The following is a 275661-nucleotide window of genomic DNA, read 5'->3' as shown; positions in this document are numbered from 1 at the left end:
TAGCTTCTTTACATTTTATTTTGTCGTCTGAGTCAACACAGTAGCATTGATTAGTAGAGGCCAAAAGTTTTCCCAAGAATATATTTTTTCCAGCCACTTAATATGGAAAGGTCGTCAAAGCTCGGGAAGGGACTGATTGGAAACTGTAAGTAATAGCACTCTTTTTAAGGATCGAAAGTGATTGTAGATGAAAAACCTCCTCTTGTATCTTTTTTCACCCATGGGAGCCCTATTGTCCTCCATGGCATTGGATCAAAATTTACATTTATTTTTTTTCCATAATAGTAAAAGTGTTAAATAAATATGTCTCTGATCTAAAAAATCTCAAGTAACCTTAGGAGCAATGACCCTAAATTGTTCAAATTACCATCATTTATGGATATATTTTATAGAGGAAAAGCGTGGGCATGTTTGATTTTGGTCGTCTTACTGCCTTGAGACTAACATGGATCGTTCCATCAGCTAAAGCGACCTCGCATTTCGTTGGAAGGGAGATGGGTGCTAATAGGCTAGAAAAGTAGTCAACAACTTTTTGTGCATGATTAGTTTGAGACTAACAGCCGTAAGCCCTTCGGTTACAGGGATCCTAATTAAAGAAAATAGGTGGGAGCATGGGTTCCCAAATATTGGTTCTAAATGGAATAAATACATTTTCTGGACCGGTTAGAAACTCATATTTGCAACCCCCTGGGACCCCTAGAGTCGTTCTGCTCTTAAGTCAAAGGCAGAAAAGGGATTTTATCATATACAAATAATTTCATCTGAAAAGTATGGGCCTCTTAAAAATAGAACCAAAAACTCTATCCAATTTTTTCCAAACACCTTGAAACTTATAACCTTAAGTACATGGGTCAAGAGAACCTCAATGTATTAGAAAAGAAAGAAAAAAATGGTTTTCCTGCACACAGGGCCAAAAAAGGGTCATAAGTCTTTTACCTCCAAACGACATAAGGCTTACATCCTCAAGTCTAGGGGCCAAGGAGACCGTCATTCACAAAAAAAAAGTAAGATAGGGAGCACAGGCCAACAAAAATGGGTCAGCAATTTTTATTATCGGCTCAAAATTCAAAATTCTGATTCACTAGGGTAAAGGGATCCCAAACTATACAACCAACTTTGATTTGGGAGGATGGGCCCCTAAAAATTGAGCTCACAAATCGATCAAACTTTTTTCTGATTGGCATGAAACTTATAGCCTTGTCCTTGGGTAAAAATGACGCAAATGCACAATATTAAGTCTTATAAAGACTTCGGTTTCATTTTAAAAAGGGGCTAAAAAAGGACCAAAATACTTTTTTCCCTAGCTGCTTAGAGCTTCCATTAGTAAGGTCCTTGGCAAAGGTGACTTACGTAAGTTTCTTGGCTAATACACAATACATTCCCCCCCTGAAAATAGGAAACAAAAATCAACCAAAACTGTTTTTCTAATCGAAGTAATTCTTATAAACTTAAGTCCTTGGGCGAAAATAACCTCAAGACACAAAAGAAAATAAGTGCCCTGTTTCCCTGAAAATGGGGCTGAAAAAAGAATCAAAATATTTTTTCCTCCAAACAAATAGAAACATGCATGATTTAGTTCCCAGTCAAAGGGGACATACAGAACTTACGAAAGGAGACTTCCATAAGTTTCTTGGATAATGCACAAGAAAGATTAGCTGGTGAGCACTCACCTCCTAAAAATGGGCTCGGAAATCGTCAAATCTTGTCAGATCGGCAGAGAAAACTTGTAACCTTAAATATTTGGGCCAAGAGGGCACAAACACACATGAGAACATAGAGCAAAGACTTCAGGGTCTCCTAAAGAAGGTTTCTGAGGTAACTTTCAATCTTGAGTGTATGCCATATTTTGTAGCAAAGAAAACATTTTAGTTTCTTTTGTTGGAGGACGGGGGGGGGGAGATTAAAAGCCCAGAATGTTTTTATACCAAACATGTCATCACCTTTAACATTCTACTGTACGGTAACAACTCTTTTAAAGATGTTTGACTGCACTTTAACTTTCCTAACAAATAGACGTTCAAATTGGGATAAGTCCATTTATTTAGATATTTCAATCACATATACAGCGACTTTTTGCTGCATGTGTGATCGGAATATACTGTACAATATCAAGGATAAAACTATAAAAGATAGTGTAAAATATCGAGGATAAAATTATAAAAGAAAGTGTAAAATATCGAGGATAAAATTATAAAAGAAAGTGTAAAATATCGAGGATAAAATTATAAAAGAAAGTGTAAAATATCGAGGATAAAATTATAAAAGAAATGTAAAATATCGAGGATAAAATTATAAAAGAAAGTGTAAAATATCGAGGATAAAATCATAAAAGAAAGTGTAAAATATCGAGGATAAAATTATAAAAGAAAATGTAAAATATCGAGGATAAAATTATAAAAGAAAGTGTAAAATATCGAGGATAAAATTGTAAAGCTTAACTCTTTGCAGCCAAGTGTTTTCGCAACAAGGGGAAAAATATATTTTCTTTAAACATATGTCATATGTCACATGTAATAGAAACAAAACTTCCTTTGTTCAAATAATTCTAACATGGAAATGACGGTAGTGAGGAAGGGGCTCTTATTGAACTATCACTATGGCGCTTTTGAACTTGAGCATATTCAATTTAGTAAGTTTTCCCCACAAGTTGCAAATATTTATGGAAAGTTTTCTGCGCTTTACCAGCTCACTACTTTTACAAAGTTATAAAGTCAACTAGGAATGCATGTTGTAAGTATTTAGTTTTATCTGAAAATTTTATCCCTCCTCTTATTGTACAAAATGTATTTCTATTCTTATAAGCCTACTAAAGAAAATAGATGACGCTCAGGGTTGTCTAACACAGTTCGTTACCGCGAACTGTTTGATATTTCTGCAGCCGGTGGTGAAAGCGCTAAGCCTAGAATTCCAGAGCAAAAGTGTCAGAGTTCACTTGAGTTTTAAGAAAGTGTGCAAAGCCTTACATAAATTATGCTCAAATTTGCATAATTTCAACAATCCCAACAAAATCATCACCAGGGCTGATTAAGGTGACAAGCTTTCAGTTGAGCTGGATTGCTTAATCAAAAATAACGGTGAGTGACTGCGTTCAGAGAATGGCGCAAGTGCTGGAATTCTCTACAGCAGCGGAAAGACAATTTTGCTTCTATGGTTGAAAATGAAATAGACCGAAAAAGAACAATTTAGACATAAAACTGTTGTATATTTTCTTTTGTGTGATCTTGATTGACATTTGAGTTTTAGTTTTCAATTATTATAGTTTCATTTAACATCTAATTTAAAAAGTAATTTGGTTTTTATTTGTTATAACATCAACAACATTGCAAAAATGAAAATGATGTCCCAGGACTAGTCAATACTTAAAAAAAATGGTGCTTTTTTGCTTTTCTTTCGTTTTACAGGTTCTAAACTACATTTCATTGAACACAATATGCATTTTGAACAGTTTAGTTTTTTTGTCGGGGAAGGGGGTACGATTTGTTTGTAGGGGGAGTGTTTCCTACAAAAAGACTTTACAAAACGTTTCGAAATTTTGTTATGTACATTTTTGCAGCTTTTTTACGAGTAGAACCCAGTAGCATCCTTTGCTCCGAACACTTCATTTTGGATGTTTTGTTCTAGGGGGAGGGGCTAGAAAAAACTTTACAAAACTACTCAAAATTTGTTTTTGTTAGAGTAAATTTAACCTTTGGGTGACAGGGAGGGGGGAGGCGATCTGAGACCCGGTAAACCCTTCACTCTAGATATGGCCTTGATTTTTAAATTTGACAAAACATCTATTTTTTTTGCTTTCGCTTTGAAATCGCTTTAATATGTATTACTTTAAGTAAAGCAAGAACGACACTTGTGTTATAATTGGGACAAAAGGAGTCAGGAGCGTAGCTAGGAGGGGAGATGACTCCCCACTCGAAGCTTTAAAATGTCCACCTTAGAATTTAACTTATTTTTTAGTTTAATTTAGCTTATGTGTCCGCATTTGTCGGAAAACTTGATGATTTCATCGACCTATTCTTTATATCCCCCCTGATAACTCAAAACATAAGCTGTATCGTTGCAAGGGGGACACCTCGTCATTTCATATATTTAGTAATTTTTGTTTGTTTGGAGTTTGCGTTGAATGTGGGTTTTATTTTGGTATATTATTATTCCATTGTTGATTTACTTTCTTTTAATGTATTTTGTTGCTTTTTAAATATAATTGGGGTACAAGGGGGATGACTTCACAGTTCATATATCTTGTCATTGCTTTTCGTTTTGAGTTTGAAGTAAATATCATTTTTATTTTTCGTACATTATAATCTCATTATTGGTTCCATTTTCTTTTATTAAGTCTAATGTCTGTGTCTTTTAACTCTAAGTTCATTTTTTATTGTAATTTCTGGGTGTTTTTTTTTTGCTCTGATTAAGACATAGCTTCGCTCTTTACTTTTGCTAAAAAAAACTAAATTCCTGGAAGTTTTAATTTCTCAATGCAATAATGATAAAAGAACAACTGTTTAAAAAATACATAGCATTATTAAAAATATGAAATATGTATTAAAAAATACATGTTTCAATGCAGTTCAAATGACACTCTGGCCTTGAAAGAGTTTAATGGGGTAGTAGCCTTACCTTAATTTGTGGTAATTTCTGTTTGTTTTAAGTAATTTCTGTTTGTTTTAAGTTTCAATTATTGAAAAACTTTATTTCTGCTTGTTGTAGGTTTTAACTTTGCTCTTCACTTTCTTTTTCAGAAATATATTCTTTTTGGAAAACACTACAAAAAAACAATTGTTCACAAATTAAGTTATTATTTTACAAATTAAATAAAAAAACAAGTTTTTTTAAATGAAAGTAAGGAACAACATTAAAACTTAAAACGAACAGAAATTACTTCGTATATGAACGGGGCTTTTTCTCCTCAACGCCCCGCTGTTTACGCTAAAGTTTGACTCTTTCTCTTAGCTCTATTTTTAAAACATTAAGAAACTTTAGCGTAAAGTTTTAATGTTGCTCCTTACTTTCATTTAAAAAAACTTGTTTTTTTTTTATTTAATGTCTGGACGTTTTTGAATTAATGCATGTTTTGATCTTGGCTCCCCGCACATAAATAATTAAACGAAATTTGCATATTAATTAATTGCAATTAATCGGAAGATTTTGAGAAAAAAGGAGCGAGGGAGGAGGCCTAGTTGCCCTCCAAGTTTTTGACTACTTAAAAAAGCAACTGGAACTATTAATTTTTTACAAACGTAATCATTGGTAAAAAATATACGTAACTTACGAATTAACTTACGTAACGAACTTCTATAGATAGATAGATAGATAGATAAGTGTATTTCAAAAACCCGTGGGCCATATACACAAAAATATAAATAAATAACAAACAAGCAAGGAAATTAACAACGGTACGAACACGCACAAAAAACAGAATTCAACGCAAAAAGTACCTAATCTAACTACAAAAGAAATTAATCATATAAAACTTTTTCTTCTTATTAAAGATTTATCTATATATACTCCCACTCGAAATATTGTGGTTGGGTTACTATTTTGTAGAATACCCGGAAGCATCAAATTAACCCCGTGCAAATAAATTTCCCGTAAATCCAAGAGCACCGGGCATTTCCGGAGAAAATGATCCAAGTCTTCATCATCATCTTTACAAAGGGGACAAACATACCGCCTATCAGGACCAACTATCATTTTATTTTTGTCGAACGTTTTTTGCCTGTTCTGGATTGGAAGACAATTTGCCCTAAGCTCAATCCAACGACGTAGAATCATAGCCGGTAAGTTAAATTTAAAATAAACTTCCTCCCCAAAACTAGGTTTTGCCTGATTATAATGTTGCAGGGTTGTAGAATCAAAAACCAGCCCTTGCCAATACTGAATTTCCTGACACTCTAATATAAATCGTACCTGGCTTTCTAAATTTGTTGGTACATCACGAGAGCAAAGACCATTATTCCATAAATAAGGCATTCCTACTTTTTCTAGTAATGATTTAATTTGGGATGGCCACGAGGTTTTTAAACCAAATTTCAACATCTCTTTATATGCCGCTCTTACTAGTCTATCTTCATTACTCTTAGTTAACTTCAGCCAGAATCTAAGCATTAAAATATACCTACGTAGCTTTAAAGAAAACAGGCCCATATCACCTTTCAGAATCTGTGAATGAGTTGTCTGATGTAGACCAAACACTCTTTTATAATACTGGAGCTGAAGGGACTCCAGTTGCTGCACCGTTTCTCCACCCCATATCTCTGCTCCATATTCTATCACGGGTAAAATTTTTGTGTTAAATATTCTTTTATGCATTTTTAGGTTTTTGATCCCCATTATCGTCGGGTTTCTAAATATAGCTGACATGGCCACCCTACCTCTCTTAATTATTTCATCAACATGACTCCTTAGGCTTCCATTTTCCGATAAGATAAAGCCTAAATATTTTATTCTTTTACTTATAAATAGTTCCTTATTATTAAATTTAAATGTATATTTTTCATCGTCTTCTATATTCGTATGTTTTATTGCGTATTTGAGGGGGTTCAATCGTCGTCGCTCTTTAACACTAAAGCTTAGATTTTGTCCCAATTCCTTAAGAATGACCTCTGAATCATAAAGGCCGTAGAATAAATAGTTGAAATTACTAAAAATACTTTCGCGTAAAGAGTGAGGTATAACGAGGAGGTAAACCCCTCATTTGCGTAATAATTTTTTTCGTTTTAAGTTTTAATGCTGCTCTTTACTTTCAGTACAAAAAACTTTTCATATTTATTTTTTCCTTGTTTTTTCAAATAATGCTAGAAATTCCTGCGCCCCTTCATTGAAATTCTATTCCCCAATGAGAAGTTTCTCTATGGAAATATCCTCCCACGTAACCCCCCTTCAACTCTCCCCCCCCCTAAACCAAAAAATCCCCCTGGAAACGTCTGTACACTTCCTAGTAGCCATTACTATATGTAAACACAGGTCAAAGTTTGCAACTTGCAGCCACTCCCACGGGGACTGCGGGGGAGTAAGTCGTCCCCAAAGGCATAGTTATTAGGTTTTTCGACTATGATGAATAAAATGGCTATCTCAGAATTTTGATCAGCTGACTTCTGAGAAAAAATGAGCGTGAAAGGGGGCCTAAGTGCCTTCCAATTTCTGGTCACTTAAAAAGGGCACTAGAATATATAATTTCCGTTAGAATGAGCCCTCTCGTGATATTCTAGGACTACTGAGTCGATACGATCACCCCTGGGAAAAAAAAAACAAAAAAACAAATCCGTGATCTGTCTTCTGGCAAAAAATGCGAAATTCCACATTTTTGTAGATAGGAGCTTAAAACTTCTACAATAAGGTTCTCTGATGCGCTGAATCTGATGGTGTGATTTTTGTTAAGATTGTATGACTTTTAGGGGGTGTTTCTCCCTATTTTCTAAAATGAGGCAAATTTTCTCAGGCTCGTAACTTTTGATGGGTGTAACTGACCTTGATGAAGCTTATATATTTAAAATCAGCATTAAAATGTGATTCTTTTGATGTAACTATTGGTATAAAAATTCCTTTTTTTAGAGTTTCGGTTGCTATTGAGCCGGGTCGCTCCTTACTACAGTTCATTACCACGAACTGTTTGATATTGTACATGGAAAACCGAAACTTGATTTTTTTTTTCTGTTGGTTCTATAGATATTTCAACAACAAGTTCTACTTCCAAATTGACTTACTATTTCTTTTAATGAGTAATTTTCTTTTACCATTTTCTTAATATAAAGTACAAAATTTGCTGCAGAGATTTGAACTTTAGGCGAATAATAGACTGCACAATTTATTAAACAAAATAATAAGTTTTCCAAATGAACTAAAAGAGTTAATATAAAGCTTAAAAAAGAACATTATTATCCTATCTATGGTTTAAGCTCCCACCGCTTCAATTCTTCTTCTCTTTACGGTTATACTCTTAACATTAGATAAAAAAAAAACTGAAAGTAAAGGGTAACATTAAAACTCAAACGAAAAAAATGTATTTTGTATGTGATGGGATTGCCCCCTTCTCAATACCTTGCTCTTAATGCTTCAGTTTTTAGCGCTTAATAAAAAAAACTTCCTATTCTAATTAAACGGTCCTTGTGTTTCAGAATTCGTTCTTAGAAAATTGGAACAAACAGTCAAACTTTAGCGTAACAAGCAAGGTATTTAGGAGGGGGCAACTCTTTCACATGTGAAACGATTTCTATTCGTTTTGGGTTTTAATGTTGCTCCTTACTTTCACTTAAAAGAATTTGTTTTTAACTTCTGATTGTTTTTTGAATAATGCAGATAAATCTGGTTTACCCTCCTTGAAAAGCTCCCCCTTCCGAGAAACACCTCCGTGGATATTCCTTCCATGTGAAATTCACCCCTCCCCGTAAAATTCACTTCGGATATTTCCATCCTCGCTGGAAATTTCCCCTTGTAAAATTTCTGACGAACGATTCAACCAGAAAGATTCTCTTTAGTATACTTCATTTGAAAAAGACATTAATTTCTAATCGTTTTCTCAAATACTCCGGAAATCTCCATTCCGTGGAAAATTTTCTCCAAAATCCAACCATGCTGAAAAATAACCCCGAATAATTCCCCAGAACATCTCCACATGCAAAAATGAGTTGGCAAAGAGAAATTAGGACGAATAGAAATAATTTCGCATAGGAATTCTTTCAAATCCCCCAGGTGTAAAATTTCCCCTAGGAAGTTCATCCCCCGAAAAGTAACCCCCCCCTCGAAAATGGTCTATATATTTCCTAATAACAAATACAATACATAAACAATGGGGAATTTTCATAGCCTATAGGCCTTTCCCCACGAACTGTGGAGGGTCATGTTACCCCTACAGACATAGTCATTGAATCTTTCAACAATGTTGACAAAGTGACTATCTCAAGTTTTCGATAGGATAGCTTTGGGGAAAAAGAGGCGTGGGAGGGGGCTAGTTGCCCTCCAATATTTTTGGTCACTGAAAAAAGACACCAGAACTTTTAATTTCTGTTTGAATGCATCCTCTGCCAATCTTCTAGGACTATTATTTCGTTACGACCACCACTGGAAAAACAACACGCATCCACAATCTTTATTCTGGAAAAAAAATTAAAAAAATCGCATTTCTGGACATAGGAGCTTGAAACTTCTACAGTATGGATGTCTGATGCGCTCAAACCGACAGTGTGATTTTCTTTAAGATTCTTTGACTTGTAGGAGGTGTTTCTCTTTTCGAAAATCAGGCAAATTTTCTCAGGCTCGCAACTTTTGATAGGTAAAACTATGAATCTTATATATTTTGAATCAGCATAATAGGCTGATTCTTTTGATGTATCTATTGATATCAAAATTTCGTTTTTGTAAGAGTTTCGGTTTGCTATTGAGCCGAGTCACTCCTAATTTATATTTCGTTACCATGATCTGTTTGATACTGTAGATATTAATGAGTACTCTCAATAAAGCAAATAGCGCAAAGAGGGGGAATGGGGTTATTACAGGATGGCTATCCCTCATATATTGGATAATCAATGTTAGTCGTAAGTTTTAACGTTGCTGTTTACTTTTATTTGAAAAAACTGGCTTCTTTTTTCTATTTTAGCCTATTTGTTGCATAAGTTGGAGGTTATCATAGTGAGCTGTCACCCCTTCAACCTCACTCTCTCCCTCCTTCTACTGAAGTTCAACACTTGGATGGTAATTCTTCTAAATTAGAATCCCCCTGAAGAGGAGATACCCTTGGAACAATTTTTTGAGGGAGTTGAAATTTCAAAATAATTTTGTAGGTCGTGAATTCTGATTGTTTCAATTGAAGGAGTTTCATTGGATAAATATCGTCCACAGGAGGGGTGGGTCCCAAACTCCTCCCCCCTTTCTGCAGATCTCACGTAAAAGACTAAAAAGTGAGAACTATTTTTCATCCTGGCCTCCATATATTCCAAATTATTTTCCAAATAAATAAATGTTAGGAGGCAAGTCTGCGAACCAGTTTAATTTGAAGGAATCTAAACGAACAATTGGGAAAACAATCCAAAAAGGCAAATTTTACTATTTCTCATACACTGTCCTACCACGAGCTGATTTATTTGAGCTCATTCCGATATTTTGTGGACGATAACGCTTTTGCCAGCCAATAGAAACGGTAATTTTGTAGGTTTAATAATAAGTGGGTTTTGCAAGGTTTTTTTTTTGAATTATTGGTTAACTTTAAACGCTTTTTTAACGAATGGATTCTTAATTAACCAAATAGTTGGCTGCGATACTACTATTAAGAATTCTTCGTTGTTAGAAATTTACAAAGAATTTCGGCAAGAAATTCGAACTCAAAATCTCATGCTTGCCTTTGTGGTAAAAGTCTAGGCTATGGCAAAATATGATGATTCATGTAGGGTTTCCCAGATTGAATAATGCAACTGATTTATTAAAAGCACTTACTCATAGGTTATATTTTTAATTTCTGAGTTTAATTTTCTTCTTATAAAAGGAAACATAAGGAACCATGATCTGTTCCTAATTTTTCGTACGGCTCACGCTATAGCAACTTTGAATTTTCTGCCAAGCTTTCCTTTCTATTTACAAAAGCCTAGTAAATTTTCTTAGTTCACTGCCTGATAAATAAAACACTAAAAGTGAAAAAAGAAGACTTTTTAGTTGACTAAGTTTTGTTTAATCGACCTCAAATTTGACGAGTTGAATAACACCGTCAATAAAAAAAAATCGGCATATTTGGACAAACTCGAAAAACACTAACAAGATGAATTTTAGACAATAAAGAAAAAAGCGAAAAGGCTGCTGAATTTCAACTACATCATAAATTAAAATATTACAATTTAAAGGTTTTGTAGGTTACGGCCACTAGTAGTGGAGAGGGTAAGTCCCCTCTAATATGAAAATGGGAAGATGTGCACAGCTAAGCAATGCTCCTTCGGCCATTGCAGGTCACTTTTTGTCCGCACTTCAGTCTAGCAAAAGACCAGCGCTAGCACATCTATCCTGCTGTGGTTCTTTTTCAGAAATTTTAGGGTAGCCTCATGATGATGAATCAACCGAAAATTTCTCCTGTTTGACAGCTTTCCTTCAAAATCTAATTTTAATCAAAATATTGTTGGTTGGCAAGGACGTTGCTAGGTCTACCATACATCTTTCCGTTGTTTTTTTTTTTTTTTTTTTTTTTTTTTTTTTTTTTTTTTTTTTTTTTTTTTTTTTTTTTTTTTTTTTTTTTTTTGTGCGGTAGAAGATATTCCTGAGTGTCCTAATGTCAGGCTAAGACAATAAACAAAAACAAATTACATTAGCTATTCCCAATCGTTGACTCATAAAATGGAATGGATTAGGAGTGGATGTATACAAAGCAAATCATTTTGCAGGGGATGGGTTAAACTAAAGAAAAAAGAGGGGGATCATCTGGATAAGGACCATTGCAAGAAAATTCATAAAAATCATGATCAAACAGTTCGTGGTAACGAACTGTAGTAAGGAGCGACCCGGCTCAATAGTAACCAAAAGTCTAAAAAATGGAATTTTGGTACCAATAGCTACATCAAAAGAATTGCATTTCAGTGCTGATTTTAAATATATAAGTTGCATCAAGTTTAGTCTTACCCATCAAAAGTTACGAGCCTGAGAAAATTTGCGTTATTTTAGAAAATAGGGGAAAACACCCCCTAAAGGTCATAAAATCTTAACGAAAATCACACCATCAGATTCAGCGTATCAGAGAACCCTACTGTAGAAGTTTCAAGCTCCTACCTACAAAAATGTGGAATTTTATATTTTTTGCCAGAAGGCAGATCACGGATGCGTGTTTATTTGTTAGTTTATTTTATTTTTTTTTTCCCAGGGGTGATCGTATCGACCCAGTTGTCCTAGAATGTTGCGAGAGGGCTCATTCTAACGGAAGCGAAAAGTTCTAGTGCCCTTTTTAAGTGACCAAAAAATTGAAGGGCACCTAGGCCCCCTCCCACGCTAATTATTTTCCCAAAGTCAACGGATCAAAATTCTGAGATATCCATTTTATTCAGCGTAGTCGAAAAACCTTATAACTATGTCTTTGGGGACGACTTACTCCCCCACAATCCCCGTGGAAGGGGTTACAAGTTCAAAACTTTGACCAGTGCTTACATATAGTAATGGTTATTGGGAAGTGTACAGGCGTTTTCAGGAGGATTTTTTGGTTGGAGGCAGGGGTTGAGAAGAGGGGGATATGCTGGGGGAACTTCGCAGGATTTACCAGCATTACTTAAAAAAAACAATGAAAAAGTTTTTTTTTTCAGCTGGAAGTAAGCAGCAGCATTAAAACTTAAAACAAACACAAATTATAACCCATATGAGGGGCTCCCCTCCTCCTAATACCTCGCTCTTTACGCTAAAGCATTTTCAGTAAAATTATTTACAAAATTAAAATTATTTACAAAATTACAAAATTAAAGCTTTAGTGTAAAGAGCGAGGTACTGACGAGGGGGCAAACCCTCTCATATATGTAATAAAAACATAAGAATACATAAGTTCTTTACGTAAGCTAATTTATAAGTTACGTATATCTTTTACTTATAAAAAGATTCGTAAAAAATTAAAAGTTCTAATTGCCTTTTTAATTAACCGAAAATCGGAAGGCAACTAGGCTTCCTCCCCCGCTCTTTTTTTCTCAAAATCATTCGATCAAAATTATGAGAAAGCCATTTAGCCAAAAAAAAATAAATATACGAATTTCGTTTTAATAATTCCTCTGCGGAGAGCCAAAATCAAAACATGCATTAATTCAAAAACGTTCAGAAATTAAATATAAAAAAAAACAAGTTTTTTAAATGACAGTAAGGAGCGACATTAAAACTTAAAACGAACAGAAATTACTCCGTATATGAAAGGGGCTTTTCCTTCTCAATGCCCCGCTCTTTACGCTAAAGTTTTTTTTACTGTTTTAAAATGTAGAGTTAAGAGAAAGAGTCAAACTTTAGCGTAAAGAGCGGGGCGTTGAGAAGGAAAAGCCCCTTTCATATACGGAGTAATTTCTGTTCGTTTTAAGTTTTAATGTCGCTCCTTACTTTCATTTAAAAAACTTGTGTTTTTTTATTTAATATTACAAAGGAGTTAGGTCCAAAGCGCCTCCTTCATGTGCGCCTCGTTGAGATCTACTACTGCAAGCAGGTGGTGACCAGCATCTGTCCAATTATTTGCTGTTGTTTTTATTCATGTAGATCTTGACCTGTCAAGACGTCTCGTTTTTTAAATAAATGACGCTTTTGATTTTTAACTGAAGACGCGAGATCGGCCTTGTTGAACTTTTCTCTAGCAAGTACCAGTGCTGATCCTGGCTTAGGCAACTAGGTTTTAGTTGAAGATATATAGTTTCCAATTCAAGGCCCTTGTCTCGTTTTTGTTTCGTAGCCTAGAATGTCCCATCTTTGTAATGAATGCTACAGAAAGTGTGGAACCGGGTCATTCCAGTGTCCTAAGTGCAATGCTTGGTTGCATACAGCTTGTGCTGGCATCACAAAAAGTAGTCGCCTTAAAAACCCTAAATGGTTATGCGTACAGTGCCGATCGTCAATGATTGTAAATGACGAGATTAATACCATCGATCATCAGCCTGAAGTGATCCAACCACTCGAAGCTGCAAAATCCCACCTTATTCCTAATGAAGAAAACCATTCCAACGATACTCCAACTAATTCCAATGACAATCTACCTGAAGTAATCGTTCCAACTGATATCGTAAATTCTTCGTCTGTAACTTGTATTCCGAATAATGACAAAAATAGTTCTCCTGGATCGATTGATTCTGCAAAATAACCACCTACCATCAATCCCAAATTACCCCACAAATTTCTTGCCCCAGTAAAGTTGAATTGACGCGCGATGCGAAAACGGCTAGTGTGTTTGAGCCCCATACCTGTGAAGATTGCCTGAAAAAGGATACAGAAATCGTGAATCTCAAGAAACGGATTATTAATCTCGAATTTCTTTATGGTAGCTTGTCTGATCTTTACGAGCGCCGTCTATTCAAGGACCAAGAAATCAAAATCTTGAAAGTTGGTTTTCAGCTCGCAATTGTTGTTGAAGCTATACATACTTTAAATAATCAAGCAATTGCTAGTGAACTTCCTTCGTCAGAGTTTTCTCAAGGGATTAAAAAGGTTCCACGAACTAATCCTACTGACCTCGTTTCAACCGAAGATAATTTATTGTTGAAATGCAGTGTCAATGACACATCTTTAAAAAGTGACAAGGCAGTTGAACTGACAAGCGGAAATTCTCACCAAATGCAATAAAATATTCAAAAATGTGAGCTCAGTTATCTTACGTGTAATCAACCTAGTGTGTGCTTTAGCTTTTAAGATAGTAGATGTATTTCTAGTATTTTTGTAAATATCTGCATTTTTGTAAATTCTATGTTTTTAGCCGTTGTGCAAATAATAATAATCTATGTAAATACCCCCATGTTGATATTTGTAAAAAAATTTCAAGTGGAAGGTGCTTTGGCTGTGCTAAAGCTCATCTAAAATTGTCCATTAGGAATCGTAGTAGGTTCTACAAAACTGGGCTGCCCAGATGCCACCTTAATTCTGCTAATTTAGCAAGCATTTTAGGTCGTGTAATTTTGCCCATGTATCATCAGGGTCGAGGGGGGGGGGTTTAAAACCCAACCTTTTTAGGGCAGCGCCGAAAGCATTCACGACCCCCTCCTCCCCTGGGTCGAGATCCAGTCGACTTCCAGTCTTATCCTCCTGCATTTTCAGCTCAACAATTAATAAACCCTTCCCGATTACGAGCTCCCCTCCCTTACCTCTTGTTACCCCCTCCTCCTCCCCACATACAGAAGTCCTATTTCCTCCTCCCTTACAGTGTGCCGCCCTATACCCTCCCTACTTTGCCACAAACCAGCAATTTCTTGACACACATGAATCACCATCCCCACAATGGCAATTACCAAGTGACAGCCGTTTAAACGATCATCTCCGTTCTGCTGCGATTCCCAGCCAAGCTAACAATATCCCCGTTGAAAAAGAGTACTCTCCTTCCCCAGACCCACGCTCCTCTTACTCCCTTCTGGGTCCTACAATTAGCAAACAAACAACTGCTCGCCTTAGTAACCGTTTTATTTTTCCTAAGTTCCTTGTTACGAACGCTGAAATCCTGAATTTTGACACAGTGACCGAACTAGAGGTCACTCTAGTTCAAACTGATGTAATTGTTGTAACAGAGGTCCAGGCACAGAAGCCTGACCTTTTAAAAATCAATAACTGCTCCCAATTCATATAACCTCGTCCTCATGACCACCCCCTAGGTAAAAAGGGAGGCGGAATATTATTATTTGTAGGTGAATATCTCTTCCCTAAATTAATCCATACTCCCAACCTTTCATATTACGATGAAATCATTTGGGTATTTGTAAGACCCAAAGTCTTGCTTCGCCCTTTTAATTTGATTGTTTTTTGCTGCTTTTATTATTCCCCAAATCAAAACGCTGCACCAAGACATCAGTTTCTCCAGCAACTACACAGTACTGCCGACTTTGTCCTCGGCAAATTCCAGAACACTGGTATTTTCCTAGTAGGTGATGCCAATGACCTAAAGTTAAATTCCCTTTGTAGTTCCCTCAATTTGAAACAAATAGTAAAAATACCAACAACCAAAGAAAATACTACTCTTGATCTGATTTGCACGAATATGCACACTTTTTATAGCTCACCTGTTCCTTTGCCCCCTTTAGGAGGAAGCTACCATTTTTGTTTATTAATGAAGCGTCTTTCCAAGTTTAATCATACATTTTCTGTTATCCAATTCTCTTATCGTCCAATTTCAAATAAAAGTCTCTTCAAGTTTGGATCTTGGATTACAAATGAAAACTGGCCAGCTCTTAAGGGGAATAAATGACATTAATGTTAAAAGTGTCTCACTTCCAAAATCTGATTATAACCAAATACTCAGAATCCTTCCCTGAGAAAAAAGTAAAATCGTGTTCTAATGACAAACCTTACATTACTAGTCAGTTAAAAACGCTTATTAGGCTTAAAATTAATCTTTTTTAGAAGGGTTAATATCTGAAGGCTAACTTACTGCGTAAACACATAAAAAAAGAAATATGTAAATCTGCTTCTGCGTATTACAAATGTAAAGTCAAGGATTTGTTTTCTACTAAGCCAAAACATTGGTACAATAGTATAAAAAAATCTGTGGGAAAAACCATAATAACATAGATTTCCATTTACAAGAATAGACCCTTGTTACAGTCAATGATCTGAATAAATATTTTTCCTCCATAGTTCAAAGCCTCCCTCCTCTCTCTATAAAAACTGATTATGACCTACACTCTCCCAAATTCCCTATTATTTTGCCCTCAGATGTTGAGGCAAAAATCAAAAACATTAAAAAGCGCAGCACCTGTCCACTAGACATCCCAATTGTACTAATTAGAGCCTTTGCAAACATTCTTTCAGAGCCTTTGTCAGTTCTTTTTAATGAAATTACCTCTACTAGTAAGTTCCCTGATAGTTGGAACTTAGGTTTTATTAGTCCCGCTTCATTAGCAAACAAGATTTTGCTTTTTAGCTGATTGGTTGAAAGTAAAAATAATCCCAAATGTTGACGAAAGGCAATTCGCAAATTTGCGCTCTACCTCTACCTCACACTATCTGGTTCACCTTTTGGACACTATATGTAATAAACTTGAAAAACCCAATACCTGGCTCAATGTTATCGCAGTTGACTTAAGAAAAAGATTTTGATTTAATTAACCACAATACATTAGTAAAAAACTAACCAACGACTTGCTAGTTGACCCCTATTTAATAAGAATAATTTCATCCTTCCTTTCTAATAGAATGCAAGTAGTCAAATACCTGAATTTATACTCTGATTCCCTCCCAATTTGTAATGATGTACCCCAGGGAACCCTCTTAGGCCCAATTTTAGCTCTTATCATGATAAGCAGTCTTGGTTTCGATTTCCCGGATAGATGGAAATTTGTTGACGATTTAACTGTCTTGAAAGCATGTTTCAAAATCTAAAAAGTAACCCAATGGACATCTTGGAGTCAATATCAGATGAAACCGTTGTTAGTGATATGAGAGTTAACCCTTTAAATTCAACAGTTTTAACAACTAGTTCCCTAAAAACTCCCCCTTCTTTCTCCTGTCCTATTCCCCCTGAAATGTCTGTTAATACTATGAAATTACTGGGTGTTACCATCTCAAGCGACTTAAAATGGGATTGCCACGTTAATGATTTCTTAAAACGTACAAATGCTGCATTTTCTCTCCTCAAACTCCTTAATAAGTTTAAATGTCATAAATCACTTGTTTAAGGGTTTTTCCCTTTTTTTTACGTCCTACCCTCGAATACGCTTGTCCTGTTTGGCACCCTGACATCTCCAATGAAGGGTAAAGGGCCTTACAGTTCCCTTCTTCAGAGAGCAAATCTAGTCACCCTTAAGGAAAGGAGAGCACAAATTTCGTTGCGTTTTACCCAAAATACCTTGCATAACTCTTGTACTACTTCTCTTTTCCCTAGTGATCATTTAACCTCCCCCTGTACCCGGCCCCCCACGTTTTGTTTCAGGAAAAATCCCCCTTCTTGCCCCAATAAGAGTTTCCACTGAAAGATATAGAAGAACGCTCATCCCTCACATAGTTCAAATTTTAAATCAATGCACAATCCTTTCATTAATGGTAAGTATTGTCTTTTAACAGCTAATTTGACTTGATTTTAAGTGTTGGTTTTTGTTATTTTACAGTATTTGACCTAGAATGCAAATTCCGCAATATTTTTCTTCTAGCCTGTGATTTTGTTTTGTCCCCCACCCTTTCTGTTTTCGTTTTTGCCATTACTCGCATAAAGTTCATTTTATTTCTTGTACTTGGATCTTTTTTTTTTATTTTTCATTTGCGTTAAATTTTTTCTTGACCATTTTTATGCTTGATGATATTTCTTCTACTTTTGTTCTGCTGTATTAGTTTTTTCTTTGTTTTGCTTTTTTAGACATATGAAGCGAATTCGGTTCTATTGGAGCTTGTGATAGCCTTTTGAAAATAAATAGTATCTTATCTTATTTCGGATAATTTCAGTCAATTTTTTGAAAAAGGATTCCTTGCGAAACAGTCTCCAGGGGAAGTTTTATGATTGCCATTATATCTTCTATGCAGCATTGGCCAGTTTTTAAACATTTACCACCAACGATTCTATCATGTAGACGACAAAATTTACGTGCTTAGCGAGAAAGCCTAAAGTCTGGGTAGAAAAGCTGAAACTTAGAAATTATATATTTGGATTTCAGTTTTCAGCCATTACACCCTATAACTGATAACATCATAACTGGACCCATTTCAATTTAGATCAGTGGTTCTCAACCGGGGTCCACATGGACCCTAGGGGTCCATGTAATATTTTCGGGGGTCCACAGGCAAAACACAACAAATTGGGGGTCCACAATGATATTTTGGGGGTCCATGAAGAAAACCAACTCATAACACTCTTTATTTTTAGGAATTCAATTTCTACTGTAATTTACATTGTTTTGAATCGGCTTAGTGACCTACTCGGAATGGATATACCGATTTGGGTTTCAATTCCTTTGAAGTTAATGTTGCCGAAATAGAATTATCTTTGCAAGAGCCCCTCATTGAATTACAAAGTGATGAAATATTGCGTGCAAAATTCAAAGATGAAAAGTACAATATGTGGAAAACAAATGATGTTGCTACAAAGTACCCTTTGCTCTGGGATAAGGCGCAGTTCTACGTTATTGCTTTTCCTACATCTTATCTTGTTGAAGCGGGATTTAGTCGTGTTTCTCAAATTTTATCAAAAACTCGCAATAGACTTGACATTGTGAAAAGGGGTGATAAACTATCATTAACATAGATACAACCAAATATAAAGAAACTTGTCGAGATGCATCAACCACAGGGATCTCACTGAATAAACATGCCTTTTCTTTTTTCTTAATCACACACTTAATTTCAAATGCTTTTTTTTATCCAGTTTACATAAGTAATGTTGGAGTGAATTAAACTTCCTGAGGAGCTCTACTCTCTATGAGCTTTAGTTGCTTGCCAATCGAAGGAACTTATAATATTGTAGTTATTATCACAATAATAGTAATAATAATAATAATAATTATTATTATATTAGAATGTCTTATTTGTATTAAATTAGTTTTCATTTGAAAATAAAGCTTAATCGTATGCTATTTGTTTGCTTAAAATTTATATTAGTGAAGAATAAAAAATTGTTCTTATGTCCAATAGCTATGAAGGGGTCCACCAAGATAAAAAGAGGGGAAAAGGGGTCCATGGGGAAAAAAGGTTGAGAACCACTGATTTAGATATATATGCATAAATTTCTTCCTGTAACAGAGGGAAGGGGTGCATTCCAGGGGAGGGACAAAAATAAAACATGAAAATATAAATAAAATGTTTGGAAGTCATAAAAAATTTGATGCTTCAGTGGAATTCAGGCTGAAGCCCCTCGCCCACACCTGGAGTATAGATACCATCTGTATAAGTATATTTACCGAAATATTGGAAATATGTATGTAGAGATACAGCAGAAAATAAAAACTTAGTCATGGCTGTAAAGGGCACAGAACATGAGGGATGGGATACATTTAGGACCATATGCTTTCAAAATCACAATGATGCATCCTAAATTTTCGTCTTGGTTTTAATATTATTCGCCAGTTTTTGCTGTTTTGACGACCTCTGCCCGAAATATACTAGTTGCTGCGTAGATGCCTGTGATAGCGGTTTTTTGTCTAGCCAGAAAATTATGGTTACAGCGATATCTGCAACCTAATAAAGAACGAACCACAGCCCATAGTAATTAAAAGTTAAAAAATGCGTTTAGGAAAAAGCTACCTAGTGAAGAAACATTGCTATCTGACACGGATTCAGGAATAGCTATTATTTCAGTTTGTCCTAAAAGTTAAAGTTTATTGCGAAACGAAATTTATGGTGATTTTGAAAAAAAAAGCACGAAACCCCTCAAAAATGGCGTCAGGTCAAAATGAAAAGCTTACCATTGGAATCAGTATTTCCGATAACATTAGACAGAGAATTACAGCCCCCCTCCTTGATCAACAAGGAAAATCACTTTTTGCATAGGTAGTGTTGATCTTTCTCCCGCTTTTTTTTCTTTTTTCTAGCAGGGCTAGGGGTTGAACAGAGCATCATAGAGAGATATTTGATAGCTCATTTGAACTGAAATTAAATCTGCTAGTGCCCCTTTCAAGTAACCACAAATATTGGAGGGCAACTAGCCCCTCTCGCGAAAGGCCCCTGCCCCCTCAACATTTTGACATAGCCATTTTGTTCAACATAGTTTAAGAGTCCAATATATATGGTTTTGGTGATGATATGACCCTCCATGGTCACTGGAGAAAGGGCTGTCCGCTGTATCGGTATCAGATGTGTCGATATCACGAGTATCGGTATGGGCGTATTGTTATTGGATGTATTGGTATCGCTTGTATTTTAAACAGCGTTTTAGTAGCTCATATAAAAGCTATTTCTCATACATACATCCTTCCCATGAATTTCACCATCAGCAAGTTCCAAAGGCACTAAAAACGGCACTTTTGATGCCTTGTCTCAATTCTTGCCATCCCCAAAGGCATAGCTATTAGACCTTTCTACTATTCTGAATGAAATGAGTGTCCCAAAATTTTGATCGGATATCTTGGGGAAAAGCGGCTTGGGTGGGATTTAGCTGCCCTCCAATCTTCTTGGTCGCTTAAAAAAGGCACTAGAACTTTCGTTTCCAATCAAATGAACCCTCCCCCGATCATCGCAGATCCACGCAAATAAACACGCATTTGTGATCTTTCTGGCAAAAATACAGAATTCCCCAATTTTTTAGATAGGAGCTTGAAACCTCTATAGTAGGGATCTCGATATGCTGAATCTGATGATGTGATTTGTTTCATTAAGACCACTTGACTTTTAAGGGGTGTTTAACCCCTTTCAAAAATCAGGCTTTTTTAGATTTATAGCTTTTAATGTGCAACATTAAACTTAGAAGATTTATGTTTTCGGAATTTTCATAAACAGCCAATTTCATACCTTTTTTACGTTTGGATGTATCATTTTTTTTATAAAAACTCTGTCTTTAGTGTTTTGGCTATTATTGGGCCGAGTCCCTCTTTATTTAGAGTTTGTTAACATAAACTATTTGATATGTGATATATGTGTCAACATAATAAACATATTGTGTTTATAATATTTTTTTTTTAAATTATTGGTTTTTAGAAATCATAATTACAAAATGCTGCCATTAGAATTAGATGGTGCTTACCACAAAAGGAGTAATGGCTCTGGAGGATCTTTATCATTTTTTTTTTTTTTTTATGTTTTTTTTTTACTTTTGCAAGTTCGATCTCATGTTAGCATTTTGAATAGAATGATTGTTTACGAGGAATTAAAGTTGAAATTAAGAATAATGTAAAAATTTACATCTAATTCTAGAAGAACAAAAGGTACGACATAAAAATTTATCTGATAAGTATCCTGTTTTAGGTGGGTTAAAAACAAAAGTATTTTACAAGCGCATTTATACGGAAAGTCAGTTTTTGTGTGTGACGGATTGAGGATTGTTTTAGATGGTAACAAAATAAAAAAAAAACTAGTCTTTTCAACTGAAAGTAAGGAACAACATTAAAACTTAAAACGAACAGAAATTATTACGTATATGAGGGGGATCACCCCCTCGTCAATAACTAGCTCTTTACACTAAAGTTTGGATTTTGTTCCAATTCATTAAAAGTAACTCCTGAATCACAAACGCAAAAAAACTTTATAAAACATAAAATCGTGAAGAAAGGGAGAAAACCGAGGACAATAAATATCCAGTGAAAAAGTTGAAAAATTATGCAAATATTTCGGTCAAGACTTCCGCTCGACCGTCCTCAGTAAAAAATAAAACTAGTAAAAACATAAAAAAAACCCGAAGCTTACAACAAGACACAAAACTAAAATAGGATGACCCTTTCTTAGTTAAGGTAAAAGGGTAACTCTTTACCCTTTCACTGTTTACCGTTACCCTTTCACCGTTACTAAGAAAGGGTCATCCTATTTTAGTTTTGTGTTTTGTTTTAAGGTTTGGATTTTTGTATTTTTCTAACTTTTTCACTGGCTGTTTATTGTCCTCGTTTCCTTCCTTTCTTCGCAATTTTGTGTTTTATCATGATTAGCCAGTGTGTTCTCAGAAATAATTTATAAAAAAAAACTTTAGTGTAAACAGCGAGGCATTGACGAGGGAGTGAACCCCCTCATATACGTAATAATTTCTGTTCATTTTAAGTTTTAATGTTGCTCCTTAGTTTCAGTTGAAAAAAACTGTTTTTTATATTTATTTTCTGATTTTCTTTAATAATCCTGGGAAAACCGACGCTCCCTTCATGGAAAATCTCCCATAAGAAATTACCACGGAAAGATCCTCCCACGTAACTCCCTCCCCCAGGGAGGGAGTCATCCCCCAATGAGCTTTCTCGGGGTGGGTGGTCGTGACCCCCTCCTTGGAACTTTGAAGTTCACGCCAAAAGTAAATATAGTAACAGTGGGAAATTTTATCCGGAATGGTCTTATTATTTGAAAGTCGAGTGTTACATGATTTAGTTTGTTTGTTGTTGTAAATGTATGTATACGGCCTGAAAAATGGCTTTAAATACAGTCATTCATTCATTCAAAGAGTTAGTAAAATTCACTTAGAAAATCACTCAATGTCAATCACTTACGTGTCGAAGAAATATCCTTGTAGATCAAAGAAGGCTCATTAGAACGGAAATTAAAAGTTCTTGCGGCCTTTTTAAGCAGCCAAAAAGATTATGCAGGAAAATTGGAAAGGAAAGATTATGCAGGAAAAGATTATGGGGAAAATGGCATTCTATGCCATTTTCGTGGCACCAAATTCACGATTTTGCCTAAAATAGGACTAAGTTGCTATCAATCGAAAATTCCGAAATAACCAACCGATTTCAAAGTATCGAGAAACCCTTTAGTGAGCTTCCCAGTTGCAGCTTAAGAATGCAGCATGATGGCGCATTCGTTTCCAAAAACTCCCGAGTCTGATACACACATTTATTAAAAATTTTCTTTTAACAAAATTTATTCACAAAATTTTTCATAAATCTATAATTAATGATTTTTAGTTGCATATCAGATATTGCGAAAGAGGGGCCCTGGAAAAATTATGTGCGCTGGGAGAGGGGGCAGGGGTGCAGATTTCTTAAAAAGTTCATTCAAAACCATAATTCACTAACTCTCTAGGAGCCTTACAAAAGCATTTTTTTTTTCGGTGGGAAGAGGGTTACAAAAAAAATAAAAAAACTCACCAATTTTTTTTATATTCATTTTGTCACGTTTTACAAGTTTAAAAAATATTTCGGGGGAGGGAGGGGAAGGGCTAGTCAAAACCCCTAACCCCTTCCTTGATTCGACCTTGATGATACCTCTTGATTCCTGGGAAAATCTTTGGTTTACGCCTTTGTTAGTAGTATTGACTGGCAATAACACCTGTTCCATTGCGACAATTTTTTTCTATGTAGCATAATAGATTATATTCACATACCCATCGGCACAGAGGTGAAAAAGTTGGGGCAAGCATCATGAGCCTCGCCGGGCAATATTTCATATTTCCTATTTATGTACAATGTTTAATGTCTTCGTGTTTTCAGGGGGGGGGGTCGAACTGCTACTGGCGTCCCCTGACATCCCTATAAAAAAGGTTTATTTCAAGGTCTCGTCTTTAAAACATGGAGACGAAGATTCTATAAACAATTTTGAACATTCCAATTCCAACACTCATAATAAATATTCAAGGGGTACAGTGTCTTTTCCAGGGATAAATATCATTCTCGAAACTCTGTTTTACAAATATTAACATCGAAGGTGAAAAATAGGAGCTGAAGTAGGGAGCATTAGCCTCCTTAGTAAAGGGAGTAAAGAGCAAAGTAAAGAGCAAGACTTGTCAATAGAAATCGAAACCCTAAAAGTTTCGATTACAACATATACATTATGTTGCATAATACATTTATCATGCTTATTCTTTTCTATAGGGGTCTCTGATACGCTGAATGCTACTACTACTACTACTAATAACTCACTGCAGCACCAAGCCGCCTGAGGCCAACACAGCTACGCACGCTCCTCCTCCAACCTAATCTATTTAAAGCCTCCCTCTTTACACCCTCCCAGGAAGTTCCCATTTCCTTTAAATCCTTATTTATGACATCCTCCCAACCCAGACAAGGACGACCTGCTTTCCGTGTAGCCCCAGACGGTTGGCCAAAAAGGACAATCTTCGGTAATCTGTCATCCTTCATCCGTAGAACGTGGCCTAGCCATCTCAACCTTTCTTTCATTATAGCCCCAGAAAGCGGGATTGAACCACACTTTTCGTACAACCTACTGTTTGAAATACGGTCAATCAGCCGGGTACCCAGAACAATCCGTAGGCAATTTCTCTGGAAAACATCTAGTAAATTTTCATCTGCTTTTCGGAGTGTCCATGCTTCAGAGCCATATTTGACCACTGTCATCACTGTAGCTTCCAATATTCTAATCTTGGTTTGTAGGCTTATCTTTCTATTCTTCCAAACTTTTTTTAACTGTGAAAAAACACCCTGAGCTTTAGCTATTCTACTTTTAACATCTTCACTGCTCCCACCATCTTTACTAATAATACTACCAAGGTAACTGAAGCTCCCAACCTGATCAATCTTTTCGTTACCTAAGGTCACCTGTTCATCTTCACTTATTCCTAACCTTAGTGACTTAGTCTTCTTAACATTAATTTTCAAGCCTATTTTAGCACCCTGAACTCGTAAAACCTCTAAAAATTCATTCATTTTGCTCACACTTTCATCTAATATGCTTAAATCATCAGCATAATCTAAGTCCAGGAGCGTTCTTCCTCCCCATTTGATTCCATGGTCTCCAATTGCCTTTCCTGTGCTCCTTAAGACGAAGTCCATCAAAATGATCCATATAAAGGGGGATAGAACACAACCCTGCTTAACTCCTGATTTAATACAAAACCAGTTGCTAACCTCATTTCCTACCTTAACCGCAGCAGTATTATTCTCGTACATAGCGCAAATCACTTTAATGTATTTTTCTGGTATACCATATAACGATAAGACCTTTGTTAACGCTGTTCTATCAACAGAATCGAAAGCTTGCTCATAATCGATAAAACTAAGGACCAAAGGTGTTTGACAACGAAGGGACTTCTCAATTATTAACCTAAGAGTGAAAACATGGTCGACACATCCTCTACCTTTTCTAAAACCGCATTGTTCTTCCCTTAAAACTTTGTCTACAGCATGTCTCAGTCTAAAAAGTATCATATTACTCAGTAATTTGCTACCTACAGAGACCAGACTAATGCCTCGATAATTCCGACATTCACTCTTGTCACCTTTCTTATACAGTGGTTTAATTAAGGTTTTCCTAAAATCATTGGGTACTTCCCCTTTTTCAAAAATCATGTTCATAATCTTCAGTAGCTTATTCCTAACCTCAGAGCCACCATATTTAAGGAACTCATTAATCATACTATCAGCACCTGGGGCCTTATTATTTTTTAATCCTTCTAGTACTGTCGCTAATTCTTCCTCACTAAACAAATCTTCCTTCACATCCAAGGTATCACAAACTTTTTCATTTTCATCTATATCTTTTCCTGCAACTGTATCTCGGTTTAGCACATTCTCAAAATGTTCCACCCATCTTTCTTTAACTTTTTCCTTATCACTAATTGTGACCCCATTTCTATCTTTAACTGGGACTAGTCCGGATCGGCTACTCCCTTTCAATTTATTAACATGCCAGTATAATATTTTACTATTATGCCGTCTAGCCGCATCTTCCAGATCCTCAGCAATTTTATCCATCGCCTCCATTTCACATCTCCTTAGTTCATATTTTAATGCTTTCTCCACTTTCTTTACATTCCTTTTGTTTTCATACGACCTATCGCTCAGATAATTCTTATACAAACCCCTTCTACTCTCTATTAAACCTAAAGCTTTTTCACTAATATTCCTAGTTGCTGTCTTAGCACTCTTCCCTAGGACACCATCAGCAACTTCACAAATTGTTTTTCTGAAATTATTCCATCCATCTTCCACATTGTCAAATTTTAAACCCTCAAGTTTAGTACTCAACTGTTCCTGGAATTTTTTTCTCAAATTTTCATCCTGAAGTCTACCAACATCATAAATTCCCGGGAGGGAGTTACTCTTCCGAAATTTCAGCTTTAAATTAACCTTAGACACTACTAGATGGTGATCTTTACTTTTAACATCAATAACGGCACTCCTATACACCCTAGTATCTTGATGGTGAATAACCCATCTCCACCAAAGGTATAACACCAAAGGTATCCACCCACAACACCAAAGGAATAAGGAAAAAATATAAGGAAAAAAAATAGTATAATCGAGGTAAGGATAAATAAGAAAAAGCAGGGAAAGAGAAGGAAGTTGTTTAATGGAATGCTGTAGCCCCTTGGCTAGAATCTACAGGAGGAACTTGGCAATTCAAAATTTTTGGTTTTCAAATGGTCAATATTTCGAAATCCCTTGGTGAATCGAATCACACCCTGGATAAGTTGAACATTGATACCTTAAAACTTGCCTAATTGCAAGAGAATGGGGTTGCTCCCCTTGAGCAACCATCTCCTTACCGAAAATTTGTAATCTAAAATCCTAAAATTTACTTTGCTGCATTTCTGCCCCGCCCCACTCCACAGCTTAGATACCAATACAGTTATGAAAACTCGATTTATTTTTGGGACACAGTGTGCGTAGCGGTGCTAGCGGCTACGCACACTGGATATGCAAAGTGTCTTAATTTTAAAGTCACTCACTGTAAGCTCTTACCACATGAGAATTTGCATTTTTTTTTTTCGAGTAGGAATTAAATTTCCTCAAAACGGGGTACTATCCCAATGGTAACTATGCAGTGAAAATGTATATTCCCTCTCTACACTAAAATTTGGCTCTTTGTTCCAGTTCCTTAGATACGATTGCTCAAGCACAAGGGCAGTGGAATAAGAAACGCTACAAAACCTTAGTGTAATGAGTGGAGGGGGTGAGAAGGAGGAGAGCCCCACTTGGTTATGAATAATTCCTTTTCGTTTTAAATGTTAATGTTTCTCTTTACTTTGATCTCAAAACACTTTTCAATTAAAAACTTTTTGTTTTTTTTTTTAGTTAAAAAGTTTTTGAGACCTATTAGACGTCTCATAAACGGGCTCAAGTCCAGGATGTGCCTCGAGAAGATGTAATTGAAAGATTCATTGAAAATAGAACCCTCAAGAATTAAGGAATAAAAGAATAAAAGGAGATCCCACTCCTCTGTTTTTCATATTAACCACCATAGAGAATGAGCCTTTGTGGTTTTTCCTTGGTCTTTGCCTCTTCTATGTTGAATTGATTCTATCTTGTCGGGACAATTTCAAAGGGAAGGTCCCATAGGAATTTGGTTATTAAAGCCCTTAGACCTCTCAGAACTAGGCTCATACAATGGGAACTGTGTTGAAAAGCAGAAATGAAACATATTTTCAACTTATTGGTTGCCTTTTTGCTACTATTAAATAAAAAAAACAAGTTTTTTCAACTGAAAGTAAGGAGCGACATTAAAACTTAAAACGAACAGAAATTACTTCGTATATGAAAGGGTAGCTTCCTCATTAACGCCCCGCTCTTTACGCTAAAGTTTGACTCTTTCTCTCAACTCTTCTTTTTAAAACAGTAAAAAACTTTAGCGCAAAGAGCGGGGCGTTGATGAGGAAGCAGCCCCTTTCATATACGAAGTAATTTCTGTTCGTTTTAAGTTTTAATGTCGCTCCTTATTTTCAGTTGAAAAAACTTGTTTGTTTTTTTATTTAATTTCTGAACGTTTTTGAATCAATGCATGTTTTGATTTTGGCTCTCCGCAGAGGAATAATTAAAACGAAATTTGCATATTTATTTATTTTTTTGGCTAAATGGCTTTCTCATAATTTTGATCGAACGATTTTGAGAAAAAAAGAGCGGGGAGGAAGCCTAGTTGCCCTCCAATTTTTTGGTTAATTAAAATGGCAACTAGAACTTTTAATTTTTTACGAATCTTTTTATTAGTAAAGATATACGTAACTTATAAATTAGCTTACGTAAAGAATTTTTTATTGTCATGTTTTCATTACACATATGAGAGGGTTCGCCCCCTCGTCAGTACCTCTCTCTTTACACTAAATCTTAAATTTTGTCCCAATTCGTTAAGAATGACCCCTGAATCATAAAAGCCGTAGAATAAATAGTTGACATTACTAAAAATACTTTAGCGTAAAGAGCAAGGTATTAGGAGGAGGTGAGCCCCTTATATGGGTAATAATTTTTGTTCGTTTTAAGTTTTAATGCTGCTCCTTACTTCCAGCTGAAAAAAACTTTTCATATTAATTTTTTCATTGTTTTTTTTTTAAATAACGCTAGTAAATCCTGCGCTCCCTTCATGGAAATTTTCTTCCCCCATGACAAATTCCTCGATAGAAAGTTCCCCCAGTATATCACCCTCTTCTCAACCCCTCCCCCAACCAAAAAATCCTCCTGAAAACGCCTGTACACTTCCCAATAACCATTACTATATGTAAGCACTGGTCAAAGTTTGTAACTTGTAGCCCCTCCCACGGGGACTGTGGAGGAGTAAGTCGTCTCCAAAGACATAGTTATAAGGTTTTTCGACTAAGCTGAATAAAATGGCTATCTCAGAATTTTGATCCGTTGACTTTGGGAAAATAATTAGCGTGGGAGGGGGCCTAGGTGCCCTCCAATTTTTTTAGTCACTTAAAAAGGGCACTAGAAGTTTTTATTTCCGTTAGAATGAGTCCTCTTGCAACATTCTAGGACAACTGGGTCGATACGATCACCCCTGTGAAAAAAAAAAACAAAAAAAAAAAACAAATAAACACGCATCCGTGATCTGCCTTCTGGCAAAAAAAAATACAAAATTCCACATTTTTGTAGATAGGAGCTTGAAACTTCTACAGTAGGGTTCTCTGATTAAGATTCTATGACTTTTAGGGGGTGTTTCCCCCTATTTTCTAAAATAACGCAAATTTTCTCAGGCTCGTAACTTTTGATGCGTAAGACTGAACTTGATGAAACTTATATATTTAAAATCAGCATTAAAATGCGATTCTTTTGATGACGCTATTGGTATCAAAATTCCATTTTTTGAGTTTTGGTTTCTATTGAGCCGGGTCGCTCCTTACTACAGTTCGTTACCACGAACTGTTTGACTAGAGTTAAACTTAAAAATCTATTCTTGAGACCTCACCCAGCTTGAAGTTTTGTTTCAATTCAAAAAGAAAGTTTATCGAAAAATCAAGATTTTATGTTATAAAATATTACAATGGATCAAAAAGTTGTCTGGTTAATTGATGAGGTGGATATAGATGTTGGTGTGATTACGGAAAGAGTAAAAGAAATGTTACTAGACCATGAGATTCAAATGTGGCACGAAGAGGTGGCAAAGACCTGGTCACTAGGTAAGTATCCAGAGGTCAAAGAGGTGTGGGACTAAGAGATTAATTTAGGGCAGGAATATAGTAGAGTAGATGGGTTACCACTCTGGGAAAGAAGTAAACATATGGTTTAAATCAAGCAAAAAAACGGTCCATACTTAGCTCAATTTGTGGGGGTATAGGGAAAACCTTGTACATTTTTTAAGGGCTTCAAAGGATTGGTAGGTGTAAGGGAATAAGTTTCTGGGGTAATGCTTTATTTGCAATAATGATTGGATAAGAATAATTTGAAAAAAACTGGCTTTAGGGAAATTCGTAAGCTGGAAAAATTCCTGAGTTCAAGGCTTAGCCATTTTTTTTTTGGTATTTGGTATATTTTTTTTTGGTATTTTTTTGTAAGATGTTAGATTATGTTTATGTATCTATACGTTAAATATCAAGTGATGTCGCTTGTTGGCTGGTATCATGTGGATGATGGGATTTTTTTTTTTTTTTTTTTTTTGTCTGCGTGTGTGTGTGGGCGTGTTGAGTATTATGTTGAAAATATTTCTTAATTTGTTTTTTCATTTCAGTTGCTCTCCTATTTTTTCCTGGCCACAGAGCCTGGTCACTGCGCTGGATTCGGGATCCCTTGTCTGAGAGGACGCGGGTTTGAATCCCAATGTACCCGATTCTTCAGTTTGGGACGGGGGTCAGTGGCGTGACTCTGTAAGCTTAGCCAGAGTCGACCCAGCTCTAAATGGGTACCTGGAGAAATCTGGGGAAGGTAAACAGGAAGGGTGTGCGAAAGCACAGGATGGCTGGCTCCCAACCCCCCCCCCCCCCCATTGCACTTCCTGGCAGAAGGCCCAAGAAACGGAGATCAGCACCGCCGGTACGGACTGTACAGTCTAATGCCGTACGCTTTTTATTTTATTTTTTTTACAGAGCCTTATGGGGGAGACTATGTTGAAGTCCTTTTTGTTACAAATTTATTGATTTGATAAGCTCTAAACTCTGAATAGAGTTTAGAGCACAATAGAGTTTCAGCACAAAAGACAACAAAAAAAAATATAAAGAAAAAGAAAATACGTCCATGCTATAGAAAATCTTATTAGATAATGAATTATATTGTTATTAGTTCATGTTAATCATTCATTTATCACTTAATGAAATCATTTGTTGACCTAATACCACTGGTGACCTGATGACCTAATATATTAAGTCATTTTGAGGCCTTTTTTTTACCATTTCGTTGATATGCTTGCTGGATGTGTTTATGTCTACGACCAGAGAAGGAGTTGCGGTAGGTTGTCAACCATTATTACCGTGGAAAATTAAAACAGAAAATTTCAGTTCAATTTTGGTTACTGTCCAAGAGCAACTTTTTATTCTAGCGATTCTTGACACACATTCATAAGTTTTGAGCATCACCTCGTACATAATTTTAATAAAGGTTTAAAGGCAAATTAAATGTTTCCTCTTCATTGTAGTATCATTTATTATTCTTTTGGCTCCAGTACAGCGCGGATTCCTTTGAAAAGAAAAAAACTGAATCTATTTCAGTTGGCTAACTCATCAACAGTGGTAATTGGCTTTGTCAAAGGGAAAGGGACAGCATTGTCTGGGACAGCATAAGCTGATGCACAGGGCCAGTGGCCTCCTGCATATAGCCCCCCTAAAATCTCAAGATTTTGACAACTATTCGAATTAAGTTTTTGAGTGTAAAGATAGATATGGCTTCAAAAAAGTCGAAAATTTCTAACATTCCATTTGTCAGTTATTATGTCTAGCCAAAATGTCACTTTTAGGCTGAAAGATGTCGTAGGACATTCGAAAGCAAACTTGATTTTTGGATAGTTCTTAGAAAAAACCTGAAATCCAGACTGAAAGCCACATGATAAAATATAGGAGGGGTAAGTTCAACCTTGTTTGAGTCAATTTACGCAACCATTTTCTGTCTTTACCATCGTAGATCCATAATTGGTAGATGGCCACTGCATAATTTCAGAAAATAGAGACTCTTTTTCGACGTGAGTAATAGATTATCAGTTCAATTACTGAACAGGTTGTAATCTGATACCATATTACTATATAATATATCAGTTTACTGATCAGTTACTGATACTATATCAGTTTAGCATCCAATTTTTTCCATTCCAGAATTCTTCCAGTTCTAGGAGCCTTAAATGAACAAAAGAGGGAAGAATAACTACTCTTTTCATGTTCAATTTCAGGATCTTCTTTACAAGAGCAATAGGTACTTGTCGAACGCTTCGGAAAACCTTGAGTGATTTTTTTCAATCTACGAATTTGATCAAAACAACTATAGGTGCACTGACTTATAATAACTAAAGACAGAAATGTGGTATCGTAAGCTCATTGGCTCTTTCAAAAATTCCACCAATAAAGGTCTCCTAAATAATTTTTCAGACCACACTGGTTTTTCTTTATAAATCAATCCAAATGAAGATAAGAAAAACGGGTATAATATTTCAAGGAAGGTAGTATAAAATAAAAAAAAACATTTTTTTTACTTATTATTATAATGAAAAACGGTGGCATTGCACGCAATATGACCAGTTGTGAGGTTTTTTTCTATCAACTAACCATTTATTAATTCAATTTCTGAAAAAAAATTGAGGAATTATATTAGCATTTTTTTGCTAAATTCAAAAATATTCAAAAAAATTGGTCTTTTGTCACTCGTAGGCTATACGTAAATAATTTCTTGGACTGCATTGCCTTTTCATTATATGTAAAAAAAAAAGAAAGAAGAAGATCGGACATAATATTTCAAATAAGACGATTGTAATTAACCAAAGTCTTTTTTCAGTAATGATAATAAAAATCCGGTACATACTATGTAATACCGAACAGTCGTAAAGTTCTTAGAATCCCAATGAATTACAAACGAAAATGTTGCAAAACAAAATCTGTGGTTAGAACACAAATCTAAACTACAATAGAACGAAAGAAAATGCTAGTTTGGCGTCTGTAAACGATAAACTGCAAGAATTACCTACTAGAAACTACTAGAAACAATTATTCAGTTTTCTGGTCTTTACTTTCTGTATTTTTACTGTTTTTCCATTATTTTTTCACTGAGGTAAGATCTGTTTTATGTGGCAGTAGCATATCGTATCTTGAATTAGCTTACACGTAATTGGAGCCCAGTACAACAGTGACGTAATGGTTGCTTTTTTTGTCGATTAATTTAAAAAAAACAATTTTTTTCAGCTGAAAGTAAGGAGCATTATTAGAACTTGAAACAAATAGAAATTATTATACGCATGAGGGGGTTAGCCCCCTCGTCAATACCTCACTCTTTACACTTAAGTTCGAATTTTGTTCCAAATCTTTAGGAATGACCCCTGAATCACGGAGGCCGTTTAATTAGAATAAATAGCTCTTTTGAAAGCACTAAAAAAAAAAAAACTTCAGCGAAAAGAGCAAGGTATCGACGAGGGGGCTAACCTCTTAATATACGTAATAACTTCTGATCTTTTTAAGTTTTAATATTGCTCCTTACTTTTGGTTGAAAAAACTTGCTTTTCTTTAATTTAATTTCTTATCGTTTTTTAAATATTACTGAGAAATATGGCACCCCTTCATGGGAAATTATTTTTCCCCATAAAAAATTCCTCCGTGGAAAGATCCTCCTGCGTAACCCTCTCCCCCAACCCCCTCATCAGAAAAAATTCCCCCTGAAGACGTCTGTATACTTCCCAATAAACAATACTATATCATGAAAAGAGAAATCACCAATGCAACAGCACAAACACACAAAAAAAAAAAAAAAAAAAAAAGAGACAGAAGGAGAAAAGGAAGACTGTTTTCCTAAATTAGTGATTAATACAGACCAGCACTTGAATGAGGCCTTAACCCTACTCATCCATACAATCACATAGGTCAAACAGCATAGCCATACACAATCAACCATAAAGAATAATCCATGGACAGGCAGTCATGTCGTCAATAAGTATAAGTCGTCATTTACCAAACAATAGAAAAAATAATATAGACAAATAATTCAGAGGCAACAACCCAACACAAGGGCTCATCAGGAGAATACACTTGCCTATAGGGTTTCGCCACTCTAAATTCTCTACCCAGCACAGTGTTGTGGCTACCATAGAATATCCATGGCATCCCCGTGTAAGGTATCACCCCCAAAATACATGCCCATGAAAGAAAAAAAAAAACAGCAAATGTAAAACAACCAAGTAAAACCAAAACAAGCTTATCCTGTTAATATATCCCTCTTTTTAGCAACAATAGGTAAACTAAATATTATAAATTTTACCAAATCACAAATACTAACACATTACAAAAAACCTGAATGAACTAAACAATTATAGAATTCATCTTTACCATGTGGCTAATTTTTAAAAAAATCCGTAAACAATGGGCAGAGTTCATAGCTTGCAGTCTTTATATCGGGGACTGTGGGGGATTAAGTCATCCTCAAAGGCATAGTTATTATATTTTTCAACTGTTCTGAACAAAATGGCTATCTCAAAATTTGTATCCGGTTACATTGGTAAAAAAAGAGCTTTGGAGGGGGCTTAATTGCCCTCAAATTTTTCGTCACTTAAAAAGGGCACTAGAACCTTTAATATACAAACTTCCACATTTTTGCAGATAGAAGCTTGATGCGCTGAATCTGATGGTTTTATTTTTATTAAAATTCTATGACTTTTAGTGGTTGTTCCCCCTTTTTCAAAAATAAGAAAAAATTCTCATGCTTGTAACTTTTGATGAACAGGACTAAACTAAATGAAACTTATCAAACAGTTCGTGGTAACAAACTGTAGTAAGGAGCGACCAGGTTCAATAGCAACCAAAACTCTAGAAAAAACGGAGTTTTGATACCAATAGTTACATCAAAAGAATCGAATTTTAATGCTGATTTTAAAATATATAAGTTTCATCAAGTTTAGTTATACCTATCAAAAGTTAAGAGCCTTTGAGAATTTGCCTTATTTAGAGAACAGGGGGGAACACCCCCTAAAAGTCATAAATCAAACAATCAGATTCAGCGTATAAGAGAACCCTAGTGTAGAAGTTTCAAGCTCTTATCTACAAAAATCTGGAATTTTGTATTTTTTGCCGGAAGACAGATCACGGATGCATGTTTATTTGTTTGTTAGTTTTTTGTTGTTTTTTTTTTCTCAGGGGTGATGGGATCGACCTAGTGTTCTTGGAATGTCACAAGAGGGCTCATTCTAACGGAAATGAAAAGTTCTAGTGCCCTTTTTAAGTGACCAGAACAATTGGAGGACACCTAGGCCCCCTCCCACGCTCATTTTTTACCAAAGTCACCAGATGAAAATTCTGAGGTAAACGTTTTATTCCGCATAGTCGAAAAACCTTATAACTTTGTCTTTGGGGACGACTTACTCCCCCACAGTCCCCGTGGGAAGGGCTGCATGTTAAAAACTTTGGCCAGTGTTTCAAACAGTTCGTGGAACGAACTGTAATAAGGAGCGACCCGGCTCAATAGTAGCCGAAACTCTAAAAAATGGAATTTTGTAACAATAGTTACTTCAAAAAAACGTATTTTCATGCTGATTTTAAATATATAAGTTTCATTAAGTTTTTTTACCCATTAAAAGTTACGAGCCTGAGAAAATTTGCCTTATTTTGGAAAATAGGGGGAAACACCCCTTAAAAGTCATAGAATCTTAACGAAAACCACACCATCAAATTCAGCGCATCAAAGAACCATTTAGCAGAAGTTTCAAGCTCTTATCTACAAAAATGTGGAATTTTACTTTTTTTGCCACAATAAAGATCACGGATGCGTGTTTATTTGTTTTTGTTGTTGTTGTTTTTTTCCCAGGGATGATCGTATCGACCCAGTGGTCCTAAAATATCGCGTGAGGGCTCATTCTAACGGAAATGAAAAGTTTTAGTGCCCATTTTAAGCGACCAAAAAATAGAAGGGCACCTAGGCCCCCCCATGCTCATTTTTTCCCAATTTCACCGGATCAAAATTCTGAGATAGCCATTTTATTCAGCATCGTCGAAAAACCTAATAACCGTGTCTTTGAGGACGACATACTCCCCCATAGTCCCTGTGGGAGGGGCTGCAAGTTACAAACTTTGACCAGTGTTTACACATAGTAATGGTTATTGGGAAGTGTAAAGACACGCAGGATTTTTTTAGCATTTTTTTTTAAAGAGCAATGAAAAAATAAATATGAAAAAGTTTGTTTCAACTGAAAGTAAAAATCAGCATTGAAATCTGAAACGAACAGAAATTATTGCGCAAATGATGGGGTTCACCTCCTCCTAATACTTCACTCTTTACGCTAAAACATTTTATTGATTTCAACTATTTATTCTACGGCCTTTGTGATTCAGGGGTCATTCTTAAACGAATTGGGACAAAATTTAAGCTTTAGTGTAAAGAGTGAGGTATTGACGAGGGGGCGAACCCCCTCATATACGTAAAAAAAACATACGAATTTAGAAGTTCGTTATGTAAGTTAGTTCGTAAGTTACGTGTATTTTTACTAATAAAAATGTTCATAAAATTAAAAGTTCTAGTTGCCTTTTTAAGTAACAAAAAAATCGGAAGGTAACTAGACCTACTCCCCCGCTCCTTTTTCTCTCAAAATCGTCCGATCCAAACTATGAGAAAGCCATTTAGCCAAAAAAATTAATCCATCAGCAAATTTCCTTTTAATTATTCATATGTAGAGAGCCAAAGTCAAAACATGCATTAATTCAACAACCTTCATAAATTAAATAAATAAAACAAGTGTTTTTAACTGAAAGTAAGGAGCGACATTAAAACTTAAAACGAACAGAAATTATTCCACATATGAAAGGGACTGTTACCTCCTTAACGCCCTGCTCTTTACGCAAAAGATTTTTACTGCTCTAAAAAGTAGAGCTGAAAGAAAGAGTCGAACTTTAGCGTAAAGAACGAGACGTTAAGGAGGTAACAGCCCCTTTCATATGTGGAGTGATGTCAGTTTGTTTTAAGTTTTATTGTCGCTCCTTACTTCAGTTTAAAAAAATACTTTTTTATTTATTTAATACATATAGTAATGGTTATTGGAAAGTGTACAGACATTTTCAGGGGGATTTATTGGTTGGGGGAAGGGTTTTAGAAAAGGGTTCATGTAGGGGGAATTTTCCATGGAGGATTTTTGTCATGGGGAATTTGTCATTATACGTAATAAACATACGAATATAGAAATTCGCTACGTAAGCTAATTCGTAAGTTACGAATATCTTTTACTAATAAAAAGGTTCGTAAAAAGTTCTAGTTGCCTTTTTAAATAGCCAAAAATTTGGAAGGCAACTAGGCCTCATCCTCTACTTCTTTTTTTGTCAAAATCATTGGATCAAAACTATGAGAAAGCCATTCAGCCAAAAAAATAAACATTCAAATTTCCTGAACTATTCATCTGCGGAGAGCCAAAATAAAAACAACCATTAATTCAAAAACTTTCAGAAATTAGATAAAAAAAACAAGTTTTTTTTTAACTGAAAGTAAGGAGTGACATTAAAACTTAAAATGAACAAAAATCACTACGTATATGAAAGGGGCTGTTCCCTCCTCAACACCCCACTCTTTACGCTAAAGTTTTTACTGTTTTAAAAAGTAGAGTTAAGAGAAAGAGTCAAACTTTAGCATAAAGAGTGGGGTGTTGAGGAGGGAACAGCCCCTTTCATATATGGAGTAATTTCTGTTCGTTTGTAGTTTTAATGTCGCTCCTTACAATATTCCAAATCAGCATAAAAATTTGATTCTTTTGATGCATCTATTGGTATAAAAATTTCATGTTTTAGAGTTCCGATTACTATTGAACCGGGTTGCTGCTTACTACCAGTTCGTTACCACGAACGGTTTTATATGTTTGTTTTTGTCTGTTTATTTAATTTTTTCAACAAAATAAAAAGTTTTAAAAATATAGTACGATGTTTATTCTTTTTGTTTTCAAATTTAAAGCCTTGAACTTGTTTTAATACTAATTGTAAAAATTACACATTGTAGGGAAATTTTGGTGGAATGTATAAATAAAATTTTGTATAAATAATCAACAGAATTCTGTTGCAAGACGAGAACACAGAGGAGGACGTGGTGCTGGGGCCAGTGATCAAATCTAACAACCGGAAAGCTCTAAAGAAGTTGGGACTGGAATTCAATCCTCAGATTCAATTCTATTAACAGTAATCAACAGAATTCTGTTGCGAGACGAGAACACAGAGGAGGACGTGGTGCTAGGGCTAGTGATCAAATCTCACAACCGGAAAGCTGTAAAGAAATTAGGACTGGAATTCAATCCTCAGATTCAATTCTATTAACAGTAATCTACAGAATTCTGTTGCGAGACGAGAACACAGAGGAGGACGTGGTGCTGGGGCTAGTGATCAAATCTCACAGCCAGAAAGCTCTAAAGAAATTAGGACTGGAATTCAATCCTCAGATTCAATTCTATTAACAGTAATCAACAGAATTCTGTTGCGAGACGAGAACACAGAGGAGGACGTGATGCTGGGGCTAGTGATCCAATCTCACAGCCGGAAAGCTATAAAGAAATTAGGACTGGAATTCAATCCTCAGGTTCAATTCTATTAACAGTAATCAACAAAATTTTGTTGCGAGACGAGAACACAAAGGAGGACGTGGTGTTGGGGCTAGTGATCAAATCTCACATCCGAAAAGTTCTAAAGAAATTAGGACTGGAATTCAATCCTCAGATTCAATTCTATTAACAGTAATCAACAGAATTCTGTTGCGAGACGAGAACACAGAGGAAGACGTGGTGCTGGGGCAAATCTCAAAGCCGGAAAGTTCTAAAGACGTTAGGACTGGAATTCTATCCTCTGAGCCTTTGATTATTGTTTTCTAATTGATAGCGATGATGATTGGGTTTGGGATGTCAACATAGATGAGGTCAACAATGCTTACCATGCTTTGAAAATGAAAAATTAGCAGTCACGAAATATTACCATGGAACATAAAACTTAATATGTTTTTATTAGAAAATCAAAATCCACTAAAAAGAGCCACTACTGATGACACTAACAGGATGCCACTGTGCGATTGCAGTATTATTCAGAAAAACTAGAATAATCCGAAACTGAATTAACTGCAATTTATTAAAAATTGAGCTTTAATCGAAGTAAGTTTATTGGAATATAACCTGATATTTCTTGAAATTAGGTATATTCTAAAATTAGGATACGTTTGTTATTTATCTTTTTTTTATTGAACACAAGACAGCAAGTCCTGGTTTTGTATGTAGATAATAAGAGGGACGAAGTAAATAGTTAGTTAATAATGGCACCAGCTAAATTCAAACAGTTCAAGGTGACGAAGCGTAATTAAGGGGCTACCCGGCTCAATAGTAACCCAAAACTCTAAAAACCGAATTTTCATACCAATAGATAAATCAAAAGAATTGAATTTTTATAGTGGTTTCAAGTATATAAGTTTCATAAATTTTAGTCTCACCTATCAAAAGTTACGAGCCTGAAAAAATTTACCTTATTTTCAAAAAAAGGAGTAAGCACCCCTAAAAGTCATTGAATGTTAATGAAAATCACACCATTGCCTCAGTGTCAACACTGGAGGTAACATGATTCAAAGTCACTCATGTTCCCGGACTGTTTGCCAAGGGTATGTGGTTAGGTCTGAATTACCATTTTTGCTCCAAAGTGTTGTAGACAGATCAGTCTTTGCCAACAAAAATTGTTTTAAACGCGGAAGAATTCAGGAACAAGTAATATACCATCATTGGTACAACGCTGATGATTGTTCACACTTGCCAAAGCCGGTCAGTGAAATTTAGTTATTGTTCACATCTTTCCTTTTCTGAAGTTGAAACGAATACTCAGATCTTTTCTGTTTTGTGAAGTTGTCATTATGTTATTGTTATTATGTTATTATCATTATATTATTGACAATGCACTTGTCATTGTCATTATGTTAGATTTCAGGCAGTTGTCATATGAGATTGTAGTTTTTAGTTTCTTTACTTTTACTCTGGATAAAGCAACTTATCTCTGCATGGCCGTGTGATATACCATCATTGGTACAACCGCTGATGATCATTCACACTTGCCAAAGCCGGTCAGTGACATTTAATGTCATGGTTCACATCTTTTCTTTTCTGAAGAAGAAACGAATATTTAGATCTTTTCTGTTTCACGCAGTTGTCATTATGTTATTGTCATTATGTCATTATCATTATGTTATTGACAATGCTGTTGTCATTGTCATCATGTTAAATTCATGCAGTTGTCATAGGAGATTGTAGTTTTCAGTTTCTTTACATTTACTCTGGATAAAACAACTTACTTCTGCAAGGCCGTAAAACCCAAAGTAAAGAAGAAGGGAGATTTTTAGATTCAGCATCCTTTACCAAAATTACCATGTTAATGCACCTTTAAAAACAAAAAATAAGTGGGAAAACTAGTGACGAAAAACCAATAATTTTTATTGATTTAAGGGGGCCAATTAGCTCTCAAGTTCTCCTTCCTTGCTTCTAATGCTTATATTTTTTCTACCACTGTTATATCATAATTATTTTCACTCTCTCCTAATCAATCCCAGAGCAGTAAAATTACCAAATAAAATTACCAAAATAAAATTACCAAAAGTTCCAATGTCTATTATGTCTTAAGGTGATACTTAAAAAAAAGTCACCCAAACACTGGGTCTCTCCAAGCACAGGGGTTAAGACAATTGCCTAAATTATTTCCTCCTCCCCTGAAGAGGCCCTTGCATTGTAGTCCCTTCTACTATTTTAATAGTAGAAATGGATGAAATTTTGTCTGCTATGTTCGGAATAAAAATTTATCATCGTTAGTAATAATAATAATAAGATAATTTGCTCGTTTTTGAACACACATTTAGAAAATAAAAACAACTTAACGACACAGAATAGTTGCAAGCAAGCAGAATATTACGGGATAAATATAACACAGACTGTAAAACACAGATTTCTTGAGAAAATACTCTGAAAAATTATATTTGGTTCAATTGAACTCCTAAATTTTCGCTTTAGCAGCATTGTAAAAGACAGCGACACTATCTTTAGCAGTTACTTTAGAGTTTCAGGCCCAGGATGGGAGATTCCAGCAATATTTATAATTTCTGCAATATAATTTCAGCAATATTTATAATAGCAATATTAGCAAATTATTGTTATAAATAATTTCATCCAGCCTTCTTTTTCCTTTCAAAAATATAATAAAGTTCTGTTGATAATTAAAGGTTAATTAAAGATAATTAGTTTCCGCAACTTGTCATTTGAGATTTATTGGCTCCGTTCCATTCATAATAACGAAAAACACTAATATGAATAGATGCCAGTCTATGAGGCTATAGTACGGGTGGAAGAGTTTTTATTAGGTACATTATAGCTACACATATAGCATTATAGCATTATAGGTTACACAATAGCATTAGGTACATTTGGTGCCACAAGGAATTCTTCCAGAAGAGTACAAGTGTTACCACGATCTCTTTTCCCAAGATTTAAATAGAAATTCCTCAAGTTTTCTATTTATACATTTCGAATTTTTTTTTGTTCCCAGTGATACATTCTCCCGTCCCCCCTCTTCTATTTTCAGTGTCGATGATTCGTTGGCGTGCTTACATGTTCACGCGTGTATCTTCGCACGTAATCTAAGCACCACAAGTAACGACTTTGTCATCGATAGAGAGTAAAAATGAAAAGAGTGAAGGATTTTAATTGGTAATAATCACTGTGTATAAATTCATAAATTCTAGTTACATATATCCCATAAATCATAGTAATATATTTATCATAGTTATAATATATATATTATGTAAAATCTACTGTATATAATATAAAATCTACAGTGGTAATAATAGACAGCGCTTGATGTTCATTATTTGGAAAAGAAATGATGAGTTCTAGCGCCCAAATATTATTTATAATCGTGTATCACATGTACAATGTTTAGCCTTAAATGGCAGATAATCAATGTTGAACATATAAATTGGTTTAAATTATCAATTTGGTGGAAGGGAAGAAAAACCTGAGATCCATAGCTGATTAGAGTAAAATAACGATAGATCTGTCAAGACAGATCAGGTCTGGGATCCATTTGAAGACATTTGGAGACCAAAAAATAAAAAAAAAAGATTTATGACAGGCCATGTCCATAGGACTTGTAGGCAACTGGGTGACTGAGATTGTTAATATTATTTGGGTTCATTTTTTTCTGTTTTTCTATAGATAAAGCCTTCCGGACGTAAAGACAGTGTATTCGGGTTTTTATGCTTTATATACAGTTGCTGTGATAACCATGATTATATGAGCTAAATACCTATATTTTATGTTAATTAGAATTATAAATAATTTATGTAATTTATTTAAATTATATTATATCAGCTAAATACCCTCTAAATACACCTAAATATCTTTTGGGGTTTTCACATACTCAAAAGACCTAAAAACATACTTAGTAGACCGTTCAACTATGCTGAACAAAACAGCTATCTCAAAAATAAGAGCAACTAGTGCCACAGGTATTGTAGCGTTAGTTAGCAAAACTAAACAATGAAAATCCCTCTGACATAGTACTAGATTTTTCTTCCGACTGCTACAGATAGCCTACAGAGTCAGATTGAAAAAGCGAAAATGCTTATGATTCATATAGGCATTAGCTCAGGAGTTTTTTTGGAGGGGGGGGGGGTAACAATGGCAAACAAAATTGTTTCAGAAATTGAATATGGAGCGTGGAAAAATTCGGTTAAACTTTTTTATTTTGAGAAATATAGGCTCTGGAATCCCCTCGCATGCGTAATTTCCTCTATTTAGGTGGAAAAAGAAACACCATTACTACCATTCCAGAATAAAAGCTGAAAAAAGAACGGACAACTTTAGGATTTCTGCAAGCGATGATAGATGGCGTTGACTTGTCTTTCTTTGAGCTTCAGAGAGTACGTATATCTTGGGGAAAAGCGGCTTGGGTGGGATTTAGCTGCCCTCCAATCTTCTTGGTCGCTTAAAAAAGGCACTAGAACTTTCGTTTCCAATCAAATGAACCCTCCCCCGATCATCGCAGATCCACGCAAATAAACACGCATTTGTGATCTTTCTGGCAAAAATACAGAATTCCCCAATTTTTTAGATAGGAGCTTGAAACCTCTATAGTAGGGATCTCGATATGCTGAATCTGATGATGTGATTTGTTTCATTAAGACCACTTGACTTTTAAGGGGTGTTTAACCCCTTTCAAAAATCAGGCTTTTTTAGATTTATAGCTTTTAATGTGCAACATTAAACTTAGAAGATTTATGTTTTCGGAATTTTCATAAACAGCCAATTTCATACATTTTTTACGTTTGGATGTATCATTTTTTTATAAAAACTCTGTCTTTAGTGTTTTGGCTATTATTGGGCCGAGTCCCTCTTTATTTAGAGTTTGTTAACATAAACTATTTGATATGTGATATATGTGTCAACATAATAAACATATTGTGTTTATAATATTTTTTTTTTAAATTATTGGTTTTTAGAAATCATAATTACAAAATGCTGCCATTAGAATTAGATGGTGCTTACCACAAAAGGAGTAATGGCTCTGGAGGATCTTTATCATTTTTTTTTTTTTTTATTTTTTTTTTTTTTACTTTTGCAAGTTCGATCTCATGTTAGCATTTTGAATAGAATGATTGTTTACGAGGAATTAAAGTTGAAATTAAGAATAATGTAAAAATTTACATCTAATTCTAGAAGAACAAAAGGTACGACATAAAAATTTATCTGATAAGTATCCTGTTTTAGGTGGGTTAAAAACAAAAGTATTTTACAAGCGCATTTATACGGAAAGTCAGTTTTTGTGTGTGACGGATTGAGGATTGTTTTATATGGTAACAAAATAAAAAAAACTAGTCTTTTCAACTGAAAGTAAGGAACAACATTAAAACTTAAGGAACAGAAATTATTACGTATATGAGGGGGATCACCCCCTCGTCAATAACTAGCTCTTTACACTAAAGTTTGGATTTTGTTCCAATTCATTAAAAGTAACTCCTGAATCACAAAGGCAAAAAAACTTTATAAAACATAAAATCGTGAAGAAAGGGAGAAAACCGAGGACAATAAATATCCAGTGAAAAAGTTGAAAAATTATGCAAATATTTCGGTCAAGACTTCCGCTCGACCGTCCTCAGTAAAAAATAAAACTAGTAAAAACATAAAAAAAAACCGAACCTTACAACAAGACACAAAACTAAAATAGGATGACCCTTTCTTAGTTAAGGTAAAAGGGTAACTCTTTACCCTTTCACTGTTTACCGTTACCCTTTCACCGTTACTAAGAAAGGGTCATCCTATTTTAGTTTTGTGTTTTGTTTTAAGGTTTGGATTTTTGTATTTTTCTAACTTTTTCACTGGCTGTTTATTGTCCTCGTTTCCTTCCTTTCTTCGCAATTTTGTGTTTTATCATGATTAGCCAGTGTGTTCTCAGAAATAATTTATAAAAAAAAACTTTAGTGTAAACAGCGAGGCATTGACGAGGGAGTGAACCCCCTCATACACGTAATAATTTCTGTTCATTTTAAGTTTTAATGTTGCTCCTTAGTTTCAGTTGAAAAAACTGTTTTTTATATTTATTTTCTGATTTTCTTTAATAATCCTGGGAAAACCGACGCTCCCTTCATGGAAAATCTCCCATAAGAAATTACCACGGAAAGATCCTCCCACGTAACTCCCTCCCCCAATCCATCCCCTCTACCAGAAATAATCCCCCGTGAAAAGTCCGTACACTTCGCAATAAACTATGCTATATGTAAAAAATGGGGAGAGTTCACAACTTGCTTCTCAACTTGCAGCCCTTCCTCTGGGGACTATGGGGGTTAAGTCATCCCAAAGACACAGTTATTAGAGTTTTTGCTTATGCTGAACAATTTGGCTATGTCAAATTTTGATCGGGTGATTTAGGGAAAAATGAGCGTGAGGGGGCTTTTTGCCCCCTCCCACAAAACTAAAAAGTAAAATAGGATGACCCTTTTTTAGTAACGGTGAAAGGGTAACTCTTTACCCTTTCACCGTTTACCGTTAGCCTTTCACCGTTACTAAGAAAGGTTTGTGTCTTGTTTTAAGGTTTGGATTTTTGTATTTTTATAAGTTTTATTTTGCACTGAGCACGGTCAAGTGGAGGCCTTGACCGAAATATTTGCATAATTTTCCAACTTTTTTACTGGTTGTTTATTGTCCTCGTTTCCTTCCTTTCTTCGCAATTTTGTGTTTTATCATGATTAGCCAGTGTGTTCTCAAAAATAACTTATAAAAAAACTTTAGTGTAAACAGCGAGGCATTGACGAGGGAGTGAACCCCCTTATATACGTAATGTTCATTTTAAGTTTTAATTTTGCCCCTTACTTTCAGTTGAAAAAACTATTTTTTCTATATTTAGTTTCTGATTTTTTTTTTTAATCTGGGAAAACCGACACCCCCTTCATGGAAAATCCCCCATAGAAAATTACCACGGAAAGATCCTCCTACATAACCCCCTCCCCAATCCATCCCCTCTACCAGAAACAATCCCCCGTGAAAACGTCCGTATATTTTGCAATAACCTATACTATATGTAAACAATGGGGAGAGTTCACGACTTGCAGTCCTTCCTCTTGGGACTATGGGGGTTAAGTCATTCTCTAAGACACAGCTATTAGATTTTTTTACTATGCTGAACAATTTGGCTACCTCAAATTTTGATCGGGTGATTTAGGGGAAAATGAGCGTGGGAGGGAGCTTTTTGCCCTCTAATTTTTTGGTCACTTCAAAATAGCACTAGAACTTTTAATTTCCACTCGAATGAGCCCTCTTGCGAAATCTAGGACCATGGGTTGATATGATCACCCCTCGAAAAAAAATAAAATAAAAACACATCCGTGATCTTTCTTCTGACAAAAATTACAAATCCCAAATTTTTGCAGATAGAAGCTTGAAACTTTTACAGTAAGATTCTCCGGTGGTAGGATTTTCATTAGGATTTATTGAATTTTAGGGGGTGTTTTCCAATTTTTTCGAAAAATAGGCAAATTTTCTCTGGCTCGTAACTTTTGATGGGTAAGATTAAACTTAATGAAATTTATCAAGAAATGCAATTTATCAGACTTATACATTTGAAATCAGCATAAAAATCTGATTCTTTTGATGTATCTATTGGTGTCAAAATTCCATCTTATAGAGTTTCCGTGCATTGAACTGTGTCGCTTCTTACTTACAGTTTGTTACCACGAACTGTTTGACAAAATAATGGTAATATTAGTATTTTATCTTATTAATTCAAATTTAGAAAAAAACAATTAATTTTAGAATCAGTAATAATACAGTATATCTTAAGCATATGCATGAAGGTTTATTTTAGTTAAGGATTATTTTAGATAGAATTTAAGTATGTGAATATTACTATTTTTATCTTATTAATCCAAATTAAGGAAAAAGAACAAATGTTCAAAACTAATATTATTACAATTTATCTTGCCCGTGTGAAGGATTACTTTAGTTAAAAATCCTTTAGTCCTTTAAAGTCCTTTTAGTACTAAATCCTTTAGTACTAAAGGAAAGAAAATATCACTATTCTTATCTAGTTAGTTCCAATTGAAAAATAGCAATAAATGTTTAAAGTTAATAATATTAGAATTTGCCTTAAGCATATGTGTGAAGGATTACTTTAATTAAAAATTATTTTAGGTAGGGCTAAAGTGAAAATATTACCGTACTATTTCTATATTATTAATGCAAATTGAAAACAAAAAACAATGAATGTTTAAAACTAACAATGTTAGAATTTGCTTTATGGGTTTTTATGAAGGATTACTGAAATTAAGAATTATTGTAGATACATATTCAGAATCATCATAAAAAGCTGATTCTTTTGGTACATAAACTGTTATAAAGACTCGTTTTCTAGAATATATATATATATATATATATATATATATATATATATATATATATATATATATATATATATATATATATATATATATATATATATATATATATATATGATTTTGAGCCTGACGGATAATATATTTTAACGGTAAAATGTCCATTATTTTACTCATTTCAGTTCGAATACACTAATATCAAGGGAAGAGTATTCGAGACTCATTCAAGATATGCCAAGACTTAGTCCCTTTTATTTTTACTGAGGAAGCTAAAGGTGACCTCGTGTAAAGATAAAGAAAAAACAAAATTTCAAAGATGGGCTATATTGTAATTTCATTAAATCTCGGTCATAAGTTTCAAGCACTGAGGAATACTTTTTGGCAAAACCATAAAAAAAAATGAACATAAAAATTAAGAAAAAACACTTATGAAAAAGAAGCATTGTTATTGAAAAGGCCTTCGTCACTAAATCTAAGCGACAATTTTCCAAGATGGCCAGTGAAAGAACATACAAACTTGGCTTTGTTTCTCAGCAAAATATATTTCAAATTTACAAGAAAATCTTCTTTATTGTTTTGTGTCAAGTCCTGTGGCCATTCAGCAGAAAGCATTTTCAAATTCTTTATTTTTGCCAAATGGACCATAATATCTTCCAAATCAGATTTTTCATAAAAATTCGAGGAAATGTCCAGAATATTGAGAGTTTGTGATGTTGAAAGTATTTCTGCGCATTGTACCAAGTCAGATGGTCCTAATCCTGTATTAAGCAAATATAAAAATTGAACATTGTCACTTATTTCCTCAACCAAAAAATCAAAAACATCAGTCGAACTTGAAAGATCGTTTTCTGATAAGCTGAGTGCTGTGATGGTTTTAGTGTGAATAGAAGAGGCCAGAAAGAAAATATCATTTTCATCAATTTTACAGCCTGTCAAATCTAATAGAGTTAAGCCTTTATTCAACCTCCCAAGTAATGCCTCAATTCTACCTGGCAAGAAGTTATTGCTTAGGTCAAGTCTTTGAAGATTTCTGAGTTCACTGATTCCATCTCCAAAGTAGTTTAACTCACGGGAGCTATTAATTTCCCCAATTTGATTACCTTCAAAATCTAAAGTCACAAGATGCTTAAAGTGTTTTAAGTAATCAGTAATGTCAGTCAACTTGTACGCAATTTTACAGTTGAGAACATGGAGATGAGACAAATCTCTTGGCAGGACGTCAAATATTTGTAATAGTGTTTCGCACGTAAGGGAGCATCCCCCACTAAATACAAATTTCTTAATATATAAAATTATATTTGAATATTCATTTTTCATAAAAGTCGAACGTAAATTGCGACAAACTTTCTCAAGAACGTCTTTCCTGCAAACACACTGAATTTTTAAAGATGTTGATATCTTGATAACTTCAGTTCCCCTATAGTTGATTCTGGCTCGTTGCATGAGGTGCAGGATATTCGTATCACATATGTCATAAACAAAACTACTTATATCAAATTCTTTAGGGCAGCTAAAACCCTCTATTGCTGCCGCAAAATAAACTTCCATAGAAAACTTTACCTTTTCCTCTATTGCTTCTTCAAATGTTTGATAACAAACAACACAACACGATTTTGCAATCATAAACATATCCAGTTTGGAATGAGGCCACTGATTAATTAGTCTTTTACATTGATCAAAGTTACTTTGCCTTACCGCTTCTTTTAAAAGGACCACTAGCAGGCCTTCTGGAAGGGAACTAATAACTGAGACTTCAAGAATTCTAGACTTTACAGACTCTTTAGCCGCGAGAGAGAGTAAAGACCTCGTATCTGACTGACACATCATATTCCTTTTATAGAGCACGCTTTTTTCTGCTAGTTCTTGACTACGCACAAGCATTTTTTTGTGAAAACTAACAAGAATGTCTGATCCATCGAAACAACAAAGATTTATGCAATTTCTCAAAGGTATTGCGAAAGTCTCATAAAAAATTCATGATCTTACCCTATATTGCAACAATCATAAATTACATTTTATATATTTATACATATATATATATATATATATACATATATATATATATATATATATATATATATATATATATATATATATATATATATATATATATATATATATATATATATATATATATACATATATAAATGTATATATATATATATTGTTACGTAGATTGTTATTTCAAAATAAATAGTTCAAATATATAGTGTAATGCTTGTTTTTCTCTGAACAATTTCACCTAACTGCATAGACACTTAGAGTGGGGGGACTGAGAATTTCCCAGAAAAAACAAGAAGATTACAAAAGTGCAATGTTTTCTAACTTAGAAAAATAAACATTTTCTTTGTAAAATCTTTTTCAGACGGTAATCCTTCTATTAGAAATTGTGTGTGCATTTCCACCTCTGAAAACAATGACCGTGAATGGTCTTGGCAGACATTCATGCACGTAGGATTCTCTGTTATTTTTTCGGGGGGGGGGGCAATAAATCTAAGAAAACAAGTGAGTTCAATTCTATTTAAAAAAAAATTGGATGCCTTATACAGCTCATACGATTTCAAGGAACTATCCCGGATGCTCACTAAATCAAACAATTTTTAGTAACGAAATGTAAGTAATAAGCAACTCGTTCTGATAGGGATAAAGATTCTAAAAAAGGAGTCCTTATATCAATTTATATACCAAAAGAATCAGCTTTTTATGATGATTCTAAATATGTAAAACTAATTAAATAATGAGTTTGATAAAATTTGCCTGATTTCTCAACGAAGGGGACAAACACTCCCAAAAGGGCGAGTGATCTTGACGAAAAATACACTATCAACTTCAGCATATCAGAGGGTTCTATTGTATATATGTCTCAAGCCTCTATAAAAAATGCAGGATTTTGTTTATGTATCAAACAGTTCGTGGTAACGAGCTGTAGTAAAAGAATGGCATTTTAATGCTGATTTTAAATATATAAGTTTCATTAAGATTAGTCATACCAATCAAAAGTTACAAGCCTGAGAAAATTTGGCTTATTTTAGAAAATAGGGGGAAACACCCCCTAAAAGTCATACGATCTTAACGAAAATCACACCATCAGATTGAGCGTATCAGAGAACCTTGTTCTAAAAGTTGCAAGCCCCTATCTACAAAAATGTGGAATTTCACATTTTTTGCCAGAAGACAAATCACGGATGCGTGTTTTTTTTTTTTTTTTTTTTTTTTGTTATATTTTTTCCCAGGGGTGATCGTATCGACTCAGTGGTCCTAAAATGTCGCAAAAGGGCCCATTCTAAAGGAAATTAAAAGTGCTAGTGCCTTTTTTAAGTGACCAAAAAATTGGAGGGCACCTCCAATTTTTTAAGTGACTCAAAAAAGTCACCGGATCAAAATTCTGAGATAGTCATTTTATTCACCATAGTCGAAAAACCCAATAACTATGGCTTTGGGGACGACTTACTCCCCGCAGTCCCTGTGGGAGGGGCTGCAAGCTACAAACTTTTACCTGTGTTTACATATAGCAATGTTGGGAAGTGTACAGACGTTTTCAGGGGGATTTGTTTGGTTTGGGGGGATATCTGAGGGGGGAGGGTTACCGTGGAGGATCTTTCCATGGATGAACTTCTCATAGGGGAAGAGACTTTCAATTTAGGGGGCGCAGGATTTTCTAGCATTATTTAAAAAACAATGAAAAAATAAATATGAAAAGTTTTTTCTACTGAAAGTGAGAAGCAGCATTAAAACTTAAAACAAACAGAAATTATTACGCATATGAGTGGTTTACCTCTTCGTAATACCTCACTCTTTACGCTAAAGTATTTTTAGTAATTTCAACTCTCTATTCTACGGTCTTTGTGATTCAGGGGTCCTTCTTAAGGAATTGGGACAAAATTTAAGCTCTAGTGTAATGAGCGAGGCATCGACGAGGGGTAAGCCCCCTCATATACGCAATAAAAACATACGAATATAGAAGTTCGCTATGTAATTTAATTCGTAAGTTACGTATATTTTCTACTAATGAAAACGTTCGTAAAAAATTATAAGTTATAGTTGTCTTTTTAAGTAATCAAAAAATTGGAGGGCAACTAGGCCTCCTCCTTCGCTCCTTTTTTCTCGAAATCTTCCGATTAAAACTATGAAAAAGCCATTTAGCCCCAAAAGATTCATATGCAAATTTCGTTTTAATTATTTATGTGCGGAGAGCCAAGATCAAACCATGCATTAATTCAAAAACGTCCAGAAATTAAACAAAAAAACAAGTTTTTTTAAATGGAAGTAATGAGCGACATTAAAACTTAAAACGAACAGAAATTACTCCGTATTTGAAAGGGGCTTTTCCGCTTCAACGCCCCGCTCTTTACGCTAAAATTTTTACTGTTTTAAAATGTAGAGTTAAGAAAAAGAGTCAAACTTTAGCGTAAAGAGCGGGGCGTTAAGGAGGAAAAGCCCCTTTCAAATACGGAGTAGTTTCTTTTCGTTTTAAGTTTAATGTCGAACCAGATCATTGTATCGAACCAATGATCCTAAAATATCAACAGGTGGCTTATTTGAACGGACACTGAATTTTCCAATTCCCTTTTAAGTATCAAAAGAGAATGCACTGCAGTAAAGTGGCACTTTTGCCATTGGGTTGGCTCAAAGAGGGCCAAATACCATCAAGCGAAAATCTTGAGATAGTCAGACCATTAATAATTATAAAAAAAATATATATTGACCTCCCCAGTTTCTATGGCCGTAATACTGCAGGGGGGGGGGGCGCATCCGTTTCTAAAAAAGTACATAATCCAAATGAAAGAAACTATTAATTTAGACAGCTATTTCAAATCACGCTCTCAATTTCAGCCATTTCAATTTCAAATCTAAGTTGATTTATCTGAGTTTCAGAAAATTCTATACAGTGGTGTGTAATTGTCCGTCAGCTATTTTGAAGAAGGGCCAGTGGATCTTTGTTTGGTTTGAGGGTGCCCCAAGAATAGAAACCGTGTTTCTATTCACAAATTTCCTAACTTTCAGTAACCCTGAAAATAAATAGAAAAAAGGATGCAAGAGATTCGATTTTAATTTTTAACCTAACTTAATCTCGAGGAAAATTTTTGGACTAAGCCTATTTCTTTGGTTGAGAAAAGAGTACTTAAAAATATTTTGAACAAAAATGAGACTCTTGAATATTTCGGAGACGAAAAAACTAAATCTTTCCGAAAGAATATGCTTTGTTTGAGATGATTAGATGCAAATTAAAATTTCCCAAAAATCGACCTATTACAGCTTTTGAATTACCGTCATCAAATTGTTCTCTAGTGGTATCATCATCTTGCTATGAGGAAATATCTCTATTTGCTTGAAAAGGGGGACTATTAAATTAGATCAGTACAAACGAGCCTTCTCCTGATGCTCAACTATGAATATTTTGGAATAATTATCCAACAGTTCGTGGTAACGAACTGTAAGCAGGGAGCGACCAAGCTCAATAGTAAAGGAAACTCTAAAAAAAACGGAATTCTGATACCAATAGATACATCAAAAGAAATGATTTTTATGGTGATATAAGTATATAAGTTTCATCAAGCTTAATTTTAACCATCAAAAGTTACGAGTCTGAGAAAATTTGCCCCATTTTTGAAAAAAGGGGGAAACACCCCCTGAAAGTCATAGAATCTTAATTAAAATCGCACTATCAAATTAGTGCATCAGAGAACCCTATTGTTCGGGCCCCGAGTTCCTATCTGCAGAAATGTGGAATTTTATGTGGAAGATCACGAACGCGTGTTTATTTATTGTTTTTTCTTCCCAGGGGTGATCGGATCAACCCAATGGTTCTAGAATATTGTAAGAGGGCTAATTTGAATGGAGATTGAACGTTCTAATGCCTTTTTAAGTGACCAAAAAAGTTGAGGGAAACTGGCCCCCTCCCATGCTATTTTTTCCAAAGTCACACGATTAAAATTTTGAGAAAGTCATTCTGTTCAGCATAGTCAAAAATTATAATACCTATTTCCTTGAGGATAATTTAATCCCCAGTAGTTGCGTGGGAGGATATTTCCATGGAGGAAATTATAATGGGGGAAGGAAAATTTATATAAAAGGGCGCCAGATTTCCTAGCATAATTTAAAAAACGATTAGACATTAAATAAAAAAAAATAAAAAATTTAAACTGAAAGTAAGAAGCAATATTAATACTTAAAACGAACAAAAATTATTACATATATGACGCAGTTTACTCCCTAGTCAATACCCCGCTCTTTACATTAAATTTTTTTATTTAGTATTTCATAGGATCTATTTATTCTAATGAAATGATCTTTGTGATTCAGGGGTCATTCGTAAAGAATTGGAACAAAATTCAAATTTAAGCGTAAAGATTGAGGTATTTACTAGGGGACGAACCTCCTCATATACGTAATGATTTTTGTTCATTTTAAACTTTAATGTTGCTACTTACTTTCAGCTGAGAAAACTTTTTTTTTTTAATTAACGTAAATTAAGGGTAAATGAAAAGTGGAATTTTTATGTAGGAGTAAGATTCCGTTTCAGTGTTACAAAAAAACAGGAAACGCAGGGGGAGGGGGTAGACGTCCTCATTTCTAACTTAGACCAGGGCATGGCGTAATAAATGGTCATAAATTAAGCAAAATAAATTTATTTATTTAAATCAAAGCAAGGATCGATAATAAAGCTTATAACAATTAGAAATTGGTCCATAAGTAAGGGTTGTTGGTCACTTCTTCAGTCCCTTCTACACTTTAGTTTGACTCTTAGCTCTTAATGCTTCCAAATCGACAGTTCAAATACAATGACGATTGGGATGTGATAAAGAGTTTTTTTTGATTTGTTTCAAGAACCGAATAGCTTATTGATGTGAATTTAGCAATAAATCTTCCATTCAAATGTTGAAAAAGTATAAATAAAATCCTGTAATTACCCATTAAGCACATATTTAGCTCTCATAAAAGCTTCTAGTACTGCACTATAAGACTTTGGCGTGAAGGTTGAGAGGGAGGAGCCCTTCTGACATATAGAATAATTTCTGTTTTGAATTTTAATGTTATTCTTTACTTTTAGAGGGAAAAATTGTTTTTTTTTTCATTTAATACAATCTTAATTCTAGAACTGCCCCTTAGAGTTAAGCTTTTTTCTTTTATTTAAGGGAGGATCTCAATTTCCTATTTTGAAAAAGAAAATGTTACTCCAGATAGCTTATAAATATTAATGCTAAACAAAATATAGGAAGCGGAAGTGTTATTATTTCGCAATAATTCGGATTTTGCAATAAATAAAAGGTATTATTGCGAATATAATAATTGCGAAATAAAATACCTTTTATTTCGCAACTATTCACTCTCATTTTATCAAATATATTTTATGCCAGGCAGATACATTTAATTTTTTTTATTTTTTATACTTTTTTCTCTCAATATTATCAACTTGGTTTTGTACACGAGCTTTCCATGGAAAATTGATCGATTTTTTTTTTTTTTTGGAAATATAAACTTAGTACAAAATAGCCTAAAAATTAGTAATATAAAATTTCCCAGTATTATTTAAAAAACAATCAGAAATTAAATAATAAAAAGTTTTTTCAACTGAAAGTAAGGAGCAAAATTAAAACTTAAAACGAACAGAAATTATTATGTATATAAGGGGCTCTTTCCTTCATCAATACTTCGCTCTTTGCGCTAAAGTATTTCTTAGTAATTTCATAAGACCTCTTTATTCTAATTAAACGGACTTTGTGATTCAGGGGCCATTCTTATCTCACTCTTTACGCTAAAGTTTAAATTTTGCTAAATAATGGCCGATATAAACAATAATTTGTTTGATTTATTTTTCTGCAAATCTTAGCATTTATTTTTTTTTGTTGTTTTTTTTTTATTTTATGCCAGGCAGATACATTTTTTTTCTGTTTTTTTTTTTCTCTCTCAATAGTATCAACTTGATTTTGCACCCGAGCCTTCTATGGAAAATTGATCGATCTTATTTTTGAAAATAAAAAAAACAAATATAAAATAGCCTAAAAATTAATCATTTAAATTTATGTTTTCCATCTCATTTTATTCACAAATCTTAAATCTGTAAAAGAATTAAGAATTGAACCGGGTGTAAAAAAAACTGAGGATTAATTGTGTGTAACGGTTTTTTGATTAATTGTTTAATTGTTATGTCATATGTTTAATTGTATTGATTAATTGTTGTGTCATATGTTAAACATATGACAGAACAAATTAGCTTTAATTAATTTTAATAAAAGTTAAAGCAAAAATTCAATTTGTGCACTGGAGCGAGACATTCTTACATGCCTCCTGAAAGCAATGAAATATAATTAATTACCACCCCCTTTCTAATTTTGAATTTCTCATTCATATTTCTGTTGCCCCCTTTTTTCCTCTATCTCCAAATGGACCTGTTGGTAAGCGAACATTCTGCAAGCATTAAACAGTTTGCGGTAACGAACTGTTAGTAAAGAGCGACCCGGCTCGATAGTAAGCTAAACAATAAAAAACGATATTTCGACACCAATAGATAAATTAAAAGAGTTGGTTTTAATGCTGATTTTAAATTAATAAGTTTCATTAGGTTTAGTCTTACCCACAAGAAAAGGGGGGAAACACCCCCTAAAAGTCGTATAATCTTAATGAAAATCAAACCATTAGAATCAGCGTGTCAGACAACTCTACTGTAAAAGTTTTAAGCTCCTATCTGTAAAAATGTGGAATTTTGTATCTTTTGCCAAGAGAAAGATCAGGGATGCATGTTAATTTTTTTTTATTTATATTTATCCCAGGGGTGATTTTATCCACCCAGTGGTTCTATAGTGTCGTAAAAGGACACATTCGAACGTAAATCAAAAGTTCTAGTGCCCTTTTTAAGTGACCAAAAAAATTTGAGGGCAAATAGGTCCCCTCTAAAGCTCATATTTTTAAAAAGCCAATAGATCATAATTTTGAGATGGCAATTTTGTTCAGCATAGTCGAAAAATCTAATAACTTTGTTTTAGAGAACGACTAAATCCCCCACAGTCTCCGGGGGAAGGGCTGCAAGTTATGAAAGTTTTCAAAGGAGGTTCTTTCTGGTTGGGAAATTCGGTTACGTGGGAGGATCTTTCCATGGAAGAATTTTTCAGGGGGGAAGAAAATTTCCATGATGAGGGCACTGGAATTCCAAGTATTATTTAAAAAAACAATCAGAAATTAAATATAAAAGTATTTTTCAACAGAAAGTAAGGAGCAAAATTAAAACTTAAAACGAACTGAAATTATTATGTATATGAGGGGGCTCTTCCCCTCATCAATACTTCGCTCTTTACACTGAAGTATTTTTTTGTAATTACAAAAGACCTACTTATTCTAATTAAACGACCTTTGTGATTCAGTGGTCATTCTTAAAGAATTGGAACAAAATTCGAACTTAAGTGTAAAGATCGAGGTATTGACAAGGGGGCGAAACCCTTACATTACGTATATGAGGAAGATTGCCCCCTCGTCAATATCTCGCTCTTTCCACTACATTTTGAATTTTGTCAAATAATGGCCGATATGAACAATGATTTGTTTGATTTATTATTCTGCCAATCTTAGTATTTAGTTTTTTTATGCTTTTTTTTATTTTATGTCAGGCAGATACATTTTTAATTTTTATTTTTCTGGGTTTTTTTTTTCTCTCAGTATTATCTATTAGGTTCTGCACACGAGCCTTCTATGGAAAATTGATCAATTTTATTCTTGAAAATACAAAACTAATATAAAATAGTCTAAAAATGAGCCACATGAATTTATGTTTTTCATCTTATTTTAATTACAAATCTTAAATGTGTAAAAGACTTAAAAATTGAACTGAATGTAAAAAAAAACTGAGGACTAGTTGTTTGCAACGATAGATATGTTAAACATATGACGTAACAAATTAGCTTTAACTAGCTTTGATAAAAGTTATAGCAAAAATTCAATTTGTGTACTGGAGCGAGACATTCTTATAGGTTTCCTGAAAGCAATAAAATATAAATACCATCCCTTTTCTAATTTGTATTTCTTATTCATAATCCTGTTGCCCCCTTTTTTCCTCTATCTCTAAATGGACCTTTTGACAAGTGAACATTATGTATGGATCAAACAGTTTTTGGTAACGTACTGTAAGTAAGGAGCGACCCGACTCAATAGTAAACTAAACTCTAAAAAACGACCTTTTGACATCAATAAACACATCAAAAGAATCGGTTTTTGATTTTAAATAAATCAGTTTCACTAAATTTAGTCTTACCCATCAGAAGTTATGAGTCTGAGAAAATTTACCTTATTTTCGAAAAGAGGGAAAAACACCTCTAAAAGTCATATAATCTTAACGAAAATCAAACAAAGCTCCTACCTGCAAAAATGTGGAATTTGTATTTTTTGCCAGGAGAAAGATCAGGGATTTGTGTAAATTTTTTTCCCAGGAGTGATTGTATCCATCCAGTGGTCCTAGAATATGGCGAAACAGCTTATTCAAACGAAAATCGGAAGTTCTAATGCCCTTTTAAGTGACTAAATAACTGGAGGGCAATTGGGTACCCTCCAACGCTCATTGTTTACCCAGTCACCGGATCAGAATTATCAGATGGCCATTTTGTTCAGAATCCATACATCCACCTCAAAGTTGCATTGGAGACCAATCAGCCGCGTGGGCGTGGTATCTTCAATGGGAGATTTTTTCCGGGTAGGATTTTTCATGAGGTATTTTACGGAGGGATATTATTTGGGTGGGGGATATATTCCGCGGGTGAATGTTTTTTACAGGGAGCACCTTCCACGGGGGTATAAATTCTGGTGAAAGTCTATTGGCTTTTCCTTGATAGATGCATAGTTCAATTCTCAAGTCGTGTCAAATATTCATCTCCTAGATGACTATATTAATATAACAAATTATGTGTATTTGCAGTAATTCCTGTAGGTTGACCGATTAAGACAGGGCAGTTCCTGTCACAGGCCCTGATGTTTATCTCCTTGTTTTACTGAGTATAAGCTATCAATTAAGATAACTCGAGTCAGTTCTAATTCTGTTTCTGTCCTCGTCGTATGTAAATTTACTGTATTATTTGCATAAATAAACATTTTATACTCTAAACATAAACTCTATAAGAGTTAGAGACCCTAGACATGCTCCACTGGTCGAACCCCGTATTGTAGGACAACGCCAATAAGATCCCAAAGAAGAGCACAGAGAAAAAGATCACACTTTATAGAGAAAGTAACACATTACAGGTATTATCCGGAGGAGGGGAATTTCCACAGTTAGTAGTTTCTTTAGGGAGGGATTTTCATTTGAAAATTTGATTTCTTATTGTTTTTAAAATCATACCGGTAATCCCCTCCTCCGTCGAAAAGTTTTCTGGCGAAAAGCCAGCAAAAGGGATTTTCCAGCAACAGGCGTTTGTTTCGGGAGGGGAGAGGATCCAAAAAAACTTTAAAAACGCATCGAAAATGTGAGATCGGTATCTACTCCCTTATGATTTCTGGGAATATTTCTGGTCTACTTTGTTATTATGACACTAAAGAATAAGATTAAACCCCAAAATGAGCAGAATCCATTCCGTGTAGTAGGAGTACTCCTCCTTCTTTATTCATACCTTCACATCAAGGTCGCACAAAATTCGAAGTGTTCTTATTAGAACAGAAGTTGAGAGTTATGGTCCGTTTTTCTGCGTGGGGGGTATTTTCCAGGGGGCAATTTCTGCAGTTCGGGAGGGAGGGTATTTTCCAGGAAGGTATATTCTTCGTGGGGGATATTTTCCGGGATTAAAAGCCAGCCACCAGTTTTCAGCACCCAAAATTCATGCGCATGGGTATTGCCCATGCGCATGCGCACTGGTTAAAAAGCAACACCAGGGGCTAATTTTTAAAGTGACCTTGATGCTGGAATTACGTTTGCCACCCATAGCCTGCTGTTTGTCATCCACGAATCAAACAGTTCGTGGTAACGAACTGTAGTAAGGAGCGACCCGGCTCAATAGTAACCAAAACTCTAAAAAATGGAATTTTGATACCAATAGCTATATAAAAAGAATCGCATTTTAATGCTGGTTTTAAATATATAAGTTTCATCAAGTTTAGTCTTACCCATCAAAAGTTACGAGCCTGAGAAAATTTGCGTTATTTTAGAAAATAGGGGGAAACACCCCCTAAAAGTCATAGAATCTTAACGAAAATCACACCATCAGATTCAGCGTATCAGAGAACCCTATTCTAGAAGTTTCAAGCTCCTATCTACATAAATGTGGAATTTTGCATTTTTTGCCAGAAGGCAGATCACGGATGCGTGTTTTTTTGTTTTTTTTTGTTTTTTTTTCCCAGGGGTGATCGTATCGACCCAGTTGTCCTAGAATGTTGCAAGAGGGCTCATTCTAACGGAAATGAAAAGTTCTAGTGCCCTTTTTAAGTGACCAAAAAAATTGGAGGGCACCTAGGCCCCCTCCCACGCTAATTATTTTCCCAAAGTCAACGGATCAAAATTCTGAGATAGCCATTTTATTCAGCGTAGTCAGAAAAACCTTATAACTATGTCTTTGGGGACGACTTACTCCCCCACAGTCCCCGTGGGAGGGGCAACAAGTTACAAACTTTGACCTGTGCTTACATATAGTAATGGTTATTGGGAAGTATACAGGCGTTTTCAGGAGGATTTTTTTGGTTGGGGGGAGGGGTTGAGAAGAGGGGGATATGCTGGGGGAACTCTCCATCGAGAATTTGTCATGGGAGAAGAAAACTTCCATGAAGGGAGAGCAGGATTTACTAGCATTATTTAAAAAAAAATTAAAAAATAAATGTGAAAAAGCTTTTTCACCTGGAAGTAAGGAACAGCAATAAAACTTAAAACAAACAGAAATTATTACCCATATAAGGGGCTCACCTCCTTATGATACCTAGCTCTTTACGCTAAAGTATTTTTAGTAATTTCAACTATTTATTCTACGGCTTTTGTGATTCAGGGGTCATTCTTAATGAATTGGGATAAAATTTAAGCTTTAGTGTAAAGAGCGAGGTACTGACGATGGGGCGAATCCCCTCATATATGTAATAAAAACATGAGAATACAAAAGTTCTTTACGTAAGCTAATTTATAAGTTACGTAAATCTTTTACCAATAAAAAGATTCGTAAAAAATTAAAAGTTCTAGTTGCCTTTTTAATTAACCAAAAAATCGGAGGGCAACTAGGCTTCGCCCCCGCTCTTTTTTTCTCAAAATCATTCGATCAAAATTATGAGAAAGCCATTTAGCCCCCCCCCCCAAAAATATGCAAAATTTCGTTTTGATTATTCCTCTACGGAGAGCCAAAATCAAAACATGCATTGATTCAAAAACGTTCAGAAATTAAATAAAAAAAACGAGTTTTTTTAACTGAAAGTAAGGAGCGACATTAAAACTTAAAACGCACAGAAATTACTTCGTATATGAAAGAGGCTGCTTCCTCATCAACGCCCCGCTCTTTACGCTAAAGTTTTTTACTGTTTAAAAAAGAAGAATTGAGAGAAAGAGTCAAACTTTAGCGTAAAGAGCGGGGCGTTGATGAGGAAGCAGCCTCTTTCATATACGAAGTAATTTCTGTGCGTTTTAAGTTTTAATGTCGCTCCTTACTTTCAGTTAAAAAAAACTCGTTTTTTTTATTTAATACCTAAAAGTATCCGTTGACAGTTCCTTTGGAATAACATCTAGCAAACCTTCAGTTAATGCCTTTCGAAACGCCGACGCTTGAAAACCATACTTGACCAAAGTAATTTTTGTATGTGTGTTGTATGCCTACACTTATTAAAGTAAAAAAGAGTGAAAACGCTTAAAACGAATTTTGTTTTCAGTAAAGCGCAAATTACGGTTTGGTTTTGAGAAAGTATGGGGGTAATCAACCCTACCCAAGTTAATTGCTTCTCATTTTGTGTTTGCTCGGCTATTTATTGTAATTCCTGTTCGTTTCGAATTTCACTTATTTATTAATAGTGGTTTGTGGAAGTTTTGCACTTGGAAGATTAATTGGCTTTATTTCTGCTCATTTTTGGCATAATAAAGCTCTTTACTTTTCTTTGAAAAACTTGTTTTATGGAAACTTTTCAATTAACATATGTTAGTTTTTTATTGGATGGAAATTTTTTTTTTTACATCTTTTCATTTTCTTTGCATAAAATCCATATATTGGGTTACTATTTGAATGTTGGAGAAACTTTTTCAACAACAATTTTAAATCCAGTCACAAACAGTATTTTTCTTTATATAATTTTATACCTCCTGAAGCTGACATGAAAAACGAGAGCCAAAAGCTCGTATAGTACTTGCTACGATATCAGAACCTAAAGTTAGACTCGGTACTAGAGTTATCGATTTTGCTGTTCTTTGTTCAAGAGTAAGGTTGAGTTCGAAGATGGGTTTTGTAACCAACATTTAGAGGTAGGGGAAGGGTTTAAATTAAGTGAAAAACATTTCTAAACAGCTAATGTGATAGTCATCTGATTTGAATTGGAAATGGGGTGTCTAAGACAGAAGATCTTTCTATACATCAAGCTTCATTAAGATCCAATCACCCACTCGTAAGAGAAACATACCTCAATTTTCAAGATTTTCTCTCCCTCCACTCCCCCAGATAGTTGAATCGGGGAAATGACTGTTCCTAAGTCTTTTTGTGCAGATTTCTGGTACACCTGCCAATTTTCATCGTCCTAGCACGTCCAGAAGTACCAAACTCGCAAAAGCACTGGAAATCCCTCCTTCAACTCTCCCAAAGAGAGCAGGTCCGGTCCCATAATGCCAATCACGTATCTAGGACTTGCGCTTATTCTTCCCACCAAGTTTCATCCCGATCTCTCCACTCTAAGCGTTTTCCAAGATTTCCGGTTTCTCTCCCAACTCCGCCTATTCTCACCAAATCCAATCAGGAATCAAAATAACAGCTCTAAGACACGAGGTCCTTCAAAATATTCAATTCCATTAATATCTGATCATCTCCTTGTAATTTAAAAATACCTCTTTTCTTCTTTTTTTTCTGAATTAAGTGTCCCTCCACTCCCCCACCCACCCCAGATGGTCAAATCGGGGAAATGACTATTTTCAATTTAATCTGGTTCTGTCCTGATGTCTGCCTGCTTTCATCGTCCTAGCTTATCTGGAAGTTCCCAAGCTAGCAAAACCGGGACCGACAGACCGACCGAACAACAGACCAAGGGACAGAAACGGCGATGGCTATATGGCACTTTGCCGTATGGTAAGTACCATCACAAAACTTAATGTCATTCCTAAAAGGTTTGTCTGTGCTCTTTAACAACCTTGATACACGCACACTCTTTTTATTTATTAAAATGAAAGAGCAGAAGTAGTAATATTAGCAGCTCCAAAAGTTTCAACTTAATACCCCTATTTGTTCTCGCTATAGCCCTATTACTGAAGCGTCTTACTGGCAACTATAAACACACTGTCTTTTGACTTAGTCTATAGCAACATTTAGTTTTAAATCATAATGGGCCAATTGCACAATTGTGGGGGGGGGGGTTCACATGACCAATATTCCTAAAGACATAGTTGCTGGACCATTCTACAACGCTTAACAAAATTGCTTTGACTGTAAGTGTTTAGAAGATGAATGGACTTGAGAGAACGGTTGCTTGCCTTTTAACCTCTTTTTAGTCTTAAAAACAGCACCAGAGCTTTTAATTTCGAATCGAATTAGCTCCTTTATAAGTTGCCATTATATTTCTAGCTATTATAGAGAGGTACTGACTATGATATTGCTTATATGCCCTTTTATAAAGCATGTGGTTTTTGATCTAGATGAAACTCCTAAACGTTCTCTAAAAGTTTCATCTTAATACCCTTAGCCCCATTAGTTTCAGTAACTGTAGTGGCAATATTAAAAGTACAAGCCTACACATAGTGCCTTCTCGCTAGTTCAAAATTTTCCACAACTAACCGCTAAAGATATAACATCATAATATAAGTTGTTCGTCAGATATTGCTTCGTCACCATTTTGAAAGTCCACATGCTCATGGTTTGTTTTGATTTAGTTCAATATATGCCTTAGTATTCCTTAAAAGCTTCAACTTAATACCCTTAGCAATAGTTGTAGCAGCATTCGTACCATTATGCGCAAATCACCTTCAGTTTCTTCAACCCCCTTTAACACATGCTAAAAGTTTCAGCTTAGTACCATCAACGCCATTTCTGATGCGTCAGTTCGAAAACCTGTGTGGACATAGTGTGGCTCGAATTAGTTCCATACAGTTTCTATACATCCCAAATTTTTGCCTTAATACCTTAAGTTTTAATAGTAGTAGTAGTAGAATTAATAGTAGTAGGCTAGGCTTTAGTGGCAATACAAGTAGTAATAATATTAACAATAGTAGTAGTATGAGTAGAAGCACTAGCATTTGGATGCAAAAATTTTCTTTAGCTTCCTTAGTTCAGCTTCCCTCAAAACAAGCCCTATTAGTTTCAAATGCAAACACTAAACTGTTCCTAACATATTGCTCTTACACTCTTATGACGATCAGCATAAAGAGTGTCGTCATCCAGTTTCACCTCTCCCCTTCAGAATTCCTCGAAAATTTCACCTTCATACCCTTAGGCATGGTTGTAATAGTTGTCACAGTAGTAGCATTGATATTACAAGTAATAGTATTTAATAGCATTAGTACTAGTAGCAATAGTAGTATTAACATATTGCCTTTTGGTCAGTAGAACATCCTTCTCATCAAGTCCTGAAAGTTTCAATTTAATACAATTAGCCATTGTTATGCTATTGCGGATATGTCCTTTTGATAACCTTTATGTTCATATACTTATTGAAATTTTCGTCTCAATGCTCTTAGCTTTAGAAGTAGTTGCAATAGAAGTAGTAGTAGCAGTAGTGGTAAATGCAGCAGTAAAAGTATTATTAGTAGTAATGTGTACAGATTATCTTCTGGTGAGATGATCTTGCCTTTAAGCATTCCTTGAAAGTTTCAATTTAATTCCCAAATCAATTCTTGAGATACACTATTTTGACAATGTGCATGCACATACGTCTTTTGATTTCCTTGATATTGTAAATTTAAAAGTCTCGAAGTAGTAGTGGTCGTAGCTATAGTCGTATTGACAGCATGAAAATTGACAATCTCCCTTATCATTTCCAGAATTTTCCAAATTAATATACCCAGTTATTCCTATATTACACCGTTTTGACAATATACATAAAAAAGTGTTTAAATTTAGGTCAACACTCCCCCTCACTGTTCTCTGAAAGGCTCACCCGAATCCACTTCGTCATCTTGGAAAGTAAAGTTCAAACACGCATAGAGTTCTCAATAACATGCAATATGTGTAACCAATGAACGAATTGCCGAACTTACAGCCCTTTGCCCTAAGGACTGTGGGATGATTGGTATCCCCAAAGACATAATTACTTGATCTTTCAACAATGCTGAACAAAATAGCTCTCTTAAAATTTCGATCGGATGTGTTCCGGGGAATGATAGACTTTCTGGGGGAGGGGATTGATTCCCCTCCATTCACTTTTGATTCTTAAGAACGGCACTAAAACTTCCGACTTCCTAGCAAATGAGATCCAACCGATCCAAAGTTTATACAACCACCCGTTCCGTAAAAAACTTAAATACCACAGGGCATAGCTCACAATCCTTGCCATGGGCTCTGGGGGATTGTGTCCACCCTTAAGACATTGTTATACGGATTTTGGACTATTGGTAACAAAACGGCTATCTCACAATTTCAATTGAATGTGTTTCGGAAAAAGAGGATGTCAGGGATTGGGGGGGGGGTAGATGCTCATCATCATGTTTGAGTATAAAAAAGGAACAAGAACTATACATTTCTAATCAAATGAGCCTCTTTTAAAGTTCACACGGGCACCCCTTTCATAAAGACTTATATGCCGCTGGGGCAAAACTTACAACCCTTACCCAGGAGCTCTGGTAGAATGAGTCAACTTTAAAGGCATTGTTATATGTTCTTTGAACTATTTTAAACAAAGTGGCTATTTCACAATTTCGATCAGATGCGTTCGGGAAAAATTGGGCGTCACAGGTGGAGTGGGCAAGTTGCCATCCATCACTTTTGACTCTTAAAATGGAACTAAACTTTCAATTTCTATTTCAATGGAAGTTCTCTAAAGTTTATATGACCATCTATTTCATAAGAAAACTTATATCCCCAGGGCATAGCTTGCATCCCTTTCCTGTAGGTTCTGAGGAGCTGTTTCAACCCAGAAGGCCTTGTTATTGGATAAATTAATTCCATTAATAAATTAATTTATTCAAAAGAAAAACAGGAAAAATACAAGGCTTTAGACCCCGGCAAAGAATCTTTCGCCTGTGACAGTAGAAGACTAAACATTACATTAAATAATAGCACTAAAATCAAACAGAAAGACGAGAAGAAAAAAGAAAAAGAAAAAAAAAACAACAAAAACTACCATGCCAATCAAAATAAATGAATTAAACCAATTGAAAAGGAGAGATAGAGGGGGAAAAGAAGGGAGGAGAGAATTAACTGGCTAGGCACTAGAGGTGGCTGGTTAGCTCTTTTTTAAGTCGTCCATAAGAATGACATAGCCGAATTTTAGCTGATAGGGAATTGCATATGGAGGCACAACATAAAACTGGATTGAAATCTGATCTTATGGTTTTGGTTTTATGAATGAAAATATTCATGTCATTTCTGAGAGAATAAGAAACACAAGATTCATTTCGTAGTTTAGAATTTAAATGATATAATTGTCTGAAGAAGTAAGGGAGGAGTCCATGAAAATACATAAAAATGAAACAAGAGGAAAGAAAGATGTACGCGGATTGACCATCCAATAAATTTATTCTGAGCAGGTCTGTCACCTCAGACACTACTTTAATTTCTCTGTTATATATTTTGAAAATAGGGAAGGTCAAATAAGACAATGTGGATAGCAATACTGTTGGACAGTAGTACATATAAGATTGAATGACGGAATGAAAGAGAATCTTTATTATTGATTAAATAAAAAAAACAAGTTTTTTTAACTGAAAGTAAGGAGCGACATTAAAACTTAAAACGCACAGAAATTACTTCGTATATGAAAGAGGCTGCTTCCTCATCAACGCCCCGCTCTTTACGCTAAAGTTTTTAACTGTTTTAAAAAGAAGAATTGAGAGAAAGAGTCAAACTTTAGCGTAAAGAGCGGGGCGTTGATGAGGAAGCAGCCTCTTTCATATACGAAGTAATTTCTGTGCGTTTTGAAATAATTTGAAATAATATTAGGCTACCAGTATGCATTGCAATTTAATAATGTGGCTTCTATTCTTTGAAAAATTAAATTAAAAAAAACTAATTTTTTTAGCTGAAAGTAAGGAGCGACATTAAAACTTAAAACGAACAGAAATTACTTCGTATATGAAATGGGTTGTCCCCTCCGCAATCCCTCGCTCTTTACGCTAAAGCTTTTAATTGTTTTAAAAAGTATAATTGTGGCAAAGAGTCAAACTTTAGCGTAAAGAGCGAGGGATTGCGGAGGGGACAACCCATTTCATATACGAAGTAATTTCTGTTCGTTTTAAGTTTTAATGTCGCTCCTTACTTTCAGCTAAAAAACTTAGTTTTTTTTTAAATTTAATTTCTGAACGTTTTTGAATTAATGCATGTTTGGTTTTGGCTCTCCGCACATAAATTATTAAAATGAAATTTGTATATTAATTCTTTTTTTTGGCTAAATGGCTTTCTCTTAGTTTTGATCAGACGATTTTGAGAAATAAGGGGTGGAGAAGGAGGCCTAGTTGCCCTCCAATTTTTCGGTTACTTAAAAAGGCAACTAGAACTTTTAATTTTTAACGAACGTTTTTATTAGTAAAAAAATACGTAACTTAAGAATTAACTTACGTAACAAACTTTCATAACCTTATGTTTTTATTATGTATACGAGGGGGTTTGTACCCTCGTTAATACCTCGCTCTTTACACTAAATCGTAAGTTTTGTCCCAATTCTTTAAGAATGACCCCTGAATCAGAAAGGTAAAGGTAAAGGTAAAGGATACGGCATTAGACTTTACAGTCCCTACCGGCGGTGCTGATCTCCGTTTCTTGGCCCTTCAGCCAGGAAGTGCAATGGGGGGTTGGGGGCCAGCCATCCTGTGCTTTCACACACCCTTCCTGTTTACCTTCCCCAGATTTCTCCAGGTACCCATTTAGAGCTGGGTCGACTCTGGCTAAGCTTACAGAGTCACGCCACTGACCCCCGTCCCAACTGAAGAATTGGGTACACTGGGATTCGAACCCGCGTCCTCTCAGACAAAGGATCCCGAATCCAGCGCACCAACCAACTCGGCCAGTTGAAATTACTAAAAATACTTTTGTATAAAGAGCAAGGTATTTATCTCCTCCTAAATACCTCGCTCTTTATGCTAAAGTATTTTTAGAACCCCTCATATGCGTAATAATCTCTGTTCGATTTAAGTTTCAATGCTACTTCTTCCTTTCATTTGAAAAAACGTTTTCATGTTTTTTTTCATTGTTTTCTTATAGTAATGCTAGAAAATCCTGCGCCCTTTTCATTGAATTTTTCTTCCCCCATGACAGATTCCTCCAAGGGAAGATCCTCCAACATAGCCCCCTCTCCCCAGCCCCATCCCCAAATGAAATAAAATCCCCCTGAAAACGTCTTTACACTTCCCAATAACCATTACTATATGTAAACACTGGTCAAAGTTTGTAACTTACAGCCCCTCCCCCAGGGATTGTGGGGGAGTAATTCATCCCCAAAGACATAGATATTATGGTTTTTGACTATACTAAACAAAATGGCTATCTCAGAATATTGATCCGTTGACTTTCGGAAAAAATGAGCGTGGGAGGGGGCCTAGATGCCCTCCAATTTTTTTGGTCACTTAAAAAAGGCACTAGAAATTTTCATTTCCGTTAGAATGAGCCCTCTTGCGACATTCTAGGACCACCTGGTCGATACGATGACCCCTGGGGGAAAAAAAAACAAACAAAAAAACAAACAAATAAACACTCACCCGTGATTTGTCTTCTGGCAAAAAATACAAAATTCCACATTTTTGTAGATAGGAGCTTGAAACTTCTAAAGTAGAGTTCTCTGATATGCTGAATCTGATGGTGTCATTGTCGTTAAGATCCTACGACTTTTAGGGGGTGTTTCCCCCTATTTTCCTAAATAAGGAAAATTTTCTCAGGCTTGTAACTTTTGATGGGTAAGACTAAACTTGATGAAACTTATATACATAAAATCAGCACTAAAATGCGATTCTGTTGATGTAGCTATTGATATCAAAATTCCATTTTTTAGAGTTTTGGTTACTATTGAGCCGGGTCGCTCCTTACTACAGTTCGTTACCCCGAACTGTTTGATAAAAATTTTTTTTTAAGTGGCATTCAATTCAACCAGTATTAAATATCAATTGGAATTGTCCTAACATTTCCTAGATGTTTCCCAATAACTTACAATTCTTTCTGAAAACAACGTTCAACTCTAAAATTTTTAGAACAGTCTGCCGCTAAGGAACCGTCTTAAGTTTTTAGTAATTTAAGATTCTTTCAATCATCGGGCTATTATGTAAAATCCATGCTCAAACTTTTCCTGTATCAGAATTCCCATTGCTACTCAAACTGTGGAAACCAATAATATGTACATTATTCCCAATTCGTAGAGGTTTCCTCAAACTTTTGGGGAAGAAAATTGAGTTCTCCTTAGTCTACTCGAAAGCTAACGCTCACAAAAATCCAAAATTTGTATACCGTGTTACGTCCGTGCACTAACGAACATTAATGTTTGGGGGATAATTCAGAGAGTCAAATTTCTTTTATAGCTATTGGGGAAACTCACAAAATTTCTGGGATACTGGAGACGCAAAGATCAAAGCGTGTTTTATAGTACTTTATCGTTCTACCGCAAATTAAAATTTAAGCACTTTTTGAGCTCTTAAAAATGACCAAAATAAGGGGTATAAAAAACGCTTAGAACATTGGCCTCAAAACTTTAAATGATTTTTTGTAAATGTTTCAATTTTCTTCAATTTGTAAATGTTATAGCCTATAATCCACAAGCACTGATTTTCCACGATTAAGTTGGATAAATAAAATTTTATTTTGTGTTTTTGCCGTTATCTTCTTCCTTGACGCTGAATTTTCAATAAAAGTATGTTTTCTCGCTCGTTTTCGACAAAATAATACTAGGCTACATTTTCTCAGTGCCAAAATTACTTGTAGTTAGGATAGGTTCGGTTAGGTCAAAAAGTGCTTAAATTTGAATTTGCGATAGAAGCGATTATTATATTCGTAAAGAACATAAAAAAAGGCATCGAGTGGTATGTTCACTTTATTGGTAAGTCAATTATATGAACTGCGAAATAGTTACCAAAAAATATACCGTGAAAAGCAAAAAGTTATCTAAAATTTAAAACAGCCTTTTCTGGAACCTTGCTCCCCCCCCCACTAAGAATTAAGTTTTCTTATCCCTCCTATATAAAAAAAGGTAAAAGGTAAAGGATACGACATTAGACTTTAAGGTCCGTACCGGTGGTGCTGATCTCCGTTTCTAGGCCCTTCAGCCAGGAAGTGGAATGGGGGGTTGGGGGCCAGCCATCCTGTGCTTTCGCACACCCTTCCTGTTTATCTTCCCCAGATTTCTCCAGGTACCCATTTAGAGCTGGGTCGACTCTGGCTAAGCTTACAGAGTCACGCCACTGACCCCCGTCCCAAACTGAAGAATTGGGTACACCGGGATTCGAACCCGCCTCCTATATAAAGGCGAATATTAAGCAAATTGGAGACAATTTCTGCCCCGTATTTACACACCAATCGACAGAAAATCTAAAACTAAAATATTCAATCTTTTTAGGGAGGGTGAAAAGACGTTTCAGATATAAAGGCTTAGAAAAATCTACAAAGCGCGTAAAAACGAATTAAATTTAATTTTCCCTGCTAGAAACAACTAGTATGGCGAAACAAGGTAGCGAATACGGCGTTGCTGATACAGAAATGCTTGAGAAAAGAGTACTTCTCAAATACTTAAAACCTTGAGAACCTATCATTCGAAGCTTGAATTTCAATTTTGAAGTTCGATTAATTTTTTTTCTTACAAAAATGGTTCCTAATTAGTTCATAATTTACCATAACAAAACTAAAATGCTTATTATGATATAAGGAACACAGAACTCACGAAAGTTAAACTAAAGGCTATCTAATATCAATTTCTAATTAAAACTAAAGCTACTAGATTTACTGACTCATTCGATTGTCAAATCTCCAAGGTGGCCAGAAAAAGAACAATAACACTGTGAGGTATTTGCCTTTAATAACTCTTTAAAGGACTCAATAAAATTATCTTTCTCATTCTCGACTAAATCTCTAGGCCAATCGATAGAAAAATGTCTTAAATTTTTCATTTTTGCAACATAAAAACATATATCCTCGACATCAGTTTTTTGATAAGAGTTTGACGAAACATTGAATATAGCTAAAGAAGGGGATGTCAATAAAATCTCAGCACACTTAACTATATCTGATAGGCACATTTTCACATTAATTAAGTAGATAAATTGAATTATTCCACTTATTTCGCTAAGTAAATAATCAACAATTTCTGACGAGCGACTAAAATCATTATCCGAAAGATTTAATGCAGTTAATGTTTGCACATGAACAGACGAGGCTAAGAAAAATAAATCATTTTTCGTAATTTGACACCCAGAGAGGTCGAGTAATGCTAAGCCTTTGTCCAGCTGACCTAGCAAGGTTTCAACATGCCCTTTTAACATGTTATAACTAAGGTCGAGATTTTCAAGCCTCACCAAATCACCTATTGTAGTACCAAATTTAGCCATCTGGCGGAGTGTATTCTCTTCACCTATATGATTTCCTTCAAAATCTAAAGTAACAAGGGAGTCTTTTTTTTCGATGCATTCTGCCACGGCATCGATGCGACTCCCCAAAACGCAATGCACAACATGCAAATGGGTCAAGTGATTAGGGATAACGTCTAAGACCCCCACTAAATTTTCACAGTTAACTGCACAGCCACAGTGGAATTCAAGTTTATGAATTAGAAGAATTATATCTGTAACTTTGTTTCTTTTGAGAATAATATGAAAAAAACTTCGTTTTCTTAAAGAGTTAAAGAGGCTGCGTCCCAAAGTCGAACCTTAAAACGTACAGGAATTAGAAGAGGCAGTTGGGGGGCTGCCGCCCCCCAAACCCCCAGCTTTTAAAGACTCTTTTGTACAGGTTTTTTGTTTTTTTTGCTAACCCCCAGCTCTTGGCTTCGGAAAGGCCCTCTTTTAATTAACAAAAAATTGAAATGAATGAATAATGGAAAAACTTCGAAAAATGTTAAACACAAGAGGACAGGAGAACCATTGCGCCGAAACTAGTAATTAGTAACAATGAAGTCCCCCCCCCCAAAAAAAAAAACCTGTACAAAAGAGTCTTTAAAAGCGGGGGGTTTGGGGGGCGGCAGCCCCCCAACTGCCTCTTCTAATTCCTGTACGTTTTAAGGTTCGACTTTGGGACGCAGCCTCTTTAACTCTTTAAGAAAACGAAGTTTTTTTCATATTATTTCTGTACGTTTTTCTACAATCCATGGTGGATGTAATTTAATAATTCCTGTACTCCTCGTACAGGAATTAGGAGAGGAACTTGGGTGGCTGCCGCCCCCCCCGCTTTTAAATCATTGTATAAAATAGAAAAAAAAATTAGATAGAATGACCGAAATGTTTCTTTTGCTCATAAGAAGCTAATATTCTGTTATCTCTCAAATGATAAGCTGTCCAGGTATTATCAAAATTTTTTTGATGTTGTGAAAAAAAACCGCCCGTAAGGGACTTGAACCCTTGACCCGAGGATTAAAAAACTCACGCTCTACCAACTAAGCTAATAACTTGCGTGTGTGTAAATATAACTTCTCAATAGCTTTTAAAAATTTCAAATTAACATGGGCTCTTATGGAGAGAAATCCGTTAATTAAATAGCTAATGGGTGGTTTCTGGAAAACAGGGAAGGAGTTATCGGATCAAGCTGAAATTTCGCGGAAAAGCTCCTGGGCCGTAGGGGACCTTAACTTGTGAATTTCAGCCCGATCGGACAACGTTAAAAGGGGTGGGGGGGAGGGTTGGAGGGTCGAAACTTTCGGGGGGTTAAGATTTTCCTACGAAACTTTCATGGGCACTTACTCGGAGAATTCCGCATCGAATGAGTCTTCGTACACCCAGATCCGATGTCGGATGTGACCTGTAGGCGTCTAGGAAAAAAAAGTAAATGAATTTTAAGTGGCTATGCGTGGTTTCTGGAAAACAGGGAAGGAGTTATCGGATCAATCTGAAATTTCGCGGATAAGCTCCTGGGCCCTAGGGGACCTTAACTTGTGAATTTCAGCCCGATCGGACAAAGTTAAAGGGGGGCTTGGGTTGACAGGTCGAAACTTTCGGCCAGATTTTCCCCATGAAGAAAAAGTTGGAGGGGGATGAAAATTTGCAGGTTTCTTAGTTGGAGCTCGGGCTACGAAATGCATCCCTCCCCATCCGTCTGCGACCACTTGAACCGAATATCGCTTAACATTGTCGTGTGTCGCCTCTTTATAGAGGCACGAGTGTGCCTCCTTGACTGAATATAACGTGTGACACGTTTTGCTAATCACTTCCTTAGTTCTCATGCACTCGACTTTTAACGAAAGAAGAACTTCATATTTTGTCTTTGCTTTGTAAGTATTCCTCGCCATTTCAATAACATCAAGAATATTTGTTTGTGTTAAATCATATATATAAGTCGAAGTTTCAAGAATTTTTAGGTTATGATTAGGATTAGAAATGGTTTGAAGAAAAGCTTCAATCAAAAACTTAGTCTTATTCTCAATATCTTCAACGAACGTTTCGTAGCAAAAGAGGCAGCAAGATTTTGCTATCATAAATATGTCCAATTTCGAATGGGGCCATAGCGTAATTAACTTCTTTACTTGTTCTTGGTATCTATGTCTCAAAGCCTCTTTGAGAAGAACCAGAATTAAAGATTCTGGAAGAGATTTCACAATGGTATGATCAATCACAATATTTGCAACGATTGCTTTAGCTGAATTTTGTAGCCAAGACAAAGTATTATTATGACAAACCATTCTTCTATTAAAACGAACATTTTCAGCAGCAAGTTCACTACTCCTAACGAGCATTGTTGGTAAACTGGAGAGGAAACCTTTGTTGACCATATTACGGGCTTTGCGCACAAATGCCATAGGAACGAAATCTTTTGTTACCGGGGTAAACTAGCAAAACAGCCAGTTCCACTTAATATTGCGCAATACTACCTTTGGGTTAATTATAAAAATCTGGAATGGAATATTACTTGGGTGTACAATTCTTATAATGGGCTTAAGATGGAAAAGCAATTTGCCAAAAACGTAAAGTTGGCATTTACATGCTTATTTTTCTATACTATAGCTAGCCTTTGTTCTACGTTCTGACCTACCTATAATTATTTTAAAATCAATAAATAATAATTGAAAAAGAAAGAAATCTACTAAGCTTCAAAAAGTTTTCAGACTGGATTCAAATAGACTTTTACCTTTAAAAGCAATCCAAATTCTAATACATTAAAATCAAACCTTCTGGGTGATTTTTTTCCGCTTTCCAATTTCTCTACGGTAGACGTTTTCCATTGGGTATGGAGAATTAACTGGAAAAACTTTCCACTGAGAAAGGGATTTCTGGCAGGACTTAAAAAAAGATCAGGAATTAAATAAAGTTGTTTTTTTTGCAAATGAAAGTAGGCTAAGAAGAATTTTCTGAGTGAAGGGAATGAAGGGAAATTTAGAGCGAGGATGAAATTGCCGGGTAGGGATTTAAAAAGAGGTAATTTTTCACGAGAGGCATTTTTGTGGGGGTGATTTTCCATGGAGTCATACAAGTAGTAACCTTTAGTGACACAAGTAACTTTAATTCCTACTAAATATATGTTAAAGGCGTCTTATTTTATCCTTCTCCCATACGCTTTGCCCAGGGCTTCAAAAACTTACGACCTTTCAAAATTTGTTTTTAGCACTTGCTATTTCTATCCCTTTCTGTGCCATTTTGTCGTTATGTCAAGCGTATGGGTTAATTTAAGCTAAGGTTCTATGCTACTGATCAGATTTATCCCGGTGCTCCGAAATTCCTACTTTCAGAATACAATCAGGCTGGATTCAAATAGACTTTTACCTTTAAAAGCTGGATTCAAAAGCAGGATTTAAAAAGAGGTAATTTTTCACGAGGGGCATTTTTGTGGGGGTGATTTTCCATGGAGTCATACAAGTAGTAACCTTTAGTGACACAAGTAACTTTAATTCCTACTAAATATATGTTAAAGGCGTCTTACTAAATATACTACTAAATATATGTTAAAGGCGTCTTATTTTATCCTTCTCCCATACGCTTTGCCCAGGGCTTCAAAAACTTACGACCTTTCAAAATTTGTTTTTAGCACTTGCTATTTCTATCCCTTTCTGTGCCATTTTGTCGTTATGTCAAGCGTATGGGTTAATTTGAGCTAAGGTTCTATGCTACTGATCAGATTGATCCCGGTGCTCCAAAATTCCTACTTTCAGAATACAATCAGGCTGCAAATAAACCCTATGACTACATTCTACTCGATCTCAATAAAAACACGCCTGAAAATTTGAGTGTAATCTACATATATATAAATAAGTTGTTTGTCTGTCTGTCGACTGACGTCATTATAAGTATTGAGCTGTATGTCGTCATGAAGTTAGTCATCATATACCAATTCAAAAATGAATGTATTCAAGCCGAAGTAGCTGAGTTGGTAAAGCGTTATGTTCCGGTTCTAGGTCCGAGAGGTTCCAGGTTCGAACCTTGGCTTTAGCATTAATACAAAAGAAGAAAAAAAAACTAAAAAAGGTAAAAACTACAAAAAAAAACTAAAAAGAAAATACTAAAAAAACTAAAAAAGGTAAAAAACTAAAAAATAAAAAAAACTAAAAAAACTAAAAAAGGTAAAAACTACAAAAAAAAACAAAAAGAAAAAAAAACTAAAAACTAATAAAAAAACTAAAAAAACTAAAAACTGAAAAAGAAAAAAAACTAAAAAAAGGAAAAAAACTGAAAAATAAAGTAGAAAAAGAAAACTAAAAACCGGGACACAGGAAATATAAATGACGACCGGGACACTCAAAGAGAAATTACAGACTAGGACACTGGGACACAAATAACGACCGGGACATATAAATGATGACCGGGACACTCAAAGATAAATTACAGACCGGGACACCGGGAAACAAATGAAGACCGGGACACCGGGACACAGGGAATATAAATGACGACCGGGACGCTCAAAGAGAAATTACAGACTGGGACACTGGGACAAAAATGACGATCGGGATACTGGGAATATAAATGACGACCGGGACACAGGGACACAACTACAACGGGGACGCCGGGGGCACAGGGGGATATATAAATAACGGCGGGGACACAGGGAATGTTCGATTAGCAATCACCATCAACAAAGCTCAAGGGCAATCATTAGAATGATGAGGTATAGATCTGAATACGGATTGTTTTTCCCATGGACAATTTTATGTTGCATTTTCAAGAGTCGGTAAACCTGACAATCTATTTATATGCACAGACAATGGGACATCGAAGAATGTTGTATATTCGCAAGTTTTACGTAGTTAAAAACATATATATATATATATATATATATATATATATATATATATATATATATATATATATATATATATATATTTTCACAGGTGGGACACAGGGACACAACTACAATGGCGCGTAACGACTTACGCGCGCGGGGGGGCTTGGGGGGGCGCGAAGTGCCCCCATGATATATATTTTTAACAATGAAATTTTCGTATATCTTCCAGTGAACAATAAAAAGTCGTTAGTTGACGTCATGAACTGCAGAAACTACATGAAAACAGATATTTGTCTACCGTCCAAGGCAATTCAAACAACACTAAGGAGGGCAGCTCTCAAGAGGGATGTTGAAAATAAATTCATCAATCTTAGATCAGAGCTCTGTTTAATTTTAACTGAAGGCAATGTTCAAATGCCAGAAGAACAGACAAAGAAATATTTTTCCATTGTACATCCCATAGCAGTCAAAAACTAGAGGGTTGAAAAGATCTAAAACTCAAAAGAAAACCAAGCGACTGGGAGCTTCTTTACACTTTTACTGCCGATAATTGCAGGACTTGTAAAAAGTTATTTTAGTGCTTCAAAAAAATGGCTAAACCCTACAAGTTGACTCCAATAGAGCACATCCTTTCATCAGTGGAACGTTTTGGGGACAATCTCAGTAATAAAGTCAACCTAACTGCCATTGACAAACAGAAAACGTCTCAAAATTTTGGAACGTCACAAGCATCAGCAATAACACCAGCAGAAGGGTCTCTATTGTCAAAAAATGTTCCTAGAAAATCAAGCCAAGGTTCATTTAAGCAAAAATGGAAAATTCTAAAACCCTTTTTAAGTAGCCAAAAAGATTATGCCAGAGGAAAAAGATATTTTTTTGCAACTTCCTGATGCAAAACCACAATTTTGACCTAAAAAACGTTAATCTGCCAATAATTGAAAACTGAGATAGCTTTCGATTTGAAAATATCAAGAATAAAATATAAAAATAACAAAAATTACAATAGATAACCGAATCAAGCTCTAAACGAGCAGAAACTAAGATGAGTAGAGCTGACATCATCCATGCCTTCAAAAGGCTAGCATTTTATTTGTACTTTACTGAAAACAGTCCTTATTTCGAGAAAAATGTTTTTATTTCTCACAATATGACAAAAATGAAGAAAAAGCCACCATGACCAAAATTACAGAATAAACAAAACAAATGAACAGGGGTTGGAAGTGTCAGTGCTTAAAAAAGAAGACACAAAACAAGGATAAAAAACAAATAAATAGCAACACAAAAAATTAAAGCAGCCTGTGCTGCTCCAAGGTCAATAGATTAGAATGAGTATGTAGGTAGATAGGTAGGTTTTTTTTATTTTTATGCACAATATAAACATATAACTAAAATTGACACTACTAATAAATTATTGCAGCAAAATGGAAGTCCTTAGAACTTGGGCTACAAATTCCTGTTATGATTTATATCTTATAAATAAATATCAAAACATGACAACTCATGATTATCCACCTAGCCTATCTTATACATAAAAACAACAACACGTACACCAGAGGCGCCATTTGGGCCAAATCTTGGGGTGGGCATGAACTCCATTTTGCCCCCCCCAACTTTCACGTAAGAAAAAATATGAGTTTTGGCGGCACATCGGTCGAATATTCTAAGTAAAAACTCATTTTCAGCACCCGTGTATTGCATGGAAATGTACTGTAACTCAATGTGGAACTCAGCCACACTGACCTCCAAGATTAATTATAACATCAAAGATCATAATCAACGAGGTTAAGTGATTAAACTGAAAGGGAAAAATTCAACCAGACTAAAGGCTGACCCTCCTCAGTAAGAAATTTTTTTATTTAAGTAAACAATACGTCGGTGAAAGTAATAGGCATGCAGTAATTTCAAATCAATTGGACAGAAAGGATTATGTTGGACATAATGGATTATTATGGCCGGCAAAGGGCACTTTGTTGTGAAAGCTTGGGCCCCCCTGAAAAATTTGGGGTGGGCATTTGACCACCCCTGACCCACCCAAATGTCGCCTCTGACGTACACATGATTACTATACAACAAAATAATACTATTAATTATTTTTTACCGGTTTCAGGTAAAAAATACCACCCCACCCGAAAAAAAACGAAAAAAAACATCGAAAACCTCCCAACCTTTAAAATCTATCAGTTAAATAAAATGTTTTCGATTTATTTTTAAATCTATATAAACTGACAGACTCCCTGATGCTAGCCAGCAGATTATTCCAAAAAGAAGGCCCCAGATTATGAATCATATATGATGATCTGACTGTTTTTCTTTTTTCATGGCTTAAAAGTTGTGAGTATCTTGTATCATAATTATGGTGCTCCTGATTCATCGAAAAATAATCCTGAAAATACTCAGGGCATATGTGTTTCATGCTTTGGAACACAAAAATTGATGCTTGGTAGTCACGAATCTGACCAACACTTGAAACATTACACCGGGAAAAGCTAGCAATAGTTTTGGATTCAGCCTGCTCTTTTATGTATGCAATCAATCGAATGCTTTTATTTTACAAAATCTGGATCCTTTATAATTAGAAAGAAAATTGCTAGCCCAATGAACGCAACCGTAATCAAACGGTTCGTACTAACGAGCTGTAGTATGGAGCGACTAGGCTAAATAGTAACCGAAACTCTAAAAAACGGAAATTTAATACCAATAGTTACATCAAAAGAATTACATTTTAATGCTGATTTTAAATATATAAATTTCATCAATTTTAGTCTTACCAATCAAAAGTTACGAGCCTGAAAAAACTTGCCTTATTTTAGTAAATAGGGAGAAACACCCCCAAAAGTCGTGTAATCTTGACGAAAATCGCACCATCAGATTTAGCGTATCAGAGAACCCTTCTGAAGAATTTTCAAGCTCGTATCTACAAAAATAGGGAATTTTGTATTTTTTTTTTTGCCAGAAGACAGATCACGGATGCACGTTTATTCGTTTGTTTGTTGTTTTTTTCCCAGGGGTGATCGTATCGACCCAGTGGTCCTGGAATGTCGTAAGAGAGCTCTTTTTAACGGAAATTAAAATTTCTAGTGCCCTTTTTAAGTGACCAAAAAAACTGGAGGGCACCTAGACCCCTCCCACGCTCATTTTTTCACAAAGTCACCAAATCAAAATTCTGAGATTGCCATTTTTTCAGCATAGTCGAAAAGCCTATTACCTGTGTCTTTGGGGACGACTTACTACCCCACAGTCCCCGTTGGAGGGTCTGCAAGTTATAAACTTTGGCCAGTGTTTACATGTAGTAATGGTTATTGGGAAGTGTACTGATGTTTTCAGGGGGATTTTTTTTTGTTGGGGGAGGAGGAGTTTAGGGGAGGGGCTGTGCTAAGGAATTTTTCAATGGAGGAATTTGTCACGGGGTAAAAGAATTTCCATGAAGGGGGCGCAGGGTTTTCTAGCATTATTTTAAAAAAAAGGGAAAAAATAAATATGAAAAAGTTTTTTCAATTGAAACTAAGGAGCAGCATTATAACTTAAAACGAACAGAAATTATTACGCATATAGGGTTTACCTCATCCTAATACCTCGCTCTTTACGCTAAAGTATTTTTAGTAATTTCAGCTATTTATACGGCCTTTGTGATTCAGAGGTCATTCTTAAGGAATTCGGACAAAATTTAAGCTTTAGTGTAAAGAGCAAGGTATTGAAGAGGGGGCGAGCCCCCATATACGTAATAAAAACATATGAATGTAGAAGCTCGTTACGTAAGTTAATTCGTAAGTTATGTGTATTTTTTACTAATAAAAACGTTCGTAAAAAATTAAAAGTTCTAGTTACCTTTTTAAGTAACCAAAAAATTGAAGGGAAACTAGCCCTCCTCTCCCACTCCTTTTTTCTCAAATGCGTCCAATCAAAAGTATGAGAAAGCCATTTAGCCCCCCAAAAAATTAATAGGCAAATTTTGTTTTAAATATTCATGTGCGGAGAGCCAAGATCAAAACATGAATTAATTCAAAAACGTTCAGAAATTAAATAAAAACAATAAGTTTTTTTTTAACTGAAAGGAAGGAGCGAAATTCAACCTTAAAACGAAAAGAAATTGCTCCGTATATGAAAAGGCTGTTCCCTTCTCAGCGCCCCGCTCTTTACACTAAAGTTTTTTACTGTTCCAAAGAGTAAAGTTGAGAGAAAGAGTCAAACTCTAGCGTAAAGAGCGGGGCGTTGAGAAGGGAACAGCCCCTTTAATATACGGAGTAATTTCTGTTCGTTTTAAGTTTTAATTTCTCTCCTTACTTTCAGTTTAAAAAAAACTTGTTTTTATATATTTAATCTATACAAGGATGAGCAAGGGGAAAATAAATGATTTTTAAAATCTTGAATGGAATTTTTTTTTTTTACTCTCCTCAGAATTCCTAGACCCCTAGCCAGTTTCGTACAAATAAAACTACAATGCTTCTTCCAACTAATATTATTATCTAAATTAAACCCCCAAATGCCTAATTTCAAAAACTTGTTTAATGGGTAAATGTCCAAAAAATACGTTATTATTATTATTAAGTAGCCTACCTGTTCTACTAAAAATAATATGATTTGTCTTAGACGCATTAACTGCCAGGGAACTACCAACTGTAAAACTGCGTAAACGTTCAAGTGCTAAGTTAGCCTTATGTACAACCTCCACCAAGCAACTACCAATTACTGCTATTGCAGTGTCATCCACGAAAGATGTCAGTGCCTCCTCTCCAACATGTGAAGCCAGCGAATCAAAGTAAATAAGATAAAGTAGAGGTCCCAGCACGGAACCTTGAGGCACTCCACACTTAACACCGAACCCTCTGCTTAATATATTTGATATAGCAACTTCAATAGTGTGGCCACGATGAAAACCACTTTACACAAGCACTACCTAACCCCAGCCCGCTTAGTCTCCTTAGAAGAGTATTAGATTCAACAGTGTCAAAAGCCTTGCGGAAATCTACAAAAACAGTTAAAGGAACCAGATTATTTTCAAGCGCATTATCAACAAAACTTAAAAGAGGGTGTACTGCATGACTCGTGGAATGCTTACTTCTGAAACCGAACAGTCCATCATACAATATTTTCTTCGAATCCGAAAAATTATACAATCCCTTATAAGAAACTTTTTCATATATTTTACTAAATAAAGGTAAAATCGAAATTGCTCACCAGTTATAAGGGTCCGAGGGGTCCCCACCTTTATGTAAAGGTATGATTTCTGACCATTTCAGTTCCGACGGGAAATGGCCTTTAACAATTGACAGAAACTAGTACCGGCAAAAGATACACCGACACAAATTTAAAAGCCTTTAGGTTCAGTCCATCTACAACAGAAGAATTTGATTTAAGAACACAATTTTTTCAACTTCTTCAACAGTACAGGGTACAATTTCAAACCCATCCTGCATGCTTAAAGGATGTGTGTTAAGATTGCCGGTACCACCACCTCTCGACATTTCATTCTGTATATCACTACCAATCTTCGAAACATAATCACCAATCTAATTTGCTATTTCCAGTTTATCATCAATAATTCTATTATTAATCTTTAATTCGGTTATACTCGTATCTTTTTTTTCACATCCTATAACTTCACGGACAATGCCCCAAGTACCTTTTATATTACCTTCCTTAATCTTTAAACGGTTTAAATAATACTCGTTCTTTGCATTTCTTCTTAATTTATTTACATAATTTATCAACTCTTTAAACTCATTTAAAATCACTTTAGATTGGTTATCAAGATATTTACAATAAAAATTATTTCTTTGGCTTGTTAAACTCAAAATTTTATCATTAATCCACGGCTTTCTCGGTTTCGCTTTCTTACAATTAGTTTCTTTCAATGGGCAATTTTTCTCAAACACTGGGTAAAGGATATCTGAAAAAATATTAAAAACTTTTCAAGCATCATCCTTTTCACTGTAAACCACCTCCCAATCCAACGAACTAACTTCATTTTTAATTCAGCCAGATTAACTTTTTTCATGTCACACCGAAGAATTTAAGTTTTTTCTTTTAATTTTACAATCTGATAACTTCTGCAGCGAACAAAGAAGTGGTAAGTGGTCCGAATCAGAATGGGTTATTACGTCAGAGGTGCAATCTTCCACCAAAACTTCACTGACGAACAAATTATCGATCAAATTTGCAGAATGGTCCGTTAATGGGGATGAGATAGAATTTAACGGGAAAAGACAAAATGAAAGCATGACATTAAGGAAATCCCAACTGTGGTCATAAATAAAATTTGAATATGTCAAAAGTTACTTTGCACGGTTCGTGATTATAATAGTAACCGTTTACATAAAATATACCAATTACAATTATAAATGATTAGTATATTCAAACTATTTCTGTCTAGCGATTGTACTTTTTTTGTGAAGAGAGTTTGCTTTCCACAGCAAAATAGAATTATCCTTGATATTAGGGCATTTATCCCCCCCCCCCCCTTTTCAGGATAAAGTACAGCTTTTAGTGGATCAATTTTGGAAACTATCATTTTTTTAATTAAAATCGACGTTTTCGCAATAGAAGAACTACCCCCCACAGCACCCATATTGCACTATTAACCCTAAAATTTACCTTCCAGTGGGATATAATAGATTAATCACTGGTTCTAAATCGCTATGAACATAACTTGAGCCTAAAACGTATTTTTGAGGCTTCAGTCTTCTTCACCCTACCCGCGAAAAGAAACACCGAACTCTTATTCTAGTTCCTTTTGCTGGCTGAAAACGATTGGAGAACAGATCGACCGACAACAAATGTGCCCACCACAACAAATGTGTGCAACAAATTATATACCCACTTTCCACTGGATCACCGTTTTAAAATCGCTATTTTGTTTAAAATATTCGAAAGATGGGACACGATTGTCTCCGTGGTTAATATGGCACCTAAGCACCAGCCCTAAATTATGCTTTAATACTCTTAAAGAGCTTACAACACAAGTTGAAATGAGATTCCTCCAGAATTTCTACGATTGCTTGTTTGATACACTAGCAAAAAAAAATATAATAATAAATTTTGCATTTCTTAGTTAGGAACTTGGAAATTCTGTTTAGAGAATGTTTGGAGGCCAGAATTAGACAGTGCAGTTTCCACTAAGATCAGATCAATTTTGGTTGGGCAGAGGGCTTTTTTTTATAAAATAATAAAAGTTTAACATTCTACCAACTTTTAACGGGTACCATTAAGCTTAATAGATTTGACAGTGTTAGAATCACCGTAAAGTGAATATTCTAGAATCTATATGTTGCCATCAAACATACTTAATTTTTGGTTCTTTAGATTTTCCATTACTATTGCCACCGATGGTTCTTTATTTACAGGCCGTTACCAAATGTGAAAATGCCGAAAAAACAGCAAAGTGTTCTTGAACTTTGGAGCAAAAAAGGACGAATTAGTAACGTTGAATCAGAAAGAGATGGCAATAGCGAAGTGAATACTGCCGTCGGTAATGAACCTTCGTCTCCACCTCACGAAAACGTACCCTTCGGATCCGAACCTAGGACTTCAGCTCAGCAAACATCAGCAAATGCTGAAATAAATATTGACATTGAGCTTGACATAGGAAGTTTTTTGAAAGAAGAGGCTCGCTTTCTGATTAAACAACGTACAATTTACTCAAAAGGCCTTTTAAACCAAACAGTAACCATCCATTCCCAGTTCAAGTCATAGGAACGAAAACAAGGAAGTTTCAGATTAGCTGGATGAATAGGTATGTCTGGCTAGTTTTTTCGGCAGTAAAAAAAGGTGTTTCTGTAAATATTGTACTGTGTTTGCTTCTGTACAAGCCGGACGAGGTTTCCATAAAAATTAGGTCAGCTTGCTTTAGAGCCATATGTTAACTGGAAAAATGCACTGGAAGACTTTTCCAAACATCAGTCTAACTCTTGCCATAGAGAGGTTCCTATTTGGGGAAAAAAATTTCTGGCGACATTGAACAGGCAGAAAACCTCTATCGTGGAAGTTCTATGATGAAAACAAAATACTTTAGTAACAAACTTATGGAAAATACAGCATATAATTTTGGAAATCAGGCCCCTTAGAGTTTATTATATTAAATGGTTTCTAACCGAACCAAAATACCCACTAAAACATTTAATCGAAATATACCTACATTATATTGTATATACACTATCCCACACTAAGCTGGTTATTGTCATTAATAGTTTTGACTCTTCTTTTAAGTTATGTTTTTCACTTCAAGTCAAATTGAATGTAGATAGACGGAGCCGTGTTTGAATTTATTCATGTTTTTTTTCTAAGAAATAAACCACAATAGTGTTAAATAATGCATTCACTCCCCCACCTGCCAAGGCTTAGAACCACCGATTTATTTCATTAGAATAGTGAGTGACACCATGGCTTAGACAAAAAAAAATCCTAAATAAAATTCTTTTTATGTGCTTTCTTTCCGCCGACTAAATTTTACATGTGGAGGTGATCCGGGGAATTTTCAACCAGGTTGGAATTGTAAAGAAAGATGGAGGACATCTTATGTGGGAAGGGGGATTATCCGTGGGAAAAATTCTCCCTGGTGAAATTGTCTACAGAAATAGTTATCAACTGGGAGAGGGATTCTGTTTTGTTTGAATTTAGAATTTAATTTAGTATTTGATGAGTGATAATCTCAGGCCTCATAGAAGAGGGACATACTAAGCTGATTATAACCAAATAAATATTGAAATAAGGAAATAAACCGTTTCTGTCAGACCAAGAACTAAGTTCGTAGTAAGTAAGTGAGATAGTAAGTAATAGTTAATAGTAATTATTAGTAATTATTATAATGTTTATAATATTATTATATATATTATTGTCAATTATTATAAATTAGTAATAAAATAGTAGTAAAAAATAGTTAATAAGTAATATTTAAGTGAGAGATAAGTTCCAAAAAACACATAGTTTAATCTCGACAGGGATTTTCTATTCTCAATGCCATTAAAATTTCCATTACACTGCATAAAGTCATCAGATTTCTATTTTATTGAAAAGACATAAGATGAAAATATAAGCAATTATCCAAGAAATTATAAACCAAAAACCGAGACATCAGCGTTTCTAACAGCTTTCAAATAATTTGATTTTACTCTTTCCATATCTGACAAGGCCTAAAATTAGAGAAAAAAAGTTTAAAAGTAATCAGCGAAAATATAACACATCAATAATATATTCTAGCAATTTCCATATCAGATTACTGTTTAATAATACTAAAATATAAAATATTTACTTTTTCCCATCTGACTATGGCCAGAAAAAACACCAAACAGAAGACTAAACTATAACACAATAAAAAAAAATCAACAATTTCCGTCATTCGCAAATATCTCTCACCAATAGAGATAGTTTGTATAAGTAATTTCATAGAGCCACTTCTAAAGCTAAAAAATTGGGAGTTGGTTCCAAATACATTTTAAGTGAACAGCAAATATTTGCAAATACCTTTTATATGTCTCTTAGATGTCTTTAAATTAGATCTATCTTCTGGTGACAGTCGTTTAACAGAATTTTCCACATTTTTTTTTAAGTTGTATCATTTATCTATAGCAGTGGTTTTCCAACTGAGGTCCAAGGACTCTGCAAAATCCAGGAAACTCTCATAAGGAGTCCGTGATGACTCCAAGCGTTTCTGATTGTATCCCTGTACGTTGGGCCGTGCTGTTTTTAAAGTTACATATATCTTATCTTTTATGCCGGCGATTTATCTCTTTCTTTCTGCAATCGGTACCAACGTTACCAACACTGTAGCCTTGTATCGTTTTTGAAACAATTTAGAGGTCCTGTAGCTACGCAAAATTTTGGAAATTTCGTATAATCCAGTATATCCACTATAATCCAGAGTCTTCAGTACACTCCTTTTCGGAGAACGTGAGTCGCTCTTATGAATTGGGACAAAATTCAAACGGTTAGAGTAAAAAAGGGCTTCAGACAAATCTATACGCAGTGGAAAACTACTACTACTAACAACAAGTCACTGCAGCGAGTGACCTGGACCCAACACAGTTTGTACCGCTCCTCCTCAACACTAATTAATTCTCTACTCCCCTAATCTGAAGTTTCAGTTTCTTAGAAGTACTTCCTTATTACCTATATCCATTCCTTTGTATCCATCCCAAAATACGCAGGGAAAAGACATATGTGCAGAAATAACTAAATAGATGTCTATTTCTACCAAGATGGGCGAGGGGAGGGATTAAATTTGTAAACCGAAAAACTATTAAAAAGTTGTGTGAAATCTAAATCTTGTGAATTCGGAATTTTCAGAATTTCTTTGAAATTCCTAAAATTTTGAAATTTCGTGTGAATTCCAAAATTTCTTACAAAGCTCTCTGCCCTATGGGTGTGTCCTCGGCTGGAATCAAAATAAAAGCAGGGATAACCTGCTTTTCGTTTGACAGCACATGGATAGCCTTCGTACAACCTTCGGCAATCTGTTACCTTGAACATTTGGAATCTACCAAGACATATTATGAGAGGGTTTACAAGAAAATTAAGCATTTATAAAGATATTGAAGCTAAAATGAAATAGGATATTTGCGAATCTTAGCTTTAGAGGAAGCATGCAATTCCTACTACCCGAAAAAGTCGAAATTTTTTATATAAAATGCGTAATGACTACCAGGCGCTTTAATTTGTATTCTGTAAATTTTCCAATTCTTCCGAGTAGAAGGAAAAGAAAATTAGTTTTTACCTTTTTAGTGCATTTTCAGATCAAAGTATTTTTTTTATCATATTTTTGTTTTAATTGTTTTTAGTATCTTAAATCTTTCCGAACAGATCTTTTTATATTTCTCTCTTTAAATATTAAATCTTTTTAGTTTCATCTAAGCGATTCATAATCATATTTCATACTAACAAGTCTTGCTTGTAAAAGTTCATGCAAAAGCCACACCTACCTCTTCTTCAAATAATCAATGGCCATAATTATTGTATTCCTTTGGCTATTGCAAAAAAAACTGAAAATTTTAATTAGTTAATGAATATTTCCATTAGTTAAACTATTCTCTAGTCTGCAGCACGATACTATTATGTCATTTGTTCAGTATTTACGTTTACTACTCACAACTACACAATACCCCAATCACTGGGGTATTCAATGGATATTGCTCTGGGTTACGGCTGTTTTTCCTTGGTCCATAACAATTATGAAAGCGTACAGCCAAACACAATCTACAAAATTATCAACGGATCGATGGCCAACGAGAATAGCAACAGACAGCGGCGTATCCAAGATTTTTTATTCAGGGGGGGGGGGTACAAAAAATTAAAAAAAACTCATCAAAAATTGTTTAATTCATTTTTTTACGTTTTTACCTGTCGGACAAACATTTCTGGGGCGGGGGGTCAAATCCACCCCCCTCCTATATACAATCCTTTCTACAGAAAAGCTTTTTCAGTTTTTCTGTTGAGGGTGGGGCTGGGGTTCCATTAGAGTCATTATAAAAGAAAATCCTTTTTATCAGTTTCTTTTAGATGACCTCACCCTAAAAAAGAGTTTGACGCATGATGAAGGTAATAATTGTTGGGTCTTGACGAGACAAGTGGAGGCGGCCTACATTTTACTACTGCTAGTAAAACGAATAAATTACTTTTTTTCAATTTTTCTAGACGGCGCCCCCCTTCCCCTTAAGAGGACTTGACACACGATATAAATATTCAAGATCCACATGGATCTACCCGGAGTTTCATCCATCTATGCATACTCTTCTCAAAATTTAAGCTTACGTTATTTAAAATTGTTGAATTGTTTTCATATCATTTTCTTGACGTCCTCTTCTAATGAGAACATGGAGCTTCCTCCAAAAAGAAGAAGATACTATTTTAATAAATTGTATTTGACCGTGAAAATTGAGCAAATCGGGGACATAAGTTCAAAAAGTTTGCTCTATTTTTGATAAATACAAATTTAGAAATATAAATTAGTACATAAGAAAATCACAAAGACGGAAATACATTAGCTCATGCTAGAGGGAAACTTTAAAATAAATAGAGATGAAAAACTATGCAAGCAAGAAGAAATTAGGATGGTAAATAGGTTAAACAGGTAATAGGTTAGATAGGTAAATAGGTAAATAGGTTAAATAGGTAATAGGTAAGATAGGTAAATAGGTTAACACGACTTTCCTCTTGCTTCGGAAAAAAAAAAATCAAATTCACCTTTACAGAAAAAAGACTTACCGAGTAGGACTTTACAAGCCAAGCCGGTAAGAAGACATCTGAACTAAGAATTCGAAAGGCACACGTACGAAGACACGCCGTTTCCAAAGACCTTTCTGCTGCTACTAAACTAGCCTCGAGCAGTCTTTCAACTTGCTCAACTGGCCGGGAAGATACTATTTCACGGACTGAAAAAAAAATTTGAAATAACTAAAAAAAATCTTTGCATAACAGCAAGACTTAAAAATTTTGGTTCTTTCGAAAAAAACAAAGAGGTGGCATTTCAATTTTAAATTTTACACCTTTTTAAGGATTATTCATATCTAAAAAGCAACAAAACATAGCCTTAAGCTAAGTTTAAGCTGCCCAAACTCTATTTTCGGCGCAAAAAAAGACTGATTCTCAATGCTCAAATGTTCGGATTTATCATAAAATATTTGAGTTTAAAAGGTATACGAATCAATAAGTATAGCAAGAGAACAATTGGATAATCCAAATAAAAAAATAAAATAGCCTGAAAGCCAAGTTTACATTTTACAGCTTTTATTTTCCATGCAAAAAAAAAAGAGCTTGGCTCGCAACACTCCTGAACAGACAACTAATTTAATGACCAAGAAAAAAGAAAAAGCGGTCTAACCCATTTTCTGGTGGTCCATGCCCCTTACATAATTTTTTTTGTCTTTCAGTCTCCTTGATCCATAACTTATGGATGTAAAATTTCAATCAATCAAATATAGAAAGATTTTCAAGTTATTTTTGGGCACACTTCCCCATCTCTTTGGCACAGGGATCAATCCCTGAAAATTTTAAAATAGTCCATTAGCTAAGACCAAACATGCCTACCTTTTTCTACTAAAACCTATCAATGAACAACTAGTATTTCATTTTAAGGGTTCTTGCTCGTGATACTGGTGGGGTATTTCATCCCAGAGACATATTTAAATAGCTTTCCGACAATCACGAAGAAAATGCTTATTTTGAAATTTTATCCAATACCAAGGTGAGTTAGAGGGGTACCCGGGGACAAAATGGCGCGGGGAAAGGGTGGTGAGCCTCTTCCGAGTTTCTACGCCCAGTGTTTTCATACACAGTGGCTGGGGAATAAAAAATACACGAGGGACTTATCGCTCTATATCAGTGCAACACTACTGCCTTGACTAATTTCTTTGATTAATTAGTCAAAGAAGAATTTCTTGAAGAATTAGTCAAATTAATCACAGAAGAATTTCTTTGACTAATTTGATTAATTTCTTTTCTGATTATTTGTCATGGTTATTACAATTCTTTTTAATGTTCTTGACGTTGGTAACCAATCGGGATAACTTATCTAAACTAATGTGTTAGTAGCAATAAACTCGAATAGGGTATATAAGGTCTTGACAATCACACTTCATTCTTTTTTAATTCAGGGATGATATTACATAACTGGCAGTCATAGAAGGCTATGAACCCTAGCTGTAATCTTTGAAATCTAAATCTAATGTTAAGAAGACCAAGTCATGAAACTAGGATTAGATGTGGATGAAGAGGTGATGAAGAGTCAGGAGACGATCGAGGAATGGGCAGCTTCACTTATCTAGGCAGCATTATTAGCAAAAACATTGGATGCAGAAAAGGTGTAAAAAGGAGAAGCCAGAGAGATCAGTATCTTTTACAGTTGAAAACTTTGCAAGAACAGGAAGATAATTTCTAAAGTATAATTGGGATGCTGGAAGAAGCAAAAATGCAGTTGTCAAGTATAGCTCGAAACATGGGCAATTCAAAAGGGCGAGGAAGACTTTCTAGTTACTTTCTACGAGAATTGTCTAAGGGAAGGTTCAAGTGTTCTTTTGAATAACCATGTATTAAATGATAGGCTGAAAAAGGGTGATTCGATCCCCTTTTTACAGATGAGTTATGATAGGTTGTGCTTTATTGGGCTATGATAAGCCCCGGAATCGGGCTTTTTGGGTATCCATCGAAGGACCAAACAAAAAGGAGGTCACCTACGAACGGGGTGAGAAGAGGTCATAATAAAACAATACAAAAAAAGTTAAAGAAGGGAGTAAAGAGTGAAGCTTCAAATCGGTTGGTGTGGAGGAGGAGTGGACGCAGCTGTACAACAAACAACCTAGTTCATTTTCTGTTGGTTCTTTTCAGAAATTAAATAAAAAAAACAAGTTTTTTTTAACTGAAAGTAAGGAGCGACATTAAAACTTAAAACGCACAGAAATTACTTCGTATATGAAAGAGGCTGCTTCCTCATCAACGCCCCGCTCTTTACGCTAAAGTTTGACTCTTTCTCTCAATTCTTCTTTTTAAAACAGTACAAAACTTTAGCGTAAAGAGCGGGGCGTTGATGAGGAAGCAGCCTCTTTCATATACGATGTAATTTCTGTGCGTTTTAAGTTTTAATGTCGCTCCTTACTTTCAGTTAAAAAAAACTTGTTTTTTTTTTATTTAATTTCTGAACGTTTTTGAATCAATGCATGTTTTGATTTTGGCTCTCCGCAGAGGAATAATCAAAACGAAATTTGCATATTTTTTTTCTTTTTGGCTCAATGGCTTTCTCATAATTTTGATCGAATGATTTTGAGAAAAAAAGAGCGGGGGACGAAGCCTAGTTGCCCTCCGATTTTTTGGTTAATTAAAAGGCAACTAGAACTTTTAATTTTTTACGAATCTTTTTATTGGTAAAAGATTTACGTAACTTATAAATTAGCTTACGTAAAGAACTTTTGTATTCTCATGTTTTTATTACATATATGAGGGGATTCGCCCCAGCGTCAGTACCTCGCTCTTTACACTAAAGCTTAAATTTTATCCCAATTCATTAAGAATGATCCCCTGAATCACAAAAGCCGTAGAATAAGTAGTTGAAATTATTAAAAATACTTTAGCGTAAAGAGCGAGGTATTAGAAGGAGGTGAGCCCCTCATATGGGTAATAATTTCTGTTTGTTTTAAGTTTAATTGCTGTTCCTTACTTCCAGCTGAAAAAACTTTTTCACATTTATTTTTTAATTGTTTTTTTTTAATAATGCTAGTAAATCCTGCTCTCCCTTCATGAAAATTTTCTTCTCCCATTACAAATTCTCGATGGAAAGTTCCCCCAGCATATCCCCCGCTTCTCAACCCCTCCCCCCAACCAAAAAAATCCCCCTGAAAACGCCTGTATACTTCCCAATAACCATTGCTATATGTAAGCAAAGGTCAAAGTTTGAAAATTTTTGCCCCTCCCACGGGGACTGTGGGGGAGTAAGTCGTCCCCAAAGACATAGTTATAAGGTTTTTCGACAACGCTGAATAAAATGGCTATCTCAGAATTTCTATCCGTTGACTTTGGGAAAATAATTAGCGTGGGAGGGGGCCTAGGTGCCCTCCAATTTTTTTGGTCACTTAAAAAGGGCACTAGAACTTTTCATTTCCGTTAGAATGAGCCCTCTTGCAACATTCTAGGACAACTGGGTCGACACGATCACCCCTGGGGAAAAAAAAATAAAATAAAGAAACACGCATCCGTGATCTGCCTTCTGGCAAAAAATGCAAAATTCCACAATTTTGTAGATAGGAACTCGAAACTTCTACAGTAGGGTTCTCTGATAACCTGAATCTAATGGTGTGATTTTCGTTAAGATTCTATGACTTTTAGGGGGTGTTTCCCCCTATTTTCTAAAATAACACAAATTTTCTCAGGCTCGTAACTTTTGATGGGTAAGACTAAACTTGATGAAACTTATATATTTAAAACCAGCATTAAAATGCGATTCTTTTGATGTAGCTATTGGTATCAAAATTCCATTTTTTAGAGTTTTGATTTCTATTGAGCTGGGTCGCTCCTTACTACAGTTCGTTACCACGAACTGTTTGATTACTCAGTGACATTTATTTTCCCATTTTATTTGTATAATTATCAAAAAGGAACATGAATATAGGTTGTATTTATCAATGTAGACTGATTTGAGCTGGGGGAACTTACGGTTTAACAAACTCCAAACTAACATCTAAATATGAGATTCCAGTTGAGGTGAAACCACCGGTCTTGCTGTTAATAGCTAGATTTGAGCTTTAATCTAGGTTTTTTTTGCACTAAAACATAAAGAAACAAAAGATAGTCTAGATTAGGAGATCAAATCCACCCGGATTAACCATTTCTTAAAACTGGATCAATACAACGGTGCTAGGCTTATCAACCCCACTGAAAATTACCCGACATTCAAAGTTAAGCAGGCACAGATAAAACATGACGAATAAAAAAAAAACAAGAAAGGACGAAATTATGGAATATTTTACCAATATTCCAAAATGTAGGACAAATATGTAATGTAGAAATTCTCATAGTATTTATTTTTGCAATACTATTTTATTTTAATACTTTTTTCGTGTTATCATTGCAGAGTTAGATAGAGTTTAACATTGCGGTTATGGGGCTGGTTTCAACTCCAAAGACAAACTTAACAGACATTTAGAGTTTTTCGAATAAGACAGATATCTCAAAATCTCATTCGATATCAAACGCATTAGAGGAAGGCAAGATTTCAGAAAAGGAAGCGAGAGGGAGGTTTAATACCCTCTAGTAGCTTTCGGCCTTTAAAAAGGATAGAAGAACTTTCAACTTTTAATAGAATAATCCCCCTTTTAAGTTTCTAAAATAGTCCTTTCTGTTAGAAATGGATGAGAAAATTTTTTTTTGCACTTTTTTATTGAAAAGATTTGGCCCTTTTTGGACCCCATGCTATTAGAGGAGGGACCAGTTTTTTATTGTTAAATAGTTTCCTTATACCTTACTTAGTCCCCTTGGTCCATGGGCTTACGGACGTGAGGTTAGAATTGATCAGGAAAAGACTTTATGGCTAATTTCCGGGCGACTAACTACTCCCCCTTTCCATAGCAAAATAATTAATTTTTTATATTTCGCGTAATTTACGGTCCTTATCCCAGACGTTGTGGAGGTTAGGTCATCCTTGGATGAAAATTTACTGATATTTTCAACTATTCTAAAAAAATAGAGCCTTGAAACCTTGACCAGACTTCCTTAAGCGTTGCGTATGGACTAGATATCAGATAAGGTTCTAGGACAGGGGTAACATTTTCTGAGTAAAAAACGTGAACAAAACAAACCAGATCAGTAGGCGACTGTCTATCGTTGCCTATAGCAAATGACCATAAAGCTTCAATGCATCATTATAAATATTTTTTTTTTTACCAGAGGTACTTCATATGGAAGGGGTGGTCATTTAAACCCTGGACAGGGCTCATTCAAAGAAAATAGAAGTTCTTGTACTCATTTTAAGAAAAAAACGATCAGAGTGTAACTAGCCCCCCCCCCCTCCCGTCCCGGCATACTAATCGGACCATTATATGATGAACCAAGTGGTTGCTTCAAATTTTTGTGGGGACGTCTTTAATGAAACTAGGGATATGAAAAGGGGGCTTGTTGCCCTCCCATCTGTTGGGTTAGTTAAAATGGCACTTAAAATTTTATACGAATTATCCCTATATCGATTTTGTAGGACCTTGGTTTGATATTATCATCAGAAGGAGAAAAAAATAAAATAACAGACAATAAACATCAGTGATATTTTTCACAAAAAATATAAAGATCTAATGTTTTTAGACAAGAGCTATAAACCTCTAGAGTGGAGTTCTCTGATCATTTTATTGTTATGGAGAGGCAGGTGCCTCAAAAGGTAGTTTTCAATGCGAAAACATCCTAACTCTCACTGAGCCTTCAGATAAATACATAATTAGTTCTAAGGAAGGAGAGGTGTAGGGTAGAAACTGATGTATAATATCTTTGGATTTCTAGAAATATTTGCCTATATCTTCATTGTAAAATTAAAACAATTTTAAACCCAAAACGAGCAGATGCCCCATTCTCATCCCCAACATCCCCCTCGTAACTATAGAAACTTCTGAGAATGCTCATTTGATCAAAAATTGAGAGTTCTAGTCCTCTCTTTAAAGTCAGAAGTGATGGAAGACTAGCCAGTCCGTCTCCTAAATTTGATTTTGATATCTGGTCCTTTGAATACCCCTTAGAATATTTGATTGAAATTTTGCGGCACTTATTTTGATCTTTCTCTATGCCAGCTCAATTTTGCGTATGGGGGAATTTTCTATGGGGGGGATTTGTAGGGGACACCGGCATCCAATTTTATGAATTACGAAGCAAATTATATCAGTTAAATGAAGCTTTAAAATAGATATTAGAGAGTTGTTTTTTTGCAATAAGAAGGGAGATATCTCTCTACAGTACCCTTATATAGCCTTAACCTAAATTAAGGGTGATGAGAAATCCCCCCCCGCATACCCCTTCGTAGTGTATCAGAAGCTCCTACAGATATAGCCAATTTGGGCATTGAAACATATTTTTTAGGCATCTAGCATTCCTCCTCCCAACTTCACAATAGCCGATGCACAATTACACTTTTCTTTGTGCTTTTTATTTGTCTTAATTTCCTTTTGGCTGCACAGTTTTTACCTCTGAGGGATCTTCCAGGAGGGACATTACAGGGGGGGGGGAATTTCCTGCGAAGGAAAGGGAATAAGCCGAGCCCCCAAAATAACATTCATAATATAATTGGAAATCAGTTTCCGAAAACTATTTCTAGATCAACAAAATAACATTAAATAATAATAATAATAATAATGAATAACATTAAGTAATAATAACAATAATAATAATAAACCTACAAAAATGAAAACGAACCAAGAAGGATTGTTCAATCGTATGAAATGAAGAGTTTCACTTTCTGCAGTAAAATCATTTTTGAGCGACCTCAACAGATTTACGTAGCCAGATGTCAGGGCATTAATCACGATAGTTGTCTTAATGTCAAACCTGCCAAGAAATAAATAATTAAATAAAATCATAATTGATTTAGCCAATAGCAAAATAAACCACTGGGATATTTACTGTTACAGTATGCTAAAAATAAAATATATCACAAATACAATAACGAATGGCCAATACAAAAAAAAACAGCAAATAATACAAGATGAATCATTGCATACAAAAAAGAGGAAGAATAAAACACAAAAGTGGAAGTGCAGACCAATTCACAAGAAGATTTTTCGATTCCATAATGTAGATAAAATAAATAAATAACGTATAATAAGTAATATAATATATAAAGTATTATAATTTTTTCTAATTTCTTCAGTTTTTTTTTTACATTTTTTCATATAAATGACCAATTATTTTCAATTAAAACTATTTTAAGTTAATCTTATCAAAAAATCATTAATTAAGGTCATTTTTCATAAATTAAAAATAACACAATTAATAAATCATTGAACGAAACTAGAAAAAAAGACAAAGAAAACGCAAAAATAGAGGTGTGAACCAAGCGCCTGGAACCTCAAAATGTATCCTTATCATAAAAAGAAAAAAAGGAAGCTATTTCAATGATTGTAAACAGTGCGTTAAAACCTAAAACGACAAGAAATTATCCTGTACATGAGGGAGAAAAATCATGAGGAGAAAAAGACCCGCCACACTCACTCTATACTAAAATTTGACAAGTGCTTTACAGACAGCATTTGGAATAAAGGAAATAGAGTCAGTTGGTAATCACATGTGTTCTGTTTGCCAATTGCCTCTCTGAGCTGAATATTTGAGCAGAAGATTCCTTTGTTCGTAAATATGTAAAATAAAATTATTCACACCGTTTTTCTTTTTTTTAGAGCATTCACTTCTAAAACAATGGGATACAAATTCAAACTTTAGTCTACAGAGCAGGGGACTGAAGGGAATTCGCGTTGAAAACTCGTTGATTCAATCAGTTTCGGTTAGTTCTCTTTTCATACGTCAGATTTTCCTGAGCATGAGGGTGGTTAGAACTCCTTTCATATGTTCGCTCCTTAGACTAATGTTTAACTTTACAAAATAATGTTTCAAGGAAAAGAGTACTTTTAGGAGTGAAAAATTTTTAAATTAAAACTTTCTAGCCATCAGCTCCCGATCCCTCAAAAGGCAGTCAAAATATATTCCTCCAAATTCATTGGGATCAGGGGGAAAACATCCCTCTCCATAATTCACTGAAACATACCCCATGAGGAGTTTGAAAACGAAGGCTTGAAGCGTACTTTTAAGGGCTAAACTTTGAATTTCTGTAGTCTAAAAGGTTAAAAGCTCCTGGCCCTTCTGCTTTTAGTGCAGATAAGTATATGATATCTACATAAGTGTATAATTTTTCTCCAATAAGAAGAGAACTGTCACCCAATTCCACCCATACAACACGGTGATTCCAAATGTTTCTCGGAACAAAGGAAGTTTAGGAATTAAACTTGTGCTCTACATTCGTCTGAAGGACCTCTCACAGGAGGTTAGAAAATTTGGCGGTAAAATGAACCTATTGAGGCTTTAGATACCCCTCCCCCCCAGTTCGCGTGCAGAAATTATACACTACACATAAACTTACAAAATCTCAAGTAAGACAAGTGAATCTGCATCTTTAGAGACGTATATAGTTTCATGCGACATTGTGAAACTGAGAGGTTTTATAAACAGCTACTTGAGAGTTCTAAATCGATTTGTTTCTTTCAGAATTTTCAGTCTATAGGCTAGTACTTTGGCCTTCTTTGGCAATTGCCTTGCACCGCAAAATGGCTGAAATTCTCACCCTGGCCTGGCCTGCCATGTTATTTAAAGCAAAAACACTAGAATGTTGAATTTCTATTCCGACAATCGATTTTCCGAGATTCAAAGACCACTGGGGCAATATTATCAATCCGACAAAACGATAAAAGAATGGCGTCCGTAACCATTCTTCTTGAAAAATGATAAAAACTGCTTTTAATAGATAAAGACTGGAATCCTTAGCTACTTTTCTCCGATATCCTGAATTTGCTGGTTATGTTTTTGGCCACCCCTCCTTTTTTTTTGGGGGGGGGGGGGTCCCAATTTTCCAAAACATAGCCAAATTCCTTTACGCTAATATTTTTAAATATTCTTAATAAATTTTTCATATTTGGAATCCAAATGTAAAGCAGATTCTTTTTATGTACAAATTGTTACAAAATTTTCTTTTTTAGTTTCGGTGACTACTAGCATTATTTTTTGTTCGACTTCTCCTACATTTTCTTTAATTGGCCAGTTTTTTGTATTTTTTTAAAGAAATTAGAGTCTTGTAAAACTACGTATTTGTTCTCGAGTAACAAATAAATCATAACAGAACAACCTATAAACGAAAATTCAAACCTAAGAACCTAAAAATAAATCAATCAGCCTACCAGGAGGTTTACGTCAGACTATATCATAACATGTATCATTTCATAATTTATAATATAGAGTATATAAATAAATGAAAGAAACTGCAAGCCTAAGGCATAAAGCATAAATCGATCTAAAACCCCAGCCCTGGATCTAAAGCAAAATTGTTTGTTTAATATTTTTGCTTACCTTCTGGCAACAGAAATTGCAAGCTCATAGCTCTTCATATTTACCAGCTGGGCAACAGTTTCTTGGGCTGAGGACGGTACATTAGGATTCAGAGCTTGTTTCTCCATTAACTGAAGCAGGCTAAGCTGGGCAACAGTAAGATCGTATTCCTTTTTCAAGTCTGAAAGCTCATAAACTTCAACTGTAAACTTTTCATCCTGAGAGAACAAAAAGAGAATAAAAGGGAGAGAAGAAGTGAGTGATTGGGGGATAGAGGGAGGACCGAGATTGAGAAACCCTCCACGAAACATTTCAAATCATATTACAGAGACTGAGATCCGACCTGGCGATTTATGCGTTTTTATTATAGATTATCATATTATTCACGTTTTTTTTTTCAATTTTTAACCTTATCCCTCTAAAATGAATTTCTTCGAAAGCAACAGAACGTTCAGTGAAATCCACGTTTTCTCGTTTTGCTAAATACTGGCAACTATCAAATGATTCTCAAATGTTTTTAATTCACTTCGTTAATGAGGGTCAAATCTTGCAATCAATCACCCTCTTTCCATCTTTGGATTCAACTAAAATTTCGCATAGGTTTTGTGTTCTGCGGAGTTAAATGCAAGTGGGTCCGTTTTCCAGCTTTCCCGGCCCCAACATTAAACATTAGCCAAAACATAGGCATGTTACATGTTTTCTGAACTGGAATCATACAAAGATTCTAAATCTTCGTAATTGTAGGACCAAAGTAATTCCGTTGTATCTCTGATTCTCCTCCCCCACTGCCAACATTTTAACATAAAAAAAGGCATTTTGCACCTTGTTTAAATTTTATAAGAAGTTTTGTAAGTATGAAGCGCAAAAATAATTACTATATTTTTATCAAAGACTAAAAAGAACAAAAAAAACTTTTCTAAAACCATGAAATTATTTCCAATGGCACATAGAAACAAAAGACAAAAAAATCCTGGTACCTAGAAAAATCGAAATTATTTAAGACTAAAAATGCGCGCTTGAAAACAAGCCAGCACTTTATGATAATCATAGTGATGTTTTCTCTATATTTATACTGAAGAATGTAGAGTTGTAAAAGTCCCTCTGTGGCTACAAAACATGAATACTTAGAAAGCGACTTAGGCTTCAGGTTTACGATACCAAACTTCAAGCTTTGTAAAACAGACTATGTCACTGGATCCATTGATTGCTGTAAATATTGACAGAGACAAGAGAAAATACCATCCAGCAAGTATGAAACAAAATTCTAAAATCAGGACTACCCTGGGCTCAACGAGATATATTCAAAATCAACGGAATTTTAATTAAAATGGAATAGTTGTGGGCATCAAGTCTTGGCTAATTATAGAACAAGCCAAGACATATAGTCCAATTGAGTGAGAGGCAATTCTGGCATTAGCCCCCCTTTTTAGGATTGTACAAAAATGATGTTTCATCTGAAATGAGCGAAACCAATTGTCTTTTTTGACCAGCGTGCTTTAGTTTTCAAAACATCGACAAAAAATAAGAATAAAATCACTATAACAATCAAAATGACTGCAAAAAAACTGCTGACAGTGAGATCAATGTTTAGTTAACCTATAATGGCTTACGTGACCTTTCTAATGGGCTGACGTCACAGAATTCACTCGGCTGACGCGCCGAGTGAAGAGAATGAATTGCTCGTATGTACACAGGCGTTTGTAAATATCACAGCCTATATAGACACCAATTGCGCAAACATATTTCAAAAGCAACACATAGCTATCGTCGCGACATTGCGTCGAAACCAGACACTCTCGCATGGTATAAAAAATTGCTGCTAGTACTCACCAAAGTTCCGTTTATGTAGACACTACTTTGTCTAACCAAATTGTGTAGTACATAATTTTCATAAGAGAACCCCTCGACAGCACTTCGGTTTCATTGTTAGATTTTTTTTTACTGTCCCATGCAAATCTATAAATGTGGAAGTTAGATCTATGAAATAGTCTTCACTAGAATAAATTTGAAAATGAACGTTGTCAGAAAGCGGTTCTTGCGGGTAAAACCGTTCAAAGTACCCATGTTTTAAACTGACATCAACATTTTGTGCATTGAAAATATTCAATGATGAAGTGAGTGAGGGAGGGGATTCTTCGTGTGGTAAATATGCCATATCTGTCTGGGAAAAGAAATCTTTTTTAATCTTACAAATTTTTCGTTTCTGACCCGATTAGAGACTGATGAGAGATGAGGTGTTTCTCGATTTTTTAAGCCTTTTCCACTTTGTCATGATTTCAATCTGTCGCCGAGGGATCGTTTGCTGGACCTGAGATTTTGTGTAACACCATTTAAAATCCTTCCCAGAACCCCAATCGTGTAGTATAGAGAGCTAAAAATCCACGGCAACCAGAGGATTATATTTTTTAGACAGGCGCAATTGAGAGCGAAACAACTCAGCAAACCAATTGCCAAGATCTTAACCCGACACTGACAAACGACCTTTGTAATAACTCATTCCGTGACTCAACTGTCCAGGTCTAAGAGTAGCAATATAGCAATATTATATCAATATTAATAATACCGTGTACCGTATTAATAATACGTGTCCTAATATAATCAATATTTGGACAAAAAGTGTTTACTTTCTATTAGCCATCTCGTTGATCAATGGGTGAAAAATGAAATGTAACCACAGCCAAACCTTTTGTTACTGCTGAAGGACCGCCTAATTTACTTCTTGATGTTAACTGACAGAGTTCCAAATATGAATTTTTTACTGGAATATATTGAAGGTGCTTTATATTGTAGTTGTGACTTTGATTGTGAGTGGTTTTTCGTCTAAGAACACGTAGGAGGGGGACATTGCTATTACCAACTCTTGATTTCTCATCAAAGGATGCATAAAGAAATACACAAATGCCAGACAAGAAGCCGGGTAGATAGTCGACAAAAATAACACGTTCCATACCGCTGATGATCCCAGGAATTTTGCCATTTACCTGTTGAAAATGTTGAAAAATTTACCTGTTGAAAATTTATTCCGCTTAGAAAATTCTTCTTGGCCTACTTTCATCTGTAAAAAAAAATGACTTTGTTTAGTTTCTGATCGTTAAAGCACCCAAAAAGTTTGATTTTTATGTATTAAAATTTTAATTGCTTTTGAAGGTAAGAGTCTATTTGGATCCAGCTTGAAAAATTTTGAAGCTTGGTAGATTTCTTTCTTTTCCAATTATTATTTATTGACTCTAAAATAATTATAGCTAGGTCAGAACGTAGAACAAAGGCTAGCTATAGTCTAGAAAATAGACTATAGTCTTGGCATGTAAATGCCAACTTTATGTTTTTGGCAAATTGCTTTTCCATCTTAAGCCCATTATAAGAATTGTACACCTAAATAATATTTCCATTCCAGATTTTTATAATTAACCCAAAGGTAGTATTGCGCAATATTAAGTGGAACTGGCTGTTCTGCTCGTTTATCCAGGTAGCAAAAGATTTTGTTCCTGTGACATTCGTGCACGAAGCTCGTAATATGGTCAACAAAGGTTTCCACTCCAGTTTACCAACAATGCTCGTTAGGAGTAGCGAACTTGCTGCTGAAAATGTTTGTTTTAATAGAAGGACCGTTTGCCATAATAATACTTTGTCTTTACTACAAAATTCAGCTAAAGCAATCGTTGAAAATATTGTGATTGATCATACCATTGTGAAATCTCTTCCAGAATCTTTAATTCTGGTTCTTCTCAAAGAGGCTTTGAGACATAGATACCAAGAACAAGTAAAGAAGTTAATTACGCTATGGCCCCATTCGAAATTGGACATATTTATGATAGCAAAATCTCGCTGCCTCTTTTGCTACGATATGTTTGTTGAAGATATTGAGAAGAAGATTAAGGGTAAAATTCTAGTTAATTGACTTCTTGCTATCTCCGAAAGGATTTAGGTTAGGGAAATAAACTTTCAAGGATGGGTCTACAGGCTAAAGTATGTCCCAGGAAGGTATTTTGAAGCAACTACCTCCACTCCTTCTCCCTCTAGAGGGCCCTGACCTTTGATGACCTTTAAAATAAAGGTGTTATAAAAGTGAAACCTTGCAAAATAGATCTTCTGCTTAATTGAAGTACAACAAATTTATTTTCAGCTTCATAACTTTGCTCAATTCCATTTTATAAGGTTTTAAAGATATGCAAAGACATTTCCTAAATTTTAAAGAAAAGCATTGATATGGCTCAAAATCTACTCAAATAACACGATAGAACTAAAGGCAGAGAAAAAGTAACTAGTAACTGAAAATTAAGGTAAAATGTTGTTTTGTCGAAATTTCAATAGGTCATGTTATACCTGTCATTTAGGCAAATTTCAGGGCCCTCTAGAAGGAGGGCCCTCTAGCGGAGGTGGGTACTCTAAAATACCTTCCCGGGAGATACTTTAGCCTGTAGACCCATCCCTGAAAGTTTCATTTTCCTAACCTAAACCCTTTCTGAGATAGCAAGAAGTCAATTAACTAGAATTTTTCCACACTAAGTTTTTGATTGAAGCTTTTCTTCAAACAATTTCCAATCCAAATCATAACCTAAACATTCTTGAAACTTCGACTTATATATATGATTTAACACAAACAAATATTCTTGATGTTATTGAAATGGCGAGGAATACTTACAAAGCAAAGAGAAAATATGAAGTTCTTTCGATAAAAGTCGAGTGCATGAGAACTAAGGAAGTGATTAGCAAAACATGTCATACGCTGTATTCAGTTCTCAAAAGAAACGAAGTTACAGATATAATTATTCTAATTCATGAACTTGAATTCTACTGTGGTTTTGCAGTTAATCGTGAAAATTTAGTGGAGGTCTTAGACGTTATCCCTAATCACTTGACCCATTTACATATTGTGCATTGTGTTTTGGGGAGTCGCATAGATGCCGTAGTAGATTGCATCGAAGAAAAGACTCCCTTGTTACTTTAAATTTTGAAGAAAATCAAATAGATGAGGAGAATACACTCCACCAGATGGCTAAATTTGGCACTACAATAGGTGATTTGGTTTGGCTTAAAAATCTTGACCTTAGTTATAATATGTTAAAAGGGCATGTTGAAACCCTGCTAGGTCAGCTGGACAAATTCTTAGCATTGGTCGACCTCTCTGGGTGACAAATTACGAAAAGTTAATTATTTTCTTAGCCTCGTCTGTTATATCTGGAAATCTCAAGGTTAAAAAAAGATTAGAAATCTGGCACAGCTTGAAACCCTAAGAATTTAAGTCACCAATCTATAAGTATTAAACACAAAAATAACAAACACGTAATTATTTATTTTTTAAGTAGTATTTTAGCTCATATACTTAGTTTGAAGCACTTTATTGGAGTTCATATTTTTCTGATGATTTTGGTCTCTATTTGAATATTTTAGGATGAATAGATGAGGAAATACTAACGAAGAGCTTTAAACTGACAGGACTATAGACTGACAGCTCTAACCATTATAAACATTCACCGAAATATTTAGGCAGAGATCGCTTGGAAGATCAAATTACTTTATTTCTGTTCGTTTCTACCAGATTTCTATATCTCTTGATGAATAACGAAGAAGACCAGTGTCCAGCCAGCTACTCGCGAAGTTTCTAACTCATGAATAGGCCAAATCTGTTGTAAATTAAAGCTGGGATTTGAGGAAGGCTGATTAGAACATAAATGTTTACAGTCAACAATGATCACACCGGTGGTTTGCTGCCGAGATCTCATAGGCGGCGGCATGAAAAAATTGTTGGTGGTATTTTGGTGGCCTGCCGTTGCTGATATTTATGTCCCACCGCAACCGACCTTCCCTTATCGGCACGGCGCCGGGGTCTAGTGTTGCGTTAACCAGCCTTTTTCGGTACCCCTTCATTTGTTATTTTTTTTTAATTTCCAGAAACACCAAATGCAGACCAGTTTTGATTCTTTTTTAGACATATGGGATAGCTATGACACGCATTTATTTACCACAAGGTTAATCACCATAATATTTATGTTGCGCAACTGACTGAGGCAGAATTGAAAACAACATTAAGGCCGTGATTAAGTGAACTTGAAAACATTGAGGTTCGAAATTGATGTTAGGGTAGCCTTCTGTCTCTCAATTCTCTAGAGACCGTCGATTGTCAAAAACCCTTCAAATAGTACCAATTATCAAATCTTGTGAAAGGTTTTGATAGACAGCCTAATTTGGCGAGATTTTCGGGTCCTTCAGCCGAGAAATAGTAATATATTCGGCTGCGTCTTGCAAAGCTTGGTTACTAACGAGAGAAGAGCAAATGAGCAAAAGAGCACCATCATTCTCAAGTACAAAATGTCCATGTTTATGAAACTGTGACGGCATGCATAGAGTGTATTTTAAAATGTATTGTTTTTTCCACATTTTTTTTCTAGGGATAGGCTATTTCAAATACCTCAGTTGATTAATTGGAAACTAATCAACAAACTTAGTTGAAAGCTTTTTTTGAGGATTCTTAGAAAACCAAAGTTTTCTTGCGAATGAAGTTGGAGGACAAGCAATATAAACAAAGGTATTTTATTTCAAATGAAAATACAGTTAAGCATGTAAATACAAAGAAGGATAGAATGTAATGAAAATGAATTTTCAACGATTAATCTTATAAGTAAGGCTCTCGTATTGGAAGCCCCAGGGGAACTCTGGGATCAAAGTGTCCACGAAGAATCCTTTTAACTTGGGGAAAATCGTATCGGTCTAAAAGCCTGGGTCGCGGTCTATCTTCTCAATGTAGAAGTCCTTCTGGGTAAAGATCATGAAAATGCAAGCATCTAGCTGAGCACATTCAAGCTGACACTGTACTTGGTAAAAGTAGTCCATTCTTTCCAACTTCCATGCAACAGTTCGCCTTAGTCTCTTTTCGGCTCTTTACCCACTCACCTATGCCCAAATTTTTCGCAGTTTCTGGACACTTTATTTCCAAAAGTGCTCTTTTTCCACATGGCATAATTACTAAGTAATCTGGACTAGCACCAATAACGCCATGCTCATAGTCCACAAAAACAACCCCATCCCTCCCCTTTAAATCCAGTTGATTCTTCAAACTTTTTTGCAGTTTTCATCTTTGATGTCCTTTATTATTTTTATTTTGCAACAACCGACCATTATAATTCATACCGCTGTAGCTACTACCTTTACAATACGGTATGCATAAATAACACACAACCTTTGATGCCCTGTATTATTTCTCACCATTATTTTTTTGCATTGTTTTTACTATTCTAAGTCGGCATTCTATATTATTATAAAATAATGTAAAATCTACCATTTAACCTATTGGACTCGAAGGTTATTTTATATAAATGTAAAATAATATAAAATCTACTATTTAACCTTTTGGGCTCGGAGGTTATTTTATATTATTGTAAAAAAATATAAAACCTACCATTTAATCTTTTGAGCTCGAAGATTAGGAGCTTAACTGTCATTCTGTAAATAAATTGTATCGCATGTGTGTCATATTTGATTGTTTGAAAAAAAATATAGACTATTAGGCTTAAAATAGGAAGCTTTACTTTTTTAATAGAACCAAATCACTTTAATAACCAAGATGTTATTGTTTCTAGTAGGTTTTTTTTCAACAACATTACTTCTCTTATTTCAGTACACCTTCAGACGTGGCATCAACTTATAGCTTTATATCCATTCGTTGTGGAATTGACTGAGTTTGCTTCAGGTTCCGTTGGACAAATCTGTAAGAGACGCCCTTCATACGTTTTGGACGCTACTTACACCCCCACAGCCACTCAAAAGTGACTAATTTATCTATTTGCTATTTATTTCGTGTTTTTTCTGTTTTCATTCCTTATTTGGCCTCAGGGTTACTGTTTTTTATTACATGCTTGAATTGAAAATAAAGCGCATGTTTTCAAAACTGGGATCTTTAAGACTTATGATGCCACATGGTACTCTGGCACAATGGATTGTCGTGTCCGCAACTTAAAGGATAAAGATCCTCCACACCCATTAATAACAGAAAAAACGTTGAAATTGACGTTTCAGTTGCTGGGTCTATTTTACATTGACAAGTAACAAGCCACTTTCAACCTTGCGGCAGCAAAAATTAAACCACATGCCCGTCTTACCAAATACATAATCGATCCACTGTGTACCCTATGGCTGTCTATATCTTCGACGATAAAAAGATTTCGCATGCAAATAAAAAATGAATTTTTTTTAATGTTTTGGTCATGAGTATGAATAAAAATAAAGCTGGTATAGGAAATTGCCGTAGATATTTTAGATTTAAAGAAGATTATTTTATTGCTATTTGTTTAAATATATAGTTTTTTCGTATTTTAATATTAGTGTATCTGACTAGTAAGATTTAATAAGAATGTTGGAGTTTATCAATAGTAGATTGGTATGATGACCCCTATAGATAAACATGAAACTAACTAAATTAGCTTATTGTTCAGAGAATTCCGAATAATAAGGTGCAATCTCGGATTCAATGGCTTAGATCTCCTTCCTTAGATCATCTTAGGTATCCGTTTCCAATTCTTCAGCTACAGTGAAAAGGTGTTGAAACGATTTTTTTTTTTTTTTTTTTACGATGCCAGTTTTGCACCTTTAACCTGAGAGATTGAACTTTATCCTAGAAGTTAATAATCCCAAGCTCTTTACCCTACAGTTCTAAATTAACTTATTTATATAATGCAATATGTCAGAAAGTAAACTATTCTTTGGATCCAAGTCTCTTTACTAAAGTATCTCACAAACTCTTGTTTAGTATCTCATGATCAGGGTTCATTTTATTGCACATGTTTTTGACCTAATAGGTCTTTTTTACTTTTACTAATAGGTCCTAAAATTATACCGTAAGTGGGGGCCCTTGGATCAATCTCAGGTAAGATCATGTTCAATTTCGGTAAAACGCTGTTTTGTATTAATAACAACAAAGACCACACTACTTTTCCATCATAAAAAAGCAAGAGACATTTAAAACAGGTACTTTTTGCAAATAGTAACTAGTTAAGTGAATATTTCGTCTGTATGTAATGCTGCCAACTTAAAAAAAGACATCTTCTGTAATGCAAAAAATATTAAGATATTCATCTTAATAGACCCTATATTATGGATAGATACATTTTGCCAAAGATTGTGCTTTTTGATTATCCACATCTGGCCCAACAATGATATTTTCCCCATATCTATATCTAAATGAATTAGATATCTAATGAATATCTAAATGAATTACATGAACATCTTAATGAGTTATATATAAATGAAGACGCATCATTTGGCCATCAAGCAGTAAGAATGTAATTACGAAATCCGATATTTATAGGCAATCACGCTGCAATAGAGGTGGTGAGAGAAAAGTAAGCAGAAGGGGGGGGTGAGAGTTTTGGTGGCAAGAGCCGTGGTACTCGCCAGGCTTGCCCCTTAAATTGCGGGAACAAGGTAGTCAGCCTTCAACGCTTCCCTCACTTCTTTCGTAAGGAAACCCCAGAAGAATGGTGGTTTTATACATGTGTTTCCAGTTTTCAATTTTCTGCAGCGGAACATTAAAAAAGAAAAAGATGCAGTTATCAAGATTGCATCAAAATTTTTCGCAAAAGATGCGATAAAGCAGGCACAGGATGTGTGCAAAAGTGCCTAGAAATTTAATTATCTTTTAAAAAAGCTTTCTATTGTTCTAATAAAACGATCCTTGTGTTTCAGGAGTCGTTCGTAAAATTAGGACAAAATTTAAACTTTAGCGTAAACTTTAGTGAGGTGTTGAGGAGGGGTCAATCCCCTTTGGAAACGTAACAATTTCTGTGCGTTTTAAATTTTAATATTGCTCCTTAGTCTAAGTTGAAGAAACCTCGTTTTTAAAAATGAATTTCTGATCGATTTTTAAATAATGCCAGGAAATCTGCCCCCTATTGTTTCTACTCTGTCTTTGTTTGTTATGGAAAGGCAGTGTGGTCTTCGTCGCTATTTTTGTAAAGAATTAGATACGATTTGCCAAATTCATTAGTATGTTCGTAACTAAAGTTGCTACAGAGAAAACTAAACAAATTTCGCCTAAAATAGCTTAAAAAGTCGATGAAAATTTAAAATAATTTTATTCTGGCTGGCAATTTTATTCTGGCTCTTTGAAAAAACGAAAAATTAAAAAAAAAAAAGAAACAAAAATTATTTCAAAGGAGAATAGCCAGAAAAAAAAACAGTAAAATAGATGAGGAAAACAAGGACAACTGTAATTAATACTATAATGGCAACACTTCGACTTGGCCAAGGATGAGAATTGGGCTGAATTGGGCAGCAGGGGCAGCAGTTCTGCGGTTTAAGTGCAGTCGCCAATTCGGTTATATTAGTCCACCAGTTCCTTTGTGCACCAGGAGCTGTTTCTAAAAGTAAGAAAAACACAATAAAACAGCTTTCTGGTACAGAAATCTAATGATAAACCATGGATTACTCAAGAGATTCGGAATCTGATAAAAGTGAAAAACAAATTGCATTTAACTGGACCCGTAAAAGATTTCAAAAGAGTAAGAAATTTAATTGTATATAAAGTAAGATGTTCACGTAAGCAGTATGGGTCTAAAATAATAAGCAAATATAGAAATCCAGCCCAAGGAAGTTCCATGATAAGTCAATAAGTTCAGAACATTATCGGCAAAAAGTAACCAGAGTTGAAATGAGATGTCAATGGTAAACCCCTGTTACCTAGTGAAATTAATGACTTTTTTGCATCAATTTGTAAAATTCATCCGCAACTAAGAAAATTACCACCAGTGCTGTCACTTACTTGAAGTACTTTTACTTGAAGTACTACTTTTGTGTGCGTGTGCTTTGGCAATGTACAAAAAAACATTGCAAAATAGAGACATCTATTATCAACAAGAGCTATGAGCTCATATGGCACTTGTGACGAGGCAAGAAGAGCTAAGAGCCAAGAGATAATATGGTATGAGCTCTAACAAAGATCTATGAATCAATAGATTGATTTAAAAAGGAAAATAAGAGGCTTAATGCCGGTCAGGATTTAAAATAAGAGCTCTGAGTCACGATGTCCTTCTAAATATCAAAATTCATTAAGATCCAATCACCCACTCGTAAGTTATAAATACCTAATTTTTTCGAATTTTTCCTCTCCCTTTAGCCCCCCAGATGGTCGAATCTGGGAAAACGACTTTATCAAGTCAAATTATGCAGCTCCCTGACACGCCTATCAATTTTCATCGTCCTAGCACGCCCAGAAGCACCAAACTCGCCAAATTACTGATTCCCTCCGCCCAACTCCCCCAAAGAGAGCGAATTCAGTACGATTCTGTCAATCACGTATCAAGGACATTTGTTTATTCTATCCACCAAGCTTCATCCCGATTCCTACACTCCAAGTGTTTTTCCAAGATTTCCCCCTCCAACTCCCCCCAATGTCAAACGATCTGGTCGGGATTTGAAATAAGAGCTCTGAGACATGAATTCTTTCTAAAAATCAAATTTCATTAAGATCCGATCATCTATTCGTAAGATAAAAATACCCCAATTTTCACATTTTCCAAGAATTCCGGTTTCCTCCTCCAACTCCCCCCAACGTCACAGGATCTGGTCGGAATTTAAATAAGAACTTTAAAGCACAAGATCCTTCTAAATATCAAATTTCATTAAGATCTGGTCACCCTTTCGTAAGTTACAAATACCTCAATTTTCAAAATTACCTCCCCCCCCCCAATTCCACCAAAGAGAACAGATCCGGTCCAGTTATGTCAGTCACGTATCTTAGACAGGTTTTTATTCTTCCATCCAGTTTCATCCTGATCTCACCGCTTCAAGTATTTTCTAAGATTTCCGGCCCCCCCCCCAATTACGCTTGATCCGGTTGAGATTTAAAATAAGAGATCTGAGTTACGAGGTCCTTCTAAATATGAAGTTTCATAAAGATCCGATCACTCCTTCGTAAGTTAAAATACGTCATTTTTTCATATTTTTCAGAATTAACCCCCCCCCCCAATAGATCGGATCCGTTCCAATTATGTAAATCACGTATCTAAGACTTCTGCTTATTTTTCCCACCAAGTTTCATCCCGATCCCTCCAATCTAAGCGTTTTCCATGATTTTAGGTTCCCCCACCCCAAACTTCCCCCAACGTCACCAGATCCAGTCAGGATTTAAAATAAGAGCTTTGAGACACGATATCCGTCTAAATATCAAATTTCATTGAGATCCGATAACCCGTTCGTAAGTTAAAAATACCTCATATTTTCTAATTTTTCAGAATTAACCCCTCCCCCAACTACCCCAAAAGAGAGCGGATCCGTTCCGGTTATGTCAATCATGTATCTAGGACTCGTGATTATTTTTTCCACCAAGTTTCATCCCGATCCCTCCACTTTAAGTGTTTTTCAAGTTTTAGGTTTCTCCCTCCCAACCCCCAATGTCACCAGATCTAGTCGGGTTTAAAACAAGAGCTCTGAGCCACGATATCCTTCTAAATATCAAATTTCATTGAGATCCGATCACCTGTTCGTAAGTTAAAAATACCTCATTTTTTCTATTTTTTCCGAATTAACCGGCCCCCAACTAAGTGGGGGGGCCGGTTATTTCGGCCTAATTTTTCTAATTTTTCAGAAATATCCCCCCCCCCCACAAACTATCCCAAAGAGAGCGGATCCGTTCCGTTTATGTCAATCATGTATCTAGCACTTGTGTTTATTTTTCCCACCAAGTTTCATCCCGATCCCTCCACTCTAAGTGTTTTCCAAGTTTTAGGTTTCCCCCTCCCAACTCCCCCCCCCCCAATGTCACCAGATCCAGTCGGGATTTAAAATAAGAGCTCTAAGACACGATATCCTTCTAAACATCAAATTTCATTGAGATCCGATCACCCGTTCGTAAGCTAAAAATACCTCATTTTTTCTAATTTTTCAGAATTACACCAAATTTGGAGCAATGAATATGTTTTCTTTTTTTTTGTTTTGCTTGGCTTGTAGATGGTCGTCTAGCCTCCACTCGCCATGTTATTTTACAAAAGGCTTCCCTGCCACCTTAATGAAAAAAGAAGAAGAAGATAAGATCCCTTGCAGAAATAGCGCATTTTTATAGGTACTTTTAATATCAAAGTAAGTACACATAAAGATAGACAGTATTGTGAGACAGCTACATTCAGTGAATGCAATAGCCTAATAGTGGCCACAAGGTATTTGGTCACATTGGCCTATAAATTGAAATGAATATTAAGATAATATTAGTGAGTGCTATTATTGAATCAAAACCAAGCCTTATTTTCTAGTGTTTGTAGAATGAATGTAAACACGAAAATTAAGATGAGTAACTGCTTACTAGGTACTAATGATATTGGTAGACCTCAGGATGCGAATCTGATAAAGTGTTTAATGGTCAGTGGGGCACAAAGTTGGAGAGTTTTGGACTTCTAAAACCGGATCTCTAAAATTGGAGGTCCAAAAACTAAATATACTAATACACGGGGAAAGGGCTGTTTCCAGGATTTTTTTTCGTGAGGGGGGGGGGGCACAAGAAAGGTTTATAAGAGGCACATGAAATTTGCTTATATTCATTTTTGCTAAGTTTTTACGAGTCAGACACATATTTCAGGGGGAGGGGTCAAACCGCCTAACCCCCTCCCTAAATACAGCCTTGCTCGTGCCTATTCTTGGGAACGCCAGGTAAGCATAACATAACGAAGTTCAAACAGAGCTTCATAGGGACATTTTCTAGGAGCTGCAGACCACCTGCAGCTGACGTCCCTTTGACGCATGTTTTTGAGCATGTTTTTGGTTCTGTGAAAAAAAAATAAATAATATAATGTTTCATAATGTGTCACTCAAAAAAGAAACAAATTAGCGTACACAGGAGAAAGACATTACAAAATATTTTTTTTTTGCTGGAATGGATGGGCTCTAATGAAGTTTTCTATGCCAAATTAACTCATTTGACTTTTATTTAAGAATTTTTTAGGGAAAGGGACAAGAAGTCCTTAATGGCAAATTAACCTGCTAGCTCCAAATCCTCTGTTCTATCATGTCCTAAGAACGCTGGCCACGACGAAATAATAATAATAATAAGATAAAAAAAATTACCCTCCAATTTAGCTGCATTCTCTCGTGTTTCAGTGATCATTACGGCTATTTCCCGATTAGTTTCTTCTTTGAGTTCCATGTTTTCAGTCGGTGTCTAAAATTGAAAGTACAAATATAATGAAAATTATAAGGCTCAAGGTAAGCTTAAAATACATTTGTTCTAGCAAAAAAGATAAGAAAACAGAAATAAATTGTGCAAAAGTAACTATCTGTGCCCAAAAATTGGTAGCACAAAAAGACAAATTGTATAAAGCAAATGCCTAAAACGTGTTCAAAAATCAATTCCCCCCCCCAAAAAAATGTGAAAATGTTTTAAAGAAAGAAACTTCACAAACTTGAAAATCCAGAAGTGTAAACCATTCCTGATAAATTTAAATATTTTACAGGCGTTGTTTAGAGTCCTCTACTCCTGATAGAAAGGTTGCTGAATAGAATTATTCCTTCAAAAATTAAAAATACATGGTTTACCAAATCTCATACAGTCAAAATACATAATTTATTTAAACACAGTATGAAACGCCAAAATGAAAAGGAAAATACAAGAAACAGCAAAATAACAAAACTGATAAAACACAAGATAAAAACAGTCATTAAATAAGAAATACAAAGGCTAAAAGAAAACTAACTACAAAGATGAACTAGCCATTAATTAAAATATGAAAACATAAAGGTATACAACAACTCATTAGCACAGCCTTCAAGTGGAGTTGGTATGAGGCATAGTCTAGGGATCTTATATCATAAAACATTACGGTATATTGGATGTCCAACAACAAAATTGGTATGTAGGCCGTTCACAACCTTATTCCGATTTTCTTATTCCAATTTTTGAATATTCAGTAAGTGTCCAGGTCTAATAAGAAAAAGTTTAATTTCAAATAGTTTGGCTAGTTTCTAGCAATTAATTAAGGAGCAATTTCCAAAAAAGAAGTTTTCTAAAGAAAAGCAAAGGCCACATTAGAAATTACTACTAAAGAATAAATGAAACCGAAAATAAACAGACAAAACAACAGGTAATGAATAAATAAATCTTAAAAACGAGTAAAGCTTAATTTGAATAACCAAATCAAGCTTAAACCCAACAAAAATTTTTTGGTATTGAAGCACAAATATAACCCACAACGAAAAGGAATTAAATAAACTATCATAGAAAACAAACATGCAATAAGTTCTAATATAAATGAGTAAATAAATCTTAAAACGAGTGAAACTCAAATCGAATATGCAAATAAAGGTTGAAATGAACAAAAACCTTGACAAACAAAAGTTAAGGTTTTGCCGTCTTCTCTCACTGTAAAAGTCTAATACATATTGTATCATTGGCTCTTTACTGAAATTAAATAAAAAAAAACAATTTTTTTACTGAAAGTAAGGAGCGACATTAAAACTTAAAACGAACAGAAATTACTCCGTATATGAAAGGGGCTGCTCCCTCCTCAACGCCCCGCTCTTTACGCTAAAGTTTGACTCTTTCTCTCAGCTCTACTTTTTAAAACGGTAAAACACTTTAGAGTAAAGAGCGAATCGTTGAGCAGGGAACAGCCTCTTTCATATACGGAGTAATTGTGTTGCCGGAGCAACACTTTGGTATTGTCCCGTTTTTGTTTTTTTTTTCCTATGCCACCGATCTCAGCTTATTCCTGGAAACTGGTAAGGGTCTAACCTGTGCGGTTTTTACGGAAAGTGTGGACCTCAGGCCAGATTGGTGAATATAACATTACATTTTTGAAAGCTCTGCAGAACTGCTGCCTGGGGCCAAAAAGGATGGTTGTCCACGAGCCAGAGCCTATGGTGTGCGAAGTGAAGTGCAGTTATATAGCCTATGTCAGAAAAGAGTATCTCAAGTTGTGCAGTCAAGCTTTCGTTTCATCAAACCATGTTTCTGCTTTCGAGTGGATAGCTCCGTTCTAGTAGGCAAGCAGGCAGGCACCACTTTCAAACTGAAGATGGACTAAAATCTATAAGTGTTAAATATATGCGGCAGTTACCCGGCCCCACAGCCAATACATCTTCTTTGAGTGATACATAGAAAAACTTACAGAAGCAAAATGTGGCATTTTCCCACGGGTCTGAAAGTTCTGCCATCTATTGTTTCTACCCATTTCTGTTCGTGATTTCAGCTGAGTTAATCATTCGGTTTTTCGGACTTGGGATTGCGGTAGCGAAATGGTATCAGATGTGCCTAAAAGTTCTCTCGTTGCTAAAGAAATTGGAGCTTATCCTTTGCTCCTTTCTAAGTGGTGACGTTAGAAATTTGGCCTACGACAGAAAAAAAAAATCAACTTTTGAATTAAGACAGATAGAATTTTTTTTCGACGGCAATCGATAGCTCTTGATGATCTGATCAAAGTATATGATATCCATTTTTTGGAACAAAAATTCCTTCATGAGGCATACCAGTTTCAAAGTTTAAAGGGGTTGACAACTTCAGTAGTAAGGTACACACTGAAACGAAATCTAGGCCGATAAAAATTGTGAGACATAAAGAGGACTTGTAAGCAACAGTCGACTTTTAGATAATAATCACCTTCGACAATGAGGGGTTTGCCACTTTTGCTAGTTGGTGTACCAATTATTTGTTTCCGAAGTATTTGATGGTTAAACCAATTTGGTTCCAGTGGTAAGACATGTAGGGGACTTGTAAGTAATAATCGGCTGCTGGGCTACAATCATCTTCAGCGATGATGTGTTTGCAACTTTTGTTTCCGGTGAACTTGATGTCTATCACGGGAGAGGGACTTGTAAGTAAGAATCTGTTCATTTTGGGCTAGAATTTGATGCAGATTGTGTTCGATATCTTTAAATCTGACAGAATTAAGTGTTTACGCAACGGGTACAAACGATAACGTAAAATAATGAGGTAGTTTCGTAATAATTAGTGTCACCTATGGTATTTTAATCCTAAAAAGTTACGAATAGCTTTATAATACCAACTATATTATATAAGATATTGTTCCAAGTTTTCATCCGTCACGATGTCTAGGATTGAAAAAGATAAAGTTCAACTGGCTGCAAAGTCAGTTTAGTCCTTTCTTTCAATACTATTTTGTTGTTGTTTTTTCAACGCTGAGGAATAGCCTTTGATCATGTGATTACTGATCGATAGCAAAGAAACAAAACCAAAGTGTTGCTCTCGCAACACTTTAGTCGGCGAAGCCGGACAAAGGTTGCCACAAAACTTCACGTTGCCCGGGCAACGCAAGTCTAGTTTCTGTTCCTTTTAAGTTTTAATGTCGCTCCTTACTTTCAGTTAAAAAAACTAGTTTTTTTATTTAATTTCTGAACGTTTTTGAATTAATGCATGTTTTGATTTTGGCTCTCTGCACATGAATAATTAAAACGAAATTTGCAAATTACTGTATTTTTTGGCTAAATGGCTTTCTCATAGTTTTGATTGGACGATTTTGATAAAAAGGAGCGGGGGAGTAGGCCTAGTTACCCTCTAATTTTTTAGTTACTTAAAAAGGCAACTAGAACTTTTAATTTTACGAACGTATTTGTTAATAAAAAATTACATAACTTACAAAAATAACTTAAGTAACGAACTCCTAAATTTGTATGTTTTTATTACACATAATAGGGGGTTTGCCCTCTCGTCAATACCTCGCTCTTTACACTAAAGCTTAAATTTTGTCCCAATTCCTTAAGAATGACCCCCTTTATCACAAATGCTAAGAAATCCTGAGCCCCCTTCAGGGAAATTCTCTTCCCCCTTTCAAAATTCCTCCATAAAAATTTGCCCCCCGTACAGCCCCCCCCCCCCCAACCAAAAAAAATCCCCCGTAAAGTATCTGTACCCTTCCCAATAACCATTACTATGTGTAAACACTGGTCAAAGTTTTAACTTTGAGCCCCTCCCACGGGGACTGTGGAGGAGTATGTCGTCCCCAAAGACATAGTTTTTGTTGTTGTTTTTTTTACTATGCTGAACAAAATGGCTATCTCAGAGTTTTGATCCGGTGACTTTGAGAAAACAATGAGCGTGGGAGGGGGCCTAGGTGCCCCCCAATTTTTTGTCACTTTTAAATGACACTAGAACTTTCGATTTCCGTTAGAATGAGCCATCTCTCGACATTCTAGGACCACTGGGTTGATATGATCACCCCTGGGAAAAAAAAACAGCAAAAAAAAACATGCATCTAAGATCTTTGTGGCAAAAAAAACACAAACTTCCACATTTTTGTAGATAGTAGCTTGAAACTTCTACAATGGGGTTTTCTGATACGCTGAAAATGATGGCGTGATTTTCGTTAAGATTCTATGACTTTTAAGGGGTGTTTCCCCCTATTTTCTAAAACTAGGCAAATTTTCTCAGGCTCGTAACTTTTGATGGGTAAAATTAAACTTGATGAAACTTATGTATTTAAAATCAGCATTAAAGTGCAATTCTTTTGGTGTAACTATTGGTATTAAAATTCCGTTTTTTTTTAGTTTTTCTTAATATTGAGCCAATCGCTCCTTACTACAGTTCATTACCCCAAACTGTTTGACTATGCATGTTTTAAACAGTCTTGGAAAGGACAAATTAAATGAAACCGAATGTTTGACTATATGTCAAACGTTGACTATATAATACTATTAATTGTTGAAAGAATATCAGTTCAAGATTTTATTTCACTGTAACTTTATTTTCATTTTCAATGCTGCAATAACTGGAAAAGAACATATTTATAACATAATTCGTTTTCAGTGAAGCACCAATGACGTAGTAGGCTGTAGACTTTTATTGTCAGGGAAGGGGGCAGTACCCAAACTCTTGTTTGTAGTAAAGCTATATTTTCCTTGAAGAATCTTGGCAAAAACAAATAAAATTAGTTGCTGAACGCTCATCAGTTCAAGATTTTATTTTACAATAATTTTTATATTTATTTTCAATGTTGTAATAAGTAAAAAAAAATATTTGTAATATAATTTATTTTCAGTAAAGTGCCAATGATTCAATAGGTTTTAGAGTTTTACAGTGAGAGAAAAACCCAAACTCTAGTTTGTAGAGATTTTGTTTGTTTCAAGCTTTATTTGCATATTCAATTTAAGTTTCACTTGTTTTAAGGTTTACTTATTCATTTATATTAGTACCTATTGTATGTTTGTTTGCTATGATAGTTTGTTTAATTTCTGTTTTAGTTTTCGTTTATACTTAAATAGCAAAATATTTATGTTTGGTTTAAGCTCGATTTGAATATTCAATTTAAGCTTTACTCATAAGCATTTTCTTTTCTTTTTAGTCAAACATTGGTATTTTCCTTAGCTTTTTTACATATGCTAATACAGTAATGTATACAGTAGTGATGAAGGTCTATTCACAATATCAAGCAACAAAATCTTAGTGGCATGCCACGAATCATCTTCACTCATTGCATCAATGAAGGACCAACCACATTCTGCTAATTCCCTTCAGATAAAACTATAGTCAGTATACACATGTTTTCTAAATAATGATATTTTTGGCTGTAGTCTAAACCTACAGCTTATGATAATATGGTCAGTTACACCAAGTGGTGGTGAAGGTGCTACACAAAAGGCTGACTCATGGTCACTAACTAGAAGAAGATCAAGCAATGAAGGCACTTGGCTGTCCTTGTATCTAGTTGGAAAATTTAAAGTCCAGTACAAAGAATATATTTTTTTTTGTATGGACATCCTACTGATCCACAGACCTCATAAACATAAGACCTCTCCTACTCTCAGAAACAACCCTACCTCTCATTTATCTAACAAAAATACCAGTTATCCTCCTGCCCTTTGCCCCAAGGGAAACCACCTCATCATTATACCAATAAAAAATCATTTATTTCTATCTATTTATATTTAACTTTATATAAAGACCATCTTAATAACTATTATTTAACTAGTCTTTTCCAATGCTAATAAATGATTTTTTATTCTTCTTTTAAATGATGCGAGGGAGCTCCCACTTCTCAGCTCTTCTGGGAACAGGTTCCATAACCTTGCATAAGTTATATTCAGAAAAAATCTGATCATACAGTCAGAGAGAAGGGTATTTGCAGGTATGATGATGATTGGTTATTTACATTTTACTGGTCCGAGATTGGTCAAAATAATTTTTTTTAATGCAGACGGAAGTTCAGTAAAGACATGAACACAAAGCTCAAGCATGGCTGATGATCCAGCAACTCTATTCACAAATACTCTTTAATTTCCCAATTAATTTCAAAGATTGCTTCTGAATCAAATTGAGCTTTAGCAGGTGTGATTTAAAAGTTGATTGCCAGATCATTGTATAGCAGAACCAGTGTTTCCTGCTGCAAAGTGTTCTTTAATTTCTTTATTATTCCAGGATTTCAGGATATCTTCAGCTCTACTGCTTGAATGTGATGCAGGAATGACAGGTTCTCATCAAGCAGGACTCCTGGGCATTTTGTAAAACGCTTTTCTTGCCAGCTGATCAAACCTCTGGTCGTTTTGACACTTACATATCTCTGGATAGACGCTTCCTACCCAACAACAAAATAAAATCCAAGATTTATCAACATTAATAAGGCGGTTAGAATCCATCAAGAGATACGTCTCCTCAAGAACAGCCATAAGCTTGGAAAATGAGTGCTATTTTATCCCTTTCACAACATTCTAATGTGGTATCATCTGCAAAAGCCACTAGCTGATCATCATCTACAGGCTGAAAAGAAGCTTCATTGTGACATAGCTTACAGCAGCAAAGAATAGTGCATGTCAGGTTTAATATGCTATACAGATTGTTAACATTAATCAAGAAGAATACTGGTCCTAACACTGACCCTTGGGGAGTACCACAATTGATCAATAGATTATTTCCTGGATTGAATCCCAAATCAATCCTATAGTCCCTCAAGTACAATCTGAACCAATCCAGAGTTTTGCCTCTTATTCCTATGTGCTCCAGTTTCCTGAGGAGAATTGGGCAGTACATACTATCAAATACTTTTCTGATATCAATCAGAACTGTTACAGGTAGAAGGCCAGAATCCATAACTTTGCTGATCCACAAACTCAAAGCAATTAGTGCATCTCTGGAAGAGTGTCCTGGTCTAAACCTAAACTGATGAGCATTAAGAAACCCTTTTTCATCCAGACGCTGGAGTAGCTGCTGCTGCATGCATTTTTCGGAAAAACAGGGTTTTTCAAACCTTTGAAAAGCAGAACAAATGGAAATTGGTCTATAATCTGCAGGATGACACTTGTTTCTGCACTTGGCTGTCCCTGGATCTACTTGGAAAATTTACAGTCTGGTACAAAGAATGTTTTTTCTAGACATTCAAGGTAAGGCATAAAAGAGTCACTTATGGAGTGACCACAACCATCCATTGAACTAATGGGAGGTCAAATTCACCAGCCAAAATGACACTCCCATACATTTTGTTATTCTCTTCTATTGAATTAGTTAAAGCAAGGAGAGAATCTTCAAGGATGGGGGAACTAGGGCTTCTAAATATGCAACCAATTCTTAAAAGCTCACAAGGCAGGTCAACAGTTATCCACACTTGTTCTACATATGGTTCATAATTAGAATTAATGTCAATGTTTCCTGCCTTAATCGAGTTTCTTAGATAAATGGATATTCTTCTTTCATCCTATTTACTTAGGTTGAAGTACAATTTATATCCAGCTAACTGTACCTGAGCACCATTCAGATGAATATCTGAGTGTTTAGGCTTAATTTCACAAAAAGCATAAACATCCTAGAGGATAAATCATCAATATGTTTAACAATTTGAAATGTATTAACTAGGTTTAATCTATCCCTCCTGAATTGCAAAGATGGTAGGCCCAGACACCATAGTCTACACTCATTAGGCAAATACTTCAAATAAGGAACAAGTTTTGAGATCTGTTCTTTCACTTTTTTAATAAGTTGTGAATCAGATTTTCTTGTTTGATACCACAAAGATATGTAGGCCTAGTATTCAACTATTGATAATGTCATTGTCTTATACAGCATGGTAAAGCTTTTCAGTTTATTGTGAGGCAGACTATTACTTTTATTACATAAGTATTGTCAAAGGTCATCGAAGGTCAGTATCCTCTAGATGGAGAAAGACTAGAGACAAATGCTTCAAATATCTCTTTCCAGGACATCTTTAAGGCTCTGGCTGGATTACCTTAAATTGTAGCTAGGAGCAAATCTAAGGATATCCCATCCTTGTAAAGCTCCATTATGATTTCTGTAAGTTGTTTGATGCAGTTGCATGCTGCATTTGGGTTGAGGGCTCAACAGCTTCCCAGTTGTACAGGAGCCCTAGCTGTTCCTATTCTTTGTCAAAAATTGTCCTTGAATGCACCCATTGAATCAGCAGCCACTACATCTTCAGACAGTTGATTCCAAAAGTTTGTTACTTGGTGGCTGAAGAAATAGCTTCTTTCTTGGATTGAAGAGTTTTTCTTGAAGATATTCTTGGAATAGCCTCTTGTCAAAAAGCATTCAGGGAGGGGAAGAGTGGGCAAGGGGACCAGGGAGAATATTTTTGGAAATAATTTTGAGGCATAATCATGTTGCCAGATTTCATCAAGTATGTGAGAGTAGTGCTGTCACAATATGACTGAAAAGCAAAATATTTACTTCTTTTTACTGTCAAAAATTTGTTTTTGAGTCTTGCTATAGCACTGTGGCAAAGAAATTGATATCATTATTCTTTTTGGCTGTCTGTTTTGGTTGTTTGGGTTCACTTTTTTGTAAAGCAGGGTGGTTTTTACAGCATTGTTGTTTTTAGGCGATTTGTATAAAGAAAGTAAATGTATGAGACAAAATTATTAATTATAGTTTTTGATTTTGGTGAGAAATAGTGGCCACTTTACTGCCTATATTTATTTATTTATTAATACCAAATATAGTAAGCTTTCAAGCTTGTCACACTTTAATTAGATATATATTCATCTAATAAAAGCTCTGCATTATATGACATATCACCTCCTCTGTTCATCCTAAAACATTAAAATAAAATAATAATATTAATAATTTATTTATCACCCACTTCACAAAACAGAGGTTAAGTGGAGTAAAATATAAAAGAAAAACAGCAAAGGTAATACAAGAAACAAATTTAATCACATACAGAAAAAGGACGGATAAGGCAATGAAAACATCCAAGCCTATAAAGTGCTTCAATAGCTAGCTTGGCAGATAATTTTTCGAAAACACCAGTAGTATCTGTTGCACAATACTTTTTAACCAGTTTTGTATTCCAATAAGAGTGAGGTAGATATAAAAGAAATGTGCAGTACCAGTAATAATTTATGCGAATACGTTTTAAATCACCATTCAACAGAAGTGGCCTAATACCAAAACAGAAGAGTACAGAATGATCAAAATAATTTGAGTAAAGCCGAGTTACCGCTCTTCTCCTATAGTGTGCACAATTTGCTACAATCTTAGAGTAGCAAAGCCTCAGCTTATCACAAATGTCTTTGACAGCACAAGACCAGAGAGCATTCATAGAATTGCAAACTGTTATACCAAGCCAACAAAACGATTTAACACAAGGAATACTAGAATCACCGCAGTATAGTGATTCTGAACAATTATTACCATTGAAAACAAGAAACTCGCACTTGTCAATATTTAGGTACAGGCCAATATCGCAGAAAGCAGAAGTAACTGACTTCACTGAATGGGCAAGACCAGACTCAGTTTGACTAATCAGAAGAAGGTCATCTGCATAAGCCAGATATGAGATATCAGATGGTCCTAGTAGGCAGGTAATTGATATTTTGGATAATACATTTTCAATAGAAGCACTAAAAATACACGGCAAAAGAACTCCCCCTTGTCTTACACCGCACAGAACAGGGATATGACCAAAATAAGAATTACCTAATGACTTAAGGCAAAGGTAAGAACAGGAGTACCAAAAACAAAGCACGTGAATTACCAACAGATTTACTCCTCTCTGGCATAATGATGTCCATGCTTGAGTATTACAAACACTGTCAAATGCTTTAGACAAGTCTAGGGTTGCAAAATGAAGTACACAATGAGTGCAATGGGCATCTTTTAATCAAGAAGTCAAAGCATGGTGACAATGCTGACAGCCTAGCCCAGATCTAAAACCAAATTAATTATCATCATTTAGAGCAAGCTTTTGATTGGATGCATTTTGGAAAAATAGTGGTAAGGGATGGTTATTTTTTTATCACTTATGAGTCTTATACAGGCTACTGGCCTAGAGCTTGTCATTTCCATTAGAATCAGCCCTTCTGACATTATCACAACCCTCCCTTCCTTAAAAACCTTTAATTGTTAATAATGAACAACTTCACAGCTTAAAGATCTTGTCCAGGGCTAGTGGGTTTCAGAAGGCATGTAAGTCTTATAAGGCAATAGGAGTGTAACTTGGAAGTCAGTTGGATGCTTTTTGACATTTTGCTGAAAATACAGTCTTTAAGTGGCCTAACAGAAAAGGAAGAAGACACAACATGGCAGAATTGATTTAAAATTTTTGGTAAAAATGAATCAGTCCACAATTCTGAGCTACAAATAATACATCCTATCCAAATGAAACCCCTGCTTACAGACCCTTAAACACAATATCTTCTTTGGTACTCCTTTATTAGGCCTACATGGTATACACTTGAGAATTTGTATAATGAAGATCAGACAAAATCCAGTTCTAGTCATCTTTATACCAGACAATTATCTTCAGCTTGGTGGAAAACTCCATTGTTGGTATATTTTAATTAAATATTTAGCTTTTTCTTTTGGTTAAATTAGCCTATACATTTAATGTAATGTGGTCTGGTCAGGCACTCTGAAAATTCTTTTTTTATCCAGTTTGTTTTAGTATCCAGTGTTCTATTAGGCTATATTTTAGTATATTTTGTTATGATTAACCTAACTTTTGAAACAGAAACATTTAATGTAGGCCTACTAAGAAATATCACAAAGGCATCAAGTGGCATATTATCATTAGTCTGTTTGTTATTAAGAAATGTGAAAAGCTAAAAATTTACCAATGTTGAGTAAATTTTGACACTGAAAAAATAGGCTATTTAATTTTAATAAAACAATTTTTTAGACAAAAGGTTTAAATTTATCATCCTTTCACTTAATTATGACAAAATTAATGCTTGATGATTAATTAACCTTAAAAAATGGACAAATGAAATTCAAACAGTAAGTTTGAAACAAAGATTTGATTATTTTTAAGGACCCAAAAGCTGTAGAAAAAATATTAATTTTGAGTGTCTATCAAGGGCTTATAACAAAATGCATGCGTAAAAAGCTAGCCAATAGGCTATTAGGAAATAACACAAAAATGCATGAAGATGTAGGCTATGCTAAGGTAAGAAATATGGACTGACCCATTTTTAAAAAAGAGCCTTCAGTTTACCCTGAGTGAGAACAATAAATTTTGGATTCAGTGTATATATTTGCACATTAATGGGGAGGGGTAGGCCTATGTACCCTACTGTGATAATGTAGCCTACATGGTAACCATAACAACATCATAGACAGGTAGGTTTTAGTAGCCCAGTTTTTCAATTGAACAGTTTAACAACCAAGCATTTATCGAAGGTAAAAAGAGCTATATAGCCTACTTACAATTTTTTTACTTTACTGGAGCTAGGCCAGCCAGAGGGCTGGCTGTCCCCTTCACTCCCAGCTGATTGCTTAATTTGAGGAAACACTTCCGGAAGTTTTGATGATAATTATAGAGAATATCGCTACCTATCAGGGTTGCCGCCTTTTCGGTCCATGGTTATGTCCCCTGAGTATCCAAAAATGCCACACTTAGTCAAATTATCTCTATAGCATGTCCATCTTGAAATAAAACTGGTTGTTTTTTAACGGCTTGTCTTATTGACCAAAAGACATTTCGTAAACTTCTTTCAAAGCACCCAGTTAACAACAAATATAACGAAAACGAACAAAATTCCTTTAATACAATAATTCATTTCTTCTACAAAACAATCTTGGACTTCTTTGCTAATGGGCAAATGCAAGACTTCTCAAATTTAGCGTTGAGAATTGTCAAGTCATTCTCTTCAGCAAAATGAATCTTTGTCATTTTCATTTTCTTCCTAGCCACCCAATCTATTTTGTAAATAACGAGCGAGATCTAAGATTCGCCATTGACAGTAACCCGAATTCCGGTACCCATGCTAAGAAATCTGTGGCTAGTCAAGTATAACCTATATACTAGGTCCAAAATATCCGCTAAAATTGAATTCCACTGTCTTGAGAAAATTTTCCCTATTGTCTCTAAGAGAACATGTTTTACGGATATTAAAAAGAAACTTGCAGTGAATGTTGAGAAGTACATTAAATTAAATTAAAAGACAGTGTATGTATTAAAGGTGTCAAAAAACCGCATCAGCAGTATCTCAAGAGTTTAGAGCATTAGGCTAAAAGTTTCAGGGCTCGCTAAGGGGTGTGTTTTAGTATTAAAAAAATCACTATATTTACATGCTACTACTTCAAATAAAAGTAGTAATGGCACTGCTGCTAGTACTAATATTACTAAAGCTAATCATATTTATGTGGAACTTTCAGGGAATATGGAGTGGAATGTTGGGTTAAACCAAAATATATCATATTTTTGCAGGTTTTCAACAGAACGTATCAGTAATATCTCAGAAACGGCTTAAAGTATAAAGGTAACACTGCCAGGGCGCGAGGGGTCGTTTAGCTAGAAATAAAAGCTACAACGTGAATAATAATACTACTGATGACAAGTACTGCCGCCACTAATATACGATTTTATATCATAGGCTACTTTAATCTCCTGATTGTAAAGAACCAAATCCAGCATGCCAAGGAAATCATTAGGTTTGCAATGGGGACCCTGGTTATTATTCCATGCCCATGAGAATCAAGCTTCTTCCAGTGTAGCTTTAATATGTTTTGGCCACCTCGACTTTTTAGAAGATTTCAACAGGTTATTGTGTGCCGCCTTAGCTAGACGTCTATCGGGCAAATGTAATATCTGTAACAAAAATTTGATCATCTTGATAATGCTCTTATGACACAAATTTGGTAGACCCAGGTCACCTTTAAAAGCCAAACTGCTTTCAAGCCGAATACTTTTTTAAAATACATATACTGCAGAGACTTCAATTGTCTCATTGTAGTGGCCCCCCACAATAAAATCATGAAACGCTGCCAAAAACCTAATAAGATGAAGATAGGCTGAAACAGAAAATTTAAAGAAAGCAAGAACTTTAAGGGAGATAATCATGAAAGAAGTTCAAACTCAGTTAAAACATTCGTGCATCTTAAATTCAGTAAGTCAGAGAGGCTAGAAATGTCCTCAACAAATTGTTTTTAGCCTTAAATATTCTAAAGAAATTTGAATCCTCTCTACGAGGAGCATCATTAAATGAAGCTTTTCAATACTTTCATTACAGCTGTGGCCAGGCCGCCGTCGTTAACCAGGTTTCGCTTGAATGTGTAGGTTTATCGTTGGACAACTCTAAAGGTTCCAATTCGATCTGTAGTTGGTCTTTATCCCACAAGACCAAGATGTAAGCTGGTACGCGTAGACATTCCGAGGGAGAAGATTGGGCGGTACTTTCAGTAGCAATGGCACACCCTATGTGATGGCAAGGCTTTATTTGTAGTTTTTCTATTGAACGGCTCTAGTTTAGAAGAGAAGACTCCCACAATGCAACTGATCTAATTTTATTCATGATTGAAAACAAAAATAGTACTGATACTGGGTGCTTGTGAAGCGAACATTAAGCCAAATCTTCCTTTAGTAATGGAGCATTCTGAATATACCAGAGCATTGTGAATAGAACATCTGTAAGGGCATTGCGATTGAATTTGAATCCAAAGTAGTCTATACTGTTGTCCTGTGATTGTGTTTAAGCACCATCTATAACTCAAATCACGGAATAACAGTTAATAGACCTGAAAGAGAACAGAAAAAAAATGAAAATGTTGAAGCGAAGAGTTCAAAAAAGAATACCTAACGTCTAATAAAGAACAGACAAATAAAAAGAATAAATGATGAAGAATAAAATGATTCTCATTCCTAGAAGACGATGCGCAAGACAATTAAGCTCTATTGGCCAAAGACATGAGGGATTAAATTTTAAGCCAAGGGCGTATTCAGGGGGGACTAGGGGATTTGAACCCATCTTACACTCCCCCCCCCAAATGCTTGCCCAACTCAGAAAAACGTAACGAAAATGAATATAGACAAATTTTCCAGGTGTTTTTTTTTTCAAGACTGATTCAAGCTAATGAGAAAAAAAAAATTTACTTTTTTTTATTTGGGGCACCCTTGGTCTAAGGAATTTTGTAAGTAAATTTCAATAAAATTGAAGAGAAACATTTTCAGTGCCAGATTCTGGGGTCCCCGTTTAACTTTTTTTGTTAATGAAGATACCAAAGGATCTTACATCCAAGAGCTTACGGGTGTAAATTTCAAGCAGTTCGAAGAAAACTCTTTTTAGTGGGCGACACTATTTCTCACTCTCTTCCTTCTTTGGCATTTGAATCCTCCTTACCCATGGACTCATCCCATAAAGTAAGGTGTTGGCTCTTTTTTAGAAACAATTTAGGGGAAGGGAGAAGGGAATTATGTGCCTTTTAAATTTATGTGACCCTTTTTGCTTTCTGCTTTACATTTTGGAAAAAAAATCATGTAATTTCTGGTGTTTGTTTTTAATTCTGAAAAATCCGGCTCGCAGCTCAGCCGAAAAATCCTCCCGCCCACTGACCGTTCTTTTCCTCCTGGACCCAGTATAGGTCGTTTATAACCGAAATGGAAATTTCTCTCGGAATTTGCTTTTGGTTGTTATTACGTATATGAGTGGGTTGCCCCCACCTCGGTACCTCGCAATTTATGCTAAAGTGTTGTGAATTTTTAAAAAGCTTATTATCCTAATTAAAAGGTCCTTGCGTGCCAAAATTTATTCTTAAATAATTGGAACAAAAAGTCAAACATTAGCTTAAATAATGATATACTGAGAAGGGGGCAACCCCTCTTGTTAATTATTTCAAATTCATTATTTCTGATCAATATTCCGTATATGAAAGGGGCTGTCCCCCCTTCAAAGTCCCGCTCTTTAAGCTAAGGTTTGACTCTTTGTCAAAAGCCTACTTCTTAAAACAATAGAAACTTTAGCGTAAAGAGCGATGTGTTTACGAGTGGACAACCCCTTTCATATATGGAATAATTTATGTTCGTTTTAAGTTTTAACGTCGCTCATTACTTGTAGTTAAAGAAAAAAGTATTTAGTTTCTGAACGTTTTTGAAATAATGCATGTTTTGATTTTGACTCATCGCACATGAATATTTAAAACGAAATTTGCATAATAATTTTTTTTGGCTAAATGGCTTTTTCATAGTTTTGATCGGATAACTTTGATAAAAAAGAACTGGGGGAGGAGGCCTAGCTGCCCTCCAATATTTGGTAACTTTAAAATGCAACTAGAACTTTTTTTACGAACGTTTTTATTAGTAACACATATACGTAACTTACGCATTAACTTACGCAATGAACTTCTATATTTGTATATTTTTATTATGTATGTGAGGGGGTTCACTCCCTCGTCAATACCTCGTTCTTTACATTAAAGCATGAATTTTGTCCCAATTATTTAATAATGACCCCTCAATTTAAAAGGCTTTAGAATAAATAGTTTTAAATACTAAAAATACTTTAGCGTAAAGAGCAAGGTATTGCGGAGAAGACGAACCACCTTATATACATACTATTTTTTGTTCGTTTTAAGGTTTTAATATTGCTCCTAACTTCCAATTGCAAAGAAATTTGCTATAATTTTTTTCATTTTTTTTTTCAAATGATGCTAGAAAATCCTGCGCCCTCTTCATGAAGAATCTCTTCCCTTATACTAAATTCCTCCATGGAAAGATCTTACCACGTAACCCCCACCCCTAGCACACCCTGTTCCGAGCACGAAAAAGTCCCCCTGAAAACGTCTGTACACTTCTCAATAACCATTACTATATGTAAACAATGGTCAAGGTTTGTAACTTGCAGCCCTTCCCCCGGGGAGTATTGGGTAGTAAGTCGTCCCCAAAGAAATAGTTATAAGATTTTTCGACTACGTTGAATAAAATGGCTATCTCAGAATTTTGATCCGTTGACTTTGGGAAAATAATGAGGGTGGGAGGGGAGGGGCCCTTCAATTTTTTTGGTCCCTTAAGAAGGGCACTAGAACTTTTCATTTCCGTTAAAATAATCCCTCTCGCAACATTCTAGGACAACTGGGTTGATACGATCACCCCTGGGGAAAAAAAATTAAAAAGAATAAAAATTAAAAAATAAATAAACACGCATCCGTGATCTGCCTTGTGGCAAAAAATACAAAATTCCAAATTTTGAAGATAGGAGCTTGAAACTGCTACAGTAGGTTTCTCTGATACGCTGAATCTGATGGTGTAATTTTTGTTAAGATTCTATGACTGTTAGGGGGTGTTTTCCCCTATTTTCTAAAATAACACAAATTTTCTCAGGCTCATAACTTTTGATGGGTAAGACCAAACTTGAGGAAACTTATATATTTAAAATTAGCTTTAAAACGCGATTCTTTTGATGTAGCTATTGGCATCAAAATTCCATTTTTTGAGTTTTAGTTACTATTGAGCCGGGTCGCTCCTTACTACAGTTCGTTACCACGAACTGTTTGATAAACATTCCTTTTTTACGTAAGAACTAAAGAAATTATGAATAAAATCGGCTTATGGTTTGATTTGTTTTTTTTTTTGGGGGGGGGGGGGTTGTTTTGTTGGTGTTGGATCCTTGATGACGCATAGAATTCTAATTTGTGTTTTATTGTCGGGTGATGTGAGGGTCACTGTTTTGTGGGGACTCCCGGTGAGTTGATTTCTTTCCCTTATAGATCTGTTCGGAAAGATTTAAGATACTAAAAACAATTGAAACAAAAATATGATAAAAAAATGCTTTGATTTTAAAATGCACTAAAAAAGTAAAAACTAATTTTCTTTTCCGGTATTAGTAAAAACTAGTAAAATTAGTAAATTAGTAAAATTAGTAAATTATTAGTAAATTATGTTATCTATATATATAAAAATAAGTTGTCTGTCTGTGGATCTGTGGATCAGGTGACGTCATGTTTCTGTGTCGGCTGACGTCATGAAATTAGTTGTCGTCATTTTTGTTATGACGATGCTTAGTATATTGTAAAACACATTAATTTGGTTAATAATATACCATTTAAAACACCAAAATGAACATGCTGGAGTAGTCACTCGGTGAGAGAGGGTGTCAGAACGGAGAATGAAGGTCCCAGGTTCAAATCCTGGTTAGGCTAAAAAAGGTAAAAAACTAAAAACTAAAAAAAGGCAAAAACTACAAAAAAACTAAAAACTAAAAAAAAAAATAAAAAAGCCGAAAAACTAAAAAAAAACTAAAGAAACTAAAAAAAGGAAAAAAACTTAAAAAACTAAAAACTAAAAAAAAAACTAAAAAAAAGGAAAAAACTGAAAAATAGAAGAGAAAAAGAAAACTAATAAAATTAAGAATAAAAATAAGAAAAATAAAAAAGATAAAAACTAAAAAAAAGTAAAAAGAAAAAACGAAAAAAAACTAAAAAAGCTAAAAAAAAGGTAAAAACCAATAAAAAACTAAAAGGAAAAAAACGTAAAAAACTAAAAAAAATTTTCATCTAAAAAACTAAAAAAAACTAAAAAAGGTAAAAACTAAAAGAACTAAAAAAGAAAAAAAACTAAAAAAAGGAAAAAAACTGAAAAATAAAGGAGAAAAAGAAAACTAAAAAAATATAAATAAAAATAAAAAACTAAAAAGATAAAAACTTCAAAAAACACTAAAAAGAAAAAAGAAAAAAACTAAAAAACCTAAAAAAAGGTCAAAACCAATAAAAAAAAAACTAAAAGGAAAAAAAGGGAAAAAATTAAAAATTTATTTCATCATATACCAATTCAAAAACGAATGTATACCGGGATGATGACCGGGACACAGGGAATATAAATGACACAACTACAACGGGGACGCCGGGGGCACAGGGGGATAGAAATGACGACCGGGACACCGGGACACAAGGAATATAAATGACGCCCGGGATGCTCAAAGAGAAATCACAGACTGGGACACCGGGACACAAATGACGACCGGGACACAGGGAATATAACTGACGACCGGGACACAGGGACATAACTACAAAGGGGACGCCGGGGTGCACAGGGGGATATATAAATGACGATGGCGACTCAGGGAATGGTCGATTAGCAATCACCATCAACAAAGCTCAGGGGCAATCATTAGAATCATGAGGTATAGATCTGAATACGGATTGTTTTCCCATGGACCATTATATGTTGCATGTTCAAGAGTCGGTAAACCTGACAATCTATTTATATGCACAGACAATATATATATATATATATATATATATATATATATATATATATATATATATATATATATATATATATATATATATATATATATATATATATATATATATATATATATATATATATATATATATATATATATATATATATATATATATATATATATATATATATATATATATATATATATATATATATATACAGGTGGGACATAGGGACACAACTACAATGGCGCGTAACTAATATGGCGCGTAACGACTTACGCGCGCGGGGGGGCTTGGGGGGGGGGGCGCGAAGCGCCCCCACCAACTAGGTGTTGGGGTGGCGCGAAGCGCCACCCCAACAGCTAGTAGTTATATAATTATGTAACTATATATAGTTATAGTTATATATAGTATATAGTTATATAAGTATAGTGAATTATTAGTAAATTAGTAATTAGTAAATTAAATTAGTTAATTAGTAATATTAGTAAAAACTAATTTTCTACTCGGAAGAATTAGAAGTTTTACAGAATAGAAATAAAAGCGCGTGGTAGTCATTACGCATTTTATATCTGTTCGAGGACGATGATGCTACAATTCATTTTTAGTTCGAAAAATTTTCGATTTTTTTGGGTAGTAGGAATTTTTTTTTTACTTTTTGATACATTTGGATGCAAAATGCATTCTTTTTTATTTGTTGGTGTCTAGTGGCATGTCCTTCAGAAGGAGGGGGAGCTCTGAAGGTCAGGTAACACAACAAAATGAGTTGGGAAATTCTAACAGTTTAGTTCAAATCTATTTGTCAACTCATGTCTGTGACTATCTATTGGATTCAAATGAGTTCTTTCAGCGCGTATGCTGAGTAGTTATGCTCAAGTATAATTTATACAGATTTTAACTTTGTATCATCTCAAGTCTATCTGTTTTTGTTAAAGTCGGATGCAAAGCTGGACTCAAGACTGGATGTCAATCTGGTTTCGATAAAGTCGGATGTCAACTGGTCCTTCAGTAGGGGGGGGGGCTTTATGGTCCTTCAAGGTCGGGTAATAGACCATCACAGGGTGGGGAATTCAGGCAGTTTAGTGCAAATATGTATGTCAACTCATGTCTACGACTATCAAGTGAAGTCAATATTAATTGTTTCAGTGCATCATCATATATTGAGTAATTGTGCCCAATTAAAATTTTACATGTGGAGGTGTGATTAGTGATAATTTCAGGCCTCATAGGAGAGGGACATACTAAGGTGGTTATCACCGAGGAAATACTGAAATAAGGAAATAAACCGTTTCTGTCAGACCAAGAACTAAGTTCTTAGTAAGTAAGTAAGTAAGTGAGATAGTAAGTAATAGTTAATAGTAATTATTATTATGAAATTGGAGCTACATTTCTAAAGCTGGTCTCAAGATATTCCAAATAAAGTTATTGTTACAGGTTTATTGTTAGAGGTACATTTATATACTTTTTGTGCGATGAAAGCTGCACCAGACCGTATATGAAATGGGCTGTCCCTTCCGCAATCCCTCGCTCTTTACGCTAAAGTTTGACTCTTTGCCACAATTCTACTTTTCAAAACAATTAAAAACCTTAGCGTAAAGAGAGAGGGATTGCGGAGGGGACAACCCATTTCATATACGGAGTAATTTCTGTTCGTTTTAAGTTTTAATATCGCTCCTTACTTTCTGTTGAAAAAACTAGTTTTTTATTTAATTTCTGAACGTTTTTGGATTAATACATTTTTGATTTTGGCTCTCCGCGCATAAATTATTAAAATAAAACTTGCATATTAATTATTTTTTTGGCTAAATGGCCTTCTCTTAGTTTCAATCAGACGGTTTTGACAAATAAGGGGTAGGAAAGGAGGCCTAGTTGCCCTTCAGTTTTCCGGTTACTTAAAAAGGCAACTAAAACTTTTAATTTTTAACGAACGTTTTTATTAGTAAAAAATATACGTAACTTAAGAAATAACCTACGTAACAAACTTTTATATTCTTATATTTTTTATTATGTATATGAGGGGGTTTGTCCCCTCGTTAATGCCTCGCTCTTTACACTAAATCTTAATTTTTGTCCCAATTCTTTAAGAATGACTCCTGAATCAGAAATACCGTAGAATAAATAGTTGAAACTACTAAAAATACTTCAGCATAAAGAGATATATCTCCTCCTACATACCCCGCTCTTTATGCTAAAGTATTTTTAGAACCCCTCATATGCGTAATAATCTCTGTTCGTTTTAAGTTTTAATACTACTCCTTACTTTCAGTTAAAAAAACTTTTTCATGCTTATTTTTTCATTGTTTCTTTTTTATAGAAATGCTAGAAAATCCCGCGCCCTTTTCATTGAATTTCTCTTCCCCCATGACATATTCCTCAAAGGAAAGATACTTCCACATAGCCCCCTCCCCTAAACCCCACCCCGTCTGTACACTTCCCAATAACCATTACTGTATGTAAACACTGGACAAAGTTTGTAACTTGAAGCCCCTCCCCCATGGACTGTGGGGGAGTGAGTCATGCCAAAGACATAGTTATTTTGGTTTTCAACTATGATTTTCAGCAAGATTGTATAAATTTAGGGGGTCTTTCACCCTTTTTTCAAAAATCAAGCAAATTTTCACAGGCTCGTAACCTTTGATAGATATAAGTAAACTTAATAAAACTTATACATTTAAAATCAGCATGGAAAGCTAATTCTTTTGATATATCTGTTGGTATCAAATTCTGTTTTTAAGAGTTTTGGTGACTATTGAGCCGGATCGCTCCTTACTTACATTTTGCTACCACGATCTGTTTGATATTATCTGGATGTATCCGGCGACATTTGTTCACTAACAGATGGAGTAGTTTTTTGGTAGATATATGCCTCTAGTAATTTTTGAGGTATGTAAAATTACGGCTTTCAACAAGAATTGGACGACCCAAGGTTCGCTAGCAAACAAACAATTCTACATTTGGAAAGATCCTATTGTATTAAATAATGACAACATGAAGAATTAACATAATTTTAAAGTAATATTTAATATGTGCCTTTTCTAAGATCCCAAATTCAGGATTGAAATCCAAATATTCTGGGGAAAATCCCAAAATTTGACAGATCTAAGAAGAATGAGGATGGTGATTTAAAATACATACGAAATTTACCTAATTTTAAATCAAACGAAAGGCCTCAAACAAGTTTGCTTCAAGCCTGCTAGCTGCCCAGCTTTTGCTCTGTTGCAAGCTTAAATCAAGTCTTGAAACAGCTTGCAAAACAAGCCAGAAGCAAAGAATCCCCTGCAATTAGAAAGAAACAAAACAAGGTTTTCCTTGAATCCTTATTTGGTAGCACAGAAATAAGATTAAGCAGCAGAGATAGAAATAATAGATTTATGGTGGCAGTTTTTCAGATGAAATCGAAATCGATCGAGTGCCGCGTCAGTGAATCCCTTTTCTATCCCCAAATTTTAATTTTCCTTAAAAAGCCACTTCAAACTGGGGCATTGATAACTAAAATGGATTTGCCACTTCATTACGCTTATGAAAATTTGATTTCGAATCATTTTTTTGTCTATAAGATTTTTCAAACAGTCCGTGGCAACAAACCGTAAGTAAGGAGCAACCCGCTCAATAGTAACCAAAACTCTAAAAACGGAATTTTGATCCCAATACATATATCAAAAGACTCAAATTATTATACTGACTTTGCTCTTTACGCTAAAGTTTGAATTTTGTCCGAATTCTTTAAGAATGACTTCTGAAACACTATGTTCGTTTAATTGAAACAACAAGAAGCGTGTTTCAAAATTACTAAAAAACTTTAGTGTAAAGAGCGAGGTGTTGACGACGAGCCAATCCCTTGCATTTACGTAATTTAAGTTTTCTGTTCGTTTTAAGTTTTAATGTTGCTCCGTACTTTCAGTTGAAATTTTTTTTAAATTATATAATGGTCAAAACTGTTTATTGCTAGTGAAGATAACTAGTTTTTAAGATTAACTAGTGAAGATAACTAGTAAATAACGCATTATACCCACTTTGCTTTTTACTTAGACAGCGCCATTCTGCTATGATTAGTAGATGACATCATTACAATACTAGGATGTGACTTTAATTTGACGTCATTATGGTTATTTACTTGCATGCAGTCTTTTATATTTGAAAATGACGTCAGTGTGACAATCATGACGTCAAATTTACCATATAAATTTGATTTCTTAGTCTGTGGTCATCATTAACTCAGTAAATCTTACGCAGTGATTCTATAAAGTATATAATGAATACCTCATATAAATGTCTTTTCATTGGAATTCCAGCCTCCTGTGCTGTAGTATCAGTTGCCATAAGAAAATGCTGTAGGTGGGCCATAAAAAAATATTTACAAGCTGAAACGGAGAAGTGCTCGAGACAACATAATGAAGTGCTTAAGTCTCAACCTAGTTTGATGAGTGAACGCAAATCAGCTATTGACGTTGAAACCAGTAAAGAAAAAGAGATTGCAATAAAAGAGGCTCCTTGTGAGGGGAAAGAAAAATCCATCTGTCATACTGGCGTGGAAAATAGATGCAAATTAAGCAGTAAAAAGCTGACAAGGAAAGAGTGTAAAGAGAAACCCAAAAAGGCCACAGAGAAGGAAGAAAAACAAATTTCTCGCAGTCTTAAGAAGAGAAGACAAATGGTAGACAAGCTTTTAGAAGCTTATAAGACCGAGCGTAGCAAGCTTGTGAAAGTTTATAAAGCTTTAGAGAAAGGAGAATACAGGGATGAAGAGTTGCTCCTTATTGCAAAAATAAGGAAGACTACCGAATACCAAGCGGATTACAAAGTTATTGTAAATGGAGAAGACTCAATAGAAGTAATTCAAGCTTTTCTCAGAATAGTGGAAACATTTAAAGCTCACATAGATATCTAAGCTATGGAAAAAGGAGAAGACATTAAAAAAAGAAATAGAAGCTTATCTTAGAACCCAAGCAGATGCTCGAGTTTCCAAAATAGGAAAAAAAATCACAAAAGAGGACAAAATCTTGATGGAACAATAAGAACTTCTCAAGTAAAAAAAAGGACAAAGAAGAAAACAAGGACAATGATTTAGTTTATTTTACAGATTTTGCTTATTCACACCAGCGAACGCATAAAAGAGCGTATAAAAGTAAAAAGAAATGAGAGGGTGATTGGTTTTGTTGTAAAAAACCAATCAATGGTATGGAGCTAACCCGCCTTATGATTTTTTTTAAATTGTCTTATTAGAGTTTAATTTAATTAAATTATTTATACAAATTTTTACTTTTTCTTTTATGAAGTTAATGAAACCAACCATTGTATATATAGATTGGTCTACTGTCATTTTTTTTTTACCGTATTCACATTTTTTCTGATATTTTGATAAATGTGTACTCACTGATCGATATAAAAGTTGTTCGCAAATGTTCATCAGACATTCAAAATGCTTAGTCCTAAGAACCCCGGCTTTGAATCTGCAATACATATTTCTGTTTTTAAGAAACCAACAAAACACACCAGTTTCTTTCAGTGCAGTTGAGACTATACGTGAAACACAATATCAGACGTACGACTACCCATATGAGCCCCACAAGCACTAGTTCTGTCCATGAAATTAATCATCACTTGCTCACACATTTCCCCATCAACTTTGTACTCTAATAGGAAAAATTCACATGATGTCAAGATTGCGGTGGATAGGCTGGTCTCTTAGTAACACAGTATTAGTCTTTCTGGGAAGTTTTCACACTGTGAAGCGTTTGTGTCTCCTGGAGTGTAGCAAGTTGCCAGTTTTTTTTTTTTTTTTGAGGGGGGACCAGACATTTTCAGTGTTCGGTTGATTCAACTGGGGTCAAAGAAAATTATTAAGCATCTGAAGATAACGAAATCCTTTCAACGTGACGACCCTTACTTAGTCATCTTCGAAAAAATGGACAGTTAAACCCCTACTCCAACTTAATCGCCAAAACGTAACTCGGGCTTTTGATTTATTGTGTTGACCCTGATTTTTTATCAAATATCTTGATTAGCCTACGAACACTTTTGGCTTGATCAGTTTCCACGGAAGTTTCCCCACTTTTGCAGTGATTTTTAATGATCAACACTTGCTGTTCCATACAATATTTTTCCAAGATTATAGCTATAGACTACAAAGATGAAACTGGAGAACAAAAGCACAACATCAAAAAATTACACTAGGTATGTGTAATAAAAACAACTTGTAAAAACCAACAAATAAAAATAGATGGCTTTTCAAATCCTGCGTTCTTTTTTAAACACCCCTTATTTTTTTAACTAATTCTATGAACAACAAAAACCAAAAATGGTTAGCTTTTTATGGAGCTGTGACAGCCATCGTGGCCTTGGTTGTGGCGGTCGCTTGTGGCAAAAGAGCATTCAAAAAAGGCCGATACACAGATGATATGAAGTTTATTGTAGGCAGGTTAGTTCAAAAATAAATTGGATTTTAAATTCAGAAACAGTCAATTGCTCCGACTACTAATGTTCATTGCAGAACCAAGCCACCTGAGACTAACACAGCTGCGGACACTTCTCCACTCAGTCTACTGTAAGGTTTCCCTTTTCCCCCCTCGTGAAGTTTCAGTTCATTTTAAATATTTCATTATATCCTTTTTTCATCCCATTAAAGGAGAATTTTTCCTTTAAAGATAGGTATTTTGTCCAGCATAGCCGAACAGTCCTGTAATTGTATCTGTAGAGGAGGTATAAAATTAATTAAATGCTACTTTTTGTGTCCAGATTTTTAAAAGGCTCTGTGTTGTTAAAAATTGGTGAAAAAAGTTTCTCCAGTATGCAAAAACCAGGCCAAATTATAAATTCTAAAAAAAACGAAAAGATTTACGCTATTATTTTCTTTTTCCCTGAAAAGACTATGTCAATATAAAACGAAATGAAATTCATTAAAAAAAACTTTTCCCACAAAATAAATTTTCAAAGAAAAATAAAAACTCCACTCAACCAAAAATAAGCAAAAACAAAGGCAAATAATCTACCAAGTGTAAAACTACAACAAGTCAGCATCGATGAATAAATGAAACCCAAAACGAACAAAATTACAATAAATAACCGAGTTCAACTCAAAACGAGCAGAAACTAGCATGAGTAGCTTTCAAAACCATTATGCCTTCCCAAGATCAGAACATAATTTGTTAACTAACTAAATAAAAAGTATATGTTTTCACTTTTAGAACTTTAATAAGTTAAATATTTGTCCCACAACTACCGTTACTTCACGAACGTCGTTTGGGTTTGATCTGTGAATCTAGCCAATTTCTTCTAAGCAGTGAAAAACATAGAGATACTACCACCAGTAATGAGGAATAAAATAGATACAAGGTCAGCTAGCACAGCAAGACTGGAAGTGCATACTCCAATAACGAACCGTTTTGCCAATTCGTTCGTTTCTTTTTACATGTCAGCGTTTAATAAGCTATAGTCTCGTGTTTTTTTTTTATTCCTTGTTTTCGTTGTAAGTACTAGCGCAATTTAGTTGGATTTTTATTCTAAGCTACGATTGCTTGTATAAATAAAGCTTGAGAGTAAAGAGCTAATGTTTGCTAGGAACCAGAGTCTTCGTGTAATTCAGAAAACAAAATTAAATTTGATTTGATGCAGTAAATACATACAAAAGCAATAACCATTCTCTTCGAAATTCAAGGAAAACTAAACAAAAACTATAAAGATATTTAACAATAAAGCTTCTCAATGAGAATCAAATGTAAAACCAAAATTGAAACAGTGTTAGTATTATTACTTCATGTAAGCTCATAAAGGCTGACTAAAGAAATATTAGTATTATGCAATCGCTAGATTACTCAAAATTTTTGAAGCAACTTGGGATTTTTTTTTGTAGACACAAATTCAGTATCCCATGACCTGAGAGCGAAATTATCCTGTTCCTTACAAACCCAAAACTTTTGAGATCTTACTTTTGTTTTGAATGATTTTTTCCGCTTTTTAGAATGCTCTATATGGGAATCTTCTAAGACCCTCTGCTGCCTAGCAACTGTAAAGTCAGTTATATACCTATCAACTCTTCTATGTTTGTCCTGGTAATGAAATTACCCTATTCTGCTTGTCGATTTTTACTATTAGTAACGGACGAAGAAAAATTACAATTTCAAATAATAAAATATATCTTTAACTTTGGAATGTTTTTTTCTTGGAATGAGTTGTGAGAATTTTAGGGAAATTTTGGCTTAGTGACATGTGACCATAATCATTTTATAAATGGTTTTATCTTCCATTCTAGATTCCTCCATTCATATGCTCCCTCTTCACCTGAATCTGTTCAAAGTATTCCACTTAACTCCCTCCTATGAAATTCTAGTTTTCTCTCTATTATATCTCTTTGAATTCTTCTTACCCTATTCGAGGAAGCCCTTGATTTCCCTTGGTCCCTTAGAAGAACAAAAAGAAAGATATTGGTTATTTACCATTCTTCGTTCGTAAAACTTGACTTATTCGTCTTAACCCTTGCTTCAAAATAGGCCTAAAAAGTGGAATAGAACATTTTTGGTGTGGTTTCTTGTTTGATTTATAGTTATTCGAACGAGTTCCTCAAACCACCTTTAGACAATTCCTCTGAAAAGCATTTTGCATATCTTCCTCAGTCTTTCAAAGCATCCGCATTTCAAGGATATACTGCATTTTTATCATTATTGTGACTTTCAGTATTCTAATAGTAGTTTGAGGACTTATCTTCCAAATTTTTTCCCAAAAAAATGTCCATTTCTTGGCTATTCCACTTTTTACCTGTTTACTGTAGCCATCATCTTTGCTACAATGCTTTGTGAATAAGTGAAGCTGTCCAGATTTTCGTTTAGAATGTATGCTTGAGGCGAAACTTTATTTAAAAGAATTCATTTTACATAGTTGTCATATATGCATTCATCACACATGAATATATATTCATGTGGGGTGGGGTATATATATATATTCATGGGGTGGCGCTTCGCGCCACCCCAACACCTAGTTGGTGGGGCGCTTCGCATCCCCCCAAGCCCCCCCACGCGCGTAAGTCGTTACGCGCCATATTAGTTACGCGCCATTGTAGTTGTGTCCCTGTGTCCCACCTGTGAATATAGATAGATTTATATATGTGTTTCAAACTACGTAAAAATTGCGAATATACAACATTCTTGGCTTCCCACTACTGGGAGCTTTCCGTTTCCAATTGCCAGCAATTGATCTGAAAATGTTTGACCAGAGTCATCGTTACACAGACAGACAACTTATTTTTATATATATAGAAGATATATATATATATATATATATATATATATATATATATATATATATATATATATATATATATATATATATATATATATATATATATTCTTTTTAGTTTTTTTGTAGTTTTTACCTTTTTTAGTTTTTTTCTTCTTTTGTATTTATGCTAAAGCCAAGGTTCAAACCTGGAGCCTCTCGGACTTAGAACCTGAAACATAACGCTTTACCAACTCAGCTACTTCGGCTTGAATACATTCGTTTTGAGCAGCTTCCTCGGGTGTTGCCATTGTAGGTTCTTCAGTCATTTTACAATTAGAAATTTCTCTTTCAACGGTCTTCTTACAATGAAAAATTTTTCTTTGAACGATATTCTTAAATACCAGTGTCCTGGTCGTCATTTATATTCCCTGTGTCCCGGTCGTCATTTGTGCCCCGGTATCCCAGTCTGTAATTTCTCTTTGAGTGTCCCGGTCGTTATTTATATTCCCTCTGTCCCGGTCGTCATTTGTGTCCCGGTCTGTAATTTCTCTTTGAGTGTTTTTTCTTTTTAGTATTTTTTAGTTTTTTACATTTTTTCTTTTTTCAGTTTTCTTTTTCTTCTTGCCATTGTAGGTTCTTCAGTCATTTTACAATTAGAAATTTCTCTTTCAACGGTCTTCTTACAATTAAAAATTTGTCTTTGAACGATATTCTTAAATACCTGTGTCCTGGTCGTCATTTATATTCCCTGTGTCCCGGTCGTCATTTGTGTCCTGGTATCCCAGTCTGTAATTTCTCTTTGAGTGTCCCGGTCGTTATTTATATTCCCTCTGTCCCGGTCGTCATTTGTGTCCTGGTCTGTAATTTCTCTTTGAGTGTTTTTTCTTTTTAGTATTTTTTAGTTTTTTACATTTTTTCTTTTTTCAGTTTTCTTTTTCTTCTTTATTTTTCAGCTTCACTATGAAATACATATCGCCGAACCTTTGTTTTTTTTTTAACTAAAATCTGGTAGGCATTGATGCCCTTATCCAAGTCAAAATCCCAAACCCAATCATCATCGCTATCATTTTCAGTTTTGATATGTTTTGACTCTCGCTGTCCAGGTGGATCTTCACCTAACTGCGCGGTTTTGCGTTCTTTAGCCTCAAGCCTGTTTCCTTGCCGTTCTTTTGATTCCTCGGCACGCTTTCTTTTCTGACTTTCTCTATCAGCAGCAAGTTTTTTGGCATAGACTCTTTGAGCATCTTCATCGGCTTTTGCCATTGTAAGTTCATCAGTCATTTTAAACTTAAACATTAATAGATTTCTACGTGAACATATATGTCTTAAATACCATTAATGACTTCACCGTCAAAGCAAAAATGACGACAACTAATTTCATGACGTCAGCCGACACAGAAACATGACGTCACCTGATCCACAGACAGACAACTTATTTATATATATATACTAGCTGTTGGGGTGGCGCTTCGCGCCACCCCAACACCTAGTTGGTGGGGGCGCTTCGCGCCCCCCCCAAGCCCCCCCGCGCGCGTAAGTCGTTACGCGCCATAATAGTTACGCGCCATTGTAGTTGTGTCCCTATGTCCCACCTGTGAATATAGATATATATATATATATATATATATATATATATATATATATATATATATATATATATATATATATATATATATATATATATGGTTTTAACTACGTAAAACTTGCGAATATACAACATTCTTTGCTGTCCCATTGTCTTTGCATATAAATAGATTGTCAGGTTTACCGACTCTTGAACATGCAACATATAATGGTCCATGGGAAAACAATCTGTATTCAGATCTATACCTCATGATTCTAATGATTGCCCTTGAGCTTTGTTGATGGTGATTGCTAATCGACCATTCCCTGTCCCGGTGTCCCGGTCGTCATTTATATCCCCCTGTTTCCCCCGGTGTCCCCGTTGTAGTTGTGTCCCTGTGTCCCGGTCGTCATTTATATTCCCTGTGTCCCGGTCGTCATTTGTATCCCGGTGTCCCGGTCTGTATATACATTCGTTTTTTAGTTTTGTTTTTCTCCTTTATTTTTTTCCTTTTTTTTTCTTTTTTAGTTTATTTAGATTTTTTAGTTTTTTTATTAGTTTTTAGTTTTTTTTTCTTTTTAAGTTTTTTTGTCCCGGTCGTCATTTATATCCCCCTGTTTCCCCCGGTGTCCCCGTTGTAGTTGTGTCCCTGTGTCCCGGTCGTCATTTATATTCCCTGTGTCCCGGTCGTCATTTGTATCCCGGTGTCCCGGTCTGTATATACATTGGTTTTTTAGTTTTGTTTTTCTCCTTTATTTTTTTTCCTTTTTTTTTCTTTTTTAGTTTATTTAGATTTTTTAGTTTTTTTATTAGTTTTTAGTTTTTTTTTTCTTTTTAGTTTTTTTGTAGTTTTTACCTTCTTTTTAGTTTTGTTAGTTTTTTTTTTACTTATGTCCTGGTCGTCATTTATACTCCCTGTGTCCCGGTGCTTTGTTGATTGCTAATCGAACATTCCTTTTGTCCTGGTCGCTTTCTCTTTGAGTGTCGTCATTTATTTTTTTCTTTTTTAGTTCTTTTAGTTTTTACCTTTTTTAGTTTTTTTTAGTTTTTTAGATGAAAATTTTTTTTAGTTTTTTCCTTTTTTTCTTTTTAGTTTTTTATTGGTTTTTACCTTTATTTTAGCTTATTTTTCAGTTTTTTCCTTTTTTTTAGTTTTTTTTTTATTTTTTATTTTTTTTAGTTTTTTACCTTTTTTTAGTTTTTTTAGTTTTTTTAGTTTTTTAGCTTTTTTACTTTTTTTATTAGTTTTTAGTTTTTTTTGTAGTTTTTGCCTTTTTTTAGTTTTTTCAGTTTTTTTTTTTTAGTTTTTTATTGGTTTATACCTTTATTTTAGCTTATTTTTCAGTTTTTTCCTTTTTTTATAGTTTTTTTTAGTTTTTAGTTTTTTTAGTTTTTTACCTTTTTTTAGTTTTTTTAGTTTTTATAGTTTTTTAGCTTTTTTATTTTTTTTATTAGTTTTTAGTTTTTTTTGTAGTTTTTGCCTTTTTTTAGTTTTTTTAGTTTTTTAGCTTTTTTATTAGTTTTTAGTTTTTTTTGTAGTTTTTGCCTTTTTTTAGTTTTTTTAGTTTTTTAGCTTTTTTATTTTTTTTATTAGTTTTTAGTTTTTTTTGTAGTTTTTGCCTTTTTTTAGTTTTTTCAGTTTTGACGTCACCTGATCCAGTTTTTTCAGGTGACGTCACCTGATCCATCCACAGATCCACACACAGACAACTTATTTTTATATATATAGATATATATATATATATATATATATATATATATATATATATATGCGAATGTTAGTTTGATATGGGTATTATATATGCACCCCCACAATAGCTGCTATACATATATAATTCGTACAATGCATACTAGCATGTATTTATGATGTGTATATAATACACACACAGACATATTATGCTTCGTGTGTGATACACACAAGTCACACATGCATACACATACATAATACAAACATACATGCATGATTAGTTGTCGTACATGCATAATACATGCATCGAATCTAAAGGGTATTGGGTTGCAACTAATAAAGGAAACTATGGTATGGAGATGCGTCCTCAATGTTTGACATCAAAGTTGACACTCTTGCTTCGATGACATGGTTTTGAAAAACAGTTAGTGCTGTACACTTGTGAAGTTTGAAAGTATATCTTGGGTAGTCTCGTCTAAAATTTGAGTATTTTTCATTCTTTCGACGGAAGTAAACTTTTTAAACACCAATATCAGACTTTTCATTGTGCTCAAATGCTGATGTAGCCTAGTTTTTCTCCGTTGACAATGAGACGCTAATATCGAGATTTAGCTAGCCCTAATTTGAGCCACTCATGTTTCTCACGGAATTTCCTGGTTGGCTGAAAAACTATGAAAAATTCTGATTGGCTTGGTGCAAGTAAAATCTTAGTGTGAATAGGTTTAATAATAAGTAATTAGTAATTCCATAATTACGTAATTCAATGCAGGTTTAGAAACAATAGGTGAATAAAGTTTAATATTAGCTTTAAAAGACAAGAACCTGAGAAAATTTTATCAATTAACAAAAGAGAGAAAAACCACCAAAAAGTATCAATTGATCTCGGTGAAAATCAATACATCAGATTGAGCATATCAGAGAACCCTACTGTAAAGATTTCAAGCTCTTATATACAAGTTGAAGGATTTTGCTGTTATTTTCCAAAAGAAAGATCATGGATGTGTGTTTTATGTTTTTCCCAGGGGTGACTGCATTTAACCAATCTGCCTAGGATATCGGGAGAGGACTCATTACATCGAAAATCAAATGTTCTATTGTTTAGAGTGACCAATAGGTTGAAGGGTAGCTAGCCCCCCTTCCACGTCCTCTCTACTCCAAAGTTGTTCGGTATAAATATTGTTATAGCCATTTTATCTATCATAGTTGAAAGGTTGAGTAACTATCCTTTTGGGGATAGTATGACAACTTCCCCACCCCTACAGTCCCTATAGAAACGGCTTTAAGTTACAAAACTTACCCATTGTTTAATATTTTTCAACTATGATGGTATTGTCTGGAGGGATTCTTACAGAAAAGTTTTCATTGAGCTGAGGCAATTCATGAATGTTTCTTTAATCGCTGTTTGTTTGAAAAACGATTAGGAATAAACAAAAACAAATGACTTTAACTGAAAGTAAGGAACAACATCAAAAATCAAAACGAAAAGAAATCATTCCGTATATGAAGTGGTTGATCTCCTGCTCAATACCTTGCTTTTTACGCTAAAGTTTGACTGTTTTTGTCCCAATTCCATAGGAACAACTCCTGAAACTCAAGGGCCGTTTAATTTGAATTAGGAAGACTTTCTAAAAGTGCCAAAAAACGTTCTTGTGACGAGCACGGTCTTGAGGAAGAGGGCAACGCCTTTATATACGGAAGAATTTCTGTTTGCTTTGAGTTTTGATGTTGCTCCTTTCAGTTAATTTTTTTTTTTTTATTATGAAAGAGTAATGGCTGTTTAAGAAACAGGCGACATAAATATATAAAATTATTGATAAAATCTTGGTCGGGTATTCTTTTAAGCTGTTTTTATCTGACCACCTAAAAAATTTGAGAGACTTTTAAAAGAGTTAAAAAAACTTTTTTTACCATTAAAGATTTCTTTTCAGTCAACATTGTGGTGCAATTTATTTTGGTCATGTTTGGCCTTGGGACAGAACGCCGAAGCTCACTCTGCCCTCGTGTTGAATCCTGACAAATCTCAAACAAGTGACCTTCTACGCTCATTTCTATTTGACCTACTGGAACGAGGCAATGCCAAAGAGCTGCTAAACTACTCTTACAGTGGAATGGAAAGCTGCATATTTGAGTATATGCTTTCACGTGCTAGATCATTAACTATTGGTGAAGCAAAGGACTATTATAACTTTCTTTACTCTTTGAATATTACGAAGAATAACCCTAAACAAGGTAAGCTTGAGCTTAAGATCCACGATGAGACTTGAGAACTAATCCTTATCCCCCCAACCCACCTCTCCATATACAACCACGTTGGGCTTGAAGAAAGAACTGAAAATTTTGCGCTGGTCAAGTCTCATGATCATAGAAACTTGGTAAGGGGCTCATTCGATCGGACATTCAACGTTCTAACACCTTTTATGTAGGCCGAAAGTAATGCGAGAGCAACCAGCCTTCCTCACTTACCCTTTTGGGCTACCCCTCTTTCTGGAGGCCCAATGATATTGGATCTAAGTTCGGAGATATTATTTTTTGTTCAGAAACTCTAGAATGTTCAGAGCGTTGTCAGGCTATCAAAATAGTGTATCTGCACTATCTTAAAAAAGGCTAGGGAGATCAAGTTACAACTTCCATGGAGTTTCTTTTTTTTGGGTGGGGGAGGTATTAGGTCTTCCAATTTAAACTTTGGTGAGGGAACAGCGAAGGATTAATTCGGTTTTGCCTAGAATTTACTAAAATTTTGGTAATCTAAGTCCTTGTGAGATTCGAAAGTATTTACAGTGAAGTAGTAATATAAAGTGGAAGAAATTAAGTTTACCTAGGTCATTGTATATAAGTTTATACAGTATAATCAAACTCAGTATTTTTTTAGCTATTACATTATCGGCGCTAACAGACAGTTCTTTCTCTTCCCATTTAATCTGCCATCAGCGGTCCAGTGTACATTACCCTGGAACACGTATTTTGGCAGAAACGTTCTCAAAATGCCTTTGAAACCAACTTGTGACTTCGAAACCAACTTTGAAATCAACTTTGTAATTTCTAAAATCATCTAATAATAACATTACACTACTAATAACCGATTTCTGTATATTATATGTATTAAAATACATTAATTTAAAATTAAATTCTTTAAAAGTTATTGTTACAAAGGTGAAGCCAAATTTTGTGTTCAAGAGAAATCTGACTTGCCTACTCGTGAAAAAAATCTAACGTCGCTTAAATTTCTTCTTATTTCAAGGTTCTCCGGGGCACTTGCATCTCGGTCCGTTTTTGTCTAACGGTTGAGATAGGGAATGATTTTACTGTCTAAATTTGTATACCAGGGTTAACAAAAGGGGGTACAGGTAATCTCAAGATCGGTTCGGGAAATTGAGTCGAAACTTTGGGAAGTTCGGTGGAGTCAAATAAATCACAAATTTTGACTTGATGAAGGGGGCAGAGGTAAATCTAAAAACACTATGCGTATTTAACCTGTAACAATAACTTTATTTGCAATATCTTGAGACCAGCTTTAGAAATGTAGCTCCAATTTCAGGTAGTGAAGGGAGGAGGAGGAGACTTCAAATTTTGTGCTGGAGGAGGGAGTGGCTAAATTTATGGTTTCCAAAACATCTCATGGCCTTTGCACTAGAATCTTCATTGGGAATTACAACTTTGTAGCGAGGTAAATCCGAAGACACTATTGGGTACGAAGCTATGAACTTATCGTATGAGCAATATTTCTGAAATGGCCTGAGATATCATGTTAAAGCTTTCAGGGAATTGTATATGGACCAAGTTAGCCTGAAATTTATACTTATTGAGAAGGAGCAGGGGGAGAAGGGATATTTCGATTCACCTAGCTTTTTTGCACTATAACCCTTTCTGAGACTCGTGATCTATTCATGGTTAACTAGCATTGTACTAAACCAAGACAAACTATGTATTGCTGCGTGATGAAAATATCGTATCTGCTTTATCCTTAGGATGCCTTTTGGGATCAAGCTGAAAATTTTGAAGGAATGTAAGGGAAAGGATTTAAAGATCTGGTGTCGAATCTATTTAAATTTTTAGCTCTATTAGCCCCTATTGGACTAAAATCTATTTGCAGTGAAGCTGTTTTTAGAACAAGAGAAACCATGTTAACCGTTTTATTAACGTGCCGCATCTGTAATATCTCCAGAACAGTTTGGGAATTGAGTTAAATTTTCAATGGGATTTGTAGGACAAAGTAAACCTTGAATCTTGGACAGAGGTAGATATAAAGAAAATATGTTTTCTTGTTATCAAACTGGTAAATCTGAAATATTGGGAACGACAGGTGAGGATTGAGCTGAAACTTTGGAGCATTAGGGGGGGGGGAGGCAAGAAGTCTTCATGTTTTGTGTTTATACAGATGTAATGAAAAAAATGTATGCCTCCTTTCTACTTAAAACATTTGAATAGTTTGCCTAAATTGAACTTTGAATCTGTTTACGTGAAGTAGTTAGATGAATTAAAATAACTCTTATGGACAGAAATAAACATTAAAACTCGAGAGTGGCCTCAAAATTATTTTGTAAAACCCTTATTTTTATATACTTGAATTTAAAATTCAATTTTATATACTTGAATTTAAAATTATAGACCGGGACACCAGAACACAAATGACGACCGGGACAAAAATAACGACCGGGACAGCGGGACACAGAGAGCAACGTCAAAACTATCGCCTAGCATTCAGGTACAGCCCAGTTGATGATTAAAGCTTGAGTAGATGTGTTGAAATCGGGAGTACGTCTAAAATTAGTCCCTATTGCATGGCCTTGAAATTTAATGGAGAAACAATGGTAATGGCTTGCGCCTCAGGAAAAGTTAAACTTCCACAACTGGCTATTTTAACCTTACTTGAAGCATACTCCCTTCAGGTGTGTGCTTCAGGTAAAATTTTTACTTGCAAAATTTAAATATTTTGAGGAGGGCATCATGATCATAGATATGCCTTGGTGTGGCGTTGCCCAAAATTAAATGAGATTGATCTATCTAAAATATGCTAGTAAGTCCATTATCACAGATGTGTTATACAAAGCTACTGTTGATCGAAAACTATGACTGAAATGTCAAATTTTGTCTAACATTTAAATTACAATCCAATATTTTGATTCTTAAGCAGAAAATCTGAAAATTTTTCAAATATTCTTAATGTTAACCAACCATAAAACTATGTTGATTAAAAGCGAACGAATTTAAACTAAAAGATCGTTTTTTTTAAAGAGCAGTTTATCAAAGAAAAGTAAAGAGCCATATTAAATTACAAGACGAGTAAACGCAAGCAGACAAGACGAGCAAAAATAAAGGACTGTAATAATTCAAACTTGAAACTGGTGACTATTACCATCAATGAATAAATGAAACTTAATTTCAACATAAATTAAAATAATAATGACATCTAAAGTCAAGATAACAGTTACTGCTATAGATGAATTAACACATCCTAAAACTAGCGGAAATCAAAATGAATAATCAAGTCAAACTTGAAACGACCAGAAATTTAAAAGAGTCTTGCTTCCGCCCTAAATCTTTTAAAGGCCATTTACGCTTTATTGAAAACCAAATATAATAACATGTTGAACAGTTGTAACACAGAAAAATCAAGAACTTTTGGAATTTTAAGGAATTAATGCAACCTTCTATCCAACAATAAGTTCGCTTCTATTAGTTCTTTTCAGTCATTTTGATTATTGGGGTAATCTGATTGTTTCTTATTTTTTGTTGATTTCTTGAAAAATAAAGCCATACTGTCCAAAATATATGTCGTTTTCAATAAAACACAAACAACACCCAAACTGTTTTAAGGATTTGAGAAGGATGATTGGTTTTATCACTTTTATTTTCAAACCATGATTAATCTTCTGCCATACATTTTTATTGTTGTGTTGCTGTCGGTTGTTGGACAAATACATGACACACAGTTTGAAATACATATCGAAACGACTAAACTTTTATGCTTAGATCATACATATCAGCTTCAGATCCTTTATATCAGCTTCTTTATATAAGTTTCAGATTATCATTGATCATTATATCCGCTTCAGATTTTATCACCTTCAAGGATTTTATCTACTTAAGATCATTTTTTTATGTTTACCGTAATTTTCACTTTTGGCCTTTTGTGCTTACTGTATTTATATATCACATCTTCCATGGTTTATAGAAGGAATTCTTAAAATTCTAGAACAATGGGTAAAAAAAAAGTGTCAAACAGATTGGGCCATACATAAAATGCTTCCAATCTAACTGTTGTGGAAGAGTTACATGGACCTGATTGCGTATGGTCTAATTGTAGGCCAGGTAAATGAAATAGATAATAAATTCTCTAAGTTTTGAGTCAGTAAATTATCTGTGCTGATTCAAAAGGTGTTAGTGAAATTTTTCTTCGCCGCTTGGATTTACAACTTGTACCCTCAAACCAAGCCAAAACAATCGATTAGTTTAATCAGCTTCTCTCATATGTTGGTTCTCAACTTGTTTTCAACAAGTTGTGTATCAACTTGCTTTTTTCCAAAATGTACTCTCTTCTCACTCACATTGTTAGTTAGGAAATATAGCTTTTACTCTCAAAATCAGTTTTGTTGTATCTTCTATGCATCAAAAACAAAAACCTTTTTTGTGTACAATCACCTATTCCTTAATAATAGTTACTTGAATTACTGTAACCAATATTCTTGCCGTAATCTCCAATCGTTGAACAAGTTTATGAGATCTGGTGTTCTGCTCCTTTTCTAAAGGATTTAAAGACGGTATATCTATACCTTACTAACAGCTTGCTTTGACATGGTTCACACCTCAAATCGTTGAGTTGAAAAACCCGACTTTTCGACCTTATGATTTTACATTGCTATCCAATTTTCTTATAATTTTCCTACTCTAGTATGTATTATTTATTTTTTCTTTTACCTTTTTATCTAAAAAATGAGAGTATTATTGCAGTATATTATATATTTTATTATTATTGCTCTGCTTGCATAAATGTATACATTATTTGTAAAAGTGTTTATTTTTATTAATTCTTATATTTTAAAAATATATATTTATCTTCGTTTTTGCTATGTTTTATGTCTTTTATTACTAGTTCTTACATTTTCTTGGAGATATTTGTATATTGATAATTGTTATTTTCTTATAGCTTCTAATGTTATGCATGAACAAGCATATCGACTTAAAACAGAGACAAGCCAATAGTCGTAGCCTCAGTCAAAGAGTGCAGTGCTTATTGTTCACGATGACTTGCTTGGAGTTGGTACATGCCTCAAATGCTTGGGTTGAAAGACCAGACCTCAGAAAAGGCATTTTGGGTCATGAGAGGAATGTCGAGGTATAATCATTGCTTTCTTTCTCTTGTGTTTGGTCCTTGTAATCTCGTAGTTTTTAACAAGTTTTGTAACACTTTTTGTTTTATTTTAGTTTTTTTTTAAGCATAATGCTTTTAACTTTTTTTCTGGGAAGGCCGTAGGGGAAGGGGGAGGGTGGTTCAAAACTATGAAGTTATTATACCGTTATATTTCAACTTTGGAAAAGAACCCTTAACACAAAAAAATTAATATTAACGAACTTTGCTATTATATCTGATATGTTTAGTTTAATTGACTTGGTCTTTTAATTTTTTATCGTTTACTCCCTCCCCCAGCACTGTTCCCGAAATAATTCCTGCGGAAATAAGTCTGGTGCAGCTTTCATCGCACAAAAAGTATGTAAATGTCGATTGAATGTGTGTGTGTGTGTGTCCTTGTGCGTTGGATTGTGCCTATGCTTGCGTATCAATATATGAACTTGTATGGTATGTGTTTTCATACTCCCCGTCTAATCCTGATTAGTAAATAAGAAGACGAATCCTCGTTTCTATCATAAAATTTCTTCAAAAAGAAGCATTTCAGAACCGGAGTCTAAAGGCCCATACCCCATTGCACATGCCCCCATCAACATGCAACAATTAAAGTAAACGGCTTGCACATGAATAAATAAACTATCAAGAGAAAAGGGTGGAATATTGAGGGGCTATTCACTCTCAGAAATCCTGTATTATTTTTAAGAAATCCTAAATTATTTTTAAGAAAAGTGGGTGGTGTTAATTCGTGAAATGGTTCAAAAATTAACGAACTTTGCTATTATATCTGATATGTTTAGTTTAATTGACGTGGTCTTTTAATTTTTTATCGTTTACTCCCTCCCCCAGCACTGTTCCCGAAAGAATTCCTGCGGAAATAAGTCTGGTGCAGCTTTCATCGCACAAAAAGTATATAAATGTCGATAGAATGTGTGTGTGTGTGTCCTCAGAATCATGCAGAACCACAGTCGGCGCTTTATGGAGCTCTGGTTCTAAGCTGAGACCACTATGATTTCTTGATGATCTCTGCCTGGCTTGAGCTCTACCTGGACGTTAATCGGAAGCACCTTTTCTTCGAATCTCGTAAAAAATTTTCCAAGCAGAATTTTTTGGGGTAATGTGGGGCAGATCCCTGTTTCAGTCAGTACATCAAGGATTATTCTTTTGTGTTTCATAAGCTGTATCGTCAGAAGCCTGACGGAGCATTCTATTTTGCGGCCCTCCGTCGTTACGTATTTCAAAGTTTTCCCAGGGATGGTGGTAAACTCTCTTGACCCGGCTTTAATGAGTCGATCATTAAAGGTAGTATTTGCCCATCGCAGCGAGCCTTTATAACATATCCTGACTTGGGTTTTGATAGCTTTTCCATCAGATCAGTTGCATATACCCTTTCCCTTTTTGGCTCTTTGGTTTTTCGTTTACCTCCCCTGCATTCCTCTGTTGCATGTGACGTTGAGTTAGGATGGCAATAGTGACGTTTTGCTCGGCGCTTGTGTGGTTTGCCTTCAGGACATCGCTTCAAGAAATCCCTTTCTTGTTTTCTTTCCTCCTTTCTGTTTCAGGATTTACTTCCGAACAGAAATCCATTTCTTTTTTTTATTTTTCTGATTTCTGTTTAGGGGTTCAGTTCCGAAAAGAAATTCACTTTTTGTTTTTCGTTCTAGTTTCTGTTTTTGGGTTTACTTCCGAACAGAAATCCACTTTTTTATATTCTGATTTCTGTTTATAGTTTAACTCCTAAAGAGAAATCAACTTTTTTTTATTTTACTTTTCTGATTTCTGTCTACATATTCAATTCCAAACAGAGATTCACTTTTTATTCTTCGTTCTAATTTCTGTTTTCGGGTTTACTTCCGAACAAAAATACACTTTTTTTTATATTCTGGTTTTTGTTTACCGGTTCAGTTCCAAACAGAAATTCATATTTGTTTTTCGTTCTAATGTCTGTTTTCGGGTTTAGCTCCGAGCAGAAATCTCTTTCTTGTTTCTTGCTCATTCCTTTTTACGGGTTTACTACATAACACAAATCCACTTTTGGTTTTGTTCTAATGTTTGTTTTCGGTTTCACTTCCGAACGGAAATCCCCTTCTTGTTTTTTCCTCATTTCTGTTGACGGTTTTACTTCCGAACAGAAATCCCCTTCTAGTTTCCTCCTCATTTCTGTTTACAGGTTCACTTCCGAACGGAAATCCTCTTCTTGTGTTTCTTTTTGTTCCTGATTTCTGTTTACGGGCTTGCTTCTGAACAAAAGTCCACTCTTTTTTTCTGATTTCCGTTTACGGGTTTACTTCTGAACAGAAATCCATTTTTTCCTTTTTATTCTGATTTCGGTTTACGGGTTTATTTCCGAACAGAACTTTCGCTTTTTTTTCTTGCTTTTTTTCTTTTGCTCTTTTCTTGTTTTACAGTTTCGAGTTCTAATTCTGGGTTCTTTCCGATTACACGTTCATAAGTTAAGCCCTTGTAATTTTACGTGTTGCGCTGGCGGACGACAAGGAGACGAAAAAGCATTCGAGGGAAGCAGGAGCTCCAAGGACTGACTTCGTCCCTTACCACACAAGGTCAAGAACCAAGCATAGCTCTGAAGGGGAAGACCTAGAGAAAACGCTCAAGATGGAACAAACAGTCTTGTAGTCGTTGCTAGAAGCCTTCCAGCATTCAGTGGCTAAGTCGACAAAAGCCTCGGTGGAAAACCACAAGAAAGCATTAGGAGAAGCTTTAATGGCTGAGCGAAAGCTGAACGGAGTAACTCTCCACGGAAGGCAAAACCTATACGAAATTTTAGTTAAATCCAAAGACAGAAGATTTGACCCTCATTAACGAAGTGAATTAAAAACATTTGAAAATCATTTGATAGTTGCCAGTATTTAGCAAAACGAGAAAACGTGGATTTCGCTGAGTGTTTTGTTGCTTCCGAAGAAGTTCATTTTGGAGGGATAAAGCTACAAATTAAAAAAAAATGTGAATAACCCCCCCCCCCCCTCTATCCCTCAATCACTCACTTTTTCTTTCTTGCTTTCATTCTATTTTTATTTTCTCAGGATGAAGAGTTTACAATTGAAGTTTATGAGCTTTCAGACTTGAAAAAGGAATACAATCTTACTGTTGCCCAACTTAGCCTACTTCAGTTAATGGAGAGACAAGCTCTGAACCCTAATGTACCGTCCTCAGCCCAAGAAACTGTTGCCCAGTTGGTAAATATGAAGAGCTATGAGCTTGCAATCTCTGTTGCCAGAAGGTAATCAAAGATATTAAACAAACAATTTTGCTTTAGATCCAGGGGTGGGGTTTTAGATCGATTTGTGCTTTATGCCTTAGGCTTGCGATTTCTTTCATTTATTTATATACTCTATTATATTATAAATTATGAAATGATACATGTTGTGGTATAATCTGACGTAAGCCTGCTGGTAGGCTGGTTGATTTATTTTTTGGTTCTTAGGTTTGAATTTTCGTTTAGAGGTTGTTCTGTTATGATTTATTTGTTATTCGCGAACAAATATGTAATTTTACAAGACTCTAATTTCTTTAAAAATACAAAAACTGGCCAATTAAAGGAAACGTAGGAGAAGTGGAACATAAAATAATGCTATTAGTCACCGAAACTAAAAAAGAAAATTTTGTAAGAATTTGTACATAGAAAGAATCTGCTTTTCATTTTGATTCCAAATATGAAAAATTTATTAAGGATATTTGAAAATATTAGCGTAAAGGAATATGCCTATGTTTTGGAAGTGGGAAACCCCTCCCAAAAGGAGGGGTGGCCGAAAAAATTACCAGCAAATTCAGTATATCTGAGAAAAGCAGCTGAGATTTCCAGTCTTAATGTATTAAAAGCAGTTTTTTCTTATTTTTCGAAAAGAATGGTTACGGAGGCCATCTATCTATCTATATATCTTTTTATCTATATATATTTTTGTCGGAGTGACTTTATTGCCCCAGTGGTTGTATAATCTCGATTTATTATTCGAATAGAAATTCAACGTTCTAGTGTTTTTGTTTTAAATAGCATGCCAGGCCAGGATGAGAATTTCAGCCATTTTGTGGTGCAAGGCAATTGCCAAGGAATGCCAAAATACTATCGACTGAAAATTCTGAAAGAAACAAATCGACTTAGAGGCAGCTGCCTATAAAACTTATCAGTTTCACAATGTCGCATGAAACTATATTGATCTCTAAAGATGCAAATTCACTTGACTTACGTGAGGTTTTATAAGTTTGTGTGTAGTGGTGTATAATTTCTTACCGTTTACGATAAAAGATCAGTGGGTATTTCTGCACGCGAATTGGTGGGAGGGGGATGGGAGGGGTATCTAAAGCCTCAATAGGTTCATTTTAGCTCCAAATTTTCTAACCTCCTGTGAGTGGTCCTTCAGACGAATACAAAGCAGAAGTTTAATTCCTAAACTTCCTTCGTTTCGAGAATCATTTGGAATAACCGTGTTGTATGGGTGGAATTGGTTGACAGTTCTCTTCTTATTGGAGAAAAATTATACACTTATGTACATATCACATACTTATCTGCACTAAAAGGCGAAGGGCTAAGGGCTTTTAACCTTCCAGACTACAGAAATTCAAAGCTTAGCTCCCAAAAGTACACTGTAAGCCCTCGTTTTCAAACTTCTTGTGGGATGTGTTTCAGTGAATTATTGAGAGGGATGTTTATCTCCCGATCTCAATGAATTTCGAGGAATATATTTTTACTAACTTCTGAGGGATTGGAGGCTGATGGGTGAAAAGTTTCAATTTCAAAATTTTTACGCCTAAAAGTACTCTTTTCCTTGAAACATTGTGGTACAAAGTTTAAACGTTAGTCTAAGGACCGAAGAACTCAAGGGTTCTAGCCACCCTGGTGTTTAGGAAGATCCTACGTATGAAATAGAGAATTAACCGAAACTGATTGAATCAACAAATTTTCAACTCGAAGTCCCTTCAGTCCCCTATTCTGTAGTCTGTAGACTAAAGTATCCCGTTATTTTAGAAGCGAATGTTCTAAAAAAAAACGTTTGAATAATTTTTTTTTCATATTTGCGTACAATGGAATCTTCTGCTCAAAATTTCAGCTGAGAAAGGCAATTGGCAAACAGAACACATGTGATTCCCGACTGACACTATTTCCTTTATTCTAAAATGCTTTCAGTAAAGCGCTTGTCAAATTATTGTAAGGAGTGAGTGGGACGTGTTCCCTTCATGTATAGGGCAATTTCTTGTCGTTTTAGGTTTTAAAGTACTGTTTACAATCATTAAAATAGCTTCCTTCTTTTCTTGTTATAGTTGTTTCATACTTCTATTTTTGCCCTTTCTTTGTCTGTTTTGTTTTCTAGTTTCGTTCAATGATTCACTCATTGTGTTGTTTTTAATTTATGAAAAATGCCCTTAATTAATGATGTTTTGATAAGATTAACTTAAAAAAGTTTAAATTGAAAATAATAGGTTATTTATATGAAAATCTGTAAAAAAAAAAAATACGAAGAAACAAGAAAAAAATGATAATACTTTATATATTATATTACTTAGTTTACGTTATTTATTTATTATATCTTGATTATGAAATCGAAAGAGCTTCTTGTGAATTGGTCTGCACTTCCATTTTTGTGTTTTATTCTTCCTCCTTTTTGTATGCAATGATTCATCTTGTATTATTTGCTTTTTTTGTATTGGTCATTCGTTATTGTATTTGTGATGTATTTTATTTTTAGTATACTGTAACGGCAAATGTCCCAGTGGTTTATTTTGCTACTGTCTAAACTAATTATGATTTTACTTAATTATTCATTTCTTCGCAGGTTTGACATCAAAACAACTATCGTGATTGATGCCCTGACATCTGACTATAAATCTGTTGAGGTCGTTCAAGAATGATTTTACTGCCGAAAGTGAAACTCTTCATTTCATACGATTGAACAATCCTTCTGGTTCGTTTTCATTTTTGTGGGTTTATTATTATTATTGTTTTGTTATTATTACTTAATGTTATTCATTATTATTATTATAATTATTATTATTTAATGCTATTTTGTTGATCTAGAAATAGTTTTCGGAAACTGATTTCCAATTATCTTATGAATGTTATTTTGGGGGCTCGGCTTATTCCCTTTCCTTCGCAGGAAATTCCCACCCCCCTGTAATGTCCCTCTTGGAAGATTCGCCCCAGAGGTAAAAACTGCGCAGCCAAAAGGAACTTAAAACAAATAAAAAGTACAAAGAAAAGTATAATTGTGCATCAGCTATTTTGAAGGAAGGACGGTGGGCCATTGTTAAGTTGGGAGGAGGGATGCTAGATGCCTAAAAGATATTTTTCAATGCCCAAATTGGCTATATCTGTAGGAGCTTCTGATAAACTAGGACGGGGTACTCGGGGGGGGGAGGGGAGAATCTTTCATTACCCTTAATTTAGGCTAAGCTTAAATAAGAGTACTGTAGAGAGATATCTCCCTTCTTATTGCAGAAAAATCTCTCTAACCTCTATATTAAAGCTTCATTTAACTAATATAATTTGCTTCGTAATTCATAAAATTGGATGCCGGTGTCCCCCTACAAATTCCCCCATACGCAAAATTGAGCAGGCATAGAGAAAGATCAAAATAAGTACCGCACAATTTCAATCAAATATTCTAAGGGGTATTCAAAGGACCAGATATCAAAATCAATTTTAGGAGAGGGACTGGCTAGTCTTCAATCACTTCTGACTTTAAAGAGAGGACTAGAACTCTCAATTTCTGATCAAATGAGCATTCTCAGAAGTTTATATATTTACGAGGGGGCGTTGGGGATGAGAATGGGGCATCCCTCTCCTATATGAAATAAGTTCTGCTCGTTTTGGGTTTAATATTATTTTTACTTTCATAATAAAGGTGTAGATAAATATTTCTAGAAGTCCAAAGATATTATACATCAATTTCCCCCTACACCTCTCCTTCCTTAGAACTAATTATGTATTTATCTGAAGGCTCAGTGAGAGTTAGGATCTTTTTGTATTGAAATCTACCTTTTGAGGCACCTGCCTTTCCCTAACAATAAGATGATCAGAGAACCCTACTCTAGAGGTTTATAGCTCTTTTCTAAAAAAATTAGAGCTTTTTTTGTGAAAAATATCACTGATGTTTATTGTTTGTTATTTCATTTTTTTCCCCTAGGGATGATAATATCAAACCAAGGGTCCTACAAGATCGATATAGGGATTATTCGTATACAATTTTAAGTGTCATTTTAACTAACCCAACAGATGGGAGGGCAAAGAGCCCCCTTCTCATATCCCTAGTTTCCCTAAAGACATCCCAATAAAAATGTGAAACAACTATCTGGTTCATCATATAATGGTCCAATTAGTATGCCGGGACGGGGGGGGCTAGTTACATATGATCTTTTTCTTCTTAAAATGAGTACAAGAGCTTCTGTTTTCTTCTAATGAGCTCTGTCTAGGGTTTATATGACCATCCCTTCCATATGAAGTACCTCTGGTAAAAAAAAAAATATTTATAATGATGCATTGAAGCTTTATGGCCATTTGCTATAGGCAACGACAGACCGTCTCCTACTGATATGGTTTGTTTCCTTCACGTTTTTTCCTCAGAAAATTTTGCCCCTGTCCTAGAACCCCATCTGATATCTGGTCCTTTGCAACGCTTAAGGACGTCTGGTCAAGGTTTCAAGGCTCCTTTTTTTTGAATAGTTGAAAATATCAATGAATTTACATCCAAGAATGACCTAACCTCCACAACGCCTGTGGTAAGGACTGAAAATTATGTCAGATGTCAATTCTTTGTAGGTATAGTTTAGAGTGGAAAGGGTGGGGGGGGGGGAGGTTTAGTCTTAGGAGTGTATTGGAGTCAGTCTTTAGAATCGTTTTTTTTTTGGCAAAAAATAATTATTTTGCTATGGAAAGGGGGAGGGGTTAGTGGCCTAAAGTATTTCCTGACCAATTTTAAACTTACAGTCGTAAGCCCTTGGGCCAAGGGGACTAAGTAAGGTATAAGGAAACTATTTAATGATTGGTTCATTTGAAACTGGTCCCTCCTCTTATAGCATGGGCTCCAAAAAGGGCCGAATCTTTCCGATTTGCCTTAGACTTACGTGAAACTTTTGGCTAAGGGGTCGTAATGCAAAAGGGAATAGATATTTATATCCCCTCAAAATGCAGCCCAAAAAAGTGTCAAAAACTTTTTTTTCTCATCTATTTCTAACAGAAAGGACTATTTTAGAAACTTAAAAGGGGGACTGTTCTATTAAAAGTTGAAAGTTCTTCTATCCTTTTCAAAGGCCGAAAGCTACTAGAGGGTATTACACCTCCCTCTCGCTTCATTTTCTGAAATCTGGCCTTCCTCTAATGCGTTTGATATCGAATGAGATTTTGAGATATCTGTCTCATTCGAAAATCTCCAAATGTCTGTTAAGTTTGTCTTTGGAGTTGATACCAGTCCCATAACCGCAATGTTAAACTTTATCTTATTCTGCAATGATAACACAAAAAAAGTATTAAAATAGATTGGTATTGCAAAAACAAATACTATGAGACATTCTACAACACGTATTTGGCCTACATTTTGGAATATTGGTAAAATATTCCATAATCTCTTCCTTTCTTTTTTTTTTATTCGTCGTATTTTCTCTGTGCCTGCTTAATTTTTGAATATGGGATAATTTTCAGTGGGGTTGATATGCATAGCACCGTTGTATTGATCCAGTTTTTAAGAAATGGTTAATCCGGGTGGATTTGATCTCCTAATCTAGACTGTCTTTTGTTTCTTTTTGTTTTAGTGCAAAAAACCTAGATTAAAGCTCAAATTTAGCTATTAACAGCAAGCCTGGTGATTTCGCCTCAACTGCTATTTCATATTTAGATGTTAATTGGGAATTTGTCAAACTGTAAGCCCCCCAAGTCAAATCAGTCTACAGTGATAAATACCTATATTGATGTTCCTTTTTGATAATAATACAAATAAAATGGGGAAAAATAAATGTCACTCAGTAACTTCTGAAGAGAACCAACAGAAAATGAGCTAGGTTGTTTGTTGTACAGCTGCGTACGCTCCTTCTCCGCACTGTTTCAAGCTTCACTCTTTACTCCCTTCTTTAACTTTCTTTTCTACTGTTTATTATGACCTCTTCTCGACCCATTCGTAGATGTCCTCCCTTTTATTTGGTCCGTAGATGGATGCCCAAAAAGCCCAATTCTATCATACACCTATCATAACTCATCCGTAAAAAGGGGATCGAACCACATTTTCACTGCCTATCATTTGATATATGGTTATTCAAAAAAGCATCTGAACTTTTCCTTAGACAATTCCAAAAAAAAGCAAAAACGATCGCTGAGGGTGGGTGTTAGAGGGTTTTTAAATGCTTTGGAAGACCAGTTTACGAGTCTGAAATTAATTTAGTTTTTAGGAGAAATAGTGTTTTATATGCGTTTTTACGACCAGTTTACGAGTTGCAGAAATATTTTGGAGGTGGGGGGGTCAAAGTCTAAAATATCACCCTACATTCGGAGGTAACCGCCCTCAACATCCCTTTGTGAACTTCAAGCATCTGAACTTTTCCTTAAACAATTCCTGTGGAAAGTAACTAGAAGGTCTTCCTCGCCCTTTTGAATTGCCCATGTTTCAAGCTATACTTGACAACTGCATTTTTGCTTCTTCCAGCATCCCAGTTATAATTTAGAAATTATCTTCCTGTTCTTGCAAATTTTCAACTGTAAAAGATACTGTTCTCCTTGGCTTCTCCTTTTTACACCTTTTCTGCATCCACTGTTTTTACTAATAATGCTGCCTAGATAAGTGAAGCTGCCCATTCCTTGGTCGTCTCCTGGCTCTCTTCATCACCTCTTCATCCACATTTAGTCCTAGTTTCATGACTTGGTCTTCTTAACATTAGCTTTAGATTTCAAAGTTTACAGCTAGAGTTCATAGCCTTCTATGACTGCCAGTTAAGTAATATCATTCCTGAATTAAAAAAGAATGAAGTGTGATTGTCAAGACCTTATATACCCTATTCGAGTTTATTGCTACTAACACATTAGTTTGTATAAGTTATCCCGTTTGGCTACCGACGTCAAGAACATCAAAAAAATTGTAATAATCATGACAAATAATCAGAAAAGAAATTAATCAAATTAGACAAAGAAATTCTTTTTTGACTAATTAATCAAAGAAATTAGTCAAGGCAGTGGTGTTGCACTGATATAGAGCGATAAGGTCCCCATGTATTTTTTATTCCTTAGCCACTGCGTATGAAAACGCTGGGCGTAGGAAGTCGGAAGAGGCTCACCACCCTTTTCCCGCGCCATTTTGTCCCCGAGTACCCCTGTAACTCACCTTGGAATGGGATAAAATTTAAAAATAAGCATTTTCTTCGTTAATTGTCGGAAAGCCATTTAAATATGTCTCTGAGGATAACATACTCCAACAGCATCACGAGCAAGAACCTTTAGAATGAAATACTAGTTGTTCATTGATAGGTCTTAGTAGAAAAAGGTAGGTATGTTTGGTCTTAGCTAATGGACTATTTTAAAACTTTCAGGGACTGTTCCCTGTGCCAAAGGGATGAGGAAGTGTGCCCAAAAATAACTTGAAAATCTGTTCATATTTGATTGGTTGAAATTTTACATCCATAAGTCATGGATGAAGGAGACTGAAAGACAAAAAAAAAATTATTTAAGGGGTATGGACCACCAGAAAATGGGTTAGACCGCTTTTTCTTTTTTCTTGGTCTTTAAATTAGTTGTCTGTTCAGGAGTGTTGACAGCCAAGCTCTTTTTTTGCACGGAAAATAAAAATTGTAAAATATAAACTTAGCTTTCAGGCTATTTTATTTTTTTATTTGGGTTATCCAATTGTTCTCTTGCTATACTTATTGATTCGTATACTAAACTCAAATATTTTATGATAAATCCGAACATGTGAGCATTGAGAATCATTTTTTTTTTTTGCGCCGAAAATAGAGTTTGGGCAGCTTAAACTTAAGTTAAGGCTATGTTTTGTTGCTTTTTAGATATGAATCATCCTTAAAAAGGTGTAAAATTTAAAATTAAAATGCCACCTCTTTGTTTTTTTCGAAAGAACCAAAATTTTTAAGTCTTGCTGTTATGCAAAGATTTTTTTTTAGTTATTTTATATTTTGTTTTCAGTCCATGAAATAGTATCTTCCCGGCCAGTTGAGCATGTTGAAAGACTGCTCGAGGCTAGTTTAGTAGCAGCAGAAAGGTCTTTGGAAACGGTGTGTCATCGTACATGTGCCTTTCGAATTCTTAGTTCAGATGTCTTCTTACCGGCTTGGCTTGTAAAGTCCTACTCGGTAAGTCTTTTTTCTGTAAAGGTGAATTTGATTTTTTTTTCTTTTTTTTTCCGAAGCAAGAGGAAAGTCGTGTTAACCATCCTAATTTCTTCTTGCTTGCATAGTTTTTCTTCTCTATTTATATTAAAGTTTCCCTCTAGCATGAACTAATGTATTTCCTTCTTCGTGGTTTTTTTATATACTAATTTATATTTAGATTTATCAAAAAGAGAGCAAACCTTTTGAGCTTAAGAAATGTCCACGATTTGCTCAATTTTCATAGTCAAATACAATTTATTACAATTTTTCTTCTTTTTTGGAGGAAGCGTCACGTTCTCGTTACAAGGGGACGTCGAGAAAATGACATAAAATGGAAAACGTAAGCTTAAATTTTAAGAAGAGTATGCATAGATGGATGAAACTCCGGGTAGATTCATGTGGATCTTGAATACTCTTTATCGTGTGTCAATTCCTCTTGAGGGGAAGGGGGGCGCCGTCTAGAAAAATTGAAAAAAGGTAATTTATTCGTTATACTAGCAGTAGAAAAAGTAGGCCGCCTCCACCTGTCTCGTCAAGACCCAACAAGTATTACCTTCATCATGTGTGAAATCCTTTTTTAGGGTGAGGTCATCTAAAAGAAACTGATAAAAAGGATTTTTTTTTATAATGACACTAATGAAACCCCAGCCCCACCCTCAAGAGAAAAACTGAAAAAGCTTCCCTGTAGCCAAGATTGTATCTAGGGGGTCGGTTGGATTTGACCTCCTGCCCCAGAAATGTTTGTCCGACTCGTAAAAACGTAACAAAAATGAATTAAACAATTTTTGATGCGTTTTTGTACCCCCCCCCCCTCTGAATAAAAATCTTGTATACGCCGCTGTCTGTAGCTATTCTCGTTGGCCATCGATCTGTAGATAATTTTGTAGATTGTGTTTGGGTGTACGCTTTCATAATTGTTATGGACCAAGGAAAAACAGCCGTAACCCAGCGCAATATCCATTGAATACCCAGTGATTGGGTTGAGTTGTGAGTAGTAAATGTAAATATTGAACAAGTGACATAATTGTATCGTGCTGCAGACTAGAGAATAGTTTAACTAATGGAAATATTCATTTACTAATTAAAATTTTCATTTTTTTTTGCAATAGCCAAAGGAATACAATAATTATGGCTATTGATTATTTGAACAAGAGGTAGGTGTGGTTTCTGCATGAAGTTTTACAAGCAAGACTTGTCATTATGAAATATGATTATGAATCGTTTGGATGAAACTAAAAACATTTAATATTTAAAGAGAGAAATATAAAAAGGTCTGTTCGGAAAGATTTAAGATACTAAAAACAATTGAAACAAAAATATGATAAAAAATGCTTTGATCTTAAAATGCACTAAAAAAGTAAAAACTAATTTTCTTTTCCGGTATTAGTAAAAATTAGTAAAATTAGTAAATTAGTAAATTATTAGTAAATTATGTTATAGTTATATAATTATGTAACTATATATAGTTATAGTTATATATAGTATATAGTTATATAAGTATAGTAAATTATTAGTAAATTAAATTAGTAATATTAGTAAAAACTAATTTTCTACTCGGAAGAATTAGAAGTTTTACAGAATAGAAATAAAAGCGCGTGGTAGTCATTACGCATTTTATATCTGTTCGAGGACGATGATCCTACAATTCATTTTTAGTTGAAAAATTTTCTAATTTTTTTGGGTAGTAGGAATTTTTTTTTACTTTTTGATACATTTGGATGCTAAAGCATTTTAATCTCTAAAAGGAATGTTTAAGTGTGTTCTCCGTACTCTTGATGTATTTTTTTTTTTTACTCGTGCATAAGCGATTTAGAATTAAAGTCGGTTGCATGCTTCCTCTAAAGCTAAGATTCGCAAATATCACATTTAGGTTTAGCTTCAATATCTTTATAAATGCTTAATTTTCTTGTAAATTCTCTCATAATATGTCTTGGTAGATTCCAAATGTTTAAGGTAACAGATTGCCGAAGGTTGTACGAAGGCTATCCATGTGCTGTCAAACGAAAAGCACGTCCCTGCTTTTATTTTGATTCCAGCCAAGGACACACCCATAGGGCAGAGAGCTTCGTAAGAAATTTCGGAATTCACACGAAATTTCAAAATTTTAGGAATTTTAAAATAATATTCATACATTTTACAGGCGTACAATCGGTGTTTCTTTACTTTTAAAGGCCAATAATGTTTTTTTAAGAATAATGTTCTTTAAAAAAATAATGTTCATACATTTTATAGGCCTACAATCGGCGTTTCTTTACTTTTAAAGCCAAACTGTTATCTGCTTTGTAACAGCTATGTAACCAAATAAATTCCAATTCGTATGAAGTGTAAAAATGATACTGCCTCAAGGTGTTGCCAATTATACACGTTTTCAACTTCCTTTTAAATCTGGTCGTAATGCTAGGGAGATGTCAACATTCTGGCAAACCCCTCAAGGAGTGCATAAGCCAATGAGAAAGGAGGAAATCATGAATATTAAGAATTATTGCTAAAAATCATCTCTTATAACTACAAACTTAAGAATCTTAGGCATTATTTATCGGTATAAGATCTACAAAACGACACAAAAATCAAGGCTGTATGATTAGTGCAACCCTTTTAAATAGTAAAGAAAGAATTTCATAAATGACCAATTTTAAAGGAAACTGATGATATTAAAAAAACAATTCACGGCCAAAAATTGTGGAATCTTGTGGCAAATCGAGAGGCTACTTTACAATGCTCTACGTCTTCTAAAAGTGGTTTTATTACTACTTTTAAACATTAGAGGTGTCCCACTAATTAATTTGAAGCCAATGTAATTTTTTCATCAAAGAATCTGCTCGTGTCTGTTGTTAATATACATTTCACTGCTATAGGAAAATAGCATTGGCTTCAAACCTGGGAGACTGACCTTAAAGGATGTGTAAGATTGCCGGTACCACCAACTCTAGACATTTAATTTTGTTTATCACTACCAATCTTCAAGACATAATCACCAATCTAATTTGCTATTTCCAATTTATCATCAATAATTCAATTATTAATCTTTATTTCGTTTATACTCGTATCTTTTATATTACCTTCCTTAATCTTTAAACGGTTTAAATAATACTCGTTCTTTGCATTTCTTCTTAATTTATTTACATAAGTTCTCAACTCTTTAAACTCATTTAAAATCACTTTAGATTGGTTATCAAGATATTTACAATAAAAATTATTTCTTTGGCTTATTAAACTCAAAATTTCATCATTAATCCACGGCTTTCGCGGTTTCGCTTTCTTACAATTAATTTCTTTCAATGGGCAATTTTTCTCAAACACAGGGTAAAGGATATCTGAAAAAATATTAAAAACTTTTCAAGCATCATCCTTTTCACTGTAAACCACCTCCCAATCCAGCGAACTAACTTCATTTTTAATTTAGCCAGATTAACTTCTTTCATGTCACACCGAAGAATTTAAGTTTTTTCTTTTAATTTTACAATCTGATAACTTCTGCAGCGAACAAAGAAGTGGTAAGTGGTCCGAATCAGAATGGGTTAATACGTCAAGGTGCTATCTTCCACCAAAACTTCACTGACGAACAAATAATCGATCAAATTTGCAGAATGGTCCGTTAATGGGGATGAGGTAGAATTTAACGGGAAAAGACAAAATGAAAGCATGACATTAAGGAAATCCCGACTGTGGTCATAAATAAAATTTGAATATGTCAAGAGGTACGTTGCACGGTTCATGATTATAATAGTAACCGTTTACATAGAATATACCAATTACAATTATAAATGATTAGTACATTCAAAAACACTCACAGGCAAATACCCGAAATAAGCTGCATCAAACACTAAATATTTGTCAAGGTAATATCATTAAAATGCCGAATAAAATAAGGGGAAAATGATATGAAATATCTCTCGGTACTAGATGCCGGGTGAGTCATTAACTGTGGACCATTCTTTTTTATTTGTTGGTGTCTAGTGGCATGTCATTCAGAAGGAGGGGGAGCTCTGAAGGTCAGGTAACACAACAAAATGAGTTGGGAAATTCTAACAGTTTAGTCCAAATCTATTTGTCAACTCATGTCTGTGACTATCTATTGAATTCAAATGAGTTCTTTCAGTGCGTACGTTGAGTAGTTGTGCTCAAGTGTAATTTATACAGATTTTAATTTTGTATCATCTCAAGTCTATCTGTTTTTGTTAAAGTCGGATGCAAAGCTGGACTCAAGACTGGATGTCAATCTGGTTTCGTTAACGTCGGATGTCAACTGGTCCTTCAGTAGGGGGGGGGGGGGCTTTATGGTCCTTCAAGGTCGGGTAATAGACCAAAATAGGGTGGGGAATTCAGGCAGTTTAGTGCAAATATGTATGTCAACTCATGTCTACGACTATCAAGTGAAGTCAATATTAATTGTTTCAGTGCATCATCATATGTTGAGTAATTGTGCCCAATTAAAATTTTACATGTGGAGGTGTGATTAGTGATAATTTCAGGCCTCATAGGAGAGGGACATAATAAGGTGGTTATCACCGGGGAAATACTGAAATAAGGAAATAAACCGTTTCTGTCAGACCAAGAACTAAGTTCTTAGTAAGTAAGTAAGTAAGTGAGATAGTAAGTAATAGTTAATAGTAATTATTATTATAATGTTTATAATATTATTATGTGTATTGTTATAAATTATAACATAATGTTATTATATCTAATTATAATGTTATGTATTATAATAAATTTTTAGTAATTATTAGAAATTAGTAATAAAATAGTAGTAAAAAAAATAGTTAATAAGTAATAGTTCAGAGATAAGTTCCCAAAAAAACATAGTTTAATCTCGACAGGGATTTCCTATTCTCAATACCATTAAAATTTCCACTATACTGTATAAAATTCAGCAGATTTCTATTTTATTGAAAAGACATAAGATGAACATATAAGGAATTATCCAAGAAACTATAAACCAAAAACCGAGACATCAGCGTTTCTAACAGCTTTCAAATAATTTGATTTTACTCTTTCCATATCTGACAAGGCCTAAAATTACAGAAAAAAAGTTTAAAAGTAATCAGCAAAAATATAACACATCAATAGTATATTCGAGAAATTTCCATAACAGATTGTAGTTTAATAATACTAAAATACAACATATTAACTTTTTCCCTATCTGACTATGGCCAGACAGAAGCCAAATCATGGCCAGAAAAACACCAAACAGAAGACTAAACTTCTGTTTAGAACACAATAAAACAAATTAACAATTCCTGCCATTCGCAAATATCTCTCACCAATAGAGAAAGTTAGTATAAGTAATTTCATAGAGCCACTTCTAAAGCTAAAAAATTGGGAGTTGGTTCCAAACACATTTTAAGTGAACAGCAAATATTTGCAAATACCTTTTATATGTCTTTTAGATGTCTTTAAATTAGATGTCTCTTCTGGTGATAGTCGCTTAACAGAATTTTCCACATTTTTTCAAGTTGTATCATTTATTATAGCAGTGGTATTTCAACTGAGGTCCAAGGACTCTTAGGAATCAAGGAAACTTTCATAAGGAGTCCACGATTATTCCAAGCGTTTATGATTGCATCCCTGTACGTTGGGCCACGCTGTTTTTAAAATTACTTATATCTTATCTTTTATGCCGGCGATTCAGCTCTTTCTTTCTACAATCAGTACAAACGTCAGCAACGCTGTACCCTTGTATCGTTTTTGGGACAATTTAGAGGTCCTGTAGCAATGCGAAATATAGGAAATTTCGTATAATCCAGTATATCCAGTATAATCCAGAGTCTTCAGTACACTCCTTTTTGGAGAACATGAGTCGCTCTTAAGAATTGAGACAAAATTCAAACTTTAGCGTAGAGAGCGAGGTGTTGAGGAGGGGCAACACCCTTCATATACGAAATAATTTCTGTTCGTTTTAAGTTTTAATGTTGCTCCTTACTTCTATATTTGAAGGTACAGTAGCGGGATTAAGGTAGGAAAAGGCTGAGAAATAGCCGAAGCGGGTGGAATCCGGGGGGGGGGGAGAGTGTCTTTTGTGAGAAATGTTTCTGTGTGAGCGCTTGTCATTGCATTTTTTTTTTTTAATTTTTCAAATGTTTCTAAAAAATAAGGGATAAAGATCCTCCTGGGCCATTGCTGGCGCATAGGGCGTCGAGTCGGCGTTTCAGTTGCTGAGTGTTTTACAGGGACAAGTAACAAGCTTGTCGCCCATCGCCCTATGCATCAAATGTTTGTAGCCTGACTTTTTTTAAGAAGAACAGTTTGATTGAAGAGGTTTTGAATAGGTGTTTGATTTCATTGCAACGACAGTAGAAAAAAGAAGTTAGGCAAGTATAGGACGCATGGAAGGGTATCAGAAATTTTAAAGCTTTTTTCGAGATTTGTGGATGCGCCATTCAGCACCTTAGTGATTGTAGTGATTGAATGTATGGTGATAGTAGTGATTGTATTTTTGAGAGTAAGTTTTGCTAACCTTCTTAGTGGTAAGAAATCTCAGTTTTGAAAGTAATCCATTTATGCACCAGATTGAGCAAAGGAAAATTTTCGTGTAAATTATTTTACAAGAAGTCACTAGTGTTGGATTAAAACTAGTTATCTTCACTAGCAATATACAGTTTTGACGATTATATAATTAAATAAAAAGAACTAATTTTTTCAACTGAAAGTACGGAGCAACATTAAAACTTAAAACGAACAGCAAACTTAAATTACGTAACTGCAGGGGGTTGCCTCGTCGTCAACACCTCACTCTTTACACTAAAGTTTTATAGTAATTTTGAAAGATGCTTCTTATTGTTCCAATTAAACGAATATAGTGTTTCAGAAGCCTTTCTTAAAGAATTCAGACAAAATTAAAACTTAGCGTAAAGAGCGAATAGTCAGAATAATAATTTGATTCTTTTGATATATGTATTGGGATCGAAATTCCGTTTTTAGAGATTTGGTTACTATTGAGCGGGTTGCTCCTTACTTACGGTTTGTTGCCACGGACTGTTTGAAAAGTCTTATAGACAAGAAAATGATTCGAAATCAAATTTTCCTAAGCGTAATGAAGCGGCAAATCCATTTTAGTTATCAATGCCCCAGTTTGAAGTGGCTTTTTAAGGAAAACTAAAATTTGGGGATAGAAAAGGGATTCACTGACACGGCACTCGATCGATTCCGATTCCATCTGAAAAACTGCCACCATAGATCTATTATTTCTATCTCTGCTACTTAATCTTATTTCTGGGCTACCAAACAAGGATTCAAGGAAAACCTTGTTTTGTTTCTTTCTGATTGCAGTGGATTCTTTGCTTCTGGCTTGTTTTGCAAGCTGTTTCAAGACTTGATTTAAGCTTGCAACAAAGCAAAAGCTGGGCAGCTAGCAGGCTTGAAGCAAGCTTGTTTGAGACCTTTCGTTTAATTTAAAATTAGGTGAATTTCGTATGTACTTTAAATCACCATCCCTATTCTTCTTAGATCTGCCAAACTTTCGGATTTTTCCCAGAATCTTTGGATCTCTATCCTGAATTTGGGATCTTAGAAAAGGCACATATTAAACATTACTTTAAAATTATGTTAATTCTTTATGTTGTCATTATTTAATACAATAGGATGTTTAGACCCAGTTTCAGCAGCTACGAAAGTGCCCTTGAGCTTTTGAATTTGCCCACCTTATTCGATCAAAGACATGAGCTAATAATGAAATTTGGGAAATCACTATTAGTAAACGGGAGGCACCGATCCATACTTCCGCCATCCGCATCAATCAGCAGACATACTACAACAAACCAGAACCGGTCAAGTGCCGTACGAACAGATTCGCAAACTCCTTTGTACCATATTTCGTAAGAGCATTTAACAAGTGAATTGAAAGTTGTGCCATATTTCGTAAGTGTATCTAATTAGTGACCATTTTCTGATTGTGAAAGTAGCGTAATTTAGCGTTCACTTTTGAGTGCTACGATAGCTATTTCAATAGACGAATTTCCAAATGTAGAATTGTTTGTTCGCTAGCGAACCTTGGGTCGTTCAATTCTTGGTTAAAGCCGTAATTCTACATACCCCAAAAATTACTAGAGGCATATGTCTGCCAAAAAACTGCTCCATCTGTTAGTGAACAAATATCGCCGGATATATCCAGATAATATCAAACAACTCGTGGTAGCGAACTGTAAGTAAGGAGCGACCCGTGCAATAGTAACCCAAAGTCACCGGATCAAAATTTTGAGATAGCCATGTTATTCACCATAGTCGAAAAACCTAATAACTATGTCTTTAGGGACTACTTACTCCCCCGCAGTCCCTGTGGGAGGGGCTACAAGTTGAAAACTTTGACCTGTGTTTACATATAGTAATGGTTACTGGGAAGTGTACAGACGTTTTCGGGGGGATTTTTTTTGGTTTTTGGGGGGAGAGTTGAGGGTGGGGGGGGGGTACGTTGGAGGATATTTCCATGGAGAGACTCATGGTAAAAGAAAATTTCAATGAAGGGGGCGCAGGATTTTCAAGTTTTATTAGAAAAAACAATGAAAAAATAAATATTAAAAGTTTTTCTAGTGAAAGTAAGGAGCAGCATTAAAACCTAAAACGAACAAAAATTATTACGAATACGAGGGGTTTACCTCCTCGTTATACCTCACTCTTTCCGCTAAAGTATGTTTAGTAATTTCAACTATTTATTCTACGGCCTTTGTGATTCAGATTCTTAAGGAATTGGGACACAATCTAAGCTTTAGTGAAAAGAGCGAGGTATCGACGAGGGTTGAACCCCCTCACATACGCAATAAAAACATAGGAATATAGAAGTTCGTTACGAAAGTTAATTCGTAAGTTACGTGTATTTTTTACCAATGAAAACGTTTGTAAAAAGATAAAAGTTCTAGTTGCTTTTTTAAGAAGTCAAAAACTTGGAGGGCAACTAGGCCTCCTCCTTCGCTTCTTTTTTTTCAAAATCTTCCGATTAATGGCAATTAATTAATATGCAAATTTCGTTTTAATTATTTTTGTGCGGAGAGCCAAGATTAAAACATGCATTAATTCAAAACGTCCAGAAATTAAATTAAAAAAAAACAAGTTTTTGTAACGGTAAGTAAGGAGCGACATTAAAACTTAAAACGAACAGAAATTACTCCGTATATGAAAGGGACTTTTCCTACTCAACGCCCCGCTCTTTACGCTAAGGTTTCTTACTGTTTTAAAAAGTAGAGTTAAGAGAAAGGGTCAAACTTTAGCGTAAAGAGCGAGGCGTTGAGGAGGAAAAGTCCCTTTCATATACGGAGTAATTTCTGTTCGTTTTAAATTTTAATGTCGCTCCTTACTTACCGTTACAAAAACTTGTTTTTTTTTATTTATATATCAAAAGAAATGGATTTTTATGCAGGTTTTAAATATATAAGTTTTATTAAGTTTACTTATATTCATCAAAGGTTACGAGCCTGAGAAAATTTGCCTGATTTTTAAAAAAGGGTGAAAGACCCCCTAAGATTCATACAATCTTGCTGAAAATCACACCATCAGATTCAGCGTATCATAAAACCCTAACGTAGAGGTTTCAAGCTCCTATCTGTAAAAATGTGAAATTTATGCGTTTTGCCTAAAAAAGATCACGGATGCGTGTTTATTTGTTTCTTTTTGTTTTTCCCCAGTAACTAGGCCCCCTCTCACGCCAAAATTTTTCCCAAAACCGTCCGATCAAAATTCTGGTTTTGTTCAGCATGTTCAGCATGGTTGAAAGGTCTAATAACGATGTTTTTGGAGATAAAATGACCCCCCACAACCCATGGGTAAAGGTCTTTAATTTATAAAATTTACCCATTGTTTACGTATAATATTCGTATAGTATTAATATTTTGGGAAGTATGTATACATTTTTTGGGTGGGGAGGGGAGGAAAATTTTTTTGCTGGGGGGACTTTGAGGGAATTTGCAAGAATTCCCATACGAAATTTCTTTATTTGTCTCGATTTCTCTTTACCGACTCAATTTCACGCGTGGAGATGTTGTGGGTAGTTGTCCGGGGTAAATTTCCACCAGGATTGAATAGCCCAGAGGATATTTCCGTAAGGACGGGGCTTTTTATATGGGGGTGGAGACAAATTTCCTGGCGTTATTTAAAAACGATCTGAAATTAAACATAAAAAACAAAGAAGTTTTTTAACTCCAATAAGGGTTCAATTTTTATTATAATTTTCTCAGAGGGACTCCATATGGATGGGATGGCCGTGGAAACTTTTGAGGGGATTAATTCGACTAGAAATCGGAAGTTCTAGTGCACTTTTTAAGAGTCAAGAGTGATAGGAGGGCAACTAGACCCCACCACACCCTGTTTTCCCCAATCGCATCCGGTCAAAATTTTGAGATAATCGTTTCGTTTAAAATAGTCCTAAGATCATAAGACAATGCTTCCGGGATCGGCACCCCCCACAGCCTGGGCACATGTATTTTAAACTACACACCGGGGGCATATAAGGTTTTTATGGATGGGTTGGTCGTAAAAACTTTGTAGAAGGCTCATTTGATTGGTAGTTTAAAATTATGATCTCCTTTTTAAGATTCAGAAGCGATCAGAAAGCAACTAGTCCCCTTCGCCCTCTTTCCCTCAAATGCATCCGATCGAAATTTTGAGATAGCTATTTTGTTCAAAATAGTCCAAAGTTCTTAAAACAATGCCTACCTGGTTAAACAAAGCCCCAGAGCCCGAGAGCAAGGATTCTGAGTTAAGGCCTGGGGGACACATAGGGTTTGCATACAAGGGATGGTCGTACAAACTTTGGAGGAGGCTCATTCGGCTGGGAATTGAAAGTTTTAGTTCCCTTTTTCAGAGTAAAAGTTGATCAGCGGGCAAATAGCACCCCCCCCCAATTCTTTTTTCGCAAATGCATCCGATCAAAATTCTGAGATAACAATTATGTTTAAAATAGTCAAAAGATCATACAACAATGCCTCTGAGGTTGACACAGCCTCAAAGAAATAGGAAGCAAGGATTGTTATTTATACCCTGGGGGAGAGGGTTGAAGGTTTTTATGGAAGTAATATCGTATGAGCTTTGGAGGATGCGTATTTGATTGGAAATTGAAAGTTCTAGTTCCTTTTTTAAGAAGCAAAAGTGATCAGGGGCAACTAGCCCCTCCACTCCAAGCCGTCTTTTCCCCAAATACACCTGACTGAAATCTTTAGATAATCATTTTGTTCAAAATGGAGCAAAGATTATATAACAATGCCTCAAGGGTTGAAACAATTCTTCAGAGCCCGAGGGTAAGGGGTGTAAGTCATTCCCCAGTGGCATAATTTTTTTTTATGGAAGAGTGGTCGTATTGGTAGTCGTAAGAATTAAAACTAATCCGAGGGCAACTAGCCCCCCATGTCCTCTTTTCCTTAAATTCGTCCAATCCAAAATTCTGAATTATCCCTGTTCAAAATAGTCCAAATATCATATAACAATGACTTCAGGGTTGGCACAACCCCCCAAAACCTGGGGGCAAGGGTTGTGAGATATGCCTTGGTGGCATATAAAGAAGGGGTAGTCGTATAAACTTTGGAGGAGGATCATTTGATTGAAAATTGAATGTTTTAGCTCCCTTTTTAAAGAATAAAAGTGATGGGATGGCAACCTCCCTTCTGAACTCTTTTCTCCCCAAATCAACCCGATCAAAGTTTTAAGATAGCCATTTTGTTCAAAATACTCTAAAGGGTCCAAAGGTAAAATATATATTTATCAAGGGTTGACAATCCCCAGCCCCTGGACAATGGCTATTAGTTATGGTAGGTGCCCATTGTTAAGATAAAATGTTTTTATGGAAGGGATGGTCGCATAAACTTTGATGGAAAATCGAGTTTTAGTGTCCCTCTTTAAAGTCTTTAATATATAAGAGTAGGATATTTTTCATTTCTATTTTATCATTTGAGTTGGTGCATGTTCCATCTTAATTTTCCGTTTTGTTGATTTTTTTTAAACACATTAACACATAATGCCATTATCTTGTTCTATTATGCTAGTATCTACTTAGAAATTTAATCTTAACATGTGCAAGGTCTTTTAAGGAAACATTTGTAGCACTTGTCATTAAATTATATGGACTGTAAAGAAGGTTTTCAAGTTTAATTATCACAGCCATTTGCAACCGGACCTTTTTTAAACAACGGATTTAAAAGGTTTTACTTGCCCTTCCACCCCTTTTCAAAAGAATTTTATATCTAAAATACGGCAAGGTGAAAAATAAACACATAAAACCCTTCAGAGCAAAGAAAGTATATTCAAATTGGAAACAAAATAAGTCTAAACCAACCAAACATCCGCCTGATAATTACGCCTGATTACGCAGAGATAGAGAGGAGAGAGAGAGGGAGAGAGGGGAGAGAGAGAGAGAGAGAGAGAGAGAGAGAGAGAGAGAGAGAGAGAGAGAGAGAGAGAGAGAGAGAGAGAAGAGAGAGAGAGAGAGAGAGAGAGAGAGAGAGAGAGAGAGAGAGAGAGAGAGAGAGAGAGAGAGAGAGGAGAGAGAGATAGAGAGATATATATAGAGAGAGAGAGAAAAAAAAAACAACTCTATAGATCTTAACTAAACAAAATAACCAATGTTCAAGCCAATAAAGCTACGCTGAACAGTCTTTTTTTTTTAATTTCCTTGCAGATCCAATTTAACAAAATAAAAGAAAAACTTACCACACAAAAACCAAAAAAAAGAAAGCCTTACCACACAAAAACCACAAAAAAGAAAGCCTTACCTTGCTCCAATAAGAATCCGTCGTTACTTGATACTTGAGCTCCATAAGGAGTTTGTCAAGAACTCTCAGTCGACTTGGTGGTATATACTCTTCCTGATGTTTAAAAGCAATTTTTTCTAGACTCCGAACGAGCTCTGAGTACTTTTCAACAGCAAGCCGGGAGGCTTCTTCAAGAAAACCAAGCTGGTGATATAGTGATACCAACTCGGGCCAATTTCGTAACTGAAAACCAAAATGAAATAAGGTAACTCTTGCCTAAAAGAACGGTTTTAACTTTAAGTAAATGTTGTCTGACTAAGGCTGTATCCAGGAAGAGGAAGGGGGGCTCGAAATCCCTCCTCTCCTCCGCAAATGTCTGTCCAACTCATAAAGACATAACAAAATGCATACAAAAATGTTGTTATGCTTTTTCTAATCGTAATCCCCCGCCACCGAGCGAAATCCGGATCTGAATGACAGTCTACAGAAATTCAAGAAAGATAAACTATTGTAAAGCAAACCTGCTAGAGATAAGATTCTTTACAAATAAACTCTCAGTTTCTCTGTGTTGAAACCTCAGAGTGAATTAGTGTTTGAACTCAATAATGGGAGCTCTTTAAGCCGAAATCCAGATAAATATTGGTTAAAGTAAAAAAAAAGCTTCAGATAAATCTTTACGCAGTGGAAAACTACTACTACTAGCAACAACTCACTGCAGCGAGTCACCTGGATCCAAAACAGTTTGCACCGCTCCTCCTCAACATTAATTAATTCTCTTCCCCCCTAATTTAAAGTTTCAGTTTCTTAGAAGTCCTTCCTTATGACCTATACCCATTCCTTTGAACCCATCCCAAAATACGCAGGGAAAAGACATATGTGCAGAAATAACTAAATAGAGGTCTATTTCTACGAAGACGGGCGGGAGGATTAAATTTGTAAACAGGAACTATTAAAAAGTTGTGTGAAATCTAAATCATGTGAATTCGGAATTTTCAGAATTTCTTTGAAATTCCTGAAATTCTGAAATTTCGTGTGAATTACGACATGTCGTACGAAGCTCTCTGCCCTCTGGGTGTGTCCTCGGCTGGAATCAAAATAAAAGCAGGGACAACCTGCTTTTCGTTTGACATCACATGGATAGCCTTCGTACAACCTTTAGCAATCTGTTACCTTACACATTTGGAATCTACCAAGACATATTATGAGAGAGTTTACAAGAAAATTAAGCGTCTATAAAGATAATGAAGCTAAGCATAAACATGATATTTGCGAATCTTAGCTTTAGAGGAAGCATGCAACCGACTTTAATTCTAAATCGCTTATGCACGAGTAAAAAACATTACGTCAAGAGAGCGGAGAACACACTTAAACATTCCTTTTAGAAATTAAAACGCTTTAGCATCCAAATGTACCGAAAAGTCAATTAAAAAATTCCTACTACCCGAAAAAGTCGAAAATTTTGATATAAAATGCGTAATGGCTACCACGCGCTTTTATTTCTATTCTGTAAAACTTCCAATTCTTCCGAGTAGAAGGAAAAGAAAATTAGTTTTTACCTTTTTAGTGCATTTTCAGATCAAAGTATATTTTTTATCATATTTTTGTTTTAATTCTTTTTAGTATCTTCAATCTTTCCGAACAGATCTTTTTATATTTCTCTCTTTAAAGATTAAATCTTTTTAGTTTCATCGAAATGATTCATAATTATCTTTCATACTAACAAGTCTTGCTTGTAAAAATTCATGCAGAAACCACACCTACCTCTTGTTCATATAATCAATAGCCATAATTATTGTATTCCTTTGGCTATTGCAAAAAAAAATGAAAATTTTAATTAGTAAATGAATATTTCCATTAGTTAAACTATTCTCTAGTCTGCAGCACGATACAATTATGTCATTTGTTCAATATTTACATTTACTACTCACTACTCATCCCAATCACTGGGTATTCAATGGATATTGCGCTGGGTTACGGCTGTTTTTCCTTGGTCCATAACAATTATGAAAGCGTACACCCAAACACAATCTACAAAATTATCTACGGATCGATGGCCAAAGAGAATAGCTACAGACAGCGGCATATCCAAGATTTTTTATTCAGAGGGGGGGGGGGGGGGGTACAAAAAATTTAAAAAACGCATCAAAAATTGTTTAATTCATTTTTTTATGTTTTTACCTGTCAGACAAACATTTCTGGGGCGGGAGGTCAAATCCGCCCCCCTCCTAGATACAATACTGGCTACAGAAAGCTTTTTCAGTTTTTCTGTTGAGGGTGGGGCTGGAGTTCCATTAGAGTCATTGTAAAAGAAAATCCTTTTTATCAGTTTCTTTTAGATGACCTCACCCTAAAAAAGAGATTGACGCCTCAACTTACAAAAACGCCTCAAAAATTGTTTAATTCATTTTTGTTACGTTTTTACGAGTCGGACAAACATTTCTGGGGCAGGAGGTCAAATCCAACCCCCCCCCCCCCTACATACAATTTGGCTAGAGAAAGCTTTTTCAGTTTTTCTGTTGAGGGTGGGGCTGGAGTTCCATTAGAGTAATTGTAAAAGAAAATCCTTTTTATCAGTTTCTTTTAGATGACCTCACCCTAAAAAAGGATTTCACGCAAGATGAAGGTAATACTTGTTGGGTCTTGATGAGACAGGTGGAGGCGGCCTACTTTTTCTACTGCTAGTATAACGAATAAATTACCTTTTTACAATTTTTCTAGACGGCGCCCCCCTTCCTCTTAAGAGGACTTGACACACGATAAGAGTATTCAAGATCCACATGAATCTACCCGGAGTTTCATCCATCTATGCATACTCTTCTTAAAATTTAAGCTTACGTTAATTAAAATTATTGAATTCTTTTCTTATCGTTTTTCCATTTTATGTCATTTTCTCGACGTCCCCTTCTAATGAGAACATGGCACTTCCTCCAAAAAAGAAAAAAAAATTGTAATAAATTGTACTTGACTATGAAAATTGAGCAAATCGTGGACATTTCTTAAGTTCAAAAGGTTTGCTCTCTTTTTGATAAATCTAAATTTAGAAATATAAATTAGTATATAAAAAAACCACGAAGAAGGAAATACATTAGTTCATGCTAGAGGGAAACTTTAATGTAAATAGAGAAGAAAAACTATGCAACCAAGAAGAAATTATGATGGTTAACACGACTTTCCTCTTGCTTCAGAAAAAAAATGAAAAAAAAAATCAAATTCACCTTGACAGAAAAAAGACTTACCGAGTAGGACTTTACAAGCCATGCCGGTAAGAAGACATCTGAACTAAGAATTCGAAAGGCACATGTACGATGACACACCGTTTCCAAAGACCTTTCTGCTGCTACTAAACTAGCCTCGAGCAGTCTTTCAACTTGCTCAACTGGCCGGGAAGATACTATTTCACGGACTGAAAACAAAATATAAAATAACTAAAAAAAATCTTCGCATAACAGCAAGACTTAAAAATTTTGGTTCTTTCGAAAAAAACGAAGAGGTGGCATTTTAATTTTAAATTTACACCTTTTTAAGGATGATTCATATCTAAAAAGCAACAAAACATAGCCTTAATTTAAGTTTAAGCTGCCCAAACTCTATTTTCGGCGAAAAAAAAAACTGATTCTCAATGCTCACATGTTCGGATTTATCATAAAATATTTGAGTTTAGTATACGAATCAATAAGTATAGCAAGAGAACAATTGGATAATCCGAATAAAAAAATAAAATAGCCTGAAAGCTAAGTTTACATTTTACAACTTTTATTTTCCATGCAAAAAAAAGAGCTTGGCTCGCAACACTCCTGAACAGACAACTAATTTAACGACCAAGAAAAAAGAAAAAAGGGTCTAGCCCATTTTCTGGTGGTCCACGCCCCTTAAATAATTTTTTTTTGTCTTTCAGTCTCCTTGATCCATGATTTATGGATGTAAAATTTCAATCAATCAAATATAGAAAGATTTTCAGGTTATTTTTGGGCACACTTCCCCATCCCTTTGGCATGGGGAACAATCCCTGAAAATTTTTAAGTAGTCCATTAGCTAAGACCAAAGATGCCTACCTTTTTCTACTAAGACCTATCAATGAACAACTAGTATTTCATTTTAAGGGTTCTTGCTCGTGATACTGGTGGGTATGTCATCCCCAGAGACATATTTAAATGGCTTTCCGACAATTACGAAGAAAATGCTTATTTTGAAATTTTATCCAATACCAAGGTGAGTTAGAGGAGTACCCGGGGACAAAATAGCGCGGGAAAAGGGTGGCGAGCCTCTTCCGAGTTTCTACGCCCAGCGTTTTCATACACAGTGGCTGAGGAATATAAAATTACACGAGGGACTTATCGCTCTATATCAGTGCAACACTACTGCCTTGACTAATTTCTTTGATTAATTAGTCAAAGAAGAATTTCTTGAAAAATTAGTCAAATTAATCAAAGAAAAATTTCTTTGACTAATTTGATTAATTTCTTTTCTGATTATTTGTCATGGTTATTACAATATTTTTGATGTTCTTGACGTTGGTAACCAAACGGGATAACTTATCCAAACTAATGTGTTAGTAGCAATAAACTCGAATAAGGTATATAAAGTCTTGACAATCATACTTCATTCTTTTTTAATTCAGGGATGATATTACTTAAGTGGCAGTCATAGAAGGCTATGAACTTTAGCTGTAATCTATGAAACCTAAAGCTAATGTTAAGAAGACCAAGTCATGAAACTAGGACTAGATGTGGATGAAGAGTCAGGAGACGACCGAGGAATGGGCAGCTTCACTTATCTAGGCAGCATTATTAGCAAAAACAATGGATACAGAAAAGGTGTAAAAAGGAGAAGCCAAGGAGAACAGTATCCTTTACAGTTGAAAACTTTGCAAGAACAGGAAGATGATCTCTAAATTATAATTGGGACACTAAAAGAAGCGAAAATTCAGTTGTCCAGTATAGCTTTGAAAAATGGGTAATTCAACAGGGCGAGGAAGACTTGCTAGATTACTTTCCACAAGAATTGTCTAAGGGAAGGTTCAAGTTTTCTTTTGAATAGCCATATATTAAATGATAGGCCGTAAAAATGTGGTTCGATCTCGTTTTTACGGATGAGTTATGATAGGTTGTGCTTTATTGGGCCATGATAAGCCCCAAAATTGGGCTTTTCGGGCATCAAACCAAGGACCAAATAAAAGGAGGACACCTACGAACGGGGTAAGAAGAGATCATAATAAACAATGTAAAAAAAGTTAAAGAAGGGAGTAAAGAGTAAAACTTCAAATAGGTTGGTGTGGAGGAGGAGTGTACACAGCTGTACAACAAACAACCTAGTTCATTTTCTGTTGATTCTTTTCAGAAGTTACTGACTGACATTTATTTTCCCATTTTATTTGTATTATTATCGAAAAGGAACATCAATATAGGTATTTATCACTGTAGATTGATTTGAGTTTGGGGGAGCTTACAGTTTAGCAAATTCCCAATTAACATTTAAATATGAAATGCCAGTTGAGGCGAAATCACCAGGCCTGCTGTTAATAGCTAAATTTGAGCTTTAATCTAGGTTTTTTGCACTAAAACAAAAAGAAACAAAAGACAGTCTAGATTAGGAGATCAAATCCACCCGGATTAACCATTTCTTAAAAACTGGATCAATACAACGGTGCTAGGCTTATCAACCCCACTGAAAATTATCCCATATTCAAAAATTAAGCAGGCACAGAGAAAAAAAAACGAATAAAAAAAAACCAAGAAAGGAAGAAATTATGGAATGTTTTACCTATATTCTAAAATATAGGCCAAATACGTGTTGTAGAATGTCTCATAGTATTTGTTTTTGCAATACTATTCTATTTTAATACCTTTTTCGTGTTATCATTGCAGAGTAAAACAAAGTTTAACATTGCGGTTATGGGACTGGTATCAACTTCAAAGGCAAACTTAACAGACATTTTGAGATTTTCGAATAAGACAGATATCTCAAAATCTCATTATATCAAACGCATTAGAGGAAGGCCAGATTTCAGAAAAGAAAGCGAGAGGGAGGTTTAATACCCTCTAGTAGCTTTCGGCCTTTGAAAAGGATAGAAGTACTTTTAACAGAAAAATCCCCCTTTAAGTTTCTAAAATAGTCCTTTCTGTTAGAAATGGATGAGAAAAAAAAGTTTTTGGCGCTTTTTTGACCTTTTTTGGGCTGCATTTTGAGGGGATATAAATATCTATTCCCTTCTGCAATAGGACCCCTTAGCCGAAAGTTTCACGTAAGTTTAAGGCTAATGGAAAGAATCGGCCCTTTTTGGAGCCCATGCTATTAGAGGAGGGACCAGTTTCAAAGGAACCAATCATTAAATAGTTTCCTTATACCTTACTTAGTCCCCTTGGCCCAAGGGCTTACGGCTGTAAGTTTAAAATTGATCAGGAAAAGACTTTGTGGCTAATTTCCGGACCACTAACCCCTCCCCCTTTCCATAGCAAAATAATTAATTTTTTTACCAAAAAAAAAAACGATTCCAAAGACTTTGACGCCAATACACTCCTAAGACTAAACCTCCCCCCTCCCTTTCCACTCTAAACTATACCTACAAAAAATTGACATTTGACACAATTTACGGTCCTTATCCCAGGCGTTGTGGAGGTTAGGTCATCCTTGGATGCAAATTTATTGATATTTTCAACTATTCGAAAAAAAGGGAGCCTTGAAACCTTGACCAGACGTCCTTAAGCGTTGCAAAGGACCAGATATCAGATGGGATTCTAGGACAAAAAAACGTGAACGAAACAAACCATATCAGTAGGCGACGGTCTGTCGTTGCCTATAGCAAATGGCCATAAAGCTTCAATGCATCATTATAAATATATTTTTACAAGAGGTACTTCATATGGAAGGGAAGGTCATATAAACCCTGGGCAGGGCTCTTTCGAAGAAAACAGAAGTTCTTGTACTCATTTTAAGAAAAAAAAAGATCATATGTAACTAGCCCCCCCCCCCCCCCGTCCCGGCATACTAATTCGACCATTAAATGATGAACCAAATGGTTGTTTCAAATTTTTATTGGGATGTCTTTAATGAAACTAGGGATATGAGAAGGGGGCTCGTTGCCCTCCCATCTGTTGGGTTAGTTAAAATGGCACTTAAAATTTTATACGAATAATCCCTATATCGATCTTGTAGGATCCTTGGTTTTATATTATCATCCCTAGGGGAAACAAATAAAATAACAAACAATAAACATCAGTGATATTTTTCCAAAAAAAAAATTAAAGATCTAATTTTATTAGACAAGAGCTATAAACCTCTAGAGTAGAGTTCTCTGATCATTTTATTGTTAGGGAGATGCAGGTGCCTCAAAAGGTAGATTTCAATGCAAAAACATCCTAACTCTCACTGAGCCTTCAGATAAATACATAATTAGTTCTAAGGAAGGAGAGGTGTAGGTGAAAATTGATGTATAATATCTTTGGATTTCTAGAAATATTTGTCTACACCTTTATTATGAAAGTAAAAATAATATTAAACCCAAAACGAGCAGAACTTATTTCATATAGGAGAGGGATGCCCCATTCTCATGCCCAACACGCCCCTCGTAACTATAGAAACTTCTGAGAATGCTCATTTGAACAAAAATTGAGAGTTCTAGTCCTCTCTTTAAAGTCAGAAGAGATTGAAGACTAGCCAGCCCCTCTCCTAAAATTGATTTTGATATCTGGTCCTTTGAATACCCCTTAGAATATTTGATTGAACTTTTGCGGTACTTATTTTGATCTTTCTCTATGCCTGCTCAATTTTGCGTATGGGGGAATTTTCAATGGGGGGGATTTATGGATTACGAAGCAAATTATATTAGTTAAATGAAGCTTTAAAATAGATGTTAAAGAGATTTTTCTGCAATAAGAAAGGAGATATCTCTCTACAGTACCCTTATTTAGGCTTAGCCTAAATTAAGGGTGATGAAAGATTCTCCCCTCCACCCCCCCCACATACCCCTTCCTAGTGTATTAGAAGCTAATACAGATATAGCCAATTTGGGCATTAAAACATATTTTTTAGGCATATAGCATCCCTCCTCCCAACTTAACATTGGCCCACCGCCCTTCCTTCACAAAAGCTGATGCACAATTATACTTTTCTTTGTGCTTTTTATTTGTCTTAAGTTCCTTTTGGCTGCGCAGTTTTTACCTCTGGGGCAAATCTTCCAAGAGGGACATTACAGGGGGGTGGGAATTTCCTGCGAAGGAAAGGGAATAAGCCAAGCCCCCAACATAACATTCATAACATAATTGGAAATCAGTTTCCGAAAACTATTTCCAGATCAACAAAATACCATTAAATAATAATAATAATAATAATAATAATAAATAACATTAAGTAATATTCAAAATAATAACAATAAACCCACAAAAATGAAAACGAACCAGAAGGATTGTTCAATCGTATGAAATGAAGAGTTTCACTTTCTGCAGTAAAATCATTCTTGAGCGACCTCAACAGATTTACGTAGTCAGATGTCAGGGCATCAATCACGATAGTTGTCTTGATGTCAAACCTGCCAAGAAATAAATAATTAAATAAAATCATAATTGATTTAGCCAATAGCAAAATAAACCACTGGGACATTTACTGTTACAGTATACTAAAATTAAATATATCACAAATACAATAACGAATGGCCAATACAAAAAAAAAAACAGCAAATAATACAAGGTGAATCATTGCACACAAAAAAGAGGAAGAATAAAACACAAAAATGGAAGTGCAGACCAATCCACAAGAAGCTCTTTCGATTTCATAATGAAGATACAATAAATAAATAACGTATAATATGTAATATAATATATAAAGTATTATAATTTTTTTCTTGTTTCTTCATAGTCTTTTTTTTACATTTTTCATATAAATGGGCTATTATTTTCAATTTAAACTTTTTTAACTTAACCTTATCAAAACATCATTAATTAAGGTCATTTTTCATAAATTAAAAACAACACAATGAGTGAATCATTGAACGAAACTATAGAAAAACAGACAAAGAAAGCGCAAAAATAGAAGTATGAAACAACTATAACAAGAAAAGAAGGAAGCTATTTCAATGATAGTAAACAGTACGTTAAAACCTAAAACGACAAGAAATTGCCCTGTACATGAAGGAAACCCGTCCCACTCAATCCTTACTAAAATTTGATTAGCGCTTTACTGAAAGCATTTTAGAATAAAGGAAATAGAGTCAGTTGGTAATCACATGTGTTCTGTTTGCCAATTGCCTTTCTGAATTGAATATTTCAGCAGAAGATTTGATTGTACGCAAATATGAAAAAAAATTATTCAAACGTTTTTTTTTGTTTTTTTTTAGAGCATTCACTTCTAAAATAACGGGATAAAAATTCGAACTTTAGTCTACTGAGATGGGGACTGAAGGGACTTCGAGTTGAAAACTTGTTGATTCAATCAGTTTCGGTTAGTTCTCTATTTCATACGTCGTATTTTCCTAAAAACGAGTGTGGTTAGAACCCTTCAGTTCTTCGGTCCTTAGACTAACGTTTAAACTTTGTAACACAATGTTTCAAGGAAAAGAGTACTTTTAGGCGTTAAAATTTTAAAATTGAAACTTTTCACCCATCAGCCCCCAATCCCTCAAAAGGTAGTCAAAATATATTCCTCGAAATTCATTGAGATCGGGAGATAAACATCCCTCTCAATAATTCACTGAAACACATCCCACAAGAAGTTTGAAAACGAGGGCTTACAGTGTACTTTTGGGGGCTAAACTTTGAATTTCTGTAGTCTGGAAGGTTAAAAGCCCCTAGCCCTTCGTCTTTTAGTGCAGATAAGCATATGATATGTACATAAGTGTATAATTTTTCTCCAGTAAGAAGAGAACTGTCACCCAATTCCACCCATACAACACGGTGATTCCAAATGTTTCTCGGAACAAGGAAGTTTAGGAATCAAACTTGTGCTCTGCATTCGTCTGAAGGACCTCTCACAGGAGGTTGGAAGATTCGGAGGTAAAATGAACCCATTGAGGCTTTAGATACCCCTACCCCAGTTCGCGTGCAGAAATACCCGCTGATCTTTCATCGTACGCGGTAAGAAATTATACACCACTACACATAAACTTACAAAATATCAAGTAAGACAACTGAATCTGCATCTTTAGAGTTCTAAATCGATTTGTTTCTTTCAGAATTTTCAGTCTATAGTACTTTGACCTTCTTTGGCAATTGCCTTGCACCGCAAAATGGCTGAAATTCTTACCCTGGCCTGGCCTGTCATGTTTTTTAAAGCAAAAACACTAGAATGTTGAATTTCTATTCGAACAATCGATTTTCCGAGATTCAACGACCCCTGGGGCAATATAATCACTCCGACAAAACGATAAAAGAATGGCATCCGTAACCATTCTTCTCGAAAATGATAAAAACTGCTTTTAATAGATAAAGACTGGAAACCTTAGCTACTTTTCTCCGATATCCTTAATTTGCTGGTTATGTTTTCGGCCACCCCTCCTTTGGGGGGGGGGGGGTTCCAATTTTCCAAAACACAGGCAAATTCCTTTACGCTAATATTTTTAAATATTCTTAATAAATTTTTCATATTTGGAATCCAAATGTAAAGCAGATTCTTTTTATGTACAAATTGTTACAAAATTTTCTTTTTTAGTTTCAGTGACTAGTAGCATTATTTTTTGTTCGACTTCTCCTACATTTCCTTTAATTGGCCAGTTTTTATTTTTTATTTTTTAAGAAATTAGAGTCTTGTAATATTATGTATTTGTTCGCGAATAACAAATAGATCATAAAAGAACAGCCTATAAACGAAAATTCAAACCTAAGAGTCTAAAAATAAATCCACTAGCCTACCAGCAGGTTTACGTCAGATTATACCACAACATGTATCATTTCATAATTTATAATATAATAGAGTATATAAATAAATGAAAGAAATCGCAAGCCAAAGGCATAACGCATTAATCGATCTAAAACCCCACCCCTGGATATAAAGCAAAATTGTTTGTTTAGTATTTTTCCTTACCTTCTGGCAACAGAGATTGCAAGCTCATAGCTCTTCACATTTACCAGCTGGGCAACAGTTTCTTGGGCTGAGGACGGTACATTAGGGTTCAGAGCTTGTCTCTCCATTAACTGAAGTAGGCTAAGTTGGGCAACAGTAAGATCGTATTCCTTTTTTAAGTCTGAAAGCTCATAAACTTCAACTGTAAACTCTTCATCCTGAGAGAACAAAACGAGAATAAAAGGGAGAGAAAAAGTGAGTGATTGGGAGATAGAGGGGGGACCGAGATGGAGAGACCCTCCACGAAACAGTTCAACTCATATTACAGAGACAGAGATCCGACCTGGCGATTTATGCGTTTTTATTATAGATTGTCAAATCATTCACGTTTTTTTTTTTTCAATTTGTAACCTTATCCCTCTAAAATGAATTTCTTCGGAAGCAACAGAACATTCAGCGAAATCCACGTTTTCTCGTTTTGCTAAATATTGGTAACTATCAAATGATTTTCAAATGTTTTTATTTCACTTCGTCAATGAGGGTCAAATCTTGCAATCAATCACCCTTTTTCCATCTTTGAATTTAACTAACATTTCGTATAGGTTTGGTTTTCCGTGGAGAGTTACATATAAGTGGGCCCGTTTTCCAGCTTCCCCGACCCCAACATCAAACATTACCCAAAACATAGTCATGTTACATCTTTTCTGAACTGGAATCATACAAAGATTCTAAATCTTCATAATTGCAGGACCAAAGTAATTCCGTTCTGTCTCCAACTCCCCCCCCCACACTGCCAACGTTAAATTTTGTTTAAATTTTATAACAAATTTTGTAATCATGAAGCGCAAAAATAATTACACTATTTTTATCAAAGACTAAAAAAAAAAAAAACTTTTCTAAAATCATGAAATTATTCCCAAACGCACACAGAAATAAAAGACAAAAAAAAATCCTGGCACCTAGAAAAATTGAAATTATATAAGACTAAAAATGCGCGCTTGAAAAAACGCCAGCACCTTCTGATAATCATAGTGATGTTGTCTTTATATTCATACTGAAGAAAGCGGAGTTGAAGAAGTCCCTCAGTGGCTACAAAATATGAATACTTAGAAAGCGACTTAGGCTTCAGGTTTACGATGCCAAACTTCAAGCTTTGTAAAACAGACTATGTCACAGGATTCATTGATTGCTGTAAAATTTGACACAGACAAGAGAAAATACCATCCAGCAAATATGACACAAAATTCTAAAATCAGGACTACCCCAGGCTCAACGAGATAGATTCAAAAATCACCGGAATTTTAATTAAAATGGAATAGTTGTGGGCATCAAGTCTTGGCTAATTATAGAACAAGCCAAGACATATAGTCCAATTGAGTGAGAGGCAATTCTGGCATTAGCCCCCCTTTTTAGGATTGTACAAAAATGATGTTTTATCTGAAATGAGCGAAACCAATTGTCTTTTTTGACCAGTGTGCTTCAGTTTTCAAAACATCGACAAAAAATAAGAATAAAATCCCTATAACAATCAAGATGACTGCAAAACAACTACTGATAATGCGCTCAATGTTTAGTTAACCTATAATGGCTTACGTGACGACCTTTCTAATGGGCTGACGTCACAGAATTCACTTGGCTGACACACCGAGTGAAGAGGATGAATTGCTCGTATGTACACAGGCGTTAGTAAATATCACAGCCTATATAGACACCACTTGCGCAAACACATTTCAAAAGCAACACATAGCTATAGTCGCGGCATTACGTCAAAACCAGACACTCTCGCAGTTGGAAACCGGATTCCTAAAAGGCTGATTGGCTGTGGGAGAAATTTCTGTTTTCACTCCCAGAATAGAGCCAAGATCTTTCCGCGCTGATTCGCTGATGGAGCCCCGGAGGTTAACGCCTAGTCTAAAGATGTGTGTTGAAATGGGCAAGATACGACTCCGCGCAACTGGTCTCTATATAGGCTGTTGTGAATATTTTGTTAGTTGAATTCTGACTAAAACGGTTCATATTATTTGGTGACCAGCGGAGGGATCCTTTCCCAAAATGAGCTCTTTCTTCCGGGTTCTTTTTACAAAGAAAGACTATTATATATCTCTGCTTCCGGGTTTAGTTCCAAGCAGAAAATTCACTCATTTGTTTCTATTTCCGAATAGAAATCTCTTTCTTGTTTTCGTTTCTAATTTCAGTTTTCTGGTTCACTTCCGAAAAGAAACCCCTTTCTTGTTTTCTTTCCTCCTTTCTGTTTAAGGATTTACTTCCGAACAGATATCCACTTTTTTTACGTTCTGATTTCTGTTTACGGATTCAGTTCCGAAAAGAAATTCACTTTTTGTTTTTCGTTCTAGTTTCTTTTTTGGGTTTACTTCCGAAGAGAAATCCACTTTTTTAAAATTCTGATTTCTGTTTATAGGTTAACTTCTAAAGAGAAATCAAGTTTTTTTTATTTTACTTTTATGATTTCTGTTTACAGGTTCAATTCCAAACAGAGATTCACTTTTTATTCTTCGTTCTAATTTCTGTTTTCTGGTTTACTTCCGAACAAAAATCCACTTTTTTGCATTCTGGTCTTTGTTTACCGGTTCAGTTCCAAACAGAAATTCACCTCCGTTTTTCGTTCTGATGTCTGTTTTCGGGTTCACTTCTAAACAGAAATCTCTTTCTTGTTTCTTGCTCATTCCTTTTTACGGGTTTACTACATAACAGAAATCCACTTTTGTTTTGTTCTAATGTTTGTTTTTGGTTTCACTTCCGAACAGAAATCCCCTTCTTGTTTTTTCCTCATTTCCGTTTACGGTTTTACTTCCGAACAGAAATCCACTTTTATTCTGTTTTAATGTCTGTTTTCGGGTTCACTTCCGAACAGAAATCCCCTTCTTGTTTTTTCTTTTTGTTCCTGATTTCTGTTTACGGGTTTGCTTCTGAACAGAAGTCCACTCTTTGTTTCTGATTTCCGTTTACGGGTTTACTTTTGAACAGAAATCTGTTTTTTCCTCTTTTTTTTCCTGATTTCGGTTTACGGGTTTATTTCCGAACAGAACTTATCTTTTTTTTTTCTTGCTTTTTTTTTTCTTTGGCTCTTTTCTTGTTTTACGGTTTTGAGTTCTAATTCTGGGTTCTTTGCGATTACACGTCCATAAGTTAAGCCCTTGTAATTTTACGTTTTGCGCTGGCAGACGACAAGCAGACGAAAAAGCATTCCAGGGAAGCAGGAGCTCTAAGGACTGACTTCGTCCCTTACCACACAAGGTCAAGAACCAAGCATAGTTCTAAAGGGGAAGATCTAGAGAAAACGCTCAAGATGGAACAAACATTCTTGAAGTCGTTGCTAGAAGCCTTCCAGCATTAAGTGGCTAAGTCGACAAAAGCCTTGGTGGAAAACCACAAGAAAGAATTAGAGGAAGCTCTAATGGTTGAGCGAAAGCTGAACGAAGAAAACCAGCTGTCTCTAGTACATCATCCGAAGAAGGCGATGCAACAAGACCGAGAGCTTGTAGAAAATAGCTTCCAGACTCTCATAAGTATGGAGCCACGACCTTGTATATGACCTCACTGAGAGGAAGTGACGACGTGGAGGCCTACTTGGAAGCTTTTACAGGAACTGCAACTGCCTGCAATTTGCCTCAAGCAACGTAGGTGGCCAGGCTTGTAGCAAACCTTTCCGGGAAAGCTCTGCAGGCTTAAACAGCCATACCAACTGTCAGGCCTATCGACTTCGACGAGGTCACAACAGCGATTCACAAGAAATTCTACGTCAATAGCGAGACTTTTCTCCGGCGATTTCGACATGCTAGTAAGCGCTCAGGTGAATCCAAATACAGAATACGGGGACTAACTGACTACCACAGCCAAAAAATGGCTGTGTATTGAGAAGGTGGGGGAACAAAGAGCGGCAGAGCGTAACCTGGCCAGGCATTTAGATCCGGTTCTAGAAAATGTTGGAGTGGAACAGTTCATCACAACTGCTAACCCAGACCTTAGGGTTTTCTTAGGGCAGAGAGATGCAACAGCCCCGAGAGAATGCATCAGAAAGGCTGACAACTGGGACAAGTCTCTACCGCCTGCGGAAGAAGGAGGTAGCTCGAACAACGGGACCTTTCACCAAACCTCAATCAGATTCCTGGTCTTGAAGGCAAATCATACAAGCACCGACCAAAACGTTACTATTGCCATCCTACTCAACGTCACAGCCAACAGAGGAATGCAGGGGAGGCAAACGAAAAACCAAAGAGCCAAAAAGGGAAAGGGTATATGCAACTAATCTGGTGGAAAAGCTATCAAACCCCAAACCAGGATATGTTGTCAAGGCTCGCTGCGATGGGCAAATACTACCTTTAATGATCGACTCATTCAAGCCGGGTCAAGGGAGTTTACCACCATCCCTGGGAAAACTTTAAAATACGTTACGACGGAGGGCCGCAAAATAGAATGCTCCGTCGGACTTCTGACGATACAGCTTATGAATCACAAAAGAAGAATCTTTGAAGTACTGGCTGGAGCAGGGATCTGCCCCACATTACCCCAAAAAATTCTGCTGGGAAGACATTTTACGAGATTCGAAGAGAACGTACTTCCAATTAATGTCCAGGTAGAGCTCAAGCCAGGCAGAGATCATCAAGAAATCAAAGTGGTCTCAGCTCAAAACCAGAGCTCCATAAAGCACCGACTGTTTTTCTGCATGATTCTGAGCCCTGCGATATCTCATCAGTAACAAAACCGCAACATGTTTTAGCTCAGGACAAACGATCCCTCAGACAGAGGTTACTAACCTGCCTCATTTTCTGCCACAGATCAATCTAACCCCAACAACAAGGGATTGATGTCAGAAACCAGATCTGGAGCACTTTCTCAGCTCCAAGAAAACGATCCAACCTTGAATTTCGAAAGGGAGAAAGCATTGCAGGAATTCGTAGCTCTCTTTCTCAGCAGTTTTTATTCCAAAGCGGGGTTTATTATCGACTTTGGACTGATCATCTTGGTGGAACAAATGAGCAGATTATTGTTTCCAGTGAGTATAGATCACAGATTATCAAGATGGGTCATGAAACGTGATAAGTGGTCATCCAGGCAAGGCTCGGACCACTGACCGCATTCTACGTAATTTTTGGTGGCCTAGAATTTACAAGGACATCGATAATTACATCAAGTCATGCAGAGCTTGCCAAATGATCGCCAGGCGCAAACCAAAGGAAAAGGTACCCCTAGCCCTCTTCCCACCATAACTAAGCCATTCTTGCGAACCGCCATGGACTTAGTAGGACCCCTACCTAAAAGCTCCAAAGGTCATCGGTGGCTTCTAGCAATTACTGACTGCGGGTCTAGATATACTGAAGAAATACCCCTGCAGTCAACAAAATCACCAGTTACTGCAGATGAAGTTGCCAAGTTCGCCCTGAGTTATGGGATTCCCGACGAATCTTGGCAGATCAAGGAACTCAGTTCCTGTCTTAAAAAAAAATTGTACTAAGTACTGAATATAAAGCCAAATAGGAGAAGTCCATACCACCCAGAGACAGATAGACAAAATGAAAGGTTCAACGGGACTCTAATATCCATGCTTCGCAAATACATAAGGACATCAACTAACGGCTGGCACAAGTTTATACCATTCTTACTATTCGCATATCGAGAAAAAGCGCATCCGTGTCTAGGGTATAGCCATTCGAGATATTATACGGACAGAATCCTCGCGGGGCCTGAACCTAATGCAAGAAGAATGGGAAGATAAGATGGGGGAAGACCAAATAATTATTGCAGAAAATATTCGACAGATGCGCGTGCGATTATCCGAAATATACGATGTTGCCAAAGAAAGAAAAGCAACTGAAGCATCAAAAATGAAGCGGTACTACGACCGAGCAATGAAACCAAGGACCTTGTCCAAGAGTGACCAAATTCTACTTTTATTGCCGGGATGAAGTGACAAACTTAATGTCCGCTGGCAAGGACCATTCAAGGTGTTGCGTATTATTTCTCTAGTCGATTATGAAATAGAGCTTGGAGGCTCAAGGAAAAAGAAAGCAATCATATATCATATATATATATATATATATATATATATATATATATATATATATATATATATATATATATATATATATATATATATATATATATATATATATATATATATATATATATATATATATATATATGTGTATGTGTACACATAGTGTGCATTAGTGGAAGCGTTAATTATTTGAGTTTTATTATTAGGAGAAGCGTTAATTCATAGCCATTTTAGGTTTAGCTTCAGCAGTCATTCAATTTTTACTCATTTAAAAAAAATTAATTATTCAAATATATAAGTACCCTTACTTTAAGTTTTGATGTGATTATTATCTTAATTTCGGCTCATTTTCGATTTCAATTATTGTTTTTGAAAGTAATTTCTGATCGTTTTAAGTTTGGATTGTTATAGGACTTTTTTCTTGTTCATCTCAAGTTTTAAACGGGGTCGTTAATTTTTAATTACTTAACTCAATAAGCGTATAATGTACATTCCCAACTGGCTGTGATGGTTCGCGTGACATCCTTTTTTAGCAAACATCCATCATACTTGACATAGTTTCCTCACGCTTGGCACAATTCCACCACTCTTGGTACAGTTCGAACAGTTCCACCACGCTTGGCATGCGCAACCTGGTGTACAGGATTTCTGAGAGTAAATAGCCCCTCAATATTCCACCCTTTTCTCTTGATAGTTTACTTGTTCATGTGCAAGCCGTTTACTTTAATTATTGCAAGTTGATGTGGGCATGTGCGATGGGGTATGGGCCTTCAGACTCCGGCTCTGAAATCCTTGCTGCTTCTTTTCGAAGAAATTTTATGATAGAAACAAGGATCCGTCTTCTTATTTACTAATCAGGATTAGACGGGGAGCATGAAAACACATACCACACAAGTTCACATATTTATACGAAAGCATAGGCACAATCCAACGCACAAGGACACGCACAAACACACACACATTCAATAGACAATAATATACTTTTTGTGCGATGAAAACTGCACCAGACTTATTTTCGCAGGAATTCTTTCGGGAACAATGTTGGGGGAGGGGGTAAAAAACCATAGAAAATTAAAAGACCAGGTCGATTAAACTAAACATATCAGACAAAATAGCAAAGTTCGTTAATATTAATTTTTTTGGGTCAAGGGTTCTTTTGCAAAGTTGAAATAGGATGGCATAAAAGCTTCATAGATTTTAAATACCCTCCCCCTACGGTCAACCCAGAAAAAAAAGTTAAAAACACTCTAGTTAAAAAAATAAAAATAAAACAAAAAGTGTTACTAAACTTGTTAAAACCTACGAGATTACAAGGACCAAACACAAGAGAAAAGAAAGCAATGATTATACCTCGACATTCCTGTCATGACCCAATATGCCTTTTCTGATGTCTGGTCTTTCAACCCAAGCATTTGAGGCATGTACCAACTCCAAGCAAGTCATCGTGGACAATAAACACTGCACTCTTTGATTGAGGCTACGACTATTGGCTTCAGTCTCTGTTTTAAGTCGATAAGCCTGTTCATACATAACAATAGAAGCTATAAGAAAATAACAATTACCAATATACAAATATCTACAAGAAAATGTAAGAACTAGTAATAAAAGACATAAAACATAGCAAAAAAGAAGATAAATATATTTTAAAAATATAAGAATTGATAAAAATAAACACTTTTATAAATAATGTGTACATTTATGCAAGCAGAGCAATAATAATAAAATTTATAATATATTGCAATAATACTCTTATTTTTTTGATAAAAAGTGAAAAGCAAAAATAAATAATATATACTAGAGTAGGAAAATTATAAGAAAATTAGATAGCAATGTAAAATTATAAGGTCGAAAAGTCGGGTTTTTCAATTCAAGGATTTGAGGTGTGAACCATGTCAAAGCAAGTTGTTAGTAACGTATAAATATACCGTTTTTAAATCCTTTAGAAAAGGAGCAGAACACCAGATCTCATAAAAATGTTCAACGATTGGAGATTATGGCAAGAATATTGGCTACAGTAATTCAAGAGGTTCTATGTCCAATATAAATTTCAAAGGAGAGCAGAATCGTATTTTAGTAACTAATATTAAGAAATAGTTGATTGCACATAAAAATTGTTTTTGTCTTTGATGTATAGAAGATACAACAGAACTGATTTTGAAAGTATAAGCTCTATTTCCCAACTAGCAGTGTGAGTGAGAAGAGAGGGCATTTTGAAAAAAAAAAAAACAAGTTGATACATCTTGAGAACCAAAATATTCGAGAAGCTGATTAAACTAATCGATTGCTTGGCTTAATTTGAGGGCACAAGTTGCAAATCCAAGCGGCGCAGAAAAATTCACTTAACACCTTTTGAATCAACACAGATAATTTACTGACTTAGAACTTGGAGAATTTATTATCTATTTTATTTACCTGGCCTACAATCAGACCATACGCAATCAGGCCCAACTCTTCCACAACTGTTAGATTGAAAACATTTTATGTACTGAAGTTGCCCAATCTGTTTGACACTTTTTCCAGCCCATTGTCCTTAGAATTCTAAGAACTCCTGCTATAAACAATGGGAGATGTGATGTATAAATACAATAATCACAAAAGGCTAAAAGTGAAAATTACGGTAAGCATAAAAAAATGATCATAAGTAGATAAAGATCCCTGAAGGTGACAAAATCTGAAGCGGATATAATGATCAATGATAATCTGAAACTGATATAAAGAAGCTGATATACAGGATCTGAAGCTGATATGCATGATCTAAGCATAAAAGTTTAGTCGTTTCGATTTGTATTTCAAACTATGTGTCATTTATTTGTCCAACAACCGACAGCAACACAACAATAAAAATTTATGGCACAAGACTAATCATGATTTGGAAAAAAAGTGATGAAACTCATCATCCCTCTCAAATTCTTTAAACAGTTTGGATGTCGTTTGTATTTTAATGAAAACGATATGTATTTTGGACAGTATGACTTCATTTTTGAAGAAATCAGCAAAAATAAGAAAAAATTAGATTACCATAATGATCAAAATGACTGAAAAGAACTAATAGAAGTGAACTAATTGTTGGATAGAAGGTTATAAAAAACCCTAAAAATTCCAGAAATTCTAGATTTTCCTGTGTTACAATTATAAAACAGATTATTTAAAATGTATTTGGTTTTCAATCTTCAACGCCCTGGTCGGGTCTGTAATTCTTTATGGAACAGAAACCTATCCGGCCACAATCACAGCTCTCAAGACCGTAGACGTAAAACCTAAAGAGGATAGAAGACCTGAGATGGCTCAACTTAGTCAACAACGAGAAGTTGCTACAGAAGTTGCACTGTTTTCCATCCAAATTGCGGAGCGCACGCTACGATGGTATGGTCTACGGTCATCGCCTAAGAATACCATCACACCTACTTGCAAAAATCGTGCTGGGCTTTAACCCCGCAAAAGCCTGCTGGAAACGATCCCGCGGCAGACCGAGACATCGATGGCCCGATAGTCTTTCAAAATACTTGAAGTTGGTAAACATCGATGTCCACGATGCACCAGCGTTAGCTGCTGATCGCACGAGTTGGAGGAGGCTGACATCACTATCTATATTGAGCCACTTCCGGCAGGTGACATAAGTCAAAGTAAGTCAAAGTCAAGTTTCAATAAAGGTAAATGACGTTAAGCCTTTAAGAGATTTAGGGGCGGAAGCATGACTCCTATATGTGGTAATTTCTGGTCGTTTTGAGTTTGACTTGATTATTCATTTTAACTTCTGCTAGTTTCAGGAAGTGTTAATTCATCTATAGCTGTAACTGTTATCTTTACGGAAGATGTGACTGTTAATTTTAAATTTATGTTCATTTTGGGTTTCATTTATTCATTGATGGTAATAACTATTCGTTTCAAGTTTGAATTATTACAGTCCTTTAATTTTGCTCGTTTCGTCTGCTTGTGTTTACTCCTCCTGTGATTTAATATGGCTCTTTACTTTTCTTTGATAAACTGCTCTTTTAAAAACGATCTTTTAATTTGAATTTATTCACTTTTAATAAACATAGTTTTATCGTTGGTTAATATCAAGAATATTTGAAAAGTTCTCAGATTTTCTGCTTAAAAATCAAAATATTGGACTGTAATTTAAATGTTAGACAAAATTTGATAATTCAATCGAAGCTTTCGATCAACAATAGCTTTGTGTAATAAATTTGTGATAATAGTTTTACTAGCATATTTTGGATAGATCAGAGCGTCCCATCCAATTTTGGGCAGTGCCACAACAAGGCATTTCTAAGATCATGATGCCCTCCCCATAACATTTAAATTTTGCAAGTCAAAATTTTACCTGCATACACCTGAAGGAAGCTTAAAAGACCATTAGCTTGGTATCTTTTTTCAATCTTCCTGTAGGCATACTTTATACTTGTGAAAAATATTATCTAAATACAACAACACCTTTTACGCAATGTATGGCGTCATTGCTATACTATTATGTATATTCTGGCTCTTTATATGCACACGAGTGTGACCTCATTTATCTAGATGTTTTTTGTTTGTTTTTTTTTTAAATTAAGGCTCTAAAATAAAATCAACCAAAGAATGCACGTTATGCCCAACACCCACCAAAATATTGCCATGCCTCATCGGTGGGGCCTGGGCCCCAAGTTGGGTATCACGGGGGTAGATGGAAAGGCCTTACTATCATACCAAATGAAAATCTGCGTGATTTTCGTCTTTCTACGGTTCTGAAGCAATCCTAACCTTCATCCTGTGGATCCCTTTGGATAAACGCATATTTTAATCCATCATTTCATTTAATTAATCTTTTAATGGTCTTCTTTGTTTTGGATTTTTTTTTCCTTTAAAATTACAAGTCTCTGTAATTTATTAAAAAGTATACTTGTTTGTAATAATAATATAGTAATAATAACAATAAAAGGACGTCAAAAATCAGTCCAACCTGATTTGCTTCCTTAATTTTTGCCTCAATTGGGACTCTCTTCGTTCTAAAGTTTTAATTGAGGTGTTCACAAGGCCTAAAAACTTAAATCAGATTGGCGCAAAAAAAAATCCAATTTTTCAAACTAAGAACCGATAAACCACGTTCTTCTTCCAAAATTCATTGTTCTCGCTAAGGTTAATCTGAACGTTCTAGTTACTCTGAAAACTTCATATAGATTGGAGAAAAAAGCCGTTTGGTCTATTTTTGGACCATGTCAGGAATTAATGCCACCCACGTTTCTTCAAAGTATTTTTTTTTTCTCTTAAGTTTGTATGTCCCAGCATACTTGCTCACTACGTTATTTGATGGAGGATGGAGCATATTTGGGCCTTCTTTGGGCGTCATAAATCGATAGAGCATTTTTTAAAATGCCCTTCGTTGTTTTTTAGGTTCACTTCTTTTTAGCAGCATATCATGTTAGTCTAAGACAGTTTGAGAAAAACAAACTTGTTGACACAGGTGAAACCTGTAGATGCAACCAATATTCAAAATATTCTGCTTTCATTCAGGTCTACCTAGCAGTGTAAGTTGTATCCCTATGGCGAACACAATTTTGGGAGGTCACAGACTAATGCATCCAACTTTAGTTTCGAATCTATTTTCATTACACCAACCTACCTGGCGAAGAAACTTGCGAATGTCATTTCAAAGCTTATTGCAGAGATGAAATATTTGACTTTTTTTGTGTATCTCAAATTGTTTAGCATTTTAGCCCAGAACAATCAAAACCGCTCACAGGGAAGTAACTAGGTGAATAAAAATATCGGGTTTGTATGTTTATTTCTGTCTATAAGAGTTATCTTGATTCACCAACTACTTCACGTAAACAGATTCAAAGTTCAATTCAGCCAAATTGTTCAAATGTTTTAGGTAAAAAGGAGGCATACATTTTTTGGCAATACATATCTACAAATACAAAACATGAAGACTTTTGCCTCCTCCTTCCCCCCAATACTCAAAAAATTTCGGCTCAATTCTCACCTGTTATTACCAAAATTTACCGGTTTGATAGCAAGAAAACATAGTTTCTTTATATTATACCTCTATCCAATATTCAAGGTTTACTTGGTCCTACAAATCCCATTGAAACTCAGTTCCCAAACTGTTCAGGAGATATTACAGATACGACACGTTAATAAAATGGTTAACATGGTTTCTTTTCTTTCGTTCTACATTACTACTTCACCGCAAACAGATTCTAGTCCAATAGGGACTCATAGAGCTAAAAGTTTAAATAGATTGGACACCAGATCTTTAAATCCTTTCCCTCTCCATCCCTTCCCCCTTCTGAAATTTTCAGCTCGATCCCCAAAGCCATTCTGAGGATACTGCAGATACGATATTTTGATCACCCGGCAACATACAGTTTGTCTTGGTTTACTACCTTGCTAGTTTACCATGAATAGATAATAGGTCTTAGAGAGGGTTATAAAGCATAAAAGCTAGGTCGAAAAAAAATCCCCCCGCCCCTGTTCATTCTCAATAAGTAAAAATTTTAGGCTCACTTCGTCCTTATAAAATTCCCTGAAAGCTGAAACTTGATATCTCAAGCCATGTCAGAGATATTGCTGATACGCTATTTTCATTGATTCGTACCCCATAATGTCTTTGGATTTAAGTCGCTATTTAGACGAGACAAAATTGTAATTCGCAATGAAAGTTCTAGTGCAAAGGCGATCAGATGTTTTGGAGACCATAAATTTAGCCACTCCTTCCCCAACACAAAATTTGAAGTCCCCTCCCCAACCCCACTACCAGAAATTGGGAGCTAGATTTCTAAAGCTGTTCCGAAGATATTGCAAATATGTTATTCTTACAGGCTTAACACGCCTAGTGTTTTTAGATTTAGCTTTGCCCCCTTCCCCAAGTCAACAATTAATGTTTATTTGACTTCACAGAACCTCCCAAAAATTTCAACTCGATTTCCCGAACCGATCTTGAGATATTACCTATACCCCGTTTTGTTAACCTTGGTCAATGAATACCAATTTAGACAGTACAATCATTCCCTATCTCAACCGTCAGACAAAGCCGGACCAAGATGCAAGTGCTCCGGAGAACATTTAAACAAGTAGAAACATAAGCGACATTAGATTTTTTCACGGGTAGACAAGTCTGATTTCTCTTGAACACAAAACTTCGCTGCACCTTTGTAACGCTAACTTTAAAAAATCTAACTTTAAATTAATTTATTCTAGTACATATATAAAAATCAGTTATTAGTAGTGTAATGTTAGATTACACTACTATTAGTTAGTTAGATAAATACTATTAGACTATTATACTTATAAGATATTTATAAGATAAATACTAATATACTATTATATATATTATAAATACTTTTATATTACTATTATACTATTATATTATACTAGCTGTTGGGGTGGCGCTTCCCGCCACCCCAGCACCTAGTTGGTGGGGCGCTTCGCGCCCCCCAAGCCCCCCCGCGCGCGTAAGTCGTTACGCGCCATATTAGTTACGTGCCATTGTAGTTGTCTCCCTGTGTCCCACCTGTGAATATAAATAGATTTATATATGTGTTTCAAACTACGTAAAACTTGCGAATATACAACATTCTTGGCTTTCCCATTGTCTGTGCATATACAAAGCCTTGTGTACTAATAATGACGTCATATGCAAACGCTCTTTTTACAAACAAACAAACATGCATACACACAACTCGTTTTTATATAGATAGATAGATAGATAGATACAATACAAATTAACTGCGTAAAACTTGCGAATATACAACATTCTTCGCTGTCCAATTGTCGCTGCATATAAATAGATTGTCAGGTTTACCGACCCTCGAACATGCAACTCACAATTGTCCATGGGAAAAACAATCAGTATTAAGATCTATACCACATTTTTCTAATGATTGACCTTGAGCTTTGTTAATGGTGATTGCAAATGCTAATCGAATTGGGAATTGCAATCTTTTAAATTGAAAAGGCAGATCCGTTGGAATCATGGGAATGCGAGGAATAAGAACAGCCTCACCCTCAAAAGGCCCTGTCAAGATTGTGGCCTCTATTAGGTTTTCCATTGTTTTTTTTTACGGCAAGTCGCGTGCCATTGCAAAGCTTTGGTGGGTTGATATTTCTTAAAAGTATTATTGGTACGCCTATTTTTAGTTGTAGCACGGGTGGTGGAAACCCTGAAAGATCCATGGAATTTAAAAATTCAGATGGATAATTAACCGCTTCATTTGGTTCCAAAACTGTGTCGACTGACTTGTAAAGGACTGCCTGGTCTCGAATCTTGGTCAAAACAATATTGTTGATTTCGTGGACGTCTATATTTTTGGGTGCAAGAATCGCTCTTTCACTTAGCCATTTATTATTTTTATAATTGTTTAGAATATTCGGAAATACTTTTTCAATCAATTCATTTTTGGACATCACTAAATTACAGAAATCAGCAGGTAGTTGTATACGTCCTGAAATTGAGTCTACTGGGAGCTTTCCGTTTCCAATTGCCAGCAATTGATCTGAAAATGCTTTCTTTTCTTACTTTCTCTATCAGCAGCAAGCCTGATTTCTTGCTGTTCTTGTGATTCCTCGGCACGCCTTCTTTTTTCACTTTCTCTTTTAGCAGCAAGTCTGGTTTCATGTTGCTCTGGTAGTTCCTCGGCATACCTTCTTTTTTCACTTTCTCTTTTAGCAGCAAGTCTGGTTTCATGTTGCTCTGGTAGTTCCTCGGCACGCCTTCTTTTTTCACTTTCTCTTTTAGCAGCAAGTCTGGTTTCGCGTTGCTCTGGTAGTTCCTCAGCACGCTTTCTGTTCTTTCTTTCTCTATCAGCCTCAAGCCTGTTTCCTTGCTGTTCTTTTGATTCCTCGGCACGCTTTCTTTTCTTACTTTCTCTATCAGCCTCAAGCCTGTTTCCTTGCTGTTCTTTTGATTCCTCGGCACGCTTTCTTTTCTTACTTTCTCTATCAGCAGCAAGTTTTTTGGCAGACTCTTTGAGCATCTTCCTCGGCTGTTGCCATTGTAAGTTCATCTGTCATTTTACAGTTAAACATTAATAGATTTCTACGTGAACGCATGTCTTAAATATCTTTAATGACGTCACCGTCATAACAAAATGACGACAACTAACTTCACAACGTCAGTCAACACACAAACATGACGTCACCCGACAGACAGACCCACACCTCCACAGACAACTTATTTTTATATATATAGATTATACTATTATATTACATTATATTATAAATACTATTATATATATATATATAAGATATTTATAGGATAAATACTATTATACTATTAGATAAATTAGATGATTTTAGAAATTACAAGTTGATTTCAAAGTTGGTTTCGAAGTCTCAAGTTGGCTTCAAAGGCATTTTGAGAACGTTTCTGCCAAAATACGTGTTCCAGGGCAATGTACACTGGACCGCTGATGGCAGATTAAATGGGAAGAGGAAGAGCTGTCTGTAAGCGTCGATAATGTAGTAGCAAAAATTACTGAGTTTGATTATCTATATATATAAAAATGAGTTGTATGTTTGTACGCATATGACATCATTATAAGAATATAAGGCTTTGTATCTGAAGTCATTATAAGTACATACGGGGGCAATTCAAAGATAAATTTTAGTATAAATCCTATAATGGCAGAAGAAACAGCCGAGGAAGCTGCTCAAAGAGTTAATGCCAATAGGCTTGCGGCTAAAAGAGAAAGTAACAAAAGAAAGCGTGCTGAGGAATCACAAGAACAACGTGAAAACAGGCTTGCATTAGGTCTTTCTTCAAGCCCAACGTGGTTGTGTGTGGAGGGGTGGGGGAGGTAAGGGGTTAGTTCTCAAGTCCCATCGCGGATCTTAAGCTCAAGCTTACCTTGTTTAGGGTTATTCTTCGTAATATTCAAAGAGTAAAGAAAGTTATAATAGTCCTTCGCTTCGCCAATAGGTAATGATCTAGCACGTGAAAGCATATACTCAAATATGCAGCTCTCCATTCCACTGTAAGAGTAGTTTAGCAGCTCTTTGGCATTGCCTCGTTCCAGTAGGTCAAATAGAAATGAGCGTAGAAGGTCACTTGTTTGAGATTTATCGGGATTCAACTCGAGGGCAGAGTAGGCTTCGGCGTTCTGTCCCAAGGCCAAACATGACCAAAATAACTTGCACCACAATGTTGACTGAAAAGAAATCTTTAATGGTAAAAAGTTTTTTTTTAACTCTTTGAAGTCTCTCAAGTTTTTTAGGTGGTTAAATAAAAACAGCTTAAAAGAATACCTGACCAAGATTTTATCCATAATCTTATATATTTATGTCGCCTGTTTCTTAAACAACCATTACTCTTTCAATAATAAAAAAAAGTTTTTTTTTTTTTTTTTTTAACTGAAAGGAGCAACATTAAAACTCAAAGCAAACAGAAATTCTTCCATATATGAAGGCGTTACCCTCTTCCTCAATACCGTGCTCGTCACAAGAACGTTTTTTGGCACTTTTAGAAAGTCTTCCTAATTCAAATTAAACGGCCCTTGAGTTTCAGGAGTTGTTCCTATGGAGTTGGGACAAAAACAGTCAAACTTTAGCGTAAAAAGCAAGGTATTGAGCAGGAGAGCAACCACTTCATATGCGGGCTTATTTCTTTTCGTTGTTCCTTACTTTCAGTCAAAGTAACTTGTTTTTGTTTATTCCTAATCGTTTTTCAGACAACCAACAATTAAAGAAACATTCATGAGTTCTCTCCCCTCAAAGAAAACTTCCCCGTAAGAATCCCTCCGGACAATACAATCATAGTTGAAAAATATTAAACAATGGGTAAGTTTTGTAACTTAAAGCCGTTTCTACAGGGACTGTAGGGGTGGGGAAGTTGTCATACTATCCCCAAAGGCATAGTTACTCAACCTTTCAACTATGCTAGATAAAATGGCTATACGAATATTTTTACCGAACAACTTTGGAGAAGAAAGGACGTGGAAGGGGGGCTAGCTACCCTTCAACCTTTTTGGTCACTCTAAACACTAGAAAATTTGATTTCCGATGTAATGAGTCCTCTCCCGATATTCTAGGCACATTGGTTAAATGCAGTCATCCCTGGAAAAACATAAAAAAACATAAAACACACATCCATGATCTTTCTTTTGGAAAATAAAAGCAAAATCCCTCAACCTCTATATAAGAGCTTGAAATCTTTACAGTAGGGTTCTCTGATATGCTGAATCTGATATATTGATTTTCACCGAGATCAATTGATGATTTTGGGTGGTTTTTCTGTCTTTTTTTAATTGATAAAATTTTCTCAGGTTCTTAGTTTTTAAAGCTAATATTAAACTTCATTCACCTGTTGTTGCTTAACATGCATGGAACTACGTAATTATGGAATTACTAATTACTTATTATTAAACCTATTCAGACTGAGATTTTACTTACACCAAGCCAATCAGGGTTTTTCATAGTTTTTCAGCCAATCAGTAAATTCCGTGAGAAACATGAGTGGCTCAAATTAGGGCTAGCTAAATCTCGATATTAGCGTCTCATTGTCAATGGGGCATTACTAGGCTACATCAGCATTGAGCACAAAGAAAAGTCTGATATTGGTATTTAAAAAGTTTGTTTCCGTCGAAAGAATGAAAAATACTCAAATATTGGACGAGACTATCCAAGATATACTCTCAAACTTCACCTGTGTACAGCACTAACTGTTTTTCAAAAGCATGTCGTCGAAGCAAGAGTGTCAACTTTGATGTCAAACATTGAGGACGCCTCCCCATACCATACTTTCCTTTATTAGTTGCGACCCAATACCGTTAAGATTCGATGCATGTATTATGCATGTACAACAACTAATCATGCATGTATGTTTGTATCATGTATGTACATGCATGTGTGACTTGTGTGTATCACACACGAAGCATAATATGTTTGTGTGTGTATTATATACACATCATAAATACATATTAGTATGTATTGTACGAATTATGTATGTATGGCAGCTATTGTGGGGGTGCATATATAATACCCATATCAAGCTAACATTCGTATATATATATATATATATATATATATATATATATATATATATATATATATATATATATATATATATGTATATATATTTGTATGTATGGGCTACATATGCATGACAGTTCTATGATTTATCGATTGATGTATTTATCTACGGTATGTATCATGTATTTGTGATGAATGCATATATGAAAACTATGTAAAATGAATTCTTTTAAATGAAGTTTTGCCTCAAGTATACATCCTAAACGAAAATCTGGACAGCTTCACTTATCTACGTAGCATTTTAGCAAGGATGATGGCTACAGTAAACAGGTAAAAAGTAGAATAGCCAAGAATGAACTTTTTTGGGAAAAAATTTGGAAGATAAGTCCTCAAACTACTATTAGGATACTGAAAGTCACAATAATGATAAAAATGCAGTATATCCTTGAAATGTGGATGCTTTGAAAGACTGAGGAAGATATGCAAAATGCTTTTCAGAGGAATTGTCTAAAAGTTGGTTTGAGGATCTCGTTTGAATAACTATAAATCAAACAAGAAACCACACGAAAAATGTTCTATTCCACTTTTTACGCCTATTTTGAAGTAAGGGTTAAGACGAATAAGTCAAGTTTTACGAATGAAGAATGGTAAATAACCAAAATCTTTCTTTTTGTTCTTCTAAAGGACCGAGGGAAATCTAGGGCTTCCTCGAATAGGGTAAGAAGAATTCAAAGAGATATGATCGAGAGAAAACTAGAATTTCATAGGAGGGAGTTAAGTGGAATACTTTGAACAGATTCAGGTGAAGAAGGAGCATATGAATGGAGGAATCTAGAATGGAAGATAAAACCATTTATAAAATGATTATGGTCAAATGTCACTAAGCCAAAATTTCCCTGAATTTCTCTCAACTCATTCCAAGAAAAAAACATTCCAAGGTTAAAGATACATTTTACTTTTTGAAATTGTAATTTTTCTTCGTCCGTTACTAATAGTAAAAACAAACAAGCAGAATACGGTAATTTCAGTACCAGGACAAACGTAGAAGAGTTGATAGGTATATAACTGACCTTACAGTTGCTAGGTAGCAGAGGGTCTTAGAACTTTGCTAGCTGACCTTGTATTTATTTTATTCCCCATTACTGGTGGTAGTATCTCTATGTTTTTCAGTGCTAAGAAGAAATTGGCTAGATTTACAGATTAAAGCCAAACGACGTTCGTGAAGAAACGGTAGTTGTGAGACAGATATTAACTTATTAAAGTTATAAAAGTGAAAACATTTAATTTTTATTTAGTTAAGTGCAAATTATGTTCTGGTCTTGGGAAGGCTTAATACTGTAGCTATGCCCTCTTTGCACTAGCTTTTATCAATTCAACAAAATTTCACGTGAAGGAATCAACGTATGGTTCGATGCAGTAGTCCCCTTTAGATAGACAAACACATACGATTGTAAAACTAGAAAAAAACAAAAGAAAGACAATATTCAGTCAATGAATAAAAACAAAAAGACAAAGGAAAACTTGGCAGCTTGGCACTTTCGTTTCTTCCGCAAATCTCCGTGGAAAAGGCGAAACTAAACTTTATTGAGGGCGGGTTAGCGGGAATCTTTATCGAAATATCTCTTTAACCCTGCCTTCTTTTAGCTCTGCTCTGCAGAGCTAAAGCCCTTCTGCATCTTTTAGCTCTGCCTTCCTTACTGTAAGGCCAATACTGTGCCTTCCAATACTGTAAGGTCAAATTATTTAGTTAAGTGCAAATTATGTTCTGGTCTTGGGAAGGCATAACGGTTTTGAGAGCTACTCATGTTAGTTTCTGCTCGTTTTGAGTTGAACTCGGTTATTTATTGTAATTCTGTTCGTTTTGGGCTTCATTTATTCATCGATGCTGACTTGTTGTAGTTTTACGCTTGGTAGATTATTTGCCTTTGTTTTCGCTTATTTTTGGTTGAATGAAGTTTTTATTTTTCCTTGAAAACTTATTTTGTGGGAAAAGTTTTTTTTTAATTAATTTCATTTCGCTTTATATTGACATAGTCTTTTCAGGCATAAAGAAAATGATAGCGTAAATCTTTCGGTTTTTATTTAAGAATTTATAATTTGGCCTGCTTTTTGCATACTGGAGAAACTTTTTTCACCAATTTTTAACAATACAGAGCCTTTTAAAAATCTGGACACAAATAGTAGTATTTAATTAGTTTTATACCTCCTCTACAGATACAATTCCAGGACTGTTCGGCTATGCTGGACAAAATACCTATCTTAAATTTTGATTCGTAGCGATTGAAAAATTATGCGCTAAAGAGGAGGGCTGATTGCCCTCCAATCGATGTTGAACAGCCCTGGAATAAGACAAGTTTTACGGCTGAAGGATGTCATTTTGATTTCATATCGATAAAAATTATGCAATTTTGTTTCTTCTTGACGATGCATCTGGTGCCTAACGAAAAGTAAATTCTCCTTTAATGGGATGAAAAAAGGATATAATGAAATATTTAAAATGAACTGAAACTTCCCGAGGGGGGGAAAAGGGAAACCTTTGAGCAGACTGAGTGGATAAGTGTCCGCAGCTGTGGTAGTCTCAGGTGGCTTGGTTCTGCAATGAACATTAGTAGTCGGAGTAATTGACTGTTTCTGAATTTGAAATCCAATTTATTTTTAAGCTAAACTGCCTACAATAAACTTCATATCATCTGTGTGTCGGTCCTTTTTGAGTGCTCTTTCGCCATCACCGACCGCCACAACCAAGGCCACGATGGCTGTCACAGCCCCATAAAAAGCTACCCATTTTTGGTTTTTACTGTTCATTGAATTAGTTAAAAAAATAAGGGGTGTTTCAAAAAGAACCCAGGATTTGAAAAGCCACCTATTTTTATTTGTTGGTTTTTACAAGTTGTTTTATTACACATAAAAGTAAGTGTAATTTTTTGTAATTTTTGATGTTGCATTTTTTTGATGTTGTGCTTTGGTTCTCCAGTTTGATCTTTGTGGTCTATAGTTATAATCTTGGAAAGATATTGTACGGAACAGCGAGTGTTGATCGTTAAAAATCCCTACAAAAATGGTGAAACTTTCGTGGAAACTGATCAAGCCAAAAGTGTTCGTAGGCTAGTCAAGATATTTGACAAAAATCAGAGTCCACACAATAAATCAAAAGCCCGAGTTACGTTTTGGAGATTAAGTTGGAGTAAGTGTTTAATTGGTCCATTTTTTCGAAGATGACTAAGTAAGGGTTCATCACGTTGAAAGGATTTCGTTATCTTAAGATGCTCAATAATTTTCTTTGACCCCAGTTGGATCAACTGAACACTGAAAATGTCTGGCTAACAAAAAAAAACTAACAACTTGCCACACTCCTGGAGACACAAACGCTCCACAATGTGAAAATTTCCCAGAAAGACTAGTACCGTTACGAGGAGACCAGCCTATCCACCGCAATCTTGACACCTTGTGAATTTTTCCTATTAGAGTACACTAAATCACGAGTTTATAAAAAAAAGAAACATGTGATCTATTGAAACTCAAACAAGAAATTGAACGTATTCACAACAAAGTTGATGGGGAAATGTGTGAGCAAGTGATCATTAATTTCATGGACAGAACTAGTGCTTGTGGGGCTCATATGGGGAGTCATATGTCCGATATTGTGTCTCAACTGCACCGGAAGAAGCTGATGTGTTTTGTTGGTTTCTTAAAAACAGAAATATGTATTGCGGATTCAAAGCGGCTGTTCTTTTTAATCACCCTTTACTTTTTGCCAAGCTAGAAGGAACAGGACTAAGCATTTTGAATGTCTGATGAACATTTGCGAACAACTTTTATATCGATTAGTGAGTTCATATTTGTCAAAATATCAGAAAAAATGGAAATACGGTAATGAACTAATGACAGTAGACCAATAATATATATATATACTATATATATATATATATATATATATATATATATATATATATATATATATATATATATATATATATATATATATATATATATATATATATATATATATATATATATATGTATATATATATATATATACCATTGCATATATATATATACATATATATATATATATATATATATATATATATATATATATATATATATATATATATATATATATATATATATATATATATATATATATATATATATGCAATGGTATATGTGTATATATATATATATATATATATATATATATATATATATATATACATATACCATTGCATATATATATATATATATATATATATGCAATGGTATATGTGTATATATATATATATATATATATATATATATATATATATATATATATATATATATATATATATATATATATATATATATATATATATATACTAGCTGTTGGGGTGGCGCTTCGCGCCACCCCGACACCTGGTTGGTGGGGGCGCTTCGCGCCCCCCCCCAAGCCCCCCCGCGCGCGTAAGTCGTTACGCGCCATAATAGTTACGCGCCATTGTAGTTGTGTCCCTATGTCCCACCTGTGAATATAGATATATATATATATATATATATATATATATATATATATATATATATATATATATATATATATATATATATATATATATATATATATATATATATATATATATATGGTTTTAACTACGTAAAACTTGCGAATATACAACATTCTTTGCTGTCCCATTGTCTTTGCATATAAATAGATTGTCAGGTTTACCGACTCTTGAACATGCAACATATAATGGTCCATGGGAAAACAATCTGTATTCAGATCTATACCTCATGATTCTAATGATTGCCCTTGAGCTTTGTTGATGGTGATTGCTAATCGACCATTCCCTGTCCCGGTGTCCCGGTCGTCATTTACATCCCCCTGTTTCCCCCGGTGTCCCCGTTGTAGTTGTGTCCCTGTGTCCCGGTCGTCATTTATATTCCCTGTGTCCCGGTCGTCATTTGTATCCCGGTGTCCCGGTCTGTATATACATTCGTTTTTTAGTTTTGTTTTTCTCCTTTATTTTTTTCCTTTTTTAGCTTATTTAGATTTTTAGATTTTTTAGTTTTTTTATTAGTTTTTAGTTTTTTTTTCTTTTTAGTTTTTTTGTCCCGGTCGTCATTTATATCCCCCTGTTTCCCCCGGTGTCCCCGTTGTAGTTGTGTCCCTGTGTCCCGGTCGTCATTTATATTCCCTGTGTCCCGGTCGTCATTTGTATCCCGGTGTACCGGTCTGTATATACATTCGTTTTTTTAGATTTTTAGATTTTTCAGTTTTTTTATTAGTTTTTAGTTTTTTTTTCTTTTTAGTTTTTTTGTAGTTTTTACCTTCTTTTTAGTTTTGTTAATTTTTTTTTTTACTTATGTCCTGGTCGTCATTTATACTCCCTGTGTCCCGGTGCTTTGTTGATTGCTAATCGAACATTCCTTTTGTCCTGGTCGCTTTCTCTTTGAGTGTCGTCATTTATTTTTTTCTTTTTTAGTTCTTTTAGTTTTTACCTTTTTTAGTTTTTTTTAGTTTTTTAGATGAAAATTTTTTTTAGTTTTTTCCTTTTTTTCTTTTTAGTTTTTTATTGGTTTTTACCTTTATGTTAGCTTATTTTTCAGTTTTTTCCTTTTTTTTAGTTTTTTTTTATTTTTTATTTTTTTTAGTTTTTTACCTTTTTTTAGTTTTTTTAGTTTTTTTAGTTTTTTAGCTTTTTTACTTTTTTTATTAGTTTTTAGTTTTTTTGTAGTTTTTGCCTTTTTTTAGTTTTTTCATTTTTTTTTTTAGTTTTTTATTGGTTTTTACCTTTATTTTAGCTTATTTTTCAGTTTTTTCCTTTTTTTTTAGTTTTTTTTAGTTTTTAGTTTTTTTAGTTTTTTACCTTTTTTTAGTTTTTTTAGTTTTTTTGCTTTTTTATTTTTTTTATTAGTTTTTAGTTTTTTTTGTAGTTTTTGCCTTTTTTTTAGTTTTTTTAGTTTTTTAGCTTTTTTATTAGTTTTTAGTTTTTTTTGTAGTTTTTGCCTTTTTTTAGTTTTTTTAGTTTTTTAGCTTTTTTATTTTTTTTATTAGTTTTTAGTTTTTTTTGTAGTTTTTGCCTTTTTTAGTTTTTTTCAGTTTTGACGTCACCTGATCCAGTTTTTTCAGGTGACGTCACCTGATCCACGATCCACAGATCCACAGACAACTTATTTTTATATATATAGATAGTTTTTTTTTTTTACTTATGTCCTGGTCGTCATTTATACTCCCTGTGTCCCGGTGCTTTGTTGATTGCTAATCGAACATTCCTTTTGTCCTGGTCGCTTTCTCTTTGAGTTTCGTCATTTATTTTTTCTTTTTTAGTTCTTTTAGTTTTTACCTTTTTTAGTTTTTTTTAGTTTTTTAGATGAAAATTTTTTTTAGTTTTTTCCTTTTTTTCTTTTTAGTTTTTTATTGGTTTTTACCTTTATTTTTTATTTTTTTTAGTTTTTTACCTTTTTTTAGTTTTTTTAGTTTTTTTTAGTTTTTTTGCTTTTTTACTTTTTTTATTAGTTTTTAGTTTTTTTTTGTAGTTTTTGCCTTTTTTTAGTTTTTTCAGTTTTTTTTTAGTTTTTTATTGGTTTTTACCTTTATTTTAGCTTATTTTTCAGTTTTTTCCTTTTTTTTTAGTTTTTTTTAGTTTTTAGTTTTTTTAGTTTTTTACCTTTTTTTAGTTTTTTTAGTTTTTTTAGTTTTTTTAGCTTTTTAGCTTTTTTATTTTTTTATTAGTTTTTAGTTTTTTTTGTAGTTTTTGCCTTTTTTTAGTTTTTTTAGTTTTTTAGCTTTTTTATTAGTTTTTAGTTTTTTTTGTAGTTTTTGCCTTTTTTTAGTTTTTTTAGTTTTTTAGCTTTTTTATTTTTTTATTAGTTTTTAGTTTTTTTTGTAGTTTTTGCCTTTTTTTAGTTTTTTCAGTTTTGACGTCACCTGATCCAGTTTTTTCAGGTGACGTCACCTGATCCATCCACAGACAGACAGACAACTTATTTTTATATAGATAGATATACATATACCATTGCATATATATATATATATATATATATATATATATATATATATATATATATATATATATATATATATTCATACATATATATATATATATATATATATATATATATATATATATATATATATATATATATATATATATATATATATATATATATTATAAAGGTTCATAAAAAAAAGTAAAAAATTGTATAAATAATTTAGTTAAATTAAACTCTAATAAGACAATTTAAAAAAAATCTTGTGGCGGGTTAGCTCCATACCATTGATTGGTTTTTTACAACAAAACCATTCACCCCCTCATTTCTTTTTACTTTTATACGCTCTTTTAGGCGTTCGCTGGTGTGAATAAGCAAAATCTGTTAAATAAACTAAATCATTGTCCTTGTTTTCTTCTTGGTCCTTTTTTTTACTTGAGAAGATCTTACTGTTCCATCAAGATTTTGTCCTCTTTTGTGTTTTTTTTTCCTATTTTGGAAACTCGAGCATCTGCTTGGGTTCTAAGATAAGCTTCTATTTCTTTTTTAATGTCTTCTCCTTTTTCCATAGCTTAGAAATCTATGTGAGCTTTAAAGGTTTCCGTTATTCTGAGCAAAGCTTGAAATGCTTCTATTGGGTCTTCTCCATTTTCCATAGCTTGGTAATCCGCTAGGAATTCGGGAGTCTCCACTATTTTTGCAATAGAGAGAACCTCTTCTTCCCTGTATTCTCCTTTCTCTACAGCTTTAAAAACTTTCTCAAGCTTGCTTGCTTGCTCAAAAACTTCTAAAAGGTTGTCTCCCATTTGGCTTCTCTTCTTAACACTGCGAGGAATAGGTTTTTCTTCCTTTTCAATAGCCTTTTGGGGTTTCTCTTTGCCCTCTTTCCTTTTTAACATTTTATAACTTGATTTGCCTGTATTCTTCCCACCAGAAGAAGATTCGTCTTCTCCCTCATCTTGAGTCCCTTTTACTTTGATTTTGATTCGCTCATCGATCAACGAAGTCAATGTATTAGAGGGTGCACATTGATCTTGAAGAACATTTTCTGACGAGGACCGTGGGTCATTCAGGATTTCTTTTTCCTTGACGATTTCATCAACAGGCGCCCTTTTTTGCTCAACGGGCTCTTCTTTTTCTAAGGCTTCGAAAACTTTCACAAGCTCGGTAAGTCCTTCTAAATCAGCTTCAGTAAACTCTTTCCTGAAGTCAATGGAAGCAGTTTCAATTCCAATATTTTCTCCAGTTTGGCTAAATGTATTCTTAACAATTTGAGAAATTTGTTTTTCTTCCTTCTCTGTGGCCTTTTTGGGTTTCTCTTTACACTCTTTCCTTGTCAGCTTTTTACTGATTAATTTGCATCTATTTTCCATGCCGTTATGACAGATGGATTTTTCTTTCCCCTCACAAGGAGCCTCTTTTATTGCAGTCTCATTTTCTTTACTGGTTTCAACGTCAATAGCTGCTTTGCGTTCACTCATCGAACTAGGTTGAGACTTAAGCACTTCATTATGCTGTCTCGAGCATTTCTCCGTTTCAGCTTGTAAATATTTTTTTATGGCCCACCCAACTGATACTACAGCACAGAAGGCTGGAATTCCAAAGTAAAGACATTTATATAAGATATTCATTGTATGCTCTATAGAATCACTGCATAAGATTCACTGAATTAATGATGGCCACAGATTAAGAGATCAAATTTATATGGTAAATTTGACGTCATGATTGTCACACTGACGTCATTTTCAAATATAAAAGATTGTGTGCAAGTAAATAACCATAATGACGTCAAATTAAAAGTCACATCCTAGTATTGTAATGATGTCATCTACTAATCATAGCAGAATAGAGCTGCCTAAGTAAAAAGGAAAGTGGGTATAATGCGTTATTTACTTCTTTTTTTAAGACACTTCGTATGAAGGAATTATCGTAGAAATTTCACGAGGGGCTCATTCTACGGAAAATTGAAAGTTCCCGTTTCCATTTTGAGCGCAAGAATACATGAATATTTGGCACTTTGAGAGTGCAGAGTGGAAGAATAATTTAAAATTAATGAGAAGAGGAGAAAAATTAATGAGGAGAATGAGGAGAAAAATTAAGAAGTTAAAACGGTAAAACTAGATTAACAAGAAAATAGGTCAAGTAGGTAGCTTCTGTTACCTAGGTAATATTCTTAGTAAAGACGAAAAGGTGAGTTGCACTACTGTTGAGATTAGAATAAATAAATATATATATATATATATATATATATATATATATATATATATATATATATATATATATATATATATATATATATATATATATATATATGCTAGCTGTTGGGGTGGCGCTTTACAAACCCCCCCCCAAGCCCCCCCGCGCGCGTAAGTCGTTACGCGCCATTGTAGTTGTGTCCCTGTGTCCCACCTGTGAATATATATATATATATGTTTTTAACTACGTATAACTTGCGAATATACAACATTCTTCGCTGTCCCATTGTCTGTACATATAAATAGATTGTCAGGTTTACCGACTCTTGAACATGCAACATATAATTGTCCATGCGAAAAACAATCCGTATTCAGATCTATACTTCATTATTCTAATGATTGCCCTTGAGCTTTGCTGATGGTGATTGCTAATCAAACATTCCCTGTGTCCCCATCGTCATTTATATATCCCCCCTGTGCTCCCCGGCGTCCCCGTTGTAATTGTGTCCCTGTGTCCCAGTCGTCATTTATAGTCGACAAACATGACGTCAGTCGACACACACGTCCCAGTCGTCATTTGTGTCCCGGTGTCCCAGTCTGTAATTTCTCTTTGAGTGTCCCGGTCGTCATTTATATTCCCTGTGTCCCGGTTTGTATATACATTCGTTTTTGAATTGGTATATGATGAAATAAATTTTTTGTTTTTTTTCTTTTTAGTTTTCTTTTTGTTTTTACCTTTTTTTTAGCCTTTTTAGTTTTTTTTTTCTTTTTCTTTTTATTTTTTTTTAGTTTTCTTTTTGTGCTTTATTTTTTTCTTTCTTTAGTTTTTTTTTTCTTTTCCAGTTTTTAGTTTTTTTTAGTTTTTTTAATTTTTTTTTAGTTTTTTGTAGTTTTTACCTTTTTTTTATTTATTTTTGTTTTTAGTTTTTTTTTTTAGTTTTTTAGCTTTTTTAGGAAATAAATTTTTCGTTTTTTCCTTTTTAGTTTTTTTTTTTGGTTTTTACCTTTTTTTTAGCTTTTTTAGTTTTTTTTTCTTTTTTCTTTTTAGTTTTTTTCGCAGTTTTTACCTTCTTAAGTTTTTTTTCTTTTATTTTTAGTTTTATTTTTTTGTAGTTTTTACCTTTTTTAGTTTTTTTTCTTCTTTTGTATTAATGCTAAAGCCAAGGTTCGAACCTAGAACCTCTAGGACCTAGAACTTGGAACATAACGCTTTACCAACTCAGTTACTTCGGCTTGAATACATTTACCTTTTTTTATTTTTGTTTTTATTTTTTTTAGTTTTCTTTTTCTCCTTTATTTTTCATGTTTTTTTAGTTTTTTTATTAGTTTTTAGTTTTTTTCATTTAGTTTTTTTTGTAGTTTTTACCTTTTTTTTTTTTTATTTTATTTTTTTTTTTTTTTTTTTTTTTTTTTTTTTTTTTTTTTTTTTTTTTTTTTTTTTTTACCTTTTTTTAGTTTTTTTAGTATTTTCTTTTTAGTTTTTTTTGTAGTTTTTACCTTTTTTAGTTTTTTTTCTTCTTTTGTATTGATGCTAAAGCCAAGGTTCGAACCTGGAACCTCTCGGACCTAGAACCTGGAACATAACACTTTACCAACTCAGCTACTTCGGCTTGAATACATTCGTTTTTGAATTGGTATATGATGAAATAATTCAGACGTCATATGCGGACAGACAGACAGACACAAAAACAAACAACTTATTTTTACATATATAGACTAGCTGTTGGGATGGCACTACGCGACACCCCAACACCTAGTTGGCGGGGGCGCTTCACGCCCCCCAAGCCCCCGCGCGCGCGTAAGTCGTTACGCGCCATTGTAGTTGTGTCCCTGTGTCCCACCTGTGAATATAGATAGATTTATATATATATATATATATATATATATATATATATATATATATATATATATATATATATATATATATATGTCACTATGTCCCACCTGTGAATATATATATATATATATATATATATATATATATATATATATATATATATATATATATATATATATATATATATATATGTTTTTAACTACGTAAAACTTGCGAATATACAACATTCTTTGCTGTCCCATTGTCTGTGCATATAAATAGATTGTCAGGTTTACCGACTCTTGAACATGCAACATATAATGGTCCATGGGAAAACAATCCGTATTCAGATCTATACCTCATGATTCTAATGATTGCCCTTGAGCTTTGTTGATGGTGATTGCTAATCGACCATTCCCTGAGTCGCCATCGTCATTTATATATCCCCCTGTGCACCCCGGCGTCCCCTTTGTAGTTATGTCCCTGTGTCCCGGTCGTCATTTATATTCCCTGTGTCCCGGTCGTCATTTGTGTCCCGGTGTTCCAGTCTGTGATTTCTCTTTGAGTGTCCCGGGCGTCATTTATATTCCTTGTGTCCCGGTGTCCCTGTCGTCATTTATATCCCCCTGTGCCCCCCGGCGTCCCCATTGTAGTTGTGTCCCTGTGTCCCGGTCGTCATTTATATTCCCTGTGTCCCGGTCGTCATTTGTATCCCGGTGTCCCGGTCTGTATATACATTCGTTTTTTAGTTTTGTTTTTCTCCTTTATTTTTTTCCTTTTTTTTCTTTTTTAGTTTATTTAGATTTTTAGATTTTTTAGTTTTTTTATTAGTTTTTAGTTTTTTTGTAGTTTTTACCATTTTTTTAGTTTTTTTAGTTTTTTTTTTACTTATGTCCTGGTCGTCATTTATACTCCCTATGTCCCGGTCGTCATTTGTGTCTTGGTGCTTTGTTGATTGCTAATTTATATTATATTTATATTTATATTTTTTATATTTATTAATATTTTTTTAGTTTTCTTTTTCTCTTATTTTTCAGTTTTTTCCTTTTTTTTAGTTTTTTCTTTTTTAGTTTTTAGTTTTTTTGTTTTTTACCTTTTTTTAGTTTTTTTAGTTTTTTTTTGTTTTTTTAGTTTTTTAGCTTTTTTAGTTTTTTTATTAGTTTTTAGTTTTTTTTTAGTTTTTGCCTTTTTTTAGTTTTTTCAGTTTTTTTTAGTTTTTAGTTTTTTACCTTTTTTTAGTTTTTTTTTAGTTTTTTAGCTTTTTTAGTTTTTTTTCTTTTTAGTTTTTTTTTTAGTTTTTACCTTTTTTAGTTTTTTTTCTTCTTTTGTATTAGTGTGAAATAATTCAGACGTCATATGCGGACAAACACGACGTCACTCGACAGACAGACAGACAGACATAACCCACAAACAACTTATTTTTATATATATTTATTCATATTTTTTTAGTTTTCTTTTTCTCTTTTATTTTTCAGTTTTTTCCTTTTTTTTAGTTTTTTTCTTTTTTAGTTTTTAGTTTTTTACCTTTTTTTAGTTTTTTTTAGTTTTTTTAGTTTTTTAGCTTTTTTAGTTTTTTTATTAGTTTTTATTTTTTTTGTAGTTTTTGCCTTTTTTTATTTTTTTTCAGTTTTTTTTTAGTTATTAGATTTTTACCTTTTTTTAGTTTTTTTTAGTTTTTTAGCTTTTTTAGTTTTTTTTTCTTTTTAGTTTTTTTCGTAGTTTTTACCTTTTTTAGTTTTTTTCTTCTTTTGTATTAGTGTGAAATAATTCAGACGTCATATGCGGACAAACATGACGTCACCTGATCCACAGATCCACACACAGACAACTTATTTTTATATATATCTATACTAGCTGTTGGGGTGGCGCTTCGCGCCACCCCAACACCTAGTTGGTGGGGGCGCTTCGCGCCCCCCCCAAGCCCCCCCGCGCGCGTAAGTCGTTACGCGCCATATTAGTTACGCGCCATTGTAGTTGTGTCCCTGTGTCCCACCTGTGAATATAGATAGATTTATCAATTCTCGCTGCATATAAATAGATTGTCAGGTTTACCGACCCTCGAACATGCAACGTACAATTGTCCATGGGAAAAACAATCAATATTAAGATCAATACCACATTTTTCTAGCTAATCGAATTGGGAACTGCAATCTTTTAAATTGAAAAGGCAGATCTGTTGGAATCATGGGAATGCGAGGAATAAGAACAGCCTCACCCTCAAAAGGCCCTGTCAGGATTGTGGCCTCTATTAGGTTTTCCATTGTTTTTTTTACGGCAAGTCGAGTGCCATTGCAAAGCTTTGGTGGGTTTATGTTACGTAACAATATTATTGGTACGCCTATTTTTAGTTGTAGCACGTGTGGTGGAAACCCTGAAAGATCTATGGAATTTAAAAATTCAGATGGATAATTAACCGCTTCATTTGGTTCCAAAACTGTGTCTCACTGACTTGTAAAGGACTGCCTGGTCTTGAATCTTGGTCAAAACAATATTGTTGATTTCGTGGACGTCTATATTTTTGGGTGCGAGAATCGCTCTTTCACTTAGCCATTTATTATTTTTATAATTTTTTAGAATATTCGGAAATACTTTTTCAATCAATTCATTTTTGGACGTCACTAAATTACAGAAATCAGCAGGTAGTTGTATACGTCCTGAAATTGAGTCTACTGGGAGCTTTCCGTTTCCCATTGCCAGCAATTGATCTGAAAATGTTTGACCAGAGTCATCGTTTTGCAATCGGACACGCATATTTGTAGTTAATTTTAATGTTTTTACGTGTGCCCATAAATTAGAATTTTTCAGGCAAGCATTCATTTCGTCTGCAGGAGTTGATCTAGGTATTATAGGTAATGTTTGCCTGAAATCTCCCGCAAGCAATATTAAGGTGCTGCCAAAGGGTTTCGACTTCCCTCGCAAATCTTTCAAGCATTGATCCAGAGCCTCGAGCGATTGTTCCAGTAAGGAAAGTCTTCAATGGCTCTGGTGGTGCAGCCAATAGAGGAAGTTTAACTTTTCCTGAGGCGCAACACATTCCCATTGTTTCACCATTGAATTTCAAGGCCTTGCAATAGGGACAAATTTTAGACATTGTCCCGATTTGAACACATCTACTCAAGCTATAATCATCGACTGGGTTGTACCTGAATGCCAGGCGATAACTTTCAGATTGCTCTGATTCCTCGGCACGCTTTCTTTTCTTACTTTCTCTATCAGCAGCAAGCCTGTTTCCCTGCTGGTCTTTTGATTCCTCGGCACGCCTTCTTTTTTCACTTTCTCTTTTAGCAGCAAGTCTGCTTCTGCGTTGCTCTAGTAGTTCCTCGGCACGCCTTCTTTTTTCACTTTCTCTTTTAGCAGCAAGTCTGCTTCTGCGTTGCTCTGGTAGTTCCTCGCATGCTTTCTGTTCTTTCTTTCTCTATCAGCCTCAAGCCTGTTTCCCTGCTGGTCTTTTGATTCCTCGGCACGCCTTCTTTTTTCACTTTCTCTTTTAGCAGCAAGTCTGCTTCTGCGTTGCTCTAGTAGTTCCTCGGCACGCCTTCTTTTTTCACTTTCTCTTTTAGCAGCAAGTCTGCTTTCGCGTTGCTCTGGTAGTTCCTCGGCACGCTTTCTTTTCTGACTTTCTCTATCAGCAGCAAGTTTTTTGGCATAGACTCTTTGAGCATCTTCATCAGTCATTATAAACTTAAGCATTAATAGAATTCTACGCGAACATACGTCTTATATAACTTGAATGACGTCACGCCTTCAAAGCAAAAATGATGGCAACTAATTTCATGACGTCAGCCGAAACATGACGGCGAACATATGTCTTATATAACTTGAATGACGTCACCTTCAAAGCAAAAATGATGGCAACTAATTTCATGACGTCAGCCGAAACATGACGTCACCTGATCCATCCACAGATCCACACACAGACAACTTATTTTTATATATATAGATATATGTTTTTAACTAAGTAAAACTTGCGAATATACAACATTCTTCGATGTCCCATTGTCTGTGCATATAAATAGATTGTCAGGCTTACCGACTCTTGAACATGCAACATAAAATTGCCCATGGGAAAAACAATCCGTATTAAGATCTATACCTCATTATTCTAATGATTGCCCTTGAGCTTTGTTCATGGTGATTGCTAATCGAACATTCCCTGTGTCCACGTCGTCATATATCCCCCTGTGCCCCCGGCATCCCCGTTGTAGTTGTGTCCCTGCGTCCCCGTCGTCATTTATATTCCCAGTATCCCGGTCATCATTTGTGTCCCAGTGTCCTAGTCTGTAATTAATCTTTGAGCGTCCCGGTCGTCATTTATATTCCCTGTGTCCCGGTGTCCCGGTCTGTAACTTATCTTTGAGTGTCCCGGTCGTTATTTGTGTCCCAGTGTCCCAGTCTGTAATTTCTCTTTGAGTGTCCCGGTCGTCATTTATATTCCCTGTGTCCCGGTCTGTATATACATTCGTTTTTGAATTGGTATATGATGAAATAATTTTTTTGTTTTTTTCCTTCTTTTCTTTTTAGTTTTTTATTGGTTTTTACCTTTTTTTTTAGCTTTTTTAGTTTTTTTTCTTTTTTCTTTTCAGTTTTTTTGTAGTTTTTAACTTTTTTAGTTTTTTTTATTTTTAGTTTTTTCAGTTTTCTTTTTCTCCTTTATTTTTCAGTTTTTTCCTTTTTTAGTTTTTTTCTTTTTCAGTTTTTAATTTTTTTGTTTTTTTCATTAGTTTTTAGTTTTATTTTCTCTTTAATTTTTTTTGTAGTTTTTACCTTTTTTTATTTTTTTTTAGTTTTTTCTTTTTAGTTTTTTGTGGTTTTTACCTTTTTTAGTTTTTTTTCTTCTTTTGTATTAATGCTAAAGCCAAGGTTCGAACCTAGAACCTCTCGGACCTAGAACCTGGAACATAACGCTTTACCAACTCAGCTACTTCGGCTTGAATACATTCGTTTTTGAATTGGTATATGATGAAATAATTCGTATCACATCAGACGTCATATGCGGACAAACACAACGTCAGTCGACAGACAGACACACAAACAAACAACTTATTTATATATATATATATATATATATATATATATATATATATATATATATATATATATATATATATATATATATATATATATATATATATATAGATTTTTAACTACGTAAAACTTGCGAATATACAACATTCTTTGCTGTCACATTGTCTGTCCATATAAACAGATTGTCAGGTTTTCATTTATATTCCCTCTGTCCCGGTCGTCATTTGTGTCCCGGTCTGTAATTTCTCTTTGAGTGTTTTTTTCTTTTTAGTTTTTTACCTTTTTTCAGTTGTCTTTTTCTTCTTTATTTTTCAGCGTCACTATGAAATACATATCGCCGAACCTTTGTTTTTTTTAACTAAAATCTGGTAGGCAGTGGAGGGATTAGTATAGATATAAAGTGGTATTGATAGCATAAGATTAATGTTCCTATTAATATATTTTTTTTGCAGCAAAACAAAAACAGAGCAAAACTTACTGCCAAAGCAGGATGAGGATCACATGATTCCAGGGCTAACGTTGCCAAATCTGTTACACATTCGTGTAAGTTATCACCTTCAAATATCGATATTACCTACAAAAAAAAAAAAAAGGTCATAAAATTAAATGATTAAATACTTTTGGCTTAAGAAATACATTATAAGGATAAATGTAATTCAGAATACAATTTATGCTAGTAAAATATTGAATTCAAAACAAAAGACTAGATCAACAATTAAACCAACAGAATGTATAAACAAAAAAATAAATGTAAAAATAGATGAGTAACAGTCACTGAACTCCTTTGGATTCAAAAACGACGAAACCAAGTCCCATAAGCGTTTCCCAATTGATCGATTAATCTTCTAAGTTTTTTTTCATTTACCAAACATTTTTCAAATTTGCAAAATACCAATTGCTAATTTTTTTTTTTATAAATAATATATACAAATACCATTTGGTAAAATTAATTTCCCAAAACACCAACTGGACAGAAATACAAAATTCTAGCCGTATCAAGTCCATACCCCTCTCAATATATCCAATTCATTCATTTGAAACTATTTCTGTTTTACTTCCTCAATTGAAAATAAATTATTGTAAATAATTGTAAATAAAAAAAGCTTTTCTACACAAAGAAAAGTACCAATTTGAAACTAAAAGCCAGCGTAAATTAGTTAAGATGAGATACGAAACCTAAAACGAATAGAGATTAATATGAATGAACAAATGAATCCTATACCGATTACAGGCTTTCAACTTTCCTGGTACACGCGTGACGTTTTCAAGTCCATACCCCTCTCAATACATCCAATTCATTCATTTGAAACTATTTCTGTTTTACTTCCTCAATTGAAAATAAATTATTGTAGAGTCAATTACTAAGATTTGGGCAGAAATTTACCTCAGGCGGATAAAATTTCTGAAAAGGGGGGAAAGGCAAATTATGTGGAATATAAGGAATTATAGCCAAATATCATAATAATCTTCATATATTATTCCAGGGAGGAGAGGGAGAGGCCAAGAACCTTGTATGCAAACTACAAAGGGCTACCCTTGTGTTTATGCCTGGTAGGATTGTACTTCTATTTTATAGAATAACAAAAGAAAAATCCTCTGAGATCACAAAAAAATCCTCTAAAATCCTCTAAGATCACAAAAAAATCCTCTAAAATCCTCTAAGATCACATAGGTCGCAATTACGCTGCAAACAATAAGTAATACCTAATTGAAAGACTACACTGCTGTAATGCTACTTCTACTACTAATAACTCACCGTAGCACCAAGCCGTCTGAGATCATTACAGCTGCGCACGCTCCTCTTTCGCCCCAATCTTTTCAAAGGTTCACTTTTAACCCCTCCCTTGAAGTTCTAATTTCATTTAAATCTTTCTTTATGACATCTTTCTTCCCAGCTCAGCGACAACATCCTTTTGATTTGGCCCCATCTTTGCCAATGATCGGTGCCGGTGTTGGTAAATAATGACTGTGATCGGTGCTTGGTTGGTGCCAACAAAATATGGTATTCTGTCTACTTTCATCCGTAAAACGTGTCCTAGCCATCTAAATCTTTCTGTATTACAGCACTAGAAGGAGGGATAACACCGTATTTTTTCGTTTAGATTGTTTTTTTTTACATAGAGTCAGTCAAGCAGGTATTCAACACTATTCGTAGATAATTTCCCGGGGAAATATTTAGCAAATAGTCTCTGCCTTTCGAAGCACCGATATTCCATTCTTGACTACTGTCAGGCGCCTTCCAATATTCTAATCCTGGTTCGCAGACATCTCCGTGTTCTTCAGATTTTTTTCAACTATGAAAAAAACAGCCTGGACCCCGGCTATTTTACTTTTTACATTTTCACTGTGTCCACCATCTTTACCAAGAATATTACCTAGGTAGGACAAGTAATCCACTTGATCAATATTCTCGCTACCCAAGTAATCCACTCGATCAATATTCTCGCTACCCAACATCATTTATTTACCATTAATTATTCTTAGTGTAAGGGATTTGATTTTCAAGCATCAAGTTTCGAAAAAATTCTTGCACCCTGAGCTCACAAAACCTCCAACATAAATTCATTTTGCTACTATTTTCATCTAGGTCACTCAAATCATTAGCATAACCTAAGTCCAGAAGAGTTTCACGTTCCTATTTGATTCCACTCTCCCAAAGCCTTTTGCCAAGATCCTTAGGAAGAAGTCCATTAAAATAATCCATTTATACAGGGATAGGTCAACACCCTGATTAACTGATGATTCAAAACCAAACCGACGACTAACCTCACTTCCTACCTTGCTCGCAACAATATTTTTCTTATATATAGCACTAATCCCTTCAATAGACTCATTTGGAATAACCTCCATGAAGAATAAAACCTCGACCGAAGTTAAATCAAACGCATGTCCATAATCTTTTCAACTGAGAACTAAAGAGACTGATAGTCCAGATACTTCCCAGTTCATAATTGGAAATTGGATGCATCCTCGCCCCTTCCTAAAACTACACCTTTTTTTTTTTTCTTAGAACGGTGTCAACAGGATCTCTTAGTCCAATGAATATATCGTAATGCTAAGTGATACGATTTCTATAGAAACCAAGCTAATACCTCTAAGGTTACGACTCTCACTCTTGTACCCTTTCTTATAAAGGGGTTTCAATAAGGTCCTCCCAAGATCACTAGGTGCTTCCCTCTTTTCAAAATTATATGCATAATCTTAAGTGGTTTATTTACAACTTTGCTTTATTTATAATTTGCTTATATTTTTATTTACAACTTTTCATGTTCATATTTTATTTACATTTTTTATATTTATAGCTTTTTTGTATAACTTTTATACATTTACGGCTTTATTTATTTATTTATAACAAGTGATATATTTACAACTATTTCAAAAAATAATTTACCAAACTATCAGCACCAGACGCTTTGTTTTTTGTTTTTGCTTTTTAATTCTTTTATTGATCTCTCTTAATTCTTTTTACGAAGTATATCATCCTTCGCTTCCGACTATTCAAACTTTTTTTAAACTTTTCAATTCAATTCCCTACAAAAATTATTTAGAGTATAGAACATTCTCAAAATTTCCGCCTAACTCTCTTTACCACTTCCCTGATCATTAATTGAGGCCCGGTTCGTATCTTTAACTGGGACTGACCAAGACTGACAACTTCATGCCAATACAATATTTTACTATTATACTGCCTCACTGCATCTACTAGATCCTCAGCAATTTTGTGCATTTCCTCCCGTTCACATCTCCTTGATTCATAAACGCCTTTTCTACTTCGCTTACTTTCCTCAAGTTCTCATATGACCTATCTCCTTAGTTACTTCTTAGCATCTCTTGGTGACCTTCTTAGTTATCTATCTTCTTAGTTCACATCTCTTTAGTTCATACTTTATGCATTCTCTGCTTCACTTACTTTCCTCGAGCTCTCATTTGACCTATCTCCTTAGTTACTTCTTAGTATCCCCTAGTGACCTATCTCCTTAGTTCACATCTCCTTAGTCCATATTTTAATGCCTTCTCTGCTTCTCTTACTTTCCCCGAGTTCTCATGTTACCTATCTCGTTAGGTACTGCTTAATATCTTCTAGTGACTTTCTTAATGACCTATCTCCTTAGTTACTTCTTAGTATCCCCTAGTGTCCTATCTCCTTAGTTCATACTTTAATGCCATCTCTGCTTCCCTTACTTTCCCCCAGTTCTCATGTGAACTACCTCGTTAGGTATTTCTTAATACCTCCTAGTGACCTTCTTAATGACCTATCTCTTTAGTTCACATCTCCTTAGTTCATACTTTAATGCCTTCTCTGCTTCCCTTACTTTCCTCGAGTTCTCATATGACCTATCTCCTTAGTTACTTCTTAATATCTCCTAGTGACCTTCTTAGTGACCTATCTACTTTGTTCACATCTCCTAAGTTAATATCTTAATGCCTTCTCTGCTTCCCTTACTTTCCTCAAGTTCTCATATGACCTATCTCCTTAGTTACTTCTTAGTATCTCCTAGGGACCTTCTTAGTAACCTGTCTCCTTAGTTCACATCTCTTTGGTTCATACTTTAATGCCTTCTCTGCTTCGCTTACTTGTTGGCGGGACCCCAACAAGTGTGGAGTCCTACCATGTTGCCCACTTTATTACCCATAGTACTAGCTCAAAACGACTGAATCCATTGTTCAGTTCAAAACGACTGAATCCGTCAGTCAGAAAGTCGGTACGATAGCTGTTTTCAGCAGAGAAACAGCCAGAGTCACAATTTCAATGCTATTTAAATTATTTAAATAGTTTTGATGTCAAAAAGGGCAATGGGTCCACCAATTCACGTCATACGCTGATGATTCTTCTGATGGCCGTATGAAGCACATAACTTGTCTTAGATCGGGACAGCAAGAAGTAACGGGGACCTCCAGTTGAATGAAAACTTTGTGCAATCCCAGGTCCACCTTTGTCACCATATGGGTTTCCATACATGGAGGTACTTTCCCATTAACAAGAGTCGAGGACCTGCACTCTCAAGCCTTCTACTGCCGATTAATTATACATTCATGCCCGAACATGTTACCCTAAAATGGGAAGGCAGTATATAATAGATTACATAGCTGGAAATAGGTTATTCAACCAAATAAAGCCCACCAGAAGAAATGAATCTAAAAAAAATTATCCATTAGTCAAAAATCCAGAGCAATTCTGCGTCCTTTATTAGGCTGTAATTTCCTCCAGAGGCGCCATCTTTCAAGGACACGCTGCAGCGCTGTTCGCAGTCAAGGTTCTGGCTAGGCAAACTAGTGGAAGGCAAGCACGGTAATAGATAGAAAGAGATAATGTAAACTAAAAAAAACACTAAAAATGATTACTTAAGAAAATCCTCACGATGTATCCGGACGAACTTTCCAATATTAATGATATCTAAGCAACACCTACTTCTCAAAATTTCCAAAATGCAATCTCAGAAGAAGTATACAAGCGGACGAAGAATTTGATTACAGAGCAGAGTCCCCAGACCCTCTCACAAGACTCGAAAAACTCCAAACTTGTATACCCAGCTGTCGTGTGCGAAAGAAAACATAACAATTTCAATTTTTTAAAACACTTCCAAGCTCAATTACCGTGAAAAATCTATTACCACAGAGGTTTCCACAAAAAGGTCTTACCAAGATACGGGTCTTATGGGTTTTAAGATAAATGTCTTACCTAGTTCCACCGTGTCCCCAGTATAAGCAATGCGGGCAGAGTTTGTCTTTAGAGTTTAGGAACGGAGGAAGGAGCTGCTGACAGAGAGGAGTCCCCAGACCCTCTCACAACACCGAAAAAGCTCCAAACTTGTATACCAAGCTGTCTTGTACAAAAGAATAATTCTTATTCTTTTAAGACAATTCTAAGCTCAATTACCGTGGAAAATCTATTCCCAAAGAGGTTTCCAAAAGAGGCTTCTTTTTCAGGTACGTCAAGAGACTCGTTGAAGAAAAACAGCACAAAATCTACAATTAAGGTTTCAAACTTGAAATCATAAGCATTATTTTCTTAGCGAAAAGCTATTCAGTGATTCAATTTTATAAATAATACTACCTATAAACTTAGGTTTCATTAGTAAATAAATGATGATTAAATTAAAGTAATAAATGACCTTCCAGGTTAATAAACATTAAGGAAGATATTCCAGTTAACTCACAATATTATATAATCTAACCTTCATAATATAATCCAAATGCTGAGTATTCCTAGCTTCTTGATCCTCTTCTCCTCCCATTGATTCATCACAAAAATCTTCTTGAAAAACTTCCCTAAATACCTTTTTCTTGAATCCCTCTATGAATAAGTCACAAGCCTTTTCCGGCTCTCCACACAGATAGATTGCTAAAAATTTGTAGGCCAGATCTAAATAAAGAAAACAATTAAAAACATGAATCGCAATAGAAATATAGACTACGTAAGAAGGATAGGAGTCAAGAATCGATTCATCCAGGGTTTTGTTTCATTCTTTTAAAGATTTAAATTTTTCTATCAATTTTTTTCTGTCAAAATAGATCTCTCTCACTTCGATTCTTTTTCACCCAATACTTATGTTCAGTAAGTTGCAAGACGATAGAAGTCAAATTTTGACTTATTTTTTGCTATGACAAATTAATACAACAGATTAATAATGATAATAATTCATTTCTTACCCACAAAAACACTATAAAAGTATTAAAATGTGGAGTAAAAATAGTAAAATACACACAAAAATGCAAAACTTTATCGGTTGTCAACGGTTTTTTATTTTCATTGGGCTACCCTTGCTTTCGTCTACGTCGTGTAAGCTTACGTTAATTGGAGGAAACAGAAGCTGCTGGCTCTGTTTCAGATCTCACATTTTAATATGACAAAATTTCAAAAGGTTCTGTCTTCATTTAGGTGGTAGCCCTGTCAACTCATCAACGCCCCGCTCTTTACACTAAAGTTTGACTCTTTCTCTCAACCCTTTTTTTTAAACAGTAAAAAACATTAATGTAAAGAGCGGGGCGTTGATGAGGAAGCAGCCCCTTTCATATACGAAGTAATTTCTGTTCGTTCTAAGTTTTAATGTCGCTCCTTACTTTCAGTTGTTTTTATTTTCTATTTACTTTCAGTTTTTTTTATTTAATTTCTGAACGTTTTTGAATCAATGCATGTTTTGATTTTGGCTCTCCGCAGAGGAATAATTAAAACGAAATTTGCATATTCTTTTTTTTTGGCTAAATGGCTTTCTCATAATTTTGATCGAATGATTTTGATAAAAAAAAGAGCGGGGGAGGAACCCTAGTTGCCCTCCAATTTTTTGGTTAATTAAAAAGGCAACTAGAACTTCTAATTTTTTACGAATCTTTTTATTAGTAAAAGATATAATTTTGTCCCAATTCATTAAGAATGACCCCTGAATCACAAAAGCCGTAGAATAAATAGTTGACATTACTAGAAATACTTTAGCGTAAAGAGCGAGGTATTAGGAGGAGGTGAGCCCCTCATATGGGTAATAATTTCTGTTCGTTTTAAGTTTTATAGCTGCTCCTTACTTCCAGCTGAAAAGAATTTTTCATATTTATTTTTTCACTGTTTTTTTTAAGTAATACTAGTATATCCTGCGCTCCCTTCATGGAAATTTTCTTCCCCATGACAATTTCCTCGATGGAAAGCTCCCCCAGAATATCCCCCTCTTCTCAACTCCTCCCCCAACCAAAAAATCCTCCCGAAAACACCTGTACACTTTCCAATAGCCATTACTATACGTAAGCATTCGACTACGCTGAATAAAATAGCTATCTCAGAATTTTGATCCGTTGACTTTGGAAAAATAATTAGCGTGGGAGGGGGCCTAGGTGCCCTCCAATTTTTTTGGTCACTTAAAAAGGGCACTAGAACTTTTCATTTCCGTTAGAATGAGCCCTCTCGCAACATTCTAGGACAACTGGGTCGATACGATCATCCCTGGAAAAACAAAAAAAACACAAAACAAAACAAAAAAAACAAATAAACACGCATCTGTGATCTGCCTTCTGGCAAAAAATACAAAATTCCACATTTTTGTAGATGGGAGCTTGAAACCTCTACAGTAGGGTTCTCTGATACGCTGAATCTGACGGTGTAATTTTCGTTAAGATTCTATGACTTTTATGTGGTGTTTCCCCCTGTTTTCTAAAATAAGGCAAATTTTCTCAGGCTCGTAACTTTTGATGGGTAAGACTAAACTTGATGAAACTTAAATATTTGAAATAAGCATTAAAATGCGGTTCTTTTGATGCAGCTACTGATATCAAAATTCCATTTTTTAGAGTTTTGGTTACTATTGAGCCGGGTCGCTCCTTACTACAGTTCGTTACCACGAACTGTTTGATAACAATGAAAAACAAAACCAGGAATTAATATCATTATACGAATAATTAATAAATTAATTAATAATTAAACAGTCAGTCTACTTTTAAATAGTTTTACTATATACCCCCCATGAAAACTTCAAAAGTATCTTTAATCTCTTTTAATCTTCAGTCAGTAGACGATTTATGAAGAATATTAAGAAACTGGGAGGGAAAAACGGACTTTCCCGAATCGTGACCAATCCTTTTTTTCACATAAAAAAATAGTAGAGTGGAAATTTCCACGGAAAAATTTAGTGCTTTTCTTGAGAAAAAAATAAGGACAAATCAATTTACATAAAGTTATAGCTGGTTCAATAATATGTGATATATTATTTTAAATTTATTCTTTACTAATTGAAAATAGTATAATTTATTTATTTGTTTATTTTATTTTACAAAACCAGCAGACAAAGTATTGTCTATTTTAAGAATGTTGACAGAATTTGGCTTTTGTATTACATCATTTGTTTAATTAGTACTTTTTTTGTCAAGCACAAGATATGCATTTATAGCCAATTATCTGACTTTGATTTTCATTTCTATGTAGGCTGGAATGTTTCTTTTTAATGTAACCTAAAATGGTGACAAAACTGTCATTTTTGGACTATAATCCTGACTAGAGTATAGAATTTTCGATGGTGCAGTTTTACTTACCAGACTGGTTTCCATTTGTAGATTGCTTCTCTGCATAATGAATATAAGTCTGTAGAGCCACATATTCACAAGAAGATATCAAAGCAATTAAGAGCTTGACCGGCTGAGCTAAAAGCTGTGCAATTATGCTCCGTCCGATTGCTTGAAGGAGGACATCAATGGTGACATCTAAGGAATAATCACGTCTTATATTCAATGCTGCCATCTTAGAGCCATAGCTCATAAGATAGAGGTCAGTCAGATTTTTGCTGTTTTCCGTACCACTAAAATTGTATATTTCTGCAACTTCTTTTACCAATGGTAACTTTTTAGCATGAATATGTTTTACCATCGCTTGCAAGTTAGAAGATGGTGTTTCGCAGAGCCATTTCATCAGCCAAAAAGCTAGAGTATGTTGACTAAAAGCAGCTTTGATTGTGGCATTTATTGCTATTTCATCTCTACTTTGAAGGCCAACAAACTTGCGTCTCATATTCAAAACTTCAATTAGAACCAAAAGATCACGACAGAGTTCGTAACAAAATTCAGTCATTTGTGAGAAACATCTTTCAGCCAAGGATTGCGAAAAAGATGATACGAGCTTCTCATTAGGGACACAACCTGTATCATCAATTGACGGTGTTAAGAGTTGGGCAATCACTTGAAATCCAGTATTGATTGAGGAGATGTTACTAAGGAAACGGGAGGTAACAGTGGTGACCATCCCGTGCTCACCATGCAGTCTATTTGCAACTTCAGCGGCAACTTCAAATGGCTCAGTGCGTCCTTCAAGCAGCTCCTGAAAAAAACTATTCTGTCTATCAGCAAGAAACTGTCTTATGTCGTTCAGAAGAAGTTTGACTTCAAAAACTGCTTGGACTTCCGCAACTTCCAGATTTCCAAATTCAGATATTGCTTCAAGGGAAAATAATACCTCCAAGTCATCCTTTCTTCTCATGACACCCACCGCATTGCGCCGGAGAAGCAAAATTAATCCAGAGTCAATGCTAGAAAATATACTCAGCGGCCAAGTAATATTCGACTCATTGGAGATACAAAGCTCTCGGAATTCCTTCCATACATCAACAACATCTGCTTCTAAATTGACTTCCAAGAGCTGATTGAAACGGTTTTGAATGACTTCCACAACCATTTCTTTCATTGTGCCTTTAACTATGTCTAGTCTGTATTTCAGATTAAAATCCTGGAAAAGAAAATAGTATGAAACACCTTCGCTTTTTTCCGATCTTCTCTAACATCATTAACACCATGAAATGACCAAAACTTTATAAAAATTTTCAAGCCACGCTATATTGACATTGTTAGTCTCTGCACTCAGAAATATACTTTTACAAAATTGCAGCAAGTATAAAAATTTGTTATACTCTATTTTGAGTTTTGGCAGAGAAATATAATCAAAAAACTATTCATAATAGTTAACAGTTAGTGAAGAGTCAGATAAGTTTAAAGTAATCTATCAAAAGTAATCACTACAAGAAAAATCAGATTTTAAAAACAGGAAGCATGTCTCTGAAAAAGGATACAATATTTCCAAAAATTAGCCAACATATTCAACAATGTGAAAACCTCACAACAGAGGCTTAAACCCTCTGCCTACCTACCAGCAAAAAAAAACGAATTCGAATATTTCCCGAAAAAGGATACGTATGCAAAAAGATATGTTATGTATGCAAGTTTATTTGTTTTGGCTAACGTTTTCCTGTGGTATTTGTATCGAACAATTGGCCGTAGACCACCTACGAAGGCTCATCCAAACATAAATTTAGAGTTTTTAAGTATTTTAAGGAACAAAGGAATACGGACTCTTAAGTCCAAAAATTCTGAAATAGCCATTCGGTCAAAGCCTTCTAATAGTCTATCAGCTTCCAACGAAACAAACACAAGTGGTAATAAGCATGTTCCTAAAGCCGCGGTCACTCTTGCCTTTTAAGCAGCCACTACTAACTAGCCCCTAGTAATATTACCAGCAAACAGCATATTCCGATCCAGAACCAGCAGCTGGTGAATGCCAACGGGCTAGTTTTTACTAGCCACAAACAGAGGTTGAATGAGTTTAACTTTTTAGCGCTACCTATCATATACTGACAGTCACGTGATCTCCTCTCTGGCGCGAGCCGTCCAATGTGAAAACTAGTTGCTAACAGGCGGCTGGTGAATTAAGTCGTATCTATTTGGTTTTACGCAGTGTTATTTAGTTTCTTATTCCTTTCTACTTCTTTTTCATGATTAACAGTGAATATGATTGACAGAAACAAGTGGCCAGGCAAAGACATTATAACATGTCTAGATTTACTCCCACATTATACTTATCTGAGGGACGCTTTTCTTACAGACTATCTTAACAGATATGCAAAAGACACGGCTTACCAGGTATTATACATCCAATGATTTCAAGTTATCAACCGCAACTGTACTGGCGGCTATTTACTAATAATGTGGACCCTTCAGTTCCACTGACTGATGGCGATATTTACAAGCGGCTGGTTAGTAGCGGCTGTCTAACAGCCTAGTTTTACCGCGGGCTAAGTCTACTATCGTGCAGTCTATAATGAACGTAAAAGAATGACGATATAATAATGATAAATGATGTAACGAACGTCTAAAAGAACGAAAAGATATAGGTGGTCAAATATGGCTCAGAAGCCTGAGCACTCCAAAAAACGGATGAAGATTTGCTAGATGTTTTCAGAGACGTTGCCTACGAATTGTTCTGGGTACCTATCTGGCCGACTGTATTTTAAACAGTAGGCTGTGCGAAAAGTGTAGCTCAGTCCCACTTTCTTGCGCTATAGTAAGAGATAGATTGAGATAGCTAGGTCACGTTCTACAGAAAAAGAATAACAGTTTGCCGAAGAATGTCCTTTTTGGTCAACCGCCTAGGACTAAACCGAAAGCAGGTCGTCCACGGCTGGTGTGGGAGGATGTCATAAATAAAGATTTAAGGGAAATGGGAACTTCCTGGCAGGGTGTAAAGAGGGAGGCTTTAATAGATTAGGATGGAGGAGGAGCGTGCGTTGCAGTGTTGGCCTCATGCGGCTTGGTATTGCGGTGAGTTGTTAGTAGTAGTAATAAATAAACATAAATGGAAGTCTTCAATCAGAAGCAACCTCCTTCGTTGACAAAAAAAAACAGCATCTAAGGCGAAAATCTCCGACTCAAGTCAGCCGGGGATTAGTATAAAACTACACCAAGTTAGGCACAAATATAACACACTGAATTTTTAAGTAGCAATTTTTAAGAAGATTGTAAAATTTCCTTAACAACTACCTACAAGAAAAGAGTTTGATCTTTTAGATAGATTGCTAGAAACATCTTAAGAACTTTAGTTAGCTTAATATAGCCTACCTATCAGTAAAATTAAAATTGAAAAAAAAAAATCGAAAACTAAGAGATTCAAATAAATTAGCGCTATTGACATCTAATGCTCTTCAAAGAATAGAGTAGGATAAAGTTCGAGTTCAAAGATTTTGTAGATAACTCTATTAGATTGGGGTTTACTTCACTCGGTTAAACGTCTAAGTAATCGACGTCTGTAGCAAGAGCGCTTAGAGGATTGAAATAATAATTTGAAGAAAACGATTATTTGGACATACAAAATTAACCTATAGAAGATTTTCTAGAGATTATTTACAATCTTTGAAATAAAATTATGAAGATAATATTAAATTATGGAGAAACCATTTATTGATAATATTTATGAGACAATTTCTCATACTGCCTGTTGTTGAATAATAGAATACAGTATGTTTAAGATAATTGGAAAAGGTTTTAGGCTCACTTGTAGCCAGTAACTTACATTTGTCATTATTTTGTTTTGTTTTTTAGAGAGAGAGAGGGGCCGGCAAAATGATCTTTTTTTAATCTAGGCAGGGGGCAAATTCCCATTCCCTTTAAATCTTTCTTTATGCCATCCTCCCATCTCAGACAAGGCCGATCTACTTTCTGTTTAGCCCTAGATGGTTGGGCGAAAAGAACAATCTTCGACAATCTGCCTTCCTTCATCCGCAGAACGTACCCTAGCCATCTAAACCTTTATTTTTCGTACAGCCTACTGTTTGAAATGAGGTCAGTCAGCCGGGTAACCAGAAAAACCCGTAGGCAAATTTTCTGGAAACATCTAGTAAATCTTCATCCGCTTTTCGGAGCGCCCATGCTTGTCATATTTGACCACTGTCATCACTGTAGCTTTCAATATTCTAATCATGGTTTGTAGACTTTTCTTCCTATTCTTCCAAAAAAAAATTAAATGCAAAAAAACCCCTGAGCCTTGGCTATTGTACTTTTAAGCCTTGGTGAGTTGGTCTTCTTAACATTCATTTTCAAACATATTCTAGCACCCTGAACTTGCAAAACCTCTAAAAGCTCAATCATTTTGTTCAGACTTTCATATAGGAGGCTTAGATCATGAGCATAATCTAAGTCCAGGATAGTTTTCCTCCCCATTTGATTATGTGGTCTTTAACGCAATTGTCAGAATTTAAATTGTCAGCCAAAACATTCACAATTTGGTTTTCAGACGCTTAGAGGATGATTTAAGTTCCAACTCCCATACAGGTCTGAAGACGACATTTTAAAGAACCAATGAATATACTGTTGAAATTTTCAATTGATCCCTGAGTTTCCATATGTGCTGGTGAGCTTTAACAGGGATTTTTATTGACAATATTTATACAAATCTATCTATCTATATATATACTAGCTGTTGGGGTGGCGCTTCGCGCAACCCCAACACCTAGTTGGTGGGGGCGCTTCGCGCCCCCCCCAAGCCCCCCCGCGCGCGTAAGTCGTTACGCGCCATATTAGTTACGCGCCATTGTAGTTGTGTCCCTATGTCCCACCTGTGAATATAGATAGATATATATATATATATATATATGTTTTTAACTACGTAAAACTTGCGAATATACAACATTCTTTGCTGTCCCATTGTCTGTGCATATAAATAGATTGTCAGGTTTACCGACTCTTGAACATGCAACATATAAAAGTCAATGGGAAAACAATCCGTATTCAGATCTATACCTCATGATTCTAATGATTGCCCTTGAGCTTTGTTGATGGTGATTGCTAATTTGTTAGATTCTACACAAATATATACAAATATTTGTATAATTTGTAATATACAAATTAGAGTCTATGCCAAAAAACTTGCTGCTGATAGAGAAAGTCAGAAAAGAAAGCGTGCTGAGGAACTATCAGCAGCAAGTTTTTTGGCATAGACTCTTTGAGCATCTTCATCAGTCATTGTAAACTTAAACATTAATAGATTTCTACGTGAACATATGTCTTATATAACTTGAATGACGTCACCGTCAAAGCAAAAATGACGACAACTAATTTCATGACGTCAGCCGACACAGAAACATGACGTCACCTGACAACTAATTTCATGACGTGTCCCAGTCTCTGATTTCTCTTTGAGTGTCCCGGGCGTCATTTATATTCCTTGTGTCCCGGTGTCCCGGTCGTCATTTATATCCCCCTGTGCCCCCCGGCGTCCCCGTTGTAGTTGTGTCATTTATATTCCCTGTGTCCCGGTCGTCATCCCGGTATACATTCGTTTTTGAATTGGTATATGATGAAATAAATTTTTAATTTTTTCCCTTTTTTTCCTTTTAGTTTTTTTTTATTGGTTTTGACCTTTTTTTAGGTTTTTTAGTTTTTTTCTTTTTTCTTTTTAGTTTTTTTTGAAGTTTTTATCTTTTTAGTTTTTTTATTTTTATTTATATTTTTTTTAGTTTTCTTTTTCTCCTTTATTTTTCAGTTTTTTTTCCTTTTTTTAGTTTTTTTTTTCTTTTTAGTTCTTTTAGTTTTACCTTTTTTAGTTTTTTAGATGAAAATTTTTTTAGTTTTATTCCTTTTTTTCTTTTCAGTTTTTTATTGGTTTTTACCTTTTTTTAGCTTTTTTAGTTTTTTTTTCGTTTTTTCTTTTTACTTTTTTTTTTAGTTTTTATCTTTTTTATTTTTATTCTTAATTTTTTTTTATTAGTTTTTAGTTTTTTTTTTGTAGTTTTTGCCTTTTTTAGTTTTTTCAGTTTTTTTTTTAGTTTTTAGATTTTTACCTTTTTTAGCCTAACCAGGATTTGAACCTGGGACCTTCATTCTCCGTTCTGACACCCTCTCTCACCGAGTGACTACTCCAGCATGTTCATTTTGGTGTTTTAAATGGTATATTATTAACCAAATTAATGTGTTTTACAATATACTAAGCATCGTCATAACAAAAATGACGACAACTAATTTCATGACGTCAGTCAACACAGAAATTAAGTTCTGAAATTAAGTCATGAAATTAGTTGCCGTCATTTTTGCTTTGACGGTGACGTCATTCAAGTTATATAAGACATATGTTCACGTAGAAATCTATTAATGTTTAAGTTTACAATGACTGATGAAGATGCTCAAAGAGTCTATGCCAAAAAACTTGCTGCTGATAGAGAAAGTCAGAAAAGAAAGCGTGCCGAGGAACTATCAGCAGCAAGTTTCAGCATCAAGCAGCAAGCCCAACACCTAGTTGGTGGGGCGCTTCGCGCCCCCCAAGCCCCCCCGCGCGCGTAAGTCGTTACGCGCCATATTAGTTACGCGCCATTGTAGTTGTGTCCCTGTGTCCCACCTGTGAATATAGATAGATTTATATATGTGTTTCAAACTACGTAAAAATTGCGAATATACAACATTCTTGGCTTTCCCACTACTGGGAGCTTTCCGTTTCCAATTGCCAGCAATTGATCTGAAAATGTTTGACCAGAGTCATCGTTACGCAGACAGACAACTTATTTTTATATATATAGAAGATATATATATATATATATATATATATATATATATATATATATATATATATATATATCTATATATATAAAAATAAGTTGTCTGTGGATGGATGGATGGATGTGTCAGGTGACGTCACCTGAAAAAACTGGATTAGGTGACGTCAAAACTGAAAAAACTAAAAAAAGGCAAAAACTACAAAAAAAACTAAAAACTAATAAAAAAAATAAAAAAGCTAAAAAACTAAAAAAACTATAAAGGTAAAAACCAATAAAAAACTAAAAAAAAAACTGAAAAAACTAAAAAAAGGCAAAAACTACAAAAAAAAACTAAAAACTAATAAAAAAAGTAAAAAAGCTAAAAAACTAAAAAAACTAAAAAAACTAAAAAAAGGTAAAAAACTAAAAAAAATAAAAAATAAAAAAAAACTAAAAAAAAGGAAAAAACTGAAAAATAAGCTAAAATAAAGGTAAAAACCAATAAAAAACTAAAAAGAAAAAAAGGAAAAAACTAATAAATGACGACACTCAAAGAGAAAGCGACCAGGACAAAAGGAATGTTCGATTAGCAATCAACAAAGCACCGGGACACAGGGAGTATAAATGACGACCAGGACATAAGTAAAAAAAAAAAACTATCTATATATATAAAAATAAGTTGTCAAACTAAAAAAAGGCAAAAACTACAAAAAAAACTAAAAACTAATAAAAAAGCTAAAAAACTAAAAAAACTAAAAAAAAGGCAAAAACTACAAAAAAAACTAAAAACTAATAAAAAAAATAAAAAAGCTAAAAAACTAAAAAAACTAAAAAAACTAAAAAAAGGTAAAAAACTAAAAAAACTAAAAACTAAAAAAAAATAAAAAAAAGGAAAAAACTGAAAAATAAGCTAAAATAAAGGTAAAAACCAATAAAAAACTAAAAAAAAACTGAAAAAACTAAAAAAAGGCAAAAACTACAAAAAAACTAAAAACTAATAAAAAAAGGAAAAAACTGAAAAATAAGCTAACATAAAGGTAAAAACCAATAAAAAACTAAAAAGAAAAAAAGGAAAAAACTAAAAAAAATTTTCATCTAAAAAACTAAAAAAAACTAAAAAAGGTAAAAACTAAAAGAACTAAAAAAGAAAAAAATAAATGACGACACTCAAAGAGAAAGCGACCAGGACAAAAGGAATGTTCGATTAGCAATCAACAAAGCACCGGGACATAGGGAGTATAAATGACGACCAGGACATAAGTAAAAAAAAAAATTAACAAAACTAAAAAGAAGGTAAAAACTACAAAAAAACTAAAAAGAAAAAAAAACCTAAAAACTAATAAAAAAACTAAAAAATCTAAAAATCTAAATAAACTAAAAAAGAAAAAAAAAGGAAAAAAATAAAGGAGAAAAACAAAACTAAAAAACGAATGTATATACAGACCGGTACACCGGGATACAAATGACGACCGGGACAGAGGGAATATAAATGACGACCGGGACACAGGGACACAACTACAACGGGGACACCGGGGGAAACAGGGGGATATAAATGACGACCGGGACAAAAAAACTAAAAAGAAAAAAAAACTAAAAACTAATAAAAAAACTAAAAAATCTAAAAATCTAAATAAGCTAAAAAAGAAAAAAAAAGGAAAAAAATAAAGGAGAAAAACAAAACTAAAAAACGAATGTATATACAGACCGGGACACCGGGATACAAATGACGACCGGGACACAGGGAATATAAATGACGACCGGGACACAGGGACACAACTACAACGGGGACACCGGAGGAAACAGGGGGATGTAAATGACGACCGGGACAGGGAATGGTCGATTAGCAATCACCATCAACAAAGCTCAAGGGCAATCATTAGAATCATGAGGTATAGATCTGAATACAGATTGTTTTCCCATGGACCATTATATGTTGCATGTTCAAGAGTCGGTAAACCTGACAATCTATTTATATGCAAAGACAATGGGACAGCAAAGAATGTTGTATATTCGCAAGTTTTACGTAGTTAAAACCATATATATATATATCTATCTATATTCACAGGTGGGACATAGGGACACAACTACAATGGCGCGTAACTATTATGGCGCGTAACGACTTACGCGCGCGGGGGGGCTTGGGGGGGGCGCGAAGCGCCCCCACCAACTAGGTGTTGGGGTGGCGCGAAGCGCCACCCCAACAGCTAGTATATATATATATATTTTCTTTTTAGTTTTTTTGTAGTTTTTACCTTTTTTAGTTTTTTTCTTCTTTTGTATTTATGCTAAAGCCAAGGTTCAAACCTGGAGCCTCTCGGACCTAGAACCTGAAACATAACGCTTTACCAACTCAGCTACTTCGGCTTGAATACATTCGTTTTGAGCAGCTTCCTCGGGTGTTGCCATTGTAGGTTCTTCAGTCATTTTACAATTAGAAATTTCTCTTTCAACGGTCTTCTTACAATGAAAAATTTTTCTTTGAACGATATTCTTAAATACCTGTGTCCTGGTCGTCATTTATATTCCCTGTGTCCCGGTCGTCATTTGTGCCCCGGTATCCCAGTCTGTAATTTCTCTTTGAGTGTCCCGGTCGTTATTTATATTCCCTCTGTCCCGGTCGTCATTTGTGTCCCGGTCTGTAATTTCTCTTTGAGTGTTTTTTCTTTTTAGTATTTTTTAGTTTTTTACATTTTTTCTTTTTTCAGTTTTCTTTTTCTTCTTGCCATTGTAGGTTCTTCAGTCATTTTACAATTAGAAATTTCTCTTTCAACGGTCTTCTTACAATTAAAAATTTGTCTTTGAACGATATTCTTAAATACCTGTGTCCTGGTCGTCATTTATATTCCCTGTGTCCCGGTCGTCATTTGTGTCCTGGTATCCCAGTCTGTAATTTCTCTTTGAGTGTCCCGGTCGTTATTTATATTCCCTCTGTCCCGGTCGTCATTTGTGTCCCGGTCTGTAATTTCTCTTTGAGTGTTTTTTCTTTTTAGTATTTTTTAGTTTTTTACATTTTTTCTTTTTTCAGTTTTCTTTTTCTTCTTTATTTTTCAGCTTCACTATGAAATACATATCGCCGAACCTTTGTTTTTTTTAACTAAAATCTGGTAGGCATTGATGCCCTTATCCAAGTCAAAATCCCAAACCCAATCATCATCGCTATCATTTTCAGTTTTGATATGTTTTGACTCTCGCTGTCCAGGTGGATCTTCATCTAACTGCGCGGTTTTGCGTTCTTTAGCCTCAAGCCTGTTTCCTTGCCGTTCTTTTGATTCCTCAGCACGCTTTCTTTTCTGACTTTCTCTATCAGCAGCAAGTTTTTTGGCATAGTCTGTGGGCATAGTCCCATTGTCTGTGCATATAAATAGATTGTCAGGTTTACTGACTCTTGAACATGCAACATATAATGGTCCATGGGAAAACAATCCGTATTCAGATCTATACCTCATGATTCTAATGATTGCCCTTGAGCTTTGTTGATGGTGATTGCTAATCGACCATTCCCTGTGTCGCCGTCGTCATTTATATATCCCCCTGTGCCCCCCGGCGTCCCCTTTGTAGGTGTGTCCCTGTGTCCCGGTCGTCATTTATATTCCCTGTGTCCCGGTCGTCATTTGTGTGTCCCGGTGTCCCAGTCTGTGATTTCTCTTTGAGTGTCCCGGGCGTCATTTATATTCCTTGTGTCCCGGTCGTCATTTGTGTCCCGTTGTCCCGGTCTGTATATACATTCGTTTTTGAATTGGTCTTTTTTTTAGTTTTTAAGTTTTTTACTTTTTTTTATTTTTTTAGTTATACCTCATGATTCTAATGATTGCCCTTGAGCTTTGTTGATGGTGATTGCTAATCGAACATTCCCTGTGTCCCCGTCGTCATTTATATATCCCCCTGTGCCCCCCGGCGTCCCCGTTGTAGTTGTGTCCCTGTGTCCCGGTCGTCATTTATATTCCCTGTGTCCCGGTCGTCATTTGTATCCCGGTGTCCCGGTCTGTATATACATTCGCTTTTTTAGTTTTGTTTTTCTCCTTTATTTTTCATTTTTTTTCCTTTTTCTTTTTTTTTTTCTTTTTTAGTTTTTTAGCTTTTTTAGTTTTTTTATTAGTTTTTAGTTTTTTTTTTCTTTTCAGTTTTTTTGTAGTTTTTACCTTTTTTTTAGTTTTTTTTTTACTTATGTCCTGGTCGTCATTTATACTCCCTGTGTCCCGGTCGTCATTTGTGTCCCGGTGCTTTGTTGATGGTGATTGCTAATCGAACATTCCTTGTGTCCCGGTCGCTTTCCCTTTGAGTGTCGTCATTTATATTCCCTATGTGTCGATGTCCCGGTCGTCATTTGTGTGCCGATGTCCCCGTCTGTAATTTCGTCAGTCGAAAACATGACGTCAGTCAACACACAAACATGACGTCACCCGACAGACAGACCCACACATCCACAGACAACTTATTTTTATATATATAGATATACTAGCTGTTGGGGTGGCACTTAGCGCCACCCCAACACCTAGTTGGTGTTATATATATGGTGTTATATATATATATATATATATATATATATATATATATATATATATATATATATATATATATATATATATATATATATATATATATATATATATATATATATATATATATATATATATATATATATATATATATATGTGTTTTTAACTACGTAAAACATGCGAATATACAACATTCTTCGCTGTCCCATTGTCTATGCATATAAATAGATTGTCAGGTTTACTGACTCTTGAACATGCAACATATAAATGTCCATGGGAAAAAAAATCCGTATTCAGATCTATACCTCATTATTCTAATGATGTGTCCCTGTGTCCCGGTCGTCATTTATATTCCCTGTGTCCCGGTCGTCATTTGTGTCCCGGTGTCCCAGTTTGTAATTTCTCTTTGAGTGTCCCGGTCGTCATTTATATTCCCTGTGTCCCGGTGTCCCGGTCGTCATTTGTGTCCCGGTGTCCCGGTCTGTAATTTCTATTCGAACAATCACTGTGTCCCGGTCGTCATTTATATATCCCGCCTGTGCCCCCCGCGTCCCTGTTATAGTTGTGTCCCTGTGTCCCGGTCGTCATTTATATTCCCTGCGTCCCGGTCGTCATTTGTGTCCCGGTGTCCCGGTATGTAATTTCATCAGTTGACAAACATGACGTCAGTCGACAAACAACTTCATGACGCATACAGCGCAATCCTTAAAATGACGTCAGTCAACTAACATGAAGTCAGTCGACACACAAACATGACGTCACTCGACACACACACACACAGACAACTTATTTATATACATGTATAGATAGATAGAAACCTGTACTATTTTTAAACTGTCATGATGTCAAACCTTAAAGGTGTATTATTGAAAACCAAGTAGCAATTACAAGTGAGAAATTTAGCAGGGAATGGTGGTTACATTTGAGGGTTTAAGGTGTCATTCCCGTTATATGTACCTCTAGGTTTAGGACACGATTGTGGGTCCGTCCCCTCCTATAAATTTTCTGAATTTCTCTGAAGATTTGTTCTTATTTTGGGACATGAGACTTAAAAATTATTAGATTTTTTTGTGGTTTTTCATGAAGGTGACCAAAGCGGAAGCTTTCAACAGATCGTAATGGGCGAGGGGTCAGATCCTCCTCTTGATAATCAAGCGCTGCAGTTATGGGAGTCACCTTGCATCACTTAGCGGTCTGTTAGTCGTCTCGTTCCCGACTTTTAAATATACTTGCCATAAATATAATCAAAACACAGGGAACGAACATTACTTCGCGTCATCTGCGTAATCATAAATAACTAGGAGTTAGATATTTGCGAGTTCGAACCTGCAGCCTAGAAAATATACCTAACCTCCGGGGCGACACGTATCTGGCAGGGAGAGGGACCCCCCCCCCCCAATGGTTTCAGCCACTCGATAAAAAATTGAGTCGACTCAACGATAAACGGCGGTGTGAAAATGACCAGCCAGTCGGTAAAATTCATCCCCCCCAAACTTTTTGACTAATAATGTTACGCCTTTGCCTGATATATGCTGCCAAGTGACTAAGATGACTCCCAATTAGGCAAGAACTACCATAAACAGTAACAGTAACAGACTATTATTCCAAAGATCATGGGTATGAATTCTATAGATGGCACATTTTTTATAACAAATTGCTAATACCGATAAGTAACCCAAGAACAGAGACTTACCGTTAGTGCACGAAATATGGACTCTTCGCTGTAATTATAAGGTTTCAATATGTCACTCAAATAAACTTCAAGCGGATCTAACTGATCAATTGCAAGATAAGTAACTCGTTGTTGCCAAACATCATCTTGTACCCATACAGCGTTTCCTGATACTAATGATACATGAGCAACCTCATGTCGACCATTTTCTTCGAAGAGTGCAAACAAATCAGATACTCCGCAGGAAAAATTGACAAGATTTTTCTGAAAGATAAAAATACACAACTATTTTGTGTTAAGCGGATTACACCTGTTGAGAAAGACTTTTGCGTATGGAGCGCTTGCATCGTACATTGAGTAACTTTTCATCCTGAATTCAAATATCTAATCAGAGTTTTTTTTTATCACCCACATTTTCTTTTTCCCTATATGAGTATTGAAGATTGGCATGTGCATATTTTTACGCAGTTTTTATTACGTACGAGTTAATTTTGTTAACGCATGTGTATAATTTGTAAAATACTAATAGAAAATCACTCAAAATGAATATACTATATCTTTTTTATTTTATTTTTTATTGGATTTTAGTTTTTTGTAGCTTTTGTGGTCAGTGTCCCCTTTTGGGGGCCCTAAGTAAAGAGCGAGGATTTCCATGTATTAGTGTATATGTATAAAGTTCTTCTATGCATAATTTTCCTTTATCCCCCCACACTTCACATGGAAGAGGTGATCATAGAAATTGAAGAAAGGACTCATTTGACTGTAAATCGAAAGTCAAGACTCTATTTAACTCTATTACAGAGTTGATAGTTAATAGAAATAAAACAAAACGTAACTTTTCACAAACACAAAAAAGAATTTTTTAGCAAATGGAATGAAATTTTCAGTGTATATGGATTTTGAAAAGACAAAGAAAATGTAAATATCAGAAAATCCAAAAGCTACAATTGTGTTGGACAACCAATAAACAACTTAACTGAAATATCAACTGCACTTTACATGAAAAAGTTAGCAGTTGATATGACATCATACCACCATCAAAGCGTACTGAAACTAAAGAAAATATTGAGACAACTGGAGACATTTTATTTATTTATAGGGTTTTTCTTAGCACAAACACTACAAATATCCTAACTTCTAAGTGGACTCGACTAGCAACTATACCCACCTATTCTGGGACGTAACGATATTTTAGAGTGTTCAACAGATGATATTTCTCGATTCAGCCCCCTCCCCCCAAAAAAATATACGGTTTATTAATGGCCCTAAAAGAGTGTTTCCTGAATCAGCCCCCCCCCCCAAAAAAAAAAAAAATAATAATAATAAATAAAAACAAGAACAAGGCGAGAAAAACAAGAACAAACATCAGGAACAGGAGCTAAAATAGAGAAAAGGTAAGGGCATTAAAATGAAGCGACGCAGGAGGGAAAAACCACAGGAACCAACGCGTGACTTAACATACGGACAAAACAGGAATAGATACAGGGACGAAGGGGCACAGAAGCGAAGGAACACAAGTAATAATAAAGAGCTAAACGCAAAAACGAACACAGAAACAAACATCCAAATAAATTAAGTTTCACAGAATAGAGACAATTGTAGGTTGGCGGATTTTGATAAGTTTTATTTACGAGAATTGACGATGAGAACAGAAAAACTCATTCATCCGTGTCTAATCCGACTTCTTCTGTGTAAGGGTTCCTTAAACTCTTGACATTACAACACAAACTAGGACAAATTACCAACAAGTTCGTGCTGCACTTGTAAACACGATAATGTCAACAAACACTATAGCTGTCGTTCGCTCTTTACTAGATTCCAGCGATGAAAAAGCCCAAGGCTTTTTCCTCTTTACAAAAAATAATTACGGGCGATGGAAAAATTTATGCCATTCATATCAAATTGTACCAGAAAAATAAATTAAAACAAAGAAATGAAAGCTAGTCTAATTGATATTTAGCAAAAATGCCTTTAAAGCCATGAAACGTTTAAACTAAATCCTTTATAGATTGACGATAAACAAATTTACAAAGTCGTTACGCGCCATATTAGTTACGCGCCATTGTAGTTGTGTCCCTATGTCCCACCTGTGAATATAGATATATATATATATATATATATATATATATATATATATATATATATATATATATATATATATATATATATCTATATATATAAAAATAAGTTGTCCGTCCGTTACGCCAGATTATATCTTCTATATAAATAAAAGAAAACAAACTAGAATGTAAAAACTGGAAATTGCATAAATATTTCGAAATATTTTGACAATAGATTAAAGTAATTCGAAAAAAGAAAAATGGTAAAAAACTAAAAAAAACTAAAAAGAAAAAACTAAAAAAAATAAAAATTGAAAAAATTAAAAAAAGAAAAAACCTAAAAAGATAAAACGTAAAAAAATAAAAAAGACAAAAAACTAAAAAAAAACAAAAAAAGCTAAAAACTAAAAAAAAGAAAAAACTAAAAAAACTGGGAATTGCACAAATATTTCAATATATTTTGACAATAGATTAAAGTAATTCGAAAACCTTAAAACAGATACCCCAAATTTTCAGGTTTAATATAAATTGTTGGAGCTTTAGCTTGCTTGGCATGTAAAGATTTTTCCAAGTGTCAATGTTAAAATGAACATTGACAAATTGAAGAAAACAAATCAATAAAAAGAAGAAATTAAAAAAAAGAAAAAACTAAAAAAGAAAAAAACTAAGAAAAGAAAAAACCAAAAAAGAAAAAAAAAACTGAAAAAGAAACTGTATCTATATATCTATCTATCTATCTATATATCTATATATATATATAAAAATAAGTTGTCTGTGTGTGGATCTGTGGATCAGGTGACGTCATGTTTGTTCGCATATGACGTCTGAATTATTTCACACTAATACAAAAGAAGAAAAAAACTAGAAAAGGTAAAAACTACAAAAAAAACTAAAAAGAAAAAAAAACTAAACAAGCTAAAAAACTAAAAAAAAATAAAAAAAGGTAAAAATCTAATAACTAAAAAAAAACTGAAAAAAATAAAAAAAGGCAAAAACTACAAAAAAAATAAAAACTAATAAAAAAACTAAAAAAGCTAAAAAACTAAAAAAAACTAAAAAAAACTAAAAAACGGTAAAAAACTAAAAAAAAAACTAAAAACTAAAAAAGAAAAAAACTAAAAAAAAGGAAAAAACTGAAAAATAAAAGAGAAAAAGAAAACTAAAAAAATATGAATAAATATATATAAAAATAAGTTGTTTGTGGGTTATGTCTGTCTGTCTGTCTGTCGAGTGACGTCGTGTTTGTCCGCATATGACGTCTGAATTATTTCACACTAATACAAAAGAAGAAAAAAAACTAAAAAAGGTAAAAACTACAAAAAAAAATAAAAATAAAAAAAACTAAAAAAGCTAAAAAACTAAAAAAAAATAAAAAAAGGTAAAAAACTAAAAACTAAAAAAAACTGAAAAAACTAAAAAAAGGCAAAAACTAAAAAAAACTAAAAACTAATAAAAAAAACTAAAAAAGCTAAAAAACTAAAAAAACTAAAAAAAAACTAAAAAAAGGTAAAAAACAAAAAAAAACTAAAAACTAAAAAAGAAAAAACTAAAAAAAAAGGAAAAAACTAAAAAATAAGAGAAAAAGAAAACTAAAAAAATATTAATAAATATAAAAAATATAAATATAAATATAATATAAATTAGCAATCAACAAAGCACCGAGACACAAATGACGACCGGGACACAGGGAGTATAAATGACGACCAGGACATAAGTAAAAAAAAAACTAAAAACTAATAAAAAAACTAAGAAATCTAAAAATCTAAATAAACTAAAAAAGAAAAAAAAGAAAAAAGGAAAAAAAATAAAGGAGAAAAACAAAACTAAAAAACGAATGTATATACAGACCGGGACACCGGGATACAAATGACGACCGGGACACAGGGAATATAAATGACGACCGGGACACAGGGACACAACTACAATGGGGACGCCGGGGGGCACAGGGGGATATAAATGACGACCGGGACACCGGGACACAAGGAATATAAATGACGCCCGGAAGAGAAATCACAGACTGGAACACCGGGACACAGGGAATATAAATGACGACCGGGGCACAGGGACATAACTACAAAGGGGACGCCGGGGTGCACAGGGGGGTATATAAATGACGATGGCGACTCAGGGAATGGTCGATTAGCAATCACCATCAACAAAGCTCAAGGGCAATCATTAGAATCATGAGGTATAGATCTGAATACGGATTGTTTTCCCATGGACCATTATATGTTGCATGTTCAAGAGTCGGTAAACCTGACAATCTATTTATATGCACAGACAATGGGACAGCAAAGAATGTTGTATATTCGCAAGTTTTACGTAGTAAAAAACATATATATATATATATATATATATATATATATATATATATATATATATATATATATATATATATATATATATATATATATATATATATATATATATATATATATATATATATATATATATATATATATACATATATATATATCTATCTATATTCACAGGTGGGACATAGGGACACAACTACAATGGCGCGTAACTAATATGGCGCGTAACGACTTACGCGCGCGGGGGGGCTTGGGGGGCGCGAAGCGCCACCCCAACAGCTAGTATATATATATATGTTTTTAACTACGTAAAACTTGCGAATATACAACATTCTTTGCTGTCCCATTGTCTGTGCATATAAATAGATTTTCAGGTTTACCGACTCTTGAACATGCAACATATAATGGTCCATGGGAAAACAATCCGTATTCAGATCTATACCTCATGATTCTAATGATTGCCCTTGAGCTTTGTTGATGGTGATTGCTAATCGACCATTCCCTGAGTCGCCATCGTCATTTATATATCCCCCTGTGCACCCCGGCGTCCCCTTTGTAGTTATGTCCCTGTGTCCCGGTCGTCATTTATATTCCCTGTGTCCCGGTGGTCATTTGTGTCCCGGTGTTCCAGTCTGTGATTTCTCTTTGAGTGTCCCGGGCGTCATTTATATTCCTTGTGTCCCGGTGTCCTGGTCTTTTTTTTAGTTTTTTTAGTTTTTTTTTTTACTCATGTCCTGGTCGTCATTTATACTCCCTGTGTCCCGGTCGTCATTTGTGTCTCGGTGCTTTGTTGATTGCTAATTTATATTATATTTATATTTATATTTTTTATATTTATTAATATTTTTTTAGTTTTCTTTTTCTCTTATTTTTCAGTTTTTTCCTTTTTTTTTAGTTTTTTCTTTTTTAGTTTTTAGTTTTTTTTTTGTTTTTTACCTTTTTTAGTGTTTTTAGTTTTTTTTAGTTTTTTAGCTTTTTTAGTTTTTTTATTAGTTTTTAGTTTTTTTTTTAGTTTTTGCCTTTTTTTAGTTTTTTCAGTTTTTTTTAGTTTTTAGTTTTTTACCTTGTTTTAGTTTTTTTTAGTTTTTTAGCTTTTTTAGTTTTTTTTCTTTTTAGTTTTTTTTGTAGTTTTTACCTTTTTTAGTTTTTTTTCTTCTTTTGTATTAGTGTGAAATAATTCAGACGTCATATGCGGACAAACACGACGTCACTCGACAGACAGACAGACAGACATAACCCACAAACAACTTATTTTTATATATATTTATTCATATTTTTTTAGTTTTCTTTTTCTCTTTTATTTTTCAGTTTTTTCCTTTTTTTTAGTTTTTTTCTTTTTTAGTTTTTAGTTTTTTTTAGTTTTTTACCTTTTTTTAGTTTTTTTTAGTTTTTTTAGTTTTTTAGCTTTTTTAGTTTTTTTATTAGTTTTTATTTTTTTTGTAGTTTTTGCCTTTTTTTATTTTTTTCAGTTTTTTTTTAGTTATTAGATTTTTACCTTTTTTTTAGTTTTTTTTAGTTTTTTAGCTTTTTTAGTTTTTTTTTCTTTTTAGTTTTTTTTGTAGTTTTTACCTTTTTTGGTTTTTTTCTTCTTTTGTATTAGTGTGAAATAATTCAGACGTCATATGCGGACAAACATGACGTCACCTGATCCACGATCCACAGACAACTTATTTTTATATATATAGATAAAACACCTAACAACTGCGAAGACGTGTTGAATTTATTGAAAGTCTATTAAAATCAGGGAAACAACATGTCTCTGAGTATGTATTTCTCGGACCCTTATCTCGATTTTTGTTTACTAATCTTACTGCTGCGATCAATGAGTATAGAGAGCGCTTTTATCAAGACGGTTTAAACATGGAATATATATATATATATATATATATATATATATATATATATATATATATATATATATATATATATATATATATATATATATATATATCTCGGAGAGTGAAATGAACACATTGAAGAGAGATTACCAAATACAGTTATCGTTTTTTTTTTTACAAGATTACCAGATTACCGTCTACCAAATACAGCAAGAACTCAAAGCAGTTACGTTTTAGGTAGCTTTAGAAATTTTAATTTATTCATTTAAATATAATGAATTCTCTGAAAAAAAAATGCTTATATGTTTATATTTAGTACGCTTTTTGTACTAGGAGGAGTTTGTTTTCACTATGTGCCACAAAAAATTATTTTATGTAATCTAGTATCATTAGTATTGAAATCTGGCCTTGTCACCACCCTGGTATTGAACACATACATTATTTTCCACCAAAAAAACCAAATTTTTTAGTATATATTTCATGGTTCATTTTAAAACGTTTATTAAATTCAACTTCAACAACGACTTAAAACATTTTCAATTCTGTTTGCCATCAATAAGGTAAAGGTAAAGGTAAAGGATACGGCATTAGACTTTACAGTCCGTACCGGCGGTGCTGATCTCCGTTTCTTGGCCCTTCAGCCAGGAAGTGCAATGGGGGGTTGGGGGCCAGCCATCCTGTGCTTTCGCACACCCTTTTATTGGTGTTGAAAACGGAAAAAAATTTCCTGTTTTTGGTGTTTTAAAACACCTTTTATTGGTGTTTTAGATTGTGTGATGTGGTCTTGTAAGCCCAATTTAAGTAATTATTTATTTGAAAAACCAAAGTTTTTCTTATTTAATACAAATCTAGTAAGCCATGAACACCGTTGTAGCTGTCACTTGCGCTTTACTAAAAACAAAATATACTTACGAAATTTGGTCTGTAATAGTTATAATAACGAAAAACAAAACTGCTGAAATTGCCAGGAATTAACATAATTATATTCATAGTTAATAAAATAATTAATAATTAAACAGTCAGTCTACTTTCATGTTATTGGTTATTCTTTTTTTTTATCTTGCTCATTATGGTATTTGTTATTGTTGATGTTTTGACAAATAAAAACCATAATCTTCTAAATACATATTGTTTTTAAGGAAATACAAGTGACACTCAAACCGTTTGGAGGGTTTAAGAAAAAAGAGGGGGTGATAGCATTACTTTTACTTGTAAACTTTGATTAGTCTTGAGATAAAGCCCAAATAACAATCTGGCCTTCAAAATTTTTAAGGGGTGGTCGCTCTTCTCCTGTTTATTTTAATTTCTATTTGATGTAGTTTTGTTTCGATTGACCATCTTACTTTCTCTTTATTTTAGAATTCATCTATACTTTTTATTCTTTTTTCATCTATTCATCTATACTTTATTACTTTTTATCTTAGTGATTGATGTAATAAATCATTTGATTTCTTTTCGTTTTGGGATATATTTATCCATTGTTAGCGATTTTTTTCCGTTTTCAATTTAGACCAACATATGACCTTATTTTTGCTCGTCAAACGTTTTAATATAACTTTTTTACTTTTCCGTTAAAAAAAAAATCTTTTTTTAGAAAACAATTTCAAATTATTCATTAAAAGAGTATGATCCAATCACTCAAAGACAAAATCGCAAAGTACACAGCCACACCTTCATAAGAAAAAGCAAAAAAAAAATGGATTTCAACGAAAGAGAAAAAAGGAAACTGAGAGATAAGATAGAAATTTAGGGTTGCCATTACCCATAAATAAGGGAAAAGAACTGAAAGGAAACCAAACATCTTCAAATAAAATAGAGGTATCTAAATATAAAAACAAATCTTATATATAATTATATACAAAAAGAGAAAAGGTGTAACTACAAGTCACAGGGAGGAACAAACAACATTTAATGCTATTTTTGAAGAACAATGCAAACCTCTTAAATCTGGTATTGTATATTCAACAATTCCTACCGCAAACAAATTAATAAAGAACTCATTAATAAGGTAGATTAACGAAGCAAATAAAGTAAATAATTAAGGTAAATTAATTTCTTAGCAGTTGAATTTACTAGTCTTATTCATCGCAGGAAATAAGATTTTGAATTATTGAAAAAGATTTTGAATTATTGATCTAGATTTGCGTCTTACCTCTACTTACCTTTTTTTTATTGTATATGTATTTCAACAAAGTAGAGACAAATATTGTCATAAAGTGAGACAAAATCCTAACACAAAAAGAAACATATAAATTTTCTTATATCTGCGAAAGGAAAGACTTTCAGCCCCGTGTAAGTATTATAACAACTGTCGAAACAATTTTGCATATAAAATGAAGACCCTTATCTTGTAAGAGCCCTAATTAGGGGATCTGGCGTCACCCCCCCCCCCCTCGGAAAATTCCCCCTTGCGCAAAATTGAACAGCCAGAGAAAGTAATAATAGATACCTAAAAAATTCGATTAAATAACCCAAAGGACCGGATATCAAAAATTTTAGGACAGGGACTGGTCTCCAATATTTTTGACTTATAAAAAGGACTAAAATACTCAATTTCCGATCAAACGAGAATTCTCCAAAGTTTCTACGACCACGAGGGGGAGGTTGGGGATGAAAAAGGGACAGCCCCCTTCCTATGCGAAACAGATTCTGCAAATTTTGGGGTTTAATATTACTCTTTACTTTCATAGTAATAGCGTAGACCAGAAATATTCCCAGAAATCAAGTGGGACTAAATATCAATTTCTACATCCACCCCACCTCCCCTATCTCCTTAGAACTAATTCTGTATTTACCTGAAGGCTCAATGGGAATTAGGATGTTTTGGCATTAAAATACAGCATTTGAGGTACCTGACCCCTTCCTAACAACAGTAAGCAATGGCTTGGGAGGGGGTAGTTGCCCTCCGATTACTTTTAAGTCTTCAAAAAAGGCACTGGAACTTACAATTTCCAATTGAATGAGCCCCCTCCTAAGTTTATACGGCATACCTTCTAGCGCTTCCCCTGTGGGTTGGAAGGGGGAGGATTAAACCTGGAGGCATGGTTATTTGACCTTGAGTTATTTTGAACAAAATGGCTATCTTAAAATTTTTATCGAATATGTTCAGGGAAAAAAAAGGTGTGGGCTGTAGCTTGTTGCCCTCCAATCACTCTCAAATATTTAAAAAGCTACAAGAACTTTTAATTTGCAATTGAATAATGCCCCTCCGAAGTTCATACGACCACCCCTTCCATATGAAAGGTCTCTGGGAAAAAAAGTAATAATATATTAGACCCTTATCGCTCTTTACTATAGGCAACCCTATAACATCGCATCTGACTCAGTTAGGTCAGTAAAACTTTTAATATTCCCTCTAATGAACATTCAAAATTATCGAAGGGGATTATGGTGCCGTGGAGAAAAATTTTCTACGGGGGAAACACCTAGACTCTCTGATTCGGGCCTGATTCGGGAATCTACCACACCAGAATATAAAACGAGGATAATTTAACCTAAACTAAAGCAAATGAATAACAAACTTTCAAAAGTAATGTCTCTAGGATGACATAGAAGTAAAGCTGATCCGTCACCACGCTATATTGCCAACTTCATGGCTATTTTATTGGCCTCCCAGAGTTGAAAATATTCAAACTTTTATCAGCCAATACGGCTTTAAAATTGATATGTTTGTTCTTGTTTTGTTTTTTTTTGCCGATCTCAGTTGTTGTTGTTTTTTTCGATATACTCTAAACAATACGAAAAGGATTGAACCAATGTCGACGAATGTCGAGACGGATACTTTAATTGAAACTTTTTTTAATCCGGGCCTGAAAAGAACTAAAATAAAAGGATAGAAACTCGTTTAAGGCTTATTTAAATTCCATTCATTTAAATAACGCTTGAATTTTACTTCACTCGTCTGGTGTATTTCTGGCTAATTTATAAAAAAAATTACAATTTGTTCAGGCTTTCTTGAGGTCAACAAAACATACAGAAGTGCTTGAAAGAAAAAACGCACATCAAGGCTTGTATAGATTTACAGAGTAAAGCTTGTCAAGTGCCCTCGTGTAGGGACACTTAATAAAGAACGATGTGAATTATATATATTTCATTTTTGTCACTTCGTACAGAAAGGGGGATCATAGAAATTTAGAAGAGGGTTCATTGGATTGGACAATCATATGTTCTAGTGCTCTTTTTAAGAGTCAAAAGTGATTGATTAAAGAAAGATCCAATTGTTCAAAAATACAAAGAAAGAGGGAGAAAGAGAGACGGATAGAGAACGACAGAAGGAAAGAGAAAATAAGAGAGAGAGAGAGAGAGAGAGAGAGAGAGAGAGAGAGAGAGAGAGAGAGAGAGAGAGAGAGAGAGGAGAGAGAGAGAGAGAGAGAGAGAGAGAGAGAGAGAGAGGAGAGAGAGAGAGAGAGAGAGAGAGAGAGAGAGAGAGACAGAGAGAGAGAGAGACAGAAATAGGGAGATAGAGGGAAGAGCTTACCTTAGCAGTTTGTATAGCAAACTTGAAACTGAAAGTGAATACGCCACCAATATACGCAATCTCATACACTTGAAATTCTTTTGAGTCGTGCAGAGAAAGGCTAACTATTAAATTGTTCATGTCTTCAGGATCTACCCAAGACGCCATTTTATGCACATTTTCTGCAAAGAAAAATTACGTTTGAATTAAAGAAGATTCAACAGAATTTGATGACAATCAGCAAATTGAAAATGCATGTTTATCCCCCCAAAATATAGCATCAGCATATTTAATATCGTAGATATAACAACGGACACCGCAGAAAACTAACCTGGGTTAGAGGGGTAGAATAATGTCGCCAATCTTCAAGTGACTTCGAAGTATTTTGCTGTGGGGACTATATTGACACATTAAAAAATCAGTTGACCCCTTTGCAAAGAAACCTCCAAAGTAAAACCTACCAGGCTCATGGAATCGAAACTGACTACATTCATTTTATTTTATGTTTCTTCTCACTTGCATCGTATTTCTCTAACACTTAAATTTCAAATACAAGGATTCTGAATCCAAATTAGAAACAAAATAAATTATTATCGCGTCTAAGCATATTTATACTAAAAATATATTTGCGTTTGAATTTCAAATACAGAAAAATACACAATAAATCGTTCCTTTCATTTTTGCTCCACTTAGTTTTCGAAGTTACACTCCGGATAAACAAGCACACCGATAAACAATCAAACAAGTGCACACCTCATTTTTGCTGGTTCTTTGGTTCCAAAATTCTTCAATATAATTTTCCAAATTTCCAGCTTGATTTATTTAACTGATTCTTCAGTGCACACGAAACCAGAAACACGAATTCGCTGGCTTTTCGTCGCTGCCCGTCACCATTGTTTTCGTCACCGTTATAACGGTTCCAAAATTCTTTAGTATAATTTTCCACATTTCCAGCTTGATTAGTTTAGCTGATTCTTCACTGCACACGAAACCAGAAACATGACTTCGCTGGCTTTTGGTTGCTGCCCCCTTCGATCAGGCCTTTGGCCCTTTCAAAAAACGAAGGATTACGATGTCACCCTAAGCAACATTTCTTAAATTATATCTTATAATAAAAATTTTTTCAATTTTTGCACAATTTACAAAACTTATAGTATATTTAAGAAGGATTCGCCCATTTAGAAGATTCGTTCCAGAAGATTTAACACTTCTATCTTAAGCCGTTGAGCTGCAACTCAGCGAACGGAAAAACAAATAGACGGACACTTTGATACAAAATGTTGAGATATATATATATATATATATATATATATATATATATATATATATATATATATATATATATATATATATATATGTATATATATATATATATATATATATATATATATATATATATTAATATAATATATATATATATATATATATTATATATACAGTACATTGCGTGTATGAGAACAGCTAACACTACTGCCGTAACTGGTGTCTCGTACAAAAATTAGACTAAAAACAACAAAACACTTAAAAACTACTTTCCTGTATAGCACAAGGGCAAATTAACAAAGACATCTTTCATGTCATTAGGCCCCGACCCCCTCCTGGACCCGCCAGCGTACATATCCAGAAATTTTATTTGTACGATTTTTCTTAATTTTGATTGTCAGTCTGGAGTAAAATAATGACGAAGACAACACTGCCTTTCCACCACAAACGAAGAACCACACTTGGAAAACTACACTGAACTGATTTCCACTATCTTGAGATAATTTTCCCTACTGTTTTCTAAGTGTGTTCCTTCGTGTGTCAATCTGGAGTTTTCTGACATAGTTCAAAGCATTAGTTTCAAACCTCCAGACTCTTAAAGTATAAGCTATATACCCTCTCCCATTGAATTTTTTTTTAACTTCTGAATAATGCTAAAAAAAAACTAGACCAAGTTATAAATCAAGGTGTATGTATAGTACATTGTGTGTGTGAGAACAGCTAAAAACAACAAAACACTTAAAAACGACTTTCCTCTATAAAGACTTAAGGGCAAATTAACAAAGACTTGTTTCACTTCATTAGCAACTGGCTTTAATTGCAGGTACCTATAAATCTTATATAAGTGCATAAATATGTACATAATATATCTTGCATGTAATATATTCACATACTTTTATATATCTTCATATAATTTCATATATCTACATATTATTACACATAATATATCTTACATGAATATGAAAAATATTCTTACGTCCAATAGCGTAGTCCTTTTTTTCGAGTTCATATACCCCCTTGTACTCATGAGTGACAGCGTTCCAGACATGGAGTTTGATGTCGTGAGTTAGTCCAAATATTAAAACGTCATCATTGGAAAAAGACACGATTTGGACAGTATCAACAAAAGACGCTGCTGACTTCCCTGATCTGAATATATATATAAAAATATTCAAATTACACATAATCTATTTAAAAAGTAAATACTTTATAATAATAAGTGATAATGAATAATGTATAATGTAGCTGTTAATAACTAATGTATAATATGATTTGGAGGATGGACGGAAACTGAACTAGAATTAGAACAAAGGCAGTGGAAATTAGAACAGGCTCGAAATTTAAGTCGGTATCACAGAGAAAAAAAAAGGGAAGAAATGTGGCAGAAACGTACAAAAGGGGCCTCGCGACTCGCTCGTCCCCAGATATCCTAGATTTTCCCAAATTTTTGGGCAATTTTTATACAAATTATTAAGAAAATTCTTATTACTGGCTGTGACCACAAAAAAAAAAAGAATTTTTTTCTCACATATCTTTGTGCGGATCCCACCTTCTCTTTTCAAATGTACTTGGACGACAACACGAGACGCTTTATGTCTAATTAAAAGTTGACCCTAAGAGAAAGATTATTCGCAAGCAAACGTTGAGAGTTAGATGCTTTCTATTTAAACAACTCTTTTTGAAGTAGCCTATTTTAGAATGATATCGTTCTTTTATCGTATTGTAAAAAGTTTAAATTACGTAGAATGTTAAGACATTGAAAAATAATATGTACAATCAAGTGGAAGAAAGATTGTCCAGTGTTTCAATAAAGACTGTTGAAAACACAGTGTGTCAAGAAAGATTGTCTAGTATCTCATACCCCATCAAGTAGGATGAGAAAAGTTGTCTTAAGTCAAATACTACAGGCAGTTAGTTTAAAATATGGTCATTGAAGTGGCCAGGGGGGGAATACAGAGAGGAGACCCTACCCATTAAAAAAAAATTGAATATCCATTTTGTCTATATAATGACTAAAAAAAATAATTTCATAGTTACCCCCCCCCCCCTTAATTGGTTTTAACTATTCCCAAAACTGGATTCTGGTTACGCCCCTGAGTGACATATATCCACGGATACCAATTTAACATTATTATACGCTCATTTAAAAGTGCCAAACCAGCATTTTTAGGTCAAAATTAACTTCAAATCGTAGCTAACAAAATGTAATTCATATTACTTTTTGTATTTTTCTTCTTTCTGATGTACTCTTGACTGCAGTGGCATCAATAGGAGGGGCAAGCGTCCCAAAGATTAAAAAAACTGCTTCCTTTCATATTTTCATCAAAACGTTGGAAAAGAAATAAAATCCCCCCTTCAGATTTTGTACAAATCCATTTTCCCTCTCCCTCGTCCAAATTATTTTCCTGAATTAATGCTACTAATTGAGAGTGCTCTAAAAAGTCAAAAACTAGCAAAAGTTAGTTGTCCGGATCTTCATTTTATACTAAAATCCTAGAAAGTACTAAAGTGTGACAGATTTTGAGGAATTAAAACAAATGAGTAGATACACATGAACTCAATCTCTAAGGCGGGGCGAGGAGCTATTTTCAAGCCCCCAGGTTCGTCAAAACAGCAAAATATCATCTTCTTGCCATAATTTTCCGGTTTTTAACGAAAAGAGATCTTCCAGATCAATCTCAGGGGCACAGTATTTTACTACCTGTAGGGATTTTTTTTTTAAACAAAAGACTCAAATTACAACTGAAAAAGTAAGGAATCCTCCTTGAAAAAAATCACTCTCCATGTAAAAGTTTCAATTAAGCTAACTAACAACAATTAAAAATATTTCTATTAAAAATATTTTACTACCTGTAAAAATTTTTCTTTTAAACAAAAGACTCAAATTACAAATGAAAAAGTAACCAATCCTCCTTAAAAACACTTGAAAAACATATCTATTGAAAACCTCAACAAGAAAATATAAACAGGGGCGCCAATTCACGAAATTGTAGAGGGTTGCAAGGATTTTTTTTTCCGATAGATATAAAAAAAACATCAAAATCCAGAGGGGAATGATTACAAAAACAGGTGTTTTCAAATTTTAATTGGCAAATGGAGAGTTTCCTTCAACACAGAAAAAAATTCTAAACTTTGGGGAGGAAAAACAAATCTAGTCCCTTTCCCCAATTGGCGGTCCAGGATACAAAGAACAAATTATTGTTACCAGTATTCTGCTCAGCTATATAGGAATACAGGTTCTATGAATTGAAATTACCGACAAGATTTTTCTCAAGGTTTATTCCCTTATGCGTTAGATGAGATGTTGTATATCACTCGCCTAAGTGCTCCAGGCATTAGACCTTCCCGAATCCTTCCAACTAGTGAGCCATAACTTAGCTCACTTAACACGGAAACTTGTACTAATTTCCCTAGTTTTATGAGCTGAATGCTTGATCCAAGAGCCATTTTAAATCACTCACCTAAGTGCTCCAGGCACTAGACCTTCCCATATCCTTCCAACTAGTGAGCCATAACTTAGCTCACAAAACCAGGGAACTTGTCCTACTTTCCCTGGTTTTATGAGTTGATTACCTGATCCAATAGTCATTGTAAATCACTCACCTATTTACTTCAGGCATTAGCCCTCCCCATATGCTTCCAACTAGTAAGCCACAGCTTAGCTCACTAAACACGGGAACTTCTACTAGTTTCCCTAGTTTTATGAGTTGAACGATTGATCCAAGAGTCATTGTAAATCACTCATCTATGTGCTCTAGGCATTAGACACCCCCCCCCCCATATCCTTCCAACTAGTGAGCCATAATTTAGCTCACAAAACACGGAAACTTGTCCTACTTTCCCTAGTTTTATGAGTTGATTGCTTGATCCAAAAGCCATTGTAAATCAATCACCTAAGTGCTCCAGGCATTAGACCTCCCCATATCCTTCCAACTAGTGAGCCATAACTTATCTCACAGAACATGGGAACTTGTCCTACTTTCTCTAGTTTTATGAGTTGATTGCTTGATCCAATAGCCATTGTAAATCACTCACCGATGTGCTGCAGGCATTAGACCTCCCCATATGCTTTCGACTAGTAAGCCACAGCTTACCTCACTAAACACGGGAATTTGTCCTACTTTCCCAAGTTTTATGAGTTGAACGATTGGTCCAATTGCCACTGTAAGTCACTCACCTAAGTGCTCCAGGCATTAAATCTCCACATATCCTTCCAACTAGTGAGCCATAACTTAGCTCACAGAACACGGGAACTTGTCCTACTTTCCCTAGTCTTATGAGTTGATTGCTTGATCCAATAGCCATTGTAAGTCACTCACCTATGTGCTCTAGGCATTATACCTCCCCATATGCTTCCAACTAGTAAGCCACAGCTAAGCTCACTAAAGACGAGAACTTCTACTAGTTTCCCTAGTTTTATGAGTTGAACGATTGATCCAAGAGTCATTATAAATCACTCACCTAAGTGCTCCAGGCATTAGACCTCCCCATATCCTTCCAACTAGTGAGCCATAACTTAGCTCACAAAACACGGGAACTTGTCCTACTTTCCCTAGTTTTATGAGTTGAACGCTTGATCCAAGAGCAATTGTAAAATATGCATCTTCCAAAGGAGACAAATAAGAATCAGCATGCCTTGGTGCGTTGCCTAAAAAAAAAGAAAAAGCTTTTAGCCTAAGTAAAACATTCCTGCCAGACACAGGTACATATATTGTAAGTGCGAACTCTGGCATGCAAAGACTTGTCTTAATCCAAACTACTTACAATAATGAGGAAGACTTGAATGAAGGTTGTTAGGTTTATTCCAAGCTGGACAATAAATGGACTATAATAGATATGAATGATCAGTAAATAGGGTTCTGCAGGGCTAGACAGTCCCGCAGCACCCGCAACAATGCGGGGTGATAGCTCCCTTTTTGTTAAAGAAAAAAATTATGAGCACCAACGTAAAAGATTTTACGTATTATATTATTATATACGTAAATAATTATATACGTATATAATATAATACGTAAAGTATTATATTAATACTGACTCGCACATATGATGAAGGTTTTTTTTTGGGGGGGGGCATATCATGAGCTCCGCAAGGGGATTTCTGTCTTTTAAGGGACCACGAGTCTTTCAAAGTACATCTAAGTTCCCCTTCTTTTTTTCAAGTCCCGTCTAAAACCAGTGTGAAAACCACATCCAGAAATTTTCGGAACTACGGCTCGGGTTTATTCAAAGTTGGACTATAAATACTGGATGAGAAATATCCAAGCTTACAATTCCTTTTAATAGCTTTTGTGCGTCTTTCTCATCTTTTTATGCTATTAGTATTTGGTAATTGATTTTATCTACTTTTTTCTTTTGTATACCTGTTGGTAAAGACTGCCAGATATAAAGCCGAAATATCCAGAAATTTATACGCAAAAAAGTTATTTTTTTAAGACAACGCTCTCAATTAGAATTTTTTTGCCATTTTTATAATTTCATGTCAGTTTAACTATAAATGGAAGGCCATTGTGGTCAAACAAATTGTTTTGCAATTTAAGAGAGAGGGGACCGAAAAAACCTCCAATTCAACAAATTAGAACATGCGAACTGAGACATTAGCCTATCACCAAAAATAGGGACTTTCATATTTTATTTAAGTATTTTAAGAGCAAGTGTTTTTTTTGGAACAAGCAATTGCATCAAACCAGTGGTCAACGAGTCTTGGGAGAGGGCTTATTGGAACGAAGATTTAACGGACACGGCATATACACTTTTCAAGACTTCGTCATGTTTGCACCTTGTATAAACAAACACACAGAGAATCAAGGAATAATAATCCTCCTCCCTTCTCAGCCGAATATACCTTTTTCCTACACTTCCCCCTCTCCCCTAAGACAACCAGAAAATAATCCAACACTCCACAAACGATCAAACATAGTTAATACATTCATAGTTAAAAACTGGCTATTTCAACTGATGAGGAATGAGAAACCACTAGACAAGGCTATGTTGGAGCAGGGGGGGGGGCTAAACTTTTACGAAAACTTGCGGTCCGATCGTCTAATATATTGGTTAAAAAAGCCTAAAGTGACATTTTTTCTACATTTGAGCTCTTTCTCAAACCACAATCTCGAGTAACGAATCTGTCATTACGTACTCCATTGCTCCATTATCTATCCTCTCGTGCTCCAAACATTATACCAAGTACAGGGTTTACAGTGTAAGTCATCACTAGGCAGCTTTCCAAGTAATTTTGGGTTTCATGTTCAACTTATCGCGAAGTTTATAATAAACTTAAATCTTTAAGTTTGTAAAATGAAATATTACAGAAGCTAAAAAATGCTTAAAGGTGCTGGGAGTTCACAACAATCGTTCTTACAAATGTTCAGTTGCAAGATTAAATACATTTAACACCATCCATTGGACAAAGAAAAGTGACATAACAGGAACTAAAATCAATTGTCAAAAATCCAAGCATGTCACTGCCTTGAGGCACCATTACTGAAGCACCCTTTACAGCGTAAGTGGAAACACTAAAAAAAAAAAAAAAAAAAAAAAAAAAAAAAAAAAAAAAAAAAAAAAAAAAAAAAAAAAAAAAAAAAAAAAAAAATAAATAAATAAAAAACAATCACTCGTTCAGCACTGTCACAATTGCAGAAAAAAAGCAAAAAATAAAACAAAAAATAAACACATGTCCATGATTATTTGTCCAGGGAAAGTATCAAATTTAGTATTTTTGGAAATGATGGATCGAAACTTACCTTTAGGGCACAGACAGGCTGGATTTGATGGCAAAATTTTAATCTAGATTGCACCGCTTATTGGGTGACTTTCCCCCGTTTCCAAAAATTATGCAAATACTCTTGTTGGGTGTCATTGCATGTCATCCACTTTATTACCAAATAAATGTAATTTTTTTCTTTCTTATGAATCCGCTTTTCGCTACTCTTTAAATGTATTGATTTTTCTTTAAATCTGACTAAAAATATATGGACTTATATCATCATTATTATTTGCAAAAATATTTCTTAAGCATGATTCACAATCTTAATTTTATTCCAATGATCTTATTCCCAAGACATTGGCAAAATAAATTAATAGGAAACCATTGATGCTACTTTTACCTGATTAGTCAGGATCCACTTGGTCCGTGAAAGGCTCGAGTTTACCTTGTCTTCGCTAACGTCTTTGTCGAAATTTTGACTTGTTTTTCGCCTAATAATTAAAATAAGCTTTTCTATGTATTACAAGTGAATTATTGCTCAACCCGAGTTATGTTGGAGTAAGGTGGTCAAAGCGAAGCATCATTCTAGTAGAAGATATTTTTCCAGTGAGAGGAGGAATATCATAGCAGTGGTTTTCTTTTGTCAATGCATGGCTGGGCAATTATAAGCTAAAGACGTTAGCCTATACGAAAAGGTAGGTCAAGGCGAGTTCTTAGTTACCGTGCTGAGCGGCCCTGATAGGAGTCGTACGGCAACTTTTTTTGGAGTGTGGAAACCGCATTTACCTATATTAGTGGCTAGTGGTCATCACACCTTCAACACTCTTATGCCAATATCTTGCGTTGCTTTAGGTTTAACAGAAGTTATACCTACGGAATACACCTTCGGAATTCGGAAAATGGAAATTCTTTTTTATATTGTTTTCTAATTTCGGAGAAAACAATAGAAATAGAGGGAGAGAGAGAGAGAGAGAGAGAGAGAGAGAGAGAGAGAGAGAGAGAGAGAGAGAGAGAGATTGGTATATTTAAGAACTATCGTAGCATAGCTAAATTCAGTTTTTTTTTACAAATTCTTACATTTAAACAAAAATCACACACTACTGCTCATACAATTTTGCAGAAAGAAAATCGTATTTCAAGATAGAAGGAAATACATACAGTTTTGCAGGAAGAAAATCGTATTTCAAGATGGAAGGAAATACATACAATTTTGCAAGAAGAAAATCGTATTTCAAGATAGAAGGAAATACATACAGTTTTACAAGAAGAAAATCGTACTTCAAAATAGCATTTTTTTTTATCTTTTTATTAAAAAAAATGGAAATAATATGAAACTTACCAGAAGGTTGTGTACGATAAACATGATTATTTGCGCGGTCATTCAGCTGGGTGGCAGACAGGAAATGCAAAACAGACACATTACCCTGAAAGTAAAATTACCTAGAAGTGGATCCAACTTTGATCTCAACATTTTAAAGACGAAACAGTAATTCCTACTTGTGACGAAATATGAGGCATAGAACCGAGAATCCGACTTTAATTAGTCAATCTTTGTATTTATAAAACCGAATGTATGCCTGTCTCACCTGTATGCATTGCAATGTTGTTCATCCAATCGCCAAGAAATTTTAAGAAGTTGTTGAGTTACCAAGGTTTTCCGAATAATTTTTTTCCCGAATGAAGGGTAATTGTCTGGGTGAATTTCCTGATAATAAAATTTTTCGAAGGGGGAGGGGGGTCCGGCAGGAGCACAGTTTGGAGGGGAAATTATCCGGAGGAATTTTGTTTTTATCCGAATGAACACTTTTGAATTTGAAAATACAATAATTATTATTACGCAGAGAAAATTATCCACGGGGAAGGGAGGGGGATTTTTCAAGGGGAATCTTTCAGGGGACGGGGATTTTTCGCAAAGAACCACCGAGGGGTAAATTTTTATTGGAGAGATAATTTTCCGCAGGAGGATTTTCAGTGGGAGAATTTGTTGGGGGTGAATCTTCTTTGAACTTCTTTTCTTTTAAGATGTCAGCAGCGCGCGATGGTTAAACTCGTATTTCTAATAAAAATATATCTTCTAATTCTAATCAGCTATCTTTAATTAATCAAGGAGGCACACTCGTGCCTCTATAAAGAGGCGACACACGACAATGTTAAGCGATCTTCGGTTCCAGTGGTCGCAGAGGGATGGGGAGGGATGCATTTCGTAGCCCGAGCTCCAACTAAGAAACCTGCAAAATTTCATCCCCCTCCAACTTTTCCTTCATGGGGAAAATCTGGCCGAAAGTTTCGACCCGTCAACCCCAGCCCCCCTTTAACGTTGTCCGATCGGGCTGAAATTCGCAAGTTAAGGTCCCCTAGGGCCCAGGAGCTTATCCGCGAAATTTCAGCTTGATCCGATAACACCTTCCCTGTTTTCCAGAAACCACGCATAGCCACTTAAAATTCATTTACTTTTTTTTCCTAGACGCCTACAGGTCACATCCGACATCGGATCTGGGTGTACGAAGACTCATTCGATGCGGAATTCTCCGAGTAATTTTTCTGGAAACTTTCGTAGGAAAATCTTAACCCCCCGAAAGTTTCGACCCTCCAACCCCCCCCCCCTTTTAACGTTGTCCGATGGGGCTGAAATTCACGAGTTAAGGTCCCCTACGGCCCAGGAGCTTATCCGCGAAATTTCAGCTCGATCCGATAACTCCTTCCCTGTTCTCCAGAAACCACGCATTAGCTATTTAATTAACGGATTTCTCTCCATAAGAGCCCATGTTAATTTGAAATTTTTAAAAGTTATTGAGAAGTTATATTTACACACAAGCAAGTTATTAGCTCAGTTGGTAGAGCGTGAGACTTTTAATCCTCGGGTCAAGGGTTCAAGTCCCTTACGGGCGGTTTTTTTTCACAACATCAAAAAAATTTTGATAACAACTGGACAGCTTATCATTTGAGAAATAACAGAATATTAGCTTCTTATGAGCAAAAGAAACATTTCGGTCATTCTATCTATTTTTTTTCTATTTTATACAATGATTTAAAAGCGGGGGGGGGGGGTTCCTCTCCTAATTCCTGTACGAGGAGTACAGGAATTATTAAATTACATCCACCATGGATTGTAGAAAAACGTACAGAAATAATATGAAAAAACCTTCGTTTTCTTAAAGAGTTAAAGAGGCTGCGTCCCAAAGTCGAACCTTAAAACGTACAGGAATTAGAAGAGGCAGTTGGGGGGCTGCCGCCCCCCAAACCCCCAGCTTTTAAAGGCTCTTTTGTACAGGTTTTTATTTGTGGGGGGACTTCATTGTTACTAATTACTAGTTTCGGCGCAATGGTTCTCCTGTCCTCTTGTGCTTTACATTTTTCGAAGTTATTCCATTATTCATTCATTTCAATTTTTTGTTAATTAAAAGAGGGCCTTTCCGAAGCCAAGAGCGGGGGGTTAGCAAAAAAACAAAAAACCTGTACAAAAGAGTCTTTAAAAGCTGGGGGTTTGGGGGGCGGCAGCCCCCCAACTGCCTCTTCTAATTCCTGTACGTTTTAAGGTTCGACTTTGGGACGCAGCCTCTTTAACTCTTTAAGAAAACGAAGGTTTTTTCATATTATTTTTATAAGTAATCTTTTGACCTCTGGGTAACACTAGATAGCACTAGTTGTCTTTTCCCCTTGCTCAGAGACGGGCTGTGGCATTCTCTTTTATCAGTTATCCACAATGTTTGGAACCATCCAAAGGATTAACAGAACTAATATGCAAAGGGAATCTATTTTAGATGGGAGAGAAATATAGTGATTATATTAAATAACAGTCGGCAGCCCAAGCCACTACCTCCAGGCTCTTCCAATGGGTACCAAGTATTGCTTGAAAACTCTTTCTGTTCTATAAAACTATGCTAATTGCAACTTAAAATTCGCAACTTATACAAAGAAGTTTTCAAAAGAGAGTCTAAAGCAGGGAGGTTTGCAAAGCTAAAAAATGGCACTCGTCCCACAGCCAGGGTTACCACCTGTAGGACAAAGTTCTATGTTAGCACTATTTCATTATGTGTAGCAATGTAGCACGTACTTAGGGTTGCAAAAATAGCACGACATTACTATTTTAGCACTATTTTCTCTCTTACCCACAGGTGAAGAGCTTCTGGTGAAGAGGATTCTACAATTGAGTCGTCTCAGAGAATTTCTGAAGGATAATGGTCACCAAACATATCGTGAATTTGAAAAAAAATAATAAATTGCGATCACAGAACGAATCTGGATCATCTTCATTCAACAGGATTTGCAAAGTTTAAATAAAAGCCCTTATTCAGCCAAGTGGATTGATGCGCTGGATTTAGGATCCTTTGTCCAATTTGCGAGGATTCGAATCCTAGTGTACCCGATTATTTTGTTTGGGACGGAGGTCAGTGGCGTGACTCTGTAAGCTCAGCCAGAATCGACCCAGCTCTAAATGGGTACCTGGAGAAATGTGGGGAAGGTAAGCAGGAAGGGTGTGCGAAAGCACAGGATGGTTGGCGACACCCCATTGCACTTCTTAGCTGAAGGGCCAAGAAAGGGAGATCAGTACCGCCGGTAGGGACTATAAAGTCCAATGCCGTGTTCTTTACCTTTTTACCTTATCTTATTCCCCAAATTGTCAATGACTCACTAACAATGTATTAGCCAGAAGAAAAAGTTTATATGAATAATTTCTTTTGTTGCTAGATTAGGTATTTTCGCGTTGTATTCTGTTTCTGTGCGCGTTTGTAATCTTTACTGTTGTTTAATTTCCTTGCTTGTCAGTTATTTATATATATTTTTGTGTGTATATGGCCCCTGGGCTTTTGATATACCCTTATCTATTTATCTATCTATTAGGAGCCAACTCCGTCTCTCGAGAATGTTTAACGGCTCTGTGACTACCTTACAGAAACGATCACCATCTTGAATGATAATTGCGAAGATTATTGGCATATACAAAAAGATATAAGGCTTTTAGAATAAAAATCTACTGAAAGAGCAAACAGAATAGGCGCCACAAGAGTCCAACATGGACACACAATCTTCACTAAGAAAAGTTTAAGGTCTCAAAGTATTCGTTATCTTGTGAACCCATTTCGTCTGTTCAGACTTCTTTGCAGTTCTGTGACTAAACAAAGACCAGTGCAGTTCTAAGTGCAAAAGTACTAAAGACCAGTGCAGTCCACCATGCAGTTCTAAACAAAGACCATTTTCCGTGATAATCTCGATTGCCACATTCTTTTTTCCTTTAAAATCCTATAATGCGCATTTTTACTTAGATTGTTAAAACAAGGATCTCGATTGAGAGCAAGATTCGCGGCCGGGATTGCGAAAACTAGCGCAAAAATTGTAACTAAGCCAAATTCAAAAGTTTCAGCCAAGCATTACATGTCTAATGATACTTATAAAGATCATAGACATGATATCGCTAGAACTTCTCATTCTCATACTATTTACCATAAATATACCTGTCGCTCCTCTTAACACATTCTTGGTAAGTCTTAAAGTGTTACGGGGTTTGAACCCTGCCCCCCGGCTTAAGTTTTTGTCCGAGTCGTAAAATCTTAACAAAAATGCATATAAACAAATTTTAGAGGAGTTTTTTTACGTTTATTTGTAACCCCTCCCCCAACAAAAATCCTGGAAGCACCCTAGAAAACATGAAATTTTCTGCTCCATTCTGTTCTCAATTTCTTTAGTCTCATAACAACACAAGTTGTAACCACATTTGTAAAACCAACTTTGTAAAACCATTTCCTGTCTTTTGCCAGAACATAGTTCAAAACTGACTTGGAAACAATGAAATTTTTATTTTACCCGTGTCTTCACTATGGCTTTTTCAAGCGAAGTCACTCAGTTTTTTTAATTTTCATGGTAGCTCTAGCCTCCATTGATGCTTTTTTAGGCTCAGAAGGCTAATCAGTCACATAAAATAAGATATTTATTTCAAAAAAATTCTATCACAAGCCCCGAAGGGCAAAGTTCGCAAATCAGAGTCTTTAAAACAAAAAACAAAAAATCATAAAATGCACAAGAACTAAATACTGGCGAACAATGCCAAAAACAACAACATTAGAATGGAAAAACCATTAGTTAAAAATATAAAGCTGCAAAATTTCAGAAAGTTAAAAAAGTAAAAACTGATTAAACTTAAAAAAAAATGAAATAAAATATACATTAAAAATGATTAAAAAGAGGACATATAAAAAGGGAGAGGGAACAAAATAAGCAAACGCATACTTGGAATTACCTTTGCATGGGACATCAAATCAGGTGAACGAAAAGCTATTTCACTCAGCCTACTTGGCCTAAAAAGGCAATAATGAGGACAAGACTCTACAAGCTCTGATTGCGCACAGGCTTAGCTTACGATATTAAGAAATAAATTTGAGCTTCTTTTTTTCTCAAAAATGTTTTCTTAGTTTTAATTTATTGGCCAAATTAAAAAATACAATGAAAGTATTGTAGTCCCAAAGCTTGGCACACAAAAATCCTACCCTCCCCTATAACAATGGAGTTTAAGGTAAGTAAATTTCAACACGTACTCTTTTTACGAAAATATTCATTACCAACACTAATAACTGCTTTTAATTGAATTTGAGAATTTGTCTCCATCTAGAATGTTTTTGCTTTATCATAGATGAACAAATCTTGAGATACTTAAATAAAGTTTAAACAAAACAACACAAGAAACAACCTTGTCACTGTTTCTGTACAGCTGGATTCTATGAACAGAAACTGTTATAACTATCACCAACTACGTATCAACAGTATCAATAATTATAACATATCAATTGTTACATATAATTCTATTCAGTAAAAGTTAGCTACATTCTATGTAGCAGATAACTGACCTCGCTTTTTCTCTGCAGTATGATTCTATCAACAGAAGCTGTTTTAACTGTCATCAGCTACATATCCACTGTAAATATCTATAACTTTAACGTCTCAACTGTTACATATGATTCTATTCAGCAGAAGCTACTGTAACAATAAACATTCAACGAAACAGCATCAGAAAATAACTGACCTTGCCATTTTTTGTCTCCAGTAGAATTCTATGAATATAAGCTATCATAACTATCATCAGCTACATATCTATTATAACCATTTATAAGTGTAACATGTTAACTGTTACATGTGATGCAACAAAAGTTGTTGCAACTAGATATTTGAATTAAACAGCAAAGAAAATAACTAACCTCGCCGTTGTTTCTCTGTAGCATGATTCTATGGACTGAAGCTGTTGTAACTACCAATGCAACTATTTGTCTAGTTGATTCAAAAAATTTGTTAATGGATACATGTGATGCAACAAAAGTTGTTGCAACTAGATATTTCAATTAAACAGCAAAGAAAATAACTAACCTCGCCGTTGTTTCTCTGTAGCATGATTCTATGGACTGAAGCTGTTGTAACTACCAATGCAACTATGTGTCTAGTTGATTCAAAAAATTTCACTCCACCAGCCATGATGCGATTGGGAAATATAATTCTTACCGAATTATTTGACAGGTTACAGCGTAGAGATTCTTCAACAAAATGTACAATGTTACCATTGATGTGCCTGAAATTATTTAACAAAAAATATCAGTCTAACAGTAACCAAATTGTGGAATATCAAGGAACATGTATAATCACACCAAGGGGTATACTTACGGAGTGGGAGGGGGCGTTTAACTTGAAGGCTACCCGTCCGAAAAAATATCGTTATAATAAGTACTCTACTTATCATAATTGATATGTTTATTTAAAAAAGAAAGCCCCATAAATTACTAATAAACTGACATGTTGTAAAAAATCCAAATTTCTGGCTATGTTCAGCAAGGTGCTGTCAAAGATCTTGATTCAGAAAGCGAGTTGACCCATTGAGCAGAGAGGTGAGTAACTAAGGAAAAGTTCAAAAGCGTGTGTATTACGAGGCTTTGTTTTTGCATAGACAGAAGGAGGAGACTTTTTAACTCTCAGATTTGTAAAACAGAATCCTCCCAAGGTGAAGCCTTTATGACGATCTTCTATAGTAGGCTACTATGTACTGACACTGAAGTTCAGCTTACAGATGGAGAGCAGAATCCTCTATCCCTCCTTGGGTAAAATCTTGATGCATGTCAAGTCATTATCATACTTGCAGTACTATCTACAAATGCTTATCTCACAGATTTCTAACATAAAACAGCCCAGAGGAACAGCTTTGATGCATATCATCATAGTTATTCTACTGTCTGTTATGTTAGCCTGTGGGCATTTAAACATAAATATTGTAATTTAAGTGCATTTACTGCCCAGAGAATTAACAAGGAAAAGACCAACATTATTCTACTCCTTCCTGCTCCTCAGGAAGATTTAGAGACAAAAATATAGAAACAACAAAATAGATATTTGTTTTCCTTTTCTTATTGTTCCTACCCTCAGGAAGATCTAAAGATAAAAATATAGACAACAAAATGGAGATTTGTTTTCCTTTTCTTATCTTTCCGTTCCCGCATATTTTTTTTATTCTTTTTTTTTTCAATTCCGACAAATTCACTGTCGCAAAGATTAAAGAAGTGAATTACTAGAAGGGATATTGATTCAAAAAAGGCTGTCCTCAAATGGGGTGGGAATAGACGATAGAATTTGAAGATAACTGGAACCGCATGGGAAGGGTTAAAGCGTTAACCTTTGAATAGATTAGGGGAGGCGCAGCAAGAGTAGCTATGTTGGTCTCAAACAGCTTCATGCTGCAGGAAGTTAATAGCAGTCGTAAATTTTCTCTCTGTCAATAAATAATGAAAATATTGCATGAACATACTGATATTGATAACACGGCTCATCTTGCATTTTATTAATGAAAAAACGATCTACAGATTTATTTGAATATTATTCCTTAATGTCAAATTTCAAAACAAATTTCCACACAAAATGAGTTTATAATAGGTATGTACGAAATATTGGTTTTTACTACTTGTTGTAAAAAACACATATATGTAACATCTTACCAATTTGAGAAAGGAGCCAAAATTCGATGTTGAACCTGTCATGATATGGTTTTTGATTGAAAATTTTGCATAAAAGACAAATTTGTACAAACTATAGCATATGTGGTGCTTCGTTTCGGAATTTAGTCAGTAGCCTACCACAAAATCGGGGTCCAGCCTATTACCCTCCCCTGACAAATATTCCCACAGGTAAAATTAAGCAGCCAAAGGGAAATTAAGACAAAAAAAGAATAAAAAGTATATGATTATGGAACTTCTATCTATATTCCAAAATACAAGAGTCCATCAGGCCAATAGTACCCAAAAGTCTAAAAATACTTTTGATAGTGCTTAAAACATCCAAAAAATTGGCTTTTTATGCTGAATCCAAATGTATAAAGTGTATTAAGTTTAATGTTAGACCTATCCATCAAACACCACAAGCCTGGGAAATTTGGCTGATTTTAAAAAGTGGGGATAAAACCCACAAAAGAGCAAATGATCTTTATAAAAAACACACATTTAGATTCATCGTATTAGGAAACCCTAGTGGGGAGGCTTAAAGCTTTTATGAAAAAAAAATATCAAAATTTCGCATTCTTTTCCCCCAGAGAAATGATCATAGAGGCGATTTTTTTTTTTTTTTTTTTTTTTTTCAGGGGCGATCGTTTAAAGCTAATCTTCCTAAAAGATGGGAAGGACCTCATTCGAGTGGAAAAATCAAAAATCTATGGTCTTTTAAAGGTGCCCAAAGAGATTCTGTCACGGGAAAATGGCGTTTTCTGCTATTTTGTGGTACCAAACTATGATTTTACTCCATAGTTTTGTTTGTTTTTTTTTATTAGTTTTTGGGATTATTTCAGGCTGGAAAATTGATTGACTTTTAGAAAATTGTCTTAGCTTAATCTATAGCTTGCTCATTTGGAATAAAGAGCTCTGTCAGTTTTAAATTTGCTTGGTTCTGTAAGAGTTTGAGTCCTTTATATTTAAATTAAATTAGAAATTAAAAAAAAATATCCCTTGAAGGTACTTCAGTCTAGAAAACCTTCTAATATATGCCCAGTGGAGGCATTCTTGATGGCAAGGGGTAAACTGGTGTCATATACTGTATTTGCCAGCCGGAGCGTCACATATGGAAGAGGGGAGACGCCACTATCCAACATTTTCAGCAAATCAGATAAAAATACGAGTCGGTGAAACAGTGGCGCGAAGCCACTATTTCACTGAAATAGCGTTTAGAGACCATAACATCAAGGTACATCTCTTATATGGACCACATGTTGACTACACTAGCTATAAATCTAGAGATGTTGAGATATTTAAGTTGTCAGAATTAACAGTTGCACTGTCTAGTACACAAGATTAACATCTTAAATCAAAACGTTTTACATGAATCTTCTCATTGCTTTAAAGTTAGGGCTCTTTCTCTTGACAACCCTGGCCAGTTGATTGGTGATGCTGCACAAACTACGCGATTCTTTTTCTGCTCTTTTAATTTGTCCTAGTTAAAAGCGTAATATATAGGTCGAAAAATGTTTGCAGGAATCCATTTCTGGGAGGGGGGGGGCAACTTCATCAAAAGAACAAGAAGAGAAATTTTATACTAACAATGTAAAAAATAAGAGGATAACCATAAACGTGATGTGTAATCAGAAGAGGGTGGAGGAAAAGATTGACTTACCAATGGATAAATGCTGAAGAAATAGAAGCTTGTTCATTTTGTAAAACATAACAGCCTGCATCTTCATAACATATCTGCTCAATTTCTGGGATCCCTAAAAGAAATCACTGTCCTTAATCAATTAGTGGAATGGCTCAACGTTGTTTTTTTTTTTTTTTTTTTTTTTTTTTTTTTTTTTTTTTTTTTTTTTTTTTTTTTTTTTTTTTTTTTTTAAATTATTGGAAACTCTCTCAACAAATGATAAGTAAAAATTTGATTCTTCGGTTATAAAAACACCATCAATGAATTAGAAATTATTCACAAGATAATTGCTTATTCAATAGATTCTCCATATAATTAGAGAAATTACTCTTTCTGAGATATTGATACAATGGAAAAATAAACAGTGAAATTGAACACAGACTATAGGAGACACGGAGAAATAATTTGAATTATCTGGCTACCTTGGCCCATAAAAACTAAGGTACATAATAAAATTTCTAAATTATCACAAATATATTCTACTACTAACTACAACTACTATTAACAACTTACCATAGCTAGCCACCTGAGGCCAACACAGCTACACACACTCTCCTTTAGCCCAGTCTATTCAAAGCCTCCCTTTTTACACCCTCCCAGGAAGTTTCCATCTCCTTTAAATCTTTCTTTATGACATCCTCCCACCCCAATAGTGGTAGACCTGCTTTCCGATTAGCCCTAGACGGTTGTCCAAAAAGGACAATATTTGGCAATCTGTTATCCTTCATCCGCAAAACATGTCCTAGCCATCCCAACCTTTCTTTCATTATAGCCCTAGAAAGTGGGATTGAACCACATATTTTGTGCAGCCTACACTTTGAAATACGGTCAGTCAGTTGGGTACCTAGAACAACCAATAGGCAATTTCTCTGGAAAACATCTAGCAAATCTTCATCAACTTTTTGGAGCGCCTAGGCTTCAGAGCCATATCTGACCACTATCATCACTGTAGCTTCTATGATTCTAATCTTGGTTTGCAGACTTATCTTCCTGTTCTTCCAAATTTGCAGACTAATCTTCCTGTTCTTCCAAATTCTTTGATAGTAATTTTTATTTGTTTTAAGTTTGAATTATTACAATAATGGTGTCAATTACAGGTTTTGAAACCCAAGATTTTGGAAGACACATTTTTGGTATCTTCATTGAAAAATGAAAAATACGCCCTCCCCCTTCCCTATTTCTGTCAATTAGTGCCACTGTATTAAAAGGTTTTGTTTCTGCTCGTCTTAAGTTTTAATGTTACTTTTGTTTGAAAATCTTCCTTTCTGAAAACTATTTTTTTTATAATTTTCACTCGTATTTTAGTTTATATAGTTTTACTATGGGTCAGTATTAGGATTTTTTTCTGCATAGCCTAAGCATATAAATGTTGAATTTTAATGGCAATTTTGGGCGAATTTGAATATTCAGACAGTCTTCAATAGCATTATGTAATTTTAGTTTTGCTAATAGATGTATGAGTGGATGGAGAGGGGTAATATTTTTCAAAGTACAGTTGAAAATATACTTAATTTTTGGCCTTCTACAGGGCGGAAGCCATCCTCTGGACACCCTCAAATATGTGTGTATAGTAATCTACCATTTTCTTATAAGTCTTTGTATGTTACTAATTTAAAAAAAAAATTCTGAAAAATAAGTTTTCAAAGAAAAGTAAAGAGCTAATTAAGCCAAGAACGATCAGAAATAAAGTCAAATAATCTTCCAAGCTTAAAACTGCCACAAATCACTATCAATAAATAAATGAAACCCAAAACTAACAGAAATTACAATAAATAGCCAAGTCAAACTCAAAACAAGCAAAATTAACATGAGTAGAACTGATGGCCATAATGCCTTCTCAATCCCAGAGCATAATTTGCACTTTACCAAAAAAAAAAACAAATGACTGTGGATTGTCAATTTAACTAACATACACTGATATTTATTCCTTAAAGTTTTGATAATTTTTCACTTATGAAAACAAGAAAAGTGAAAAATTTAAAACGTATGTTGTTTTAGTAACAGTAGCAGTGGCATTAGGATGCAAATATTTTCCTTTGGCTAGTTCAACATCACTCACAACAAGCCCTATTAGTTTCAACTTCACACACCAAACTGTTCCCAAAATACTGCTGTTACACCCGTTTGACAACCTGCATACAGAGGGCTTGTTCTGATTTAGTTCATCTTCCCCTCTCGAAATTTCTTGAAAATTTCACCTTAATACCCTGAGACTAGCAAACTGGTCACTCACAACAAGCCCTATTAGCTTCAACTTCACACACCAAACTGTTCCTAAGATATTGCTGTTACGCCCATTTGACAACCTGCATACAGAGGGCTTGTTCTGGTTTAGTTCATCTTCCTCTCTCAAAATTTCTTGAAAATTTCACCTTAATACCCTGAGACTAGCAAACCAAAGACTAGCCGGATCATCACAAGATACTATGGTATATAGGAGTGTTGTTATTGATGTTAAAAGCAAAGATGAGGGGGTTTGTCCCCTCCTCAATACCTCACTCTTTTGCTTAAGTACTTTTGGTAATGTCAAAAAAGCTATTTATTCTAATTAAATGGCCTTTGTAGTTCAGGGGTCATTCTTAAAGAAATGGAGCAAAATTCAAACTTTTGTGTGAAGAGTGAGTTATTGACAATGGGGCGAACCCCCTCATATACATAATAAGAAAATGTGAAATAGGAGTTCATTATACAAGTTAATTTATAAGTTACATATATTTATTACTAATCAAAACGTCCGTAAATAAAATTAAAAGTTAGCAGCCTTTTTAACTAAACAAAAAATTGGGGGGCAACTAGGCTCCTTCCCCTACCACTTTTTTCTCAAAATCGTTTGGTCAAAAAAAATAAGATTACTATGCAAATTTTTTTTTAATTATTCATGTACAGTGAACCAAAATCAAATTTTCATTAATTTAAAAATGTTCAGAAATTAAATTTAAAAAAATCAAGTTTTTTCAACTGAAAATAAGGAGCATCATTAGAACTTAAAACAAACAGAAATCATTACATATATGAGAGGGTTTGTCCCCTCCTCAATACCCCTCCTTTACGCTGAAGTATTTCTGTAATTTCAAAAGAGCTATTTATTCTAATTAAACATCCTTTGTGTTCAGGGGTCACTCTTAAAGAATTGGAACAAAATTAGAATTTTAGGATAAAGAGCAAGGTATTGAAGAGGGGACAAACCCTCCCCCTGTATACATAATAAAAATATACAAATATAGAAGTTTGTTACATAAGTTAATTTCTAAGTTGTGTATATTTATTACTAATAAAAATTTTCATAAATAAAGTTAAAAGTTCTAGTGGCCTTTTTAAGTATGCAAAAAATTGCAGGGCAACTAGGCCTCCTCCCCTTCCCCTTTTTTCCTCAAAATTGTCCAATCAAAACTTTGACAAAGCCATTTAGCCAAAAAAAAGTAAAGTATGCAAGTTTTGTTTTAATTATTCATGTACAGTGATCTAAAATCATTACCTGCAGCAGTTCAAAAACATTCAGAAAATAAAAAAAACATGTTTTTTTAACTGAAAGTAAAAAGCAACATTTAAACTTAAAACAAGCAGAAATTATTCCGTGTATGAAAGGGACTGTCCCCTCCTCAACACACTGCTCTTTACACTAAAGTTTGTCTCTTTCTCACAACTCTACTTTTCAAAATAAAATACTTTAGCATAAAGAGAATAGTGTTAAGGAGGGGACAGTCTCTTTCGTATATGGAATAAGTTCAGTTTGTCTTAAGTTTTAATGCTGCTCCTCACTTTCAGTTAAAAAACTTATTTTTTCTTTTTTTTATATATAATTGCACATAGGTTAAAGCTGAAAATAGGTTAAAGCCCTTGATGGTTAAAGCTAAACTTAAAGAAACTTATATATTTCAAATCAGCATAACAAGCCAATGCTTTTGATATACTATTGATATCAAAATTCTGTTTTTTTTAGCTTTGGTTACTATTGAGCTGTGTTGTCCTTACTTATAATTCGTTGCCACAAACTCTTTGACCCAAAAAATTCTTCACTTCATGGAATAGTGCCTTGGGATTGCTGGGGTTAAATTAAATTTGAACTAACTCTAAAATCCAGTGAATAGAAAATTTCTGGTGATATATTTAGTAGTTCACCACTTCTGAATGAGACATACTAATAGAACAAGAGTAGTAGGCTGTCTTTCTATTCCTTATTTCACATCATTTAGAAATACCACAGCCACTTTTTTGAAAATACATCCCCCCTCTCCTGATAGTCCCAGATACACCCCTTGGACATATATAAAAAAACTGAAAGAAAATATAAAATATTCAAATTCTTAGTTTATAACAAGAAACATGTTTCTATTAGTAAGATTATTATGTTTCCTGGTAAATAGCCTATATAGTAATTGGTCATTTCTGAAGAAAACATGTCAAAAAAAAAAAAAAAAAAGCAGCCCTAGATTTCTTATTTTGTGTTCTTTTGGAAAATTATAGTTACTTTTCTAGCAATTTACCATGCCAGCCCATGAATAAATAGATAAAAGCTAAGAGAATACACATTAACAATGAAATTGATAAAATGTAGAATGTTTTAGGTTCACCCTAGGTTAATAATTGAGAAGTGCCTTATTTGTCAAACAATTTCCATCCTCAGTTTTATAGATTATGAGCAAGCATTCAGTTCTGTTGACAGAAGAGCTTTAGCTCTTCTGTGGTATACCAGACAGACTAAAGAAAAGATTGATCAGGTGGGCAGCTTTACTTACCTTGGTAGTATTATTAGTAAAGAAGGTGGGAAAAGTTGAGATGTTAAAAGTAAAATAGCCAAGGCTCAGGGTGTTTTTTCACAATTAAAAAAATTTGGAAGATTAGGAAGATAAGTTCATAAACAAAGATCAGAATATTGGAAGATACAGTGATGACAGTGGTCAAATATGGCTGTCAAGCATGGGCACCCTAAAAAGCAGATGAAAATTTACTAGATATTTTCTAGAGAAATTGCCTATGGATTGATCTGTGTACCCAGCTGACTGATCATATTTCAAACAGTAGGCTGTACAAAAAGTGTGGTTTGATACATTTTGAGAACCAAATAACTTAATCTGTTCATTGGCTTCAATAAGTGGAATTTGTTGAAACTATTAGTCAATATTCTTCAATGAAATGTTACAAAAGTAAATAAAAAAAACTTTTTTTTTTTGTTAACAAAAAAAAGTAATTTGAAGACTCCAGATAGCTTATGAGCTCAGCTCTTAAGTGTTCCTCTGTGTACATGCCTAGATAAAGAGATTTTACACTAGACCAGAGACCAAACAATGCCACCAATTTTAAATAGTAAACAACAATATGGCATATATGCAGGGTAGACCTCAGAGTCCTGTCCCCCTCCCAATTCTTTTTAAATTTCTTGGGCACTTCTTATTTGAATAACAAAATGTTTTTTTGTTTTACTATTACCCCCTCCCTTCCAAAACTATTTAGTGCTCTTTATTTAACTAAATGGAAAACCGTGGCATCATCTGTAAATTCACAGCAGGAATTGGTAAAAATGCTGTTTGCCAACCAAGTTATAACTTTCTGAAGATCCCATGTAAGAATTTTTATGCTCATTATTTAACCAAACAAAAATTTTGGTAGCATCAGGAGAATCATGGTGCTTTGCTTCACAATTTTACCAACTTATTTTTTATTGAATGATCAAAATGTTGGGGGGCAGGAATATCCCTTTCCCCCACCACATGTGATGACCCTAATTACCATTCAAATTCATTGTACACTTGAGAAAGTGAGAAGAAGTAGAGGTAGGTGCTTCAAATACCTTCCCAGGACATTGGCTATTTTAGTCTACACATCCATCCCTGAAAGTTTTATTTTCCTAGCCTAACCCCTTTACAAGATAGCAAAAGTAGTAAAACTAGCTCAAAAAGTAGCCAAACTAGAATTTTACCCTGTTTTCTATCCTTGACCTTAAATAGGCTATCCTACACTAGCCTGTAAATTAAACCCTATTTAAATTCATAAGATAGGCCTAGCAAACAACCCGCGATGGCGAATTTTATCTGTTAACTATTCTTATTTTGTAAATTAATGGCAAACATTGAGTACTTCCTTTGAGTCAAACTAGGCCTCAGTAGTTTAATAGCCTAGGCTATAAAATTAACCTCCAATAAAAATTAAAGTTTACGCAACATAAATGATAGCTACCTGAACTTTCAAGAGTAAATTCTTGAGCGGGAGCATCCACACTAAGGGGCCGGACCTCAGTGAACAACCTAAGAGTTTTAGACATAGTAAAGCTTGGTTTTACTTTAATTTAAATTTGCCGCTTTGGAAGCAGTGTTGCCACAAGACTTTTGTTTTGGACGTTACGACAAAATTTTCGTAGCGTCCAAACCCTTTGAAATTAAACTTTTTTGTAACTTTTGATAGTCCTTTTTCAAGACGGGGTGCTTTTATTCGAAAGTGGCAATTAGAAGGGGCAGTTGTTACCTGTATATTTTCAAAATATGCTTTTATGTGATCTCATTAAAAGTTCCTCTTCCAAATTTTAAGATATACCTTTTTTGTATCTTAATTTAAATACTTGAAAACCCCCTCCTCCTTTTTAACTTTTAATGAATTGGGATTCTATTTTGCTTTTCCAGCATAAACAGAGAGGAAAAATCAGGTTCATATGCATAGGCCAAAGTTCTGCCATGGGATCCTTTAGTTTTTTTAAGTTTATCGTTAATTTAGATTTAATTTAGGATACTTTAGAGAAAAAGAAAGGTATATATTGCCGTTTTTTTAAGCAAAACTTTGATAAAAAGCTCAAAAACATATTGTATTTTGACTTAGTCTGAAACTTACTTTTAATCCATATATAAGACACAACATATTAAGTACTCATACAGTGAAGTAAATATA

At 34.7% G+C, this 275661-nt stretch overlaps 3 protein-coding genes across 8 annotated transcripts; 1 reads left to right on the top strand and 2 right to left on the bottom strand.

The window, feature by feature from the left end:
• Positions 1 to 106562: 106562 nt before the first annotated feature.
• Positions 106563 to 122253, bottom strand: LOC136032903 (uncharacterized). Of its 2 annotated transcripts, XM_065713341.1 has the most exons (4): positions 122094 to 122200; positions 112600 to 112819; positions 110561 to 110654; positions 106563 to 106866 (listed from the first exon to the last, which is right to left on the bottom strand). In XM_065713341.1, the coding sequence occupies exons 2-4, from the start codon at positions 112660 to 112662 to the stop codon at positions 106652 to 106654; spliced, it is 372 nt and encodes a 123-aa protein (XP_065569413.1). In that variant the 5' UTR covers positions 112663 to 112819; positions 122094 to 122200; the 3' UTR covers positions 106563 to 106651. The 2 variants fall into 2 exon arrangements, 1 of the variants encoding a protein (XP_065569413.1); XR_010618806.1 differs by lacking the exon at positions 112600 to 112819 and having other exon boundaries at positions 122094 to 122253.
• A 20738-nt stretch (positions 122254 to 142991) lies between these two features.
• On the top strand, positions 142992 to 154576 carry LOC136033367 (nuclear pore complex protein Nup160-like). The gene is made up of 4 exons (XM_065714156.1): positions 142992 to 143536; positions 148452 to 148640; positions 151691 to 151887; positions 154436 to 154576. The coding sequence occupies exons 2-4, from the start codon at positions 148458 to 148460 to the stop codon at positions 154509 to 154511; spliced, it is 456 nt and encodes a 151-aa protein (XP_065570228.1). The 5' UTR covers positions 142992 to 143536; positions 148452 to 148457; the 3' UTR covers positions 154512 to 154576.
• Positions 154577 to 160304: 5728 nt separating this feature from the next.
• LOC136032902 (nuclear pore complex protein Nup160-like) lies at positions 160305 to 275087 on the bottom strand. Of its 5 annotated transcripts, none has more exons than XM_065713337.1 (18): positions 274960 to 275087; positions 268765 to 268858; positions 265495 to 265693; positions 259481 to 259565; positions 255900 to 256086; positions 252415 to 252587; positions 250197 to 250357; positions 239528 to 239770; positions 226590 to 227772; positions 223754 to 223941; positions 218056 to 218151; positions 199456 to 199756; positions 190980 to 191170; positions 183635 to 183831; positions 181018 to 181148; positions 175861 to 176027; positions 172646 to 172867; positions 160305 to 160417 (listed from the first exon to the last, which is right to left on the bottom strand). In XM_065713337.1, the coding sequence occupies exons 1-18, from the start codon at positions 275042 to 275044 to the stop codon at positions 160376 to 160378; spliced, it is 3945 nt and encodes a 1314-aa protein (XP_065569409.1). In that variant the 5' UTR covers positions 275045 to 275087; the 3' UTR covers positions 160305 to 160375. The 5 variants fall into 5 exon arrangements, with proteins under 5 accessions (XP_065569409.1, XP_065569407.1, XP_065569410.1 ...); XM_065713335.1 differs by lacking the exon at positions 160305 to 160417 and adding an exon at positions 164826 to 164969; XM_065713338.1 differs by lacking the exons at positions 160305 to 160417; positions 265495 to 265693; positions 268765 to 268858; positions 274960 to 275087 and adding exons at positions 164826 to 164969; positions 265329 to 265412.
• Positions 275088 to 275661: the final 574 nt, after the last annotated feature.

The sequence above is a fragment of the Artemia franciscana genome, chromosome 11, assembly GCF_032884065.1.
Source record: "Artemia franciscana chromosome 11, ASM3288406v1, whole genome shotgun sequence".
NCBI lineage: Eukaryota > Metazoa > Arthropoda > Branchiopoda > Anostraca > Artemiidae > Artemia > Artemia franciscana.
Note: the sequence above shows the minus strand (reverse complement) of the source record. Positions and strands in the feature narration are given on the sequence as shown.

Excerpts from the sequence above, each read along its gene's own strand:
- LOC136033367 (XM_065714156.1), top strand. The coding sequence starts at position 148,458 with ATGTTATGCATGAACAAGCATATCGACTTAAAACAGAGACAAGCCAAT. Across the intron at positions 148,641-151,690 it reads GTCATGAGAGGAATGTCGAG|GATGAAGAGTTTACAATTGA; the intron begins GTATAATCATTG and ends TTATTTTCTCAG. Across the intron at positions 151,888-154,435 it reads GCAATCTCTGTTGCCAGAAG|GTTTGACATCAAAACAACTA; the intron begins GTAATCAAAGAT and ends ATTTCTTCGCAG.
- LOC136032903 (XM_065713341.1), bottom strand. The coding sequence starts at position 112,662 with ATGGGTAGAAACAATAGATGGCAGAACTTTCAGACCCGTGGGAAAATG. Across the intron at positions 110,655-112,599 it reads AAATGCCACATTTTGCTTCT|ACACCGACTGAAAACATGGA; the intron begins GTAAGTTTTTCT and ends TTTCAATTTTAG. Across the intron at positions 106,867-110,560 it reads GAATGCAGCTAAATTGGAGG|AAACAGCTCCTGGTGCACAA; the intron begins GTAATTTTTTTT and ends TCTTACTTTTAG.
- LOC136032902 (XM_065713335.1), bottom strand. The coding sequence starts at position 275,044 with ATGTCTAAAACTCTTAGGTTGTTCACTGAGGTCCGGCCCCTTAGTGTG. Across the intron at positions 183,832-190,979 it reads GTCATGACAGGAATGTCGAG|GATGAAGAGTTTACAGTTGA; the intron begins GTATAATCATTG and ends TTGTTCTCTCAG. Across the intron at positions 176,028-181,017 it reads ACGATTGAACAATCCTTCTG|TCCGTGAAATAGTATCTTCC; the intron begins GTTCGTTTTCAT and ends TTTTGTTTTCAG.